General features: G+C 37.6%; 1 protein-coding gene and 1 long non-coding RNA gene across 3 annotated transcripts; one reads left to right on the forward strand and one right to left on the reverse strand.

Moving 5' to 3' along the window:
• The first annotated feature begins 14,189 nt into the window (after positions 1–14,189).
• Positions 14,190–16,091, forward strand: LOC148052157 (uncharacterized). The gene is made up of 3 exons (XR_015698778.1): positions 14,190–14,584; positions 15,579–15,710; positions 15,838–16,091. It is a non-coding gene; the product is annotated as an uncharacterized LOC148052157 (long non-coding RNA).
• A 4,990-nt stretch (positions 16,092–21,081) lies between these two features.
• Positions 21,082–184,499, reverse strand: COL11A1 (collagen type XI alpha 1 chain). 2 transcript variants are annotated; one of them, XM_087731724.1, is made up of 68 exons: positions 184,176–184,499; positions 167,861–168,028; positions 160,830–161,043; positions 158,204–158,366; positions 144,808–144,936; positions 132,089–132,205; positions 131,671–131,817; positions 131,384–131,479; positions 128,919–129,164; positions 126,247–126,309; positions 124,605–124,646; positions 124,174–124,236; positions 121,270–121,344; positions 118,798–118,881; positions 118,493–118,549; positions 115,546–115,599; positions 114,111–114,164; positions 113,953–114,006; positions 113,315–113,368; positions 109,990–110,043; positions 109,833–109,877; positions 108,419–108,472; positions 108,286–108,330; positions 107,792–107,845; positions 107,281–107,325; positions 105,826–105,879; positions 102,750–102,794; positions 101,107–101,160; positions 100,981–101,025; positions 97,576–97,629; positions 96,532–96,639; positions 92,909–92,962; positions 88,911–88,964; positions 86,736–86,780; positions 86,552–86,605; positions 86,412–86,456; positions 82,347–82,400; positions 81,412–81,465; positions 77,114–77,167; positions 76,081–76,188; positions 75,205–75,294; positions 74,882–74,935; positions 66,284–66,391; positions 65,658–65,765; positions 64,551–64,604; positions 60,355–60,408; positions 59,499–59,606; positions 55,914–55,967; positions 54,926–54,979; positions 54,773–54,826; positions 46,967–47,020; positions 46,359–46,466; positions 46,116–46,169; positions 45,768–45,821; positions 44,793–44,846; positions 36,847–36,900; positions 36,324–36,431; positions 36,184–36,237; positions 31,483–31,536; positions 30,450–30,557; positions 29,807–29,860; positions 29,682–29,717; positions 29,535–29,588; positions 28,553–28,802; positions 26,185–26,297; positions 25,298–25,366; positions 24,386–24,619; positions 21,082–22,811 (listed from the first exon to the last, which is right to left on the reverse strand). In XM_087731724.1, the coding sequence occupies exons 1-68, from the start codon at positions 184,288–184,290 to the stop codon at positions 22,665–22,667; spliced, it is 5,571 nt and encodes a 1,856-aa protein (XP_087587850.1). In that variant the 5' UTR covers positions 184,291–184,499; the 3' UTR covers positions 21,082–22,664. The 2 variants fall into 2 exon arrangements, with proteins under 2 accessions (XP_087587850.1, XP_009466571.2); XM_009468296.2 differs by lacking the exon at positions 131,671–131,817.
• Between the last annotated feature and the right edge of the window lie 103,859 nt (positions 184,500–288,358).

Below are 288,358 nucleotides of genomic sequence, written 5' to 3' on the forward strand. Positions count from 1 at the left end.
TTTGCTTTCCTTACATGCAAGGGACATTCATAGTGACAACTTGTATTTTGTGTTTTCAAGTAATAGATGCAATATCTAAATAGTTGCCAAAAGTAACTTACAAATTGGTCTGAATATCTATTTATCACTTTATATTTAGAGTAAGATAGTTGAAAATGAATACAGAAATCCCAGTGTAGTGGATAATCTAGTACCAATTAGCTCTTTGAAATCTTTTTACATCTTCAAAGTGCAGTACATTAACTAATCCTAACTGCGTCTCATCGGTACAGTATTCTTACGGGAACTAATTACTGGTGGCCTAAGGACACCTCCTCACAGCATGTGTTCTTTCCCAAAACTTACTTATGTACTTCAACAAAGGAGTGTATCTGGCTGACTTATTTCATGACAATGAATGCAAGCCTATTAAGGCATACAAATGAATTCAGAAACCCACTCCTTACCTGTCTTCACAACAAGGTAATCTCAATGACATTTATGGCTTTGAAAGGTACTCTGGGTTTAAAATAATTCGATTTGTTAGAATTCCGACCATCTGAACATGTAGTTTAAGAGAATTTTTTACAATTTCTCAGTCATTCTATATCCATAAAGACAAATTAAGAAAAACTTCCAGACAAGACTCTTTTTTTTTTTTTTTAACACATCATTAGAACCAAAATGGGCTTCACCAAGTGGTGGCAAACCACTTGGGTGCTTGTTTTGCAGTTCAGTTATAGAGTCTGTGTCCAGAAGTTTCTGTGTCTGATTTACATTTTTATTGAAGCTGAGACTCCCTATGATCTGAGATCTCCTGCGATCTTCCCACATAGAGAACACAATGGTCATTAATCTGTAACTTATATCCAGGAAACACTGTGAACAGTTGATTTTGGTATGTGAAGGCTGTAAAATCCTAATAACTATTTACATGATTGAATGACGTATATGTTTTAACAAATCAGCTTCCCATCTAATAATAAGTGTTGCTTCATTTTACTTCATTATGAATACTCTAGTGTGCCTTTGAGAAATGAAGATATTATTCTTGCAAGCAGCTTGGAAACTTGAAGTTCTTCAAAAAAAAAAAACAAAGGGAATTTTGAGAACAGGTACATTGCAAACTGGCTGCCTGTATCTTATGTTCTGTTGTTATCAGAGAGTTCTTGGTTATCATAACAAACAAATTCTATTTGACTGTTGAAACAGAATGAGAAATACAGGCCTGGATAATACATTGATCTAGTCTGTCAAGCTGAGGGCTGATTTGAAGGTCAGTCATATGTCCTTTTTCCACGTATCTATAAAATGATGACTGTAATGATATGTGTGTAATCTAATTTGGGAAGAACAAAAATAGTTTTCAGATTTCTGACTATAATTCTGTTTGAGGTTTTAAAATAAATGTGCTTTTTTTAATTGAAACACAGTTTTACATGTTAGTGTCCTTGTACCATTAGTCTTCAGAGCCAGCCCCATTTTTGCCGTTAAGTGTAAATGCTGACAGACTCAGAGCATGCAGTCCTGCATGAACTTGCTCCTGATTTGGTGAGATTACAAGGGTATTAGGATGTCAGGTTGATGCTTTTCCTCTCTCCTTAGAGAGCAGGATAGGCCAAGATACTCAAGAGATGTAGCTCCAGTGCCAATACTGGGGTGAGCCATCGGTAACATTCATTGGTCAGGGAATCTAAAAAGGCAGGTACGTATAGACATACATAGAAAAAACAGATTAGTTCAGCAGTTAGCAGTTTAGCAAATTAGATTTATGTAGTCCCAGTCTGGGCTCAAAACAGCAAATATGAATCCCTGGGAATATATTTCTGGGAAGGGGGTGTGGAGGGACAGGCAGGGAAGAGAGTTGAGAAGCTCTTCAAAGAGACAGCTGGTTCCAAAGCTGGCCATATCAAAAAAGTTAGGAAAGAGGTCTGTTAGCATCAGAAACATAGACTATAAGAGCATAGTTACCATACAAGGACATAGATGTATCATCTGGACAATGTTGCTTACTCACAAAATCACAATTTGTGGTGGTTATAGCCAGGACTAGTCTCTCTTGCTGGTTGGGAACTAGTTGTGATTTGACGCAGATGATGGATTGAGGCATTCTGAGTTTGAGTAACATCACTCTTGTTACTCTCAGCTCTGTATCTGCGATCACCTCCATGTACAGATACGTGACTGCTATGCCAGTGAGAGATGAGTAATTTTTTCTAGCCTACCTGCTGCTTATGCATGGTCTCATGAAGTTCACTTTGAGCATCTTATTAAAACTCCCCTGTGGCTAATGCAGAAGGAGAATAAGGCATACAGAAAGGAAAGGAATGCATACAGGCTTTCATCCTTAATGAAGATGTTTCTTATCCTACAGACATTTTTACTCTTAAATGTATTTCAGAGAAAATGAAAATGACAAGTGTTTCTAAAACACATCTGCATCCAATCTGATCTCAGCAGGTCCTTCAATTCCTCGAGCCCATCTGCTGCTGACAAAACACTTTGCTTCCAAAAGAGCATTAACCTTGTTATCTATGCACAGACCCCATGAATTCATTGTATGTGAGAGCAAACCTGAGATGCTGATAAACGCTGATTCTTTAGTGAAGTGAGGAATATTCAGTCAAATTAACATATTTCCATGAGTGTGCATTTTTAAACTTATTAAGCTCAGTGCTGTAAAAGGCAAAACTATCTTCTCCCATTCATATTCTTAGGCCTCAGTAGTTACACTTCTTCTATTACCAAAGGTTGGAAGCCAAGGACTGGTAGTAAAAGACAAGTGTAATGTCAAAAGCAGGACTGGAAATGTTAAGCATGATAATTACTGGGGACAAATTTAACATACAGACTTTGTACTGCTGTATGGGATTAATCTAGTCGAGGATCCTAACTCCTCAGTGATTAGCACAAGCTGATTTGGAGGATAAAGCCAGCAGCTGGTTACTTATATGAGATACTATCTTCAAGAAAAGTTTTCCTTTTTAGGCACAGTAGCTAGAAATTGTAGAGGTGCTTCAAATGGCCTTGTATTTAAAGGCTCTGTTGCATCTTTCCAAGAACTGAGCATCTTGAACATCTGCTAGATATTCAAAAGTGATTCAGATGTGGTCTCTAAAGAGGAAAAGTAGCAAGGTTTCGTAAATATGATCAGCTCCTACAATAATAACTGAACATCAGTGCCAGCATTAACAAGAAAAACAGAAGGTGTTAAAATGAGCTAGAAAGCTTTTAGGCCTATTAGTCTCTCTGCCAAATGAACAGCTTTAATACATAAGCTTTTAGGATGCTCATGCAGTTAACCCAGTATGTTTTATAATGCTTGTCTTGTCAGTGAAAGATAAGGATTTCATTATAATAGAACCACTTTTAGTGAAAATATCTGCTATTTCCTGATTGCTTAATAATTCTGATTTCTTCTGATTTTCAATCCCATAACTAGAATTACAACTGAAGGAGGATTCCTCTGCAGCTGCTTCAGAAATTGTTTGTCTGCAATGGCACATTTGTTTTCCATCTGAGCATTCACTTAAATTGCATTTCATCCCTCATTTATATTTCTCATCTACATGATAACGTCACGCACGCTGATGCAGTTTCTCTTGCTGTCATCCACAGGACTCTGATTTCATCTGACACTATATTAAGGTAGACCACATTCTTGTTAACACTTGTAAACAGTAATAAGCACCAAGGTGGTTGAGTGCTGCGTTGAATGAAGACGGATGAATGGAGGGAATTGTAATGACTATAGATGTTGCGGAGCAAAAAGGCTGTCTTAATGGCCTGAAATTAGCTTATGAGTGTAAAATGACTTCACTAACATATAGTCGAGATGGAGTTGACTGATTCAGCCAACAGCTTGCTTAAGGTACCATATTATTACCATATCACTGAGATCTACATGGTAAAGGGTTCCCTGAGTCTGATAGCTCTGGTAGCACTCATGCCTGTAAAACCTAATTTTACTCCTGGGTAGGTACTTAGTCTAATTTATTTCACTAACATATCCTTATTGCAGAGAATATATTTGGGCATAACATTTATTCGTTAAGTACTTTGAAATAAAAAAAAAACAACCAAAGCTACCAGAATGTCCTATAAGAACAGACATTCAAAAAGAGTGGCCAGTTCAGAGAATTGTTTTCAATGACACTGGCTGTGAAATCACAGTAAGATTTTCCCTACTATAATCTTTATGCATTGCATAACTTAAACTTTCAACTGCTAGATGGCACAATATACTTCCAGTTGCAACAAGCATTCATGCAAACACTATATTATGCACAAAGAAAAAAAAATAATGATTTTATCATGGTTAATGGAACAGTAGAGTTCAACATGGTGGTACAGCATGTCTGCACAAAGGTTTTTCGTTTTTTAAACTTGCTAAGACAGTTAATATGGAAGGAATACTAGTAGGAAATAAACTTAAATACTTGAGAGGGGGTTAAAATAAAAATACTTTAAGGCAGCATTAAAAAATAGTTGGGAGTTCTCTGATCTTCATTTTGTACTTCTAACATATGAAACAATCACTGACTTTATATTTCCAAAGATATTTTTCTCATTATATCATTCCTTCATTGTGTCTTCTAGCAAGTGACATTACTGGGAGTAGATCTATGTATGTATATGGACTTTTTTTTCCAATATTTTTACTCAAAAGTCTTGATAAGGTGAAGCATAAATGTAGCAAGGATGTCTATTCTGTATCCCAAGAACTTTCTTATGCAAGTTGGCACACCCATTTTCCAAGAATTCCGTGGAGAGACAGGACTTTGTTGTGGCTTTCATTTTTGACAGTGAATTGTATGTGTTGGGCAAGCGTTGATTCAATCAAGGAGCAGACTTTAAGAAAAGCCTGATCTCTTAGCAAATATGAGAGATACTGAAAACCACTCCTTTGTGTATCTTTGAGGACGGGCAAATAATTCAAGGCAACAAGTCTATAGGAAACACATTGGACCACTTTCTGTGGCACATTGACTGTACTTGCTATTCATTTTAAATGGCTTCTTGTATTGTGTATAAAGTGCAAATATTAGAAGTGATAAGACTTAGTGATAAGTTACAAGAACCATGACTGGAACTTTTTGTCAGTTTGGCAGTGAACATGGAACATTATTCAGATCCTGAGAATGTCAATAATTTAAAACAAATGGCACTAAAGATGTAACATGAACTCCTTTTTCATCCAGTCACAAATGTTACCTTCTAGGATTGCTATGGTAGTGAAACCCAGTAAAGTGGATACACACTGCTAGAATTCATGTTACCTGTGACTAGCAGTCATAAGACCCTACAGGTCCAAAGCAGCTGGTGTGTGCTATGTTTTATGCAAAGATACAGCACATTATTAAGAGAGAAGTTCAGTAACGGATCAATAGTACTGAACAAGGAACTCTTGCCTGGTCTGAAAACAAAGACATTGTATAAGAAGTAGAAGCGCACTTGAGAAGGAGCAGAGAGGAATGGAATACATGTGTGGCAACAGACCCTGCAAATGTTAAGTCACAAGGTTAACTTCAGCTGATTAATTTAGAACTGAAGGACGATGAGATTTTGTTTTTAATAACTTCATTCAAAAGGAAAGAGGAAAACAGAAAATATAAATCTGATGCTGAATGGATAAAGAGAGGAATAGCAGATACCAGGGAGTAGGCTCATGCATTCAATGCATTTTTAGATCATTCTTCATGAAGGTTAATTATGAGAGATTGGTTATTCATTTTATTTAACAAGAGGAAAGCAAACCAGAAGTGGAAAGAGACATTTTTCTGTTTGTTTGGTTTTGATACATTATCAGGATGCAGAAGATAATAAGATAGTAAGGAACAAGGCAACACTGGCTGTCCCGATCCAATGTCAGGGGAGGTTTCGATATGATCCCAAGGACGAGATTAAGACGCAAACGAGGTCAAATGCCATACAACCTTTTGACTTTATTTTGGTGAACGAAGGGGTGAGGACTGGGTAGGGAGACGGGGGGGGGAAAGAAAGAGAGAGAGAAAAAAACGAGCAAAAGAGCAGGTGAGAGAAAAAAAAGAGAAAGAGCGTGCTCAGGCGGGTGAGAAGCGAGCCACGTAGGGGAACTAGCTACCGCCACTCCGAGTCTGGCGTTATCCCGTTGATCAAAGGTCCAGTCGGTCCAGCCTCTGTGTCCGCAGTAGCAGCTTCCAAGGAGTACGCGGAGTAGGACGAGAAGGAAAAGAGGGAGCGAGGTCCAGCCTCTGTGTCCACAGGAGCAGCTTCCAACGAGTGCGCGGGGTAGGAGGAGAAGAAAAAGAGGGGAGTGAGGTCCAGCCTCTAGGTCCACAGAAGCAGCTTCCAAGGAGCGTGCGGGGTAGGAGGAGAAGAAAAAGAGGGCCTCAAAAGGCGCACGCGGTCCTTTTATAGGGCCATGCACATGCGCAGAACGGGTCTGCATACATGCAGTTTGCGCTTCTGCTTTTTGCGCCCTGGTGTCTGCGCAGGCGTATGTGCAGTTCATGGCCCTGCCTTTCGCGTCCTGGTCTCTGCGCGAGCGTCCTGTTGTGGTTTCGTCGGGGGCTGGATGTCAAAGCCAGAAGATGGCGGTAGAACGGCAATGTCGAGACAATTATGGTTCCATAACAGTCCTTGACACTGGCTTTACATGACTTGCTCTTGACAAGTCTAGCTAATCTTTTACTTCAACAGTGCAGCTACCTCAGTGGGTAGTCAAAGCAATGGCTGTTACATCTTGACTGTGCTGAGGCTTTTGATACTGTCCACTCCAACTTTATCATATGCAAACCATGGAAACTTGAACTCCAGAAAAATGCTGTAAGTGGGTGCAAAGTGGCTGAAAGGTCCTATTTGAAACCACTTTCAGTGGTTCATTCTCTAAGGGGCAAGATGCTGAGGTGAAGACTAGATGGGGCCTTAGATTTTCTAGGCAAATTCCTAGTGCCATCCTACATTGTTAAAGAAAATACTGCTGAGAGCCAGACTTACTGTGTGTGTGGCACTGAGTTGGGAGAAGTAAGAAGGAAGACAGAAAGCATCTGGAGTTCAAAACCATCTAGACAGAGGGGTGGATTTGGTCTGAAGGCTGTAAGACAGAACTCAGCAATAAGTGCAAAAGTCCTACTTGTGGAAAAAGAAATTAAATGTGCAATACAGGTGGTCTCACCATCCATTCATCAGCAAGGTAGAAAAGGATTGGAGCTTAAAATGAGTCACAGACTGATATGGGGTTAGAATGTGAGGCTGTCGCAAGAAAGAGACTGTCATAGATAAGGCCTGGGAAGTAATTTTTCCTCTCTGTTCAGTACAGATGAGGTCTCAGCTAGCTAATTCTGGCACCACATTATTTTTAAAAAAGAGATGTGGACTAATTAAAGAGAATCCAGAAGAGAACAATGAGAACTGTAACAAGATTAGGAACACTTCCTATGAGGAAATGCTGAAGTGATTTCAATTGGCTTCAGATTGCTTCAGGGAAACAAAATCTCTGGATATTGCATAAGATAATACCAAGTTAAAGACATACTTGCTGTGGTTGGATAGCATCCACTGGGACTGAAAGAAATATCCTCTTTGACATTAGTGGGCATTCAAACCTCAGAGGAAAGAGCACCACTAGTTAATAGATACAAGTATTTTTGAAAATGGGGAACCTGCTGCAAGTTATAATAATGCCAATATGCAACCAGCATTACAGAGGAAACTTGCACGTGCATGTACAACACAGAGATTAAAAATTCTAGGCCTGAGAACACCTTTTAATTGCTCTGTTCTCTGTTCTTACTGTCAAAGATTAGACAGCAACGTGCTGCATCTACAAAGGACAAATATGGTCCAAGCAAAGCTTTAAAAAAAGACTTACTTGATAAATGAAAATGTTATATTAGCTTTCATTGCAGAGAGAGAAAAATATATGTGCAGTCTAATCCTAGTAGAAAGCAGCTGGATCTGACATGTTGACAGAACAATGACCACAGATACAGCCTCTACAAATGAGTGAACACTCTGGTCAGACTGTGAATAACAAATAAGCATGACAAGCTCCAGGCCACTAAGGACTTCACAGTGATTGTCACTGTGCTGCCCAACATGGACAACAAACTTCACAGAGGCAGCAGGAAAAGAGCTTCTGTCCTCACCCCACAAGGCTTTCACTGCTGTAGCACATGCTGCGTCGGCACTCATGCTGGCAGCTTGTCAGCCCCTGCCCTACGATGAGAAGGAAAATCTCTGGTTAAATGCAGAGATGCAGGCAAGCAGGTAATTCTCTTGTCCATTCCCTCAGCATAGGCCTGCAATACAACAACAGAAATTCCTGCCCTGCAAATTGCTGTTAAGAAGGTATTTAGAGAACTTCTGTCTTCCCTCTCAACCACATCCCCATTAACACCCTTTGCTCACACCCTCATATGTCCCCTTGGCTACCAGGCAGGAGAACAGACTAAATGAGTGGACAGAAGGAAAACAGGAGAAAGGCCCCTGCATGCCAAAATGGACCTGCTAAAGGGGACACAAATCTCTGTACAACCAGCACTGCTATGCCCCAAAGTGGAGCCCCGGCAGCCTCTTCAGACCTAAGATTTCGGACTTCACCTATTTTTATTTCTGGCCTTCTCTATAGTTAATTTCTTCAGATTTTTTCCCCCATGTATTTTGAGGTATCACCTACTCTCATTTCCTAGTTCTCCATAAAAATGAGAAAAGTAAGTTCGCATAGATGAAATTTCCTTAGAAAGAATAATAAAATGTACATTTTTTTTGGCTGTAAGATCAATCACAATGCTAATCAGAAAATCAGAATCTCTGGAAACCTTTACAAGTTTGATTCTCTGACAGATGATAATTCATATCATAAACTAATTTATTGTAGCAACAATTTTGAAAAATATGTTCACCATTTCTGTAGAGTTGTGTTCTAATTTTTATTGACCCTTATTTACATAAGTCTAGTAGAAAAGTTTCAGCCACCAATTAGGAAATTTTCATATGAAATTCTTGCTGCTTTTAATCAGAAGTAATAAGCTGCTATATTGCATGGCTAACACCTTATATACTGCAACTTATTGATAAATTGATGCAAAAGAAAATCAAAAGTAGCTAGATAGGGACATACAATTTAATGAAGGGTTTGCATATCTGTCAATAAATGGAAGACACATTCAGATTATTTTTCTCACTGATGTAGATTTGAGAGTTGAAAATCTCATTTGCACAATCAGTACTGGTTTGTGTCACAGTAAAAATAAGAGTGAGCTTTGAAAAAAAGAAATTTCAAGTACATTTTGATATTTTCATTGTGTTTATTCATCACATGCTGTTGCAAATGCATTAAAAAAAATGGTCCATGTAACATTACAGTCAAAGTCTTATCGATAAAGTAATTGCCACATTACTTCGAGCTTTGCTAAATATTCCCTTGTTCCTGCTACTGATTCCAAGCAAGCAGGCTGCTTTACCCAGAGAATAAATATCAGAGACCATAACTATGAATGCTGCTTTGCTGTTTATGATTTGAAATTATTTTTTTTCCCTACAACCAGTCTTTGCAAATTTATTCTCCTTAGTCTACTTTCAAATCCCTAAATAAAACAGGCAAAGTGAGGAGCTGCCAGCTGATTCTCCTGTGGTGCATAGTATTCCTTTGTGTGCTGAACACGTCCGAAATGCTGACCTACTGTTTTGGAACTTACTTTTTTTTAGCAGACTTTCTTCTCCAAAATCTTAGGCCAATAATGAGCAAGCAATGGAGTAAATAAGTAGGTACTTGACTAGCCAGAAAGTGCAGCTACTGGCCTGTTTGCTAGGGGTGATTTTACATTTCCCAGCATGCGTCAATTTTGAAAGTTATTGAGGGGGATTTGGACTTCCAGGTCACTGCAGAATGATCACCGAACACTCATTTGCTGGAGACAATCACTATTATTACGGCCCTGACTCCACATCCTTTGAAGGCATTGAAGGATTGGTATTGATTTTTCAGTAGCATTTGTAAAGGGCCTGTGCACCTGACAGCAACTGGACCATATCATTAGACTATCTAAGGGATTTTTCATCAAATATATTTCTAAAGGTAATGCTAATAGAGGAACTCTTAACCTCTGAATCAGAAGACGGACGTGGAAGAAGGGTTAGTATTTTAAAGGAAAGAACTTCAAGAAAACAGCTGCTAAAAGGCTGTTTGAAGTTATGGATCGCAAGCTAATCCTCTGATTTATGAATGCAGCACAGTAACAGTTTTCAAATTAATTGATCTGATTGTTCTCAAGGGTGTTGGATTCCCAATATTCACAGGAGTCAATGAATAGCAAAAACCTATTTCGTGGCTCCAAAACAAAGTGGACTCTCAGAAAAAAAGAATGTAACCTGCTGGGCCACACTCATTGCACCTGTGGCAGCTGGTAACGCAGAACATTGAGTCCCATGCTCATGGACTGACTTGCCCAACCTTCTCCTCTGATGAGGCCCTTCCTCTGTTCTATCTACATTTTAAATATTCCCAGCACAGCTCTGAAGCTCCCTGAACTCAGGGCCACAGGCAGAGTGAGGTGTCCACCCGCCAAACAATGCTGCAGGTAGGGCTGCGTGTGTGGCTCTTTCCCATCATGTACTGTGAGAAACACTGCTTTGCATTAGGCTTTAGGTGACACATTGGAATGTGTTGCAGAACAAGTCCTGGGATTTTGTAATAGGATTTTAGAATCTGGTCAGATTGAGTTAACTGACATTTAGGTGAGATTACAGTAAATTTCACCTCTAGTTAGTTGAGCACTGATAGCACCTCAGCCAGAGAGTCTCTCACTATTTTGCTAGCAAGACCAGATTTTCACCCCCAAGTTACAAATAAAAATTTAAAAGGTTAACTTGGAAACAATAGTATCTATATCTGCCAAGCAAAGACTAAAACTTATTTACTGCAAGGAGGTAGAATTTAAAAAATCAAATTGACCTTCTAAATTTCTCTTTTTAAAAAAATCAGGAACACAGCTTGAGTTTTGTCTTTGATTAGTTTTAATCTCAGGTTCTCATGCAACCTAACTTACTGTTGCAATAAACAGAATCCAAACAAGAATGCTAGGTTTTTTTGAAAGAAAATACATATTCCCAGGGTTTTACACTCAGAATCAAGTTAAAACATGAGGAAATTAGTCTTCAGTTTTAGGACTTTCCTTTCTTACTACAGTCTGGTAGTTACCTTGACCACCGTCTTAGCTATTAAGTTGACACAAATACCAGTATGATATTATTGTAATTGTTACTGACAAAATGCTTATGAAGAGCTTCTCCAAATTTGTGAAATTTATTAGCAAGTGAGAAATACGAACTTGAGAAAGCCAACAAATTTTTATCTTTATGAGTCTGGAAATGCCCTTCCGAAGAACACAGGTTTCTCCCAGAAGTTTGGCTTTAAGAAGTCAAAAAGTTTTTGAAAATATTTACTTAAAACACAAAACTTTACATGTGTTTTGCTTGTAAATAAAGGATAATGTAGTGCAGAAGAAGCTTATTTAAACTGTGCATAGAAATATGCATGAATGCCAATTGTATTCAGTTTATCCTGACTTAATTTGAATTAACTTGATGGGTCTTTTGACACAAGCTGTACTGACTAATTGTTGCTTATTTGGGTGCACTATATCAGTGAGCATGGCAATCAAAAGCTCAGCCAGATGTTCATATTTAGTTTGATTGCCCACAGCCTTAGGTTTGAAGAAAAGTCAATCAGCAAAATGATTCTTCTTAGCATCTGTCAAGGTACTGATCGCATTACCATAATAGCACTCAGAATAAGCAGAATGGCTCTGATTCCCCTTTCACTTACCCTGGTATCAGCCTGCAGTAGATCTCTGGAGTCTTGGTTTGATACCATCACAAAATATGGAAATGATGTGAAATTAGACCAAAAGTCTTTATAAGTAGTTGATATCACCACAGTGAAGAGTGAATGTATTTTTATCTTTATATGAACTTATATTAATGTGAGTCACTTCTATAAAAGTGTCTTTTATACGTTTTACACCAGCATATGTTTATGATGAGTTACTGACTGAAGGGATATTTTTTCCAAGCATCAAATAAAAGCTTTTAATAAGCTGAAAAATGAAATGTATTGCACCCATGTGCAAGAAACCTAAGCCTACTGAAACAGTTTCTTTGGATTTACTTTAAAACTTTTGGAGATCTGTAAGATACATCAAGCTTTATATTTACTGCTCAAGCAATGTGTTTCAATTCCATAGCGTTTTCATGAAAGCATACACAGAAAGTTAAGGTTGGGGTTTTTTCTCTTTTTTGTGTATTATTTTCAGATGTTCTGAAAGCATCTAACAGATAGAGAATTTGCATTTATTTTCAGGAATTTTCATTTATTTTCAGTGTTTATTTTGATACAGCTCAAAACTATCTTAACCTTTCTCTCCTTTCATCCCTAGGTGTTTCAAATGTGTCCTTGCATTGCCTGCATAACTGGATCCTACCTCATTAAGGGTAAGACTTTTTTTTGCAATCCAGATGGGAACAGTGGTAACAAGGAGAATGCATGATTTGCAACTGTGTTAATTTAAGAATTACCATGGTCTGGAGTTCTCCCCTGCTCAGGAATGTTTTAACTTAGAATCCCCACCTGCCTGTCTGGCAGCCGCATACTTTGAGCAAGAATTATCATTCCATTTCTTTGCCGAGGATACCCTAAGCCCAAGACAATTCATAGCTAAGGAGCACTGAGGGGAAGAGAGCCCAGGCTAGACCACAACTGTTAATTTGCTGCTTGTCTATGTGTAGGACTGGTGCAGGTCTCTTACTTAGTATTACATAGAAACTGTAAAACTGTGAACATAGAAGAATCCTTGCCATGGTCCTTGAAGCTGATCACCTGTGGACAAGAGGATACCTTATTTTCAACTGTTTATCTTAAAAGTTGTGATGAAATGTCATTTGATTTCAGCAAGCGCAAAAGCAGACCTGTGGACCGTAACTGCACTGTGTGCTTCTTCTCCCTTTTGAGTAATGAAGCTTGTACTTCTCTTTTACACTGTTTAATGGGTGTCATGTCAAAAAGATGAATTTAGCCTGACAGATGAAGGTAATAGGGGAAAGATTCTGGAAACATTATTATGTGTGATGAGCTCCAGCAGCAATTAATTCAGGAATGAGTTTACTGAAGGAAGCTCCCAGCCGCAACCACAAAACTCTGAATGTGGCTTAGTTTTCAATCAAAGCTTTCATAGAAAGAGATTACATGAAAGAGGAGCTACCGCATCCACCACAAAGCTGCTTAATATGACTCGTGTCTCAATGGAAGAGTTTTCAGTGTAAAAACTCTTTAAACGGTGTTTCAAAACTAATGACACAAATCCCTAGTTAGTTTACAGAGTTGTTTAAATATTGTTAGTGTTTGCATACCTGCAATCAGAAGTACCACAGCCACTCAGGTTTTGCAGAGCTGTACAGCCCTTTCTACCACCGAAACACCTAGGTAAAGAAAACAAATAACACCTTTTCTTCCCTTTACTCTTTAAAAAGGTTTCTCGCCTTAAGTTGCATACATCCAGGTCTTCAGAGAATAATCCTCAGGTCGGTGCTAACTCACGGGAAGCATTTACATGGCATGACAGGGGAGAAAACCCTGGTCATGGAGGTGGCACTGAATTGTATACCATGGACAGGGAGTCAGAGGACATGCGATGGGTTCATGTGTCTGAAGGAGGAGAAGGCAAGGTTTGTATTTTGGGCTTTTTTTACCTTACTTATGCCTCTGCAGAGGTAATAACTAAATTTGAATATACCTCTTCCACATGCAGAGGTATAAAAATCTGAAGCTCTGAGACTGGTACATTCTTAATGGGACGTTTTTAGGAGAAATAAGAATTGAGGGAAGAAAAAAACTGACAAAAAATAGCAGGATTTTTTGGCTAGAGATAAGCAGAGGTACAACTCTCTTACACACACACAGACACACACACAGACACACACCCTCAGAAGGTACCTCATAAGCCTTAAAGCAGTCGCTCCTGAGCAGACCTCAGACCCTCCCATGAAGCGGCGGGAAACACGGCAGGCCCGGAGGCCCTGTCGCTGGGCAGCCAGGTGCTGCCGCTAACAATCCTAACGGTCCCAACGGTCGCGGATAACGGCCCCGCCGCCGCAGCCGCCATCCTGCGACCGGCCGGGCCATCGCTGAGGGGCGCTGGGGAAGAAGGGTGGCTCTGGGCTGCCTGCGGGCGCCTGCCTGCCGCGGGGAGGCGACCGGCGGTTGGGCTCCGGGTTTTCTCCGCGTGAAGAGAACTCTGCAGGCGTTTCACCCCCGTCGTTCCGGGCTCGCGGTTCTCTCAGCTGCGGGCTCACCAGGCCGCTCTGCTCGCCCTTGGCGGTGCCGGGCTCCAGCCTCGGGCGCGGGCGGGGGGTGCCGAGTGCCCCGGGACGCCCCATCCCCGGCCACAATCCCTTGCAGGCGGCTGCAAGCCGGCGTAGGCGGCAGGCTTAGCCCTGCCGTTCCCCTCCGGCCGTGGCCGAGCCACGGCAACCGGCTGCTTGGCCCCACAGCGAACCCTTTCTGCCAGTTTCAGCCCAAACCCCCTCCTTGGTAGAGGTGGAAGTTTTCCTCAGGAAAGCCATCCATGTAAGTGTCCTTAGTACCACTCGTTAGAAGAGGGCTTTAGTGTAAATATTTCTTTGGCTGTACTTGGTCATCTTTCTTGTCCTTTGTAATCCTCTTTTGTCATGTGCATACTGCTTGTGGGCCAGGGCTTTACCCTTTTCTGCTCTTTGCCTTGTTACGGCCCTGTCTTCCATGTGTGGGAGTTAGGCTGCGTTTATTTAGAGATGTGAAAGCATGCATCAAGCTCTGTATTTCTTCACTGTGGTCAGACAGAAAAGGGCTGAATGCTATCTGGCTATCACTACTTACGTAATGAAAATATTCCAGTGTTGCAAGAGCAAGAGAGCCCTCAAGTACTTTGGTGTTTTTGCTTCCTCTGAGTTGTGTGTCTCATTAGAGTTAAACGTATCATTTCATACACCATCACAGCCGAGTTCCACTTGGGTAACGTGCATCCAAATTTGCTGTATATCCATATGAGGTATTTATCATTGTGCATATTAAGAGGGTATTCACTAACTGTGCTTGCATATGTTTCAGCCCTTAGTTGGCTTTCAAATTTGTGATTTCGCTTTCATCTTCATTTTATAGTAGATAATTCTGACCTACTCATTAAATTTAATGAGTAATCACACTGGCTAGCTGCTGTTTCTACATGGTACACTTGAGCATACAGTCATCAGAAAGATTATGCAAAACATGAGAAATGAATGCGCACATGCAAAACTGCATAATGCCTTGAAGTAGTCAAGAATCATTTAATCAGGAAATTTTTCAGGTATCACCAGTTGATGTGTACTGTCCTTTTTTAGGTTTTTTTATTGCTTTCTCCAGGAAAATTGTCATGGAAAGATGCGACACTAGTTCAAATGGTTCCTCGAGATACCATGGCTTTGTTTTGAGGTTAATATGTTTAGAAAATGTAATAGACCAACTTTAATGTGCAGAGGGAGGTTTCACAGAGTCATCAGTGTGAACTGATCTCCCTATTGTTTTCATCTGACTTTTGTTGCAGAGACAGTCCTCCGGAGGATCCTAGCTCTGCCTGACCCATGTGCTTCTCTGTGGTAGGAAAAGGACACAGAAACTGCGCAGCCCTTGCCATTGCCTGTGCCGAATCTGGATGTCTAGATGGGCTTTATGTTTTGTGAGTCTGGCAGCATGTTAGTGTGGCTGTATATTGATTTCCCAGCCTGCTCCCCCTCCCTCATCGTCCTTTCTCCCTCCTTCAAGTACCCGACCTTAAAAGTTAAGCCTCTCGTTCCCTTTCTCAGATGTCCTGTACTTTTCAGTGCCACAATAAAATGTGGCTGCTCCGTGAGAATAGAGCTCCTGCAGAGGAAGCAACGTCAGGAATGTCTGCTGAAGACAGAGGTGTGCTTAGGAAGGGAGCCAGCAATCACCTGGGATGCTCCCAGGCTGGACCATAAAGATTTCTCACCCTCCTGCCCTGGGTTGAGGAGAGGAGGGAGCCAAGTTCCTTTTCCCATGTATTTCCCCACCGCTTCCTTATTTCCTTATTTCCTTTTGTCCCCTGCATTTTTCTCCTTTCTGTTGTATGCTGAGAACTATTTCTGTTTGGTTTTATTGTGCCTTTCTTTTATAGAGATGCCTTTATTCAACTGTCAGTATTGTATTCATCTGCTGTACCCCAGCACACGGGGAAACAGTCTCAGTGTAGATACCAGTGGACTTCTTCCTACCAGTCAAATATTTTCAGTCACTTTGAAGAAAAACACCTTATAATTTCAAATGGAAACTTCACAATTAAAAAAAAGGGGAGAGGCGGGGAGGTGAAACATACTTTGTTCAGAAATGGAAGTGCTGTGGAAATTTTTTACCAACTAAAATTCCATTTTTGGCCCTCTCTGACAGTGAACAGCTTTGATCTTAATATCTGTGCATTGAACAAGCCTGCAGGCCTAGAGCAAAGTGGGTATTTCTGAAATTCTTCTGAGGAATAACAAAGGGATAAGTGATCCCTATACATCCAAATCAGAAAGTTACGGAATAGTGAATGTTATGAAGATTATATATTTAGGCATTCTCCAGAGCCTGAGCCTTCACATTGTGCTGTGTTATCTTGTGAGCCAATTTGGGCAACAGGACCACAAAGCAGAGCTACCTTCTCACCTGAGCTGACTTTGAGATGATATTCTAATAAAAAAAGGCATAGGCTCCAGAGACTTATGAATAGAATATAAAACCTCAGCTATTTTTGTTAGTATTTGACAGAAAGAAGCTTTTATGTCAATAAAAATAACTTCATTCTAAATCTCTTCGCTTCTCATTCACTTAACATACTTTATGTTCTGCAATGAACAGTGCCTGCTCTAGAAGTCATTCACATCAATGATAATACCCTCACTGACTTCACTGGGCTTTCTGTGTAAGATTCCGAGTAAACTAACAAATAACAAATCAGTATCTCTGTTTCAGAAACACTAATTGTATTGGAATGTTGTTGTTACTTGTTAGTCAGATCCTGAGTTCAGTTCACAATTTCAAAATTTAGTTAATATTTTCCATTTAAAAACACAGGTTTATAGCTCTGCTCTAGCTATGTTTACTTTTTACTTGTGCTAGGAACTACCAAGCTTGCAGGCTATGCGTCCGGAGGCCGCACAGCAGTATGGCCTGGCGTTGCTGCAGCACATGGTGTGCTGCGGCCATTTTCAAGATCTGTGACTGTAAGATATTTCAGGGTGAGATGGGAACTGAGTGGGAGGCTTCTGTGTTCATTTCTGGTCATTAGGATGACCTGGGGACTCTGGGCAGCCTTTTTGTCCCAGCCCTGTGCACTCAGAAAGGTTCTTTTAGTTACCCATTACATCCTTACTACAGTGAAAACACAGCAGAAGATCCAGTTTAGAGAACTTCTGGGGCTAGAGAAGAATTAATTTGGTTTTCTTCTTGCAGATTATTTTACTGACCACCATTTAAGGCATAAAGCGAAGGCCAGAGCACAAAATTAGAAGATGGCTTTGCAAGCTGTTAAAGAACTCTGACAGGTACTTACATCCAATCTTTGTTAATGTACACAGAAGAAGAAATGATGATAAATGTTCCATCAGCTATTCTGCTTACTGCATCATTTGGAAAGTGATTAATTTCCCATTTCCTTGTTATCTGTTGAGGGCTTATTGACACTGTTTGTGGCAGATATTTTTTGGTTTAAAATCATGAAGGAGGTTGAGTGATTATCCTTGCTGAGCCTTATGTTGCTCTGAAAATACCAGCTGAGTATGAGAAAACGCAATAACGTTAGTCACTTGGGTGTAGAATGGCTGACAATCAGGAAATTGAAAACTACTGCTACTATTAGATTGTAATAGCTCGTGAAATGTATACTAGACATGGAAGGGCAATCAAGTAGTCAGCATCATCCACCAAAATGCAGATTACCAAATGATGATGAAAGGAAATCAGATAACAGACTCAAGGTTCTTCTTGGAGAGTAAACTCTGGACTTGAACAGAACAACTGGCACCATCAAGAAAGGGAAGATAAACCAGATGTATTGACTTATTTGTGGATGTTATCGTAACCCACTGACTGGGCCCTTGGTCGTCTCCTGTTCACACAAATTATGTTTTAGTAGTGTACAATGTAATGGCAGCATATTGGGTGGACTGAATTTTAATTTTCATCCGCATTTTAAACACGGTGCAAGCTGGAGTTCTTTTATGCTTCAGCAAGACTTAGCTACAATGTCTTTTTGACGTTAAAAAAAAAAAAAATTCTTAGATCATACCAGGGAGCAGAGAAGACACTCAGATCCCAGTCCTGCTGCTGAATTCTTAACAACTTCTTTCTGTCTTACTGAAGTTAGATGTGTTTTGACGGAGATCACTTCTCCACCCTTGAGAAACTGGAAACAAAGTCAAGGTCTGGCAAAGCTCCTGCAAGAACCTAGACAAAACATGTCCACGGTAGCATTGTAGGCGTTGGCTCCATCCTCTCTCATGAGAACAGAGCCTTCATTCACGTAGCTGAGAATAAACCAAGCCCAGTTTTGGCTAGAGCAGCATGTCTGAATATCTGTATGCTTGCAGCCTTCTTCACTTGCACTAATCTTCGGTGCCTTATTGAAAACAAAATGAATGAATAGCTTTAGAGCAGTCTACTCCTTTGCAATAATCTTGGCATTGCTTTTTACCGAATTAACAATGAGCCTCTTTCTTTGATAATTTATATGCCTAGAAAAGGAACACAAACAAGACACCTTTCCAGGTAAATATAATAGATGTGACATTTAATATCCTGTCTTTGTCATTTTCAAGGTATTTTTGGTGTGTGTACAATAGAAGATGCTCATTCACAGAAAAATGAGTGTGCTTGTAATTAATAGAAAATCAATTGCTATTAAGGCATCTCTTACCAGTCATTAGCATGTGAAGCTTCACTTTATAATTAACAAAGCTGTTCCCAAGGGGAAGGATCTTTCTTAAGCAAATAACTGTGCTTATTTTTTGAAACAGATGGTAGCTTTTTGTGTCACAAGGTGACTGTTGATGTTAGCCATAATGACTGCCCACTTAGACTGAAAAAATTATCTTCATTACATTTTATGAAGTTTTCCAAGAGATGTGCCAGTCATGATGAATTGATATTGCCCTATCCTGGATTAGAAAGAGGAAAGGAGAGAGAGAGAGAAGAAACTCTACATCTAACACACAGGGGACAGTTTATACATTTATAGTCGTAGCTTGCCATATAAATCTGTCGCATGTCCATGTTATTCTGGACAGAACGTTACCTCAATCTGTAATATTTGTTGGCTTGTGTTTGCTGTGTGCCTACTTACTCCTTTTCCATGCAACATGACAGCAACATCTGTATTTGCAGGGAAAAAACCATATACCAGCTCCAGTATGGCTTTTCTCCGTTTAGGGACAGGCTCGAAGCAAACTTTCAAGAAAAACTGCCCAGTCTGCTGTGAGGTAGGGTGAAACCTCAAGATCGCAGAATATCCAAGTTCTCTTTTGTCAATTTCTAGAGGTAAAAAATCCAGATGTCATATAGCAATTTCAATCTTTTTGTGATTACACAGGTTTTTAATTTGTGGTGTGAAAAATATTGATCCTTATTTTCTTATGGACTTGGTTGAGTAAGGAGTTTAGCTTGCATAGTTTTGGAGTGGGTATTTTTTTTTTTATAGCAGCATATGATGAATCTGAGGTTTTATGTTTTTATGGCTAGTAGGATTTGACTACAGAATCTGAAGTTTATTTCATAGAAAGACTAATGTGAAATTTCTTTCTGTTCTGAAGAGTGCTCTTTTTGTTTGTTTTTTTTTTAAGCACTGCTAATATGAGACTTCTGTTGAGGGGAAAAAATAGGTAGCATAGTTTTTGCTTGAAGGCAAAAATATATAATGGCAATTTTTTCCCCTTTAATCAGAAACTTTGAGAGAAGAACAACAGCACATTGAAACAGAGAATGGACAAAGAGGAGTTAGAATAACTAGTGGTGGTGAGTAGCTGTCATGACAAGGATAAATAGTAAGGTACCTGGCTAAGACCTTAAGAAGGGCTAAAGAATAAACCTGATGAGTCCTTGCCTGAGAGGTGTAGAAGACTCAAGCTGTTTTCCTCCTTTGGGATGTTGTCAGCATCAACCTTGGCAATATACTTCAACTAATTCTGGAAAAGAGCTGTGTTCATTTGGCTTCTTGCATACACCATTGCACTCTTGGAAACGCTCTTCTCCTGCAGCCTCGTCCTGACTCTGCCAAATCACAATCATCTTTATTTTTTTACCCAAATCACCCTAAAGCACCTGACTCAGAAGTGTTATTTTTTTTAGATAGGCTTGAACAGCTCAGCACCTAACTTAACCTAGCCCACTCGAGCAGCAGAAAGTAGTTGCTCCTCTGCCAAACTTATTGGTGCTGTTTTCACAGCTGTCGTGGACATAACCAGAGATCATAAAGAACAGTTAGCAGATTAAAAAAATATAAACTTGTTTTGGAGGCGGCCCCAGATGACATATGTCATGTCTCTAGCTTGGACCCATCACCAGTTCTGGTGATCCACTAGTTCCACTATCTAAAACAAGGTACTGGAAATTTTGTGTTCCAGTAATTGCTAGGTCTTGGTCTAGTTCTGGTCTTCCATTTCCCATCAATAAGTAGGGTCATTTGCCTACCTACCTTATGGGATCCTACAAGGATAAGCATGAGACTGTGAAGCACTCAGGCTTTGGAGGTTGTAAGAGAGTGGCTGGGGAAAGAATATCAGGTTCCTATCTAGTCTTTGATAGTATTACATGGACTGCTGCAGCTACAAATCCATACAAACTGAATGTGAAATTATCAGCCTTGCTGCATACTGTGAATGGCCAGAGCAGCATCTTTTCTATTAACACTTCCCTTCCCAGTGCTGTTGCCCAGTGCTTGCCAGGACATGTAGTAAGATTACTTTTTTTTGAGTCTGGATGGTCTGGAAGCAGAGCAAAGTTACAGTAATAACAGTGGGTGAGTTTTGGAATTGAAAAAAGAGAATGACCAATCCAGGTAGACAAGACTTGATTTTATTAATAAAATTTGTATTTTCCTCTTTGAGGTGACAGTTACAAACTTTGGTTCAAAAATAAAAGAAAATATGAACAGCAAGAAGTTGACGTTTTGAAATCTCACTTTTACATGTATAAACGTGCATAAGAAAATACCAGTTGGAAATGAGCCAGCAGAAACTAGTACTATTTAATTTAACAATTTATAAGAAATAGAAACAAACATTTCTTTTCAAGTCTTACATATATTATGAAAAATAATTACAAAAGGATTTGTGTTGTAAAGCTAAAGTGTAATTTCTACTTCCAACTACCTGAATAAAATGGTCAGAGGGAAGGCCAAACCAACTTTTTTTCTGTGAGATTTGAATAGCAAATTGTAAGAGTTTGGGTCAAAGACAGCTCTGCGGGAAGCGGTCCCCTCCTATGTTGCTTAGCAACTATGTAGAATCACATGACCTAGACATATTGCATCCCTGCCCTTCAGGTGAAAAAACAGGGAAAAAAATTTATATTAATGGGATGGGCAAATATTGTATAAGACCATTCTGTGGAACTTTTAGTATCCAGTTCAGGAAGCAAACATCCATCATTGCTTACATAAAAATCTACGTAAACACTGCAAAAATCCATAAATAACTGTTTAGAATCCTGTTTTAATATTTATGCAGACCAAATAAGCACAATGGAAACAAATTCAGATGAGATTAAAAAAAAAAAAGGAAAGGAATTTACTTCACACAGATTTTTAACAGATCTCTTACACAGAAGTTGTTTTTTTTTCTTACATATTTTCCCCACCCAAAAATATAAACTTGTTTATTTTAGGTATATACACGTATCTTATGAAATTCTGGAATTAGAAAAGAAAATAAAAAGTCTGAGGTATAGCACCATGGAACACAGCACCTTTGAAGGTGCTTTCATTATTGAAATTCATCATCACAGAGCGATATCAGCAGAAAAGAGTTGTTTGAGTGTGCTGCTCAAGATCTTCCAGTTTTGCCACCTTAAGTTTTGTTGGCGACTTCAAATAACAAAGCTCTTCAACAACAATATATACAAAGGGATTTTATTATTAATCAGAAATGGAATTGGCTTCACTGGCAATTACAGCTTTATTTTTTCAGAATACATACACAGTATTGACAACGTAGTTTTGTAATTGTGAAATAAGAGCCAGATGCAATTCAGAGACACATGCAAGTTTTGGAAATGGACAGAGAAATAACAGTATAGTACTGTACATAGAATAATTACAGTTTATTAAACACTTTCTTAACACCTCTTTGTTGTAATGGAAGGAGCACCATGTTGTTCATTTTTTTACAGCACCAAAGGAATCCAAAGGGGGTGTTCCTAAAGTGAGCCCTATGTTGTCTGTCTGTGCCACAGCATCTTTGCAAAATAAGTTTAAGTCATGTGATTCTGGCCCTACAAGGGCAACAATTACTTTCTAGATAAGACATACATACACAGCAAGACACATTTTCTATGCCATCCTTATTCAAAACTTGCATGTGGCATGAAGTGGGTTGGTAGCACCAAAGTGCAACATTTTTCTTGATCTGATTTTGTCTTAAGCTTAACCAAGGAAGCAGACAGGACCGACCTCAAATCCAAACTTCTGGTTCTGATCACCAAAGTCATTGATCATCACATCAACTATAGGCACTTGGTCTATTTTGGGTGTGTTGATTTCGATCACCGTCTTTGCATAGCCCTTTCTTGACTGTTAAAAAAGAAGCAAAAAAAAAAGCAAACATGGTTATATATCAGAGCAGTAAGCATGTGCTGTAGATCTTCATAGGTTCTCTCTGAAGTGCAGAATTTATAAATTATTGCCCCCTCATGCACCAGATACTACAAACTCTAAAGTTTATGTTGTCTTAGGATTTTATTTTAAAAATGTGACATGGAATGTTTTTGATTTTAGAAAGAGATTGGATTTAATAAATAATAACAATATTCTCATAGAACTGCGCATGTCTTCCTTGTGAAGAAATCACTAATTACTTCTGAAAGACAGAAGAAAGATCCACTTCTAAGAAGAAAGACTGTAACCATCTCACAAAATATTACAGCAGCTGTTTGGACGTGAAAGAAAGTAGTAGTCTGACAGGACTGCCAACTGATGCGCTTAGAAACCAGGTTTGAAGGCACACCCTTACTTCCTAACAAAGGCTCTCTACCTCCTCTAAATATCATCCATTCTAATACCGTCTCTTATATCTTGCTGAGACCCCTTTCAGCTATGCCAGGGTCTTGGAGTTTAGATGAGCATCCACATTGGTAGAGCTGAGTGTTCTCAGTTTAATAACAGTTACACCCTAAATCACTTCCAGCTCTCTGGAGCTCTACACTCACCCGCTGCGGATAACAAAAGCAAAATAAATATACAGGACATCATACAGAAAGGCTGACATGGAGCAGTTCTGTATTAGAATCTCATTGCTGAGAGAAGACTGCATCTACCTGAGCTGCATCTCTGTCTCAGAGCCAGGTACGTATCCTGGCACTTTTCAGATCTCTGATTATCATGGACTTCTCAGGAGCTGCCTTCAAAATGCTCCCATATCAAAACCCCAAAATAATTAATGAGGCTTCAACTGTCACTTGCTCCTTTGATGGCTTTGTTTCAAACTGTTCAGTACAAACCATTCTGTTTCTGAAAAGAGGTAACAGTTGCTATGCCTACAAAGACCGTGCTGGAGAGATGGTCAGAGAGCTGATGCGTGTTTGGACAGCTCCAGGGATTTTAGCCGAGCTACGAGAGGATTCTGAAAGGTACAATCCACAAACTTTGCCTGGCTTTGACTACCAAACAATGAGAAAAGGAAATACAAAGTTACATATCAAACTATGCAATTAATTCCCTACGTTTGGGTACATACATATGGCTTAGTTCATACACGTTTTTAGTGTAGTCACTAAATATTCTGTCTGCGTATGCCTTGATTTTGAACATAAATATATTCTGCTGATGGGTTGCCTCCCCTGATTATGCTTTTTTGCTTCTGTTTTTCTCTTATTCTGTGCTCGTACTAGCACATCGGTGCTGACAGCCTGTATCCATACCAGGTTTCTTCCATTTCTGTTGCTTGGCTTATGGTTATTTTTGGTTTGGTACATATATGAAAATTAAATAAGGGACTAGTGTACTGTAGTTTAAAATCTACTAAGAGGCAGTCTATTAAGTGTTTAGAAAGCTTTTCTCAGAAGAAAGCTGTGAAAAACTGAATTTGTTTGATTTCTAGTTTAATCGACAGGCTGGTTTCATAAAGACTCTTCTGAACCTCTACTTACTGCACAGCCGTCGTGAAGAGCTTTGATGTAAGGATTGTTGTCATAAGACATTTCTTCATCATTCGATCCTAAGAACCTTAGTGCTTTGTCATAGCTGTCAGATGATGCATCATGCCAAGCTACGGACTGATGACAGTTGTAAGTGAAATTTTGTCTGGCAGAGGCACTCAATAGTTTAAGGAACGTCATTTGGACCATATTAATGGAATTGCCTTCAACATCCAAATAGGAAAGCTGGAAAATAGAAGAAGTTACATGAATATTTATCTATTTCCTTTGTTAAAATGCAAAACAAAATTACAGAATGACAAAAGAACTACATAACTGTCCTTAATAAGAAAATCAACCAACATATAACATTTTATGGAGTTTTAAAGTTCAATAAAGCTATGACTCAGTAAACAGATTCTCGTGTTGTAGCAATATATTTAGGAGGAAGAGCTACATATTTTAGCTTCATTCTAATGGGAAAGACAGAGAATTATTCCTACCATGTAGTGTAAAAAAGCAGAATCTCTTTGGGAATCTGTTTTTAGTTAATTATAAAGTTATGTCAGCCTGCAGTCTCATCTTTGCATACTCAGTCTATTTCCAGTTACCTAGAAAGGGGCAGGGGAATCTGTGCTCCAGTTGCTTTACTAAGGTTCAGTGGTGATGTGTGGTCTGCCAGAAGCCAGACCCTCACCATCAGCTGTGCAGGTGACCACTGGGATCATTGTGGGACAATACAGAGCGGGCTCCTTCTGTCCAGTGCCAAGAGGCCCTATAGCTGCTCTAATATTTAGGGCAAAAAGGCTGGGGCTGAACAGTCTTTTCATTAGCTAAATATTTATAAAATTCCTTGGGATCTGTTGGTCACTGATAACATGTACTTGATTTGTGAATAACTGTTATGTTGCAGCGACAACTTACAAGTTTGCCTCGCTTAAATTCACTAAACCAAGATCCTGGATTCTCCTTTGGCCATGATGAAATTCTAACCTGTGTGGTAAAACAGCAGAGAGAGAAGTATTTAAGACATACGTTAACAGATATGAAGGTTTTGCATTACCTCGGACAAATTTCACGTCAGATAGTAAAGAATGGTTCTTCCTTCTGAGATCTCAGCCTCTTTAAAGCTCTAAAATAGGATGTTTTCCTTGTCTAGAATGCCTTCAAATTAGTGGCTTTAAATGGAATCCAAGGTGATAGCTTATAAAGAGAGCTAGTACTATTTAAGGGAGACTGTTGTCATCTGCTAAGATTCAGGTAAACTGCTGGGATAAATTGTTCCTGTGAAGAGTGTCTAAATTAGAGTTTTCACTGGTGTTGATGCTGATAGATCTCTCTCATTTAGGCAAGCTTTTAGAAAGCCTTCCTCTACATATGCTTCATCAGAGGTAATTTATAACAACGAGTGAGGACACCGTTAATACCTAGTGTTTTACATCTACTTTGCATAGGTATAAATGAATCAATATAAATGAACCCACAAGAGAAACACAGTAAGAGTTTAGCTTTTAGGTGTCAAACGGTAGATTATTCACTTTAAACTGGCTGCACAGCTATGTTGCATTCTGAAATGCAGTAAAAGGTTAGCAAGCAGGTGCATAGTTTCCCTATCGAAGCAAGAAAGTGAAAATGCTGCTTGTTAACTCTATGTACCATTTTACCACTTCATTCAGATTTATGCAAATTTCAATGTATCAGAAAGGCAGATATATGAAAATGTGACAGTGTAATTATCCTGTTTTGTTCAACATTGTGACAGCATAGTAGGATCTGTCAACAGCCAACTGAAAACACAGATTGATACTTACTCCTTCAGATTTCTTATCTGGGTAGATGCAGGTTTCCCCACCTGCTGTGAAATTGCAGTATACTTTGAAGGAGTCTCCAGAACAGCCCTGGTTAGGATCAATCCAATATTCCCCTAAAACAAATGAGAAAATATTTGCCTTATATAGTAGAAATGGTATCTGGAAAATCTAGGTTTTACTGCTACCTAATAGTCCTCCGAAGTTTGTAGCAAAGTTATTTTATCTGAATGATGAGAAAGCAACCCTTTCTTTTCCTGCCTTGTGATGTGTTGCTGCTGTTGTTTATGAAAGATAACACCAGGATCAAAGTCTATTTTTATCTGTGTCCTTTTGGTTTTGTCTAATTTTACTTCAAACCATGACTCTATTGCAGGATACTGCTGAGGTTTTGGAGGAACTGCAGAGACCTCAGTCTAGAGAAGGAAGGACATTACGTGTGAAACACACATTGCACGTCTCGACAGTTTGGCCATTTCAGTATTTCAGCTAGAAGGATAATCTGTGCCTGTGGTGACAGCACTCTCAAAAGAAGAGTGGAGGCAGCCTTAGGCAGAAATGAGCTATGGCTTAGGTCAGAGAGCAAAATCTGGAGTCATTTGCATACTTATCTACATAAAAAGGTGGTCACACAGGCCTTGGTGAGGTTGTAGTACAAGTACGCAAGTACCTAAAGCTTCTATTGAGAGAGATATACCTCAAGCAAAGATGTTTTTTACTACTGGGTTCTGAAGCTGCAACACTAGTGAAACTTCAGGCTGCTTTGGTTGATAAAAACACCTTAACTAATGCTTGGTTAGGTGACACAGTGGGAAAGACAGTTAAAACTTGCATGAGGCTTCCCGTAGTTTCAGCAGTCCTGCCAGACTGGCATGATTGAGAATTCAGGTCCTGCAATGAGTGGAGCCTGGGCATGAAAGAGAGCCGCAGTCAAGCCAACGTCCATTAAATATCAGTGCTTTTTAAAATCTACCATTCTAATTATAATGATGATTTCTGTGATGTGGGTCCTTAACTCCAGCTAGTTTCACAGCAGGACAGCAAATGATTTTCTGACATTACTGTTCTAATCCAGTTTCAAGCAAATAGTGGAGGTTTCAAAGAGGCATGACAACTCTTTTCACCAGTTCTGTCTTCTGAATACAGGGCACAGACAAAGCATTTATGGTATTTTAAAATTCTATTGATTCAGGCTGTATTTATTGAAAACAGTCTTTCCTACCTGTAAGTCTTGTCCCTGGAGAATTCTGTATTTTAATGAATGCATTTACTTTTATTTGAACCAATATAAGATTACTTTGATATGAAGAAAGCTCCAAATAATAAGCAAATACTGGTAAATGAAGAAGGTGAATGTGTTCTATAAAACACATTCATTATTATGGAGGTACTGAATTGTAAAATATGTACTTTTCATATAGCCCATACACTGCTTAACTGCTCCTCAAGGCAACCATCTGTTTTTATCTATCTAGAGTGAAAGCAATAAAAAATTACTAACTGTCAAAATCTATTTTTCCTCCCATTTAAAACCAGAGAAATATTGCTTTGAACTGGAAAAAATATCCAGCGCAATTGAAAAAAAATATGAAAGGATGAAAACTCTGTAAAGATTGGCTTTCATTTAAACCTTTCCAGAGGGGTAAACTCAGTTAGAAAAAACGAAGAAAACAACAAAGAACGATTAAATCAAGATAGTTCTTCAGAACACTGTCTTGTTCATACTACTCTGCATTTTATTAAGCTAGTACTTAGTAGCATTAAACAGTATCAGAGAAACTTGTATGCGTGTTTGCTGAATGATATAGAACAAACAGTGGTCACGCAGTAGAACAAATTATTGTTTCTCAGGGTAAAGAACAGTAAATTTTTGAGAGTCATAATCAATAATAAATCTCATATAATAGCAATGCTATTTTTTATTATTATGCTAAGTTAAAGTATACAGCTATTAAAATCATTCTTGTTTCTTTTAAAAAAGAAGCTATTAGCTATCCCAGCATGCTGACATTTGTGATTTTACTTTCCATTGATCTAAATAGCATCAACCTTTCATCCCTCTCCTGTTTGGATAGTTCTGGAAATGCAAGGCCCTCCTTTCAAAACAATAACTGTTTTTTATTTAGCACTTCTAAAAGTTTTAAATCTAAAACCAGATCAGGTTATGTATTTAAAGAATTTTGGCTTTTACCAAGACAACATCTCTTACTTACATTTTATAAACTTTTATGCCTGCAAAAATGGATTTCATGAGACTGTATTTATTGAGCAACTATATTAACCATCTACCAATAATTAATTATTCTGCCAAAGTATCTTAGCAGATCATAACTTCAGCCTCGTTTGCCTTTGTCATGCAATATTAACGTACCATCTGGGAAGTCTGGGTGGCAGAGTTGCAAGTCTTTGCAAGTTCGGGCTGGGTTATTCTGAGTGCCCATTGGATACTTCATATGCTCAATGTCTTGCTTCAGCGAATTCAATGAACCAAAGATCTCTTCCATGCCATCGGAATAATCCAGAATATTATCACCAGCATCAGATAACATGTAATCAGGAGATCTTCTTGTCTTTTTGGGTGACTGGATTGGCAGCGGCTGGATTACCTCGCCTGGAGGACCCTGAGTGGAAAACAACATATATCTGGTTACCTTTTCTGTTGGTTTTTCAGCTGCATAAATACACAGAGGAAGACCACAGAATGTGGCTTGGAGCACATTGTTGTGCTTTAAACTCTTCCCTCTACATTGCTCTTTGGGGAAGAGTGTGCTGCCCTCACATAAGCCAAGTGTGCAGGACTGACTTGTGATTGTCTCTTTATCCCTGGCAATTCCCTCAAGCACAGGCATAGCCTATGACAAATGAAAACTATGGATGTTTCCTATGATAAAACTTTAAAATTCCACTTGGGGTCTATAAAGCAATATTTCATTTCAAGAAATTGAAGCACTACATTCTGATTTGGACTGTTTTCATTTTAGATTATTATGATATGAAGAAGAAATAGTAGAAACAGAACAGTATTAACAGCGGGAAAGAAAACTCATTCCATTTCCTGTGCTTCAATATAACACATTAAATAATTATTGTGAGGGGGTTTTTTTTGTTTGTTTGTTTGTGGGAGTTTTTGTGTTGTTTTGTTTTTTTTTTAAGTTTCTAATGGCTTTTTCAGTGCAGACAATGTATTTCTGTGTCTGGTGGATCTGTGTTTCCTGAAAAATGAATTTTCAAACAATCAATCATTAATGTTTTCCTTATCTGCAAGTTCACACATGGTGTTTTCTACCATTGTCAAAACAGGGTCATCCTGCCAGTGTAATGTGCATGCATGTCAAATAAGCATTCTTACTTACTGGAGGACCAGGGGGACCAGGTAACCCACTGTCACCCTTTTGACCAGCAGGACCCTATAAAGCAATGAAAGAAATGCAGTGTTGACCATACTACACAATGTTAAAAGTTAAGTAAAAGAACAAAAAATATGGAGAGCAATTACTCACACTGGATCCTTTGGAACCTTTTGGACCTTGGGGACCCTACGGGCAAGAAAATATAACCATAGTTGGAGTATATTCCACACAACATGGGAGTGTTTTGAACAGGAGGACAGGATGACGTTACTTACAGGTAAACCAGGAGGACCAGGGGGTCCAAGTGGACCAGCGGGACCGGAAATTCCCTAAGAAAAGAATAAGAGAATAAGTACAGAACTAAAGTATTCTACATACTGGACTGGATTAAAAAATGCCTATCTATGAAAAAGGTAGGCCTACTAAGTGTCCAACCCTGACGAGTTTTGATTTAGGCCATTTGCTAGGGTCCAAAATCGTTTGTAAGTTTAAAATATTATCTGACAGTTTGAGTTGCTGGTAGTTGTTCTTATGCTGCAGTACTTATAGTCACGACTGTGTTCCTCTTCAGATTGGCTTGGAAGCCTCACTTTTTACATAGTGCCTTAAAACATGGCTAGGACAAAGGAAGCTACTTTGGGTAGCGCAGTTAATAAACATGATGAGATTGATGCTGCTAGTTTTATCTCATCCCTAACTTAGGTGTATGTGCTTCCTTCATCTTCTGAAACCATGATCTCGTTTTAAACTGTTTAACTTCATTCTGTTTGTACAATGTCTGGGGAAGTTTTAACCTCTAGCAGGAGGTTCTGGGTGTTACATGTTTATAGCAACTTTATGTCTCTCGAAAGAAAGACTGGAATATGTACTCTTTGCTTGCACGGAACTTGAATGAAAACACAAGTATGTTTTACTCACTGCGTCACCCTTGGCTCCAGGAGATCCCTGTGGGCCAGGAAGACCCCTATCACCCTTTTCTCCTTGTTCTCCTGGAGGTCCAATCAGGCCAATCAAACCAGGATGTCCCTAAACAAGATAGAAGAAAATATAGTTAAAACTCAATATATAGAAAGTAAATGTGCTTTGCAAACACACAAATTAGAGCTTTCAAATGTCACCACTCTTGCTAGACAATTAACCTGACAACAAATTATTCTGAAAGCATATTCATTGTTGTTAGTTGGCCTTTAGACTTGGAGATTATTTGCAAGCTGTGACCACGTATTCAGTGAAAGAGATCGAAGTGCAACATAGTCCTTACTGAAACTGATACAGAAATAACAATACCTGTGGGTACAAATTTCATACCAAATTTCACATTTAGATGCTATAAGCCTATTATGAAGTTGCACATTTTTTAACACATGTAATATAGCTGTATAAAGAGCTGATCCAAGCACATAAACAAAAACTGAAATTCAGAAGATATAATCATATTCATATCCCTTTCTCTATACAGTTTTTCTCTGATACACAAGCAATCAAGAAATTGTTGGGACTCCATTAGGAAATGCTATCCTGGATGTCTCAATCCATTATTTCATAAGAAAGTATTATAGCTGTTAAATATTTACATTTTGTTGGTTTAAAATTAATATCTCAAATACATTTTATTTCTACTTTTTTGTTGTTTTTTGTTGTGTTTTTTTTTTTTTTTTGTAAAACCAACAGTTCTCTTTAGGTCAATGTGTTTTTCATTGCAAGGAAGAATCACATGGTCAAAATAGATTACCACACAGGCAGTAATCTTTTTCTTTCTATGTATCTCCAGGATATCAGATGTGGCTTAAAACTTCACGATTACTATTAAGGCTATGGGAAGCTGACTGATAGACATAGTAAGTTCTCTTGCTTTCTGATACAAAAACCCTAGTGTTTCTTTTTGCTAATTTTATACAGACTTTTAGACTGGATCAAAATTACAAAGGCACCAACAATGAATAAAGTATACCTTCTCTCCTTTGGAACCTGGGTCTCCTTTCAGGCCAGGCAAGCCAGGTGGACCCTAAATAAATCAAAGGAAGTAATGTTAAAATAATTTTTAACATACTGCACAGATATTTTTTTCTTGAAATATTATTAAAGGCAGTGTAAGTCAAAGCACAGAGTCATTCAGTGGTTGATGGTTGTGATTGATGGCATGTGATTTAGGGCCCAAGACAAAGTTGGAATGTATGTTTAAAAAGGCATAATGATGCTACTGTAGCATTTCAATTACTTTATAAGTAGAAATCTATAAAGGATTGTATGATTAGAAATCTATGAAGCAGAGGGTCAACTGAATTCTTGAAGAGTACTGAAAGCATCCAGTGAAGCAAGTGATATTTAAAAAAATATTAAAATAATTTTTTGTTGATTAGCCTAATTTTGCTTGTGGTTACATTACATACTTCCAATTATTATTTCCACCTTAATTGCTGTACCTTATTTTAGTTGCTTATCTTAGCCCTTTCTTTCATAAGACAGTGGAAAGTATCCTCTTAATTTGTTTTCTCCTAGTTTACTGCAGCTCAGTAAGATTTTTGCAGAATATAAATCAGGTTTCTTATAATAACTGCTCCTCGATATTGTTTTGTTGGAGAACTACCTCATATTTTGTTTCAGCACTCGGGGTGTTGTCTTGGGATTACGGTTTCCTTGACTTACCACCTGAAATTCCTGTATGACCATGAATAATGCATTTAAGTCTATATTGTCTAAATATTCAAGTCTTTTCTACTCAACATTGCAGTCTTACTTAATGTGATCTAGGTGTGCTAGCTCCACTAACATGTACAAGCTTGTGGTCCTTTGTCACTTTTGCAAATGTGATTAGTTACACAAATTACTTAAGTTTTGCATTACTAGTCTGGGCAATCCTAAATGCTTTTAGGAACTGCCTTAGTCTGTTTGGACCTCCACTCCTCATTTGTTGGACAGGGATAATACCTTACAGAGGTGTTAAACTGATACCTTTTTAGGTACTTACGTGGTTCACATCGTACAAGCAGTTTACAATTTTTAATTTGTATTTACAAGCCATCCTTTCTGCAGCACAGTAAAGACATGTTCCTTTATGACACTGAGTAAGAAATGCTCCTTATTCTAAGTTTTATTTGCGGTTGTCCCTAAAGATTACTCTATGCAGGTAGATTTCTGTAAACAGAAATATGCTGGGGCAGGAGATGAAGCTGTGAACAACCAACATAGGGTCAACAGAACCATTCTACAAGCCCTTCCATATTTTTGGAGTGGGTGTGGGGAGTGGACAACCCAAAACATTCATTTCTTTCAAGTGGTTCCAATGTAAGCTGATGCTTAAGAGAATCTGTTGGAAAACTCCATTGCAGTCTTGCTACCTGGGAAACTACTGCGAAGGATAAACACATTCACAGGGATAGGTCTTGCGAAAAACACTGAATAATCTTGTTATAACTTGACACAAGCTTCTTCTCCTTGCTAGTGCTTTTTTTATCTTTACTGGGGTCATAAGAGCAATCTATTAAAGATACTGTTTTACCAATAGTCAAAAATATAGCTGGATAGATGGTGCAGAAGATTATATATGAAGCTTGTTAAAATTTCCTTGTTTTGTTTTTGTTTTTTTTTTCTCCAGCCTTTTTAAAAATTATTTTAATCCTTATTTATAATTTTAGAAGAATTTTGAGGGATTTGAGAAACCTTCTGAGGTTCATAAGAATGGCAGTGTTGGTTTTGTGTAATTTGTACACAATGAGGTGAAGAATTCAGGCCATGCAGTGCATATGCAAGCACAGAAAAGACATTCATTTCTCAGAGGCTATTAATCTTGCACTGAACATGTATGCATTAGGCGTAGAGCTGCTAGACTAAGTCAGTATCTCATCACTACTAGTCTCCTGCTGGCAGTGGACATCTGTGAAGTTATGATATGGATAGCAGTAATAAGTGACCTTTTCAACCTGGCACAGATTCAAAAGTGCCATAACACTTCATGTACAAAATATTATTCTGTGCGTACCCTTTCCATCTCTACTTCAGGATATCATTAGATGCAAAAGCCTAGGCAAATACATAATTCATGAATGAAAAGTGGAATTTTTAAGCTTTCAGAATACAGAATCAGACATTTTCACCTGCAGTGTGTTGTGCTCTACTGCAAATCTGCTTTCGTATTCTTCTGATAGCAATCTACTGTGCAGGAGGGGAGGGGAAGGAGGGAGACCTAACCTCAGCAACTTTTACATGTAAACTTTACTTTCTTAAAATCCAAAATAAAGTTTAAGTTGCAGCAATGCATCTAAAACAAGTTCTTGTTGAGCTGACAGGAAGCCTGTGCATTTGGGAGTATATAGTTCATTAATACACTCAGCTTCAGATTTAAATTGAATATTTAAGTTCTCAAATGTTGGAAGAGAGATCTTTGGATGATGTATTTGGAGGCTCCTGGTGACTGCCATGTGGGAAAGGGATGCTTATTATTGCTGAATTATTATGGCTTTTAGATTTTGGCACAGAATTGTAACTGAGATCAGTTTTCAGTTCCCTGATTTGTCCGTTATGCATTTTATTTGTAAATTGGGCACATCATTTAAAAACTATGGTGGTGGTCCCATCATAAACCCTTTGGAGAGAAGAGGTTTTTATTATGGGCTTAGCACACAGGAGCCCTATTCTTTGCAGCTTCTCATTCATTGTTCCCAACCTCTGACTTACAAGCAATATGTTATCCATGAGACTTTAGACAAAATTATAATGTTAAAATGAAGGGCAACAAAAAACTCTAGTGTAAGGTTTCCTCAGCATATTATTTGCTCATTGTTGTTTTCTAAGGGACAGAGAAAAATGAAATTATATGTATGTGCCATTGTAATACCTTCTATTATTATATACACAGAAGTGAACGATAGATGCACCTATGCACCAGATCACTGTTCATTGGAAAAAAAAAAAAAATCTTTCTAGTGTGTGGGGCATAAAAATATATGTTCTGAAACTCTTTGCTTATAGGTTAAGAGGCTGCATGTTTGGAACATTTTTGGAAATGTAAATAGTTACCCAGATACTTTTACCCATGAAAGTGTTTCAGTCAATGAAAGAAAAGGCAATTGCTGTGTTCACATATGCACATGAACGTGAAAGATTGGTTTAGGGTAAAAGTCTTAATTTATGCAGCATTTCAGTTTAAATTCCCCATTTTTTCCACTTTCATTTTTATATACTGGAAAAGTCTGATATGGAAATTTTATAGCTGATGTTCAGACCCTGAGTTCTCACTGGGGAGGCAGGAATGCTCTTTGTAAAGATTTTGAGTTCACGTATATAGCTTAAGGGCAAAAACTTTCAGTATTAAGGCTACCCAAGGACCTGTATCCTTTGTATCCTCTAAATCCATATAGGAAAATGAACAGAGGATTTCCTTCATGCTTACTACTCAAAGCCTTCCTTTTCCCCTTTAAGAACCACATAATTTCTGAAGTAGAGGATAGCTCCTTATTGCCCTATTCTCCTAAAGTAATCTGATTGTATATGTTGGCATAGTTAATCTTCTGGCCAAAATAAGAGTGGATTTTACTTAGGATGTGGTAACACTGCTTGCAAACTGTAAAATGCCTTGATAGTGTAACACTTGTTTATTTTTTTCCACCAAACTATAACGGTCCATGTTTTGTTTCAAAGCTTTTTATTCCCAATGTGTCGCTCCACTGTGATAATAGAGGTGAACTCTACTTCAGTCAGTTTGGAGAGCAAGGGATATGAGAACTTTCCACTAAATTGGATCACCTTTGCTTGACCTGTGAAGAATTAACCTGCTGGCCATATAGTTTAGATTTGAATTTCTGCACATAATGCTGAATAAGAAAACCAATATTGTGCAATTTGTGCTCACAGTGTTGTTTTTTCAGCTTGTTAGAAAAAATGCACTAAAATAGCAAGTGTAAATAGAAGCAATGATATAATTTGATAATATGTCATCTATAAGCTTCCCTTGCTTTAATCATATTATTTACACAGAGCAGAACTGTGGTATGCCCTAGATGCCCTAGAAACTGGGAGCCTGGTTCATTCAGACCCTTTTAAACACTTTGGTCATGGATTATATTTCCTGGGACTGCCACAATGAACAATAGACGTGATGATACTGTTCATTTTTATAAAACTAGCAAGTTTTCTTCTTTGGTAGAAGTCCCCTTTTGGCCCTACCTCTGATTTAATTTTTTCTTTCTCTAAGAAATAGATATGCTCTAAACTTTTACCCTATGAATAATGTTTTCCTAAACTAGCAGACATTAAAGTCAATGGATGTACAAAATTTACCACTGCTAAGGAAACAAAATGATTTAAGGTATTAAGTTTTGCTGATGTGAGGACAGAAGTAGATTTTTTGATTATAAGCTTCGTTAATTTTATTTTTATTTTTAATTCTATTCAGGGGATTTAAAGAATCTGATTTTACACTGCCTTATTCCACTTTTTACCTGGTATAACTCAGCAGTGTTCAGCACAGCTGCCTTCTAAAGTAGAGCAGTAAAATGAAGGCACTCATGCATCAGATTTTACCAGCACAGAAAAAGAGTGACTTTGTGCTAAGAACTGACTCATACATTCATTTTTCTGTAAATGCACAGACACATTAATGGTATATTTCAAAGGGTGCTTTTTCTGTTTTGGCACTGAAAGGAAGGGTACTCACCAGAGGCCCTGGAGGGCCATCCTGACCTGGAGCTCCAGGTAGACCTTGTTCTCCCTAGAAAAAACATAAAAGTTTGCTTTATCAGAGGACATACAAGAAATGCAACATTTAAAATATTATTATATGCTCTGCTTACTTACCACAGGACCAGGAATGCCCCGGAGACCCTCTGGGCCAGGTTTTCCTGCAGGTCCCTGTGGACCAACTGGACCTGTTTTTCCAGGAGCCCCTTCTGCACCAGGTTCACCCTAGAAAGAACATATGCAACAGGTCAGAGAGGAAAAGCTGACTAAGCTTGGCACTGTAGGGATATACAAGCTGCAAAGTGAGAGCAAGGTTTCCTCGCTCCATTTTTAAAAAGCTGTTCTAAACCAGTGTTCTGCACAGGATGGTTTTCTGAACAAAATTTTGATAGCTTCATATAAAGATGTGGTGCCAGCAAAGCATGCTCATCTTGCTTTTCCACAGGGGTGAACTCGGCTGGGCCTGCACTGGCGAGAGTCCACCATGTATTGCTACTAATTCTGGGTCTTAATTTGGATTTTACAGTTTACCTATTATTACTTCGATAAGTTTCACACTCAGTGCGTGATAAGCAATTTACTTTTCATTTATATATAGTTTACATTTCCATGCTCCTGAAAAAAATCTTGAACGCATTACCTTTGCACCTTTTTCACCTTGTCTGCCTTCAGCACCAGTTGCTCCAGGAGGTCCCTGTAAAAGATGGAGACTGAGCTCATAATCTCAGTTTTCTAAAATAGTACCAGTGAAAAAACTCTGAGAGTGCAATTTCCACTGTATTAATAAGTAGTAAATGCTAACAAAAGAACATTAAATTTCTTTCTTGACATTTTGTTCACAGGATAAAAATCCCAAACTGTCATATCAGCTCTTTTTTCCTTTATAAAATTTTCTGGGATTTTAGAATATCTGGAAGAATATATATCACCTAACACCTCTGATATGATGAGGTTAAAAACAAATAAATAGCTTGGAAAATATCAAAACAGGATATAAAAGTAAAAGGAAAAGAACAATACTAATTTACATATACAATAACAGTTTTAAACTTGCTTTGCATTGGCTTCTATCTGTTCACTGTAGTTTAACCACTGATTTCAAAAGGGCCTGTCATTCTGCAGCGCACAGGATGGCATATACTTCTTTATTCTGTAACTCAGGGATGGGCTTAGTAAGCCTTTTGATTACCTTTGGACAACCAAAAATCGATACATGCTTTAATATTACCCAGTAAATATGAAAGGAAAAAAAAAAAATCACGTGACTAGAAGTTGTAAGGAATGAAACAAAGACACTGACTACAAATAGCTCTTGGTATCAGGTTTCCTGCTATTGCACTACAAAAGCTCTGTTTCACTACGAAGACAGTACTGTAGGAGGATGTAGAGATGGGATAAGGTTCAGGTGAAGGCCACAAAACAGGAGTCGCAGTCATCTGGCAGCACTGTGACTACCTATTGCTGATGTCACCCATCTTTCATTTTATTAAGGTGTCAGTGAAAAATAAAAAGACATTTTTCTCCTCCAAAACATCACGAGCTGATTTTCAGGTCAGGGAATTAATATTCATGGTTTCAGTTATGAACAGAAGCAGTATCTAGAATCTAATGTACTCTTTGAAAATGGTTCTTTTATATATACACTTAGCTTAGAAAAGAGGCACTCAAGATAATGGACCACCTGTTTTCCTACAAGGTTCAATTTTTAGCCTGGGAAATGTCTTTATTACAAGTAGCTATTTCTTGCCAACAAGTGAGCAGCTTAAAGCAAAAGGGAAGAAAAGTTACTATGATCAAATACAAGGTGATTTACTGAATCTATAAAACTTACTCCCTAAGACTCATCTGTTCATTAATGCAACAAGCAGTTTGTTATGTAGAAATTAAAAAAAATGTTCTAAGGACCAGCAACAAGAACAATTCAATCACTTCCATTTATTTACTGCTTTTTACTTCATAACAATAGACAAAAAAAATGCAGGCCCCTAAAAGTAAAGCACTAAAACACATTCTTAATTTTACAGACAAGAACTGTTCTTCCAGTCAAGCATCTACCTGTATTCTTTGTGAGCTCAGGGCTTTAGACCAGAGGTTGACCTAGTAGCATTTTTTTATACTAGAGCTGAATTTAGCCCAAACTTTTTATAGCCTGATGTATTTCACCATCCACTACTATTGGCACATACCTTGAGCAACTCCACCAGTTTTAATTTAACTCCTGGAAATTTACATTCGTTTTATAACTATTTACATAGAAGTATATTAAGATCATTCATTTCTCCAGGGTGGAACTGAACATCTGCAGTACTGTATGAACCTTTTGGCCAACAGAGATAGTTCAGGCTTTCCATCAAAGGTAATGCAAAATGAATTAAATTACCCACAGTGGACTTTGGTCATTTGTTGTGAGTATCAACAGGTTGTTCTCTTTGGTATTTTTAAGAGCTGTAAGTGGTAAACGACTTCGTTTTACCTCTTCAAAATACAGAGAAGCTAAAAAGCCCTGGGCAATATGGTCCAGGAAGAGTAATTTAAAACGGGAAGAATAATTTAAATCACTGCTGTTCCAGTAATAATCTCTGATGCATATACGCCTTTGTGTAGGTTGTAATTGGTTGGGTGGATCACAGTTTGCAGCGATAACGAGAAAAATGATCAGCAGGTATATAAACAAACTCAGGACCATTTTACAAACAGGACTTCTTTTTCCTTACATGAATTAATTTACATGCCCATTGTCTTTACTGCTTGAAAATTCCTTTTACTGAAGTTCCCTTATGGATGATAATCTACCCTACCTAAGAAACTGAAAAGGGTTGAGTGTGGTAGTTTGTATTTGAGAAACATGGTCCCTGCATAATCTAGAAATGCAGCTGCAGGCCTAAAAGCACTGTGATCGCTAAATTACAAATACAATGAATCATGATTGCTAAACAAAGGGGGTGCATTCATTATCAAACAGTGCCAATGCTGCACCAAGCGCAAAGCAGCTAAATGAACTGCTCTTTCTAACAGGCTGTGATTGCTGGCATGGCACAGATGGTGCTTCTACAGAGAAAGACTGCTAATTATTATTTATCTTACCTTCCTACGTTTGAGTTGTTGGAGTGTCTGGTAAATTTTAACTGACAGAAAAGATCTCAATAACAATAATTTTAAATTAATGCATGGCTCCCCACTCTCACCACCCCAGCTACCATGGTGATTTTTATGATCATTACACTTCAAGTTTGGACATATTGCCTGATACATTTTATGCAGAACTCAGAAGACAAAAGAACTCATACAGAAACAAACTTGTCGTCAATTTTTATTATGTGAACCTATTGGACATTTTTGTCTGCTCTTCCATATTTCATAATTTCATTAAAATAATTTAGACTGTTGTTTGTAGCTGTCTGTCATCTGACTAAAAACATGATTTCCAACACAGAAAACCATTACCATGTTTCATCAGTCTGTTAAGATAGGAACCTGGCATATTGTTAAGTGTTCTGTGCATTTTCAATCAAGAGAAAACCTGCTTAATTTTTAAGTGATGTGTGCAGCCTGCTGAGGCAGCATGATGTACCCAAAATGGAAAAAATGCTTCCCTTTATAATACGTTATTTAACTTTGTATGTAAAGGCAACGAACCAAATAAACTTTTGCTTCTCAAAATTTAGAGGCTGGCTTTGTTGCAGTATTGACATCTGTTCTTTTATTGAAAGCAGACAGTATGCCCTCCAGTTTAGAACAAAAATGTATCTTAGTCTTGCACTTTAAATTCTAACATTTTTAGACTGATACATGGAGCCTTATGTGTATGTGATCTAGGTATCTAATTGACTCTAATAAAGAAAACAGCCAGACAGCAGAAAACACAGCTGAAGGGCCTAGCACACTGAAAAGTTGAGAGGAACATAAGCAAGAAGTACTATCTGTGTTGATTTTTATTGATTGTATACGTTATTTGTTTTAAGAATTAATGTTGTTTGATGGTGTCTTTTCCTCATGCTGTTTTTAACATTTGTCAGATAGAAATCAAATAATTCAAACTAGAGATATTACCCAGTACTGTATGGCAAAACAAACAAACAAAAAGTCCCAAAAGTATGTGCAAAGAGTTAAGTTTCAGAAAAAAATAGTAACAGCATAACTGTAGAGTGTCTTTGTATCTACATTTCTAGATAAGCAGGCATTGGATCAGGAGGCCTTTTGAGATGTTCCACTTCTCATTGACCACAACTCACTTATCTCCTACATTGGAAGGAGAAGCTCGAAGACACTACACCTCTTCAGAAACACAGTCTTCACTCAGTATGCTGTAGGTCAATGCTGATGCTATTAGGAGCAACAGGAAAGCTGTACAGCTGAGAACTCTCACTGACGAGCCCATAGCAATTTGTGAACTCCTTGGTTGTCTTAGATTGCTCCAACAATAAAGTTAACTTTATAATGCATTTTTTGTCTTCAGAACATTTAAGAACACTTCAGAAGCCACATCCTTCTGTGAGGTTGGCAAGTTTCATTCAGCTTTTTTTGCAGATAGAGAAATCCAGATGGCAATATTACAAATCTTTAACACGTATATAATGGGAAAAGGATAAGAAAAGGGGTTCCTCATCCCAAAGCTGTACTATTCATCTGTTCAGCCTGGAATGTAATATACATACATGTAATGCCTCAAGTTTTCTAGAGAATCTAGGCCAATTTCCATCAGTAGAGAACTTGTCAAGGGATTTGATGATGGAAAGCCCACAGTGAGAGGAAGATGTCCTGATGAAGAGCAGCCACTCTCAAATCAGAGAGAACTGGTAAGGCTAGAGTTGGGTCCTGGATAGCTAAGAAGTCAAGTCAGTCATCTGCCGTGGGCTACCTCTACCAAAAAGCCTATTGTGCTGGATGTTTTTATAAATGTAAAGTGGTAGCCATTGCATCTAGCCTCTGAAATCTTGATTTGGCAAGATGCTTAGATGGGCACTGAAATCCGCAAACTGAAACAAATGCATGTTTCGTAGCAAGCTTGTATGCTATGTCGAATCAGGAATACTAGGAAAGTTGATCAGTTTTTTCAAGTAGCTATAAGAGATTTCTTTAAATAGTATAAGTTTCCTTTAAAAGTTCTTTCATTTGCATCATAAGGCTTTGATGTCTTAACATAAAAATACAATTTTTGGAAACACTATGTTTAACTGCTGCTGAGTATTCTTCAGAAAGATGATAAAAACCTGTTAGCATTGGCCAGCTACAATGCTAAGTTTAGCACTAAAATATTGTAGTTTAATTGCTTAAGTTTTCCCATCTATAGTTATGAAAGAACATATATATATATATAAAAATATATATTATGCAATTGATAACTTTGTTTTCTGTTTGACTTCAATAACAATTATGACATGCTTTTACTTCTACACTATTCTCATTCATGTTCTGCAATCAGTATTCCATTAGCTAACTACTTCTACCTAAGAAAGAGTAGCAAATGCTTCTGAATACATTCCTTTTATTTTAGAACTATATCTTTTCTGAGGGTTATCAAGTATAAGAAAACTTTTTTAAATCAAGGCAAATATTTTTCCCCAAATATTTCCAACATTTACTGCTCTATTTTTCTTGTTAGTATCTTCTGTTATTAAAAGTTATAAACCAAGGCAGAGGTTATATAGAATAAAAACCTGTCTTGACTATCCAAGTAAAGCAAGGTGTGTGTGTGTATATATATATATATATTCTTGTATATAGGAAATATTGAGGATAGTCTTTTACTTCATTGACAAGATACTCTTTAAAAGAATTATTATTTTTTTAATTCATTACAGGGCATTTTATCATTGGATTAAAAATAGAGTTTAGTCAATACTGAACTAGTCCCTGAAAGTCTAATCCAATGAGTATGTATTTTTAAATCAGTTGGTGTTTTGGGCATTGATCGTCTCTTGCATTGAACTAGAGAATCTGGCCTTCCATTTGTTAATGATAAAATCACTTCAGCTATATGTTCAGCTGTATGTTACTTGCACCATAACCACATAGATTTATAAAGCCGCCTGAGCATGTATTTATCTGATCTGGTACATGCACAGATCATTTCAGAAGTCAGGATCTATAAAATATTAATTATGATTTAATGAAAACTAGAAAAAAAAAGAATATATGTAATCCCTTTGAGAGACTTTATCAATGACTATGTCACAAGGTTTGCCCTTCATAGATTATGTTTTTGACCTATAACTATATATATTAAATCTAGTCATTCGTCTGAATATAGGACTTCGTTCTGAAGATGCTTTCAGTTTTCTAAGGGAGAGACCAGTATATCTGTGGTATTAGTGCTTTCTGAAAGGCAGTGGTGGAAATAGCTTGTGGAAGAGCAATTTTTAGGTCTGAAAAGTAATATATTAGGGTACACATTTTGTGGATGCTCTAATGATCCATTTTTGTTTCATCCATAGATTTAACCTTTTATTTTGATTTAGACTTGAGCTAAGCTATCATTAGCATGCTAATCAATTTTACCTTCTCAGGGTCAGAGTCTGGAACAGGCTTATTGTTCTGACATGTACTTCCTAAGGGGTATTTCTTAAGAGAAATTCACCATACTGCTTGTCCATGAGACCCTTGCTCAGTCTGCAAGGCTCTGGTACTTATTGTCAAAGCCTTTAGAGTACCACAGTAAAAAAGTTTTGGTATTTGCTTATCTCAACAACTAATACTAATCCTATTACTGTTACCCATCAATAACTAGGAAAAATAGTTTATTTTTGGCCTTCACTTGATAGTTGAATGTCACTGTAAGTATGCATCTGTAGCTGAAGTCTCTTAGATACAATGGGAAAACTATTTATGTCCATGTCCTTCGCTAGGATTTGCTTCCCAGGGAAAACTTGGGGGGACCTCTTTGTAACCGGCAATACTAGACACAGATTGCTCAAAACTCTGAAACCTGGTAATAAACATAATTTCGTAAAACTGGGCAGTGAAACTGAGTTCAGGTCAGTTCCAAAATACAGGGGAAGAGGGGAATGAAAATGAATAACAGAATAAATGAGGAGACTGTACTGTTGAGGAGTTCAAGGGACTAGATTTAAAAGTATGAATCCTGAGCTCTGCCAGCTTGTTGTTTCAGAGACAGAAAAACAAAAAATGGGGTGGAATGTTGCTTTCTAGTATATAGGCAGAGCTGCACCTCCATAGACAGTAGTATTACTACTGAAATGGTATGTCCTTCTTAATCCAGATGAAGGGACACTTGTTGGGGCTTTTTGTTGAAATTTCAACATTCAATCCATTTCAGCCATAAAAAATGCTCTTCATTAGTTTTCATCAGTTGCATATTCATTCTGCCAGCAAAGTACAAGCAAAGCTTTCAATCCTTCACTGTTTCTCTCTGGTATAGTATCAATACAATACAGACTCTCTACAATCTTGAAACATTCAGGTACTCAAGTAATGTAGAATCTGATTCTACAAAATGTTTTCTTCAGAAGTCAGGAATAGGATTGCTTGGCAATATTTAGCCATACATTTTCCCTAAAGTGGAAATGTGTAAAACTACAGGTGATGTGATATTTGTGTTTCTAAAGTGGTTTTTGTCTAGGTACAATCAGATGCAATATATCCGATCTGTTAGGAATGAGCTACTGCCTTTCTGTATGATAAAGTAGGAAGTTCTAATTTGATGTCGAACAAACGTACTAATTGCTAATAGTCAACTGAGCCGTAATTCAGTTCTAATGATAAGGTTGCTAATGCTACCATAATCATGTACAGTATTATAAATGTTTTGCAAGTTGGTGGAGCAAATAGATTATTGTGTAAAATAGATAAAACTAATTAGGCATGTCAGTTCACTCAAGCCTATTAAATAGAGCAATTTAATATATTTTGTTAAATAGCTCTCAGTTTACATCTAATGATGACCCCTCCCTTGTTTTTTAAAGTGTAAAAACTGCATCTAATTGCTCTCTGAAGCAGACCTAAAGGCCAATGCATCTACTACAGTTCTGTAAGTGTAACATTATTTACTGGCTTTGATTAGCTATATTTGTAAAACCCATGAAGCTTCAAAGACTTTAGAAATAATGGAATGGCTTCATAAGTTACAGAAATGTCTGCTTGTTAATTTTGTATGCAGAGGGGATGACATAGGTTTGCACAAAAGTTACATTGAAATTATTTTATTTCAGATGCTAAAGACACTAAAGCAGACACATTCTTCCTGCTCCCTGCCAGCAGTCATGTGCCTAAGGATGATGATGTCTTGTATTACTCTCATAATCACTCACTCCTATTAGCAGACTAATTCAGCAGACACTGAATTCTTACCCTAGCAGACATTGAATTCATTTGGGTGAAAAGAAAAAGCACATTTATAGATAAGAAATACATTCTTCCCTATGTATTTTTCTTCCCATGTTCCATGTAACCCATGTTAAAGGTTTTTTTCTGCTGTTTCTATTTTTTCATTTCTCCCATTGCATTACTTAAAAGAAACTTCAAACATCATATATGAGTGTCACAATATGGAAAACAAGTAGCTGAAATTCTCTACAACATAGTGTCTCAGAAAGAGAAATGTACAAGAGAAAACAAGAAATTACTTACTCTTTTTCCAGGTGGACCAGGTGGGCCAGCTTCACCCGAAGGACCTGGTGGGCCCTGCAATGGAAAATGATAAGCTTAGTGGTAACAAAGGATAATGCTATTATCTTTATTAAATGCAACAAACATCTGCAATATGTTGGCCCCTTTCAATGGACAGAAAGTCAGTACCATACATACACACAGAGAAGTACACCTGCTTATTCAACAAATCCTTTCTTAGGGTGGTCTTTTGGAATTTTTTCACAGCTTCTGTTACTGTACAAAATTCAGTCATTTTTTTTCCTCTTCCTGTTTGCAACAAAATATTTCAGACCAGAAAGTGGCTGCATAGAACTAATTTCCTGAAGTTTGCAGGTAAGCTTCAGTTTATACCTTAGTTCCAACCATATGTTCAATGTACTAGCATTTTCAAACTGTACTGTATAGGTTAATTACCTGATAATCAGAGCTTCCAGAGCTAGAAAGAGACTTTCCAAAATGGAAACACTATCTTTTTGTAATAAAAAAATCAAGTTAACGATGTTTTAATATGGGAATTACAGAAATATAAGAACTTTGATGCTTAACATGGGTATTGCTCAGATACTTCTTAACTTTCTAAAAGCAGAAACATCAAGGATTTGCTTCATTTGATCAGGTCAGCTAATGAAGATTATTTGGCTGCAGCATTCCTTTCCTATGCTGAGAGTTGGTCTGGTTTTAGTGCTCCTCAGCAGCTCCAGCACAAATGCTTAACACATGATTTGTTTCTACTTCTAAAAGAAATTGAGCTCTTGCTTCTGATTGTGACTATAATATGGGAAGTTCTATCTCTACAAGGAAATAAATAGGTATTTTTCAGTAAAATAGAAAAAGCATCCATTTAGAAAATATTTTTAAGACTATGAATGTACAGAAACCATTGATTCAGCAAAAGATATTTTCTTAGCATAGGAGAGAACATGCAACTGAAATAAAATGACAGAAACAACTCACAGGTTGACCAGGATCACCATCTTCACCCTTCTCTCCACCAACACCATCTTGACCCTACAGAAGTCATGGGAAAATAAACAAAATACAAAATTCAGCTAAATTAAGTAACTTAGTTTTATATACAAATATAAGAGCAGTATTTTTCTACAGAGCATTTTCCTAAGGACACTAGTTTTCAAAACTTCTTAAAGATTTCTAAACCTTTTTTAAGTCTTAAGAAATATATGAACAGAAAAGCAACAGATCTTGCAGGCAAGACCTCATCCCCAGACAAGGAAGAGGCAGGGTTAACTAGAATTTAGTGCAAACCAAGACTAGGACCTAAAACTGTTTTTTAAGTATACTTACAGCTGGACCAGGTTCCCCAGGGGGACCAGGATCTCCAGGAAAACCAACTGGGCCCTAGATAAATCAGGAAAAACACCAAGGAACGTGTCATCCATTGACAAGCAGGTAGCAATCATCACAAATATTTTATGAAGCATATAATGAATTTAGTTCAAATGCAGAAAATTATATACAGTTCTATATGTAGCACAACTTCAGCAGTGCTTCACAGTGCTTTGTATTAAAATTATTAAGCTCACTTACTGGGTTACCCTTAGGCCCATCATCACCTGGAGGTCCTTTAGCACCTGGTGGTCCAGCTGCTCCAGGTGGACCAGCCTCACCTTTTTCTCCCCTTTCACCTTTTGGACCCTGTAGAAAACATACAACACAAAAATGTCACCTGGAAATTGAATGGCTAAAAAAAGATTACAATGGCAAAACTGTTTTTCAGACCTAGGCAAGGTTACTCATCAATAAACGCTGGCATGTGAGTGGGAAATTCGGACCTCAGCCTCAGATTGGAAACACTGTGAATCTCAGGTTGAGTGCCAAGATCTGCACCCAGTTTGCATCAATGAACTGTCTTCAGAGAGAAAAACATGCATGTCAAAGTTAATACTTTTGGAGGAAAAAATAGGTACTCTCTTAGGAAGTCTTCAGCTTTGTCCTCTAGCTGTTAGTACAAGATGTGGCTATAATTATAAGGAAATAAATTGCACTTTAGAGGTAGAAGTTCTTCACTGAAAATGTAAAGAAAATGTACACAAGTACTCAAGTAATCTGATTAAATGCTTTCTAAAGTAAGCACTACCAGATACCTTAGTTGACCATAATAAATGTTAATAAGAAGACAAAACCAAAATACTCACAGATGTTCCAGATTCTCCAGGAGGCCCAGGGTTACCAGCTTCTCCAGGTTCACCCTGTAAATGTGTGATGATAAATTGATGAGTCATTAGGGAGAATATTTCTATGAATTTACTTCTGTTATTACATATTCTTCTCATGCTTATTCATGTGAACAGCTTACAGAAACTGTCTTTTATTTGGTCTACCTAAAGGGGGTTGAGTTACATATGGTTTTGCAGAACTGGACTCTGAAATTTTAGAGACACTATATCAAACTAAGCTTTTAGTGAGCCAGGGAGACTAACCTTCCCTTTGGGCTTTGGAAGATCTTCCCCTTTATTATCCCATATATTGCAAATTTCCTGTTTGTCTTTTTCTTTCTAGTCACAGAAAAACCAAAGAAGTATATTGACTGTGTATGATTTTTTTTCTCTAGAAGATACATTTTGCCTGGAAGCAAGTTTCTACAAATAAGAGAATACTAATTGGAAATGAATGTCAATGGAGTGAAGATTCTATTGCTATAGCTACTGTTAGAATAAAAAAATTACATAAAGAAAAACATAAGGATAAAATAATAGCATAACAGTTAGTAAAAGTTTCACCATGGGCCACAAAGGTGTATGCTATGTATTTGCTGGTGATGGAAATTGTTTAGTAAAGCAGATGGCTTTCAGGACAACGCCATATGAAGAAAATGTGTGCAAGTCAAAGATTATACACCATTAAGTGAATGTTTAACTTAATTCAGTCTCTTTTTCAGCTAATAGATAATATTGGCTCAAAGACTGTCTTTGCAACTGTTCCTTTTAAAGTTTATTATGACTGATTATTTTCTAGCTCAGTGGTCTGATAAATAAACCTTTTTAGAAAACTACTCTGTTAGTAGAATATTTAGCTATTAGCATCACAGACACACAAATCTGTGAAAGGATAACAGAAGCTGCTTTGTGATTGTCATGGAGTGCTGAGATAAGAGCTATGTATTTTTACTCCAAAGGATTTCTCAATGTAACTGCTAACAGGGGGATTTCCCCCCCGCCCTATATATTCTTTTCCAAACCAAATTAACCCTGCCAATAATTATGCCTATAAACAAGAGTACTTCAGTGCTGAAAAGGCATTTTACCCCATCTCCTCTACTGAACTCAAACACAGATTGGGAATAAATTTTTGTATCCTTCATATCCTGTATGACCCACACAACCCTCTTCAGTCTATGACAATTCAATTAATACAACATGCATGTCTGTCATTTCCACATGGACAGTATAAAAGTATAAATCATAAAAAATGAATTTTAAACAAATCTTATGGTGTACATACTGAATTTTTTTCTAGAAGCTAATGGCAGCACGATGACCTCACTGGGTCCAGAACTGGGCCCAATGTAAATCTTACATTAGATGAATGGAAGAAGATCCGAGTACCCAACTGAATTCCAGAATAGGGTAATTAACAGATTACCACAATTCTAGGAGCAATACTAAAATGTCCTTTAGAAAGGGCACTTCTAAAGGTTGAATTTGCCTTTAGAAACTGTGGTATGTTTTATTAGACATACTTAAATTTCCAGTAATCTTAAAAATTAGTGATCCCTCAGTACTTAATATTCATTTCCTTCTGTGATACAGCATTCATTATTTTTAAAAAGAAGTCTAGTGGATACTTCAGGTCAATAAGCATTAAGTACGTTTTGTAGGAAAATTCATAATCTTCTTCATTTCCTTATCCTCTGCACAGGGTTTACTGAATCTGCAGCATCATTAATATTGTATTTTTGTCCATGCCTACTATCAATCAAATTAGATTTATGCAGCAACAGAGAATGAGGTCTGGAATTAGCAAACATATTGATGTTATTCAAGTTAGTAGATATATTATATCTAACAGAGTCCACAATATAGACCCTTTCAACAGGTGTCCCCATTGCAGGACTAACTAACTGAGTGACATAAGAACACTGATTGTGCCAAGTCTTGCCTGACAAGTACCTGTGCCAGTATAATCCCCTTCTAAGCTTCTCAGAGAGTAAGTTCTTTTTCTGCCTTTCTGCCAAATGATTCTGTAATTTATGATGATTCGCATTTGATTTGTAATCCACCCTTTACCCTTCCCGTGGACAAACACATTTTCATTTTATGATATCATGCAACAAGAGAAAAGATGGGCTCTCTCTGACATATTGAGCTATACTTGGGGACAACAGGGGAACACCGTGCCCCTGGGATCTCGGGGTCCCTGCCACAGCACGCATGTTGAAATTGGCAGATGCAGGCAGCGTATATGAGCTCTGTGCATAGTAACTCCCCAGTAAGCAGCAGTGTGGAAGACAGCAAAATTGGAAGGTCTAGAAAATGTCAAGATGTTCCCTTTAAAGGGCATCTCTGAAAGACGAGACCGGTTAAAGTTTCATCACACAGTACTACTTCTAAATCATTGCTCTATTAAAAAATGTGACTCTTCCCTCTATGCAGTCCTTGCTTTTTTCTGACACTGATTTTTATATTCCAAATATTAGGTGCTATGGAAGGTTGTACTTGTGTTAGACGGCTGTTAAGAGAGTTAAAAAATATTTTCATAGAGAAAATAGTAGCTGATACATATTTAGAGTGTGCATATTTATAGCTACTAAAAACTATGCAATCTGTAGGCTATTGTTTGCCCTTGTCTTTCTTTGCATTTTTGGTAAGGATGGTATTAATTCAGAATCCAATCCACCTTCTCCATGGGAAATATCTCATGCTCTTTTGGGAAATAGATTTTATGATCTAATAATAGATTTATTCCACCTCTGGAATTCTTTTCCTCTTTTGTTATCAGGTCAGATCTTTTAAAAGTTAGTGTGGTTTTTCTTAGGCAAAGCTTTCATCTGACAGAATTTCAACAAGAAAAGACAGAAATTCTAAACTACAGAGTCACGTCATTTCATGGATATGTTTAATTCTGAAAACCTCCTTGGATTAAGCAAGCAGAATGATTTGTATCGGGCTAAGGACAGTAGTTTAAAAGTCCCTTGTTTTCCTTATTATGACCAGTTCTAGAGAACTGTCCATTCAAAGCGTGGAGACAGAGAGCTAGTGGATGGAAGGCTGCCACGTTTTGGTTAAATTCTGGGACATGGTGATTTATTTTGTAAGAATGAGAGGCAGCTTTGCAACTGACTGGGTTGTGAAAAGGGTTCAGTTACACTTTTGCTCCTTTTTGCCAACCTCAAAAAATAGAAAAAAGAGAAAAATTGTGACTCGAGAAGACAAGCCCTTTTCACATACGTATGCATACGTGACTGTGTTCTATGTATTATGGTTCTGTGGAGAGATAAACTTAATCAAGAGAGAAATTCTAAAGCTGTGCTATATTTTCTGGGAGGGCTTATGTTTACATGCATGTTGGAGAGAAGGAGAAGGATGAGCAGAGATCACAGTCAGTAAGTCCTGTAAAGTTATTAAAAGTAATTTGTTAGGACAGATGTTCAGGTAGCATACTGTCATAGACACATCTTCATTAAGTACCTTAGCAACTGTCTGCCCACAGGTGTGTGGAAAAATGATATGCACACATAAACATGTCTGTGCAAACTTATCAGACATGTTTTAAAACTTATGGCCAGAATACTCAATTGATTTTGTCCTCTCACTTCCATCTGCAGTATAAATCAATGACTGATTAAGCATGTAAACTATTGGTTTCACTTGTTTATTTTGTTGGACTCCTTATTAGTGTACTATTTTAAAAATTATTTTAAAGTGATATAATAGGAAGGAGTATAAACCCAGATGAGTGTAGTGGTTTTCTAACATCAGACTTTTTCATATAGTAAAACAGATTTAAATTCTGAGAGGCTACAGAAAGAATGCTTAGATTCTGCAGACATTCATTTTGCATTACTCTTTGACGCTGCCAGTTTAACACACGCTGTGGAAGGGAGAAAGCATGGAAGAATGGCACAGTACTCAGTGCAGTTATCACAGATAAGCCTAAATTAGAAAGGCAAATTTATTTTATTAGGCTTTGTGGAAAAGAAGTGTGAGGTTAATGTTACTTGGTCTGTTTCCTCTCTGCACTGCAAATTCTTAGATGTTGTAAAACATCTAAGGCTCCATTTTGAGAAGTCATAAGCAACTTACTGGGTACTTAGAATATCTGCATGTTAGGCCTTTGATACCAAATTAGAGATAAGCATGTGTTGGTACATTTTGTTTTTCCACTTTTTCTTAATTATAAGCATAACAAAGAGAACAATCTCTGCGTGGAAGCTGGATTTAAGTGCTTCTGGCTGAGTGTAAGTCTCAAGACTTCTAGACCGCTCCATGGAGGCTACAGGTATTAATAACGCAAGGTTACATGCACATTTGTACTGCAGATGTCTTTGAACATTCAGGCCTTTGTGGGTACAGCCTAGGAAACAATGAGCTAGTTAAAAATACATGGCACTGTGACAAAAATTGTTTATAATTTGCCAGAAGATAAGGGGGCTTTAAAACCCCAGTATTAATGACAAAATATCCCCTAGTCTAACCATTCAAATATGAAAGTGAACAAATCTATTTCACTCCCCAACAGCGACAGGGAGGACGCCAAAATGTTTTTCCACACTCTACAATCAGCACTGCATTGCATTATCTGTAGTATGATATGTCTTTTCTGAAAGGGATGCAGAGGCCAACACGTGCTGATGTAGTAAGAACAACATTGGGGGAAAAATATGTGGGAAGAAAAGGAAAAGAGAAAATCCATGTTTTGTTTAAAAAGCATGAACTGTCCTCCCATGGCGGGAACTCCTCCTGACAAAACAACTCTTTGTGATTTCTAAGCTTGCAGAACTCATTAAATGGAACTGAAATTAAGAAGGAAGGTGTCCTATGTAGGAGAAAAACTGGCATGTACTAAAACTTGAGAAGGAGGAGGAAAGTAATTAGAAGAAATAAAAACTTCTAAAATAATTTACTGGGAAGCTTCTCTGTGTGAACGCAGAGAATATGGGAAATAAGCAAGAGGAAATAAAAATGACAACCAGTGATAAACAGTCTGAATTTCATGTTCTTGAATTAAATTTGGTGGGCTGATTATCACAAATAGGGAGTCTAAATCACATAGAAGAGTCACAGGGAGAGACAAAAGAGTAAGGAGTTCAATATAAGTCAATGTTTTTACAAAATGAGTGGAATATAATTTGATCATGAAACAGTAAAAATTAAAGAGGTGATTGAAACCAATGGTAAAATTCCTATTGACTTCAATGGGCTACAATATTATACAAGGTGGTTTTTGTTTTTTTTTTTAAAGCAGTGAATATAATGGGTGCTACCCTCGATGTAGTGTTCTCATAATAAACATTTTTCTCAGTACCCTAGCAGTCACAGGAAGAATTTTTCTTCCCACAGTGCCCATTTTTTTTCTGTATTCCGCTGACATACAGACTTTGTTTTTTCCAATAACTTTTTTTGCCATCTCTACCAGCTCTTACATTCAGACATGTTTTTGGTACTCTTCCCAGAGAGAAAAAGACAAATCCATGATGCCAAGCTCTCTTTTAAGATAGGCTGGAGGAACAGTGTCACAAAATTGGGAGATTAGAGGGAATATCCTTGTTAATAATGCAGTCACGCAAGAGGGCATCGTGTTTTGTATGTCTTATACGATTATGGGTAAAAAACATTGAAGATACAAGAATGCCATTGCTACCAAGAGATGTGTTGATGCTCAGAGCCACATCCTAAGAATCAGGGAATGCAATGAAGCACTGTCAGCTAAAGACATGACAGTGCTACCATGAAAAAAACACAGTATAAAGTTAATATTTTCATCTGCTTCGGCTCAGTACCCTTTGATCTCAAAAGACAAAGAAGGGAGACAATGTAGGATATTTCTCCTTCAAGCCATATATTATATTACATTATTCTAGTACTCTCTTCACCACATCCCAGAGCACTGCTGTGTGTTTTATTTGATGGGCATGTAGAAAAAATCATGAAACATCTGAAGATTCTATTAAAAGAATAGTTTGGTCATACTAACAAGGAGTTCGTGATTCCTTTTGAGATGGCCCTAATATAAGTGAAGGGTTATTTAAAGAAAAGACATTTTAGTGAAAAAAACCGGACACATAACCAAAATTTTATGGTAGATGTCAACAATATCAAAGAGCATCATAAGAAAGATCTTTTGTTACCACAGAGGAACAAGAAGCTTGTGAGATACTGTAGGATGAACTGCAGATTTTCTTTTTTTTTTTTTTTTTTATTATTGTTCAAAGAAATCATCCTGGGAAAACAATGGCAACTTCCTCATCTTGTGAAAAGAAAGAATACCTAAAAGCTCTGTGAAGCAGAGTGACGTGCTTTTGGACAGTGATCAAGAAAAGGATCATGACAAATATAAGTGATTTTGATTGACCTGGTACTTGAGTCATTATTTGTAAATTCATAGATCTGATGGGTTTGTACCTAAAGAGAATATGTGTCAATATGCGTCAAAGAGAATATGTGGATAAACGAAAGGGAGTAGAAGTTAAAGACTTCTGAAGTGCTGAAGTTCAGTAATGGTGTATGAGGAAAATGAGGGAAAAGGTACCTGTGCATGTAATTATCTGATGGAACAGGAAGAAAAAGGGAAAACTTGCTTCACATTCTGAAACGTTATCAATACTGTGAGCTTTCTGAAAAACTACCAGTATTGACATTCCTAGGGATGTCTTTTCTACGATTCATTGACATCAGTGTTTCGTTGAATATATATGATATTCTTTGGCAAATATTTAAATACTCAAGAGCAATTGACATAGTTTCTCAAGAAGTTATTTATACAGTGGCTTGGAATATATTTCTATTCTTTTTCCTTCACCTTATACTCCTTTCAAAATCTTCTTTCCAAATCCAAAGTTAAAGAAAAAATTCATATTAAATCTGTAACGTTACAGCAAAATGCTTTTAGGCTTACATGCATGATACAGCTGAGGTCATCTAACTTCTTAAAATAAACATAAATAGGAATTTCAAGAGACTCTCTTGAATTTTGTGCTTGCTCAGCATTTTGTAATAGCTTATACTGGTGATTCAAATAAATCACACAAAAAAAGTCATTACGTCTATTGCATACAATATTTTTCCTTTAAGAAAAAAGGAAGATATTATCTGACATGTTCTTTGGGTAAGACATGAAATTTAAAAAAAAAACCACCCCATATACTGATAGGAAATTTTCTGAATAGAGAACTGAAAATAGAAATGAAAATAATGTTAATGAATGAATGTCATATAGCATCAGTCTTAAGTCAGGTTTTCAACCAGCACAAATCATCCTCACTCTTTTGAGTTTACTGGAACTGTATCTATCTGTATGAGGGATAGATACATATTGATGCTTCCAGTCTGCTTCACCTCACAGATATGTTTACCACTGATACATTAGATAATAGCTTATATTCTTAACATTCCAGACAGAAGGCTATATGATATTCTAAGCTAGAGCAGTATAAAATGAAAAACACTTGAAGCCAATAATGTTACTGTAGGCATCAAGCTATGTAGTTAAAGAAATCACCACAACCTTACTTTAATCCTTCACCTGAAAACTACCTCTTCTGCTCCAAAGGTCTTTCCTCTGATTGTTAAATATTTTTGTAATGTAAAATGTAAAATAAAAAGACCAACCACGGTAACTCAGCCATTAGGAGTATAGCTAGATCACTGTTAACAATTACTAGGTCAATGAAGGACATTTGGAAACTGTAATATATCTATATAGCTCCCAAGAAGACTCTAAATGTATATTCATATTCCTATTCCAATGTTTTCTCTTTCTAGGAGGATATTATCAATACTCACCTTTTCACCAACACCTCCAACAGAGCCGATTGAGCCTGGGGGGCCTTGAGGACCCTACAATGATAAAAGATGTTAGTTAGCCCAAATATAGTTAGCCCAAATATAGTGCTTATTACTGAAGTACTGAGAGAAAAAAAATAGGTTAATTCTTACATCAGCTCCATTAGGACCCTGGGGACCTCTTGGACCTGGAGGGCCAGGTGGACCCTGTATCAAAGAGACAATTGATATAGTTACAGTCATAAAGAATAAGTCCAGTGTGGCTTTTTTGGGCAATGAAAAATAATATACTCAATCTGTAGAGGACTTTTAATCTTCGCAGTGCTACAGAAACAGCAGGGCCAGATTGCTGCCCGTTGCATGAGTTCACAAGGTGACAGGGGATCCAGGCTATGTTATACAGTACCTGAGCTGGAAATGATCTGATGCTTAGGACTCCTGAGGATTGGTTTCCTGCATTGTGTTTTCCCTGCAGGTTACCTGCATACCCCTTCCACTGTGCAAAGACCCTGCAGTAGTTTATCTGTCTGGTAAGAGCCATGTGACAGTACTGCACCATGGTGCCTACAGATGGGCAATAATAAAGCACCCAGGCTTGGCAAAGGGTCTTGGAGGCAAATGTATCATGTAGATAGCTTGCACTTCAGTCAGGACCACCCCAGAAGGCATTCTGTCAACAGTATAAACAGTTGGAAAATGTAGTCTCAAGATTAGCCAGAGAAACAGAGTAAACCTAGCCAAGTAGTGTTTACCATCTTCTGGCCTGCAATTATGTGAAGCTAGGGTACAATGCCCTGAATTTCAGAAAAGCAGCTCCAAACTCTCTGGTGCAATGGTGTCTCATTTTTCTCTTTCCTTCCTGAACCTGCTTGCCACTGTCCTGTCTCAGACACACACTGCATCTGCTTTGCTACCTACTCTTTGGAGTATTTTCTTGAGTTACATAAATCTTGATATTAAAGAGGAGGAGATCGATGTGGGAAAGCAAAGTAAAGCCCAGAGAGAGTTTATATTACACAAAATGTTTCATAATCAGGCACCAAATTCAGCAGTAGCTTATCAAATTGTGAGCTACAGATAAAAGACAATACATGGATGATATTTATGGCCCCCAGAGTGACCAATGGGGAAGAAGTCTTACCATTGGGCCCACATCACCATTTTCACCCTTTTCACCTGGTGGGCCAGGCAGACCCTAAAACGCATGGAAGAGTAAAGAAAACTATTAGTAGGGTACCTGGAATGCTGAGTTATAAATCAAAATGAAACAACATAAATCAGATCTGCATGTGAAACTTGGAAACTTGGGGGGGAACAAGGAAAACAAAACCTATTTGCATTGAAACAAAAAAAAAAAAGGAGGGTTTTTTGTATTGCAGCAAATGTATAGGTAATCCTTGGATGTTTAAACCAGGTGAGGTAGAAAATGTTTGAAAAAAAAAATGGACACAGAAATGCTAGGGTGGCTGACTTTAAAAATACTGCCATCATTATCCAGACCTCGGTGAGCATTTGGATAATTTGCTTTATGGTATGATACATATATATGCAAAGAAAACATGATCAGTGCAGCACAATGAAGTGGTATGCAAAGATGTCTAAGCTACCTGAGTACTGGAAGCTGTATAACTGCTTTAATAAGGTGTCCAGTGGAGGTAATAAATCCTGCTGAGAGGCATTGCATTGGGTTATGCAAACATATCCTTAGAAGTAAAGTGTCCAAGTTTGACTAGTAACAAACACCAAGAGAAGGAAACTGTAGCTGATGCTAATACTGATATCTGGTATAATGATACCCCAGCTAGAAGCACTATCACTACTAAGCTGGGCATTCCTAAATATAGGGTCAAAGCTTGGCTTCTATAAAAAGCAGAACCCCTGGATCTGGAGTCAATAGCATTACATTGATTTACATTACATTAAGATCTGGTTCTCACTCTCCTGGGTTCTGCTACTTTCAAAGTATGTATCAAACTATAGCTAACCAGATTGGAAAGCACAGTTTGCCATCTTTGCTATAAAGCTGTATAAAAAAGTAAGAACTATAAATGTAGCCAACGCTATACCCATCCCTCAGCTGCCCTCCTACTTTGACACAATCTGAACAGTAGAAAGACTTCTCAAAATTCAGAGCTATACCTTTTCTAAAAATATTATGTCTTTCCTGTCTACTACTGCGAAAACTTGGCTGATCTGTCAGTGCGTTGTGGTGGTTGTGAAAGCCTGTTAACTATTAGATAATCAGCATGAAAAAAAGCCAGCTTTAGTTTATGTGGTGACACAGTGGTTTTTCTATATAAGCCTTGCTTATTTTAAAAATACTAGACTGTATTCTATTGAAATGGAAGCCCATAGCTGATAATACTATCTTCAGTAACATGTATTGATTAGTACATGCTGAGTAGTGATGCCAGGGTTATGATAACAGGTAGTTTTATTACTTTCTACCTTCATGTTTACTTTTTGTAACCTTATAATAGTTCAACAAATTAAATCTGAATTGATTTTAACTTTTTCCTTCACTGGGAGGTGTTTTAAATAACAATTTTGTAGCTAATTGTTCTAAAGAGCGATTAGAGCAGAAGCCTAGACTTGGACTAGATGACTAGTCTTTAAAGAGATGAATCCCACCTCAAATAAACTAGATCTTCCAGTTGCCAACAGTCTATTACGTTCTACCCAGTGAACACAAAAAGACATTTAGGTTAAAATGTTGAATGCCTTATCCATTATGATTCATGGTCGTGATAAACCTAAAGCTCATTCAGCTGCTTGCAGAGGAGGTATTTATGAAATTTCAAGGCAATTAAACATTTACTTGATCTTTCTATCATTGAAAAGAAATTCCAAAGCCATTCAGTAAACTCCTATTTCAACATTGAAAAACTCCAACTGATGTCACTGAATCAGTATTTCATGCATTATTGGACACGGTATTTTGGGAGTCCTTTCAGTTCTTTTTGGCAAGAAGTAATTGAGGTGTTTGTCATTTAATATTTCAAAATTTAAGTAAAATTGCCATAAATTGACTATAAGATAACTTAGGCTCATAGAGTTTTTCAGGTTTTCTTTGCTTTCAACTCCTTTTGTTAGAAACTTCCTTATTTTTAAAAATATTATCAAAAATAAATAGCAAGGAAATTCACAATTAAGGTAATAAATATTCAAAATTACCAATGTTCACTTTTATGAACAAAAATACATGTCCAATGTAAGTAATATCAGTAGAATTTAACTGGAGTAAGTGTGATATAGTTACCATGGAATATTAAATATAAGACAGAGAAAGGAAGTTGTTACTCCCCAACAGTTTATAATTACCACGAGAACTGCATTACTGAATAAAAGAAACTCCTCATTTCTCAATGGTACTTCAATACCATTAGCATATATGGGATCTCGGTCTATGGACAAACATATTCAAATTAAAATCTTAATCAGAGAACTAAAACTCCTCATTTGAAATATTTCATTTGCATAAGTCTCAACCTAATTGATGTTTATATTTCTGTAGCTTAGTGCTCATTAATTTTAAAAGGTGAAGGTGGACTTTATTGAAAAACATAAATTGAAACAGTGCCCTAGATCTGAGAAAAATAACAGGGATAATTTTATTTCACTCTCTTTAAAATAGTAAAAAATTTAACAATTCATAATAAAATTTAGGAGTAATTTTTTTCTGAGTTACTGTTTCTGAAAATAAAGAAGTTTTCATTTTCAAAGGCAATATGAATCTACACAAGACGTGTTGGTGCAGTAATGAAGTTTATCTTCCATGGAGGTTTGCAATATTTTATAAACTTCCTTGTAAGTTTTGTGAACTGCATTATGTACCAGACGATAAATGATAGGTACAGGTTAAGGTTCGGCTTAGCAAAAGAGCTGAATCAGTTCACGCATGGTGGATAGAAAGGAGACATATATTCAAACACTATTGGTATAATTTTCCATTTTTTAAAAGAGAGTATATATGATTCATATTACAGCTTCATGCATAGATTAGAAATAGTTTCAAAGTGCACTGTCCTTTAATGTTAATTACATGGAAATGAATCAAAGGTCCTAAATGTCTTGTTCTTTGTTTTGCTATATTTAAGCAAATTAGATTTTTGAAAAAGCAGGATTTTTCAACTGTAATTCTCTGGATGCAGCAGTGAGAAGCCTACTATTTACTGTATGCTAGCTTTGTGTTTTTTGACTCATAAAACAACAATCTTAAGAGGAAGAAACATGAAACTATAGGAACCTGCCAATGATGGCAGTAGTGTATAAGCATCATGGAGTTCTGCTGATCTTTCAGAACACAAGTAGTGTCTGTGATGGTGTCACTGAGAAACACACTATGGTGCCAAAACCTATTGTGAAAATACAGTAAATGACTAGGACGTGTTAAATACTCCTCCAGGTTGAATCTTTTATTTAAAATGTGTATCTCCAGTAAAAAGAAGTGCTCTTGTTAAAACAGAAATTGTTGGACTCTATAAAAGAATAAGTTACTGAATGAAATTCTAAAGCCTATGGTAGCCAGGAGTTCAGTTTCAGAGCATCTTACTAATCTCCTTCAGCATTAAATCTGCTATTAATACATGAACTCTATGAATATGGGATCTTTCAGTTCTTATTAACTGATGCTATAATTTATTTAATAGAAGACAATACTCATTCAGTTTCTGACACAGAAATCAAGGTTCTTGCAGGTGGAGGGTAAAATAATAAAGGACTTTACCTGTAAGCCAATGGGCCCTGGAGGGCCAGGGAAGCCTCGAGGACCTTCATCACCTTTTTGCCCAAACATCCCTTGCTGACCTCTTGGGCCTGGCTCCCCATCACCTCCCTGTTTGGAAACAGCAAAAAGCAAAAATATCACAGGTCTGATAATAACAGAAAAAGCTCCACTGAAATCACTGGAGAACAACTACAAGGGGGCTCAGAATCACTCCTAATGTCTTTACAAATCATGTGCACCACCTTGATTGAATGAAATCCGTTATACAAATAGAATGCCAACATATGCTCTGGTTTAATGTAGGTCAAATAATACTGCATATCTCACAAAAAATTTTCCGTGAATACCTCTTATTTTTCACACATGCATAAACGTTCTAGCTGTTGAATACCTACATATTAGTAAATATGAGTAGCATATAGTACTACCAGTCTTCATGGTAGAAGAATTCAAAGCCTTCTAAATAAAAACAAAAATCAATCCACCTAGTATCAGGTGGATTTTAAAAAGAGATACTCTCTTTTAAATGCATCTGGAACCAAGCTGATTTTACCACTGTCACACAAACCATCAAACAAGTTCACTGAAAGGATGGGCCCCATTCACTATTTACACTAATTTAAACTAATTTAATTTTTAATGATTCCTTCAAATTATTGCCCTGCTGTAAATCTGAAATAAAATAACACCTATGCAGGCTTGTTTACAATAAACAACTGCATGTAAGAGGACAATGATAGAACTGTTAATAGTGATTTGAAATATATTTCTGAGTAAGGAGCATGAAGTTCAAAGAACTTCTAAGTATCAGATGAGTTATGGCAAGATTGAGGTTTGCTCTGAATAAGCTACTTACAGCTATACCAGGGGCACCAACAGGACCCTGGAGACCTGGTGGACCTGGAGGACCCTGCAACAAACAAACATCCAACAGGAAAAGTTAGTGATTATGGCATCTGGAATGAGATTAAAAGCAAATATAGAGACAACCCTATTTGCAAGATCAATGTCTATGAAGCATTTCTACATTTCCCCATAGAGAATGTAGCATTATTCACGAGTCTTTTCCATTCAGCACGATCATTATTTGTTTACCTCTCAAAGACTCAGATCTGCACATCTATAACAGACTTAATACTGCCATTTATTGAAAGCTCATTTGTAATGTTTCACAATATTTAAAATAGATTCCCATATAAACATGAATCAAAATGAAAAATATTTTTTCACAATTAAAAATATTAGACCTTTCAATGAGATTTGTGCAGAAAAAGTCAACCTTTAAAGCATCATCTAACAATCTATTTTTAAATGGAATGCTTATTATTTGGATTAGTTTTCATGAAATTGCAGATTATTTTTGCAATAGTACAAAGCTTATTTTGACCTCCAGGAGACATGAAAATGTCTAATTTCTTGTTGAGCACTGGGAGTCACAATCTCTTTGATATTAAGTCTCTTTTCAATAGAATGGCAAAAAAATATGTCTCTGAGAGGAACTTCTTAATGTTTTCAGTCTCCTTACAGAATAATAACTAAGTTATATTGTGCATATTAGAAGTCAGTTATGCAGATGTGATGTAATGAAGATATCTAACACTGAGAGTATGGGAACGCAAGATACTAGTTTATGATGGGGTTAAAATTATGTGCTAGGTTGTATCTGTTTTTTGCACCACCTAGATTAGACTGATAAAGAGTGAAGCTAAGAAAGCATAAAACCTTACACCCGGCAACGTCTGAATTCTGGTCTGCTATTTCAGATGACAAAGAAATTGTCTGCAGTTTCTAGGCTGGGAATTCTAATTTAGTGCAGAATAATACTTGGATTTAAAGACCTTGCTAGCGCTAAAATTAGATTATTCTGCCCTTTATAGGGAGATTAGGAAAAGGGACTACTTACATCTTGTAGTCTATTTCTTTCTTTGGGTTCTATGTATATTTTAGAGTATCTTATTTTCTAGGGAGTTTGAAGGGTCAAGGTATGTATTTCTTCTCTTCTAGAATTTTATTTTCATCACATACTTGATGGCAATAGGTGAAGTAAAGCTTTTTAGCCTCTATGGTGACATACCTAAATGAAAAGGACTCCTAGGAATGCACCTGTTGACTGGGAAGGTTACCATGAGAAAGGGAATTGGCATGCATGAATTTTTTTAAAAAAAAACATATTGGAACGGATTGCTTCTATACTCTGCAGGATGCTTCTACCTGCTCCTTTATTTTACAGGTCCCAGAACGAGATCTACACATTTTTAATCCCATTTAAATACTCATTTTGATATAAAGTATTGTTGGAAGGTACTTTGCAATTGATTAATGAGAAGTTATTTGGACACGTGGCCAGACTCTTCTTTCCATTAGTCTGGAGGGCAAATGCAGAGACACTGATCAGAATCATCAGGAGAGAACCTTCAGTTAATAAAGGCACCTGTGGTAGCAGTGGTGGTTTTGAAGCTCAGGAGAGGATGTACATCAGCAATAAAATTGTGCTGTCCCTAGCTAGCATATGGCAACATAGTATTTTTTCTTAGGCACAGTATAGTTAAACCCCCAAACATAAATCCTTGTTAGTTTCAACTGGGAACTGAAGATGTTTCCAGCTCTTCTTAAACAGGAAAGAGGGATCAATTCTTCTTTGCTCAGAGTCCTCGCTGTGATTAGGCTCTAAATGCCCACCAAGGCTTTTGTAGGTGTCTAGGTATTGTGAATCTCTTTTTTTATGTCCTGTGATTTCAGAACTAGGTACTTACTTCCTCTTCAGAATCTTTCAGAGGTGACCAAGAAGGCCTTTCCTCCCTGCCCCAATATACATCTGTCAGCATGTTGAAAGGAAAGCAGATTTGAAATAAACACATTCTGAAATTGTCAGGGTTGAATGACTGCAACTGCGTACAAATATGATTCAATACACGTGACTTCAAATGGGGTAACATTCACTTCAACTAAGCAGGCCTGAACACTGAATCCTATATTTCAAGGAAAACATACATTCCCAAATGCCTTAAACCTTGAGGCTGAGAGTACAGGAAACATTCTCAGATTATTATGCTGCAGACACTTTATTTGTAAAGCAGGTCTGCTGGAACATGCCCAAATACATTAGTACTCACTATGGGAACTGTGGTCACAGTCTAATGCTCAGCATAACTAACTATGCTAAAATGGTCTGAAATAGAAAAGTGCAGCATGTGTTTTTTCTGAATTTCTCTGATGCAGAACCATCTCTAATGAAGAGGCATGTCAAAGGGGAAAACAGAAGGATATGCATGTAACCACATGCAAAGCCTAAAGTGGAACTGGACCATGACCTGCTTCATGTGCTTCCTCTGCCCTTTCCTTTAAATGCGAGATTTTTCTGTGTACACAGGGCCTGTACTGTAATGAACCTTTTTAGGTGGACAAAGAGGAGCTGCATATATCTCTGTGTATCCCACAGCTGGTGTACAACTACACCAGCAAATAGATTAAGATTGATTTTCAGTTAACTGGGAACAAGTCCATAGTTTCAAAACTGACTTTAAAAAAAGTTTTAATTTGATAAATTAATTTGACAAAGTTAACCAAAGCATTCAGCTCAGATTATGCAAGAGTAATTTTAGTCTGAAGCAGAAGAATTTGTTTACGACTTAGTTACACGTACATTTCTTGGAAAAATGGGGTTTATAATAAAAGTGCTCTCTCATCCATATGTATAAAATTACATCCCTTGTTTTAACAGGCCATTACAAATAGTTTATTATAGCATTTGTGATTTGATCTATTAAAATAGGATTGTGAAAAGTATGTGTTTTCTGCACTGGAAACTGCAGAAATCTTTCTCACAAAATAATTGAAAAGCACAAGCTTATCCTTAAAAACAAAAAAAACCTCTTGTCATTTTTTTGCACATTTTGTCTCCACATTTTTTTCTATGAAATTATCATAAAACTGTGATTTGCTTCAGTTTGTATGTATCCACTATAAAACATCATCTGATTATGTGTAAGCCATGAATTTGGTGCAATTTTTAGAAGCAATCTACTTTTATGACGCTCTATAAGTTATTAATCATAATAAGCACAGCGTTTTCAAGACAGTAAATATGCTTAGTTATGAATACCTCTATGTTGAGTTCTAAACTTTGCTAACCGTGAATACTCATGAAATATAATAATAATAACAATAAAAAAATCTTTCTGCGATTACTTCTTCATTTTTTCTAAAGGAAAATTATTCAAATAAAATGGCAGTTTATCTTGAAATTGAATAGAAGAGAAAACAAACCTTTTCTGAATTTTTGGGAAAGAAACCAAAAACCAAAATCAAACAGAAAAAAAAATGCTAGTTTTACTCTTTCTAGCTTCAAATTTTACAGTGGAAAAAGCTTATTTTTGTATTTCCGGCCTCAATCAAAAGCAGAAGTACTTGAACTTTAGAAATAATTTTGAAGACAAAAACATTTCAAATTAAATCAGCAGAAACCTAATTAGTCCTAAGTTCACCAATAGGCCTAGTGATAATATTTGAAAACTCATATAAGCTATTTCATCTGAGGTCTTCGCTGTTCTGAAATGTTGCAATCAGTTAAGCGTTCTCTCCAAGAATTAGACATTCTCTAAAAATTTTAAATCTATATTAGTAGATTTCTCTACTGAGTCTTCATATTCTTCATCGTTATGGCTAAGAAGCTAAAGCAGGGTATGTTCACACAATCCAGTCAGTGAAGTTAACTTAAACACAATAAGAGAATGTATGTATATCCTTGGTCTCTCCCAGTTCAAATGTAGAATGGATGAATTAAAATGATATAGGAAGGGTGCTTAGGAATGTAGTTTACCTATTTTTTAATGATTCTGTAAGCTCAAGAAATATGAGAAATACTAAATATATGCGCAGCTTTATAAGTACAAATATCTAGCATTGCGTTAAAACTCCACGTTATTTTGAAGGAACATTTTTGAAGTATGTCATTGTTTCTGTTCATTGAGGTAGCAAGGCTACCTACATACTTCATGCATGAATACTTTTTATTTATGAAGAATGCAATGGACAAAGGATTTTGCTACTCACATTTTCTCCCTTGTCACCTTTACTACCTTTCTGACCCGGTTCACCAATTTCACCCTGTAATTGAAAGTTAAAAGTTAAACTTGTTTAAAATGGTCTCCTTCACACTTAGCTGAAGTCAGTATCACAGTATCTTTATATGTTCCCTTTGATATGATTATTCTGTGTTTTATGCTGCTGCTTCAAGTGTGAAGGCCTAAAGGGGGCAATTCTGCATCGATCAATAATACGTCATATTAATCCACATATTGATTGCTATACTGCAAAGGGCAACAAGACCTGGCTTTGAAGTATAGTGCAACTGAGCTCTAAATAAAGAAAATTGTGTTCCTCATGTCACCTTCAATATGAACTTATAATGAAAGCACCCTGATTTACAGACTCATCTAACTGTATATGACTGAAGAACTGCTTCTCACTGTATTGTACAATATTTCAAAACTTCAAAATTATTCAAATCACCAGGAAACCATGTCAGAAAAAAAATGTTTTCTTTATACAATAATAAAAGACAATTAAATTAAATCACAGAAAATACTCTCTGTGGGATAAATAACACTCATGCATCATAAAAATGAACTTCAAAGTCTTTACCTTTACTCTGTGCTAACTAACAGAACAGTACTGGATCAAGCAAACATGCAAGTTGATCCTGAAAGGTGCTGTGTCCTAAATGCTGTCAAAAGTCAACAGAATATCTCTGCTACGAACATATTATTTTGACACCCTCAACCTATCAACAGTGGTTCCAAAGCACTATACATTACTGAGAACATTTTATCTTGCTCATTCAGCAAACAAAGTTTCTAAAATAGGCAAAAATCGTTACCAATTTTGACATCATATGCCTTGATTTATTTTGTTACACTTTCATCCTTGTTTCTTTGCCAGGGTAAATGTTAGTCTACTAGTCTTGAACACAAATCCCAATGTCCCATGGCATCTGTCCCTCAGACATGTGATTGAAGGGTTTTTTAGGTGCTTTGCAGTGGCTGGGTGGAGTTTGGGGGAGGCAGGGCTAAGAGTTGCTTTTGTGAGGAAAGCTACAACTGTACAACTGTACTGGCAGACCTTCTTACAGATGCACTAATACCAATTATAATGATTCACCTTGTCACCATCTTCTCCGGGAGAACCACTAGGACCAGCAGGACCAGGAAGTCCTACAGGACCCTGTACTCCGTCACGTCCAGCGGGACCTTGAGGACCTTTTTCACCCTGGTTTTGAAGAAAAGGAAAGGAAGTGATCCACATTATCACAGAAGACTAATGAAGATTTCGGTACAGGGAGTCACGTTGCCAGCACAAAATTAAAAAAAAAACAAAACAAAAAACCCCAAAAAACCAAACCAAACAAACAACCAACAACAGAAAGAAAACTATAAAGGGAATAAAATGTATCAGAAAATTATACTAAGTAACAATGGAAGCCGATGACAAATACACTTGAACTCTAATGCACAGTGGCTGGGTACAAAGTTTTAATGAAAGACTGACTTGACAAACTTTTTTATTATATTTATTCCCTGCTATGATAATAACGGGTTTAACCCTTCTTGGGTGTTAGAGGGTATGACAATAAATGTTTTACTATTTACTTAATTGTAAATATAAAAGGAGCACATCAGGTATTCTGAGGATTTGTTTAATAGGCAAATACTAGAGTGGAAAAAAGTAACATTCTGGAATGAAAAGTCTGTGCTGTGATAGTTTTATGTGACTCTGTGATTACTTACAGGAGCACCCTTCTCCCCTGCGGGGCCTGGAGGACCCTGAGGTCCAGGACGACCCGGTAGACCAATTGGGCCAGCAGTGCCTGCTGCTCCACGTTCCCCTGGTGAACCCTGGAGAGAAATAAAAAATTATAGGAGAATTATGGTATAGCCCTGATAACTGTTGGTGGTTTTCACGACCGAGGTCAACAGAGAAGATACCTGTTATTCAGTGAGATTCCAGCTGGTAGAAAGGTACACACGCAGCATGTGTACAAGTAAAGAAAAAGGCTGAAAGAATTAACCTGAAGTTCACACTCAATAGTTCGTATTCAATACTAATTTGAACTTTTTTTTTTTTTTTCATAAATACCCCTTCCTGTATTTGTTCATCATAATAGGAATGTGCTTCAGCCTGTTTTCAAGAACTTTTTTCCCTCTGTGGTTCCAAAATATATTAACATACCATTTTGATGAAAGAATATTCACCATATTAAAATACAGAACTAACCCATACCACAACCCAAAGTTTTGGTCAAGTTTTGTGCTGTACATTGCTGTGTTGATCAGTATGTTTCTGCATTTCAATTCACCTGTGTAAAAGTGTATTGACTAATTTGATGTGTCATACAGAGGAGGCTTGGATGTACAGGTATCTTTAGATAGGCACAGAAAAATTTAAAAATCTAATATTGCAAATTAAAGGGGAAAAGATAGGAGCTGTACGTGGAAAAAACACTGGAATCGTGTATTCTAGAATATATTTTTACATAGAACAATAGCAGAGAGGAATAATTTTTACTCTAATATCATTAAGACTCACTTTTAAATGAGTCATATTATTATCATTACTTTATTCTTTTAATTGTCTAAAAAAGTTTTTTCTTCTATCTGAAACTACCAAAGCATCCATAAGTGAAAATTTAGTTTCTGCCTTCCCTATCAGTTCTTTCTTTTGAAGCAGTGTAGAGCTTATGGCGGTTCCATAAAAAGCCAACCTCTATTTTAAATATGTCAATCTGCCATAGAGACAAGCTCCACAACCTTCCATAATTTGAGCTGTGCCTTTACGGCTTCCGCTGGATTGAGCTAACTAGACAAAACGGAGAGAATGACTAGGTATGTAAAAATCTGCAGTGCTCTAAAAACAAAGAGGTACCTAGGGTGGACTAATTTTTTCCTGTCTTATTTATTGCACTTTCTAAGAATACAGATGGTATATGCTTTTACATAGTGTTGAAGGGGAAAAAGGAAAGGAAACAAGGTATTATGGTACTAAAAAAACCTTCCTAAAAGGATGCAAGGGAACAGATAACAGTACAGATCAGAACTTCTACTCAAATAAATGGAATTTCAGAATCAAAATGTTAAAATTCTTGTCTATCCATATTTGTTTATCAGTTAGTCAAAAGCCACAATGTAGAGTACTGATTTAAAATCCTTTTTTGCAAGCCGAGTTAATTCCCAAACAGTGATCTATAACCAAAGTTCTCTGTAACTCATAAGAAAAGAAATGGACACCTGTTTGGGGGCACATCACAGCAAGAAATGACAGGGAGCAAAAGACATTTACACTCCAATTCCTAATATCTTCTTGATCACACAGGCAGATTCTGACCAAGTATTCTTCTGTATTTGTGAAATGGATTCATGATAGCACAGGGGAAAAACTTCCTGTGTCTTGATACAGAGGTTAACTGCCATCTAACCTGCTTCTTCCTGTCTCTCCACAAGAGTCAACATGAGCAGGGAGACAGAAGCATGATGCTCTCCTGGATACAGGCAGAGCGAGGAGAACCGTGGAGCTTCTTTGTGCTTTTCTGCACCATCTCTGGCTGAGAACTCTGACAGGAAATCCAGCTTTGCCAGTCCTGATACTTCCTGAGGGTTTGAGATGCTGTACATCCTTCCTGTGTCCTGTAGTTAGGGCAGCATGGGAACAAAGGCAACGGAGTGTTCTGTTCCATTATATTCTACATATGAGCTAGTCTTGTGCTTACAAGTCTAATGGGAAAAACTATTTCACTAAGAGCAACACGGTTAACCTTGAAATTTGTGGACTCACTGGAAACTGAGAAGCAAAGGGAGCTGTCCTCTCCCTCTAAATTTCTATATTTTCACACTTTTACAGCATCTTTGTTTTCTTTTTAATGATTTACAATTTTTGCATCGATAGAGCACTATTAAAGGTTTGTTTGCTGTAGAGTAATATTTCCCCAGCTTCTCAGCTTGACACCTACAAGATAGTTTGTAACACTCTAAAGTTATTGATAATTTCACTTTTCCAACTGATACACTGGAATTGGGGTGATACATCATGGAATGGGTAAGTAATAGGTGTTGTAGCCTGAGGCTCTGAATAGTCATGTTTTTTTCCATGTTTAAGCAAGATCAAATTTGCTGGCTCTTGGAACACTGGAATTTTAAGATGCTTTCACCCACAAGGGTGCAATTTTTTGCTTTTATTCATGGCATACTTTTCCTGGACTGACCCCATTAGCATAACGGGTACTAATTGCATAATAAGGTGCTTTTCCCTCCAGATAACTGCGGCAGAAGAGAATGCTGAAAGGCTGCTCCAAATATTTTTGCAAATCATCTCAGTAACATCTAATTTTGCATGAGTGTTCAAAAAAAGTATTTGTGCAGGAATCATAGATGACTTTATCCTTCCAGGTGATGGTTTGTTTTTTTTGTTTTTTTTTTTTTAAGTCTGGGTGGATGCCTAAGTTTCAGTCCTATTTCTGTTATTTTACTTCCTAAGACTTCAGTGAATTCAACAAGAAAAATTCACTACCCTGCAGCCATACTACCATGGTCTCTGATCTTGTCAGCTCTCATAAGCTAAACAATTTTAGGTCATCTCATCAGTAGGATGCAAGAATAGAGAGAAAAAAAATCCAAATAACTCATAGGTCTTTCCTATATCAGACAGCAGACACTAACAGTGGCCATAATTTCTAGTAGCTCTTTTTACTCAGCCAACTTTTCATGTTATCTTTGCATCATTTTTATTTGTTATACTTAAATTTCACATGAGTTATGAACAGGAAGTACACTTTCTGTTTTCAAGGATCCTTTCATTTCTCTGTGAGAACGGCCTCTGATCAAAGCAGAGCACATTAAATCATAGTCACAACTGCACAACTGCATTTTAGGCAGCTTCTTAAGTCTGTTCTCTGTTTCCATGTTTATTATCTTTTTTGTCACTCTGTGCCACTATGAAACTTATATTACTAAACTCCTTGTTAACCTGTGGGCTTGCAGTGGTGCTCACATCCTGGAACCTTTTTATTAATTTGTGGGGGTTTTAAAAAACTTTTCTACAGATTGGAATTGTCATGCTTTGTCTTGTATTTCTGTTATACAGACTATAAACTGATGAGTAACCTTGTTTTTATCTCTTTTTCTGTGAAGAGATATGTAATTATAGCTATTGTATACATTACGTAGTAGTAGCAATACTTTTTACTGATGGTTAACTCAACAAGCGAAGATCCCCATGACTGAAAAATGTCATCAGATAGAGAAAGATAGCTCTAGATGGCTCAGTACTGATAATTGGGTAGCCTACAGGTGGCTTATTCGGACTCCAATTTGGGCATCCTATTCCTAAATGAGCTAATGAAAAATGACTGATTGACATTCTGAAGAGCTTTCTCTCATCAGCATTCAGCATTCCACACAGTAGTATGAGAAGGGAAGAAAACAAACAGAAGACAAAGATGGCAGATAAAAGAGAACTGTTAAAAAAAAAAAAAACCACAAACAAAAAACCCACAACAAAAAACCCCAGACAAAAACCTTGCTCTGGAGTGCATTCATGCATCTCTTTCGTTTGTCCAAATTCCTCTAAGCACAGTAATTGGCATGCACAGTATTTGGAGCAGTCATTTGTTTGGTATGCTTGCAGATGTATGCACTAGCCAAATAAAGCTTATAATTGACTATATATGCTAGTTAGAAGCAATTGGTATTGGCAGGGAACTTGAGGAAAATCATCCAGTGGCATGAATTCTCTTCCTATTATAAATGGCAAATGAAGACTCCATTATAATTACACTTCTGTGTGCACCCTCTGTTGGCTAAAAATAGATGGGAAAATATTTTAGGACTATTTGATGCTCATGGTCTCCTATGAGCTACCGTGAAAAAAAGCGAACTATTGTAGTTTAATTGTGGTCCTTGCAGATGCACAGAAACCCAGTATTAAGGGCACTTATGCATTTTTTTTTTCACTGAAAACCACTTTCAAGATAACAAGTTAGTAATTAAAGATGAAATAGAAAAAAAAACCCACTGAGGACTTCTGAAATACTCTCAGGTCAGCTTGGTGCTGTTTGTGCCTCAAGTGGCCTGCTTGCACTGCAGTGAACTCAAAGTAACAAAAAAGTTTACTCTTCAAACTCTCTTTCCACTCTGCCCACAATTCCTGCTACCACTACATCTGCTTCTCAAAGACTGGAAAAACGATATGCAAAAAATTCTGAGCTTCCTAAGTGATTCTTTCTATGACTATGTTTACCTTAGCAGGACGTGTGACCGCAACAGGAATGGATTTATAAAGTGAAGAAGCAGTTGGTACTGTGCCCTGCCACCCATACTCTGTGTATTTCTGGACTATACTTCACGATACTTCTAGTCTGGCACTGAACTCCCATTAGCTGGTGTGTATTAGAAGCGCTCCTGGAATTTCTCTTCCCATTTAGTTTCACATGAAAGGAATACCGTTCATCAGCTCCAAGAGAGCTCCATGATTTGAACCAAAGGATGGCAAATGGGGATGACTGAGACATTCACCTCAAAAAGGCTCTGATGTTTTGAACTAACACACTAATGTATATACACCCTGTAAGAATTAGAAAAACATGGATCATCTGAATTTAAATTCAAACGTGTATTTCAGAATACGGACAACCATCATTAAACAAGATATATGCTTTTGCCTCACAACCTTACGCGATGCATATGTATGAGAACCTATGATATTAGTGGCGCAGCTACTGTGTGGGCATCCTGTCTGGGAAAGTGGGGTGTGTTAAATGTCAGGTATGCTTGTGCTGTCTGGTTTGTGTCTGCTCAGAAGAGTTCTGGTTCGTTGCACTTGAACTAAGTATCTGCTTGAGAGGTTAGTCCACCCTTAAGGCCTCCTTTAACAAAAAATGAAGATGTGACCTTTAGATTGAAGAGACTATTCTGGTCTATGCTTTCTTGATTTTGATTCATCTTTTCTTTTAACAGTTCAGGTTCTTCAGATGGGGTGGGATGGTATCCCTTTTGACTCTCCCAACTAGCTTCCATTCCATTCCATTCCATTCCATTCCATTCCATTCCATTCCATTCCATTCCATTCCATTCCATTCCATTCCATTCCATTCCATTCCCAGCTACCTTGCTTTGGTGCCTTTTGGGAATGTACATGTACTGCATGGTGTTAAGACGAATTGTAAATCACAAATTCAAGTTTTTGATTTAAAGAATAGAAGCTTAAAGGCATTAAGAATTCAATAATTAATTTTAAGAATTCAAGTACCAAGTATTAAGAAATCAAGAAGTAAAGCTTAAAAGTGTGCTACAGCAGATCTTTTCCAATAATGTAGAAATAATCCAAAAGCAAGAACCTTTATGCTGCGTTGGGTTTTCTTCCTTCGTGTTTAATGCATTGTAATCTCAATATGAATTGCAGGGACATAAGAGAGCTTTATTGTTGAAATACATAGAATTTCAGCTCCTCCATTACTTTTTTGTCTAACAGGAATAGCTGTGCTGATTTTTTTTTTTACTTCAGTTTCACTGAATGATAGAGATAAATTGACAAGATGACTATGAAAATATACACAATTCACATTTGGGAATAACTGTACCATGTTTTAAATACCAGTGCATCCTTGTAGAACTTACTTGCATAAAAAATGACAACAGAGAATAGGTAACTTTAAGCATATCCTACTTCAAATACCTTTCAGTGGATAACTACAAGAAACTGAAGTGAAAGAGGCAGCAGAGGCATAAATAGTAGAAGTCCAAATATGAAACAAAAATCTAAATGTAAACAATTGTTGAGCACAGGACCACCTAGAAAAAGCCTCGTGGCACTACTCAAGGGAGAATAATTTACTGCTTTTGAGGAATGAGTACATATCACTGCTTTTCTCTCTATCATAATCATAAAGAAAAACAACTATAACAACACAAAAAGTTGGCAAATACATTTTTATGCCTATGTTGAGCTTAAAATATTGAGAAGAAATATTACTGCATGACATGATTTTACATAGCTGTTATTAGCCAAGCAAACATAATTTGTAACAGTTTCACTGATCCTGTCTATAGGCATGGTCCACACACAAAGTACAGTAAAGATAAAATCTTCAAAGCAATGGATGGTTTTTGGTTATCTTATCTTCTAAAATTCTTAGGTAATTGTATAATGCATCATTTCTTTACATATTCATAAAATGGTATTGTTAATAAACCATTCTTATATTCTGGCATGATCTATTTCCCCATGGATTTCAATGGGAGATTTCAAGTTGCATGTTACTATTATTCAAAATAAGATTATTTTTTACAATGCTCATCATACTTTCTCAAAGTTCGTAATCTTGCTCTACAATTTTTCCCTTTTCCTACAGAATCTAAACTTTCATTGAAAAATATTTTTTTCAATGTAGATTCTGTGGCAAAAATAATGGTATAGTATGCCTGCTGCTATATCATTCTCTGTACCATTTTCAAAGCACTTCAAAACAGGATTAAGATGTGTTCCCTTCTTTAAGTATGTTGAGGTCTCTAAACTCTGACTGAAAAACCTCAATAGATTTTGAGAGGACTGTCTTCAAACTTTTTTTTTTTAAGATAGTAAATAAATAAAAAATTGTAAAATAGTGGTGGAAATAGGCTATGTGACATTTCTCAATTATACAGAAATTACCAAAGACGAGGAGAATACTTATCAGTTTTATTCTTTATGTATGAAACATCCTACTATCCCAATCTAAACAAAAAGAATCTCACAATGAGTTAAAATTAATCAAAACTTACACATAGGATGGTATATGGTTCAAAATACTAGATGCAGTAATAAGGGTGCAAAAGTAGTGATGCCACATATTTAAAAGCTAGCTTAGGCTATGCAGAACACCCGCAGTATTTTAAACATTATGTGGGTAAACTGTATGAGTGAACTGCAGGTGTACAAAGGGAACACAGCTGTATTGGGTTTGTGTGGCAAGGTTTTGGTAGCAGGGGGGCTGGAGGGGTGGCTGCCGTAAGAAGATGCCAGAAGCTTCCTTTATGTCCGATAGAGCCAATGGCAGCCAGCTCCAAGACGGACCCGCCGCTGGCCAAGGCTGAGCCCATCAGTGATGGTAGTAGCACCTCTGGGATAACGTATTTAAGACAGGGGAAAAAATTGCTGTGCAACAGCAGTTGGAAGAGAGGAGTGAGAATAAGTGACAGAAACAACTCTGCAGACACCAAGGTCAGTGAAGAAGGAGGGGGAGGAGGTGCTCCAGGTGCTGGAGCAGAGATTTCCCTGCAGCCTGTGGTGAAGACCATGGTAAGGCAGGTTGTCCCCCTGCAGCCCATGGAGGTCCGTGGTGGAGCAGATATCCACCTGCAGCCTGTGGGGGACCCCATGCCAGAGCAGGGGGATGCCCGAAGGAGGCTGTGACCTTGTGGGAAGCCTGTGCTGCAGCAGGCTCCTGGCAGGACCTGTGGACCCATGGAGAGGAGTCTACACTGGAGCAGTCTGTTCCTGAAGGACTGCACCCCATGGGAGGGACCTATGCTGGAGTAGTTCATGAAGAACTGCAGCCCATGGGAAGGACTCACGTTGGAGAAGTTCATGGAGGACTGTCTCCTGTGGGAGGGACCCCACGCTGGAGCAGGGGAAGAGTGTGAGGAGGAAGGAGGGGCAGAGACAACCTGTGATGAACTGACCGCAATCCCCATTCCCCGTCCCCCTGTGCTCCTGTGGGGGAGGAGGTAGAGAATTTGGGAGTGAAGTGGAGCCCTGGAAGAAGGGAGGGGCGGGGGGAAGGTGTTTTAAGACTTGGTTTTTATTTCTTATTATTCTACTCTGGTTTGACTGGTAATAAATTAAATTAATTTCCCCAAGCTGAGTCTGTTTTGCCTGTGACGGTAATCAGTGAGTGATCTCCCTGTCCTTACCTCGACCAACGAGCCTTTCATTGTATTTTTTCACCTCCTGTCCAGTTGAGGAGGGGGAGTGATAGAGCAGCTTGGTGAACACCTGGTTTCCAGCCAAGGTCAATCCACCACAATAGCATGAGTCCACTATCCACTATCTGTAGATTTTCCACTATGGAAAGCCTCTTTCATCTCAACAATAATTTGTGTAAGTGGTAAGTATTAAGCAACAAGTAAATCTCATACCTACTGATAGCAGACGGCTTCAGATATTCACAACCTTCACATTCCTTGAACGTTTATTAGTATGGATAATTAGTAGATAATAATTATTCATCACTTTGAATGACATGCATCTGTCTGCTGTTTTACAGATTGCATTGATGAAAACAACACAGCATGTAAAGAAGAAAAAAGATTACTATGTAATACTGTTTATATGTCTATAAAATTATTATGTTTACTTACAATTGGGCCAGGTGGGCCTTGTGGGCCTTCTCCTCCCTTCAGACCAGCTGGACCCTAAAAAATGAAATATCTCTTACACTAAAAGTTCAAGAGTTATTTTTGCAACACAGGTAATAGGAAGAATGTAAAAATCCAAAGACAAAAAACTGAATAAATTCCTTTTTGCTTATATAGCCAATGATATTTAACAATGCTGGATGCTTGATGTCTGTTCTCCTATTGCATTCATTTTTAAGCACAGTAGAAGATTCCATGAAATAAAAGAGTTAATCCATTGTTTCTTGTATTTAGAAACATCATGTCAATTGTTCTAGTGCTTATACCTGAGCACCTGGAAGGCCTCTCTCTCCAGGGAAACCACGAAGACCTGCTGGTCCATCTTTCCCAGGAATGCCTTGAGGGCCTGGATCACCCTTGGAAACATATTACATTTTGATTAAAAAAAACCAAACGTTTAAAACGCTTATGTTAGTCATTAAATGAGTGATGAAAATGAAATACCAGATCCTAATTACAGTAATGACAAAAAAGATTATGCCCCCACGTATTCACCCACTAATTCTTTTAAGATTTTCAGTACAACAGTCTATCAATATGGTTACATTTATAACAAGCTTTGACAAAATACAGTATTAGTTATAGAATATAAATAGTGAAAAACACAGCAAGCCATAAAAATATGTTTAAAGATACATTCATTAAAAATTTACAATGCCCATTTAAAATGGAAGATTGAATAGAATTACACAGTAACTAGATAAGCAATATTTTTCTTGTGCCCCAATGATGGGCAAAAAGTAAACAAAGAGCTAAATTTGGTCAGTGAAATTCTACCTTGTAGCCACTACTACATATCCTACTTTAAATGCCAATGTACAATTTTCCACCTTGGTGTGAACATGTCCTTACTATGTCTTTCCACAGTGAATGTGTGGTATATGTAAACTAGTTTTTTATTTTTTATTACAAAAATACTAACTATTGACTCAAGAGAATTCTCATTATTTCAGTGGAAGCAGACACAGCTCTAAAACTGGTATCTTCCAGTCTCCAAAATCCTTCTGGGTGAAACATGCTAATCGTGATTTTATTTTGTATGTTCTGATTTTATTCTGCATGTTCTGTGTGATGATTTGAAATGTGAGACCGTCAGCAATTTATCTGTCTCTTCCAATTTGTTCCCCAAAGCCACATCATACCTTAGCACCTTCTTTTCCTGCAGCACCTGGGAGGCCTTGTTCACCTGGTGGGCCAGGAGGACCTGGATGACCTCTTTCACCAATTGGGCCAGTCTCACCAGTAGGACCCTAAGCACAAAAGTAAAACTTCAGTCACCTCAAGGTATTAAATGTCTTGTGGGGGAGAGGGAGGTTGGAGAGAAGCAGATTCTTAATATCCAGCTGTTATGGGTATCTTTTACAAAACAATATTACCATTGGTTAGCATACATTCCTCACCTTCCCTCCAGGCAAAGCTGACTTACATAATATCTGTGTCCTGTAAAATAAATCTTGCATTGCATTCTGCCTGCAGACACATCTGTACAGCTTCCAAAGAGTGAAATCCTGACCTTGCTCCTTAAGCAATGAAGCTTTAAAACACAGGGTGTACCCACGTGTGGGAGGAGGTTACAAAAAGGACATGGAGGGAAATCCGTGTACTATGCTTGTCTCAAAACACTGTCTGTACTGTTGTGTTTCTGAATAATATGAATTGGAAGGTAGGAGAGTTGAAACATATCTCTTCAGATTCACTAGGAGAAAATTTTCACTGAAGGAATTGCCTAAAAAGTTCATGCAATCCAAATACTTGATTTGGTTACAAATAAGTAAGATTAGATCAAATGAAATTTTGATAGCGAATCTCTCCACAATCTCTAAGTGACTGAAATTTGGCCTCTGACAAGAAAGTCACATGTTATATTGTTCTTTCTAAACTATTTCATGGTAGAGAACTCTGCCTTCTTGATGTCTGTAAACCACCAACTTCATAATCACAGGAAGAAAACACACAAAAAAGGAAGTGGAAAGGTAACCCCAACATTTGCATATTTTGTGGAATCACTAATGATTACTAAGTACACCTTTCTAAAATTGTTATGCATAATTTGTTACAAAATTTAATATAACCATCAATATGGTCCTTTTAATACAACAAAAGCAGCTGCCTTAGCCATAATATAACCATTAAACATTGCTCTTATGAAGTTAACTATGAAATTAAATGGTGTACCTGAGGGCCAACAACACCACCAGGACCAGGAGGACCAGTTTTTCCTTGAAAACCCTGTGAAATAATTATAGAATACTATATTACTCAGGACGAGATATAGAGTAGCAAAATTCATATCTGTGCTGAAGAGGAGAAAGAGAAATTCCATGTCACACATTCCTTCTCTTCAGGAAATAAAAATGAGAATTTTTTGTTTCCTGTGTATACTTAGAAGTGAAATACTGATTAATCTTTCTTATATCTATCAGTTCCAATCTCTCTGAGGTGGTACAGCAGTAAAAATCCCAGTCAATTTTACAGATCTCTCTAGGTGAACTTGATTAGGTGAGTCTGAATGCATAAGTGATGCAGCTAAGAGACAGCTGAAAATACATTTTTACATATATACATTATGAATCATAAAGCCAGACATACAAATGCTTTTTAAAGAAAGACACATATGGTGGATGAAGTTGGAGGGGAATTGAAGATTAATTAAGAGGGGAGGTTAAACAGAAAGAAAATTAAAAGAAATAGAGATCCCGGGAAGATGAAGGTTGTATAGAGATGGTAAAAAAGGCAGCATGAGTCCCACAAAAAGAATGAAGCTAATGAGAAATTGATATGATGACAAAAACTGGGAAGCAGAGAATAGAAAGAAAATGTTTTTGGGACAGTTTTTCAGAACACTGGGAAATTTTACAGAATTTTCTTTTTCTAATCAGTGGCCCCAGACTTCTGTCCAAAATTAGTCAATAAACTGAATGACAACCTCACTTTATAGTAGCACTGTTTAATGTATCTTTGAAACATGCTAAATTATTTCTTTCTAATATTGGAAGCATGTTGCTGCTTCAAGTTAGGAGAGTGCATTCACTGCTGTATCACATCTAGGGTTCCACATAGTATTCCCTGCCTAACAGCCTGTATCTGCCTCCTACTCTGCTCACCTGTTGAAAAACAAAGGTGTCATCTGGCCCGTATGTCTTATAAATGTTGGGCCCTGCTCAGCATTCCTCTGGGCACGGTCTCACTGACAGTTGCCCCATTCCATCAGATCCGGTTTAAGCTTTTTTTACCTTCCTCAATCTGATTCTCTTCTTGCTGCCAGCCAGACGTTACCATGGTTCAGTTTGGCCCATAACTGTTTAGGCACTCTCTCTCAGACCTCTGAAATGATCCAGATTAAAAACAAATACAAAACTACCCCTTTGCTCTAATGACTGAAAATCAGAACTGCTACAGATGGAATCATTCATGTGTCCCTTCCTTTACACAGTCAAAGCTTCTTCTGAAGCCTATTGTAAGGAAAGACAAAGGAATGTTGAATATTACCCAGTTCCTGACAGTACCTTGAGAAGGCCTGCTATTCCCAGGTTAGCAGAATGCATTGGTACTTTGCAGTATATTCAATGATTCTTGATGCTAATGATGGTTTTACTACTCTGCTTTCTCTCTTATGTCACCAGCTTATCTGTTCCTACAGATTCAGATTTGTAAAAGAAGTAATAAGCAAAGTATATTTCAGCAGCAAATACTGAAGATGATCTGAACATCCCATGGGTTCATCTAAAATATTTAGTATTAAAAATTTACACTAATGCCTCATGCCTGTGTTTGTAAGTGCCTAATTAGCCTCCATTTTTTTGTTATTTTCTGTGGAAGACAATTTAAGAAAACTGAGTTTATTGTAGTAAGAAGGTCCTTGATTAATTCTAATAGATGAAATGGCTAGTATATTTCTATTTTATCCTTCCATATGCATGAAACACTAAATTCTTGCATAACACCAGACAGTCTAACAATCTCTGCAGCTGATGCCTCCTGCCAATCTGAGATTGATATCACTGAAATTGATAATCATTTCTAAGGAGCAACTAGCTTAATATTGGTTTTCAGTATCTAGTTTATTCCTACATTTATATTCCAAATTATTTATCATGATGTTACTGTTCCTATGTCTAGAATTTCAGCAAACAATGGCAGTTCTTCAAAGTGCATATGGCTTACTGGGGGAAGAAGCTGTAGCCTTTTCTCCACTAATACTTACCTCAGTTGCTGTCAACATATGCTTATTATTCCATAATCAAGCTGCAGAGTGCAATCTGGGAATCTAGCTCTCTAATTTGTTAAGCTTCAGTATGTCTCTTAGCCTAATCCCCTAACTGTTGCAATGCCCACATGCACCACTGAACTTTAATGAGATATACGCCTAAATAAGAAACAGAATTCTTAAGACCCTGATTTACCAATAAGTGCAGTGAAAGTTTTCTGATTTATACATTTATAAAAAATGTGACATGGAAATGTTCATCGAAAAAAACGAGTCTACTTTTTGTTTATAAAAAAAAATAATATCTGTTTTTCTGCAAAAACATATACATGAGAACCCATGGGGGAAAAATATTTTTAAAATAATTCTGGCCCAAGTATACATATCCACAGGGCAGAAAACAATGCTAATGAAAAGCTGCAGTAGCTCCTAAATTACTCAAGTTTTATATCAGCCTAAACCTACTAAACCCAAAGGAGATACAAAATTAGAGAACCATAGTATTGATTGAACCCAGAGGGACCTGGTCCAAACATCACACAGTAGCAGAGTCCATAGTTTCATTATATTTTGCATCTTTCATTTCTAGTCATGACTGAAATCAAGAAATCATAGAATCATAGAATGGTTGAGGTTGTAAGGGACCTCTGGAGGTCATATGGTCCAACTGTCCTGCTTAAGCAGGGCCACTGAGAGCTGGCTGCCCAGGAATATATCCAGACAGCTTTTGAATATCTCCAAGGATGGAGACTCTGCAACCTCTCTGGGTAATCCGTTCCAGTGCTTCATCACCCTCACAGTGAAAAAGTGTTTCCTGATGTTCAGATGGAACCTCCTGTGTTTCAGTTTATGCCCACTGCCTCTTGTCCTGTCACTGGGCACCACTGAAAAGAGCCTGGCTCCATCTTCTTTACACCCTCCATTCAGGTATTTATATATTTTGATGAGATTTGACCTGGGCCTTCTCCTCTCTAGGCTCAACAGTCCCAGCTCTGTCAGTCTTTACTCACAGGAGAGATGCTCCAGTCCTTTAATCATCTCAGTGGCCTTTGTTGGCCTCTCTCCAGTAGCTCGCTCTCCCTTCTACTGAGGAGCCCAGAACTGGTCACAATACTCCTGGCCTCAGCAGGGCTGAACAGAAAGGAAAGATCACCCTACTGCAGCCCAGGATACGATTAGCATTCTTTGCAGTAATGGCACATTACTGGCTCATGTTCAAATAAATAAGAATAAAGGAAAAATAGTAACTGTGCTTTTTCTTATCAGATTAAAGAACAATTTTGAGCTTCCTGCATTCTAAACAATGATTCAAATTCATCCTTATGGTACGCAAGACTACTCTTTGCATCATTGCAAAGAAAAAGAACAAAGAAGTAGTCAATAATGTTTCTTTCACACACAAAAAAAGCCACTATCATTGCAAAGCATTACAATGCTACAGTACTAACAGAAGAAAACACAGTTTTTCAGAATGATGTGTTACTCCAAGCTCTGTGCTCCCCCTTCCAGCAGTGGAAGTGACTCAGCAGTCACTAACAGATTTCCAGTGAAGCTGGAACCCAAAACACATTCTACATGCTGAGAAAATTTCTCTCTAAATTCATTTATGGCTTTCTCTAGCTCTGAAAAATCCAAGTAAGTATTTTATTTTATTTCAGTGGGATATGAGTAAGGTTTTGGCACTACAGAAGTAGAGAGTTTTCTTAAATAATTCCATTAAAACTGTTACATGTTAATTTTTTCATTTTGCTACCAGAATTTACTCATTGTCATTCTTAGGGAGATTACATAGGATACAGTTTCAAAATTTAAGATTTTTTTCACAGGTTGAATCATTCCTGATTCTACTTTCCAAAAGTGTTGGCTTTTGAGTTTCCTATCTGCTTACCATTAATAAGACTTTTTATTATGTTATTATTTATGTTACGTGGCATTCAGTGAGAAAAGAACCATATAGTAATTGGTTGACAAATCTTTATTAAAATTGAGATCTGAGTATTGATTTCTTTTACTTCTATTGACTATTTAAGCTCATTGTGATGTTACTAACCAGGCATAGCAAAGAATAACCTCACTCTTGTAGCATGGAAACAAAATAAATCTTTCGCATGCCTAACCTACCAACCATAAGAAAACTACAGTTACATAACCTCTTAGTCCCAGCCTCTTCCCCCTTTCTCTGTTGTCTCTGTTTCTTTAGTTTTGATCAGACAATCACGGCCTTTGGAGGTTTACAACACTAACTCAGTAGAGTACATTTACTTACAGTCTCACCCCGCTGTCCTGGGTGCCCAGGCAAGCCATCTTTTCCAGGTGGCCCCTGAAATTGTAAAATACATAAATCAAAGCATTTCTTAGCCATCCTTGATTCTGAAAAAAGTGTGCAAGTAGCTGTAAGAATCTCTGATCTCTTGTTTTTTTCTAAATTAGTCTTCAGTATAGCTTAACTGCTGCTATATCAACTAACTATAATTTTAATAATAGATTTTCCTTGTGTCCTCCCTGATGTGTGTTAGCAATTCCTTGGAGAGTTACTGTTAGGTTGTCAAATGCATGCATGTTCAAAATGGATTTCTGTAAATTCAGAAATCATGGAAAGTACCTATACTTCCCTTCCATTTTTCTTTGGTCAATGACTCAAGTTAACACAAAACTAAGCATTACAGGAGTATTTGATGAAATTTCAGGTTTTGGCATTGGAAATAAAAATAGCAGATGCATGGGTGAAAAAAATCACAGGTAGTTTGGTGCTTTTGTACTTACTCCACATGAGCAGAAACACACTAGAAGAGCAGTATAACTAGTTCAGGCAGCAGCTCAAATGTGCTATTACTTCCGTACATTTCTGCTACTAATGAATGTCTCCTTCCTATTCATTTTTTCCTCAATGAATCAATTATTGAAAGAAAATATACACCAGCAAAGTAACATTTTGCCTAAACTCAGTCTGTCACCTGGACATTGGCATCAACTTACTAGAAGATTTGCAGTTTAGTATACTATGCGGAATGTCATATGAGCTGCACACCAATGATCGTTTTTAATATGTGAGTTCTTGTCTTAGCCTTAAAGCTCAATAAGCGTATTTGTAATCTATACATAAACCATCCCTTAAATAAATCTTCAAATACTAACTTCAGAAACATTGTATGAAAAATAATATCCCTGTTGTTGCACATAGTTAATTAAAAAGATACTTACTGGAGGTCCCTTTGGTCCGGGGAATCCAACAGGTCCCTGAGGCCCTTGTGGTCCCTAGTATAAAGGCAACCAAACATGTAAAGTTTTAGTCTAGCTGCCATGACACTGGATTGAAAAGTTTGCTTCAATTATAAAATATATGAACTTCAATTATAAAATATATGAACTCTGCAGATAATATCTGGTTATAAGTATAAAGCCTCAGCTCCACTGCCATAAATATTGGTAGCAAGAATTCACATGCATAGACATTGGAGCCCATTTCCTGAAACCAATACTGCCTGTGTAGGAATGCAGTAAGAGACAAGAAAAGCTACTTATATAAAGTATGTCTGCGTCTGACTCCTGGAACTGTGCATAATAAAGTAGGAATCAACTGTGAGTAAGGAACATTGTTTCCTGTGTTGCACAAAACGTGGGAATTAATTAATAGTCTGGTGGTCTTTTTGAGTCCAACATTCATCTTTAGCAGTTCTTACACTCTGACAATATTTCAGGCCAGTACAACAGTACGAACTTCCAAATAGAATAAGCTTTCCAGAGTTACCAGGGACTTAATACAACATTCTTGCTATCATGAAAAATACTTGAGATAGCTGGAAAAAAACCCCATGATGCATGAACACTTTTTTATATAGTTTTTTATATACACATATATATGGAGAGGGAAGATTTTTATGCAGCATGGTTTTACAAATTTAGTTAAAGATGGTCATGTGAGTTAGTGCATTGCGTATGTATATGTACAAGTACATACACATACATGTGTATGTAAATGTATGTCCACATACATCTATACACATAGATATTTACACAAAGTACTAGCTTATGTGACTGTTTCTAAAGCTGTCACCAAACAAAATGAAGGCCAGCTTTTAAAATTTATTGCTGATATGCTGAAAGGGACTATGTCAGCTTATTAAAAGAATTTTCCCTGTTTAGTTTTTAGTGTGCTAAGTCAAAGAGTAGCAACGTGAAAAACCTTATTGATTCTACATGGTCCCACAGCAGAGCCATGTACCCTAGTCATATAGTGCAAGACTTTATCCTGTTCTACTTGGTATACGATGCCTGGTTTTGCTAATACATCAGCTGTCAAAATACGTTAGAAATGTTGGTTTGAAGTTTGATGCAAAAGACTTGAAGCAGGAGGCCACATCTCCCAAATTATGCTACCCTTTTGCTCCCCTGATAAAGCGCCAACTGTTTCTGAGTTCCAGAAGCCTCATTCATTACAGCCCAGGCTCAGTTCCAGACTATGGCTTGCTCCTGCAGTAGGCGAAGCAGTGTGCGAATGCAGCTGTGGGAGAGGATCCCTTGCACCCAACCTAGGAGAATTTGCCCTTAAGTGACTCTTATTCCAGGGTAGACCTTGATTATACTGTAATACTAAATCTGACTCAACTAAGAAGTGCTAGGTAAAGGAAGAAATCTTTATGATCTTACTGCACTATCCGTCATTTTTATTTTCTCTTCTAAAACAGGCGTAAGGTTGTTTCTGAAATCTTCATAACACACAAATATGTTCCATATGAGGGTTTGGTTTTTTTTTCATTCTGCTGTCTCTGTGAACAAATGACCTGTCCTCATTTGCTTCTGGGTATAACATAAAGCATAAAGTTTAAAAAAAAAATGGAGGAGTTTTATAGAGGAAAGCTATTAAAATTGACTCAGCTACTGTACAAAATGTATGAAAGAAATTGGTCTCTCTCAGGAATTGGTTATAAGAGCGCAACTCAAAGTTTTACTGTTAGTTGCACCTTCTTTCTCATAAATTTCCACTGTACTTTGATCCTCACATCTTGAGACTTTTTAAGGAAAGAAGATTTGCATTTTTTTTATTCACAATATGGTCTGCAGATTTCAAGCCACTGGACTGATGGATTATGTGAGAAAAAGCAGTAGAATACTGACAGCATGTTATCAAAATTACATTTTCTTTTTTGTCATTAAATTTCATTTTAACAGTAGCTACACAGGACAGATTATTTAATGTTTACATGTCTGGTACCTGAAATAGTCTCAGCGGAGTAGAAATGACAGTTTTATTTTTTGGCTGAAATCCACCCCTGTTGGGAAGCAAATAGATACCTCACACTTATATTACACAAGTGATATGAGACGTGGTGCTCTGTGATTCTTCATCTCTTTGCTCTAATCAATTTCTCTCCAGGGATGCCTTCATCTTGGATTGATCTGCTCATTGTTTTCAGTCCCCCTGCAGCTTCTCTTCCTCATAACCTCTTGGAGCTGTCAGCAAACTCCTCCTTCACAAGGCTCTGCTGTTCACGCTCTGGTAGTCTGCCTCTGATGTTCCCCCTCAGTGTAAAACATCCTACGGTTCCTTTCTTGGACTATGCCTACTTCTCTATATCCAACATCCTAGTTAACTCATTCCTCTCTTGAATCGCAGCTTCCTGCCCCTGTGTCTCTCTCTTACTTGCCACATCATGCCTATTTCACCCAAACTTTCCACTTATTCCCGCTGTCCATGTTCCACTTGGTACATTGTCTTTTGTTTAATATAGAGGTACTTTCAACTTCTCACTGCAGCCTCCCTTGGAGTGTTGCCTTCCATGTGTACTGGCTACAGTCTAGTCCTCCAGTCCTCAACTTTCCTTCTGTTCTATCCTACGTCTCCTTACTGTGAGAACCACTGTCCTGCTCCACTAACCAGTCTCTTGGACTGTTAAGTAATATTCTGCTTCAGGAATGAAAGAGCTAAAACGAAAGGTTTTTAGTAAACTAAACCTTTTGTTTCCAGTGTATTTGGTATTAATTTTTTTGGCATATGCTTTAATGGCTTTCAGTCAAAAGGAAAAGAATCCTTTTCTTAAGCAGGAAAGTGTGACATTAGATCTGCAGGCATGTGCATTCCTTTATATGTGTATAGCAGACAGACGTTTATTAATACTCTACTTGCAACTGCTACGGATAAATGAAACAAAATTAACCTTAATTGCTTTCTGCAGACACACAAACTGAAGATTTGAGATTTCTAGAACAGACTCACACCATGTTCTTGTTATCATTAGTTTTATGGATGTCCTTATCTCCATTAATCAACTCAATCAAACCATTTGGTCTGATCCTATGGCGTTTTTCCTTTTTCAGTTTGATTAGTCATTCTAGCAAAAAGAGTTTGCTGTTGTTCTGCCAGTATTGTTACACCAAGTGTGCATGTATTCAGCAAGGAAATAGTGTAACAAAGTGACATTATGGAATAGGGGAAAATGCACAAAGAACTCCCTCCTGAAGAGTAAGACTTCTGGAGATCACTGGGACCTGGGGGTGGGTACTGGGAAAAGATTTATAGATTCTCCACATGAAAAAGGTTAGCAGTTTAATGAAATATGACTGCGAAAGAAAAGTTTGTTCTTAAGCTTTGCAAAAATACTTTGGCAGAGAGCATGTCCACTTAAACTATCTGAGTTGGTTTTCAAGTGCTGCTATTACAAATCTGATTTATTAATATTGTTTTTCTATATACTGCTGTGTAATGGACTGACTGTATATTGGATTTGTGCATTGATTGGTAATATAATAGCAAGCAGAAAATTTTATTTTAGGAAGCACAACAGGATTTCTCAAGCATGCAGACAGTAGGTTGAAGGGAATTCTTAGCTGATCAGAACAAAAAAAAATCATTTGCTTCAACAAAGAAGCTTCTGGAGATGGCTGGAGTGATTTGTAAATCCCATGAACAAAAAGTACACTGCAGTAAATGGGGCATTCTTAAGAGCATAGGCTGGTAAGTACAACTGTAATTTGCATGGATATATACAAAGTGCATGGATATAATACGAAGTGTGTATGTATTCTCTGTGTCCTATTTGTACAGAACTTAGCTACAGCTGGAAGACGCTTTCAGCAAACTTCAGCTACCCCATTCATAACTTTGTGAAAAGCATCACTGGAATTCAGGTTTTGTTAGTTCTGGTTACTCTGGTCAAAGAAGGGCAAAGACATGAGAGGGAGAACTAAAAATAAAACAACTCTCCCACCCTCAAATCACACTCCTACATAGTGGGAAAAACAACATGTACTTAAATAGCTTTCACATACCCTTTCACCTGGTGGGCCAGGAGGACCATCATTGCCTGCAGTACCCTAGAAAGGAACAACAATATGTTCAAAGATTAGACCTCTATTTTATTTGAAAGAAACAGCCTGTAGCCAATGTATACAGTATGCATGACAACTACCTTTGGACCTGGTTTGCCAGTGGGACCTCTGGGACCTCTTGAGCCTCTTGGACCCTGTCAATTTAACACAGATGCACTTGAGGATAATTATTGGATACTGTAATTAAATCAAAATATTTTTTCACAGTATAGTGGACGCAATTAATCTAGGAAAGCCTCTAAATTGCAAAGCAAAAGTACATACTGTTGGTCCTCGCTGTCCTCTGGGGCCTGGTTTGCCATGTAATCCCTGTAGAGAAAAGTTCACAGAAATCATCTTAGCAGACACTATTTGTGAGATAAAGGTTTTTTTTACTGAAGTGGGGGCAAAGTGCAACTCCCTTAGGTTTAAATGTTATCTTTATTTAACTACTTTGCATTTCAATTTACAGAATCACGATCCTTGACAAAATTGATTATCTTTCTGAGTTTGCTAGGACTTGTAGCTAAATGCACTAAATTTGCCTCGGAGTCAGATTCTGTCTAATGAACATTTTAAACTACTTTAAAATAGTGGTGAAGATGGCACACAACAAGCAGAGTCCCTCTGCAGCAGTCTAAAGGACTTGGCATCATTTCCAATGTAATAGTAGCCTTGAAGACCAAGTTCCCAGGTTCCCATGGACAGTTCCACAGGTTAACAGAGGAAAGAAAGAGCAAGCCTCTCTTTTTTTTTTTTATAACAGAAATAGGGACTCTAATACCTACCAGGATTCTACACACTTGCAGAGAGATACAGAAATTGCCAGAATACTAGTCCTTAATTTTTGCTTCAATATATCTCCTAATCATACTCAATAGATTTCTTTCCTTAGGCTCGGCGTTAGTATTGCTGTGCATTCTAATGCAAAGAAGCTTAAAATTCAATAGAGTATTCTTCAGGTAAAAAAGGGAATCTGATGACTGGTACTTTCTAATCTCTGCGTTAAACACAACAGCAACAGAAAATCATCATAGATGTTTTAGCATAAAGCTTGCTTTTATTGGAAACCAATTAAATGCACACACCTGTTTTCCTGAGGGTTTTCTTGTGGTGTTTTTCGTTTTTTGGTTTTTTTTTATATTGATTTTATTTCACTTATCAAAATAAAAATTATGTGTTGTCTTAAAGTGCTACACAGCTTGAGAACTTCTCAGAGACAATGACTGTCTTTCCTAGTACCAGTGTGCATGGTAGCATAAAACACAACAATATCCCTTTAGGCAAGATTAATAATAATACCCGATTCACATTACAAAACCAGCAGTTATTGTCTCATTGATGATCAGCATAATACTTAAGTATGCATGCAGTTTGATGGTATTAATTTCGTGGTTAGTAACCTAGCTGAATTGAAAGCTTTATGAAGGCCTGATAATGGATCAGTATAATTAGATTTTCATAATTTTAAGTCTGCTCTTTGATGTTATTATTTTGCTTGTTTTTTTAATCTGATATCTTGATTAGCAGTCATGTCTCATTTCTCCCAACAAGAATGAACTGAACATTGTTCTATTGCTTGTGTCTGTCCATAACAACATATCTTTATCTTAGCTAAAATAATACAAGAACAATTTAAACCATACATAAGCAACACAAATGCAATTGGATTTCACAGATTTCATCTTAAAATCATGAATTTCTGCTTGTTTTCATGCTGCAAATTAAAATGGATTCTTAAGAACAATGATGTACATTACTTCAGTTTGACTTTAAGTTGCTGTCATCTATGAATTCTGACTCATCCTCTTAATTTCATCATCTTTCTAACAACATGTTCTGCTATGTTCAATTGAGCTTTAGAGACAACAGCACAGTGACCTTCTTTCTAACCCATATTTCATTTTTACAGTTTGAAGAATATGCATAACATTTTCCCTCACCTGCTTCAAGTAAACAAAGCAGGAAAGGCTGTCATTTTACATCTATTTTTTAATATATGTAATAGTACATGTTCTTCATCTTGTCTGGTATATTTTGCATTTTCAAAGCTCAGCCTATAAAAAAGCTTGTGGCTAATCAGAATACTTATGAAATAGAAGCTGAATTTCCTTGAGGATAAATTGCATTGTAGCAGGATAATTCATGGGTTACAGGAAAATAGTCCTTGCCAACTCACTCAGCTATACTGTCAGAAAAACATGCCTCAGCAAAGGTGATTTCTTGTCTCTTTTTCAAACATATAATTGTCTGAGTTCCTGTATATTTAGATTAATACCTCAAAGAATGAGAACTAGTGTCTCAGTATGTCCTTTTTTACGTAACTGTAGAGGTTCATAAGCGTGAAAAGCCTGTTTTTATAGTTCTTTAGATAGTAGCTTGTATCCTTAGGTTTCAGTGACTTCCCATAGCACTGAGTTCCAAAAGTTAATTGTGTCATGCAAGCATGAATTATCATACCCTTGCACCTTTCTCTCCATTGGCACCTGGAAATCCTGGGAAACCAGTTGAGCCCTATGTAAGAAATCAATGCAAATATCAGAGGATATCAATAGCAAAACAGTAGGATAGACAACATTTAATTTATATGTATATGACCTCCAAAGTCATATACATTGTACATGTGAAACTTGCAAGTATGACAGCTCTGATGAATAGCTGCAAATTAACTTACCATAATGCCTCAAGTCCAGAATGCATTAAAAAAATCAATGTATAGAATGGACATTATTTGTCATCTTATTAAACTATAAAGTATTCATTAAATCTGCACCATTTTTAACAGCAGGAGAGAAATTATCAGTAACAGCGCACTAGAAATAACTATCGGAATGAAGAGGAACAAACAAGGCCTTGTTGCCTCACAGTATAATAATTCTTTTACAAAATAACTTAATTCAAAATAATTGTAAGGTGTTGCCACATCTGAACAATGGTCCTCTATTCACTTTACTGAGCTGTAAATTACTTCAGGTGCTTTATTCACTGCAGGCTGACCACTGGCCAGTTTCATTTGACTGATACATGCAATTTATACATGTGCTTATATGCTCATCTCATAAGCAGAATTTATGGGGAGATTGATTCTATGGATAGAAACTGCTTCCAGGCATTATTCCTGCTTCTCCTTATTTCTCCCCTTTCCTCCTGCTAACTGCCCAGTCTAATCTGAACAGTACTATTCTCTTCTTTATTTCTGGTATACAGGTCCAGAGGGACAGCAGGCTTGTTACCTGCCAAGGTGTTAATTTGTCATAAGGGACTTGGGGTCAAAGAGGTGATAGACTTGACAAAATGTACTTTTAAGTGACTGGAGATGAAAATCAAAGCAGTGTTTGGTTTGGTCAGCTGCTAAAACTACTGGCCAGACTCCCTGCTGTGATAATGCATCTATATCTGTGCAGCTTGCTATTAGGATTTTAATGGCAAATAAAGTGCATATAACAAAAACTTAAAATAGAATTTCCTGGTGCTCTTCTTTGAAACTTTGATAAGTATTTTTTCCTTTTCTCTTTTTCCTATTTATGTTTTCCTTTTAATGAATCTTGTTTCACACAATCATTCCAATTATGCTTTAATGACTTAGGGGCAGTACCACTTCACTGACACTGATTCTAATGAAAACCTGACTGATATTCACTGGTGGGAGAAAAGTAAAGAGATTTCTTTTCTTTTCTTTTCTTTTCTCTTCTTTTCTTTTTCTTTTCTTTTTCTTTTTCTTTTCTTTTCTTTTCTTTTCTTTTCTTTTCTTTTCTTTTCTTTTCTTTTCTTTTCTTTTCTTTTCTTTTCTTTTCTTTTCTTTTCTTTTCTTTTCTTTTCTCTTCTTTTCTTTTCTCTTCTTTTCTTTTCTCTTCTTTTCTTTTCTCTTCTTTTCTCTTCTTTTCTTTTTCTTTTCTTTTTCTTTTCTTTTCTTTTCTTTTCTTTTCTTTTCTTTTCTTTTCTTTTCTTTTCTTTTCTTTTCTTTTCTTTTCTCTTCTTTTCTTTTCTCTTCTTTTCTTTTCTCTTCTTTTCTTTTCTCTTCTTTTCTCTTCTTTTCTTTTCTTTTCTTTTCTTTTCTTTTCTTTTCTTTTCTTTTCTTTTCTCTTCTTTTCTCTTCTTTTCTTTTCTTTTCTTCTTTTCTCTTCTTTTCTTTTTCTTTTCTTTTCTTTTTTCTTTTCTTTTCTTTTCCTTTTCTCTCTTCTCTTCTCTTCTCTTCTCTTCTCTTCTCTTCTCTTCTCTTCTCTTCTCTTCTCTTCTCTTCTCTTCTCTTCTCTTCTCTTCTCTTCTTTCTTTTTAATTCTTCACCAGTTATAACTTAAAATGTGAATAAAACTGTGAAAATTCTACTCTGTGAAGCCCAAGCATGTTCTTCATAATTAAAAGGCCAGAGGAAAAAACAAACTCTAATGATCAAGCATTAATAGGCATGACTTGGTTGTAAATATCTTATATATACAGAACTTTTTGCAATTGTGTTAATCAAGAGGGACTGGACAGGAGAAAAAATATAGTGAAAATTATCAGATAATGACAGTACTCTGAGAACAATTCTCAGAAGAAAAATAATGCAAAGCAAATAAGTGACAACAAAAAGAATGGTGTGAACCTTCTTGACAATGCTGGGACAAGATTTCTTATTTGCTTTACACAGCTAATATGTTTTTCTGCTGCTTCTTTTTTTCTCTCTCCCTTATATTAACTTGAACTGTACTGTGAATAAGTTTCAAAACAAGTCTCTAGTGAGTTGATGTGTTGTATCTGTTATTACTCTTCCTTGGAAGTTTAAGTGAGAAATTAGAAGTGCAAACAGTGAATTCAGCTTGAGAACTATTTTCAGTGTTAATGTGATAAGAACTTAATACAATGAAATTCTTGATCAAGTCTTTGCTGAAAAAAAGAATCAATTAACTTCTATTTCACGCGTTACATCATTTTTGTTCTTAGAACTGAATAATGTAAAACCTCTTTGATCTTAGACTTTTCAAAAAACAGTTCTAAAGGAGAAGAAAAAGAAAGACTGAAATCTCAGACTTTTGAGTTAAGAAACAGAAGAAAAAAACATGTCTCTCAAGGTGAACAGTTTTCATGGATACTTTCCATAGACGGTTTTGATAGTTTTCACTAACACAGAGTGTTCAATGAATAAGCATTCTTCAGATAGTTCTTTCACTTGACTTGAAAAGGGCCAAAGTATAGGCCAGAGTCAGAAAAACACTTTGCTTAGCCAGCCAGGAAGTTGTATTTCTTCCAAAAAATCATAATTTCAAATTTGAAAATAAAAATAGGTCCCAAAGTAGAGCAAAGTTGAGGATTTTCATAGAATACCAGGCTGGAAGGGACCTCAAGGATCATTTGGTCCAGCCTTTCCAGCACAATCTAGACGAGATGGCGCAGCACCCTGTCCAGCTGAGTCTTAAACGTGTTCAGCACAGCAGAGTCAACCACTTCCCTGGTGAGATTATCCCAATGACTGACTGTTCTCATTGTGAAAAATTTACCTCTCGTGTCCAATCGGAATCTCCCTGGGAGTAACTGGTACCCGTTACCCCTTGTCCTCACCATGTAACATGATTTTACTGCAGGTTGATTGTTCAGTTGTGTAGAAGGGGTAAGGGATTCTTTTACTTGCGATATTTCCTTAGATGTGTCATCTTTGAGACGGTCTGGAGATGTAATGTCTCCCTAATGGCCTCCTCTACACAGGGAAATGTCTGTAGAATTATGTTTTTATTCCATTTTTTCTTTCTTGCCAATCTCACAAAAGAGATTAATTTCCCATTAATTTAGCGTGCCCATTTCCTAAAACTGTGTTAGGATAACCTTTTTAAAAATATGTTTAATAAAAATGTTTTAAAAATATAAGCCTTCACTTAAACCAGAAGCCACTTATATGGTTTGCTATTGAAATCAAAACATAAAAGATAGCTGAAGGATAGATGTAGGCACATAAATTAACTAAGGGTTTAGTTTTGTCATGTTTGTCTTAACCGAAGTAAAAGGAAAACATGATGAAAATTGTAAATTCTATGTTTCAAAGAAATATGGTTTATTCTATGGAAGAAGCAGTAATGACACAAATGGAATCCTTGTACCACACAGAAAATTCCCATCACCATCAGCATCCAATTAGTGGTCAATATAGTGCTCATTCTCTTCCAAGCATATCAGCAGTTCCTTCATTTTCAAATTGCTTAATGCATGCCAGTCTGATGCTCACACAAAAACACAACTCGTGAGAGGATGGCAAAGGTTTGAAGGCAGTAGAGTTAAGAAGAGGAAAGATAGTGCTCCTTAAAGAGCCTGACTTAGGGATCCAATGTTTTTAAAGATTTTACTTCAGAACAGATTTTCAAGAAAGAAAGTGTGAAAAATGGCCCTTGTTTTGATGCCCACACCCTGCTTCCCCAAACACACAAATAAAATAACTGCCATCGTGACTGATGTCAAAGCACAAGATATACAGCTCATTTACAGCTCACCTTTGGACCTTGTCTTCCTGGATATCCTGGCAGTCCGGGTACACCAAGCTTACCCTGCAATAAGAACGCAGTGTTAAATTTTATTTTATCCTCCTTAGTGGTTCAGCGAACTTCTATAGAAAATATTTTTTCCACAACTTAGGGTGATGATACTTCATGGAATGTAATATTCAATTAAATAAATTTCTCATTTGAATTATTAATCACCAGTGGGCTTAGTTCTCTAAACTTAAATAAAAATCCCACTCCAATGAATGAGTTCAGCAAAGCCAATACCTCAGTGTCTTTTTTCCCCACATGAAGTGCAGTGTTGTGATGTGGGGCTGAGGTCATTAAACTATTAATATTCTGTAAGAAATCAGGGTGTTAATAGGTTTAAGTGAGAAGAAACCCTTTTTAATTTATATACTGTATGATGGCTACTTTGTTTTCCACAGATTTTTCATGAATAGGCATTTGAAGAATCAACTTTTTTCTTGAATAGTTCTAAATTGTTTGAGACTATGATAAATCATACCCCACTGACTATTTGCTGACAACAGCCAACAAATACTACCACCTTGCTATGTTCAGAAAGGACAACAGGATGAGCAGTCCCATCAACACTGACATTAACCATTCCTAGAAATGGAATACAATACCCTACCCCATTGAGCTGGTCTCTTCAGACCTCTAGAGGATGAGTGACTGTTTGCCACTTTCACAGGAAAGGGAAAGCAGTTTCAGTCTTTGAAAGATGGAACTCTGGGGAAGAATTTGCCTATTTGCCTATTCTAAACACAGTCCATGTTCCAAACTATCACATTTTGGAGAAGATCTCAATGGAAAAGATATGCTTATACAATATAATACAGTACTCCACAGTAACCTTAGATAATGAAAAAGAGGAGAGACCTCTATGGGAAAGGTAATTTGCCAAAATAAACATGTCTATTCTTAAAAAATGCAGCACATGAATAAAGATGTGTATTATCATAGTCATGTAAGTGCATGTGTCTGGCTGAGAAATTACTAAAGAAGAATTCTTTGATTTATGAAAATAATTATAATGCTGCCAGTTATGTGCAACACTGAAACAAGCTGCATGCATTATAATGATTGAAATGTTTTGCAGCATGACAATGTATCAAACTCTTGCCAAATTCACTGCAAGTTTTGTCCCTGATTTTATGATTAAGCAAGCCCAGTTGCCTAGGTTTTGAGTATGGATATGGATGTGTTTTTGATTATAAGCTCTTTTCTGATATGTTCCTCATTTTTTTGGCACCATACTTGGCATTTTCTTTACTATGCAAATCCAGCCCTAGACCTACTTGGGAAAGAGAGTTTTCTTATCACAGCATCAGTTGAACATAGAGAATAGGAGACTACTCTTGTACTTTCATTACTATGGAAGAATAGTACCTTTGCATTAAACAGGTCATGGGAATGACAAGGGAATAGGACATTGATAAGTGGTCTTACAGGCACTTCCCTAACTTTGTGGGGAGATCTAAAAGTTCACAAAGATTATTCTAGTCTTTGCATTAAAATAAATATCACAGGACCAACATCATAGAATTCTCCTCTGACTCACTCTGTTCTGGCCAAGTATCCACAGAATATCCCCAGAAGATGTTTGACTTCCAATGAGCAAGAAAAGGTATAAATATTTGTAGAAAAGGAAAAAGTTTGGGTCTACAATTCGAAGCTCAGCTAACAGTGTTATCAACACCAACTATTTTTTCAAATATTTTCTGATATTTAGGGCTTCAGATTCTGGACTTTTGAGACTTTGAGTGTCCCATATATGTCATGCTGAAGAAGAAATGCTTGAAAACATGAACCTATATTCACACTGAGTAATTTGAATAAGAAAAATTAAAAATAAGTCAAATTCTTATTTAAAAACTAACAGCTATAGAACAAAGTTTCTTTTGGTTTGATTTAGTTTACTTTGTTTTTTTACTTAGGTTATAAAGACTTGAGAAAGATGGACTACTTTGTAGCTGTCCTCAGTCAATTAATTATTCTGCAGATATCATGACAACAATACAAATTTTTGTAAGATTCCTAACATTCTTAAATTTTGTCAGGTCAGCAATACTGAAAACAACCATCACCATGAACCATACAGTTCTTTCTGGAGAATGCGAATATATTGTAGGTGAAGATAATAGGACCCTTCTTATATCAGATTGTTTTGCTGATCTAGTTAAAACTGAGTACACTGGCTTTCTGGTGTGAACTCAACTTGCATTCATGTAGGAGAATAGTTGTGAGTTTCCTTTTTTTACATGTTCTTTGATTCATGACCTAATGAATCAATTAAATGACCTAATAGCTGGTGAGATATCTTTCAAAGTTGTGGAGAACATTAATTCATAAATAGCTCCCAATAGTTAAGTGAACCTGAAAATAAATCTTTTTTGTAATGAGTGATCTGAGTTTCTGGATATATACTTTTCTAGGAGTTTATGAATGACATTAGGCTCAAATTATACCCCTAACATCTTTCTGAGCTTCTACTAATGACATACTTGCAAAAAGTAGCAACTTTTGATGAAAAGAGACTTTGTTCCCAAGTTTGCTGAATACATTTTTTTCTTCCCAGCAAAACTCTTTCGCTGTGAACCTTGTTACCATTTTAGTAGTACCACATACTTATTAAGATTCCAATGTATACTATCGAAGACTGTATATAGATAAAAAGACAGATAGAATAATTAAGCATGATGACAGATGGGATGTTCCTGGAAAATACTAACTGTTCCTATTTTAAAGACAGCGAAAGTGAGAAAGAAATGTAAAATGCACCTTCTGTCTTATTCAAGACAGAACTATCATTAAAGCCACAGTTACCAAAAAATTTAAAGGGAAGTATTTTCACCAGCAACTTCTCACTTTGTGAAATATAGTATACACATTTCTGAACCATCACTTTTGTTTTATTTTATTTTATTTTATCATTCTTTCCCAGTTATCCAAAATGCCACTGCTGAAATCACCTTTCTTTTCTGAGCTCTCACCCAGTGAGATATGGTACCCGCACACGCATTCCTCAGCCTCCTTTCCTCCTCTATATCAATCTCAAGTGTTTTTTGTTGAGGTCAGGATTCTAGAGAGATTTGTACTTACCTTTGTGCTTGTTCTCTCCTGTATTTCATATCACCATCCTTTTTTCAGTCCTCCCTTTTAACAGCCCCTTTCTCTTTTGCCAGCCCTGTTTTGGATTTTTATTCAGGATATGTTTTCTGTTTAAAACAATCTTCATGTCACAATTTGTCATAATATGACTGTGAATATTAATTCACTCTCCAACAGCACCTTTATCCTCCTTTGCGCCCAACTGTTTTCTTTGCATCATATTTTCCTTAGTTGGCATGCACTGTATGTAATTTGGGATAAGAATTTAGCTGCCTTATGTGCCGATGAAGTATTATAATGCCTTTTTGTATACTTACAAAATAATGATTCCCAATGCTTGTTCAAATGTGTCTGCTGTAGTAGTGTCTCATAAAAGCTACTGTTAGGTAACTACAGATTTTGCAGATCTGGAGGCTTGTTTTTTTAGTGATTAAGATCATGGGCTCCATCTATGTTATGAGGCAATGACATGTTTATGTTGATATCTGGCTACTGACCTTTTCCCCAGCTGGACCAGCAGCACCTGGGTCCCCAGATGGACCTGCTCGACCTTTTGGACCTTCTGGACCATCTTCTCCTCGTGGACCTGGCTGACCAACTTCTCCCTAAAATATACCTCCTTATAAATATGGAACAATTGCCTTTACGCATATATTAGAGAGAGTACCTACAAGTACTTGAAAATAAATTTTCAGTAAATGTAAATAGAGATTAGAATCATAGAATCATAGAATCATAGAATGGTTTGGGTTGGAAGGGACCTTTAAAGGTCATCCAGTCCAACCCCCCTGCAATATGCAGGGACATCTTCAACTACATCAGGTTGCTCAAAGCCCTGTCCAGTTTCCAATTAGGAAAATACCACTGCTTATGTCCATTATATAAATGCAAATACATATAAATTAGGCACTGAATATTACTTTCACAAGTGTAAGAGCCCAGTCTCCTTGCCTGAAGAGAGCTGCATTTGGAAACTGTGTATTCTTATTTTTCCTTCCCTCAATTCAGTCCATAGAAATAAAAATGTCTATAAGTACTTATGTGGATACCCATCTTCACAGTTATTTATGTATACAGACAACAGATATAGGCTAGGAGCCTCTTGTGAGAAGTTTTTTTAGAACCTCCACAACACTTCCTATGGAAGGAAGCGCCTGTTGAGCTAAATAAACAACATTTTGGCAGAGATAGCAAGATGCTAGGTTGGAATGGAAACAACTTTATCCTGGATAGATTAATTTTCTTCAGGCAAATACTGGAGATCTTGGAATCTGGAAAAGGAGATGCCCTAGGAAGAAGCTTAGTGAAAAGGATATCCAAGACTGACATTCTCTTCCTCTTTATAAATCAACTGTGCTATTGTTGATTCACAAGAACCAAATCTCCGGCTCAAACTGTGCATGCACAGGGAATAGAAATAATTTAAGCTACTAGCTTTTATTTTATTTTTGGTTTAAATTTATTTGTTCCCTTCAGTGATCCTTTCAAAATAATAGCACTTAAACTTTTTAAGAACATATGGGCTATGAATAAATGCTTACCCGGTCACCTTTAAGGCCCATGTCACCTTTAAATCCTGGAAAACCATCCTCACCCTAAAAAAGGCAGAAATGCATGTAATGACTTTTAGTAATAGGATTTTTTTTTTTCTGCAGACAGAATAGGAAAATACATTCACTACAGATTAAAATAATTTGCATAGATAGTGAGAACTTCAGACACCAGAAAATCTAATATGGCTATTGCTATTTTAGAGAAAGTATATCAGTGCACCATACAAAATTACTTTTTAGTTTGTAAGTTCCTAATAACAGCTGTTTAAAGCTGTTTAAAATCTGTTTAAAGGTAGAGACAATATAGTTTTTCTGTTTTATTATGAATTATCTTGTAAAGTCCTCTCTTAACTCCTAAGCTTTTTTCGATTACCAATCTTTTTAATAAGGTCATTCACCCAATTAACTAAAAAATTGGTGGCAAATTATTCAGTGTTATTTTTTTTATAGCAGAACACTCCTTTTAATTAATTTTTCTTTTAAATTAGTTTCTTAATAGTATCATGAAAGGAATAAAAAAATTGGCTGTTTGTGACATCTTAATTAAAAAGTCCCCCATATATTAATGTTCATAACCTAAAAGAAGTAGTCATTTCTATCTAGTAGTTCAATGTCTGGCAATACTCAGCCCTGACTACTCTCATTGGTTGACGTGATTGAAAGAAAGTAGAAAAAACAATGGACATTAAGACTGAATCCATATGCAGTGGCAAAACAGGTGCACATTATTGTTATTCCTTGTAAGAATTACTTATTTACTGCCTAGTAAATTCTGGCAGAGAATTTACTCCAAGCATTTTAGTAGGTCTCCATGCTGAAGTACAAGCAGACCGTACGCAGACAAATTTCATTTACACCTGTATGAGTTAGTTCAGATACAAACAGAAATCTCCAGTTGTTCAATGGAGTTGTTCATGACTTGCTTTAGCATAACTGATCAGCTTTTGGTTCCCTTCTTCTTAATCTAACTCATCATACAACTATCATTCCAATATGCAGACAACAAAGATTATTGGCTGCATTTTTATCTGATGTTTAGCTATATCCTGGGAGTAAAGGTCTTTGTGATGAATGAGCACATAGTAAAATGTTTTACTGAGATGCTGTTAGGTTTTTCTATATGCTGAAGTAATATTGCTGGCTTAGAATCTGAGTAATATTTGGACTGCCAATAAAGCCAGGAAAGAGTGATACTGTACTCCACATTACTGAAAAAAAAAAAAACAAACCAAAACAACCAAGAAAGGCTTTCTATTTCATCCTCACTTTGAAAAAGTTTGCATTTTGCATTCCTGGGCCCACAAAAGCTTTATGTTCTCCCTGATCAGCAATTGAGAGAGATTGCAAAGCTAAAGCCATTTTGACTCTGTTCAGAAGTAGTCATGCTGCTTGCAACAAATAACCCTAGAAAGGGTGATAGAAGTAGATTTGCTAGTGGTAAACAGCTCAAAATAGGTGAGGAGACATTAAAAAAAAAAATCAAACAAGCAAATATAGTTTCTCAATAGTATGTGTCCATGTAAAAAAAGACGAGGTAACCCATCGTAATTAATTGAAAAAAACATACTAAAACCCATTCTAAAAGCAGATTTCCCATGCTTTCTAGATGGTGAAACTAAGCTTTGTATGGTCATCTTATATTGCATAAAATAAAATTTCAAGGTGGTCTTTCTTAAAATTTAGGGAGAGGTGAAAAAGGTAGAGTGCAGAATACATGAAAAAAGCTTTAGTTATAAAAGTTGCTCAGTTATGGCCATGGACAGTAATAATTATAGAACACTTTGCAACGTATCAGAAAGAACTGACCATGTGCCAATTACTGACCAAATGGCTGCCAAATCAACTGAAACTCTTCTTCAGCTTTCACAGTGAGGTTCCAGCTCTTGAGATCTACAAGAGCTTGATTTTATTCCATGTAGGAGGAGAGAGCTGAATGCTCTATTTCCTTTTCTGCTGTTAACAAAAAATAAAATAGCTAAAAGAGCTCTAGGCACGTTTACTGGTCAGTACAGAGATGGACCTCCTCTGATATCCCTGGGACCCTTCCAGATCTACAGAGGCTTTTCTGAATGATAAGTTTGTTTATTTCTGTCTCTTACAGTGCTTTCCCCCATGTAATGGCATCTGCGTAATTTCACTAAAAAAGTGCTGTGTAACAGACCTTTAAAGCACTGTGAGGACAATCTGTGAAATATCTTTGTGTGACCTTTTGAGGTATTCAGTAGAGTTCAGTGTCTTACTGCAACTGTGAGATCAGTTTTTAGGAACACAGAAACTTTGTGTAGATTATGCTAATCAGTATCCATTGATACACACATATATACACACATGTATTGAGCTTATTCATATGTAAGTCTTGTATTTTGTCCCAGCTGGATATTAATCACTCAATAAAGCACAAGTAAATCTGCTTTTTTGAACCATCCAGTCTCCACAGGTATTAAACACATTCTTTTTCAGCTTAAATTTAATGAGCAATTCTAAAATGAGTATGTAGACTAGACAAACTGTGGTTTACGAAAGCCTGAAAATGTACAGCAGCTCTTGGCATCTGAGCCTGAAAGACAGATCTCCAGTGCTGAAATCAGGGCTTTATGGCAAGAGTGAGTCTTCTGCTTTAGAAATAGCTATAAATATATACACAGTAGTCACCAGAGCCACAAGGCTGAATTTGCCTGTGTGGTCAGGAGGTATGACTGATGGTGTTTGTTACCTGTCTCTCATTCTGAGTGCTGAGGGAAGTGGGAATTTAAACCAATACTGGCTGTAGTTTCAGCCACTGCAGACCATCAGAAGTCAGTAGAGAACGCAGTAGTGTGCGTTTGCTCTTTTAAGAGCTCTATGTACAGAATTAATGGTAGCAGGGGGGTGTAAAAGTTTTCTTCAAGTTCATATATATGCATCTGACTGGGACTGTCCATCACTTGGGCAAAGCCAAAGATCTGGGACAAAAATACCTGGAACCTAGGAAGCCATTAGAAGATGTACACAAAAAATACAAAATCTAGTCTACAACACTGTCAAAACAGATAAAATCATACTATTATCACTACAAATCTCTCTGATGCACAAGCTTCTCAGTATCCACCATAGCATCTATTAACAAGAGAGGAGATGTCTAATTCTCTACTTAAGAGCACCTTAGAGAGAAGTAACTTAAACTGGTGTGAAGTGGATCCAAATCCATTCTAATAACTGAAGGTTTTATATTCACTTTGTACCAGTGTAAATAACCATGAATTGGGCTTGGTATGTCCTTAGGGTAAGGCAAAAATAAACCCACTGCTGCAAGAGAAAACACACTGCAGTGAAGGAGACAGAAGATGTTGCAGTGAAATAAGTGAAATAAGGAACACAGAAAAAGGGAAAGGAATTAAACGCAGTCAGATTTACCTTTTCGCCTTTGGATCCCTTGAGACCACGGACACCATCAGCTCCCTAAAGAAAGAATATAAAGAATTACCCACATGCATATATTCAACAAGGGGTGAGGGGAGGAATCCAGTAATTAAATCTTACCTTTACACCACGAGGACCTGGATAGCCAATGGGACCCTGAGGACCTGGAGGCCCCTAAAATATATTGGAGTAAAGAACCTTTGTTTGTACAGTACTTGGTTAGCAAGCAGTTCTCTTCTGAGTCTAATCCTTGTTCTTTCACTATAATGCAGCAGTATTGTGTGAGGCATCAAAATAACACTGGGCTGCCTGCCACTAAGAAAAGTCATGGCATCACAAAGCACCCTTCAATGTCACTATAAAGCTATTAATAAAATTATGAACTTGCTACTACTTGTATAATTGGGAAACATCTATCCACAATATAAATTATCTGAAACAATGGTAACTGGAATATCTAACAAACAAACAAAAACAAACAGAAAGATGCCAATTAGAAACCAGTAGTGTCTTACTGGAGACAATTTATATGTTAATTATGATGATGACACAAGTCAAAAGTAGAGATCAAAATAATAATAATAATAAAAATCATGGTCGTTAAAATAAAGATTCCAAACCTGAAAGCTAAAAGTCTCATGGTGCTATCAATACTGACCAGTGTCTGGATGCTGTTATTTACTGTTTGCTGAGCATTTTAAAGATCCTTAACTTCGATACTATGCAATCCACTGGCAGTGTCTAAAGAAACTGAGTTCTGTAAACAGTGGAAGCAAGGAAGCCTGGAAACATACCTATCTGTGTCGGAGGCTGAGCTGCTTTGTTGATCCTCTGATGTCTGAGATGGACAGATAACAAAGTCTTTCCCTAATAGGGCCATTGATAAGGTCTTTTTCCCCTTTTTAACTGTGTATTTTCACAAAACCTTTAGACTGTTAACATCTCTGAGAAATAAAATTTTCTATCAAATTTGGCTGAAATTGATCAGTAAATTAAAAAGGCATAAGGAACAACTGTCAGGTGGTCACATACCTGTACATTCAAAACATAAATCCTCTGTGTAAGCTGTATTTTCTTAAGAAAACAGGATAAAATCTACAAGCCTCTAACAGATAACAACATTTTGGACAAATAGTAATATGCTGGTGTCAGTGGAATTGTACTATTCATTCATCTTATTTATCCAGAATATAACCTTTTAGTATGGCCACTGAAATCAGTACTGCAACTGAAACTGATTTCAGGTGCTATAAAGGGAGCTCTTCTGGATAAATAAGGGTCAATACTGAGCAAGCAGAAACTTTGAAGAGCCCCAAGACCCTTCGGTGCTCCATAAAGAAATTACTTTTCACTGTCACTGACTTGAAGGTGACCTAAAAAATACAATGTGTATGCATGCGTTTGTAAATCTTAAAAAACATGGTTCTGAAGAACCCTAGTGGGTACTCTATACAATGGAATTGTAAACTCAAGCTATTTGCAAGTTATCTATATGAAATGTATGCAGCTTTTATTGATTGCCATTCTGTCAACTCCACAATCATTTTTACTTTAAATGAGTAATCTCTATATTATTTAGAATCTCTGTAATATTTGGAATATAGTAAATATGTTTGACTGCACACAGATGCTTTGAATGTGTCACGTTTTTTATTATCTTCCTAAATAGTTCTTGGAGCAAGAAAAATGTGTCATAAAGCTGAAAAACTGCCAAAGGTTTTCTTGAAAGCTATGTAAGTAAATGGAAAAGTTTTAAAACTCACCAATGCACCTTTATCTCCAGACTGACCCTCTTTGCCAGGATGACCCTGATTTAAGAGAAATGTATCTGATTTGGAAAATACTCATTTTTCGGTAGTGACACTTTATTATAAAAACACAATTATTTAAACACTTGAATTTCAGGTCAATAATCACCCTTCTTCTGTATTAGAACACACACACACAAAATTCTGAGGAAAGATTTTCCTTTCAGTACCAATTTAATTTACGTAACAAAGAAAAAGCTGGACAATAGTTATGTTAATGTTAATGTTTTTAGGAATATCCTGATCACCCCTTCTGTTTAGTTAATGTTTCAGCAGTAAGAGGTTTTTAATGCAAGACACTCTCAAATTTCATTTTGAAACAAGCCAGGTGATTAATATTACAGCATGAAGACATTCCTACAATTACTTCAAAAATTATGGAATTTATTGCAGCAGCCAATAGAAGGCTGATCTAGTTTTAACATTCTATGTCTTTGTTTTAAACTGTGGCTTTTAAAACAAAATATTTTTATGTCTTAGTCTTTGATCTGTATCACTGACATTAATACTGCAGTGCTCAAAACATTAACCCATCCATTGTTTTCCTTTCTTACAAAATTTACACTGAAATGCTGCAAAATTTAAAGGGAATTTAATGAAACTAAAGGTTAATAGAAGATTATTGTGTATGAGAATCAGTCAGGAATCCCTTTTCTATCGATGTTCATCAGTCTTACTAGAGGAGCACAGTAAATCTCTAGTATTGCCAAGCATGTGGTCCCACATAACATGTAGCCAGTTACTAAAATGATTTGTATTTTGGTGTTATTGACATCCCAAAATGTTTTCAGTGTGTCAAATATGATATGACTTTGATGCGGCTATTAGAATCACAGAATCATAGAATCGTTATGTTGGAAAAGACCCTTAAGATCATCAGTTCCAACCGTTAACCTATCACTGCCAAGTCCACCACTAAACCATGTCCTCGAGCACCACGTCTACCCGTCTTTTAAACACCCCCAGGGATGGAGACTCAACCACTTCCCTGGGCAGCCTCTTCCAATGCCTGACTACCCTTTCAGTGAAGAAGTTTTTCCTAATGTCCAACCTAAACCTCCCCTGGTGCAGCTTGAGGCCATTTGCTCTCATCCTATTGCTTGTTACTTGAGAGAAGAGACCGACCCCCACCTCGCTACAACCTCCTTTCAGGTAGTTGGAGAGAGCAATAAGGTCTCCCCTCAGACTCCTCTTCTCCAGGCTAAACAACCCCAGCTCCCTCAGCTGCTCCTCATAAGACTTCTTCTCTAGACCCTTCACCGATTTTATTGCCCTTCTTTGGACACGCTTCAGCACCTCGATGTCCTTCTTGTAGTGAGGGGCCCAAAACTGAACACAGTACTTGAGGTGCGGCCTCACCAATGCCGAGTACAGGGGCACTATCACCTCCCTGGTCCTGCTGGCCACACTACTCCTGATACAAGCCAGGATGCCATTGGCCCTCTTGGCCACCTGAGCACACTGCTGGCCCATGTTCAGGTGGCTGTCCACCAACACCCCCAGGTCCTTCTCCGCCAGGCAGCTCTCCAGCCACTCCTCCCCAAGCCTGTAGCGTTGCATGGGGTGGTTGTGACCCAAGTGCAGGACCTGGCACTGAGCCTTGTTGAATCTCCTACAGCTGGCCCCGGCCCAATGATCCAGCCTGTCCAGGTCCCTCTGTAGGGCCTTCCTACCCTCCAGCAGATCAACACTTCCACCCAACTTGGTGTCATCTGCAAACTTACTGAGGGTACACTCAATCCCCTCATCCAGATCATCAATGAAGATATTGAACAGGACCGGCCCCAACACTGAGCCCTGGGGAACACCACTTGTGAGTGAGCAATTGACTGGGCGGGTGCTTAGCTGGGGTAAACCCACCACAGTAGGAATGTATATCAGGTATAGACCTGTACTAACACCTGATTATCTCTTACAGCATTTCTCCCCTGCTTTTAAGCTTTAACAACCTTAAAAGACTTTAAAATAATACCTATGTTTAGAAATTAATATTGTGCCCAGCATGCAGAAAAGGATAAGTGTGAAAGTTCAAATATTTAGACAATGATTCAAGATATAGACTTCCAGCTGGACTATCATTGCATATTTAACATTCTCCATGAAAACGGTACTTTGGCAGGTGAAAGAGATATTGTGAGAGCTCTGGGTACAATTCTTCGTTTGTAATATAAGCGCCTATGCAGTGAAAACCCTGCAGTCAGTTCTGTTGTTCTTATCCTAGCAAAACCCTGCTGAAAGTCAGGTTTAAGAAACTCAGATTTAACCTAAAAGAAAAATTGAAGGGAAAATCACATGGGGAGAAGAGAGATGGTCTGAAAAGTCACAATGACTGTCTAATGGCTCTTGGTGGTATAAAAAGATGATGTTTTTGATGCAAGAAAACTAGTGTACATGAATGTCATTATGAACAATGGTTCCATTTAAGTTTAATGCCTGAACTGTACGCAATGCTACTCAGGTGGTTACACTCTCTGTTCACGTGAGTAAATGCATCCTCAGAGCTAAGCTGAATTTCTTAGCGATCTCAAGATTCTAAAGTTTGCCTTAAGTCTGTCCCAGTATAGACAGTGAAAGAAGCAGCCCAAACATGTAATAGGCACCTTAGGTCAGGAAGCAGAGAAAGGTCTAGTTTATTCTATGTTTCCTCCGAAAACAAGTGGTGAGCATTTTTACAGATGACTTGCTTTGCCATACTGACATAGTAGGACTACAGTGAAACTGTATCTGGCTCTTTGTGTGTCAGTTAGGTTATTTACACATCCCTGCAGATGTTTCAGATGCATTTCATCATCTGGGATCACATTTTAAAAGCCCACAGCCATTTTTAGCAGCTGCTTCAAAAATGTAATTCTATTAGTTTTAACAGCTCTAATGATACAGGGCTTTTAGATGGATTTTATAACGCTGTTGCCAACTAGGACTACCAGTGCTTTTACTCTCCATTTTCTTTTTGCAACACAGGTATCCAGAAATATTTATTACTTGGTTAAAGTATTTAAACATTCAAGGGATGAAATATTTGGTTACTTACAGGAGGCCCATCAGAACCAGGAAGGCCAGGAAGGCCAGGCTTGCCTTGAGGTCCCTAAATGCAGTAACAGAAACACATCTTAAGAACAACAGCGAACATTCTATCATTTGCTAGGATGATGGGGGATCATCTTAGCTGAGGACTGGTATGTCCTAAACCAGCAAACTACCTTAATTCTTTTTAGTATTTTAATCTCTGTTAAAACAACTAACAAACCCACCCCAGGTGTAGAGTAGCTATAAGAAAAATAATAACAATTAAAAAAAAAAAACAAAACAGGAAAGAAAAAGAAAAAAAACCCCACCCATATCCAATACATTTAACTCTAGAAGCTAAGGATATAAAATGTAGTTATACCTAAATCCCTTGATATGGATATCAGGGATAAACCAAAAATATAAGAAAACTAAACCCAGAAAGATACTATAATAAAATATTTAAGTGCAAGACCAGTTCTTACTATCTTCAGCCAATACAAATCACCCATATTTTTCAATGAGGTGCTTGCCTGAGAACAGGCTTCAGGAATTACCCTATGAGCATGCACACAAAAAACACAAGGTGGAGGAGAATTCTCCAGTGTACAAAATTAACTATTATTTGGAATTTCAGGAATAAAAGGATTCACCATATGAAAGATACCAACAAGGTCAAGAGGCAAAGAGTACAGGTTATAGAACCCCAGTGCTCATAGCTGAAAGGCATGGTACGTCTTTGTGAAAGCCTCTGGAATGCGTATATTGTGGATCTAGCCCATTTAGCTAGAATAATACTTCTTAGGTACACATGCGGGTAAAAAGCATGTGTATTGTTTCCTAAAATCTCCTTCAATTTCTCCTAAAGTATATACTAAACAGCAAAGGGGAGCAAAATCAAAGAAGAATCAATAGAGCAGAAATTCAGCAAAAAAGGGAGAAAAGTAAAATCAGTGTAAAATTCAACAGTGACATTTTTTAAATTAACAGAAGACATGTCTCAAACCACAAGAACATGTACGAACAGATAGATCAGGAAAAAAACACCAAGTGACACAACAGTATGCCAATTACACTGCAGAGTTATGTCAAAATATAATCCTTGAAAAAAGAGAACAGAATCAGACTTGAGTAGGTAAAACTTTGCTATAAAAAAGAGACTAATAAAAATAATTTTCACAGCTTTCTGTTTAATTAATTAACAAACAAGTACACACTTTAATATTGTAGATGGGATTCTGAGGCTAATCACAGAAAATTAATCCAAAATAAAGGGAGGAAATTATGCTTGTGAAAAAGTGTGTATGAGAGGAAAGCCAGGCCTCCATTGGTTATTCATTTGTTTCATGATTTCAGGAAGATCTGCTAATTTTTAGATCTTAGGTTACTATTCTGTAAAACATAGCAAAGCCCTTATGCACATAAGCAAGGTTGTTGCACAGAACTGACTGTGAAATACCAGAATAACACTGCAACTTACTTTTTCACCAGGAGGTCCAATAGGACCTTGTGGACCAGGAAGCCCCTATTAAAAAGAAACCAGTGTGAGAAACCAGGGAGAACAATATACATACATTCACCATACTAAAGGTCCCTCATTAATCTGTTTAAACACACTGGCAAATATAAGTGGCTTTTTTTCCCCCCCTTACGAGTTAGATCAGGAGTTTTGTGTGAGCCTTTTGCACAAGCCACTATTCTGGCAATAGGTCTGTAACAAGATCCTATTCAGAACCCTCCTCCAGGTGTGGCCGTTCCTGCTGCATTCCAGGAACACTGAATGACTCATTTTTCTCCTGAATGAAAAATCCCTCTGAAAGCTTACTTGAAAACTCTGCTCTCACTGCCCTTAGCACATTTACAGCATTATTTATAAAATCCTTGAAGCTTTATCAGTTTTGCACATGAAAAGCTAACCTTTTAGTAATTTCCATTTATTAAATATTTGCTGCACATTACATCGTATTTCTTGAGAGTTATTTTACACTTACTTGTGGGCCCGGAATTCCTTGCTGACCGGGAGGTCCTGGTTCCCCTTGAGGACCCTACCATGCAAAAAAATACCAGGGCATTAGGTTTGCATTTCTGCACTACAGATCTTCATTGTCAGAACTAAAAGGCATACAAACTCATCTTTGTTCGTCCCTCTTTAAAGTCCACCACCAACTTTCTACCCAGTATGATGTTTTTTCATGCTAATGAATATCATGGCCTTTTCTTTAATAGAGAATAACAGCCCACACATAGGACCTAAGCACTGGAGTCCACGGTGCTAAAGGAGCCTGAGAGAAAGCATGGTTAGGCCTTTTGCCTGAAAACTAAGTAACAGAAAGCTTCTCTTTTCCATGTAAGATCATAATGAATCTGAATATTTTGACAGAAAAGTTTAATTAAATGGAAGGGGTGGCATAGTGGCAGGGACAAGAGAATGTGGAAAGGATTCTTAGAATCCACTCCCCTTTTAATTCCCAGCTTGCTTACTCACCATGTTTCCTTTTGGGCCTGAAGGTCCATCAACACCCGCAATGCCCTACAACAAGCGATATAAACATGAGCAACTTTCAGTGGACTTCCATTTTTCTTCTGGACAGTGCAAATACAAAACAGTTCATACGTACAGGTTGTCCAGGGGGACCAGGTGTACCTCTGGGGCCCAGTAATCCCCGTGGACCCTGGAGGAGAAGAAACACTTATTAACACCTGGATGATATTTTCTGAACAAAGAGAGACCCAGGAGCAGGACTGCGCAAGGAATGTCATAAGGAGTAGGAAGGATGAGTGGAAGGCAGCATGGGGGTTGAGGGAGAAAGAAAGAAAGGAAAAAAGGAAAAAATTCACAGATAACAGATTCTCCTGAAGGCCACCATATGTCTGAACAGGATGTCAGTGGTAAGGCAAGCTTCAATTTAGCTGCTATATGGTCATTTTAGAGAACAGTAGGAGATAACTATTTATATTTCCTGGTGCAGAACATTGGCACAGTATCTTCCACTAAAATTTCAGATGCGTCTTGGCCTGAAGGTCTGACCTGAATGGTAGCATACATGTTTGTATTCCTGTCTTTAGAAAACCTGATGGTCTGTCATATTCTATACTACTATTCTAAGTGTAAAACAGTGCGTTTATCTGCAGTAAAGAACCAATAAATAATTAAAAATTACTAATAATTTTATTATAATAAATGCAAGGCATTCTGAAAACAAAAATCAGATTTGTTCCTCTTACCCCTAAAAAATTCCACAAAAGATCAAGGGGTATTCTCCTAAATAAAGTGGGTAAGATTTGGTCTATAACATAATTTTTTGGCTTTATACTATGTAAATGAATATTAGTTTTCAGCATTTGTGTCATCGTTTACATCATGCTGCTAAAGTAGGCAGGACGGAGTCTCTAGTCTCCTCATGTATGATATAGTCACAAATTGCTAACGCTCTGACTTTGTAGTGACTTCTTCCTACTTTGCGAGTAGGCAGCAGTATATCATACTTTTAGGGAAAAATTCCCCTTTCTGAGGCTTGGTTTCTTGCCTGCAATGCAGAACTCTGCTCTGCAGTGACAGCACCTGCAGAATTCCAACTGACAGCAGTGGAAATTCTGTATGTGAAACAAGTGTAAAAATACACAATGAAGCACAGTAGTGTGAAAAAAGAGGAGAAGCCAGGCCTTATTTTCTAATAAATAGATGTTTGGAAAACATTTTCAAAGCAACAGGGGCTTGGTTATATTCTCATGTATCAAGGACTGCAGTGACTGATTTTACATAATAGGATAGGAAATAGCCTTTGTGATTCTGGAAGTTGTGCATACTTGGCTGGATATATCCCTAACTTAATTCCAATCCTGTAAGTAGTGTTTCACCCCTGACAAAACTGTTCATTTGTTTGCTTTTCAAACAGAATCAGTCCTCTCTATATATACACACATGCAGTAATTTTTATACCTGGAATTCAGAACAGTTCAATAGAAAGGAAAAAAAATCCGAGAGTGACTTCGATTGTAATAGAAACAGAAGAATAAGAAAGCACTGCTTACAGCTTCACCTGGGAGACCTCTTGGTCCGACTTCCCCATCTTCTCCCTATTTTTGTACAAAGAGAACAGAAGTTTTAGAAAAAAAGAACATATATCATGACCATATTCCCATTACATGAGGATTCACTCTAGATTTTACTGTGTAAATAGCAACTTACTCTTGATCCATCTTCACCAGGTAAGCCAGGAGGTCCCTGTGGGCCACGGTCTCCCTGTAGAATAAGGAAAGTCACTAAAAAAATACATCTGTTGCTGGAAAGAATAATGGATGCAAAGGGAAATGAAAACAAATGTGTTAGCTGAAGTCTGTGTCAAAGCATGTCTTGACACAATGATACAAATCTGTAAGTTATAGTACTCAGTAAAGTCTTTTATTACATTAGTATAAAAACAAATGAACATTATTGAAACAATGAACTATTTGTGTTTGTAAAATTTCGCTCTGTAACTATTCTTGGCCCCAGAACATGCACAAACTACTGCTACAAAGAGCAGTGTTATCCACATTTTTCTTTGTCTCATCAGCACCTTCCCCCTCCCTCTACACAATGTATTACTGCCAGTGAAACAAACCATGTGTACATGGGTCAGAAGTTAATAAACCAATTGCTGGGCCCTGGAATATACATGGTGAAGTGCACTGACCACCTTTCAGAACCACGCACCCTGGCACCAGTCATTTGAGAGCCTTGGGACTGATTTGTCTGAGGCTTTGGAAGGCAGCCAGATTTCCACACTTCCCCTCAGAGGCTGGGGCTTTTCAAGTCTATATATGCAGAGCCTCAGTAGATTCTGGACCATACTTTTAGGATTTATTTTTCTTTCCCCATTTCTAAAGAGAACTAGTGTGCTGCATAGCTCAAACACCACTGACTGACCTCTTTCGGGGCAGCGGGTTTTTAGACTGTGACTTCCTTCTGGCATTGGACAACAACCAAGTATTCATGCTGTTTTCCTTAATTTTATCAGTGTCTCCAAGGAACTTGACCACTGCTGTGGATCCTAGCAGAGATATATGGAGCCACTCTTTAGTGGCTCCATTCTTTTCTCTTTCAAAATTTCCTAGGGAATTTTAGGTAACTTGCTCTCTTAACCCAGAGCTATCTAATATTAGGGATGCCAGGATTTTATTCCACTGCCTTTCTGTCCTCTGTAAGTTGGAGTCGGCATGGGAGAGAATGAAATACTATGAACTTCACTTCCATACCTCTAAGATTAATTAATACAGCAATTTCTATATTTTGCTAAGTTTGGAACTCCTCAACATGATCTGCTGGTAGAGTATGTGTTTTTCTACATGCCAAATGACACTCCTGAAAGATGACACATGAGACACATGATCTGTGCTCTGGCTTCCAATTAATATCCAGGTGAAGACTGACTATTTCTAATATTTCAAATATTGAAATAGTTCACCCCTCAGGGGCTACCTTTCTTGTCTTGCAATCACATGGCACTTAGATTAGGAGCTTGCATTCAGTGTCCTGGTATTGTCATGCAGTAACAACAAAATTTCCTATCATTATCAGCATTGTCAGTTCTTCAATGCTCTAATTCTTTCCTTCAAATGTTCTGTTAAAGCCTGAATTTCTTTTTCCTTAGACCTTTTCTTCTAGTATATAGTGTCTTGCTTTTATACTCCAGAAGGGTTATGTGTCCAGTAAATCTGAATAAGAAAAGTTCAAAGTCATAGATTTTGAAGCTAAAAGGAATACTGCACCATGTGGTCTGATCTTCCCTACACTGGAAGTCAGAGAATCTCATCCAGTAAATCCTGTCTGACAACTTGTGTTTGACAGAGGCATAACCTCAGAGAGACATCCAATTTGCAACTCATTGTTCAAATATGACTCATTCTAAAAGTAGTCCTAAAAGTTCTACTCTAAAGTTATGGGTTTTCAACATCAATTTTCTTACAGCTGAAACATAACTACAACAAAAACAAGTGTTTCTCTTGTCTTTCTTTTTGTGGTCTTTATTGCAAGCCAAAGAGAACTGAATATTTGCATTATATGCTGTCAGTATACATAAATCCGAAGAGCTAGATCTATCTGATCTGGCTTTGAACTGAGCTGCTTTCAGAAGGATCATAGTTTGCACTTTTACAAGAAGATTTCCATAGAAACACGAGAATGCAGTGGTTTTTAAATAGTGGGATGAAAGAAATCATGAAAAGAAGTAATTATTTTCATGACTATTTTGCAAATTTCAACCCAAACTTATTCTTTTATTTTAGTTTTTTTATTTGTTTAGGAAATATGAAACAAATAGAATATTTGGAAAAAAAAATTCTTTATGACTTGGAAGGTCCCACAGACAGACAATTCTAGTATTCCAGGTTGGAAAGCAGACACACATTCCCTGACTCTGAACCACTTTCTGCTCAGCCTTCAGAGTGGAGGCAAGAGCTGAATGCCTAGCCCCCTCTGCTGGTCACCTGCTGATCAAGTGGGATTTCAATTCTGTGATGTGCTGATTGCTTTACACTCTTTAAGTAAAAGCGAATGATGAAAGAAGATCAAGACTTTTTTTATGACACTAGTTCTTTTCCCATTGCAAACAGAACTCAAAAGAGTATCCTTAGATGCTATTACAAAGAACTACAGTACGGGCCAGTGGCCAATACAGTTGAGTTTTTCCGGTAAGTGCAGCAACTGTGCTAACCCATTGAAGGGTGAGAGCTATATTCATTCCTTGGTCATCAAGCTTTAGCACATATGGGAATGGTTCTGTTGACATTCCCACTCACTGTTTCTTTTATGGTGCATTGCACTTACCAGGACAACAGTAAAGGAGGTACATTCAGCAGAGTATGTTGTTACTAGCATCTACATTAGGGGTGTAATTTAAAGCAGAAATCCCCTGCTGTGATTATTTCTACACTTTGTAGGGAAAGATGCAGTCTCATCCGACAGATTGGTATGACATAAGGAGCAAGTACATAAGTTGTTTTAAATGTTACTTCACGTTTCCCTAACTTAACTGACTTGACTCTGATCCTTCTTTTAAGCTGCAGTTGTCGGAATAAACCACACTAAACAATTCAGTTTGCAATTCAAATATTCAAATGCATTTGTTGAGCAAGCTTCTCAGCAGGTTAAAATTTGTCATGCTCCTGATACAGAAACTTCATGCTAATTTCCTTTTCCTATTACTATTTCCTTTAACAATCAATTTAAATCCAACAGGAAAATTCCTTAACTAAGAAAAAATAGAGCAAAACCTAGCTGAAGATATGATCTGAATTCTGAAAATATATTTAAATCATTAATATATATGTGAATTGTTATCTATTGATTGATATTACTAAAATGTTTCATGAGGAATACATTACCTGACAAAATAGATATTATTCTGTAGTGTGAAAAGCTGACATTCTGTTTTAACTTCCCCCATAGTCCTTAGTGCTACTCTTAATGAATAGTGCATTATTCCTGTGACAGTATCAATTTGTTATTGTATAAATATACATGTTTTTCTTACCCTGTTACCTTTGTCACCAGGGAGGCCAGGAAGGCCATCAAATCCTCTGTCACCCTAGGAAAGAAGAAATCACAACTTTAGTAAATCACTATTACATTTTGTATTACTCTGAATAAATTATGCCTTCCCTCTAAAAGTTAATTTCTACCCTTGGTTATATGTACACTTTTGTTATTGAATGAAACACATGGAGGGGAGTACATAGATCAAACTCACAAAATTTGCTTCTATGTATTAAAGCAAGAGAAGATGCCACACCAACTTTTTCACTGTGCTGTAATTATGCTGTTTATAAAAATAAGTCTACGTTGAAATGAAAAGCTTGATTCTTTGCAGTTGCAAAACTGACTTTACTCTTTTTGATACTCTGTAACCAGAAACTGACTCAGAGGGATAGGAATCATGGCCCAAGAATCAAGTTACTTCAAGGTCAGACTACTAGCCATTACCATTAATTACCATATTTTAAATGGATGATTCATTCTCAGCTCTTGCATCTGACCCAGCTATCTGAAACCTCAGTATTTTCACTTGAGAGAAGAATTTTGGGTTGGCCTGGAAGAAACTGTGCTACCTGCATAAAATCTGTCTAGCACATTCCAAGACTGAAATAAAGCCTCAGGTCCATTATTATTTACCTTTGCACCAGGTTCTCCTGGCATTCCTCTGGCACCATCGGCTCCAGGACGTCCCTGCAAAACCCCAAAGGGGCAAACATTTGAAAATGCAGTGGAAACAGTTAATATTTAAATAGAAACTATTTATCCAGAGCAGGACTGATCCATATGCTACCTACCCTTTTGCCAGCTTTTCCACTTGGACCAGGGGCACCTTGAACACCACGAGGACCCTGAATGTAAAGAGTGTAATTCTTAGAAACACACTTATGTCAGCAAAAAGCTACTTAGACATCTCACCTTAAGAACAAGATAACATCTTTTTATACACAAAGCTGCATTTTTTCCCAGGAGATGGATTCTGGTTTCCAAAGTCCCATTAGTTTTAACAGAACATGGGCATCCAAACTGGCCTAATTTTAACACTAGTTTTCATGAGATGGCACTATACATGGCATAATTGGCCCTTTTAACATAAAATCTTCTTACTCTCTTTTCATGGCTTTGAAGATCTCAGTCCTGTCATTTGAAAACCCTTTTTTTTCTCATGCCAAAATTATTTTAGTCACATAATAATTATTTGATGAAAACTGAAGAGTGCTTATTTCAGATCCCTAACTCATACACAATCATGAGTTGTGCTGGTAAACAGCTCACATGCTGTCTTAGCTTTACACAGCACAGTTTTAACTACAGGGAGACCAAATTACCTCAGACCGAAAAACCTAATTCCACTTTTCAAATATATGTAACTTTCACTGATGACTGTGTGGGCATATGTTTCTGTGGAAGCTTTCTCATGCCCCATCGAAATGCATCTTCTTCAGGTGAAAATAGCAATGGCAAGGACTAGCCATCCAAAAACACTGAGTAGGAAGAGAAAAGATACTAAAAATGTAAGTAAGCAAACTGGAAGACTGACCAGCTGTTCGAAGTGCTTTTTTAATTGCTTTATTTTTCCTCTTCAAATATCCATGTGGAGTTTTAAGACAAGCACTTAAAAATGTAGCAAATCCATGATACCACCTGAGATCTGGCAAAATCATTGTTTCACAGACTCCTATCATAATTTCTTTAAGAACCCCCTATTACTTTTAGGTTTAAGCTGAAAGATTTCAATGCGTTTCAGTGCTCTTTAACATCACTTCACATGAGCTGACATAATAGTAAGCTGAGAAGAAAAGCATGCACTCATTCCTAAAGACTTATTCTTGCTATGTCATGTCTTTCTTGAAAATATTGTGTTTAATTACCAATTAAATTCAACCTCTCTCACCTTATGAGATCTGATAAGATCAGAGCCCAAGGTCATACAATTGCAGACTGACATATGATTATTTAACAGAGAAAAGAGCCTGAAGAGACAATATTAAAACAGGTTTTCAAATGATGACACTCTACCTGTGATAATTGCTCTTTGTTATATAAAGATTGTTACTTTCATATTTCAAAATGAACAATCAAGCTATTGCATTTAATTAGGATAGCATTCTAAAAGCTATTTTTCTTCAATTGCATGCGGAAAGCATATCATTGATTGATTTCTTCTAAGTGATACGAATGCATTTTCTTAAAGATAAACAAGCTCAAACATAACAGGCAATATTACTGTACCTGGGGACCTGGTTCACCACTTTCACCCTTAGCACCTGCTGCTCCAGGTCCACCCTTGATGAAAAAAGCAAAGCATATTGTTTAAATATACAAAAAACTCCTTAAATGAAGGTTACTATCTATTTTTACACATTAATTACAGGGAGAAAAAACAAACAATCCCCTATTCATTAGGAATTGTGAATTCACAATTCAAATCTGCAGATATACCCTGATATATCATTGTTTAGACACTGGGCCTAACTGGGCCAAAAATCTTTCTCTTACCAAAGAAAACTCCCATTGATTTGAATGGGATCAAATGTAACCCTTTGTTCTATATTAATATTTGGGAGCTAAATATGAGCACAGTAGGAACATAAGTCATGCAAACAGAAGTGCATCCGCTGTAGGGAAGGCAACAGAAATGACAGCCACCTTTCTTTATCTATTTCTGTGTTGTAAAGAAAGTAACAGAGTCTTGGAGTTCAATCCAAAGATCACTATAGTCAATGAAAAATACCCTGTCTAATCTTGTCATGAACTTCAGTGATGTTTTAATCAAGGTCTTTGTGCATCTGGCTCTGAAGAAGTGGAAAATCTATATAACTGTATCTCTTTACTATCATTAAATGATGATACAGATTTTCAGAGAAAATTTTACTCATAAACAGACCTAAAACAGATCTTCATCCAGGGTAAGATACTGTACATGGAATCTGGGGCAGATCTAGTCAAAGTAAGTTTGTGTTTTCTTAATAGTGGTCTCATAAAAATAGACAAAACAAACAAAAAAAACTTGACATGCTCACACAGAATACAGGCTCAGGGAAGGAACATACTGGAGTTTACTATTATGGGCAAAAGAATTTTTGCATTTCTGACCTCTGAAACAGGTCGTGAACAAATGTATGTATTTTAATATGAAACGAATCTTGCAGATCTTGGAAAATTGATAATCCTCCTATATTCACCATAGTGACCATTCAGAGAAAGAAGTGGTCTCATGGCTTGGATTAGTGCTGAGTCTAGCATCCTGGAGTGGAAAGATTCCTACTGACTGTGCGGGTATTGAATCAAGTCCTTAGCAAACTTAATATCAGATCCTGAGCTGGTACTCGCAGTGGAGAGAAAAGTGGCTTTGGTAGGTGGTGACCGCCTGTTTGGGTTTCCCTGATGTAAGCTCTGCTTTTAATTAATATAACTGATTACATTTAATATCAGTAGGCAGAAATTTATTTTGTATTCTATGTTAACTAAGCATGTGAACTCCAGACTCAGTTGAAACTAGACTGGGGCTTTGACAGTGCTATGTTTAAGACTTTCAATAACTGATATGTTTCTAAATGCATCTTATTGGCTACTAATAATTTAACAAAATACAATTGATATTAAGAGTAAAAGCTCCAGTTCTTTCATTCTTAAAATAAGCTGGGCACACAAACAATTGACAGACCAAGAACCTGTAGTTGCTTCTGGAACTGTAGGCCAAAAATGTTGCCAGATCAAAGAGTTGGATTTCTAGAGCCTCCTGGTGGCTTAGAAGCAGAACAACTATTAGTATTATTCATTTGTTGAACTTTGCATACAGAAATTCATGAAGGCTTTTAAAACATGAAAGCATGAGTATGGGGCCAGGTTATACCTCAGCTAAAGGTATACAACTCACTGTCAATATTATACCAGTCTTTACAAATGAATTCCTTGCTTACAGCAGTTCTATAGTTATTTTGTCTGTATAGACTGAATGTTATACTGCAGGTCTCTTGATTTAAACACACTGCTGGAAATAGTGTATTAGTTTGTTAAATAGACCCAACAGGTTTGACTATTTGTAAGTATTGCATACCTAATCGTGATCAATCAGGAGTCTGTGAGCCAAATTCTCTGTTTGATGGCAACTATTTACTTTGGAAGAATTACTCTAGAAAAGAATTGCTCTTGTATAGGTCTGCTTAAAAATATAAGTAAAGTCCAGTGATTTCAGTTTCTGGGGACCAAGTGAGATTCTGGTGGGATATTTAGCTGAAATTTACCTGAAAACAGTAAATTTCACCTAGATAAATAGACTGGGTTCATGAGACAGGCCAATTTGGAGGACAGCATAATCTGGAACAGATTTTTGATGCTATATGAAGGTGAGGCAAAGCACTACCAAGCCAACCAAGAATACATTATCATGTAGCTTTCAAGAGTCACTGAAGAGAATGTTAAGCTGCTAGGATCAGGGAAGAACACGATCCAGAGTATTCCTTATGCTCCCTAAAATATTCCTTCTGTTTTTTATTCTTTCATTGTGAGTATTGGCCTTTTAACGTGTTTGTAGGGATTACAGAGGCAAACCTATTTGCGATCAAAAAGTTGTTTTGCATGTCATCAGAAAAACTGTTCTGTTCCAGTTATAGACTTTGTACAAATATTAAGCTTTTTTAACATCCACAAGGTCATTTCCCAGATCATTCAGTATTAGCAGTCAAGCCAAATTCAGGACTGAAGTAAAAAAGTACAATTCTTTTAGAAGTCTGTATGGTTTTTAATTGCTTATACGAATGCCTCTTAAGAACTTTCCAGATTCAGCTTAAATAGTGAGCCAAGGTCATTTTGCACACTCTTGCTTTAGTATCTCCTTCTGTAGAATTTTGTATTTACCACATGAAATTTTGTAAATATTATTACAGAGATGACTGACTGTAGAGGCATATGTAGTTACTTACGTAAAACTATTCACTAGTTTTGTAAGCCTACTAGTGTGCTCTGTCCAAACACTCCAAAATGTACAGTAAAAACTGATTTAGTATTCAGGTTGCATTGCAGGCCTTGAATAAGAATATGAACTATGGCTTTAATTATATCAGTTTCTTTTCAAATAAAATAAGTACAAATACAGAGGTACAGGCAAGGCCCGAATGAGATCCATGGACTTGTGCTACTGTGTTTTTAAACCTGTGCCCCTGTTTTGTTTACATACCACAGGACCTGGTCTTCCAGTGAGTCCCATGGGACCAGGTGGACCTCTCATGGCGATCTGAGAAAACAAACAGAACAAAACAACAGGTATCAAGAAAAAGCTGCCAGCCAGCATACAAATTCTACATTAATACAATTTCATAATGCATTAGCAAATAGCCCCCATCATTGACTCAGTTGTCAATAAAGATAACTACTGTGATGAGACGATAGAGCTCTTTACTTCACATCCTGCATGATATAAAACGGAAATTTTTTGGAGCTGTACCCTTGTGGCAGTTTTGTTTGCAGGCTCCTTGTGCTCACCCTAGCTTGTTGGAGAATAGCTTGTGCTTGAGCTTCCTGAGCTGAGATTGTTGGGCCCTTCTCACCATCTCCACCAAAGCGGAACTGCAAGTATCAAAACAAGAAAAGGATTCAGAATTTATCAAATTAAATCCATACTTGTTATTTGCTGCAACTGTGTAAACCACTTTGAAGACACAAGGTCTCAGTCTTTAGTTCATTCCACTAACTTGAGAAGAGTGCTGCATTGAGGCCACTGGATTGAGCATGAATATTAACTCATTGTTAATAGTTTAGAACTGAAGTGCAAATCTAACCCTTTATGAGCAAACATTTTCTTGATTTCATAAGATTCTGGTTTTCATTTTATTTGCTTGTTTATTTGTTTCAAAAAGAGGCCAAAATAGACTAATTATCTGCAAAACCTCATTAAAAATATGTATCAAAATTAATTACTTCTCTGTAGATTGTTAGCTACCCACAGAAAAATGCAATTCAATTTAAGGCAGATTTCAATTTAAAAAATGTTTGGTATCCAAAATGAAACAGTTTGGTGTCATTTCTGACAATCTCAAAATAAATTACAGAATAAAATTTAAGTACTTATTGCTGTACTCCTCGACTTTTACTGTTCATGAAATTGCTAGCAGAAGCTTTGCAATGTTGCAGAGACACTAAGCTGCAACAAGAAGCATGGCTTTCCAAAGGTATGGCATAGGCACAGTGAATATCAAGGCCATGAATCTTTCACTGCCTGCAACAGTTTGTTCAGTTTGCCTACACCCAGAGTTGGCACGGTAACTGAGGTCTTTCTCCTGCAGTCATATTATTATCAGAATGGAAGGATTTTTTTGGAAAGTGATGGAAAACTTATTGCTTTAAGCCCCCACAAATGAGCACCTGACTTTTTCTAACATGAGAAGAGAACTACCAAGCCTTCTATCATTTGAAAGGAGGCCAGGTGGTTTGTAGGGGTCTGCATAATGTGGAATTAACCACATTTTCAAAGTATTTTTCCAAGCAAAAGTGCCTAAATTCGTTGTCTTGCATCCATTGAAGAGGTGAAGCCATTTTGGTGAATTCAAGCCCCACACATGATGACGAAGAGCCACACATCCCACAAAAGCTGTCTCCCGCATGTTACTTGGTGTTTTGAATGTATCTCTGTGACAACACGGCCTGCCTCTGCTAGATTCGATTCCACCTGTTTACTCCTTTATACCAGGATGGCTCTCAAGCTAGTAAGCAGTTCACCTGTTATAAAAGGATGGTGGCTTCTCAGTGGGGTTTATAAATGTGGAAAAGAATTCTGGATGGTGGTTAAACTACTAGGCTGGAATTTGGGAGACCTGAAGCCAATTTCTTCCTTCCTGAGAAATTTCTGGTTTGACTTGGTAAATCACTTGTGCTGACGCTCAATAAGATGTAAAAATAAAGCTAGTGAGATTTTCCAAAGTGACTGATAGGTTATGTATTAGTTCACATTTACTACCTTTAATGGAGCAAACTGTTACAGCAACTACAGATGGAAGAATGATTTGCGAATAATTCCCCTGAGGAGTAGTGGCATTTTTCCATCAACTAATTATTGGTAAACAAATATTTCTGTTACACAGCCAGCTGCGGTAACAGAACTTGGTGCAAGCACGAGGTCAAAAACATTAGCTTATTTTAATAAACTTCCATTGATTTTTTCCATAAATAGAAAATAAACTTTATAAAATCATCCTTTCCTCACTGACACTGATGGAATCCTGCCTCCTGTATCAGAACTGCAGCAACTACAGCTCTGAGACTTTTTACTTACTTTGCTTTACTTACCAAAAATACTGTCCCTTCATTTACAGTTGGTTCATCAGTTTTCTGGGATGGCAGTACTCATCAGAGCTTTCACATACATACATACACTTAGGAATAATGAATTCCATACATATAGTACTTTTCACACCACAAAGCTGCAAGATACTTTAAAAGCTTTGGGCTTGTTCCTCCACCTGCTAAAACAGATGGTGTTTTGCTTTGACTCCAGTGGGAGCAGAGCTGGCTATGTGCATATATTTCTATTCAAAGGATGCACTGACTCTTCAAAAAGGACACTGAAGTCCAATTTTAAGCATGGAATGCATAAAATTCTCCATGTCAAGGAGACTTGAAAGCACACACGCCTGCTGGGAGTACATGCCCTTTGTGCAACAGCAAACTCCTTGTTTAGGACATATAGTAGCAAATAATAGTTGCTGTTGAAAATATAAGGAGGATTTCAGTAAGTGTAATACATTCATGTAGGTTCCAATCTGGCAGCCATGCAGGAGCTAAAGCATATGGTTTGTTTGAGGAGAAAAAGGTACCATATGATCTTCAAATGCTTACACAATACAATCATCTCTCATTCCAAAGACAAAATCAGATGAAAAAAGAAAACAGCTATACATTTCTTGAAATGCACTTCCTCTTTTTGGAGGCTGACTACCCTGTAATCGTAATACAACTTACTGGCAACATTAACATGGTACCCGGGGGACCTGCTAAACCATCAGCACCAGGGAGACCAGGGCGACCAGGTGGACCCTAAAAGGACAAAGGATGAGAGAAAAAGGTATAAGAACAGAAAGACAGCTATATAAGATAAACCTTTTGAGTCACTCACACATTTACACTCGTATTCATAATGATGCACTTGGAGGTTCAATATTCTCTTTGCAAATGCTTTGGGAATGTTATTCATTATTAGTGAGGTAATTAAAGAACTAGATTTGGGGAAGACATTCAGCAATAGGGAAGAAAGCTATTCTCTTTAATTATTTTACGTACAAATTATATTAAAAAATGGAGTAGTACCTAATTACGGAGGTTCTGCTCATGATTTCATAGGTTGGGCTGAGCTGAGGTTTGCATTGTGTTCCAGTGTTTGCTTTACTGTTGATTCTCTTTAAACAATTTGAGTAGGCTTAATTTTCAAAGACTACATAAGTCCTGCAGCTAGGACTTGAAATCTGTTTTTTATGAAGTGTAATTCTTCCTTACAATTTAAAAAGAGCTAAACTTTTTGTGTAAGCTGGAGCTGAAGAAATGTACCAGTGTGTGTACATGATGCTCATGATTATTGATCCAACATGCTGCATAGATAACTATTGCTGTTGTGACAACAGTTAGATTTATAATTGCACCTTTCCTCTCAGCAATTTGCACGTTGCATTTTTATTAGCTGAAGCTGTTAAGGGCAGGAAGGACCTGTATCAGGAGTGCTCATTTGCCTGCTGCATGTCTGCCAAACAAAGTACTTGTTCACCAGAATGACTCTCTGCAGGGTTGCAATGACAGACCAACAAACATCAAACTGTCTTAACTGGTTCCTTCTGCTGCTCAGGAGTTGAACAAAACAATGGGAAAGCTGATCCGAAAAATGTTGGTGTTTTTTCCCTTCTTCAAGAATTAAGATCAGTAGTCTGGAGTCTGTTTGAGCTCTTTTTTCAAAAAAGCCTGAAGCATAAAAAAATAATTCCCTACTAATAACACACTACAGATAAATCTTAAATTGAGAATTATTACTAATTCAGATGTAAAATATTGAATAAAATGTTGTAATTGTTAGAAAGAACCATTATATACCCAGACAATTTTGAGTTAAGGTCAAAAAAGAGAAAAAAAATTAAATGCACTTGCAAAGCACCCAAAGAACCTTCACTCTGACCTGCAGTGACTTTATGCCATATGATTATGAGTCTTTGTGAAGACTGGAACTGAAAGATTAGATCAGAAGATGAAGAGTAGATTACTGAAGATGAAACTGAAGATTAGATTAGTTTTCACTTTCTTCTTCCATTGCACCATTTTCCAAGAGTGAAATTCTTCCCTTCAGTAAGTAAAAGTGGGACCAGTTATGGTCCCTTCCAGAATGGCATTTTCATTCATTTCTCAATTGTCTTATACCCTTTATTAGGATTAGAATGATATAATAATTTAGTACAAAAGCTGAAGCACCACAGGTAACTACAAAAAGGGGTGGATTTCTCAACTAATTGTTCTGTAGTTCTGTGCTTAAACAACATTCTCAATTATTCTAGGTACTAATGTGAGCTTTTTAAAATTAAAAAAAAAAATAAAAAATTTGAAACGTGCTTTTCTTGAGTGGTAATTTTCTCAGAATATTACTTATCTAAATTTTTTACCTAAGATGAAAAGTAGTCAGAATAGTTATAGCAAGAGCTAGAGCCTTCATTCATATACACTGACTGTTGTTTAAGTAAAAACCCGAACCTGTCTACATATGTTTAAAATTTAAAGTAAGACATGTTATTTCATTAGGATGGAATCTGACAGCAGAATATGGTTGCAGAAATCTATGTTGTTCTTATGAGTTTGGTAACTCATTTCTACAATTATTTATTTGTGTAATGTGTCCTTTTTTATATAAAATATGAAGTGTGTTCCATGACAGGCACATGATGTGTTTAGTCAAGAATTTCTTTATGATTAATTCAGTAAGCAGTTAGTTAAAAAACTGAGTATTATCAGTAGTTATTCCATTACAATGTGTTAAAATTCCCATTTTATAAGTTTAAATTCCAAAATATGTTGTTTAGTTAATCTACAGGTAAGAAATATGAAAGAAATGTGGATGCTGACTTACTATCAAGACGAAGCATCGTTGGGATTTTAACATTATCTCATTATTCAGTGAAGCAATAGCATCCTCTCAACGTCTTCTATACACAAATACTGCATGAACATGCTAGACTTATCAGTAAACTATCACTCATAAAACTCAGGGAATTTTTTTGTAGCATATTTTCCTCAAATAAATATATTTAGGCTGTTTCAAAATTGTGTTAGTTGTGGCAGTAAGAAAAGGTTTGTGAGAATACATCAGACTAAAATAATAGCTTAAATTTCAATTATATTCATGACTGGATAGGGTACTCATGCAATATGTTATTTAATATGGCAAATAAATTCTGCCTGGATCATCTAAATATTATCCATCACTTTCAATATTTCCATGTGTATTTTTATTCTGCAGAGCTTGCTTTTCTCTGTATCTCTACCTCTTATAGCTGAGGTCATACTGATTTTTTTTAAACTCATTCAAATCCATATGAAATGTTTGTACCTATTGCTTTATTATATTTTAAAATAATTCACATCAAAACAGAGAAATATAGACAAATAGGAACTTAACTTTTTTCCTGTATTTACAGTACATATTTCTACCGCTAAGGAAGTGTTTGCCCAGATTCTCAGTTCATTTGCTCAGCTGAGAAAATCAGCCTCAGTTCTACTGAAGTTTCTTAACCTATGTGTATATATATTTCAGATCAGGACCCGACCCACTTACTCTTGTAGCAATTAGTGCAAGACATACCATGAATACCCAGGATAATCTGTATGTTGACTTACCCTTTCACCAGGGTCACCTGGAGGGCCAACAGGACCTTGTAGACCTGGGGGACCTGTAAGACCCTATGGAAAATGAATGACTTTATTATGCTGAATGGCAGCTTGCAGCATTTTTGAACTATTTTTTCTCTGGAAAGTTATGTTGAACGCATATTTGGATAAAATAATTTATAAGGTGGCATATTTTTTTGTCTTTCGAAGATTTATAGTCAACATTCAAAAGTTTGATTTTCATATGCGCTCAGCTTGTAGCACACTGTCACTGAAAATGCTGGAGATGACCCTTTTTTACTCCCCTCTAAAAACTCTTAAGTCCAATATACCATTTGGGAACTACTGTAACACCAATATTAATTATGTTAACTCATGAATACCAAAGCACAGTGGATAAATCAAAGGCAATAAAAGGAAATTGTGATTAATCTACTTACAGCAGGTCCTCTTGGTCCTGGTGGTCCTTCAATGAGCATACCCTTAGGGATTAAAAAAGATACTGAATTTGTCATGTCTTGGAGAAAAATATAAAACATCTTTTTAGCTGAACTACTAAAGTTAGTATTTCTTAGTGTTTTGGTAAAGTTTTCTGGGGATCTTCTCTCCACAGTTACTAGAATTGGAATCTGAATTGCTGTGTGGCTTTAAAAGTGAGATAGAATTCTAGGCTGGAGGGATCTCATAGTACTTGATTCAAAATATATATATTTTTTTAATGCTGTTAAAGAATTTGATGTGAATAACTCTGGCTATTTCTATGTTGCGGGGCTTATAGCACCTCCTAGTTCCCTTTTTTGAGTGCAGATGCTAATCCAGATGCCAGGTCATGGTAAGACCCACGAATACATGATCCTCACTTGTACTTGGCTTTCCATAGGAAGGAGGACTGGACAAACAGGCTTGAAGCTAGCTGTAGTGAACTCCAACAGTGTTGGAGATTGGCAGTGGATACCTCTTCAGTATTATGGATGTAAATTAAATGTATGTTGCAATGGTTTAAAAAAACCATGCATTTTATGCGCTAACACACTCTGAGCTTCTTCACATATCACAACCGAGAGGTCACAATCTTGAACTTGTAACTTGTTCATTATTGTAGTCCTTTAACTTTCATGATCAGCAGCTTAACCAAATGCTAATCCTGGGATAGGACTATAGAATGAAAAGGGAGCTTTTGGATCACAGAATCCAGACCTTTGATATTTAGGTAACAATGACACATCATAGTATTTTATCAGGCTTCAACTTAAGCTAATTTTTTCCCTTGATATTTCTGTACCTAGTTTTCTATGAAATAAAAAACAGATTAAACTTTAATTTCTATTTGGGTCAAATACATATTTGAAAGCAGTCCTTGAAAATTCTAGAAGCGTAAACCACACTGGCATTCAAATCCTGCTAGATATTATAAAATTATTATTTTTGTATCATCCGTGTCTACTTTTAAATTCAGTTACATTTTAGTTTCTGTTAAGCATGATGCTACAGTATAACTTTGTCCTACCGTAAAAGCAACTTAGTGACTACACTGCTATTTAAAGATGAGAAAAATTCTGTAAGCTACTGATCCATTACTGTGCTTATGACGAAGATGTAACCTCCGAAGAAAGTATTTAATTAAACTTTTAGCAGTTTGATTGCACCAGCACAGGTTAAACATACAAGCATTTATTTAACTTCTCAGACAGACTTCTTTGCCCTTGCTGAAACCTGTAGTTAGTGTTACTTGTGCCTAAGATGGAAGATATCTCTGTAGGTTGGTCCAAGCTGCAGTTACTAAATGGCCTGAAGAGCAGATCTATGCTCTGTTTTCCTCTGAAGATTTCCTCTGATTTCCTCTGAAGATTCTCCTTGTTTTAAGGAACATGTGGTTAGTCCTCTGAGTAACCGAAAGAGAAGGCTGAACAGGATACTGTCCGTTATCACTTTTACACCATCCATGCTGCAGGTGATTGTTTCAGAGATCATGGATAAGGTTACTGTCATCCTATCATGAACAACATGGTTTGATAATGATGTATCAACAGTGTACGTATGTTACATAGTGCTAAAGAAAAACTCACCCACATCTGTACTTACAGGTTCAATCACAGCTGGTTCTCCCTTTTGGCCTTTTTCTCCATAAGCCCCATGTCCAGTCACCTGGCCAGTAAAAACAGCCCCCAAAATGAAAATAAGTATAAGGTCTAAGGACCTGGTACAATAAAGAACTGTAGCAACCTGTAACTGAAAGCTAAAGCTGGAATTGATCTCTGCTATGAAAAACACATCACAGGCACAAACCATATAAATCAAAAATATTTAATACATGAGAAATGGAAAATGCAAAAACTGCTTGCATACTTTTCAAATTATTGGATGTTGCCCATTTGTTGTTTTTCCAATGAGATACAACAGTTTGCATCCCATGGTTTGCATTAGGACTTTGGACTAAGAATCTAAAACTTCTCTGTGCAAGTCACAAAGTTGTTTCTCTTCTTATTTGAATGGACATATTCTTGGTAATTAACAATGATTCTTCATGGCTTTCCAAGTCAAGCAAGCCTAAAGTAAGCTGGAAAGAAAGATCCCTTGGTCCCATATGGACAGCACCCCTCAAGCTCCTAATTTCATTCATTAGACATCCACAACATGTAAATTAGTCTGAGAAGAGTCTGTGACTTCATGGTATAAACGAAAAACGAGTTAAGTGGCATTGGAAACATTAAATAATATTTCATGGATAGCCAGTTATGCCTCCTAACTACATGGATTACCATCAACTGCAAAATTCTTTTAGGATCAGCTCTATGGGAAGTTTTGGGTTCAGGATTAAGATAACAGAAGTACCTTTTTAGGTACTTCTAATAACACATAACACAGGTCAATAACACATGCTAATGGCAGACTACAGACAGATTCAAGTTTCAAACAAAGAAACTGATTTTTTTTTTTCAAATCAGGAGATATGTATTTTTCTTCAGAAGTACCTCTCTTGATTGCTAACATATCCACTGCAAACTAGAAATTAAATTCAGCTCTGATCAGATGAAAATTTATAATGAATTTTTTATTTCAGTAGAGTGATTCCACATTTACACTCAAATAACTGAGGATCTGAAAATCTTAAGGATAATGTTACATTATTTCAATATGAAATATTTTGGAAAGGAAAAACAGAGATATAGATTCATGGCTTGTGGATTTTGTATTAATTTATAAAGGCACAGATCTCACTAGTAATGATGCAATAGTTCATAAAAATCAAGTAGCAAGAGGCATAGATAAATATGTCTTATTATATTAATGAAAATTGGTTGTAAAAAATTACATCAGGTCTCCGTCTTTGGAAATATTGCCCCTTTTTTGAAAGTTTCCAAGTACTGAGTACTTTTCATCTTGACTTTTTTTATCCAAGGTAGAACTTCACTTGTTCCAAATACATCCACATGTCAAAGGAAAATGATATGATATATCTGGTTCAGGAGATGAGAGTTGTAATAAAGCTGGCACAGGTCAGAGCCTGGGTTCTAATTCAAGCTTCCTGACTCCTTCGGTTTTGTAGCAAGGCATTTTAAGTTGAAATTTACACCAGGGGATAGAGTCTACACAGTCATCTGCTTAATGCAGGCACAAATGGTGCCTTATGGGCTCTTTGCTTTGCAGATAATCTGACCTTTTCTGTGTCATTCTGCCACAGTGTCCCCATCTGTGCTAGAAGGAAAAAAGTAAGCTTGTATCACATTGCATAGATAAGGATCATTAAAAAATACAATGACCCCAACAGGGTTTAGAAAGGAGTGATAAATGAAATACAGAAGTATGGGTTTCAAGGTTGGCAGAGAAAAGCAACCTCACAGCATTTGCTGTTATTTCTTGGATCCTTTGTAAACTGAAGTTTGGAGTTTGTGAGGATAAAATAAAGATAAGACTGAGCAAATACTGCAAACAAAATTCTCCTTTCCTACTATATTCAGGGCCTTCCCAATTAAAAATCCAAGTAGGAATTAATTTTGCTTCCAGTCTTAGTCATATTAGTTTTCTTTGCAGGTTCCACAGTCTGGTAAACTGGTAAACGAGGATCTTGGCACAACTAAAGGAAAATTAAAGCCTTGCTGTTAAGCCTGTGATTAAGTCAGAGGGAAAGAGAGAGCTATAAAACACACAAAAAAGAGCATGATTCACAGGATCCACCATGTAATTCTATCTTCCTTTATATAAACTGAGCTGTTAAATCACTCCTGCAAGGTCATAAACCTGTCACCATTGACTAAGCTTATTTTCATGAAAGGGTTCAGACCTTCACCTTCCCACTCATGAATTTTCTCCCTGGAAAGTAGCAGAAGCCATAGGACTCTAGACACTTATATGAATTTCAACTTCTTCGGGTAATCATATAAAAATATTAATTACAGCACTTGCACCTGCATTAGAACTCACATTCTTTCCAGCTTTAGCTCTAGTTTAGCAAGATTTTTAAAACTTCATTTTATCATTTATTTTTGGAATTCTGCTTCTTTACTTTCCCTCCCATCTTCAACCCTCGCTTACTCCCTTCACCAAAAGAGACAAAACCCCTGCATTTAATAAAAATAAAAAGTTCAGGATTACTAAAACAAGAGGATGGACTTGATCCAAAGCCTATCAAAAGTGAGGATATATCTAATATGTATAAGGAGCTCTGGATCAGGCTCTGTACACTTCTGAGACTGTACAACTATAAAAGAATCACTAAATTAAATTAATCTGCATTATGCTTTCAATCAACTTACGCTTGTTTCTGTGATATCGGTCTCTGCGGGAACACCTGGACCAAACTCCTCATTAGTGGAATCAGTTGGTTTCTCTTCATATTCTTTATATTCATAAAAATCATATTCGCCTAAATCTCCATCTACCAGCAGATCAGATTCACTGAGGTCTACTCCTCTGCTTCCATATTCAGTTTCCTCAGTTTTTTTATCATAATCCTCTCCAGTTATGTATTCTTCAGCAAATACTTCTTCAACAGGATTTTGCTATTCATATCAGTAGCAAAGATTTGGGAATAGGAGGAATACGTGAGTTACTGTTAGTAAAGCATTGTAAGCATATGCTGATCCACCATGATGACTTGTCAAAAGAAGAAAGAACAGTAGAACTACAGCATATTGTCTTTTAATTAGAGTCTGAAGGAATGGAAGTCCAGCCTTTCAGAGTAATTAAAAGATCTTTGTATAAGTAGTACAAAGAAGTAATGCTTTCATATGCACTTTTTTTTTATTTCCAAAACCATTGAATTCAATACATCCAGTACGCTATGTGTACTGCTTGCTTAATGTTACTCTAGTGCCAAATATAGCTAAATTTCCCTGCTTGGTTTCACACTTACAAGCATTCATGAATGAATGCACTGCAATGAGCAGTGAATAAATTCAGACCTTTTTACAGTAACAATGTACAGGAAGTCCAAGCATCACTTTAGTTAAGCCCAGTCTTCTTTATTATTTTGTGTCTATAAATACCAATGCTGAGGTAAATGTTTCAACTTCTTTTCTCTTGTAAATGATTTTGCAGTGTATTTATCACTCAAAAAGTCATGGTTCATGTCTGTCATGGCAATTTATATATTTTTTGGCTGAGTTAAATTCCACCTCCAAAACTCAGATTAATTTTAACATTTCTGAAATCTAAGCTTTCAACTTCAAGTATGTAAACTGTCAAACCAAGCAACCAACTTACAAGCACCAAAGCAATTTAAATGAATGCTATATTGGAGATGTACAAAACCATTTGTGAAAAAAAAAAAAGAGGATTGCTTTATTCTGTTACAGAGGTCTCTTGAAAGGATACTTTTGAAAGAAATCAAAGCTCAGATGTCGCTAATATGAGATGGATATTCTAGATGGTCAGACAAGATGAAATAGTACAATCTTAAAAATGCATTATAATGCTAATCAACATCGAGAGTAATTAAAAATATCTTGATCTAACCATGATATTGAAATATAATGCAATTAAATAGAAGGCCAGATTCTGATTTAACAGTTGCCTAATTCCATTAGCTACAGAACTATGACTTTTGCCTTACAGCTAGTGTAAATGCAGATCTGAACCGATTCTAAGCCAAATTTTGCCTTTATGCAGAACTCCTCTCACTGAGGAAACCATTTAGCACTTTGGATCTACCTCATAATAACTGTACTATTATACAATTGGCCTACAATTGCGCAAGAAACAGAATGATTTAAATATGCCTCTGTTGATCAACTTGTGAGAAGTAAACATGAAATTTAACACAAGAACAGTTTACAGTAGAAGGAGTAAAATATATCTTAATCCACCGTCACCTTCCAAGATACATAGGAGGAAAACCAAAAACCAAACATGGACTCTTTTTCTCTTTCCAAATGTTTGGGAGGTGTGGGGGAGGGAGGGCAGTTTTGTACATCTTTTAAGCAACATATCTTCATTTTGAAAGGAAAACATAAAATAAAAATGAAAACAATATTTCTTATAATGAGCCATCATTTTTCTAAAACTAGCATTAATTAATATGCAGACATATTAATCAACACTGGCTTTAGGTGTAGTAATCTTAAAATAATGTTTAGGCTTGTCATTGTGGCTTTCTAAAAATGTGGTTTCTAATATAAGTCAAAATAATCATTTTATCTTTTTTGACAGTTCAAAATACAATGTTTCATAGAACCTCAGTGAAAGGCAAATAATTTGGTTTTGTTAGCTGAAGAACTATTAAAAGGAAATGATGGCTTATGACTCAGCTTCAATATGCTGCTATGGTTGCAGCCATTCTTTGTCTTGTGTTAGGCTCATTTTATGCTGTATCTTAAAAGTTACAGGAAAAATTAGAGACTTCAATTCCTCTTAGATTAGGAGGACTATGTCTAGTATTTAACCTAGTTTATACTAGACATAGCTCCATTCACATCCACACTGAATGCAACAACCCTGCATTTCCACAGCATATATCACTGAATGATTTCCAGAATCATGAACTCTGCAGTCTAAAGATTCAGCAGATCTCTACAGCATTAATGGGAGTTCTGCCCAAGAAAATAGTAGGTTCTGATATTGGCTGAGAAAGCATTAAATTGTATTAATTGCTGTTATGTATAGACATGTATATTTACACAGACAGACGTTCATCCCATTAAAATGTGTTTGTGCTTTTTTAATCATTGACACTTGGTGGGCAAGTATTTTTGCCTACCATTTTCTCAAGAGTCCTTATTACCTCATTTACTTCAGTAGTTCTGGAGGGAGCTTCTGTCTGGGGCCCATAGTCATTTTCAGCTATGCTATACTCTTGAAATCCATCAACAACGTTTGCCTAGTATTAAAGAAAAGGTATGTTATTAAAAAAAGTCCTGTAGGAAAAATTCAAGAGGTATCACTTTTATTCAGGTTATGGTATTAGCTGGACGTATTCATCTAGTGGGGTTAGGTATATTTTTTCTTATTATCAGAGATCTTCCAGTCCTGGCCTGGGAAAGATCTTGATTATTTCTCGGCTACCTTTACCCCTAGTTTGCCTTTTGTTGCTGCTTGATAACTTTTCTTCTTCTTGGATGCATATTTTTCAGATTTTTTTGTTGTGGCCTTTTGAGGTTTGTCCTTTGAGCTAGCGGCCACTGTCCTCTTCTTCTTTTTGACCATGGCTTTCTTTTTCTGCAAACGTTATGAAAGATGGAATGGGAAAACATAAATAAAATGAAAAGAAAATTGAGAAAGCATGAATGAAAGAAGGGTAACCAAATGTGAGATGAATGCTGTCAGCTGTGAGACCTTCCATCTCTAACTGAAAGCAAGTGTTACAGCTACAGAGTAAAGAAATGAGTGAAAGGAAAACATTAAGCTTATATACAGAAGACACAAATTGACAAACCATGTGGTAGGGGACAGCTGGACACCACACAACAAACAGATCAGATTCTGTTACCTCTGTTTGTGCTACTGTCTCTTCGAACAGTGGGGGTCCCTCTGTTACAGTATCAGTTTCTTTATAATCTGCATCCCCATACTCATAGTCATATTCGATAAAATCTTCTGGTGTGTACTACATTGCAAACGGAAAAATATCAGGCATTCCCATGTTAGTGGTAGCAAACTAGATTAGCAATACTGGAAAGCATCTTAACCTTTACTTAGGAGTAAAGCTTAAGAAAATTAAGGTAGTATGAACAATTCAATACAGTTAATCATTTGGGGGGAAAAAATACAATTTCTTATTTCTTTCAAAGCACAATACAAAAGTAATAAAAAAGCAAGCAGTAGTGCCAGGAAAAAACTCTCTTTTATTGGACTGCACAGAAGAATCAAATATAATTTGGATTTCTGGGAGCACCAACTGACCTTTGTGAAATCATATATTTATTTAATCTTTAAATTGCAAATAATGCCTCTTTTTACCTATACTCTTTTACCTGTGTTTTTTTCAGGTGACCAGAAGACTGGAGAGATGACAATGTCTGACATGTATAGGGTAAATAATTTCAGATACAGGAAAGAGGCTACAACTCACAAATAACCACGGCTATCCTCCTCTTGTTTGCTGGAAAGTTCTCAAAACCAGGGCATCTCCATGGTACACATTGCCTAAGCAAATGCTTCACTGGTACAATTTCATTTAAAGGTCAGATCCTCAGCTGCTGTAAATTGCTCCATAGCTCTGTATCTATAATAACTAGTATCAAATGAAGATTTGGCCCACAAAAATTTTACAAGAGAAAATGGGTTTAGAATTGGCTTCTGTAATGTTGTGAACATGATCTAGGGAGCCAGGAACTCCTGAGCTGTAATCTTGGCTGTGCCATGAAGATACTGATCTAGATATTACATGTACCAAGTACTACTCATCACAGCTAAGGAGAAAGGGCAGCTTTAAACTATCTTATCACTCCTGTCATGCTTGAAGCTACAGGAACTGGTTGGTCCTGTAAATTAAAGCAGTCTCATGGCTGCTACCAATTCTCTTTATGTCCCCAGGGAGACAAAGGAAGGTGGAATTGTGGCCAGAATCTGGCCAAGTGTCTGCTTTCCCTTGTTTAGGAAGAAATATTCTAATGTGCCTCAGGTGAGCTAGCCACTTCTGAAACCTCCTTTCTCCTGTTACAAGTCAGCATCATTGTCCATAAAATGAAGACAGTATCTGTTTGTTTCATTAGATTGCTGAGAGGATTAGTACACTTCCAAATGACTCTGAGGATTCATAGAAGTCATAAACATCATCAGCATCAGAAAGAGATTGACATTTTAGAAGAAACTATAAATGAGATTAAAACAGATCTCCATATTCCAAAATATATTCTACCATGTACTCAAATTACTGGTTTAACTGTTTTCTCTGGTAAAGCCTTTTCATACAATTCTTGTACTTAGGATTTTAGTGCACAGAAAATATGGAGAAGTTGATTTCCTCAGGAAGTATGAGACTAACACTGAAAGGCCTTAATCACTTAAAAATCCCTTTACATGGATTTCTGTTACTTCACTCCTGTGACTCCTCAGAGTCCTACTATGACCAACAGCTTTTCTTAAAAAGAAGGTACAGATTTTTCTAAGAAGTCGGATGCTTTTTATTTGATTGTCCTTTTGATTATTTTTACACCCATGCACATATAACTTCGTTAGTTGTGCGATTTGATAAACATATAGAAAGAATGTAACATACTTTTGGTAGTTGTCCAAAACTATATTGCACATTAACAAGAGAATGTCAAACTGCACTTAAATAACAACACATTTATCATCTTAGGTGGAGAATATCCTCTCTGTGAAATATATTGGTGCTTTATATCTGCCTGTTATATAAAGAAAGCAATGCTTTGATTTTATCAGTGGTATCATTGGTATTACAGAAATAAGTTGATTCTATTTATATTCTATCTTTTCAGAACCAGCTGCATTTTAGACTTAAACCTGGTAAGTAACATGGGATTATTCTCTCCCTGTTCAGTAAATTAAGGTTCAGTCCTAATCCCAGTGAAGTCAATGAAACATCTTTGACTTGTAAATGGTATTGTCCAAGGGCCTCATGGGCAGTGATGATACATTTTTATAGATGTGTAAATGTATAAAAACATGTTTTCTGGCTTGTGCAGTTCTAGAAATGCAACTCAATACAACTTGTTTCTAATGAAGTATGCCACTGACATCCAGAAAAGAAAACACAGTGACAAGTTTCTAGGGGACCATAAGCAGCCATATAGAGAAAGCAAAGAAAAGAAATAACCACATGGGTAACAACAGCCATTTTTAAATAGTTACAGAATAGCATTGAAATTGCTGTATTTCTTTGGAAATTATAAAAATGTGTGCAAATGCATAAAATCTGATTTGCTTATATTCTGTCAAGCAGCCTATGCAAACTAGGTTGATCTACAAGAAAAAAAAACCCAGCCTTTAGTGGAATATACCTCTTCAAATTCAGTCACTCTACCCTACCAGTGACAACCCATTACATACTTTTAAATGCTTCCCCGGCCAAACAACATGAATCAAACACTCTGCTATGTAGTTTTTACTGGTACCAAAACAATAGACACTACCCATGTTAAATATTATCCAGTATCTTAAGGGATAAGTGAAGGAACATTTTGGAGAGAATTACTGCTTCATTAGCTGGATTTAAATTTAAATATGCTGTTAGGAGTATGTTTTAATAACTTCCAGACACATAGATTCCTTTTTAGTAAGCATTGTAGACCTATTCTGAAACTGGAAGCATTCATTCCAGCATTCGTTTTGACCAATTACCACTTACAACATAACTCTGTGTCGCTCAGTATTAAAACTGTTTTTCAAATCTCAATAGTATAGCTTTCCTCAAGGTAAGCTGAATGGCTGTGCTGAATTGTGCCAACTGTGCGACTAATAAAATGACAACAGTGGGTTACAAAAAGTTCTTCAGAGGGCATAAACTAAACAGAAATGTTGACTGGAAAAAAAAAAAAAAGAAAGGAAAAATATCTGTGCCAAGTATGTTAGTATTAAAAAAGAAAGTGGTGAATAAATTGATATTTATGTTAAGACCTGCCAGAGGCATAGTTTGGAAAGCCAGACATTTATGAATGAGAACTAGAAAACAGTCATACAAAAAAGCATGAGTGTGTGGAGAGATCTATTGCATCATGCATAATCACACAGAAAATACTTTTGGGTATTGTGCTTCACTCATTTCTTTTAAAGAAAATGAAACTTTCTTGACATGTGCAAAATATTATCACAAATACAACAGTACATTTGGGTTGCAATGATATGCAGGCACACAGACAAAAAGAACAGGACTGGATGAGAAGTGGGGAATGCCAGTTTCCATGCTGGAATCAGATTACTGCCAAGCAAGTGAAGATCTTCTCTGTGGACTTTTTTCTTCCTTTTTAAGAGCACAGTATCAGAAGGGTACTACAGAAATTCTTGAACCTACAAGCTAGGACATGTGGCCACCATGCTGAAACCATATTCAAGTAGTTTCTAATTGGCAGTACTTTGTAGTCCCCCTGGTACGAGGGGGACAAGTGGGAATACGCAGTAGCCCTAAACTTCCTACGTAGAAAGACCTTATTCTTAGTGATCCTTCCTTTCCAGATGTTTCTTTCTGAAAGACCAGCAACCCTAGTTTTTCACACTAGCCAATAAACAGAGAGAATATGTTTTGTACTGTACTGCACAAGTCCTGTTGCAACTAGTGAAATATAGGTGCAGAATCTTCCAGGTGTATTTCCTGAGGCACAATCTGTCCAGATGGAGGAATGCATCTCTACACCCCTAACTGGTGTAAAGATATACTTTAGAAATATGATTTACTCTACAGCATGATTTCATCAACTCAACCTGATAAAGGCTATTCCCCATTTTTAAGATGAGATAACAGGACTGGTGAAGGACTGGACAGTTAAATGAAGACTAAATTGACAAACACCAGGAATAGATTTAACAGGGTGAATAATGGGGCTTTAGTCACCTGCTGTGAAGCTGGCAACTCACACTGACCCTGCCATTAACAGTCAAGATGGGATATGTGGCACATATCCCTTCTTTTTCTGGAGCTACACAACTACAAGGTCACCTTTATCAGATGACCAGAGGCAGAGGTATGACCCACTCAGTTTGAGGCCTCAAGAAACCTTGAGAAAAGTGTCTTCACATTTTGGATGCTAACTTTTCTGAGTGCAAAACCCATGCTATCTCAGGCCTTGCTATTAGTTCACAGAAGTCGGGGAGTTCACAAAAATCTGTCATGGTTGCACTGCTAATCAAAGGAAAGAGACTACGTGGACTCTTGAAAATATAGGAGAAAGCATCTAGAATTTCAAAATTAATTAATACAAATGGAAAAATATCTTCTGCCACTTTCTAAATTTAGTCAAGACTACTACCTCTAGCAAGAAATCAAAACAGGGAATGAAAGTAAGACAGAGATGAAGAGCGTAGTTGAAGATAGCATCATTTGTTTTATTAGCTATATACCAAAGGAAGATACTACTGGCCAGAAATGCAGCCAGAGAATCAAGAAGCTGGAGTGGGATTTAAAGTGGCTTTCAGCTTCTGGATCATTCTGATGATCCTTCTATGGGAACAGACAGAAGTGCAAAATATAGCTACCACAGCCATGCAGCATTACTTCAGTCCTGCTCAAGAGATCTGTCTATGAAAGTTTACCTAAACCCTGATACTGCTAGATAATGGGATGGTTACAGATCTGAGACAACAGAGATGAGATTCACCAAGTGCTCAGAGTAACAGCAAAATATATACAACTGTATTAACTTTCCCAGTGATTTCACATGAATATCAAAAAGACTGACTCAAAATTATATCTTCAACTTGGACAATAGCTGGAACTTGGTACGGGATTTCAGCTAAGAGACATCAGGTAACACATACTTCAAATGTGATGCAATTTTCTGTTGTTTTTCTTTCTTTTCTTGTAAGACCACCAATAGTTACAGAACAGCCATTCTTGTAATGAATATTGCATACGACTGTTTTCTTACAAATGAAAGGAAGAATAAAACCTGCTGTTTCTTGATGGGACAAAATCTTTCCACTATGACCTCATGCTTTCTTTACCAGAGTGATTATATTACACTACCAGATCATCATGCAATTCCAATTAAAGAGATGAACTGTTTTCTTCATCAGATGAATTTTAGAAGCAGAAGATCAGCAGCATGCAAGGCCTGTTTCAACTGTGGAATGACTTAAATATTCTGAAGACAGCCTTACTTTGAAAACGGATTCTTCTGCTATCCATACTAAAAACCTACCGCCCCCACTCCGAGATGTACATTTTAGCAATTTTTGCATTACCTTTCCAAATTACAAGGAACTAACAATCTAAATCCTAAACCAAAGAACTGTCATAAGCTTGTTTTTTCCATTACCTAAAGATTATGCTAAATCATCTAGCTAGCTAAAGAGGCAAAGATGACTTTGAAACATTCTAGGCCCACTAACACTTTACAAAATGCAATAAAATAAAGGATGCCAAGCAAATGAGAGTTTTAAACATCAGATGCAGTAATATAAATAAATAAACAGTAGTAGATGTCAATCTTAGGGCAGAAGGAAAGTTAAAAGATTTAAAAGATGGCCTCTTCTACCACATATTCCTTATATTGTTCATAAAAGTGATAAAAGCAAGGAGATAAAAGGACATAAGAACAATACCTTCAACTTCCAAAGACAGCCTCTGTCAAAAGGAGAACAAGACACTTAAGGTTCTTTATTATGTTAATTGCTTCAAGAAAGTCTCTATATCTATACAAAGAAAAAGAGAGCTAGGAAGATCACTATTTTTAACATCTGCTAAGTTAGCTAACTGCAGTTCTAAACATGACATTGAGCATGAAATTAAACATGAAAATAACTATCTTTCTGTATTCTTCAGAAAGCTAGTCTTTCTGATCAAACACCTGAAAGGACATTAAATTAACATGGTCTGAAAGGATGTATGAGCCCTCCAAGTCGACATATTTTGGGGGCCATTTGTGCCTTTACTTTACCAAGTTCATTTCATTAAAGGCAAACATTTCATTTCTTCAAGTAATCCATTAGTTTGGGATAGGTCCAAAATAAATGAAGCAGAGTTCCTTCAGGGAGCAATTTCTTCAGCAGAAGTCAGACAGTGTGATTTATTGGGTTGCAGAAGAATCTTCCAAGAGAAGATTTGAAAGCCTGACAGCTGGGTCCATTGAAAACTAGACCTGACAACATTCCACAAAATATACTGCCCAACATCAAGGAAGATGAAGACTAGCTAGGTCTTTCCCTGCTCTAATTTCTGTGAGCTGGCCAAGCATATGTGATTGAACTGGAACTGAATTTAATACATTTCCACTTATAGTAGAAAAGGTTTTGAAAACAAGATAGGGGCCAGACAATTCACAAGGTATTTATAAGAAAAGCAGAGATGCATAACTTCCTTAGGAAAAGTAATCCTGATTATTTAAAAATATAATTTCATTCCCACATTTGATCCTTAAAACCTAATCATACATTCAGCATGAAACAAGCATAATGATTACTGAATTAATCTTAAAGCTCAGTATAAAAAAAAAACCAACACTGAAAAAACATGCAGAATAGAGCAAAAAGCTTAAATAAAATAAAAAAATAAAAGACGCTTTTCTCCCAAAGGCACTATTCAGCCAAATGGCTAATTTGCCACTATGCTCATGAACCCTGCAATGTATCTGAATGGCTAGCACCAATGGCTCCATAGTACTTCATCCTATCATTTAATTCTAACATACAATGTGTCACTATTCACAAGCAAGAACAAGGACGACTGATGCATACTTCAATTAAAGCATGTCATGAGGGTGAAAATAAACAATAATAAACAACAAAGTAAAGTGTGTGGATATTACTATTAATCTATTGCTTTCCCATTTTCAAATTTCAGACTGAATGACACTTAGGTCTGATGAAGTTGGAACAAAACACAAGAGGAATAAAAGCACTCTGTACAGGAATGTCACTCACATGCATCTCTATTCTAACGGCTTAGCCTGAAGCACCCACAGAAAGCCCCACAGTTCTGGCAAACAGCCAAATTCAACAGATTTTGAAGAGCCTGTACACAAAAGGTAGTTAAAGATCACCCAGATAAATAAACCTTGTTTAGATCTATATCACGGTTACTCGGATCCAGAAAGAGACTGATATAATTAAAATGGAAGTGGAAAAACAGCATTCAGCTCCAAAGCTTATGTCTTGAAGTCCTTAGGCCACTCCTACCCAACCCCTACAGGAAGGGAGAGGCGATGGAAGAGGATGCAGGAGGTTGACGTTGGTTAGGTATGAGAATGGCATGCTGATCAGGATAGCACAGCTGAGTAAGCCTGTAGAGAAGGGTAGAATTTAAGATATGGCCTCCCTTTGTGGGCTAGCTAAGTCTATGCCTTTATTCATAGCTTGCTGTTTTTGTGAAGGCCATTGTGAGATGCTTGATTCTTCCTGAGCTTTATTTAGGGTAACCTCAGCACTTAATTCAGGGATGAAGGGACCCTGCAAGTAAAAAGTAGGCATTGAAATCCTCTCTGTTGCATCACCCAAATAGCAATTTGAATCTGATGCTAAGGCAAAAAGAAAACACAACAAGAAAAAGAAAATCTCAATGCAACACTTAAGGTATCATCAGTAAAGACACTGATTATAAATCAGTGTCCAGTAAACCTACATATGAGAGCAAAGTCAAGGTCTTAAGGTCTTGAGGCAAACCCAAACATTTTAAAAAGCAAATATTGCACTCCTGATGTTACAATGATGTGACATGCATCCTCAGGCTCATTTAATGGAAGATCACTACCATATAGTCCATCAATTTTCCCATTTTACGGTTGATAAGTTCTTTTCAGTCTAGATGAAGTCTCAGACCTTGCCCCCAACAAACGCATAAACAATTTCTACTGGAAAGATGGCATAGGCTGGAAACGACCACAGAAAAGGAAAGGACTCATTTAAGCCAGCACTTCTATTGAAAGAAATGCCCCAAAAACTACAATGTTGAGTATTTGATTGCTTGCTCCTTTGCAGAAAAACACTGCCTAGAGCAATGAGGATTACACTTAGTTAAACAAAGCACTTTTGCCTTTAAACCTACATCATCTTAGACAAGTCTTTCTCTCCAGATGTTTCTTTAGTGGTCTAAAAATCATCCAACTTTTCAGAATAACTCCATTCCCAGGCTGTGAACTTGCCAGGAGACTACAAAGGTGTGCGATATCAAGAGAAATCCTATCCAGCTTCCTAGGTGCAACTCTACAAACATAATTTACTACTTCACGGACAAAAATCAACCACTTCCTTTGTTTTTTTGTAGTCAGTGCTGGAAACACACGTTAACAGGCTCTGCAATCACATAATTTGTCTCTTTCCTCTAAGCCAAGTATCAGTTTCTTATTCTGGTCTGCAATAATTCAAAGGCTCAGAGATGTAAGGCCAGAAGGGACTATTAGATCACCTTGACTAACTCCTGTATACTTTCAGATTTCAAAACTTCTTACAGTCACCCTGTAACTGAGCCAACTAAAGTATAAATGACATTTCCCAAAACTTTTAGAAAGGACTTGGCTTGAAGATATCTAGAGATACACTATTTTGGTCATTTGTTCTTTCATTCCTAAAAATTTTACTAGATCTTTTCCTATCTGAAGTTATCTAACTTACTTTCTTTTCTCCCCCCACCCATTTATCTGCAGCCAGTATTTTCTTTTTGTGAAGGTTCTTTGCATGTGCAAGCTGAGCAACGTTTCAAGCTTTTGTCATTATTGTGGACAACTCAAACACATTAAGTTTTCCAATTCCTGAAGTTACAACGATTATGTAGCTTTTATTTGAATAATTTCCATTTTTGCAACATTTGTTTTTGTGACTAAACACCAAGACAGCATGTGTTGTTACAGTATATGTTTCAACCAACAGCATACAGAGAAGTATCTGTATTCTTATTCCTTTGTTTACAAATCAAGACATGCACTGTGGTTTTTTGCCAGTTTTGCTTTGAGTGCTCATGTACAAACTGTTTCCCTACTTTAATAACCAGAATCTTTTGAGGCTACTGTCCAACAAATATTTTCAGCTTCTGCTGGCTTAAGCCAAAGCTGACACTGAAAGACACAAACCTGCTAGCCTTTAGCCCGTGTTGTCTCTTCCCTCTTTCCATCACAAGAGTTTGTGTGAAAACATGGGAGATCAAACCAGGAAATCGATCTAGCTAAACAGTAATCTTTTCATGTTGGCTTTCAGCTTGATTAGTATCCCAGACTGGTAAGTCATGTATCCCCAAAATTGCTTTCACTGCTATAGCAGCAGATGAAGCCCACAGATGGGGACAATCTGCTGCACACAAAAGGTTCTTTTGTTAACCCATGCAAGCAGGCTGTATTGCAGTGTATATTGCTTAGTTCTCTATGTTTGCCCTGCATTTCTGTATTTTCCTTGTACGTGTGTAACTTTGCCTTTAGTTGTGTTATCATCGTTTACTGCTCTACGATATTGACTCTGACAAATTTTAATAGCATCCATTTTACACTCATTTCTATAATGCTAGCACACTTCCTAAGAAACTCTACTAAAAAGTTAGTTCAGTGATAGGTCTCAGTTTATAGTAATTTTGGAAATAAGACAGATTTGAATCTGTTTGTCAGGTATTTTACCTTTGCCATACAATGCCTTTTTTTTTTCATTCACATATCATATGTTGACAAATCAGAAGCTTTACAAAGGCCTATAAATTCTATCAGAATTTACTATCAAACTTGTAATCTCAAAATGTGCAATCAGGCATTTTGAAATCATTGTTTTCCATATAGACTGGTTGTAATTCTATTTTTATCTTTTAACACCTTATTTAATTTTGCAATCAACAATTTTAAAAAATCAGCATTTCTATCTTCTGTAACTTCTTCCAGTACCTAAATAAGACTTGTTTCATTTATTTCCTTAAAATTAATTATCTATGTGATTTGATAGACTGCATCTCAAAAGATAACGAAGTAGCCTGCTTTAACAAGCTGCTTTTTTATCATTTAGCAGACAATTCTATAATTCTGTGCAATTCAGTTAGTAACTTATTCTATTGCATATTCATCACACTGGTAGTATTGCTGATATGATTATTCCAGATTACTATTACACAACATGCTAAAGAGATCCATTGACTTCACTGGGAATATTCATTCGAAGTTACACATATAAACATGGATAGCAACAAGGAAATTGTGTCTTAGTTTAGAAAGCAAAATGATTCAATCACCACTCAGAGTAATAAATGGAAGCAAACAGTTTTCTCCATTTTTTTAATCTTTTAGCTCTTCTCAAATTTTTTCAAATTCATTTAAAAATGTTGCTTGACAAATTAATTTACTTTTTTCTCTGTAAGTGCTCCCACAACTATATGTGTTATCACAGGGCAAAAAAATAGGCCTTAGAAAAACACATTAAAAAACACTAACCCCAAGAGCATTTTTGCAATGGCTGCTGAATCTAACAAGAAGATGTTTGCTGACTCCAGTGGCAGTTGCAGTAGGCTATAGATGATCTCTACTCGGGATGCTCAAGGAGAACAGCGCCAATTGTTTGATTTTATGGTTCCCTTTCTTTGTTTGGTGCTCACAGACTGTTTTCAATAGATGTGCAGTATAAAACTGGGAATTCTTTATGATGAGCATGTAACTATGTATGTGTACATAGTTTTTATAATTTTGATCAGGCTTATTTTTCTTTTGATCTACAAATGAGTGCTCTCAACTGATGCTAGTGTTAAACAGCTTTGATGTAGTATAAACATAATATTTGACAGCAGGAGATTTAGCTAGTCATCCATTATGAAAGGAATGTAATCTCTGGGCTATTTTATTCATATTCTACTTCCTTTAGAAACATTGTATTATGCTCTAAAAATTCATCAGTAGTCATTGCTAATAATCAAGCACAAGCATTCATTCTTCTTCATCTTGAATACATTTTGAATCTACAGTCTGATCCCAACTAATTTCTGTGGACTCCAAGCCATGTCCACATGCATTACACTAAAGGACAGGAGCCATCATTGCCATCAGTGGTGGCCAGAGCAAACAAACATTTGCAATCTCTCTAAGCCATGTTAGCTCCTGCTTAGGAGTTGATGTGAGTTTGGAGGTGACAGTGCTCCCAACTTAGTTAAAGCATTTTAAGTATTTAGATATATTCCTCTTCAAGAAAGAGACAAAGGGATGATTTTAATAACCTTTTCCCACAAAGATGAGTTCATTAGATGGACTACTCTTCAGTCTTATTTCAAAGTAGAAAAGCACTAGCCTATTCAAACCTTCCAGGTCTTCACACAGGAAATGAAAAAGAATCAGAGTGCTAAGTCACATAGCAGCAAAGCCCAGGAAAGTTCCAAGCACAATTTCAATTTTCTCTGAAATTTAATAATGAGAAAAAAATTGATTTTATTTTGCTATCTTTTATTTTCTTCCCATAAAATATCAACAATATGCTTTCAGCCTGTTCTGTTTTGGAATATAGTGCATGGAGATCCAGGTACCCAGGCACACAGACAGAAGGTCCTACAGGGTCCTCACGAAGAGACCAGACTCCATGCACTGTAATGTAGTGTAAAGGCCTCTGCCTATGTGTAATTGACTTGACACATCTTGAAATATACCTCTGACGCAATGGATGTGGGAGTCCCTTTGAACTAAGTTCTGGGCCCTATGGACCTTAGTCACTTGATGACATAGTTTTCAGTCAGATACAATAAGTAGTAACAACAAATAAAATTATCATGTATTTAGAAAAAGTTCTGTCTCAAAATTGGCTCAAAGCAGGCAGCTGAGAACAATTCAGCAAGTTTTTAATGGTGATCTCTTGAGCAATCAGTTACAATAACCAGTCAAATCACACACAGTCGAGTGCATACTAACTGTCCTGAGCCAAGTTCAATTAAGGCTAGTTACATTTTGCAAAAGCTTTCCACTTTACAGTGTTTGATGCAAGTATTCAGAATGTGTACAACAATACATACAACTGCTGACCCTCAGAGGTCTAATCTGAGGAACTACCTTGCCCTCAGTGAATTACTCAGTTTATGGCTGTGAGAACTGTCTACAGTGACAAATGGTTTCTGTAAACATTTTTTGTGTTTCTGGGAAAAATTCCAGCTCTGTTTTGTCCCTATTGATATTTATCTGCTACGAGTGGAGCTGGCTGAAATAATTTTGTGTGCACATGCATTTGTACACTGGACACAGCTCATTAGAATACATGGCATTTCTAGCAGAAGAAGTTTACAATTGCAGAATACTCAAAGCTCCCATGTCTTTCAAATGTGGCATTTGATGGTACTCAGCATCAGTGAAATCACAAACGTACACAGGAAGAACAAATAGGTACAACTAAACAAATTCATACTGCTATCATTTTTTAAGAAATTACAGTTTAATGTCATTGAGCATGCTGGTTATTCAAATACCAGTGTGCTAGGTTCCTTCAAATGCTTGACACTGATAGCAAAAATGACAGCAAAAATGAATGCACTCCTGCAACCTTCCTCCCTCATATCTAGAACAATGCATGCCATTTAGCTGTAAATGCTCCTTGGGTAACTTGTATCCAGCACAACCACTAATGTGCAATAAATCTAGTAATACATGACTGATTACTCACCTCATCAACTTGAGGATCTTGAGCCTGAGCAGCATTGGGCACTGGGGAATCACAGTCTGGGCTATAATGCTCACAGTAGTCATATGCAGCTCTGGGGTCAGCTATAATCAACAGCTGCTGGATCTCACCCTGCAGGAAAGCATATGCAGATTGAATAACAAAAACAAAGATTGTCTACAGTTCATCAGAAGTACAGAGTTTTCAATCAGAAAACAAAACTAGGTACATAATACTTAGATATTATATGAACATTTGTGGTTATAAATAACATATCTACTTAATTTCTGCTGCCATTCTGGAAAACATCCTAACTATTGTTCACATGGAAAAACAATGCAAATTAATACTGAATGGACTAGGTGCAAAATTCTGGCTTAAAACGCTGTCTGGTTTGGAAAGGAGAGGGTGGGAAGGTCCTGCTCTGTCATTTTCATGCTGTTTGTTTACTTCTTCACTGGGAACCAGTCTAAATTCCTAGGATTTAATTCAGGGCACTTCCTATTACCAGCATGCAGCCCAGCATGCAAGTGATCAACAGTATAATTCTGAGAGTTTGCATCACATCTGTACTCTCAAAGAAGGGAGAAAATAAAATAAAAAAGGCTGTACCAGAGACACAGTTATTGGAATAAAAAATAATTAAGTAAGCACTGTGTAAATACACACTATAGAATATGTTGAAATAAAAATTTTAACAGCTAACAAATGTTATTTTCATCTCTATTCCCATATATCATGTGTAAAAACAACATCACAGTAAAGAGACCCACTATTCTGGGTAATAAAAATGGCTCTGCTGAGGTCCCCTACAGAGACCTTGTATGTTTATCATTTTCCACAGAAAGCTGTCTGGTATCCAGTGCATTTCTTAACATAGTGGTACCATTTAAACAGCATTAGGTAAATTCCTGCCAACATTTCCACTATAAATTTCCTCATTCAGGAGCTTCTTATGCTGTCATAAAAATAAGGTTGTTGAAAATTGGCACATGTTCTTGGTCAAAATCCATTAACTTCAATCTCTGACTACTTCCCCAGAAGGGGGGATTTTTAAGCTTTTCTATACTTCTAATGTAATTTTATTTTGTTTTTACCAAAAAAAGGGGCAAAGGAATAACTTTGTTAGTATACCTGTGCATGTTTTGTCTTTAAAGAGAAAATATCATAACTGATGGAAATGCACAGCTGGGAAAATTCACAATTATCTCAGTATTTCCAAAATTGCTTTACATCTCTCAGAACAGTAACCTTTAACAAATTAACAAAATTGGAGAATATTTTAAAATACTACAGTATAATTTGCAACACTCCTTCCTTTCAAAACGAAAAATCACAGAAAGAAGCAAAAAACCCTCAAAGTTAAAAAAAAAAATCAAACAATCTTCTGCAATTTTCCTAGCTCTACAATTTTTTTTTCTAACTTATTTAACATAAAATATGAAAAACTTAGTTTCTTAGCACATAATGGCTATACATTACAACTCTGTTTTTTACAATACTCTCATTTTACTTTATAGACTCGTGCGTCTCAGATTAATTTAGAGTTGGAATATACTTTTCTTAAGCTTCCAGAAATACTGGAAGTTCCCCTGCCAGTGGTTCTGGACCGTCTCTTTTATTTTCCTTAGCTCACTAATGCTTCCTGATTTGGACATCTTCCTACAAAACCTGCTATACATACAGAGAAATTCCCCCTTTGATTCTTTACGTGACTCCCTCAAGAGTTTGAGTGCTTTGAGGGGTTTGTACAGTCATTGTCAGCCTGGGCTATGCATCCCCCATCTCCAGCAAAGTGCTTCCAAAGTGCTCTGCCCTTCCTCTTTCACCAGCCAAATTAAAACTAAGTGAAGCAGAGGAATAAGAGAGAATTAGCAAGTGAAAGTCAAAAGAGGTAACTCTTTTGGAACAACCATTAGAGATGGATGTATAGAATCCCTGTCCTCGCCCCGCTGAGCTCAGGTTATCGTCTTGCTATATGCCCCGAACACACATGGCTTTCTGAGATGCCCATACAGATCACCACGTATACAGTGCGCCAGCTAGTGTGAGCAATGCCAGAACTGCTCCTGAAACTACTGCTGTTTAGTACGATATGCTAAGAGAACCCGGGGCGGGGGGAATATAGCCAGTATTCTGGAGCTTGCTTTGTGCTGATCTTGAATGTCATGGAATTTTGGCACTAGGTTTTGTCGGGTTGTGTGTTTGCGAGAAGCACTCAGCATGCTGTTACCACTTGGCTTAGATGTCCCTAAATTGGTTAAAGCTGTTCCTGATCCATTGACTGTAGTTCCCAGCCCCGCCTGTCTGCCTGTCACGGGCCCACATAGAGGGAGGCCCTCAGAAGCCTTGCACAGTATACATACATTGCTACTGGCTATTCATGTGTGAGAAGTTTATTGAGGAACTGATTGATTTTACATTCGGCATCTCAAATGTGAATTTTCCTCTTTGTCCTTCAACATCTGCCCTAAAAATATTTCCAGTAAATTATTGTTTTTCTATTTTTTGTTCTTATTTTTCTGTCTTTGCTAATTAAATGGCTTCTTTGAGTATTTGTATGTGATGTATTGGCAGTGCTGTTTCACTAGCCAGTGAAGATTTTTCATTTCAGATCAGGTCGATCATCTCGGAACACGAAATTCCACATATATTGTTGCAGGTTTCATTATTGTGATTTAGTTATTATTCTAAGGTATCTGTTTGGCAAATCTACACTCCTTCTCTTTGAGAATTGTTCACAAAATAACTTCAGTCTTCACAAACACATTTTTTTATTTTAACTGCTTGACTTTGTGAGACTGAAATAGAATTTTATAAAGTTCTTTGGGAATAAACTACAAATACTTAATGTGGCCATACTTCACAACCTGGAGTCATAAATAAGGCACTACCTGCACAAGTCCTATGAACTTTAAATGAAAATATGGATAAATGGAGTCATGGGTTATTAACAATTCTAACAGTTGGTCTCTAAAACAACACTGAGGTATCTGAACACACATGCATATGTGCACAATGTTACTCATATGAAAATTGCAGGAAAAAAGGAAGTCTCATAGGATAGAATGATGAAAGCAAGAGAGGGAGAACAAAGGTGGGGAAGGAGACAGGAGAAGAGAGTAAAATTTACAAATACACCTGAGCATCCTTGAAGTACTCTGAAAAGTGCATAGAGAAAAAAAAAGTACAAAAGGCAGCTGTCTATATAGATTAGTTCTATTTCCTTCCATATGAAATTGTCACAACCATCTTTGTTGGGAAAGACTGCTCAGGCAATTTCACAAAGTTGACAGATGATATATACCATGTTATACAAGTCAAATATTTGATGTCTCTGCTGAGCGAGTCTTCCACCATGATTTGATGTCAGAGATAAGTGGGATGACAGTAGAAGGCAGAGGCAGAGAACTTGTGGTGAGGTGTCAAGACAGATACACAGCCACTTTTTCATCTTATTACTTGTAACAATGTGCATGCTTAAACTTTCCCCCAAAAGTGCTAAAAGCCTATTTAGCACTTAAGAAGAAAAATCTGCTGCCTTATAACAATTTTTTATCCTGGATAACACTTGATACAATGTATTTTAAACAGTGCTTATCAGATATTTAACATTACTCGCATATTAGGGATGAGAAAGCCGAGAGCTAGGTCTCTGCCTTAGTTGCCCAGAGGTGAAGGGAACATCCAGCAAAGTATTCAAGCATACCTAGTGTTAAGCACCCAAGTACCACTTGTAAGTAAAACAGATCAATTTGGAGTCTTAATATTTAGTTTGGATCATAAATACTTTATTGAAATAGACACTAAGTTGTTGTCAAAGCCAACCCATAACTCACAAAGTCAATGCATAGTTCAGTAATTCATCTCAATAGGGAATAAAATAGTTAAAGTCTATGAACATTTTAATTTCTCTCTATTTTGGGAATGTGCTCATAATTAAAATCAGAGGCTTTTGAGTCAGCGCCATGGTTATATGAAAAAAGCTGCCTGAGAATCACAAAATATCTTGCCCACCAGTTATGCCTAGCATGAAAACATGGTACAGAAGGATTACTTCTGTAGCATTGTCCTAAAAGGTATCCTCCCAAATAAGCTATTCTTTGCAGAATCCTCCAAGACTATTAAAAGGAGTTAATTAGATCTGAGGAAACATTCGCTTCTTTGTAGCATGCCATAGCAAATGTGGAGAACCAGGCTACAGAGTGACAAGGAGAATATGCTCAGATCATTTGAATGCCTGCCTGTTGGAACAGCTGCACAGACATTCACTCAAATTAACTGTTCTACAACCAGGAACAGCCCAGCTAAGAATGAGAAGTGTGTGGTGAATTCAGTCCTTGAAAATTCCTCTGTGCATCTCACAGACATTCCACAGTGACATTCTAGAATAAGAAAGTTTGTGTGTATGCACACTTCCAGGATTTGTTGAAAAACACACCTCACTAAGTAACAATGCACAAGGTGGGGTACCTGCACTGAAAACATAGCCTCTTGATACGAAAACAATTTGCAAAACTGAAAAAATACATCATTGACTAACAAAAAAGGAAAATGGAGACCCAATTTGCAGGAAAGCAGTAGACTACCAAGTTCTCTTTCCAATTTTACTGACTTTCTCTTGATGTAATTATTGCTTTAGGTAGCCTCATGGTAGTAATTACTATATTGGATTCCACCTTTTTAGAGCCTTTCTTAGATTCCACAGCAGAAATCAGAATAAGGAAAATCTCGAGTTAGATATGGTATCAGATTTTCTCAATGCTGTAAATCATTGAGGGCCTGAGAAGTAAGGAATGGATTATTTTATCATTATAAGCAATAAATGTTAATGGCTGCTTATTATCTTAATTGTGACTTCATAAAAACTCTTAGATTCTATCCCTCTTCTTGAAACATTCTCTTTTCCTTTTAACTATGTAATCTTACTAATGCTTTCTAAATACAGTGTATTAGAGAAGTACAACCATAAAGCAGTCCATTTATAGTCTATTTATCAGCTAGAAGTTTCTATCATTGATAAAAGACATCACTAGTGTCACCTGCCAGCATTGTTAAAAAGGCAAAAGTATGAATTCTTACAAGGCTGTAAGGGCAATATATGAAGGAATGAGTGCTGAAATTACTGTTTTTTTCCAGTATTTAAAATTTTATGGTGTTGTTCCCTAGTTCTACAAGAACCTCCAACAGTTCAGATGTAGAGACAGGTTTTTGGGATACCTCTTTCCCAAGAATCTTAATAAACCAATAACCCTACCAGGTGAAAGTGACCTTTGTCCAGGGCATAACAGGTAAGCATTACTTGAGAAGCTCTGCAGGACCCTCTCCACAGAAGCAAACTTCACAAATTATTCAAAATATTAAAAAAAAAAAAATTATTTCAAAGAACAAGTGATCTTTCTTGGTAGTTGCACAACTAGGATGCTACGTAACTATCTGACCGGACCAGACCTGAGAACTCAAGTTGTAGTTTCTTATTGTAAAATAATGAGATTTTCTAGAGTGATTTCATTAGGAGAAAGCTTATTGTTCTCTTCCCAGCTTGACAAAAAAAAAATTAATCAAAAATAATGCAGCAATTACTTAAATGTCTTACTTATATATTAGAGGTTCAGAAAGATTTTCCACAAATAGAGTGGGAGGGTTAGTATTAGCAGAATACCATCCTTCTGATTCATATTCTGGATAAAACGAGTACCTCTTATGTTCTTATAAGGATAATTAGATTTTAAAGACGATTACCTAAATGGTGATAAAAGCATAGGAAAACCAGTCACTAGATCAACTCAGGAGAAAAACATCAGTATCTTTCATTTTCGTATGATGACTAAAGCCTAAGAATTACAGAGTGGACTCTTCAGTAAATCATCAGAAACCCTAACCTGTGCTTATGTGCCAACCTTCTCTAATTAGTTATGTGACAGTACAACTAGAGATTCCAAGAGTCTAGACATCCTGGATATTACTACTATAGAATTTAGAAGAACCTGCTGCAGAATTCATTTAATCTTCCTGCAAAGATTTGAGGGATTGAAGAATTCCAGGGGCCTTCAATATAATATTCCATAACCGAGGCCCATTGCATAATATAGCTAGAGAAAGATATTCAGAGTCTGCCAGACTGAAGCACTGTAAAAGTAATAAATTGTGAAAGCAGAATTCTGTACAGGTCAAAGTTTCCATAGAAATCAATGTCTTCCTGATTCTTTGAAACTCCGTGGGTATAGTAGTATATATTCAGCTTGGTTAAGAAATAGGTTGATACACCAATTATAATTTTTAACCTTCCAAACACAGCTATTCACAGACCAAAGTCTACTGAAATTCTTGGCTGAGAGATCAGATTTTATTACAATGCCTGTATATACAGCACGTGTACATAGCACACGCAGACACATGCACACGTTACCAACGGCATCCTGTTCTCTTGATAAAAGACCTGCAAATCTGTTGCATTGTCATTTGTCTTTGAAACCTCATTTACAGCTGTCCTTTAAAACTTAAATGTATTCCACACAATATTAAATGAGGTGATAATCCTATCTGTAAAATTTGCTGGAGCTGATATAACAGGCAGCATTTTTTGAGTCCAGGTGGTTAATTTTAAATGTAATTACAAACAGTTTAGTTAAATGACCATTCTTTTACTTCTTGGGAATATTCCTTGAAAATGAACTTGAACTCCAACAAATTACCAGAGCTACTATTAAAAAAATAACAAACACCAAATCACCACTCTTTCAGATAAAAAAAAAAAAGCCAAACAAAACAAGTCAAATAGGAAGCTTTTGTAAAAAATGCTGGGGTTTCATGAGGTGCCTCTGAAATGGAAAAGTTGTTTGTTTTGCTTTTATTTTTTTTGTTGCCTTTTTTCCTCCCAGTGCTGGAAGTTGGCCACTTCTCTGGTGTTGATAGCTTGGAACCTATTGCATTTTTGGTTTCTGTCCCATTCATGTTAAACATCGTTACTTTTTAGTCTGACTGACACTAAGCATTTAGTAAGTCACTAGCAATCACTAAATGTGACATATGATGGGAATCATTTTGGCTATGTCTACATGAGCTAGTAGTGCAGCTCAACAGGACAGTATGAAACAGAGGACACTGATGACACATCATTCACACTATATGCCTTTAGGGGAGTTTTACTTTGGGCTAACTTCCTTATTCTACTTTAGCCATACAGCAATTTTGGTCAGCCAGTAAAAGCTCTAACCATTCTGCTACTGCTACCTTCTTCATGGAGTATGCACACAGATGAATGGCCTTTCTGCACTTGCACACTTGGACTTTCCATGCTTACAGATATGCGAGGGATGGTTACTCAACTGAAAGGATCTGTAAGTTAAATCATATTGCTGTTAAGGTACTATCACTCTGTCTTCAACTGCTCACTCAGGCTATTTAAAGGAATCCTATGTTGTACATAAGTGTATGAATGCTTTTTTCATGAAAATGGCTTAATGACTAGTATCAAAATCTAAACTCTTCATTAACAAGGATTACTGCAAAGATTTAATCTCATAAACTGTATGCGGTTAAAGATTTCATTGGCTTTAAATGAGAGTCGTACATACACCAGGTTTTGTCTTGTTATACTCATTTACAGCACAGGGCCTAAAAATCATTGTATTGGTCTGACGTGGGGAGTTTTGAAGGAAAAAAGTCTCTATAGGGAAATATCTGCATAAAGACTCTGTTAGTTATTAACTTATTATAAAATGTTTACTGTAAAGAACTGTCGTATTGTTCACACCAACAGTACTAAATGAGGAGCGACAAATTCTTAAAGCTGGCAAAGAATAAAAAGATCCCTGTTATTTATCAAACATTTAAGCTACAATCATATTTCAATAAATACAATTCAAAATTCTTTTACTCGGTGCCATGTACCAGTATCTGACTAATTTCTTCTTTCTTTTTTTTTTTTTTATTTTTTTTTTATTTTTTGTATGCTATTGTAGGAATTCCCTTCTTTGCAGCAAGCACTTACAAACCAGCCCTTCTTGCACTATGTATATGAAAACACAGAAGAGATTAATTTCAAATGACACAGGTTAAAAGTTTGAGGTATACTGTGTCAGTCTTTCATAAACAAGCATTTACAAATTCATCCCACTGATATCAATAGATCCACTTCAGTGAGCAAGTGCTTAGCAGTGTAAATGAAGGTCTTATAATTTGGCAGTTAGTAATAATACAGTTTCTAGAAAGCATAATTTTATTATTTTAAGACACATTCACAGTTTATAATTTCCTTCTCAAGCATTTGTATGCACTTGATGCTTAATGCTTGCTTGTATTCAGTATCTGGTTTGTGACATCATATGGATTTCCATATTCATTGAGCATGATGTCATAAAATCTCAGATCAGCACTTACATTCAGAAATGAGCAGCAGGCAACTCCAAATTAGAATTTCTTCATATAAAACACTTCCCCCCCCCCCCCCCCCCCAAGATTTGGAAAATACTTAAGATAATTTTTATCTTGCTTTTAAAGCTAAAATAGAAGATCTTTCTGAGAGCAATACTAAAAAATGCCTTTTAGCTTTAGCACCAGTAGGTAAACTTACCAAGGAATATTATGTTTGTTGAATATACAAAAATAGCAAATGAGGTAGTCATTTATCCTGCTCTTAGGACACTAATCAGCCCTTTTCTTCTTTCACTGGTGATCTCTGGACACCTAGTATGCTTACTTACTCAGAAATTATTGATCACCAGCATAGGAAAGTTACATCAAAGCAGTCATGTCAAACTGATTAAAACGTATGCATTTAAAATTTCCCAGTGTACTATAACATATTGTTGTGTTAGCAATAGTCAAACTGCCAGAATCAGAGCAAAGGTGGGAGAACTGCCTAGAAAACAGAAGTCAATATTAGGAACAGAAAAAAGAAAAGGAAATAGACAAGAATTTAATTTCATTAAATTTTGTCGTATTACAAATTTAAAATAACACAGAAACAAAGAAGAGTATCTGATCCACTGTGATGTAGCACTGTTTTAAAATAAGTGTGAAATATTGCTTCTAGGAGCAATATTTGTTCTGAGGATTCTAAATAAATGGTCCATGCAAATATGTCAGAGCAATATGACCGAAGAAGTAATTCTTTTTTCCAAATATACAATCAGGTTGTCAGGAGGTCGGGATAATGTCACGCAATAGTATCTATTTCTGACTCATGTGTACACAAGAATTCATAGAGGTTTAGATGTACCCTCTAAGGGAACAGGAACATACGATGTATCTAATTGTTTACAGCACTGATTCTGACAGTGCTGAACTCTGCTTTCAATGGGAGTGAATTACCTTAATGAGGCAACTGGTTTTTGTGCAGTTGTGTTATGCTGTATGAATGGGTTCAGGACCAGAAGAAACCCTGGCATCTTTAACTAGTAGGTCACTGAAGCCTAAGATTTCATTATATTTATCTACAGGTTCATTATTTCCATATTTTGAATTTCCATTCAGTTTGAGGAGATCGAAGAGTGCTCCACAGATCCTGTAATCAAATCATTGGCTTACTAGGACTAAAAACATCATTATTACCCAAGATAAAACAGCCTTTGTGATGCATGGATACAATATGCTGTGAATTCCAACAGGTCACTATACACTTAGCTATTTCTTTTTACGTGCTTCCTACACGTAAGCTAATAAAGGCGTCAAATGTCATATGGAAAGTCTGTCTTACACAGTTTCAAGTCTTAAACACTTAAATCTAATGTCATGGCTAAATAAGTTCATTTCTGGAATTTTCTGCACATAAAATAAGACACATTGTGTTATGTGTTTCCTCAGTGCCTGTTATGGTCTCAAGATACAGCAGGGTTCACAACACGGAAATACTGCCAAGGAGAGCCATGGAACCACCAAGCATCACTCTGTGCTACCACAAAAGAGAGAAACAGAACATTTAAGACACAATCAGGAGACAAATTTCAGGGAACAACCCCAAACTTTGGAAATTGTAGCAGCAGTAGCTAAAGGATAGATAAGGTCTTGCTAATGAAACAAAAAGAATGCTGTTTAGAGAGTAGGATAACATGAGACAAACTCATAAAGAACTAGATTATGTTTTGCTTGGCCAGACTTTGAAGGACACATATCATTAAAACCATACATGGCACAGTACTTTGTTTAAACTTTGAGGGACATTCTAATTGCCTATTTTCAATATGCACATTTCTAGCTAAAGATTCAAATAAATGAACATAGGTATAAATGTACCCATGGTGGCTGTACAGTAAAAGAGAAAGCAGAAACCTATCCCAAAAGACTGTAAGCTTCTACGTAAGAGACTCCAGACTAAACCTAAACTCCCAGCAATTACAAGAACAGCCTTACAAGAATGTAACTGATTTCTCTGAATAAAACAAGAGAATACGGGGTGCAACCAGTTAAGTAAGGAAACCTAATCACTGAAGGAATACAGAGATGTACACTGATGTTACAAATGGTAGAAATGTTGCTGTTCTCAGTGCTGAATGTTAAGATTCAGCCTGTAAACTGACTTTACAGACAGCTGCACGATTTCTTTGCATGTCCAAAGACAGGCAACGAAGCTGGTGAAGGGTCTAGAGCACAAGTCTTATGAGAAGTGGCTGAGGGAACTGGGGCTGTTTAGCCTGGAGAAAAGGAGGCTGAGGGGAGACCTTATCGCTCTCTACATCTACCTGAAAGAAGGTTGTAGCGAGGTGGGGGTCGGTCTCTTCTCCCAAGCAATAAGTGACAGGACAAGAGGAAATGGCCTCGAGTTGCACCGGGGTAGGTTTAGGTTGGATATTAGGAAAAACTTCTTCACCGAAAGGGTTGTCAAGCATTGGCACAGGCTGCACAGAGAAGTGGTGGAGTCCCCATCCCTGGAGGCATTTAAAAGACAGGCAGCTGTGGTGCTTAGGGACATGGTTTAGTGGTGGAGTTGGCAGTGCTAGGTTAATGGTTGGACTCGATTATCTTCAAGGCCCTTTCTAACCTAAATGATTCTATGCTTCTATTCTATGATTCTTTTATGAGTCCAAAGCCATCTTTCTTCTTAGTGGGTCTCAGCTGGAATTGAAGCACTGACTTGCCATGTCAATGTTGAAGATTTCAGCGAAAAATTTGACAAAGGATCACTAGCTTCCTTTTTTATCCTTCAACAAATGACAAAAACCCTCAGAGAAAAGTGTTTTTATTTAAGTCATCGTAGCAAATTCTGTTAAAGTTATGTGAAGTCAGCACAGACATGAGGATATAAGTTTGACTTCAAGAAAAATGTAGGGTTATTTTTTGGGTTTCTTCAATTAATCTGTTAATTATGATTTTTAAGTACCAATTTTAATTTGTTAAGTATGTGTTCATTCAACCTTACTGACTCTTCCAACAGTTGCATACCAAAAAATAATTGCATTCTACCACATCCCTTCCTATCTCTTCTTCCTTTATAGGGCTTGAAAGAGTGGAGGGAATTGTATATACAACTGCAAAAGGTATGGATTGAGGAAATTATCACTGAGGAGGAACTGCTAGAGTAGGAATTATTTTGCCTTAAAATAGTTACTCTTTGTCATGATACAAAGTTTCACCTTTCTTTCTGAGTGGCTAATAACCTTTGTGACAGAAGAACGACACAGCAGAAAATTTTTGGAACTATCATTTTATTTACCCCTTAGATAGCCTATGCTCCTTCTGTATTCCTATGGGAATGGTCTTAATATCTCTTTAACATTTTTTTGGAGGATTTAATATTTAAAACTGTTCAAAATATGGAGGACAGATAGATACAATATCATAATAGTCAGCAACTTCAGACATGAATGGCCCCTAGCATGCTTCTCTTATTCAACATGCTACTTCATGAAAATGATTAAAACAAATATCACCCTTCATGAACATCTCATCAACAACTGTACTTATTTTCAAACAGCTATGTACAATCATTTCAGCATCTATGAAACTTCAGACAGGTCTTTTTATTTAGCAATTGCACTGAGTAAAACAAACCAAACACCAATGTTTAGTTATTGTGTACCTCCCTCCTTGACAACTTTTAAAATGGTTACAAACTTCGCAAGAACAAGCCAAGGCCTGTTGCCCTAGTTTCTATTAGAATCTAAAAATCTTGTAAAACGCTAACAAATATCAGTAGTTCATATATTTCTATTGCATTTTTTTCTGAAGTCTTTTTGCTTATGTATATTAACATTGCATATATTTTGACAATTCATTGCCAAATTCACATATTGTGGAATTCAGTGTCTGACCTAAGAAAGAAATACAAATGAAAACTGAAAGTAATTATCCCATGTGGAGACCAAAAATTCTTGTCCCATCCCAGATAAGGCATCTGTCGAATTCATCTTCAAATGGAAAATAATGTCCCTCAGATGTGCAAACTGTATTGGGGACCACAGGTAAATTAGGCTGTGAATACTGAACATATCATACTGGTCAACCCATTAAATCATCCCAGAAATTTCCCCATCCAAAAGTCTCATGTCTCACCATGTCCATGGAAATGAAAGACAACAATGCCACAGTGTTACGCTCAAAATTCCTATTTCCTCTCTTGATACCCATGCAGCTTCTCAAGCACATGCTCTGCTTAAAGCTAAGATTACAACTCTGGATATTTATGGAGCACAGATGTTCTGTATATGAAGTAAGTTAACTACTGATCTGTATTTTCTTCTTTTTCAGTCGTAATTTAAATTTGACAGTTTTGAGTTGTATAGCAATATTATAAAAGAAACTCAATAGTGTACATTTAGAGAAGCTTTATTATTAGTCTGTAAAAATAGTCGTTGACATAAGGATTCTACCTAGAAAGGCCTCATGATTGGCAGTCACATACTTCCTTAGGGGCATTTTACCCTTCCTATATGTACTTCTTGGCCAGTAAATGATGGAAATATATATGTCCTTATTGCCAAAGTATGTTCCAGTTACTGGAAAGAGTAATAAGTGGGATAAACAATATAAGGGATTCATATTACACAGAAAACTTTCCAGGTCCTTCTCCCCCTCTCTCAAATACTGTTAGCATGCACAAATATCTGTAAATGTTTAAGAGAGACAGAACTAAAATCATTCAGTATCATACTACTCAACTTTCCCAGATTAATTCTCCTAAATATCTCAGGTATCTCAATATTAGGCAGAAAGACAAAAAAAGCAAGCCCCTTCCAAATACAACATAATCTAAAGAACAGAAAAATGCATCATATCTTCCAACAATAGAGACACTTCCCTATTTTACTTCTCTTTTATTTTAGCCTATCCTACCAGGTTCTATAAATTGAAGTTTCTACATTATACCAGTTTTTGCCCTAAAAAATTAACTCCAATTTGCACTAAGCACCTCACTCAACACAAAATCACTCAATTCCATTTGTTCAGTATTGATTCTTACCTCAAAAACTTCTTCATCCAGAATCCTGGTTCCAAAAACAGTGATGCCATTGGTGTCCACAACTGTTTTGTCACTTCTTTCAAGTGGTTTTGTAGTTTTTTTGTTACAGTCAACAATCATTGTAACACTTTTTTTCTCCACACTAATAGCTACTCGATGCCACCTATTAAAAAAAAAACAAAACACCAACATAATTCTACTGTCATTTATGTTTTTAAAACTAGGTCATTGTGTTCTTATCAAGACACTTTATTGCAGATTGTGCACCGATCAAGTCACAAATAAAATTTTAAATGTCTCTATTTCCTTCTTTCATACGCACACAAATGTACACAATGTTTTGTCTATTCACTATATAACTTCTGTCCCTTAGTACAAAGGAATCTAATCCATAGCTCATTGTGAATATCCTATATAAGACGAAGTTCAAGCTGACCTTCTCTGAAGCTTTACCTAGAGAACATTAGTAAACTCAAATTAGAAGTGAGTGCACAGTTTACATGTTATTAGATTGAACGATCTGACAGCAGATTTTACTTTTATGAATGTGTTTGATTTTCCAAATTGCTTAAGAAATTACTTGTGCAAATATATTTAATCCAGCAGCTTATTCTTTGTTATTTATATTTTACTATTTGTTCTCTGTGATCAATCACCAAAATTTTACCATGTTCTTTTGCTTATTTGAATGTATCCGACAGCTATAGAGATTTTTCAAAGATCTGCAACAGTTCCAACATAGATGCTTTTCAAGATACATATACTTAGAAATGCTTGCCAACATTCCTGCACCAATAGCTTTGCCTACATAAATATTCACCAAAAAGTGAATGAAGTGATTCAGAATATTGGCAAACGATTTTGTTTTAGAGACATTTGAGAATAAAGTTTTGTACAATTTGCCCAACTATACTACGTTCTTTATGAGACTTTATTATCATGACAGACCACATTAATTTAGTGAGCCTCTCTGCTATGACAACTTCAATATCTAAGAGCAAGAGCAAGCCACTCTGTAGTCTAACATGGAGCAAAACATCAAAGAATCTTCAATGGACCAGGGCAAAAAGCGTCAAAGTATGTCATACTAGTGACTGGTAAGAGGAAGGCTGGAATCAAATTATTTTAGTTGGCATTTGTGGCACTAGTGTTGTCTAAATCAGAGAGACAGCTTAGATCATTGTTACAAAGAGCTTCCGTATATCAAAAGGAACGCCTCGAAGCTAATGGAATCTGACTGCTAAACAGTATCACTGGGCCAGAACTCTAATTCCATGTTTTCTCTGGAACGCGGTTGAACATTATCATTACAAAAGCAAACTGTCCATGCATCCTCAGGCACATTACACTGTTTACACTTCTAAAATATATCTCATTTTAAGATGAAGATTGTTGTCCTAGATCTTTCATAAAATAGCCGAGTCAGAAGAAAATTGTTGGTCTATCTTTTGAAAGCATGTAGAAGCTGAAAGCATGAAAACATAGCTCACTGTGGATAGGATGGACTCCAGTTATTTAGACGTTTTATAGTCTCACTGCAGGAAATTGCACCAAACCAAGTTCATTTTGATTTCTTCATTTTTATGAGTTTCACAGCATTTTAAGTGAAATTCTGAAATCCATGTCAAAGCTTTGTTATTTAGAGGAAGTCAATGAAAAAAAAAAAAAAGTTTGCTGCTTTATTTTATCACTCCTCCTGCTAGGGAAATGCATCAGGTTTAGGTTTCATGGTATAATTCCATTCTCTGGTAATAAAAGGGCTAGAAGACAATTACTTTTTTATCCTTTATTACTTGATAAATGTATTTCATTATAGTTGAATTTTTTCCCTTCCTTTTTTACTGATTTGTTTTGCTTTAATAAAATTTCATTCTGCGTATCTCTGAAGACTGAGGCTGCTCTTCCTGGACTGAAGCACAATAAATAAAAAGCCTTTGAAAGAATGAATGTTCACTTACAAGCACTAGAATGACATTCCCAGAGAATGACTTCTTGTCTACAAAGGGAAGTTAGGTACCAAAAATTAACAACTGCATTAATAACGCAATAGGTGTTTGAGATTAATTGCCTTTACTGAGGGTTCAGTGTAAGTCCTTGCAGCACTTCAGATTAATTCTCCAGCTTATTCTTCCCTGATTTCCTTATATAAAGACATCTTAAACCATCTTATTTATCTGCTGTTTTGATAGGAGAAGTTCTATGCTGTCTTGTCAACTTGTCTCCACTCTGCCTATCACCTTCAAATGGACAAGACAGCCCTTCTAGTGAGACTATTCCTTGAGTCCTTTTGAAAACAGAGTTTCTTTCTATATTGCACAGGAAGAATCTTCATAACTTTAGTTTTGGTGGGTTAACTTCTATGACTATTTCTTCACTCTTGATTTATAGAAATGGCAAATAAGAAAGGTGGTTTGTCTACATTTGTAGCTGTATACACTTAGCTTATATTTGAAGCTGGAATTGTATTCTGCTGCAAAGGTTCTCTGATTTTGTACCACAGCAGTCCAACTAGCTGGAAATTGTGTTACTGATTTATTTAAATATTTAAGATAGCTTTTTGTAAAGACCATAATCACCTATACAGTGGTCTGTGTTATTATTTTTCATCTTAATACTTTACACTTACTTGCCATCAGCAATGTTGACTGTTCTGAAAAGAGGATAGTCTTCTGGGGCAGGTTTTCCATTTTGGTCTTCAAACAGGAAGACAGGGGATCTACCAACTTCAACACCTACTTGCTGAATTCCTTGCTCATTGTAGACAGACAGAAGGAAGGACTGGATACCCTTTTTAGGTTTCACTGTCATTAATATTGAAAAATCTTCTGGAAAATCTCCACCTGTAAACAAAGTGATACATACATTTACAAATTCAGAAAAGATGAAACCATTCTTTAAAGGTTTACATTTTTCTATAAGCACATAGGATCCTGCATACAAACTGTCAAGGTTTTTTAATTATCCAAAATGAATACATAAAAAATTACACTAGGAAAATCTTTTATCTCTTTTTCTCTTTCTGGTCTCAGTTTAATTCCTGAAAGGAATACCTTAATGATCCTTAAAAACATGACTTGTAAATCTATTATGAACTTATGTTATAATACAATATATGCAAGAACCATGATAGTTTCACATTAGTTATTTTTTCTTTTCATCTTCTTTTTTGCAATCTTCTAATTTAAAAGCGTGCACTACAATTTCACTCAACAAAATAAGTATCTGTATTATAGTAAATATGTTCCTAGGCACTTCATCTCCCTTGATAACTGCTTTGTTTAGTTTCTTTCTCATAATACATATTTGAGTCTTTCTAGAATAATATTGTGCATAACATTGAAAAAATACATAACTAGTTTTATTTAATAGGAGCTTTAGGCAAAATCAAAGAACATTTAATTTTCATTTATTCCCTGATGCTTTCTCTTTGAAGTAGAGATTATATATATCAATCATTGTTTCAACTTTTACAACTAAAAATAAACAAAATTAAAAGTGGATATAGCTTGTTTATAAAGGAAGGACTGAGGTTTCTACTCAGTACTGCTCCTGTTGAAACTGGTGGTAAATCTGCATTTCACTTGATGTGAAAGACTATTAGATTTACTGTCAAAGGAAGTGTAAGACTGAGATTCTAAAATTCAGAATATACATTGGATCTGTGTGGCTTCAGCTGCTATTTGCAAGAAATGCAAGAAATAGAGGGATTAGAATCTAATCGTAATGTTAGCAACGAATATAAGAGCAATTTTGTGTGCATGAGAGTGGGTAAAATGTTCTTAAACATTTTAGTAATATAATACAATAAATTTTAATAAAATAAGTTGCATTTTTGTAATAAATAAAAGCATGTAAGATGTCAACATCGAAAGCTGATTTAGTAATTGGTTCTTTCAATGGAAAAAATACAAGACTGTTTCCAAGACAGGTCTTGTGGGAAAACTCTTTCAGGATTCTATGGAGTCTTCTGTGAAGACAAGCTATTGATGGCATTAACTCTTTATAGAATCATAGTATCATTAAGGTTGGAAAAGACCCTTAAGATCATTGAGTCCAACCGTTAACCTAGCACTGCCAAATCCACCACTAAACCATGTCCTCAAGCACCACGTCTACCCGTCTTTTAAACACCCCCAGGGATGAAGACTCAACCACTTCCCTGGGCAGCCTGTTCCAGTGCCTGACTACCCTTTCAGTGAAGAAGTTTTTCCTAATGTCCAACCTAAACCTCCCCTGGCGCAGCTTGAGACCGTCTCCTCTCGTCCTATCGCTTGTTACTTGGGAGAAGAGACCGACCCCCACCTGGCTACAACCTCCTTTCAGGTAGTTGGAGAGAGCAATAAGGTCTCCCCTCAGACTCCTCTTCTCCAGGCTAAACAGCCCCAGCTCCCTCAGCCGCTCCTCATGAGACTTCTTCTCTAGACCCTTCACCGATTTTGTTGCCCTTCTTTGGACACGCTCCAGCACCTCAGTGTCCTTCTTGTAGTGAGGGGCCCAAAACTGAACACAGTACTTGAGGTGCGGCCTCACCAATGCCGAGTACAGGGGCACTATCACCTCCCTGGTCCTGCTGGCCACACTATTCATGATACAAGCCAGGATGCCATTGGCCCTCTTGGCCACCTGAGCACACTGCTGGCTCATGTTCAGCCAGCTGTTGACCAGCACCCCCTGGTCCTTTTCCGCTGGGCAGCTCTCCAGCCACTCCTCCCCAAGCCTGTAGCGTTGCATGGGCTTGTTGTGACCCAAGTGCAGGACCTGGCACTTAGCCTTGTTGAATCTCCTACAGCTGGCCCAGGCCCAACGATCCAGCCTGTCCAGGTCGTTCTGTAGGGCCTTCCTACCCTCCAGCAGATCGACACTTCCACCCAACTTGGTGTCATCTGCAAACTTACTGAGGGTGCACTCAATCTGCTCGTCCAGATCATCAATGAAGATACTGAACAGGACCAGCCCCAACACTGAGCCCTGGGGAATACCACTCGTGACCGGCTGCCAACTGGATTTGACTCCGTTCACCACCACTCTCTGGGCTCGGCCGTCCAGCCAGTTTTTAACCCAGCGCAGAGTGCACTTATCCAAGCCATGAGCAGCCAGCTTCTCCAGGAGAATGCTGTGGGACACAGTGTCAAAGGCCTTACTAAAGTCCGAGTAGACAACATCCCCAGCCTTCCCGTCATCCACTAAGTGGGTCACCTTGTCATAGAAGGAGACCAGGTTAGTGAAGCAGGACCTCCCTTTCATAAACCCATGCTGGCTGAGCCTGATCCCCCGGTTGTCCCACATGTGCCGCGTAATGGCACTCAAGATGTTCTGCTCCATGACCTTTCCCGGCACAGAGGTCAGGCTGACAGGCCTGTAGTTCCCCGGATCCTCCTTCCAACCCTTCTTGTAGAAGGGCGTCACATTTGCTAACTTCCAGTCATCCAGGACCTCCCCGGTTGACCAGGACTGCTGATAAATGATGGAGAGTGGCTTGGCAAGCTCCTCTGCCAGCTCCCTCAGTATCCTCGGGTGGATCTCGTCTGGCCCCATGGACTTGTGAGCATCCAGGTGGAGGGCAGGTTGGTGACTGCCACCTCTTCAACAACTGGGGCTTCATTCTGCATCCTATCTCCATCTCCCAGCTCAGGGGCCTGAAAACCCCGAGGATGACCAGTCTGACTATTAAAGACTGAGGCAAAGAAGGCATTAAGTACCTCAGCCTTCTCCTCATCCTTCATGGCAAAGTTTCCCTCCACATCCAACAAAGGAGGGAGATTCTCCCTGGCCCTCCTTTTGTCGCAGATATATTTGTAAAAATATGTTTTGTTATCTTTAACGGCGGTGGCCAGTTTAAGTTCTAGCTGGGCCTTCGCCTTTCTAATCTTCTCTCTGCATAACCTCACAACATCCTTGTAGTCCTCCTGAGTCACTTGCCCCTTCTTCCAAAGGTGGTAGGCTCTCCTTTTTTTCTTGAGTTCCAGCCAAAGCTCTCTGTTCAGCCAGGCAGGTCTTCTCCCCCGCCTGCTTAACTTACGGCACATGGGGATGGCCTGCTCCTGTGCCTTTGAGATTTTCTTCTTGAATAACCTCCAGCCTTCCTGGACTCCTTTGCCCTTCAGGACTGCCTCCCAAGGGACTCTGGTAACCAGACTCCTAAACAATCCAAAGTCTGCCCTTCTAAAGTTCAGGGTAGCAGTTTTGCTGATTCCCCTTCCTGACTTCTCCAAGAATCGAGAATTGTATCATTTCATGGTCGCTGAGCCCAAGACAGCTTCTGACCACCACATCGCCCATCAGGCCTTCTCTGTTCGTAAACAGCAGGTCCAGCAGGGCACCTCCCCTGGTTGGCTCGCTTACGAGCTGCGTCAGGAAGTTATCTTCCACACACTCCAGGAACCTCCGAGATTGCTTTCTCTCTGCTGTGTTGTATTTCCAGCAGATATCTGGTAAGTTGAAGTCTCCCACGAGAACAAGGGGTCAGTTCAGTAGTTTCTGTTATCACTACTATGACCTAATATTCCCAAATGTTTTATCTTGCACCTACATTGTGTAATTATAAGTGAATTTCTGCCAAACACAGTTTTGATTGAAAAAGTCAAAAAAAGAATTATATTCTAACATGTAAAACTTCATGTATTGCTATGTATATATAGTTCTTGGGCACATATCTGGAATAGTTATCAAAATCTTCTCAATTACTTTTAAATTTCTTGTTTACTGGTATGGTTCTATTTGAAAACTAACCAAAAATAACAATAAAAATTGGAGGGAAAATTGCTAGAAAAATCTTTGTATATATCTGGGTTGCCATTCCTGTATTCCAGCAGGTTGAGGGAGGTGATTCTGCCCCTCTACTCTGCTCTGGGGAGATCCCACCGGGAGTACTGTGTCCAGCTCTGGAGTCCTCAGCACAGGAAGGACATGGACCTGTTGGAGCGGGTCCAGAGGAGGGCCACAAAAATGATCAGAGGGATGAAACACCTCTGCTATGAGGAAAGGCTGAAAGAGCTGGGGTTATTCATCCTGGAGAAGAGAAGGCTGCGGGGAGACCTTATGGCAGTCTTTCAATACTTAAAGGGGGCTTATAAGACTTTTTAGCAGGGCCTGTTGCAATAGGAGAAGGGGTAATGGTTTGAAACTAAAAGAGGGTAGATTCAGACTAGGTATAAGGAAGAAATTTTTTACAATGAGGGTGGTGAAACACTGGAACGGGTTGCTCAGAGAGGTGGTAGATGCCCCATCCTTGGAAACATTCAAGGTCAGGCTGGATGGGGCTCTGAGCAACCTGATCTAGTTGCAGATGTCCCTGCCAATTGCAGGGGGGATGGATTCGATGACCTTTAAAGGTCCCTTCCATCTCAAAGCATTCTATGATTCTATAATATACTTTTGTAAAAGATAACTAAGAGCGTATAAACAAACAGTACAACAAAAAACTAAGCAGTTATCTTTACAATTATATAATGCCTTCCAGCCAGTGAAATCAATGCCTGTTATATTCTGGGATGTTGGTAAATATTATTAGATCAGTTTTTAAAAGATGGATATATTGATGCTCCCAGCTTTTGCCATTCATAGCTCCCTTCAAGCTACAGTAGCTAAAAGCTACCTATACTTTCTGATGAGTTATAGGAGTTAGATGAAAGCAAGCATAGGATGCATTACAACTTGTATTGTTTCGCTAAAATGATGTCTCACAACCCAGTCTTGTTTTGGATATATTCTGTAGTGTTTCCACTACTATAGAGCACTAAGAAAAAGGAACATGATCCCTCAAATATCTTTAAGAATAATCTCTGAAAAAGAAGGATTTCTTGTGGTGGGGAGAGGATGCCAATTCTGCAAGATTCAAAAGGAGGTAATTACCATAATCATCTCAAAAAAAAATTGTTCCTAGGTTCTTTACTGAAGTAGAGGATAGCATGACATTTTCCTGTATTAAGCAAAGTTTTGTGGTGGCTTCTATTTATACTGTGAGTGAGCAATGCTTTTTATTTGTCTCCTGCACATAGAAGTGTTGCAACACATTGGTAAAATCAAGCAAACTCATCCCAGTTGTAAAGCAGAAACTGAAAGCATTAATAAGAAGAGTACCTAAATTAAGGCAGTCAAAGGCTACAGAAATTTAGATGTCAGCCAACAACATGAGGTACTTATTTGTTCTGGCATTCAAGAATCATATGAACAGTTATTAATGCAGGTGCCAGATCTCCTCTTTATGCTATGATTTGATTCATGAATAAGTGCAAGTCAACCCAAGCTCTCAGACTTCCAGCTCTAGACTCTCAGGCTTTGATTTAGCAGAAGGTGCTTCTATTGTTCTAAACTTAAAAAAAATATCAGTGATTCCAAGTAGTTTAATCTTCTGTCCAGTTGTAGTTGAATGCTCACTTAAAGTTTTTTGTTGTACCACTTCACTTCAATGACACACATTGTAAAACTCGGAATATAAAGGTGCTGACTGTGCAGCTTGTGCAGTTTTTCAATACAATGAATCATTTTTGCATTTTTTAAAGAAAGAGCAGCCCATATTCTGCTAACCTTACTGAGGGGAAGTAGTAATTAATTACACACATAGTCACACTAACATCAGCAAGACATTGTAGACTGTAATGTGCCATTCAGTGAATGATATTTTCAGCTGGATAACTATATGCAACACAGCTAAGAGGATATATTAAAAACTGAAGAACTGTGTTAAAAAATAAAAATTATATCTGTAGTGAATTTTGCTTTGATCTTCTTCCATGAATAAAAAAGTAAACTGATGAGTTAAGTGAACATGTAAGTTATGCTTGAACTGTGTATAGCTGTTTCCCATGTTGCTCTGGGAACCCAGTATTACTACAACATAATGTATGTTTCCCCCTTTTATAGATCTTGGATGATATCTATATGATTGCTACTTTGAAAGACAAAAAAAGAAAGTATTTTTCTTTGCCAACATCTAATCTGTATACATATAGACAGACTTGTTCAAATTCTGCACAATGTATCAGAGCAGAAAAGTTAAATGTTCCATGATTTTGGTTTTTAATATTCTTATTATCATTTTCCTCAACAGTCTGGGTCAAGTGACAAGTGATAGCAAAATAATGGAATAAAAGTCTCTTCTCAACATCCAAAGAATCTTTTCCAAAATGTGATTATTTCATTTTTCGTGAAATTTGAGAGAAGATGGAATCACATTACCTGCTATCCACAACTAGCCTTGTTTAGTCGCCCAAATACGCAGATACTCTTAGGTAATTCTTAACAGATGGTACTTCTGGGAACAATTTTGCAATGGCCAACCACAACTCATTTCTACCACTGCAGCACAACTCCAGGAAGTACTGCATTTAAATGGCCTACTGAAACTGGAGTAAACTTGCCAAAGCCACCAAATAAGCTTTCCATCAGATAGCATCATGAAAGAACAGGTAATATGACTTACAGGCCAATTCTGCCAGTGACACAGAATTTGATGAAGAGCTTTATAACTGAAGCCAATAAAAACTGATTCATACAGTGTATAAAGAGCATGTCCTGTCATGCGTATGCAGGCTCAACTCTAGGAATAACAGAAGTGTTTTGTAGTACTCATGATGGACTACATGCTGTGCTTTAGATACCATAAAAGCATAGGCAGTAAGATAATTTACCAAAGTAATAGCTTTCTGACAGTCTTACCTGGGTACAGCTGCTTTGTTGGGGCACTCAGCTGTGCAGTTTTTGAAACTCTATAGGCGACATCCGATCCTTTTGAATCCCTTCTGTTTGTGCAAAATCCTGCTGTTCTTGATACTCCTTCTGGTGAATTGTGAAATTCTAATGCTTTTAGCACATCAACGGGTTCAGCTGACAAAGAAAAAAAAACCAACAAAAAGAATTACTCATCTTGCATCTCTACAGTATGCAGCCTCTAAAAAGGATATTAATTTCATTGCAAAAGCATATGTGTAATCATAGCAGTAGCTGCATCCTATTTTGATTTATTGCAGATTACTCCTACACCAGAATATTATTTTAACAAGATTACTCATTTTTAAATATATAAGAGTTCATCCCATCCAATGTAACTGTTATAATCAGATCTTCAAACTACTTGACTACACACTGAAAATCACTGTTTCCCAAATGCAGAGAATCTTGGTGATTGAAACTTACAACACATTCTTTTAATGAGTGATTTCTAAGAAATGGAACTGATTTTAAAAGTTTGTACAAAAGTTTCAGAATCATTCAGCTACTAATAATCTGCTATCAGAAACTCATCTTTTGTTAAAGTTAAAATATATTCTGATTACATATGATTGTTTCCTCAGACACAAAGTGATAAGGAAGAAGCTAATCTCGTTTCTCATCCAGTTAGAGAAAGAAAAATGTACCCGCTTTGCCTGCAAAAAATGAATGGATTGAATCACAGTCTTTCATTATTTCCAAGTTAAATTCAAATGGACTTGTTTTGTACTTTAGAGCCCAAGTACCATCAGGTTGCATTTATGCTCAGTGTCTAACAATTTAAAGTTGAAATCCAGACCTGCTACTGCACTGATATTGATACAAAATTACTAAAAAAAAAAAATAAAAAATATATATATATATATAAAAATATATATATATATATAAAAAGCCAACAACAAAGCTTTAATCCACAAAAGTTCACCGTGGCAAAAGGGCCAAGTACTGAATGGACAAGCATTTAACAGAGGCAGTGGGAGAACATAGTTTGCCTACTGCATATCTCTTCTCTTAGAAAAAGTTAAGGTGTTCATTCTCGTACTCCCTACAGACCATGGCATCACTAATTTTTTTTTTTTTTTGAGCAGAAACAGAATTTCAACAGACCATTTTTTCACTGGGACTATTCTGCAGTTTTTATGTTGGCAAACTCGTAACCACTTTATCTGGAAAGACAGAATTTTACATGACTTTCACTGTTAAAGCTGAGAAATGTGTTTGGTACATCTGATCCTTGTTCATGTCTTTGAACTGTACTGTGGCATTAACTATAGCTAATTTATTCTCTGTTATTATTCATTTTATGTGTCAACAAATATCAGCTTAAGGCCCAAAATTCACTGTGTGTGAATATTCAACTATTTCAACAACTATTTGCAAACAAGTGAAAGAGTGTGAAAACATAGGCAAAGCATATTCTAATTAGTCAGTGATGGAAACATCTCTACCTTCTTTTCTTACTATTTGTACAGGTCTAGGCAGTGTTAGTATTTTTTTGTCACTGTAGTATCTCAGAAGTCACTTTAGTATATTCACTATCAGTAACATATGTGAACAAAGTTAAGTTTAACTCGTGCATCCTATTCATCTCCTGACATTGCCTAATGTGAAGAACCCAACTTTGTGGTTAAACCTATCTTTGATTAACACCAAAAGTATATTCTTTGAAACAAAATCTGAGGTTTTCTCAATCAGCCTAGAATGCTCAGAATTTCTGTCTCAAAATATATTCACAAGAAAATGCTTGTGAGCTTTAATTTTTTTTCACATCATGCAACTTCTCATTTCCTTTTTCCATCAGATCTTGTTATCAAATATAAACCCAATAGCCAATGTTTGTTTCAAGGTAATACATTCTGAATGAATGCTACAGTATATACCTGAATTTACTTAAAAAATCTACATATCCTGCAGATTCGAGAAATTATATTTAAACATTCTCAAAAGAAAAGTTTCAATAGTGTGCAAATTCTGAAGCACTAGTCCTACCTCTCTGTTAAGTACTGACTAAATAATTTTAATGGATATTATGTATTTTCTATAGGTATTCCACACAATTCTAAAGTTACTACCATACTAAAGGAACGGCCACACTTTTTTTCTGGTAACCAATGACTATTTTTGCAGTACCTATAATAACTTAAACCAGTAAAGTAATGTAGAACCAGTCACTGGAAATATTAGTAAAAATTCCAAGTCACTGTATAAGTCAACCACTGCTACATTCCTTTTTCCTTTGCTCTTTTCCGTAATTTGTACCAGATTCTTCATTATTTTTTAGAATAATGGCTGTTCTTTGCCTGGCTGACTGGGAGAATATTCATCCATAAACAAGATTATTCATTACTCCCCACTAGTTCTGCTGCTAAAAAACTTCCAGACAAGAAACAGAATAATAATAGAAGAGAACAATCTACAAACCACAAATTCCAAATAATTAGAACAAACATTTTGTTAATAGTCCATAGTGACATTTATTTCCGCAAACTATGATTCACAAAATGTAAATAGCAAAAACACTAGTCAGTTTACAAGGATTTCTAGAGATAACTTGTCATTTCTGTGACAAGTTATATGAAGTAACTTACGCAAAAAAGGTAATTAGTCTACCTCCAATGATAACATGGCTGACTTACTGAATACTTATAGATCACAAGTAATAGAAACCGCTTCCCTAATTCAAATAAAAGATTTCAGATAGCCACTTTGACCAATAGTTACAAAGTAAAGAAGTTCTTTAGAAGTCTTTAGATAAACCAGGCAGGAATGTGCAAGATTTAATATGCTTCTGTAAAAAAATTTGCTTTTGATAGAAACCCACATATCATTCAGTCTGTGAAATAAACAGACTGAGTTTGTGCCTCTTCCTTGTAAATGTTTTTGCAACATTCTTGTGTGTGTCATCATTTAACCCAGGCTTGAGTTGTATCAAATGCCCAGATTAGGATGCAACCAATCCTATATTTCAGCTGGGAGGTAGCAGGCCTGGAAGTCTCCTCACAGCTGTTATTGCTATCTCCCAACTGAAAACAGGGCTCACTGTGCAAAGTACTTCTCCCCTACACTCTTCCTGCATCATGCATAGAGCTACCATATACTGGGGTTTCTGCAGAAACACCCTCTTTTTGCTAGTGGAAATTTTGTCTTGGTGAATTTCAGGATTTTTCTACATTTTCTGGAACTATGGCAACCTAGTTGGAGCAAGCGTTCAGGAGCCCTGACCAGGCTGCCATGACATTAGTCTCAAAATTCTCGATGAGCTCACTGTGCATGTTCAGATGACCTGCTCAATGCCTCTACAGAAAGCACTAGACACAGTTGCTCTCAATATGCCACAGAGCACACACGTAGGAATCAAGTCAAAAATAAACAGCTCTTGAAAAACAGCAGTGCTTAGATCCTAACTGGTCAGAGGTAACCTGTTTAAAGTATAAAGGACTACGAGAAGTCCTTGCACAGCCAACGCTGGCCTGCTTAGAAGACCAGGGTAGAGAGGTAGGAAGCCAACTCACAGAGCCAGGGAAGAGCATAGTCTGGAAACTATCAGCTGAAATTGTGCTTCTCTCTGCCAGTTTCTGTAGGTTCTGCAGTGCTCCATGTCACTGCATCCTGGGAGCTTCAGCTCTTCCTGAAAACTGCCTCTTCCCTAGCATTCTGCTCTCACACGATTTCTGGGAATAGTAAGAAACAGCCAGAAACAGCACGAGTGCTAAGGCCATGCAGTTTACCTGTTTGCATGGTCCACTAATTAAGATTACAGCTTGTATTTATATGGGGCAACATTAATGTAACCCATATATTGGCAGATCTAGGGTCTCTCACAAGAACTTCCTTACCGTGCATAAAGCAGCCTGCCTAAATGGTTTTACCTTCTAGTCTAATTTCCTTGGATAGTTTTCTCATAAGAGAAGTAAAGAAAACTGCAAATTAATGATATATGATGTAATGCTTTTGCATCCTTCCAATTTGGTGCTAAGATTTAACATGGCAAGGAAATAACCAACAAATAAGCATCATGCAAACAGCTCTGTTCACCAGTTCTTGGGGTGCAGTTAATTCTCCTTATTAAACTTAGACATCAGCTTTGAAAACTCAACTCTGCCATGGCAAATTTGACAAAACACAAGATCCAGACCCTGAAAGTGGGTCCCTTCATCCAGATGTTTATGGCCACACTGCTTGAAGGCCACCTGCCGCATGCAAGCCAGGCAAAGCCACGAGATAACCTTTTGAAAAGAAGCCAGCGTTCAACAGGGCAAGCCTGCATTTTTCAGATTAAGCTCTCCTGAGTTTCAGAAAGCAAATAAAAAGCAAGTTTCCACTGTGCTACTTTTCCGCTGATAGAGAACCAACTGCAGGGAATCATTCTTTTCACTAAATATTACAGTGCAAAGTTCAACAGCATACGTCCTTGTGCAACTTTCACTGCCACTAACAGACTACACAGTAGTAACCAGAGGAGGTGTTTAAAAGTGCTGGGATTTCCTGAATGGCAAAGGAGAATTCTTCAAAAATCCCTTTTTAGAAGACAGAATTGTGTGAGATGGGAACCTGAGTGTCCCAGTACCTTTCAAGATAACAAACTGTTAATCATTTAGCTCCAATTTAAGTCTCTGGTTTTCAAAAATAAAGAAGGTAAAGCACAAAAAAAAAAAAAAAAAAAAAAAAAAAGAAGAATGGTGTAACATCTCAAGGCCTGAAATAACTTGTAACTTGCAACATTTCAAATTGTAGAGCCAAATTGTGGTCTTCATTACTGTGGTATGACTGAAGTATAACCATTCACTCAGTGAGCTTTCCATATTTATAGTGGTATGGATAAGAACATTTGGTCCAGAGCATTTCATATTAAATAAAACTCCAAAGCCATATTTAACCTTCCTTTGCTTCCCCTTTAGCTTTCTTCCATAGGAACTAAATAGGAACCTTAGGGGGGAAAAAAAAGACAGATTGACAGAAATATAAAATCTTCTAAGCTACTTTAAATGGTACTAAAATATGTGTAAAAGCGTGTTAACTAAAAAGAAGTAAAAAAAAAAAACCAACCTTCTGTCAGCATATCTCTGCTGGAAATTAAAAGGATTCAGTGGAGTTACATAGCTGTAAACTGGATGCTAGATCACACTTCTACACTACCAGGTCAGGGCAGAATATCAGGAACAAATTACCTGAGGGAAACTTCATATGTTTTCTGTTTGTTTGGAGAGGAGGAAAATCCATATAAAAACTGACTTCCAATTTTGGTTAGCATTTTCAAGCCTAGACTTCCTATATATACAATGATACATTTATTTTAAAGGCTATGACAATGCATTCTATCCAACGAATCAATAACCACATCTTTTAAAAATATAATGCATATATATTTTGAAAAAGAACCTCTGTAAAAATCTAGACTACATTTTGATCATATATTCACAGTTAAAGATATCATAGCTTTCATTTCATTCCACAACCTCTAAATTGAAATAAAGTCTGTGATATATCATTCCTATTAATACTGATATTGATACTACACATATGGATCAAATGCCTTTATAGTGCATTATACCTAACAACTACTGCCATCGTTCAATGTGATTTCTTCCATCTTGGTGATAGGCAATAAAATTTCTTGTTTGTGCTTCAGCAACCACCATTAAAATTCTGCATTGTGATAAAGCCCATCTGACCCTGCAAAGGCAAACTGTACAGAACACAAAAAAAGATGGATCAACAGTGCATCTAATGCCAGCAATGTCATCTTTGGAATTTTACCAGCAGCAATCATTTTGGATAAAAGGGTAAAATCTAGACATATTATCCTGCTAGATACAATCACATTGAAGGGTAATTATCTTTGCATTTGTGAAAATGTTTGGATTTACAACAGATGCTTTTTTACAATTTTCTAGCTACTGACCAACTGCAGCAATGATCCAAAACCAAAAGTTCTCCATATAGGCTTACTTAAATTGCATAGGTTTATTCAAATCAACCTAGTGAGTGGCATTAATGTAAATGCTAGGTATGTAAATGTTAGGCCATTAACACACACTGAAAATAGAGCTGTATTGTTTCACATACGTAGAATGTTCTGTCCCGTATCACTCTAAGCAGCTACTGTGTATGTGTCAATAAATTTACACTTAAGCATATGAAACACTTGAGCTCCTGTTTCTTAGCATACATATCAGCTTCCACTCATAGTATCTTACTAGTAATTTAAGTCCGTTGCTGTCACAAATCCATTGACAAATTCTGTGTCGGACTACTTGCATTGATACAAAATGACCTGGACACTCTATTACTAGAATTTTTTTTATTTGCAGCAGAAAAAATTTTATGCATACTTGTGAGTGCTTCCTCAGAAATTCTTTTTGACCTATATAGGCCAATTGGTTATCAGACAGGTTTCTAACCATCCTTTCCTACATAAAGCTGTGTTGAGAAGCAGTTTACGGGTCAATTCCATGAGTGGCTGCAATTCCCCACTACTATGGATCTCAGTATTTCACATCTTACTCAGATCTTAGGATCATTCTAGATGTTTGACCTCTTATCACAGATGCATGCAGTGGTCCTCAGTAGACTTGGAATATATGCACATTGAAAAGATATTATTCATTGAATTAAGAGTTCTTTTGAGTGAATTTGATTATTCCTTAAGAGATAACCAAGGAATTCAGAATGGACAACTGTCCTTCTTATCTAGAAGGTCCCACACCTTCAGTTTTCTCCTATTCTACACAGAACATGCTGCAAGCCACTTAGAAGCTTCAGTGAGAAATGAATATAGCCCTGAACCTTTTTAGATAGGCTATACCAAACTTGACATCTGTTCTCTTTCTATGAACTCTACACCAAAATATTTTTAGCTACAGTTAAAGATGCTGGTGACTAACGACCAAACCGTTCAAGACAGGTTTTTATTGAAAATAGGGTATAGAGAGGAAACCATCACCTGCATTTTCAGAAGGACAGACTGCTGTCAGGCCTCGAAGTGAAACTCTCTGGGACTGATAGGAAAGTGACTGTGGTGGCAACTTCTGGCTACAAAATTCATTCCATAAGAAATTGTTCAGGGGATGACTCATTTAAACTAAAATATTTTTCTTTCTGTTCAAATGCCTAATAAAGCATAGAAGTTGAAATCCTATTATATTTAGATTTTGGTCTGGTAACTCCTGGGTCTTAGTCTCTTAATTTTATGAGAGAGCTCAGGCACAGTGATCCTTCCCTATTTAAAGGCTATGCTCACCTATATAATTTACAAGATGCTCCCAGATTGCATGCTGGGGGACATACTTTAAATACAAATAATAACAAAACTCAAGGGAAAAAAAAGAGCCAGTATTCTTTACTTTACAGATATACCTTAGCAAACTGAGTGTGCAACTGTTTGCTATACTGTTAATAACTTCGGTAACTGTGGTTTTTCCTTTTTCAGATATAATAAACAGTATTTTTTACAATAAACAGTATTATGTATTTTTCAGATATAACAAACAGATAACTTCTTGAGTTACCATAATTCTTCAGCAATGGCCTTCTTTTGATTAATGTGAAAGTGTAATTTATCAGTGATGACTCCAGAAATAGCCTTACAATCAATAACTCGTAATTGATGAGATACAACCCTGGAATAGAAAAGAGCTTAATTTGCCCCAGTAAAGAAGAATTATCTGAGAAATTTAGGAAGATTAATGTTTCTAAATTACTATTACTTTACTTCATATTTTTCCATGGAAATATGTTTCATTCTGCCAGTAATCTGTTCCAATGGAACCACCGCAAAACTAAAACTTGAGTGTTGAAACATTAATCTTCAATTCTAAATGGAGTGTTTTTTTAAAGTTTAGTCCAGTTTTATTTCACTGAGACAGATCATTTAAAGAGTAGAAGCTATTATAGCCTCGTAGGCTAAAATATGCATATTTGGTGGGTACTGATGAAGGGACTCCTTATATTTGTGGACAAGACTTTCAAAATAGGCTACCTATGGTTAGATTTCTAGGTATATATTTAGGAATGTAAACAGAAGGTACTGGCTGCTCCACAGTTTTTTTGAAATTATGCTACCTATTAAAGGCACAATAGCCTACAGTTATTTAGTTTATTTACTTTTCTTAAAATTTCCAATCTTCATAACTATAAGTGCTCATTCTAAGGACTCTCTGTGTATTCTATAGGTGGCTAAAGACAAAAAAATACTATGATGAAGGTTTCTGACACTCATTAGACGGCCCAAGGCTTAATGAATGTAAGAGGCGGAAATATTTTGATGAACAAGAACAACTCATATGAAGGGGTAACTAGTCCTCAGTATCTGCTGTTGACCTCTCAGAGCAGTGCTGTCAGGCCAGAAAAAAGGGAGAAAGGTTTTTCTTTTAAAAACAGTCTTAAGTACAGATTGTGTCAAAGTTCTTCCACATAGTTTTATTTTAGCTACCATTTGTCAAGCTGTTTCAGCAGTTCTCCTACTGTGAAACCTGACAACTTTTCCCCTCCTTGCATTCCTTCTTCCAGATTATTAGTCCAGTTTCCAATTCTATCAACAATTAGCAAGCAGTTTAGTTTACCAGCTAGACCTAAGTTTGCTAGAGCAGAAAGAGTAATAAATGCTGCTACTGTGCCAAATTATCAATAAGGAAGTCTTTACTAGCAGTGTTAGAATCTGGATTTGTTAAACTGTTAGTCTGTTGACCTTTAGGATGCAGTACAAGACCCATCTATTACTAGAATTCTGTGCTATTTCTAATGTGGTAGGAATACTTTTGTTCTTATTTTTACCCTTATACTCTTTTACTTATTGCGGGCAGGTATGATGGATATCTTTTAAACCCAGAAATACATATAATTATTGTTATCTGTACTTATTAATTCACTGTGTTCTTCATCTGTTAAGAATCAATACAGGAGTAAACACCCAAGAGCAGGAGTTCAAAGGCATGTTATGCCCAAAACACTTCACTGAGCTTCCCAGTTCTTAGAAGGGACTCCATTACCTTCCCACTGTGGGCTCCAGTCTCTGTATCCCAAGCAATGATTCTCTGCAGTTCTGCCATAGGCATGTAAGCACCAGAAAAGGATCAGACGCTCCTCTGTCCTTCTCATTTGCTACTGGCTAGCTCTGGGCAGATCTGCACTTCCTCGGAGGCTTTTGGGATTGGCAGTCTGAGACTCGCATGCCTCCCAACTCTCTGCTGAGAGCCCAGACATGTAACAGAAGACTGTTCTGGGAGTAAGCATCAAAAGCATCGGTTCTGCAGTGTCCTTTGTGAAGGTTCCAATACTTTTCATAGATGTTAACGAAAGGACTTTACAGAACTGGATAATATGAACTCTGTTTTGTGGGCTGCAAAACTGAGTTACAGAGCATCTCCCAGGTACAAAAATGAGACCAATTAAACTGCCTAATGTAATTACATAGTGCTTCTGAAAATCAAGCTGTTTTTTTCCCTAGGTTCCTAAATACAAATTTATGAGATTAAGAGAATACAGATTGCCCACGTATATATTTATAGAGACATACTTCAAGGTTGTTTTACCTGTTAAAAAATTTCCTACATGTTAGGTTTTAGATGAATTATGTAATTGGGTTCTTGGCTGGTGACATTTTTAGAAGAAGGTGTTATTGCAGTGCTTTCATATTTAATGATTACAAGAACTAGAGATTATCCAGATGCATACAGGAATGCTTTAAATGGCCTATGATTGACTATTTCACCAACAGAGGGCTTGTGTGAACCTGCTCAGAACTGGCTACTTCTGTTTCCACACCAGTTATTTGGAAGTTTTTCATTGACTTCCTATGCTGCAAAATCTACTAAATACATAATAGTATTTCAAAGACAGTAAAGACAGTCTATGCATACATGGGACACATTTTTGATACCAACTACTAACTATATCTTTTTTTAAAGACCAATCTCTAACACTCATAAAGTAAAAAAGAAAAACAAACACCAAAACCCCACTTAAGTGCCATATTGAAACCAGTGGAAAACTTGCCTACGTACAACTAGACACTCAGATCTTTAATAAGGTTAGCTTGCAGGCTTATTTATTTACTGGAAATATTCAGCAAAAAATAAGAATAGTTCTTTCTGGTTTTTGTTATGTTGCACAATTCTGGAACGTAACCTAGATTTTGAGACTGACATTTCATACTTGCTTTATATATTTCGCCACAAAACGTGACTATTTTATTACTTAAAACCTCCTTTGAGACTAGATAAGTTGTACTTTTATCACTTGTTCAGCAACATTGACTACAATCAAGTGCTAAAGACCTGATCCTGATTCCATAAAATGTTTCACTTGTTACCCACAAAAGATTGTGCTAGTTCATCATCTGGTGCAGACCTGTATTGATCCATCAGTTTACAATATTTTAACATTTGTCTCAATACTTCTGTGGAGTTATTCCCATTTTACACCACAGCAGATTATATCAGAACTGCAGTCCAAGTGTCTAACTATGTTGAGGCCTCTGCTAAAGATTCAAAAAGTTCTTTTTGTACAGACAGTGGAGACAGTACTTCCAACTGTGAAAATAGCAAAACAAGTATTAAATTCTTGGAGTATCTTGTTTCTATTACCATACCAAAAAAAGACACAGTCTAAAAATGGTCACTACTACAGGAAGAGACAAGGTGTTCCCTCAGCAATTAAACATGAAAGAAATCAACCCCACTTAAACACTCTGTCGATCAAGATATTTATTCAGAAATAATCCCAATAGACTTCAAAAATATCTTCTAATAAATGGGAGTTTTCAAATGTGGAACATTTGTACATTTTTCAGCTATATGCATAGAAAAAAAAGCAAAACACAGCTAAGGACAAGATTTACCAATGGTGCTATTTAAAGTAACCCTATTTAATTTGATAGAGAAACAACTAAATGATTTTTTTAAATCATAAAACTAAAAACTTTCACCATACTTTCACTGACTTCAAAAGTATTATCTCCCTTTTGAGAGCAATGCAAGGAAATGAGACCCAATTCTGTATCTTACTGATATTAGCAGGAATTCCACTTAAGCACACAGCAAGGTTGCAAAACCTTGCATTTTATTTTTTTATAAACTATGAATGTTTGATAACCTATCAGATTACTATGATAATTTGACTAAATACACAGGTAAGGGGTAGAGTAGGTAAAAACTTAGACTACAGTAATACTTTAACAATGTGTTCATAATTTGACTCACAACTAAGTCAATTTGTATTAAAGACAAAACTCAGCTGCCAGTGACATTATTCACAGCAGGATCAGGATCTTCATTTTTTTGTCATATTTTATAACGCATCTTTCAATTTGCTTTGCAGCAAACACTTTTATTCCATAATATCAGCTCTGCCAAATAACTTTTATTTCACATACTGTATGCATTAACACTTTGACATACAGTGAAGTCCCAGACCTAGAATTTACAAAGGTTTTTACAACCCCTTATGCGTGATAATGTGCTAAAAAGAGTTTAAGTTCTGCCAGATTCCACTACTATTGTAATAACAGGGTCAACAATTAATCTTTACATTCACAGTCTGTAAACCTGGTATTTAATACTGAGTAGTACAGTTATAAGCCCATGCAACAGGCATGTGTGTTCACCTAATTCCTTTTAAGCCACTGCTCTCTATTGTGTCCATCCAGAGGGCAAATCTGTATCACTGCATGAGACTTCACATTCTTAGAACGTTAGAGATTTCTCCCAAGCTCTGCTTAATTTATTCCCCCCTATTATCAACAAATACTCAGAACAACGATAAATTAACCAATGCTGGGAGGATTTCTTCTGAAAAGAAGCAGAGCGCTCTACAGAGAAAAGAAAAGCAACTTCTTAATCTTGCTGGCAGATGGAAACCCTACTGTTCACCACTGTACAAAACAAATCCGGGAGAGACATAATTGCTCCAGTGTGTTTTAGGTATAACTTCACTTCAGTAGTAATGTCATGGCTTTTTTATTATGCTGCAACCTTGTTAGAATTAAGGGCCCTATTTGGAGGAGACCAAATAACTTTGGGCAAGACAATTGTAAAGCTAAGTGTAACAACTCCTTCCCTACATTTTACAACTCTCCAGACACCAATTTTACCAATGATGTTTTGTTTTGGGGTTTTTTTGTTGGTTTTTTTTTTTTTTTTTTTTTTTTTTTTTTTTAGTAATCAGAAAACAACATAGCACCAGGAAAGGTTTTATCACAAAGATTATTTTTTCTAGTGACATTCCAATAATAGGTGCTAGACATAGAGATTATTTCAAGCCAAAACTACTGAATATTTGTGAGTATTCTCTATGTACTTATATAAAGTTACATTTGTTAAGATATACACAAAACTGAATTTGAGAAACTAGTAAAAAGGCATAGTTTCCTGCAGCCTGAATAGTCCTTTCTGTGATCCTTGTGAAGTCTCCTTCTAAATTAAAGGCAAAGATTCACGCTCTAGAGAATCTACAACACATACCAGTCATTTTTCTGTGTCAGATGTCTGCTGCTGAGGTTGAAATAATTATTTTAACTTAGAAACAATTAAAAAAAATCTAAATTATATAGCAAAACAGACATAGACATGCAGGTCTCTCTTGCATTGTACTGGGAAGACTGGACCATTTCACCTGCTGATCCCTGGGACTCAGAAAAACTTCAGCTAGGACCACTAGCTGAATCTAGTGAAATCACCCTTTGATTTAATCACTCTTGCTCGCTTTGTGAATATTTATCTAAGAAACCACTGTACGTCCTCTGCTTCTGAAGGTTAATGACATTTTGTTAGACCAAAATTAACACACAAAACTATTTCACTGTAAAATAAAGGAACAATGAAAATGCTTGTATTCTTTTTCAACCTTAAAAGTGAATTGGTCAGTTAAAACCAGAAGTGCTTTACATAACTAACAGTTCTGAGAAGAGATTTACACTTTTCTAGTTTAAAACTCCTTTTTGTACAGGTTTAGACTAGCCAGATACATTAAACAGTTTTCATTCAAGAAACAGATCCATATCTTCCCAGTGTAACTTACTAAGCAATTACAAATAAGTAACAGCATTAAATGTGCATCCACAAAGAAAACTCTCCTTTTGCCATCACTAGTGGGCCCAGTTCTGCATTCCTTCTACACCTAGAACTCCCACTAGTTTCCAAGCCTGTGTGTGGGAAGCACAAGGAATCTTTGTATTTCCTAAGATGACTGTAAAAAGTATCTATTCTATATTAGAAACAAATATGCTTGTCACTTACACAGAAGGTCCAACGTGTATTTTCTATATATATCTTCATAGCCTCATTTTCAGTAAGGATTCTTAAATCTTTTTGTTCTCAGGTTAAAAGCTGGATTTCCATATGCTTGAAAAAGCTTATAAATAATAAAAAGACTGATTTTTCATTTCTTGCCCATGAAATTTAAATCAGCATCACAATAGTGCATTGATGCCAGGCCCTTACAAAAAATTTATAGTGTTGAAGCCATGCCATTTCGACTAAATGAGTTTATTCATTCCAAACACATTACCAATAGATTTAGTATTAAAGGTGAGGAAGGGGAAAGGAAATCAAAGGATGTCTTTTAAAATACTGGATTTTGTTTACTTTAGCCAAGTCATAAAGCAAAAATATTTTCTAAAAAGAGCTGCTTAAGAGCCGGTGGGCACTGAGCTGACCAAATATGAGTCACTAGTTTTCCCATTCAGTTGCTTCTCACTTCTGCAACTTATTCTGTCTAAAGAAGAAATAACTCAAGAGCCCAATCAGATCTTCACACCCCTTTTCTTGGTACTATGAAAGACACCTCATACTTCTCTTTCTTTTTTGTGTTAAATAAAGAAACTTGAAAAAAAGTCAAGAATTTTAGGAATCTTTTGAGGTTTCTCTACATGGAATGAATTCTGTTGCCTTGAAAAGGAGTAACTGCTATACAATTAACACTTTATATGAATACACCATGTAGTTCTCTTTACACAGGGGTAGTTCATGAAAAGATAATTGAAGAATAGAGGATTTAATTTAACAGAGTTTATAAGGGCAATTATTCATATTTTACCCAGCATTTTCATTTAGTCATATTGTTTACCTGCTGTAGTATGCTATTTTATTTTATTACTCTGTATTTTCCCTCGCCTCGTTTCAAATATGAATCATTATGTCCTATCTTTTAACTACTTTAAGATTAGAATACATAAAAGATTATTCAGAAATATCTCCCTTGTATTCTGTTAGGGAAATTAGGTCAAATTCTACTCCCTCTGTAGTCAATGGAAAAACTCTTACTGACTTCAATAACAGATCAAGCCCTAAACACACAGCTCCCTGTAGTTTCTAAGCAAATGGCATACTGTATTTCAGAAAAGTTCAAGAACTAAGTTCTTTTCAGAATGCTTCTACAAAGATGAGGAGCCTGTAGTTTTGTTTCTGAAGTGCCCTTTATACAGAAGACTAGAGGAAAAGACTTTTAATATAGCTTTGTAATTTTTAATAGAGTTACCAAAACCAAATTCGTCTGCTTAATGTTGCTGAATATACTTCAGTAAGTACCAGATAACTTCTGTTGATTTTTCCTGGGCTGCTTGGGTTTAGATTTTCTTTTAACTTTCCATTTGCATCCAACCCATTACGTAAAGATAATCTACATAAATCCTACTGAATGAAGTCAGCTCTACTGTGAATGGTGGCACAAAAAGTGGCATAAGAAGTCTATCATTGCCTTTGCAGACAGTATTGCTTCTTGAAGAAATTTAGTTTTGACACAGTAATGAGGAGTCAGATCCTTGAAGGTCTGTGAGGTTCATTCACCCTGGGTGTAACTCCACTGGAGTCCGTGGGATTGCAACAGGGATGAACCAGCCCCGCCAACCCCTGTCAGAAACGGGGCCAGCAGGGGCAGACGCAGAGGCCGTGCCCAGGTACGAAGGGCTCGAATGGGAACCCATCACCGTACTGTGCTCCCTGCGGGGCGCCTGTGGATCCAGAAACCGGGACTCCAGATCGAGAAATAATAATTAAAATAATATATGCATAAAAAATTAAACCTTTCTTTTCGGAGAGTTAAGCCCCTGCATGGATGTCAGACCCACAGAAAAATAAAAACCTCAGTCCCGGCCAGATTGGCCCCTAGATGCGCCTGCGGGCTCCGGTGGGAGGGAGGGAGGCATGGAGGGAGGGAGGGAGGAAGAGGCAGCCTTTCCACCCCCGGTAGGAGAGGGAAGCGCTCCCGCCGCCGCAGACCATACCCCGCGGCTCCGCGGATGGGCGAGCACATCTCACAAAGCCGGAGCGCCCAGCCGGGAGCGGGGAGCCCTGCCGGGGAGCGGTGCGGAGGGCAGAGGGGCGGGGGCCGGCGGCTCCCTTCTGCTGAAGCAGCGGCGCTGCTGCCCGGCTCGCGTTCCCGCTGCCCGTCCCCCGCCGGCTGCAGCCTGCCCACCAGGTCCACGGACACCTAAGGGACCAGTCGATCCCCCCGGGGAGGCTGCAAGGGGGAAAGGAGGCTGGGGAGGCGGCCCCGGCGCTGACACCGCCTGTGTGGAGCCCGGCGACCGTCGGGCCGAGGCCCCGACCCCCGCGCCGGCCGGGGCACCCCCGGCCCGCCGCGGCGCAGACCACCTGCGGGCGCCGCCGCCGCCGGCAGCCGCTCCTCGACCTCCGGCAAAGGGCCCCCTCGCCTGTATTTTCTCCTCCCCTCGCGTCCTGAAAAACTTTTTGCCCACTGAAACCCTTCGCAAAGGGAAAGATAAAAGAGCGGAGAATGGAGAAAATCAGAGCGGAGAGCCCCCACCCCCCAACTTTCCCTTTCCTCGCCCCTCCGAGGGGAAGGCAGATACTTGTCGCTCCACTTCAGCCACAACTGGGTGAACGCTAGCAGGGTAACGACTCTGTAAGTTCAACAGAACTGAAAATCGTACGCACACTCCACAAAACTGAGTTTAGCGCTGGAAGAGGTGAAATCGCTCTGCTCAACAAGTAGTTCTTTCATCTCCCCACCCCGCCGGTGCATCCCGTTTACTGCATTAAACCACATCCCGAGTTAACGCCGAGGCTGAGCGGGGGCCACCCCTCCGCGGCACCTGGGCGGGACGCGCCCCGCCGCGCTGCCGGGGGCTCCCGGCGGCTCTCCGCGCCGCGGGCCGGCCCCGAGCCCTTTCGTGCCCTCCGCCTCCCCGGCATCGGGAGCCGCTCCCGCAGGCTTCCTCCGAAACGCGGCCCCAGCCGTGCCCCGGGTCCCCCTCCCCGGGGCGGGGGGCGAGGCGGCTGGACTCCCCGGCTTGCCTTCGCCTCCTTACCTCCTCTGACCTCCGCAGCCCGCAGAAGGATGGCGAAGGTGATGAGCACGGTCACAGCCGAGTCCCAGGGCCACCTCCTCGTTTTCCACCTTGCGGACCATCTCTGCATCTCCATGCTGAGCACCCACAAGTGTGAATTAAACCCGGGCGCCTTCAGTTTATACCAGCTCCGTCCTTTCCACTATATTCCCAGAGATGATTTCTCCTATGGAGCCATACGGGACACACCAAGAGGGGTTTTCTCTCTCTCGCCCCCCTCCCTCTCTGCCCGGCCTTGCGCAGGCCCCTCCGACCCGTCCTCCCCGCTGCCCTGCCTTCAGACTGAAGGGCGATGAGGGGCTTTAATCAAAACGCGAGGAGCGCCGCATCCCCCTAAAGGCTCCATCCCGTCAGAGGGCTGGGCGAGCGGCTCCCGGGGCCACCCCTGTAGCCCGACTGACAAGGCAGCCGCCGGGCGGAGGCCAATCGCGCGGCTCCCCCGGCCGCCCACAGCACCGCCCTCCGCCTCGGCGGCGGCACACCGGCCGCTCCGCGGCACCGCCGGGCCCCGGGACGGCGGAGGGAGAGCGGCCCTCCCGAAGGCGCCTGGGGAGCGGGGAACGGCGGGGCGGGGGCGAGCCGGGGTGTCCCGCCGCCGGGGTGCGCGTCCCGCCACGGGGCCGCCGCGTCCCGCCACCGGGCCGCCGCCGCCCCCTCAGCCCCACCGCCCCCTCAGCCCCGCCGCGGCGCGGGCCCCGCGCGCCCGGAGCATGCGCAGTGGCGGCGCCGCCGGCCGCGGCTCCCCGCGGAGCGGAGCGAAACGGGGAGGCAGCGGGGGCGGAGGGGTGGGCAGGGGGGCGACGCTGAGGACGAGCGGAAGGCAGGGGCAGGGGGACGGCGGCTGGGGAGGGAGCGGGGGGGGATGTTTGAGGGGAGGAGTGTGCGTGAGAGAAGCCGGGGCGCTGAGGTGGAGGCCTGCTGCGGGGTGGCCCCTCGGGCACCCCGAAACTGCCTGCTGGCATGGGGGCGGCGGCAGGTCCGGCCCTGGCGGCCCGTTCCCCCTCACAGCCGCCCGCGGGCGCAGCTCGTTCTCACACACCCTCGGGGGACCTCGCTTTAGGGACGCTGTAAGAGCGGAGGGAGCGGGGCGGTGAAGGAGAAGCCCGCCCGGGAACAGCCGTCCCCGTTCCCCGCCTCACCGCGTCCTGGAAGTCGGGGAGCAAGGTTTCCCAGCGCCTCCCCGAGACCCCGCCCCTTCTCACGCGTGTCCTGCTCCCCCGCTTGTGCAGCGATCGGTGCCGGGGACCGACCTGCGGGCAGAGCCGAGTCCTGCAGCGGGCCGGGCGGAGGTCCTCCGGAGGGATCGGGGTCTGCCTTGGTTCCGCTGGGGAATCAGAGAAAACTATGGTCACGTTTTGGTAGAAGTGGGTATCAAGTTTTTAAAATTTGCCTTCATTGAGATCTTTCTACTTGAAGGCCTTACAGCAATTAATAAGCATATGGTTTATCCATAAAATACGTTACTTTTATGTGTCAAATTAAATTTCAGAAATGTTAAATTTCCTCTCCTACAAGATCTTATGTTTTACTGCACTGTATTAATATACCTAGCTCTTTCTGCCCTTGATTTTCGGAAATAGTTGGTATCATTGTCATTAGATTTGCAAATGCGGGACTGAGGTGCAGGGCATGGTTACACCTCCCGTCCCTTAAATGCTGTGCGCTGGGTGCCGCTGCGCAGAGACACACAAGGCTGCTCTGGCCCTTCGGGCGGTTAGCCACAGCGCAGCTGTGGAGCACCAGGGTGCCATGTCTGTCCCGTTCTTCTGTATCCAAGCTTACGCCTTCAGAACTGGTCTTAGAGTTGTCTGTCCGAAGCCCTAACCGCATACAGGTCCCCAAACGTCAGGAGCCAATTATTAGTACTGTTACTGTTGCCCTACCAGCCTGTGTTGTTCTCAGTCATTTACTAGATGCTTCCCAGAACAGATCGAGTTAATTCCTTGATGTTTCATCCGCCTTCGTTACAACGTCCGTAGGTACTCCCAGCGGCAGTTTATTCTTTTTACTTAGTACTTTGTCACTGGAAGATCTCATATGCTATGAAGTTTCAGGTTTCCCCTTGATGCTTGTAATTTACACATCTTTCTGTCACCAGCATTCTTGCTACTTCCAGTCTCTTACCACATGTTGCCTCTCTGACATTTTTTTTTTGCGCCTTCCTATTAGCCTAAATGAATACAGCTAACCTGTATCCTAGTAAAAAGAAAAATTTCCTGAGAGAGGAAACAGAAGCATTTCAGATAGGTGGTGATAGGTATTCTCACAGTGTAGAGAATAGTAATTTAACACAGTGCCCTTACAGCTATTTACATTTTAGGAGATGTGGTTCAGCCTCCAAAGTGTAGGTGGAAAGATACCCACTGATTTTGGTGGTCCTCCATCAATCCAAAGCAGCACCAATAGGACAAAATGCTGAGTATTTAGCAGAATTTTAGCAAGGCATTAGAAGGAAAATGTATTCATCCAGGCGAGGTAGCATGCTTATATTAATATACAATTCTGTATAAGTCTATATTAATTCTAGTACCAGAACCACTTTTTTTTAGAGCTAGCTCAGTTATTTTTGCATGCCGGCATATCAAACCACACAGACATCTAATAAATTACCATCAGGTTCTGCAGTTACAAGAGAAAAGTTACATGTCGTTTAAGTAAAGAACCACATCTTGCAGCCCGTCAAATTCAGTATTTAAGGACTATTGATTTTCATGTAACTGATTTTCCTAGTTATTGTTTGTAATCTTCTTAATTGCCATGATGGTGTTCCTAGGTGCAATGAAAATATGTCAAAGAACAGATAACGATTTCGAGCATAAATAAGCTTTATGAGCGCCATAAAATTATTCTTAAAAGATTTTTGGTAGAAAAATCTCAGCACTTGGATGTAATTTCAGGAGAAATATGCTCTTTCTTGAATCTGAAAGAGGGTTAAAACATGAAAATGTTTTCAGAGAAAAATAGGAGAGAAGTGAATAATGTTATTTTTTAAATCAACTGTGATCCACAGTGGTTTGTTCTTTCCGCTGGCTTTCTTGTTCCTCATTACTCTTCAAGGCAGTTTTAGTGAAAAGAAAGACTAAGCACTGTGACAGGCATTATGTTCTGTCCCTGATACATCAACGTTGGCAGATTAGTCCATGTTTAAATATTGGGAATTGCTCTCTTGTATGTGCACAGATGGGTCATTGTTGTATTTGGGGGCAGAGAGGGGGAGGGGTTAGGAACTCTGGAGAAGAGAATACGTTTCCTTGGACCACTGTAGCTTACAAGAAACTCACAGCAGCAGCGCTTTCACATTCCTCGGACTATAGGCACCGTAATGAAATGTGACTGTAAATGTGATGTTCTTTGGCTGTCTTGCAATCACACTGTGTTTTTCCTGGCATGTTCTTTGACATCACCAAAAGCAAGAGACTTCTCTCTGTATATGAAAGGGTCATTTCACCGGGAATAACTAATGCACTGTAAGGAAGAGTATGCTTTTATTGTTGGTTTCCATGTATCTCAGGGACATTGACTTGGCTTAAACTACTTTGTTTCTAGCTTCACACAGATGTTGATGCCTTCCAAAACCTGAACTTCTTTCTCCAATCCTGTTCACAGCACAGAAATGAATATTGCAAAATAAATGGCTGTCTTAAAAGTTGTCACCCACTGCCTTCTCTATGACTTTAATTCTTTTGATTTACATAGGTGGGTATTTCATCCTCATCTCATTTTTGGTACAGACCTATGTTTTCTAAGAGTTTTCTGTTGTATGATTAATACTGGGAAGAAAAGTGAGTTATACTGCTTCAGTGAAGTGAACCCTTGTAAAAAAAGGTGTCTTACAAACGGCGATTAGTGGCATGATGTCTGCTTGGTGAAATGTTAATGGGCTTCTTTTTGTAGTTTTAAAGGGAGAGAAATATATGAACGTATGCATATAGAAAAAATAAACGACAGTATTTCTTTCCATGATTCTGTCTTCAAGAAGTGTAATATACCAGTAATAGCTTACAGCTTCACTGAGCTCCCCCAGTTCCATTATCTGAGGTTTTGGAGGATGAAGCCAAGGCTTTCTCTGTGCCTCACCAAACTCTTTGGGCTAGGGAATGGCTCAGTGTCCATTGATTTTTTCTTTCAGATGCCCAAGAATTAGGGAGGACAGACGATAGTAAAAGAAATCTGATACAAACCAGCATAGTTCAGTACTCATTAGTTCAGGTACCAAAAGACTACAGAAACATTAGCATTACTGATTTTTTTGTATTGAGAATGTAAAGAAGCCTCTTCAGCTGACACAGGCAAAGCTGGAGTGGCTGGTTGCAGCTGCACTGTGCAACCTGACACAGCTCCAAAAGCAGGGCTGTGATGTGGCTGCATATTGGATGCGTATTTGTTGCTGTCTCTATGTTGAAGGTTGAATTTGTACAGTTTCTGGTGAAAAATTCCTTACATTTTTAAACTGAATGTGCACTAATTGGAGTTGCTACCAGAAACACCAACGTGAGATTAAAAATTCTAGGCCTGTGCAAGGAATAAAGTTAGCGTTAAGGTTAGAGTTAGGGATTTAAAGGATTAAATGACATGACTGCTGTTTGAAACGGGTGGTCTGCTGATTTGGGAAGGGGGCTGTAGCTGGTAGGAACTTATACCTCTCTTTTGCTGCAGGGGTTTATCCCCTTTTTGTTAATATGGTTAACGTTGAGAGTTAAAAATGTAACCCATCAAAATTGCATCCTGTTCTTCAGGATCATGAAGATAAGAACAAGTTTGGATAAAAGCAAGACAATAACCTGTGTTGTCTTTTGCTTTAGGGATGATCCCTCATAAATAAATAAGTACAATCCTTCTGCCAGAAATTGGTTGATGGAAACAAGGGATATTTTTGTATTTAAGGGAGTTTGATAATAAAACAAAGACTCAAGCCCTCACCTAGAAAACCAGGAAAATTAAACTTCTTTTGTGCTCTGAAAGTGAATTGCAGGTAGGTACAAAGAAAATAAGCAGAATAACGTGATACAAAATTCCCAGCTATAACCTTTTCACAATCTTCTCCAGTGAGGTAAATTCTAGGCCAGTTGATTGCTTCCTCCTTTTGCAGTAGCATGTAGTTAACAATGTAGGATTGTCCAGTCTTTCTGGATAGCACGGCCAGATTCAAGCTGCTACTGGTCCCATTTGGAGCTGCTTCTTTTCTGGCAGCTGCTTGTCTCTCTGCTCCCAGTAGCTGTTCCTTCCTTTCCCATTGTCTGCTCCTATGTCCTCCCCCCTTTCTGCTTCTGGCATCACTTCCTGCTCCCCTCTGGAGTTCTCTGGGAGAGAACATAAAGGCGTATGGTGTTTTTCTTCAGTTTTAGGACTCAGTTGCCAGGTTTTATAAAATTAGAGTTAGGATAGGGTTAAGTCAGGGCTTTGGAATAGGAAGCGTAAAGATACTAGTTTATTGTAGGACATTAAAGCAGGAGAGGGTTTGGAAACTAAGTTATCAAGAACTCTAATGTGGATCTGACAGTCCCCCCAGAAGTTTGAAGGGGCCTGGGTCAGAAAACCCATTACTCCTTGCAGTTTTATACTATAGTGATTAGCCCTTTTCTTTCTATAATTTATACAGGAGGGGTTATATACGGGGTTTGGTCACAGTCTGGGAAATTTTCTTTTGAGTTTGGATTTTGTAGACTCTGCAGAGATTGCTGTTGATAGAAACCAATACCTGATGAAGTCTCTCCCTGTAGGCACTCATGTCACTGTTAACAATAAGAAAAGGAAAAAGATTTGGCCCAGGGCACTGAGTATTTTGAAGTCTTGAGAAACCAGATTGTTCCTGGACCCTTGGAGATAGTAACTGTGTGGACAGAAACCTGTGCCTTGAGCTATATTAGTCCTATAGGAACTAGTCCTATCTGTTTAGGAGGTAGATCTGACAGTTAGGTTTAGGCTGAAGGCTTTAGCAAAGAGTTCAGGGTATGATACCTTTCTAATGGTTCTCCCAAAGTTAAGTGTGTTGGTAGAAACCATTGGCTAATATTGTCTTTAACTATGGGGGTTACTCCCTTATGTGCTTGTTAATTCAAGTTATAGTTACTGCTCAAGTAATAGCGTTAGGGTTTGAGAATCGTAACTATCCTAAGCCCTGAGTAATGCTCAACTATGCAAGACTGCCAAAGATGAGTAGCAGGGAGGTATTAACAGAATCTGAAGTACCGTGTTGTGATTTCCTGTAGAAATTGGTGCCCTTCCTAAAAATAAAACTACTACTAGAAATGAGTTTAATGCTGATACTTGCATTCTAAATTTTCACAATTTCCACGTGCATTTTGAACCTGTAGGAAACAATGAGATAAGGAGGCAGGCACTGACGGAAGCCAGTGCCTTATACCAATTAACAGAAACTAATGCCTTAGTCTCCTGTAGGCTGAGAATAAGTCTAGTGTTAGGCAGAGGGTTTAAGGCTTAGGAAAATAAAGCATCAACAGGTAAATTCATTTCTCATAAATGCAAAAATCTTGGCAGCAAGCTTTGTGCTAATGTAGTTAGCAGCCAAAGCCTTTCTTCATTTTCGTTCTCAAGAGAAAATAATATTTCTACACCAGATGGAGAAATAAGCTAAGGATCTATATTTTGTTTTACAGTTGGAATTCATTCTCTAGATCTGAACAAGGCTTTTGTTACACTTGAGGTTAGGTTTTTTAATACAATGTGTTTGCATCCCTGAGTAATGTTCTATTCTACAGGGTCCCCTGCAGGTAAGCATAGACCAGTACAAATGAAACCCAGAGGATGATATTGTCTTACATTACATCAGTAGGCTCCTATGTATAAATTACAAATTAGTGTTGGACTCTGCAGAGGCTACAGAGGTGAGAGTTGGGCAGATATTCTAGAAGCCTTATATTCTCTTTTCCTCTGTCAGTCTCTGTAGGAATACTTGCCCGAAGAGAGTGTTGTTAGTGTTTAAAATTGGTTAAGGGTAGGGTTTTGGAAATGGATGACTAAGTATAAAGAGCATACCTTATGGCAGAATCTACAGTGCTCCCAGAAATAAGAATTAATAAGACCAAGCTCATATGAATAGAAGCCATTGGCTTTTCTGCTAGTATTTGATCCTGTAGTTATTAATAATGCGAGAGTTAGAATTGGAGGTATAGGAATTTAGGATTAATATTTGGGAATCTTTAGACTGAATCTAGTAAATAAAATGGGCCAGGGGCTGTTCTGTGGCCCTGAGGTATCTGGTCTTCTGCATAGGGTTGAGATTAGATTTACTATCTAGAATTCAATTTATTGCTAGTCTCTGGAAGGTTCTTAGGGGCAGGAAAGAGACCAGTGATGCTACGAGCTGATGCCATCTGTTCTCTTTCAGCAATGATTTACTATCTTGCAGATTAAGATTAGGGAAGTGTCAAGACCCCAGTTCACCATCAATTTCTACAGATCTGAAGAGTTAGGAAGGTTGCTGTCAACAGGAGAGGTTTAGGTGAGGACTCAACAACATAATTCATAGAGAACCCAGTTGATTGGATTTAGAGATACAAAGTGGTCTGGTATCATCAAGATCCAGTATCTTATTTTCAGTTTACTATCTTTTTCATCTGCCAAGCCTATATACAGTTGTCATTAAAGTTACACTACAAAAGATGACTTCAGGAGACTGGGTTATTGCTGGGGAATACGAAACAGCTTATTGCTATCAGTGGCCAATGCCTTGTTTTCAGGACTGGGTATAGTGAAGGTTAGGGATAAGATTGGCTTGAAGATTAGGGTAGAAAAAGAGTATTTTCAAGACCCACACTTATAGCCAGATTCTGCAAAGCTTGCAGGAATAGTATGCTGTATGGAATCATCATGAGCTTATATTCTTCTTGATAACCATATGTATGCATATAAAATTAGGGGTTGGGGTGGAGTTAGGAGATATCATTTGGGAAATGAAAACTTGAGCATGCTGGATAATTGCTGGATTCTGCACAGCTCATTGAGATAAGAACAGCTCTGATGTTTTCGTGGGCCATTGTCTTAGTTCAGATATGGTGTAAGTGTCGCCAACAGACTACATCTAAGGTTACGACTTAGCACAGTTTGCACAGATCCATCACCTGCTGCATGAAAGTATTGTTTTGGATTGTGGTTATGTTTAGTGCTTAAGGCAATAAAAATTCAAGAGTCTTGCTTTTCCCAGACACTGCAGGGCTTGCTAGTGTTATGAGAACGCGTCATCTTTTGTTATAAGTGCTGGTTACGTAACTATGTGTTACAGATGGGCTTGAGAAGAATTCACTTGGAGAGCCTGAATTGTGGGGTGATTTTGTGTGAGCCACAGAGATAGCAATAGGGGTCAGTCTCTTAGTTTCATGTTTGCTGTGGTTATTGGTCTGGTTAAGGTTGTGATTTAGGAAAAGAAGGATGAAGAACCCTCCCCATGTGGATTCTCTGTGCCTCAAAGGGAGAGGAAAGAAACTGGTGTTATCAGAAGTTAATACATTATTTTCAGTTTTTCTGTTGGTTTTGTTTACTTAGTCATAATGGAGATCAGGGTTGTTTGGAAAAAATGTGTTTATTGCTTGATTCTGACCTGTCTGTGCAGACAAGATGAGGGCATGTGTTCTTTCCTTGAGTCCCCTACCCCTTTGCTACTTTGATGCACACCTCCATGTCACACAGTCATTTTCCTTCACATGTTCTAGTCCCCAACCCTCCTTTTTATCAGTGTGCATCTGTATTGTTGTATGAGAGGAAAAGTAACTGACTGCGTTTACATAGAATCTTGCCACAAGTAAGGAGAACAATTTTTTCATTAACTTTGTTCTTTCATTGATAGATGTAGTCTGACAAATTTGTAATTTGAAGTTCCTCCTCTCTAGCTTTACATAGCCTTAATACACACAAAAGTAAGCCCTGTTCTGATGCTGATACAGATGACCTATTTGAGGAGCTACAGCATATGGTATGACTGGGATGTTGTTAGTTTCTCTGTGGATTGTGGATCCATATGACCGCACATTCGTGAACGAAAGATTTTGTGACTGGAATTGTTCTGAGAATGTGCTATGTGTTTGGCCTCAGGTTAAAAGAGAATGTTAAAACTCTGTCAGCCTATGCAGTTAATTGAAGAAAAGCAGCAATCACTATCCTTCCTGGTCTCATTGACTTTGTTGGATCTTAATCATGACTGTCTTACAGAATAGTCTGATCTTCCTGCACCTCCCTTGGTAGAGAGAAAAATATTGCTGAAATAGCATTTTACAGCATATAAACAACACAACATTTCCATCCTGTTCAGCAAGCAGCAGGAAGTATCGAGTATCATGCAGCATTGCCAGCTCAGCTTGGTAATTCAGCTGATTTTTGGGACTTATTTCAGCCGAACTCCCTAATCTTTCAAGGTTCACCTACTGATACTCTGTAGCACAGCACAGTGTAACTGATACATCAACCTACCATTCCTTTTTCATTTGCATGGATTTCTTCTCAGGATCATAACCTGCTGTAATCATAATTATACTTAATTCAAGAGAAAAAAAATATGTGAGCAATTAGTGTAATGTGTTATACGTCCCTAAAACATGACATATTAAGGATACCAGAATTTTCCTCATGTAGGACAACTGAAAATGAGATATACATATTTGATGTAGGGATTAGTTTCTCAGTTTCTGTCTAGTTTTTAGATATTGCCATTACACACCACAACTGTCAAAAATCTACATTTTGATTGCCACTTCTGAATTTATTCAATGGCCAACAAAAACTTACCTTTAATTATAAGTCTGTCATGGTTTTGCAACACAACACTTTCAAATATTTGCCTTTAATTGCTGGTGCCTAATTGGTTCCTTCATTCATTTGTTTTTACGATTTATCTGAGACTTCCTTTTGCTTCAGACCAGTTGAAACAGATACGTGGGCTGGGGGAACTAACAGGGGACAGTTTGGACAGGCGCAGTTACTCTCATTGCCAACTGTTTATCTTATGATCAGCCAGAGTCTCCCTGATTGGTTCTGCTTTGACCAGTTTTGTTCTTGAAGCAGTGGGCCAATATCTACATCCCACGGTCCATTTTTAATTATGACTTGTGACAAATTAAGAACACAGATGTTTAAGTATAAAAGGCCTCTTACAGTCCCTGTTCTGCATTGTTTTGTGGCATTGTTTTCTATTGGGGGAGTACTGGTGGCCTATCTAATACACAAGGAGGCAGTGCAGGCACAGACTAATGGTCTGCATGTGTCACACACTTGTAGCGTGTTTATTAGTTTCTGGCCACACTAATGCTACCACCCTCGCAGTTCCTGTTAACTGGGGGAAATTAAGACAGGGAGAGAACTAAGAAGGTGAATAGCTAACAGCAGATTAATTTATGCCTACTCATGACAGTCCTGTACTTCCTATGAACAGACACCTTGCAACTGAATCACTTGTTGAAGTACTTTGGAATAGAACAAAAGTTTATCCTGTTCTATAAGAAAGAGCAGTGAGAAAACAAAGGTAACATTTCAGAGAGGCCTTCTGCCTCAGGTAGCTCCCTGTCTCATGTCTGCCCTCACACTTGCCCAAGTTTGAGAAGAGGAGGACCAAAACATAATGTGCATACAAATAAATAAAAATAAAAGAAAAAATACATTAGTAGTTTATAATTCAATAAATATTTAAGTCCCATTATATTTAACTCATATTCCTCCAGAACAACACATCCTGTCAAAGGACTCACGGGGGTTGTCAAATGACAACTGCCTTGGAATATGAGAGTGCTGGCAGACTTGTTCAAATATTTCTCCCTATCCACCTCAGTTCATAAAATAATGGCCATTTTAATAGTACTAGCTGATGAAAACTGAATCACATGCATTATCATGCCATGTAATAATTCTTCGTTAGACATAATTCTATATTTGTCACAGGAAAAAAAGAAGCCCCTTTGAGGAAAGTGGTTGAGTTATGCGTCGTAGCTTTAAAATTAAGATATGGCAAAGCTTTTAATTTGATTTGGTGCCTTTTAATTGTTTAAGATTTGAAAACTCTGTTTAGGGCTGACCATGACCTTTTGAAATGTGAGGCAGCCTTCAGTACATAAGCCCTATCAAAGCTCTGGGGACCAGTCCCAGGAGGCCAGTGGGCTGCGTGTGTTAACAGCAGTTCCCAGAAGGCACTGAGTAGTTCATGTGACAGGGAATAATGAAACAAGGATTGCACTAAAACTGCCAAATTGCCTTAAGCTTCCTGTCCATGGACATGGATTTCTGCAGAGCACGTAATTCCTCTCTCAAGGGTAGTGTATTTACATGCTTTTGTGCATTTGCATGGATGTTGAAAAGGCAAGTCTCTTGAAAATACTACTTTAATCATTGTTTAATGTAATAAAATGTGAATATTTGCATCTGATATTAGGACAACCAGAGGAGAATATAGCAGCTCTGTGAGAATCACAAAAGAATAAGTAAATGCAGGACCAGCAGAAAATCTTTGCATGCACTTTATTTCCTGTAACTATTTCCTAACTTTCCTATTTGATGATATCTTGAGATTGTGATTCATCTTTTTTCTCTATAATGTGTGTTGTACTAAATGATCAATATGTTGCTTGCTACTTCATTCACTCTTAGTGGTATTCATCTTCCTTTAACACTTTAAACAACATATCAAACAGGTGCTCACAATGCTTCAATAACTCTGCTGCAGTCTGTAATAATCTCAAGTGGCCATATTTTGATTTTTTTTTTCCAGAAAGTGATTATTTTTTAGTCAATACCATGAAAATTATTAACTTTATCAGAAAAATATCAAGTTTTTCTTTCAACATGTATCTTCAAAGCAGCAGTGGGTGTCCAAGCCCTGCTGTCTGCCAGGCACATTGCCCAAACTATAAAATAATTAGATTCATTTGTAGCCAGTCTGGACTGAAGCAAAAAGTAATGAGGTCTACTAGAGTAGTGATAGTTGAGGAAGATGAAAACAGTAAACTGGAAAAAGATATAATAGATTTTTAGAAACAAAATGTAAGAAAATTTAATGAGATACTATAAAATAGGCAATAAAAAGATAGGAATATGGAAGTTCACATTTGGATTCTTATTTAAAGAAATGCAAGTTCCATTACATTGCTTTTTCCACTACTATATTATTTTATGAGTTAGGTGATCCTGACACTCAAGATTAAAGTACTAGGCTACTGATTATTAAGTTATCATAGTAATAATACATTTTATACTAGATAACAATCTTCAGTAGGTGCTAGTGAGTCCAGAATTCAATTATTTCAGTATTAAATTTGTTCTGGTATTTTTCACATAGTTTATGACAATGTAAATATTTTCATTATTTATATACTGAAAGTTCTATAGGTATAATGAAAAAAAAAAGATTAATTTATACATAATGCCTTGAGATTAGATTGCTAAAGCAAACACCCATCAGAATAAAATCTGAACATTCCAAAGTGTAGTACTGTCAAATGACTATAAAACAAGTTGCAAAATTTCTGAAATACAGTGGGCAAAACAATGAACCTTGAAATATGCCTATTTATTTGTACTGCTGTCAGACATTGAAACTAGAGCTGACTTCTCTGTGCCAGGTGCAGTATTAGTGTAGATTCTCAATGTTCGGAGAAATCAAGATTTAGATATGCTTATAGCAGCTACAGTGTATGTTTGCAGATTCTGAAGAGTAGGAGGCAATGTTTACTCTATTTTATGCTAAGGATTAATTTATTGTATCCAGATTGATTGCAGATGATGACTGCAGTAATTTTCAAAAATTTATTTTATGGTTTAGTCTTCTAATTCTCTACAAAATTATCATCAGATATGAGAGCGAGACTGAGAAATTGAGAGAAAAAAATATATATTTGACTCCAAATATTGATGATTTAGCTACTTTGCTATCATCCCCAGATTGCTCAGCATCCTTCAGTCCTCCTAAAGATAGACCTTAAGGATCATCACATTTGCAGACAATAGCGTTTTCAAAACTGGGCTTTGTTATGCCAATAGGATTTGGAACATCCGTTTTTAGGTATGTAAAAAGCTCAAAATTCATTCTAGATGATATATAACAATCTTGTCTTTTACTTTCTCCTAGGTAAGAACATCCAACCTATCTTAACCATAAATACTGTTTCAGTTCTTTATTTATTCCCACATTTGCAAGCCAGCTATGACTCTGATCCTTCTAGTATTTTGGCAGGTGCTTAATTTTTAAGTAGGTAAGTATATCTGTGTACCCCATTGGGGTACGTGTTTGTGTATATATAGATACCTTTTTCTCCACAGGACTAGTTCCAGCTACCACAATGTAGCTAGACATTTCTAAAATCATTGTATGTAAGTGGTGTTTTTCATATATGAAAAGTAGAATCAGTATATATTTCTTGGGCTTCTGTATGGTGGCTAAGACACAGAGAAACCGGACTGATGTTACTATTATTTTGAGTTGGAGAAGAGTTGAAGTGGATGAAAAAAAGAAAAAAAAAGAATGAATAGTTGACTGTACTCTTCTGTTGGACCCAAAATGATTATGGTATTGAAAAACCTGGAAAGACCTATAGGGAAAGGGGAGTGAGAAAGACTTGTTTGCAGTGCTTTGCCTTGGCAGAGAAGAACCACTAAATGAAAATGGACATTCAGTCTCCATCGTTCAGTGATGCTTTCCTGCTAATGCCCAGGGAAAGAGATTGATGAAATACTGATGCTAAAACCCAGTAGAACAATCTCAGATGGTGTCTAAGATAAGCTCCAGTCTTGCAGTTTTAACTTTTGAAATAATCCCTTAAATTCCTACAAACCCGTGGTAAATTGCACCTAATTGAATCGGATCAGAATTTCCTGCATTTTAAGATATTGAGACAAATTTGTTCATGAATATAAGCAAACCTAGATATTGACTTCAGTGGACTCATGTCAGATTATTAGAGCTCTGAAATGGCCTGTTTGCCTTTGGAGCCTAAAGTTAACATTTTGTGAATGACAGTGTTGCAAGAAAGATGCATTTTGACAGGAATGAGAATAATGAACAGGCAGCTGGAAATACCTGGGCATGTTATGCTTGTTGGCAGACTTCACAAGCAGTAGAGCTGCTGACTTTGGAGTTGCCTGTGGGTCTGTCACTTTGTTCGTCTGTCAGGGTTGATTTTTCAGAACTACTTTGTCTCCAAGGCGTCATTTCCCCGATGGCTTACCTTAGCCTGTAAGGAATTTACATGTTATTATCTGCTTTGAATATGTCTTAAATTCCCAAGAAAACTCTGGAGCTGTTTCTTTATTATAAAAAGTAACGGGAAAGAGATGGTAGTTTGTCATCCCGTTATTTGTTTAGAAACGTAATTTTTGATAGCATATGTTTACGATGTTTCTGTAACTCACTGGACTTACCGTTTTTGAGAAAAAAAAATTTAGAAAGACCCATGAAATTACCATACAAAATAAAGCTGCTAATTTATTTGATATTGGTTGCCCTTAACATTAGTCACATTGTGAAATTTAATCTAATACTGCATTGAGAAAGAGGAACATAAACAATGTTTTAAAAATTGTGGTGGTTGAGAGAGCAATAGTACGCTGTCACAGCAGATATTCATAAAATTTCAAACACCTACATTGATCAGACAATAAAAAATGGAATGAAAGAGTGCACAGTTTGATTTCAAACATGTCAAGCTAGTACAGTCTACTAACTTTGAAACCTGACCACAAGTTTGCATTCCCCACTTCTTCTGTTTAATTTCCAGCTGTGGGAGCCACAGGAATGGGCTGCAGGCATGGGAATGGTGCTGCTGTCCCTTCAACAGGGAGTTTCCCTGTTCCTGACTTCCCCTCCCCAAAGGCAAAATGGTCTGGCCTGTAAAAGAGTGGCTTCTTTCTACACAGAAGACAGCAGGAAGAAATGCAGGAATTATTTTGTTGCTGAAAAATTTCCCTTAAAAATAGATGTTCAGTGCTTTGCTGCCTCTCTTACTTGTTAGGTCTCTCACTTTAAAAAATGTGTTCATCCTCATTTCTTAAAAAATTGCTGCTTTTATTTAATCAGATTAAAACTGTATATTCTGAGGGTCATAATTTGGTAGCTAGCTCAGATCTAAGGTTTTCAATAATTTGTTTGGAGAAAAGTTAAGTGTCAAGAGTTAATAAAAATTAAAGCCCATGCCAGCCTTCCATAGATCTACGCCAAACCTAGGTTTGGGGATTCAAAAAAAACCAAACCAAACCAAAACAAAAAACCCAACAAACTGTCTTGATACCAGTAAAGGACATTTAATGGGCAAAGATGACCTGTCTCAAAAAACAAATTGCCCTGCTGTTCCTTCTCCATTAAAGCATTGTTGCCTGCAAGAGAAATATGCTCTTATATCCATCCAGCAAATATTTGAGTGTGAAATTAAAAAGTCTCATTTTAAGTGAAAAGAACAAAGATCAGTGAGTCCTGCTTGATTAAGCACATGTTGAAGAAAAGCCTTGTAGAGCTCCACATATGAGAACTTCTAAGGGTTCTCCACTGTTGTGGAGAAGAAGCACAACGAGGGAGGGCTGAGTGGTACAGAACATCCTGCTGCACTGTGAAAGTAAGCAGCCTAAATTCAGCAGCCATATAATTTTAAAGTTAACAATTAACAGTTGAGCACTGTCTTTCTTCCATGGTGTGATGGAAGGTGTATTGTGTCAGTTGTTTGATCACAGCTTATTGTGTGCTACATTTTATAAAAAGGTGAAAATAGGCCTGATGAGGGATTTATTCAGTTCAGGTGAACTTTTCCAAAGGGAGGGGATGGTGGGGCTTCCCTGAAATTAGTTTCTGAGTGTTACTGGCCATGCTCAGCTGGCACAGCTTCTTCAGCTCAGTGCAAGTAGCTGGGGAGTTTGCAGAGGACCTGGGAAACTCTTATAAGAGGCAGGAAGTAGGCTTATAGCTACATATAAAGGGACAAGGAGAGTCTCCTTAGGCTTTAAAAAGGAATGCTGTGTTTGTAGCAATCCAAGAATTGAAAACTGCTGGACCTAGGAGCAGGATTTGAATGTACGGGTACCAAGGGTAGGGAGGAGATTGTTTACAGAATGTTGTATTTGAACCTGTCTCTTTAAACAGATTTGGATTTCATCTATTTGAAAAGCTACCTTGTTCCAGTTTGGGTTCTGCTAAAACCTAGCTTAGGAATTGAAAACCTTTAACTGCTTTTGAAGTGCTAATTCTAAAGAAAAGGTGCAGACAATTCTGCCTTGAAGTCCTGGCTTGCTTACTGCCCTGTCACAGAGGGTCATAAAAGCAGTCTCCTCTAAGACAAATATGTTGATTCTTATGGTGAAGTTAAGCTGGAACTGTCTCTTTGCCTGCTTGTTAGCATATGGCTGTTGGTATCCCTATGATGAATTATGGAGTTGTGTGATAAACTTCACTTATGTGTCTTTGATTTTACCTGCATTTGCCTCTTCAGCCAGCCTCCCACAACATGCCTGTAACATTCCAAACCTTTAAGCAGTCTCAGTCGCTTAACTTTTTCTTTCTTTAAATAAACCACCACAAAAATATACCTTTCCCACCTTCCCTGTGCTAGCTATGGAGTTTCATCTCGCAGTTATGCTAACCTGAAGCCCAGAATGGCAATAGTCCATTTTTGACCAATGTTAAATTGCTTTGAGACAGTCTGTTAGAGCAAGAAACAAGCAATGAGAGCTAGAACTAGGAGACTGATATTGTTAAAAAGGGGAAATCACATGGAGTTAATGAGTCCTGAGATGCCAGAACTTAAAGCCTAACGTTCCTATGTAAAATAAAACAGATTTGGTTGCTTTTAACAGCAACCAATAAATACAAATTCTCAGTTATGCTACTTCTCTTCTTCCAAAGTCTGCAAAATGAGACTCATCAGACTAAGGCAGTCCGTTTTGCAATCACAGGAATTTTAAAATATAACTCAATTTAAATGTTTTAAGTCAAGGAAAATACCTAAAAATGCTATATGCATGCTCTAAAAGAATATATATCTGTGTGGTTTACCATGAAGTTTTTATCACTGCTGTGGTTTAACCCTAGCTGGCAACTAAGCCCCACAGAGCCACTCTCTCTCTTCCCCCGTGGTGGGATGGGGGAGAGAATCAGAAGAGTAAAAGCAAGAAAACTCATGGGTTGAGATAAAGACAGTTTAATAGGTAAAGCAAAAGCCGCACACACAAGCAAAGCAAAACAAGGAATTCACTCCTTCCCATCGGCAGGCAGGTGTTCAGCTGTCTCCAGGAAAGCAGGGCTCCATCATGTGTAATGGTTACTTGGGAAGACAAATGCCATCACTCTGATTGTCCCCCCCTTCCTTCTTCTTCCCCCAGCTTTACATGCTGGGCATGATGTTATGTGGTATGGAATAGCCCTTTGGACAGTTGGGATCAGCTGTCCCAGCTGTGTCCTCTCCCAACTCCTTGTGCACCCCCAGCTACTCACTGGTGGGGTGGTGTGAGGAGCAGAAAAGGCCTTGACTCTGTGTAAGCACTGCTCAGCAGTAATGAAAACATCCCTGTGTAATCAACACTGTTTCCAGCACAAATCCAAAACGTGGCCCCATACAAGCTACAATGGAAAAAAATTAAATCTACCCCAGTCAAAGCCAGCACAATCACTCATCGTTGGGCCATAACTCATGTAATTTGGCTGTAAGTCCTGCTGTGGTGAATCATATAGACTTAACTTCCTTTCCACTCTGTGTACCTAGATATATACTGAGTATTCAGAAATTGGTGGTAAAGAGGATAGCTAATGACAAGCTTGAGTTCTCAAACACAAATATCTCTGTAAGAGAATTTTAATTCGGACCATACAGAGCATAATCTCATCCTCACACTAGCTTTACATGGTTGATTAAATAGACTTAGGTCCGTATAAATCATCAATAAGTGATATCAGAAGCACATGATTTGGTGTTCATTAACTGAGGTTATGCTATTCATTTTCTCATTATAAATCTAAGAAAATCAATGTATTTGAAGTATAGATTTTTTTTCCCATATATCCTTATCAGGATGGATTACTACAGCCATATTATGAAATTTTGTGTTCCTTGCCAATATGTTACTAGGAATCCTTTGCCTATTGTTTTTTGACACGTGTAAAAATGGATCCTTGTTTACTGCTTCAGTATTGTATTATTCAACAACAGTCTTAAGAGGTAAGTGAATTCTGCATGTTTATATTCCATGTTTTCAGTTGCATTTTCTTAAAACTTACTGGTTTTGTAATTCCTAGAAATCACTGCCATTTTACATTGGTCAGGGTAGTGGCAAGAGGCAGGCAAACTCACCTCTCCATAATTTTCTAGCATTTCAATTCTACATTTACACAAGGAGAAAACAAACAAAAATACCAGTGCTATATAAAGTTTATCACCATTTTTTCCAAAATTATGAAGAAAGAAAAGATTTGGTGAGAAAATTGAAGTTGTTCCTGGGCTCTTTGCTATTTTTGGTTGTCTTGCTTTTCCTAATTCTCACTTGAAAAATGGTTTGTGGTGAAGGAAGGGAAAAGGAAACAAAAAACTGAAAAATTACCTAAATAGTAATTAGGGAAAGATGCTATTTCTATTCCAAAAGGTTTTCAGTGTAGAATATCCATTTAGATTTACTAGTACCAGTTTCCCCCTTTTCTAGTGTTCTTTGGTCACTAACACTGAATTGCATGTTAAATGAGCATTTTTTAATTTGTCTGTAAAATGATAGAGGAAAAATGAGTTCAGATTTATTGAAGATACAAGTTAAAAACTAATTGAAAAACCTATTCATAGAAAATGGTCTCATTTAGAATTAAACTGTGTGCATAACTCATTAGAGGTGTTTTAGAAGGAAAGCAAGTTAAATTACACCTGATTATGGAGACTAATTCTGAATAAATTTGTCTACTCAGCCTTTTGATATGATGTTTGCAATGTGATTTTAAATTTAATTTGGATTGTTTTCCCAAGTGACCCTGTAAAGATTCACTTATATGTAGTCCTTAATCCCTAGTTTATTCCTATTACTTGGGCGGTATAGAAAATTGACATTCTCTGTGAACTGTCCACAGTAGAATCTGTAATTTTTTTCTATTCTGCAAAGAAAAGGTTCAATTTTGTGTCTGAAAATAACTAAGATAGTGGTGTTAATCCTATATAATACGAGATTGTTAAATAATTTGAAACATTAGGAAAATCATTTCATGGTAATAAATGTACAATTTGATGATATTAGCTGGTAGTGTGGGCTGGATGAACAAGCAGCAAAGGAATCATTATCACAACATTGTTTATCTCTGTAATGTTATAATATCAGAAGAGAGATAGGCAAGTGTTTGCTGTAGCAGTAGTACCCTGTTATAATTATGCATGAAAATATATAAAATAACTAATCCAGAGTCACTTTCCAAGTATTTTAGAACTTTAACTTTTTGTTAAAAGTCATGTTTGTGGGAAAGAAAGGGGTGGGGGGGAAAGCTGAGAAGAGATTTGAAATGTATAGATGAAGTGAAACCATAGCAAACCATATAGCCATAGGCTGACATTGTGAAAATTTTCCAAGCTGGGATAGTAGTCTGCATTTGATGAGTTATTCCCTCTAGTCATTTACAGTAATATGATAAGGAATAAAATAGTAGATTCTTGCCTTGTTCAGTAGTGGTGAAAGCAAGTAAGACTGGGTAGTGGGGCTCACCAGGCCTTCATTCAAAGCAATATAGTGAGGGTTCTAAATTTGTATTTTAGTGAAATGCCAAATAACGTAGTTTTCATAAATGGATTAAATCAAGATTGTGGATTGTTGGAAAACCTGCCTAACAAACTGGACAAATTATTTACTCCCTTTTCTAAATCTTAACTGGATTTCCTTCTCAGGGCTGAAAAATATTTCAGCCACCATGTTGCATGTAAATTGAGTCATGGTCTGCACCCCTTTGACTTGCCTGGTCTTTCTATTCACCTGTGCAGGTTTTGAAGACTGACTCACACTGTGATCCTCTAGAAAGCAGAGCACGTATCTGCCTTGGGAGTGTATAAAATACAAGTCACAATTGTGTCTGACAACGCAAATAAAATTTCTTTTATTTGCTGTCAGGCAGGCATCCATCTAACCATATTTTTAAACCCCAGTTACAGTTGTCAGTATCTCTGGGTAAATCTTCCCAGCCCTTCCTGGTATTGTGAAGAACATAAAGTCATGGCTGATTTAAAAGCATTTTAAATAAAATAGATACAGCTTGCTGCTTTCCATCTTTCTTCTTCTCTTCCTGAGCAATGTTCTTGAGTAATTATTATAAGTCATAAATTCAAGCTGTAAGACTGAATTAGCTGAATGCTTCAACCATTGTGCTATTTCATCTCCAAGGTAATGATTTCACAAATATTATTTTTGTGGAACACACTGGCTGAAATTTGAGTGTACAAAGGACTGGTTCTATAACCTTTCCTCACACTGACTTTTACTTCCACATTCAACTAGTTATATTTATGCCCAGGGTGGGTATATATTTAAGTTGGAAATTGACTTAAAATACTAGTAATGACCTGAAATGGGAAGCTTGGATTGTATAAAGTAGTTTAGTCCATGAAAGAAGATTAAAATGGCAAAGGCAGAAGGAAAATATTGGTAATTGAAATACGGAATTAAGAATTGGTCATAGAGAGTATGACCCATTTACCAACAAGAAAGAAGGAAAACCCATGATGGATTGGTTTAGAATGGGATAGACCAGCCATTTTGTGAGAGCTAGTATGATAGTAGATCTGTCTTCTGGATGGCTAGAAATGTGGTTTTGTGGCACAATTGTTTTTTCAATATTTTAAAAGGAAGGCTTTGGTTTATTTTAAATTTTTAGTGTAGGGTAGTACACAGACAGCCACACCATACTGTATAAGGTATGTGGACAAAACAATACACATCTGAAAGTCTTGGTAAACACACTATGAAACCTACACATAGTTGATTCATTTAAGAATTTGTTGCTGGGCTAAACATAGGGTCTCCAGCTTCTGAAACAAAAGCTCTGTTATGAAGCAAAAGAAACAGCTCCCTGAGCTCAAGCCAGCTGAGTTTGTTATATTCAGTCCAGACTGCTTTACAACCAATAATTCTTCTAGTTTATATACAGTACCCTGCTATTTCCAGAGGGATGGTTTTATTTGACTATCCATTCACCTAGGATACAAGTTTGACTTAAACTTGATGGTGCCAAGCATGGCAAGTTGATCTTACACCACTTTGATATCTCACTTTACAAAGCCAAAACAAGCATTACTAAGCTCTACAATTGTGGCTTACCAGACTTACCATTAAATGCAGCGTTTTTAAAACTTACTGTGGCATATCAAAGGAATGTGACCATTGAGATGCACAAGACCAAAATTACAGTGCCAGAATCATATCATTATGTACTGTTTCCTGCATTTTCTTTACACTGTCATGAAACATAAAATGGATGCTACAAAACATAGATTAACCAAGAAAAACATTAAAACATTAGGAAAATATTCCTGCACTTGAGAGGTTAAGAAATTTGTAAAACCTCAAGAAAATTTTACATTTCATAGATATTTTTAACATTTTTTTTTTTCTTTAAAATGCTAATTTCTATTTGTGGAATGAGACTTAAGCAAGGTTAATCTATACCAAATTAAATATATGTAATACCTGGCATGAAAGTAAAGTAACTTTACACAAGAGTTGTAACTAAGATTACTACTGATTCCCTGTATTTCTCATTGTAGCCGAGGACATGGGAGCAGATGACACTTCAGTCCTAGCAGAAGGGCTTAGATACTCTCCCACACTGGCATGTGTTCTTCTTAATCACACAATAGGGCCATTTTCCATTCCTCCCTCCTTTTGTGTATTTTGATATAGCCCTATCCCGCAGAAGGATAGGAGAGTGGGAGAAAGAGTATGACAGCTATCCACAGAGACTCCAACACGGCAACTTTTCTCTTGTTAAAGGAACCAAATCAGATGCAGTGTGGTTTTCATAGACTGTGTTTTGAGCTGGTGTCACATAAGGGAAACTGGTGTGTGGAAACACGAAGAGGCAAAAACTCCTTCATCTCCCCTCACTGTCTGTGCTACAGAATGATCTAATTGTCACAGTTGCATCAAATCTGGGACATCAACAACTACAGGATAGCCCTCTTACTGCCTTCCATTTTTTGAGAATTGTTTCCTCCAGCTGCTATATGCATCTCATTAGTAGTTTGAGGTGTGAAGAAGTGTTGGCATTTAGGTTTGTATGGTCAAAATAATTTATAAAGTGCCTTTTTTCTTTGTTCTTTTTTTAAAAGTACATGCAGTTATTAGCTAGCTCTAATACAATCAAGTCCTTTGCTCAAAGTACAGCCAGCTTCAAAAAGCAAGCCGAATGTTTCATAGAATCATAGAATGGTTTGGGTTGGAAGGGACCTTAAAGATCATCTGGTTCCCCCACCATGGGCAGGGACACCTTCCACTAGACCAGGTTGCTGAAAGCCCCATCCAGCCTGGCCTTGAACACTTCCAGGGATGGGGCAAACTGTTCCAGTGCCTCACCACCCTCATAGTGAAGAGCTTCTTCCTTATATCTAATCTAAACCTACCCTCTTTCAGTTTAAAGCTGTTACCCCTTGTCCTATCACTATGCTCCCTTGTAAAAAGTCCCTCTCCAGCTTTCTTGTAGGCCCCCTCCAGATACTGGAAGGCGGCTATAAGGTCTCCCCACAGCCTTCTCTTCCTCAGGCTGAACAACCCCAACTCTCTCAGCCTGTCCTCATAGGAGAGGTGCTCCAGCCCTCTGATCATCTTTGTGGCCCTCCTTCTGGACTCGCTCCAACAGGTCCATGTTCTTCTTAAGTTGGGGGCCCCAGAGCTGAATGTCGTACTCCAGGTGGGGCCTCATGGAGTAGAGGGGGAGAATCACCTCCCTTGACCCACTGGTCAGGCTTCTTCTGATTCAGCCCAGGATACAGTTGGCTTTCTGGGCTGCAAGCACACATTGGTGGGTCATGTTGATTTTCTCATCAACCGCCACCTCAAGTCCTTCTCCTCAGGGCTGCTCTCAATCCATTCTCCACCCAGCCTGTATTTGTGCTTGGGATTGCCCTGGCCCCTGTGCAGGACGTTGCACTTGGCCTTGTTGAACTTCATGAGGTTCGCACGGGCCTGCCTCTCCAGCCTATCAAGGTCCTCTGGATGGCATCCCTACCCTTCAGCGTGTCGACCACACCACATAGCTTGGTGTCGTCGGCAAACTTGCTGGACGTGCACTCAATCCCACTGTCCATGTTGCCGACAAAGATGTTAAACAGCACCGGTCCCAATACTGACCCCTGAGGAACACGACTCGTCACTGATCTCCACTTGGACATAGAGCCATTGACCGCAACTCTCTGAGTGCGACCATCCAGCCAATTCCTTATCCACTGAGTGGTCCATCTGTCAAATCAATGTTTCTCCAATTTAGAGACAAGGATGTTGTGTGGGACAGTGTCAAATGCTTTGTGTAAGTCCAGATAGGTGACATCTGTTGCTCTTCCCTTATCCACCAATGCTGTAACCCTGTCGTAGAAGGCCACCAAATTTGTCAGGCAGAATTTGCCCTTGTTCTGAAAAAAAGGCTGTTATGAAGCAAAAGAAACAGTGTGTCAGGCACGATTTGCCTTAGTTAGAACGCACAGGGATCAGGATTATGTGGGAATAAAGCCACAGGATTACAAGAAGGGACTTCCCAAAGTCTACTCCTCTGGTATGTCAGCCAACTCTTAAAATACAGTCTCTTTTGTGAATTTATCAAGCCTCATCTCAGCTGAGTTCAGATGTTTCTGTAAAGCAAAGATTGCTCCAGAAGTCCATCCTCTGATATAAAGAAAAATCTTCTAATTTGCTGACTACATTTATTCATTTATTATTATTATTACATTTATTCATGGCTAATTTTTAACCTATTTCTTATGCGAATGCATGATTACTCTTCTTGCCTCCAGCCACTCATTCACCTGGTGTATTGATAGAAAGTTAGCATCAGCTTTGGTAGACTGAATCAGCTTGTATTTTTAGTCACTTCTAAAAAGAGCTCTCATTTTCCCTGATACTTCTTTGCATCCATTTCATTTTGAATGCATCTTTTAAAAGAAATACTTAGCGTCTTTAGCTGAAAGCCTTTACCTGGAATACTTGTGCCTTATAGATAGTTTGATAATATATACTGCTTGTGTTTTTTTCTTATTTTTATGTATTATTTTTGTTATGAAACATCCTTCAGAAAGCGTGAAAAAATTCACAGCCTACTGGTTTCAAAGGAAGTGAATTGTCTCGATCCAAATTTGTGCAATGCAAGTCTTGGATACTTTTGCTGCCCTCAGCAGATTTTTTTGTGGGTTGACAAAGTATACTAGAGTCCACAGCCTGGTCCCATGTATCTTATTCTTCTGAACCTTTCAGATGTGAAGGAGGAAGCTATGCAACAGGTTCCCAAAGCATGTATTATTCCATATTTACTAAGATATGCTCTCAATTTGCACTATACTTCACAAATGCATAGATGATAAAACTCTAATCCCATGGGGTTTACACTCCAGCTTCATTAAAATGCAGAAATTTAATTAAAGTGTGAAGAAAAAAAATGCGAAAAATTGAACCAAGCTTCCAAAAGACCCACATGTCTCTGGACATAATAATAAACTAGAGCTAAAGACCTTGCTTTAGGCTTAAATCTCATTAATTCTTTTCACTGGGAAGTACATATTTAAAAACTTTAGGAGTTTTTTAGGAAATTTCCTAATATAAGGATGCTTGCTTTGCTGTGTTAAGAAAAAAAATTAGATCTGTTCTGCTTTCAATGATTATTTATAGGTACAGCTGGGAAGACATTTATTAGCTATGTATTAAGTCTGAATAAGAGAACACTGAGTGGTTGATACTTTAAAGGGGGGAGGGGGAAGACCCTTCATCCATGTCATTCCCAAACTCCCCCAGCTGACAGTTTGAGAAGCTGACAGAAACCAAGTACAAAGACAGGTAGAAAAATGACAGATGGTAAAAATGTACTTAATTATTCTGTCAGTCCTGTTGTATGCTACAGACTTAATTTTTTTGAATCATGGGCTGACTGTGTCAGGCTAGGCATGATAAATTTATTACTGAAATGTTCTTTTCAACATCAAAGACTAATTATTTTTAACTTCTAGCTTCACCCACACTATTCTTCAATATTTATTTTGGTAAAATGAATAATGAGCGAGGATGAACTATGTAGTGGATGTGCCACAGTGATATTTGAAGAGGAAATATTTTTGATTTATCAAAAAGTATGTAAGTTTTAAGAATAGTATGTCATTGCCTCTTTTGCTATGTTGACTCCTCTTAGTCAAATATCGTAAGACAGGCTATCTTTAAAGTGTCACATGAATTTAAAATAAACATACTACATTGGCACATGGATTTGAAGAATCTGCGAGAGTAATTTCTATGAGAAGAATTGATTTTTAAATATACGTTGTGTATTACATAAAGGAGAAGCAAATATTATAGAAAAATAATGGAGGGAAAACAAATTTAGACAAGTAAAATAAATTTCTAGAAGAGAGACATGGGGAAAAAAGAAAGAGCTAGATGATAGATACAGAAGAAGAAATGAGCCATTTTGGACATTCTTTCTTTAATTTTTAGTGGGATGCAAAAAAGACATTAAAGCAAAGTACTATCTGTCTCTAGTGTCAGTACCGATGCAAGATAAATACCCTGTGGCACCTTTCAAGGAGCGGAGGAGATGCTTGCTTTATGTAGCCAACCTTTTTCAACAGAAAAGACTCTAGTTTCTCAATTGTTTCTGAATCAACTGGTGATTGTACAGCAGTAATTGCGCATAACTACTGCGTCATTAGTATTTAACTTAGTACTTCATGTTGTACGTGATTCAATAGCTTTCTTAAATGTAGAGCATTTCTGTAGGGTTTTCAAAGTTGATTTAAAAACTGCAAATACCATTTTCTTCAATATTTCTTCAGGAATTTTTTTTGTGAATAGCTACAGCTTCTTTAGTCTTTGTGCCAGCTCCTCTTGAATTACTGAACTTCCTTAATATAAATCAAGGCTTTATCACCTCAACAGGGCAATTTTTATTGGCCTAAAAAATCTGAAACCACGGCAAACATGTAGATTCTGCAGACACTAACCTGTTATGAATAACTTCCTTTGTCTTTGCACAATTGGAACAATGTACTGTGGCTAGAACCATAGCTGGCTAGAACTGAGCTGGACAAATGACAAGTTACTTCAAATACTCCCAATATTAAAATAAATTAATTCCTTCTATCAATAATCTAATAATATCATGCACTTCTGTATTAAAAGGTGACTGAAGTATTTTAAGCCACTGATTTACTGGTATGGATTTAGTCTCATCATGCAGACAAAAATGGTTTTTTACATCAAAATACATCAATCATAATTTTACTTAGAGACTAGAATACTTGTATAAAAAAATAATAATATTGTCAGCCATTTGGTTCTGTTTCCACATTAAAGCTAGACCCATCTCAGGTATTTCTGTTCATAAAAATGAGATTGATGCAGGCAGTCATCATGGTCTCTTAAGGAGTTAGATTTACAGTATAAAATGCAGTAGTGTCTAATTTTTTGCCTACGTCATCATTTTTGCTCCTGCTTTATTCATGGTAAATGATCATGTCTCTCATGAGTCTAAATGACTTCCTTTGCAAGGATTGCCTTCTTTAGCCATTCGTATTGTACTGTCTCTTCCAGTTGTAGATTTAAAGGAAGACACCCCTTGCTTTAATATAGCATGTTTTCATAGAAGATATTCTGGGACTACCACTTTATTTTGCTTTCATATTTGGTAGAACTTCAGTCAATGGGAAATGTAAAACACTGCATTGTCTTTGTGTTCAGTTAATATATTGCTTTATTCATTAGTACTATTTGCCAAAAACTGTGACTTCATCCTTCAGAAAGCATTTTAACTGATACCTGCCTTTCATACTTCATTGCCCTGCATGTACATATATTCTATACATCTGCGCTTTTTCTGTGGTTTCTGTTACTACTGTATTTGCGTCACCTAATTTAAAACAGACTTTCAGCTGTTTTCAACTATAATGGGTTTGTGGCTTAGTGTGTGAAATAGAATTGACTGCACAAAATGTGAAATTCTGATGCTAGACATTCCGGCTAGGTCTTTACAGACAGGAATGTGCATTTGTCTGGGCAAGCATTATAGTCCTAGGGGTGCTTAGCTCTTTTAGTGACAGCCTGAATATGTTGAAGTCATTCAATTAAAAAACCAAAAAAACAAACAAAAAACCCCACCCAACAGTCCTCCCCGCCCCCCCCCCCCCAAAAAAAACCAAAAAACAACCCCCCCCCCCCAAAAAAAAAAACCACAGATAGATATTCATTTTAAGGAAAAGAACAAACTGCCTTGGCACAGCTCTGGCATTTGCAGTGTAAATCTCACACAATACAAACTATGGAAAAATTTGTGAAAGAAACATTGAAAGGAGAATAAAATATCTTAAGCATATAAAGCCCTGAATACTAAGTAAACTGTACAATTTAAGAGAAATGTTTGCTACCAGGGGTAAGTCCTAGTAAAAGAATCTCTGAAGCATAGATGGATCCTAACCATCATCTACTTCTGATATTTAACTGTGTCTGCAAAGGAAGGCAAACACATTAAATCCACAAATCCTCTAAAGGGTTTTTAAAGTTTAAAGCATGAGATGGCTTATCCCATTTTCCAGTCCCACCTCCAGTTTTTGGAGAAAGCAGATACGTCATGTTGCTCTGGTAGTGATGAGCACAAGTCACTAGAACAGCCACAAGAAGTTCATAGAGAGCAAGCTGTTAAGCTGGAATTGTCCATGTGAGGAAGGGATATTCTCTCTAGGCAAGGTTAGGAGAGAATGAAGAATGAGGGAGGAGAAACCCCCAGGATAGGAGAGAGAGAGAGATGAGAAGGAGGAGTTTGAACTCCTCTCTAACAGAAGCTTCTTAGGGTGGACTGATGGGAGTTATGACTACTGAAAGTCCAAGCCTTTTTTTTTACTTAAGTTCAGGTTTCAGAATATAGAAAACATCTTCCCTTTAGCCAGCTGCTAAGAGCCACCTCCTTCCTCCGCCTGTAGCAATTTCAGTATGTCCTGTTATGGCTTTTCATTCTAGAGCTGCCTATAAAACCTTTGGTCATCATTCCCAGGGACAGGAGCAATGGAGCAAAACCCATCTGATGGACACACAGATAAGCAGCATGACCACGTAGTTCTTCCACAGGAAATCAGCTGAAAAATACTGCATCCCTTGTCTCTGGCCCAGGCAGCGCCAGAGATCTTTTATTGCCAACTCCTATTCTTCAGCAGCCTGGCTATCTGAACTGGTAGGACTCCTCTTAGCAACACCCAAGTCCCAGACCACTAGCAGAATTTTACTTAGAGGTTCTCTGCAGCTATACTGATGGCTCCAGTTGGCTCCTGGAGCAGCAGGCAGAGTGTGTGAGATGGGAGAGAACAGGCCATAGACTGAAACTCCAGTTTAGAAATAACTAATTTCTGTCAGTTTCTGTAATGTCATTTTTACATGTTGGACTCTGTGCTTAAAACAAATGATGGGCCGTTCGTGCTACTAGTTCTTTTAAATAATGTAATGGAATGAAAAAAGAATAGCACATATGGCTTGGATCCATTTTTATCACTAGTATAAAACTCACTTCCAAAGTAATGTGTTGACTTCATTTTAATTGGATTTTTTATGAATAAGGAGACTGATTTTACTATGAACCAAAATGAAAATGCTAAGAGAAAACATAGCTCATGCTTATATTGCATTATACAGCAAGGCACGAGGCTCCTGAAAGACAGGAAACTGATTGTTTGAATTGGTAATTCTCAGTTTTTTCCATTCTGAAACTCTATCTACTCCCAGGACCCTTCTTGTGTCTACTCAGGAACTAGAGAAGATTTCCTGTCTATTGAGGAAGCATACAGTAGCCAGAGGCAGAACAACTTAAGTTAAAGACTTACAATTTAAATACTGTGTGATCATTGAAACAGCTGGATCATGCAAATTCCTTTTCTGGTATCTTTAGAAAGCAGTAGCATGCTTTTGTAGCATTCACAGGCAGTTATGAAAAAATAAGCATGGCTACACTGTGTCAGATCCAAGATCCATCTAATGCAGTATCCTGTCCCAGAGAGTGGCCAGGAGTGGAAGCTTACAGGGGGTGTAAAAACAGCTCCTCGTGCACTGTCCCACCTTCTAGGGATCTACTGTTAAAGATGTTCTAAGGTGGAAACATCATCATCATGTTTGAAAGCTACTGACAAACATATTTTACACCAGTTTGCTTAATTGGTTTTTGAATCTATTGAAAAATTATTTCATATTTTTAACTTTAAATCTACGGACTGATAACTTCTTCAGGTGACTGCAATTTTTTTGAATAAGAAACATTAAGAAATAATTCCTGACCACTTTCTCTGTTATGATTTCTAATTTTTTATGTCTAGAGCAACTTGTATCAAAGCTGAAGAGTCTTGATCTTTTAAATCTATCTTTGTCCAGAAACCATTCCATAATTCTGCTTAAACTGGTTACCTTGTATCTATTTAGTGTGATATTGAAACATCCTTTTGTGAAAGGTGATCACTAGTAGCAGTGCTCAGATGCGTGTGCTAGGGATCTAGTCAGCATATAATGATTTTCTCTTGTTTGTGTTACCTCATTCCTATTAATTTTTAACTTATATTTGTCTTTTTGTCAGCATTTGAGTACTGAACTATAGTTTTCAGAAAATTATCCAGAGTAATTTTAAGATCTCTTAAATTTTTGGTAATAGTTTAGATCCCAACATGTTATGTCCATACTTAAAGTAGTATATTCAGTCTGAGAAACACAAGTCTCTTTACAAAGGCTTAAGTGTTCTGCCACCTTTACACAGTGAAATCACACCGTAACTCTGCATGTGTGTAGCAGGGGAGGGCTGGTGTTTAACACAGAGCAGATCTCACAGGTTGCAGTTCTTGTGAGCACTGCAGAATTTGGATTGTAAATGGGAACTATGTTTTTCTAGATGAACAGTTTGAAACCTCTTATACTGACTGCAGATTTACTACGACTGCCTTCTAGTTTTGATTAGCCATGGAAAAGATGTATTGGTGTAATATGTAGTTAAGAAATTTAATAATCCTCCCAGGTTTTGATTAGCCATGGAAAAGATGTATTGGTGTAATATGTAGTTAAGAAATTTAATAATCCTCCCAGGTTATTTAAAATATTTCAGTATATATAACAGAATTTTTGTATGCCTTTGTGTGAGAGAAAGCTATTGACAAATTGGTTTGGAAGCTTTCTGTCAAAACATTTACCATGAGCTGTAATGTGCTTATAAAGTCTGCTTTCTGCAAGAGCTTGTTAAGTGTTGCTATCTTAAAAGTAATATGATATTACATCCTTTTTTTCCATATTTGTCACACATTCATGTAAGAAAGACCCGATTTTTAGAAAAAATGAAGATGTAAATGAATACCTAGTTAATGAACATGTGCATCAAAACTGAATCCTAGTCTAATAATTTTATGCATACATACTACAGTTAGTGAATTGGTCCCTTGGTGTCAGTAACAAAGAAATATCAATTATTGTCATCCTTAATACTTAGTGTTTACCAGTAGCCTACTTTATGATCTAACTGCTAATTCCTAAATTATAAGCTTTACAATAATTCTCCTTTTATTCAAGCCAAAGTTACTATGCTTAACTAGTAAGTTTCTAGCCACATTTTCCACTGTGTTAGCTACACGAAAATAAGGCTTTTTTTGTAAGGCTACATATTTAGACAAAATGCTACAAAATTGCCCCTGTATTAATAGAATCCAGAGCATTCCTTGGTGGTGGCTCAGCACATTACCATGTGAGTTGCCTGCCCTTGAAAAGGCATAATTTGATCTTAACAGTTTTCCTGAATTCTCTGGCAGTTACAGAGAACAAGTGACCACAGTTCAGCTCCTCAAGCAGAAAGCTGAGTTTAGAACCACAGTGGTGCTGACTTATATATTTCTGAATTTCAACAAGAGAAGGAAAATTCTTTCTTGCAACTGAGTCTTTCTGACTCTAGTGAAGAGCTGGAAAACTGAAAATAGCAAAGTGGTCCCAGAGGGAGATTTTTTAAATTTTTTTTTTTATTTTTTTTTTTACTGAAGGCTTCTTCAGTGGTAGAGCTGTCTGTCAGCTTCAGTAGATATTGCTGGCAGGGTAAAAGGCTGGATAGTGTTGTGCTAGACCCAACAGGAATGTCAGGCAAACACTAGAAAGGGCAACATTTATACTCTTGAGCCTATGAAAATTAAACATTTAAGAAAATACCTTCAGTATTGTTCACAGTTTTTTCAGCACACTGCTAATTTCCCTTGCTAGATGTAAATCTTAATTACCAAGGAAAGGAGTAATAGTAACTTAAGTGATATCCAAGGACTAAATTTCCCCAAAAGACAAAAGAGTTAACAGAAGGTTGGAAAGCTTAGAATAAAATAACTACATACTTCCTATCAGCTGCTTTTAAGCAAGAGAATGGAGTTCAAAGGCCACATGCTGATCTTGGCTACAGCGGGGCAAATCCAGAGCGGCTATCTGAAAACAGTAGAATTGCTGAAGATTCACATCAGCATGAATAAAACTAAAATTTGGCCATTAGAAACTTCATTATGAGGGAGTGTGTATTTATCCTGCTAAGTTTATTTCATATTTCTTATATCAGAATATTGGTAAATTCTATTTGTAGCAGATACGTCATGTTGCTCTGGTAGTGATGAGCACAAGTTTCTTAAGTTGACGCTTTTTTTCTTGACTTGCCTTTGTGTCTAGCAGCATAAGGGTGGCATGCTATTAGGCTTTGATTGTGTTTTGTTTAAGTGATGATGGCTTTTGGATTAGTGAGATGATGTGACGTGGTATTATTAATGGACGCTGACCAGTAACGAAACAGCTGTGTAGGCAGATCTCTAGTTGGGATAGTGAGGCAAAAGTTGGAAGCCTGCCTGGAGCAGAGGAGGAGTGAGCCTCACCAGGGCACAGCACATAAGATGTCTCTGGCAAGCGCGTACAAGTAGCAGCTGAGAGGATTTGACAGACAAGCATAGATGGCAGATACCATATCTCCCACAAGGATAAACAAACAGAATGCCAAACAGATAAACATAAAGATACACAGATTTAAGTTGAAGGAGAGCTGATGCAGATCATTTCTACAAGGACGCTATACATATGTGCCTATTTCTTTATTACTTGCCATGAAGCTGACTCTTCAGTGAAGAGATATTATGTAGAATTCAGAAGATAAAAATATAATAACTTTTAAGCAAAGAGCATAGGACAGAGATCTCAGTTTAATTTCTAGTGCAACTTGTTACTTTTACATTGAAATTAATAGACTATGTTTGGAACCATATAGAAAGATTGGTTATGTCTCCAGCAGAGGAGATATATGATGTATGGACCCAACTCCTTTATGCTCACTTTCTGCTTCATTAAGAATTAACGTTAGAAATAAACAGTTTCTAATGATTTCATTCAAAAGGGATAAATTGAAACCATTATATATAATTATATGTAACAGTTTCAGCAGGAATCCTAGTGGACTGTCATTGAAAAAAACATTAATGGGGAGTTTCTTAACCTTCAAAACACAAGTCAAATCTTTGTTTGAACACCACACAGATGTCAAACATAGTGAAAAGAAACAAATGGCAGTTGATCCCAGTTTCTACCATAGAAATTAAATATCAGTTGTAGGTGAGATAGCTAGCATCAAGACAGTGTCATTGTACAAAGTTATCCATGAGAAAATCAGCAAAGAAAACTATGTAGAGGCATACCATTTGGAAGCCCCTGTAAACATAATTTCCAGTGAGGTGGTGAATGGTATGGCTTGGTACATAAACTTGGTAAACAGCTATGAATGTTACGGTTTCCTTGCGTACATGCAGCTGTGCAGGCAGTCAGAATTTGAGTTTAAAACCCAATGTTATCAAATTATATATTTTGAATATACTTGTAACAAGCTTGTATTTAGCAGTAAATTATGCTCTCAAGTGGTACTGAAAAAGAAAACCTCTTTAAAAGTCTAATCTTCAACTGAAAGTATGCCTTGTATTTAGAAAAATAAACATATAAAACACCAACCTGATTATTTAATTCTTAGTTGTGGAAACAATAAATATCAAGGTACTCACAAGCAAGCCCCTTTACAGCAGACTGACCTTTAATTCCCATCAGACTTTCAGATGTTTTTGCTGTTTACACAACAGTAGGCTAATGGTTTTATCCACTTTGGCACATCTGAAAAAAACAAAAGTTGTAGTTTACTTGTGGTCTAGCTAAGAAATGTGCCATAATTGGACCAGCTAGTTATTTACATCACAGAATTTGCTTATCAAGATGGTATTAACATTTTATCTCATGAAAAAAGATAACATTCATTTAAAAAGAAAAACTTGTAAGTGTTTATATTCAGTGGGAAGTTCTATGGTATGTATAGTTCAGTTTATGGAAATAGCATTTGTTAATCTGTTGTTCAAAAATACATTGTTTATATTATAGATTTATTTTTTAACTCTCAGTAATTGAATTCAATCTCTAAATCTGACATAATAAACCTTCCTGAGAGAATTTTTTTTTTTTTTTTTTAAATGAAGAACTTAACATTTTATACTGACAAAAGGTTTACGTGTGATCCTTTTCTGGAAGTTTGCTCTGGGTTCCTTTTTTGTATGTTCCTCTGCTGAATAAGTTACCACAAACTCCAAACTTTGCGCATTCATGTGAGCACACACAGATGCACGCACACAGTAATATCTGCAAGGCAAGCCGTATTTGAAATGTCAGAATTAAACTGGTAATTTATTTCTCCCAGGCATCTCAAAATGCTGACACTACCGCCCACAGAGGAGATGAGTTAAGAGTGGATGGTACATGAGAGGGAGACTGAGGTTCAGGTTATAAGAGGGATGTGTGCAGGGCACAGGGCCTGGTGTGTAGGAATTTTTTGTGCCGGAGATTTACGTGGATGGAGGTGGAAAGAGAGCTCTAGGGCTGTCTGCCAAAGGCCAGCGCTTTCATGAAGAGGCAGGTGGTTTCTCTGATATTGCCACCTTAGCACTTTGGAGGGGTCCTGGCAAAGACCCTCTGATATTTTCTTCCTAAAATATTAGCAAAGTCACTGGTAAAAGCAGCGCCTGCAAAGAATCAAATGTCCACCTGCACTGAGGAGGGGTCCTCCCCGGACTGCAGGGAAATACCTGCTCTGGCACCTGGAGCTCCTCCTCCCCCTCCTTCTCCGACCTTGGGGGTCGCAGGGCTGTTTTTCACACTTTTTGCCTCGTTCCTCACCACCTTTGTGGTGTTTTGCCCTTTCTTAAATAGGCTTTCACAGAGGCATCACCAGCTTGGCTGAGGGGCTTGGCTGTGCCCTGCTGTGGGGCTGGTGGAACCGGCTGTGCCCAGCCCCAGCCTCCGCTCACAGAGGCCGCCCTTGCAGCTCCTGCTGCCAGCACCTCGCCACAGACACCTGGTACAAACGGGAACTTGGAACTTTCCTAGGAACATTTTTAATTCCTGCTAATAAAATCCTCCTGAGAGCTAAACAGAACTTATAGATATCAATGGAGAAGGGAATGGATGAGACAGGCAATGAAAATTGGTTTCTGTTTTTGTTGTATGATTAGGATGAATAGAACTAAGTCTGGGAAAACAACATCTGTGAGTAACATTCAGGAAGACTCCCCCTATAACCAAATATAAGCCAAAACCTAGCAGCTTATGATTTCTCCTGCCCTTTTGCATATTTATGATTCAGTTCCTTTAATGAAACTGGAGACCTACCTCAAGTTGTCTTAGCAGACCCAGCAAGGCTGCTGGGAGGATGGGGAGGAGGAGGTGGCCTGCAGCTGGGGCAGAGGAGGCCCCCCTGAGCGTGACTGGGCCCCTCTGGGCCAGCCAGAGCAGCTGTGCCGGCTGTCCATGGCTCCGGCAGATGTGAGGTGGAGAGCGGTGGGCAGCCACGGCTGTCTTTGTTCAGGCCTGGGCCTGGACTCTGCGCCCTGGACTAGCGTCACCTGCCCTTTTGCATCTTTGGGGTTTTCTTGGGTAGAACTTATTGACTGATTTAAGAATTAATGGTGAAAATGTGGTGGTATGAATGGACTTCAGATCTGCAGATCTGGTGGGATAAACTATTTTCTTTAGAATATACTTCACAGCAAAACAGATATAACTTCAAAATATACCCCAAGTTTGTAAATTCTCTCTTTCTGTGCCTAATATAACCAGAAACACTTGCATAACATGTGACTGATGCTGATTTTATGCTTTTTCTTCCACTTTTTGTCACTGCTTACACAAATTAATGTGACAGAAAAAAGAATGAAGCAGAGACAAAGAAATGCTTCCACCAGCAGGCTGCTCTGTCGTCTATACACTGTTTTTATTACTTGTTGCCTTTGGTTTCATTTCCTTTTTTTATTATAATAGAGGCAGAGGTTCATAAGGAGATGAGGATGCCTATGCCGTTAAGTGGACATAGATTTGTTATGGATTCTGGGATGCATTTTTGGCATTTTGCTTCGTCAAGGATTATCTTAGTCTGGTTTTAATTTTGCGAACATACACGTTGACGTACAGAAGGCAAATAGTGGTCAATGCCACATGCTTCAGAATTAGAGTGAGGAAAGCTGCCTCATGCTTCTAATTATATCTTAAGTAAAGCATAAATGTTGGAAAAGGGACTCCTACTTAAGAACTGAAATTAGAATAACTACCGTTATGACATGAGGAAGAAGATGGGGATGGTATTGTTGATTTTTAGTGGGGCTTGTAAGTGCAATAATGAAAAGGCAAAAGGAGGACAAACAGGCTGGGTCAGTGTTAGCTAACAGGAGGAAAAAAGGAAATGGGAAGACCAGTCGGCAAATTATAGAGTTTATGCACGCATTTGCTTGACTCAGAATGAGTAACACAATTCATGAGTATTAAGCGAAGCCAAAATGAGAGCTTTGTAGATGAGTTCCTGGAAGTTACAACATGTACAGGACTCAAAACCTGACCTGTGAAGTTGGGATATGGTCACTAAGTAGGGGTTAATATGAAACTGGAGTTTGGGGGTACCCACGATAGCTTGTTTCTGCGTTTTGTAGAATCTGTGTTCTACTAGTTCTACTTTTGAGTGACATTTCTTGTATGCACTCACATCTTTTGAAGCACATGAAATCACAAAGATTTGAGATGACTTCTGGACATGAATATGAGGGAATTTGGCCACTTACCCAAAGTGGTTTTATTTGAATTATAAGATGTTAATACAGTTACTAACATGATATGCCTTAAATATATAGGATAGAATGCAATTTTCAGAAGTACCCAGGTAACCAACTAACTTGAGTCACATTTTCAAACCTGATTAAGGCACTTACATTCCTTAGGCACTTTGAATATTTTCCCTCTGGGGTAATTTGTGAAATATTTGGCAGAGGTGATAAATTCAGAATGCAAAAAATGTTGATTCGTAACCATAAAAAAAGCTATTTGAGAATTTTATTGTATATTTTTCTCTTTGTTTCGTATTATTATTCTGTTCCTCACAGTAAGTGGAAGGTTTTTTGTTTCTTGTTTTTTTTTTTGTTTTTTTATCTGACAGCCTCTGGCATACAGTAGTTATTCAGCTAACTATTGGCATATGTTCTTGAAATAGTTGCCCAGAAGATGACCTGTAGACTAAACAAAATCTGTGGAATCTGTTGCTCTACTTAGACAAACCGAACAGCTGATACTTAAAAAAGCAACAGGTAACACTATAGTAAGAAGTTATCTTAGCTTTATTCCTTACTTGTCTGAGAGGAAAAATTGTTGAATGAGTTGCATATGTGCCACATAATCCCCAGTCCCTGATTTTGAAGGTGATCCAAAACCACTCTTTCATCTTCTAGTGATGTTTAATTTTGGCAGCAAAGTGCTTCATGACTGTAGTAGTCATAATGCTGCAAATATTTAACCACTTGACTATATTGCAAAATTTAGGTGAGCCATTTGTTTAAGTTGCAGGTATAATATGAAATGTGCTTGCAAAAACTACAGGCCATCTAAAAAATATTTAACATCTTGCCTAGGATTAGTGTTGACCATTCAATTAGGTGGGATAAATGGTGAAAAGGATCAAGTCAGAAATATTCCAGAATTCAATATTTCGGTTAGTAATTCTGGTAAATTGATTTTTTTGTTTGTTTGTTTCAATACTACAATAACACAGAGGTATAGAATTTTTTAAACCAGTTCCTTTTGTGGAGGCAATCTTACAGATACATAAGCTCTGTAATCTTAGAAATGCCATCTAATGCAATATTCACTAACTCTCTTCCTTGGTGGGGCAAAGAGCACTCTACACCAAAAGGCTGGAAGTTTGCCATCAAATGTATGTAATCCAAGTGAGAAGATGCATTTTGGGATACTGGCTAATAGAAGCAGAGGTCAACAGAGAATGTAGTGTGTTGAGTTTGGGTTTTTGTTTCTTCAGAAAACTTTGGCCATATTTAGAAATTTAGGATGAGATATGAACCCAGTGGGGCATGCTAAAATCTAGCTAATTCATTGGAACAGACAGGAGGCTTTGGCTGAATTTTTTTTTAAACAATACTAAGTAGTTTGACAGCTGTTTCTGTTCTTTTAGCTGAGAGACCTCAGAAAGGGAATGGGCAATAGGAATGGCTTAATAGGAAACAGTCATGGGTAAAGTTAGGGATAAGTGATCAGCAGAGTTGCCTGAGACCTGCAAGCTAGATAACAGTGAACACTATCCAACTTCTAGGTACAGTCAGGGTAAGTCTCATGACATCTGTTCTTCCATGATTCCTGCTAGCCTAGCACCAACATTGCCAAATGGGCAAGCAGAAGTGGACCAGCTGGTACCCTTCTACTGGGCTGGTTTTGCTCCTGTGAAGTAGCAGAAAGTAAACAAGAGATTTTTAATTCACAGCAGTTTAAAGAAATAACTTTGAATATCATTTGAGGAATCATTCCTTGAAGACAAAATATTCTTAATTTTTGTAGGACACTGCTCATATGTATACCAATGTGAACTTTGGCTCTGATGTGTCATTTACAACCTATGAAATCCAAAAGTTCTCTAGAAATACGATGTCTTGCTTGAGTGAAAAGAGAAACAAATCTCTGCAAATGAGGAAGTATTCTGTGCCACCAAGGAAACAAAAGTAGTAAAGTAAATTCTTCCAAGAATTTAGACAAAGCCCACAACACTTAGGTGTAAAGATCAATAGGTATTTACTGTTGAAATCTTAAAGAAGTTCTACCTCTGTTTTAAAATCAGACCTATCCAAAGTGAATTACTCCTGAGGTTCAAGAAAGGTCCTACAACTCACTCAGAAGGAGGCTTTTGTGTAGTGTTGGGGAAAAAACTGTGGAGTCATGTGTAAATATCTTCAGTTACACACTCTTGAATGTCCAATCTTATTGTTTCTTAAATTAGAAAAGGGAGTTTTATGTTGTTGCCTCTCCTTCAATATCTAGGAGATTTTCTTCCTTTTCCCACAGGTATCAATTTTTTGATCAAAACCTGTATTTTACCAAGGAAATAATTTAGCTGAAAACGTTCGCCTGGTGATGATTTTGTAACTGCCTTGAAAATATTCTTAAAGCACTATTCTTTTGCTCCTTTTGTTTACTCATTTTTGCCAGGTGATTGGAGCATATACAGGCTGTTGACTCCCCTTGTAATGTCCAGCTAATTTAAGTGCCAGAGATAACACAGAGGTGAGGACTGACTTCAGGTGAGGCCTAAGTAGATACCTACCTAGACCGTGTTTAGTCCAAATTCCTGCAAAGCCATGCTCATTGCTGCTGCAGGTAAAGGATGTAAAGGTGTGTAATGCAGTAGCTGTTGTAATAGGAGTTTCTTCTTACAGCAATAGCTCCCTCTACCTCATCCACTGCCAAGATCACCTCAGGCTTATTCACAGGGAAGCAAAATTTTATTTTCACTACATCTGCAAAATGCCTTTAGCTACTTCTGACAAAGGAACATTATGCCAGCTGTAGATTGGAGGTCTACGGAGTGGACTCTGGGGGACAGGAAAATAAAAAAGGCCTAGGAGGAAATGGTGGCTCTTCTTCCATCTGGGATGCTCAGAGGTTTCACAAAATGTGATGCCACTTGCTCAGTTCAGATTTTAAATTAATGACCAGATACTAAGTATATGCACTTTTATTATTCTGTGCACTGTTGTCAGCGTGACTGCTCTTCCAGTGGGGCTTCATGGTGGAAGAAGAGAGAAAAAGAGAGATTGGGAACATGTATGGAAAATCTCTAGGTTTGTGTGTTTTTTCATTTTTAATACTCTTTTGAATTAAACATTTGGGTCCCATAAAGATGTTTAAAGTTCACTTTTTTTCAGGGAACACCATGTGGACTGCTTGATAGCTTTCTCAGATGTGAGGAGGGATTGGAGTTTGGATAGGTTAAAAATAAAGTCTTGCTACTTGGTTCACACTTTTGGGGAAAGGTGATCCAAGATTCTGGTTATAAAAGGGAAGCTTTCCAAAAGCAATCAGAGTGCTAGTAGATCTGTTAAGTCTAATTATTAGTGAAAAAGGAGTTTTAAAGGGTTTTTTCAGAATATCATGCCTTAGTTTCATACATAAAGATCTCAAGGTACTCTGTTTATGGAAAATCCTAAAGAAAGGATTGCAAAATTAAACTTAGTGTGTGTGAAAAACAATAGCTACAAGAACATCCTCCTCATTTGTTTCAAAGCCACCATGAACGTCCAACTGTAGCTAGATCTCTTAATTAAATTGTAGGTATCAGTATCACAGTGCAAGACAGGAGAGCTAGGAGTTGCCTGTGGTGAGGACGGTATCTGGAGAACTAACTGAAAGGTGGAAGAGAGTGAGAAGACTGAAGGAAGGAGTCTGGGAAGGACAAATTCTTCACTATGAGGGTGGTGAGGCACTGGAACAGGTTGCCCAGAGAAGCTGTGGATGCCCCATCCCTGGAAGTGTTCAAGGCCAGGCTGGATGGGGCTTTGAGCAACCTGGTCTAGTGGAAGGTGTCCCTGCCCATGGCAGGGGGGTTGAAACCAAATGATCTTTAAGATCCCTTCCAACCCAAACCATTCTATGATTCTATGAAATTATTTCTTCTGGCATTTCTTGGAAAAAAATTGATTTTTTTTTTTTTTTAGAGCCTTTAAAAAAAACCAACAACAATCAACCTTTCCAAGCTTTTTAAATTTCTTCTTTAAAAAGATTCACCTTTTAATGGAGAGTGAAATAAATGCCCAGTGTAAAAGTTCCTTGGCAGAGCACAAGTTTTGGAGGTATTAACTGTGTTGTTGGAGCTGTGGCTCTGAGCACCAGCATGAGCCCAGACTGAGTTGCTTTGGGGCTGTGGCAGCAGCTGTGTGAGCAGGGCCCAGGGCCGCAGGAGGGCTGTGCTCCCCTGGCCCACACCGTCCCCCACGGCCCGACCCTGCTTGGTGGTGTGGCAAAGCACCCGTGCTGCCTGTGGTGCCGGTAACACTGTGGTTCTGGGTTAATACAGGTGAAGACAAAGCACTAAAGTATTCAAGAACTGTACCATTTGTGTACAAGATCACTTGAATAATATATTTTGCCAGTTTTACACCATTACTTTACTCCCTGCATTGCAATACTAGCATTTTTAATTTTTTTTTTCAAAAATTAAATGTAACTTAAGAGTTCCTCCTGAAAATGAGGTGTATTTGTTACATTAAATGTGTTTATATTGCATCTTATGCCTGGGATTTATACGGCATTCTGAGGGGTATTATTTCAGACAAACAGGATGGAGGGTTTTTTTCTTTACCAAATACAAGTAAAGGAGAGAGATTATTTTCACTTGATAAAATACCTTAGTCCAAGAGATAGCAATTGATGCAATCTCTCTATATTTAGAACAGCTTGAGGTTTAATTTAAACTAATGGTCAAAAATACGGATGAACGCATATTGATCAATACATAGTTGCCTTCTAAATTAATTTTGAAAGTATATTTTAACTCAGCCGTTAGACAAGGCCTGACTAAAGTAGTCTGATTTATCTGCATTTACTGACAAGAAAAATAAGGGCATTGACTGGATATATGTAGAAGTTCTTTATTCACTTTTCAGCATTCTAGCACCTTGTCCCCTTCGTAAACTAAGGGTAGGATGTGGTGCCAGGCTTTTATCTCGCACAGGAGGAATCTCCTGAAAGACATCTCTGAGGTGTTTTTGTCTAGAAAAAAGAAGCTGAAGCAAGATTATGACAATGTATTTATTTTTAACTTGAAAGGATAGGAGAGGGAACAAATTCATTTATTGAAGAAAATGTAAGCAAGGAAAACCAGTTATCCTAATGATATCAAGTGCTGATGATATACTTTCCTTTCTATTTTTTTCTCTAAGTTTAGATCTAATAAAGTAAAAAGAGCCCTGATACAAATACTGAACCCATGAAAATGTAATCATTTTTAAATACTAGAAAGGTTTAAATACTGAATTTCATATGTGATTGACAAATATTCATGAAGCAAAAGCATTTATGAAATTCTGTCATAAGGCAAGGTGTCTTAAAACTTTAGTATTCATGTTTTTCTTCCATCCAACACTGCTTTGTTTCTGTTGGAGATGTAGATATCTTGGCTTCCTTTCTATCAGGTGCATATCACTTAAATTTTTCACTATTTTAATATTTGTACAGAGGTAACTACTTGATGAAAACTTGTGAACAGTTTATTATTAACAACTTTTTACAAATATCCTTTCATTTAATTTAATTTTTATTTCATAATATAATAAAATTGGCTCTGATGCCTTTATTAAGTTTTTAATTGGCTTTCTGACAGGATCATTGCAGAGGACAGCTGTTTTGTCTTTTTGGTGAATAATCACAACATATTTGTTGAGAAACTTGTGCATTTCATGGATTTTTCTTTGGTAGGAAAAATTAGATCTTTTGGTGATATTACTGTGAAGAAAGTACTTTTATTTTTTGAAGGGTCTTCAGGGAAAAGTAAATCATGCTACTTTTGACAAAAAACGATTCATATTCATTTACAGTTTTTAATCAAAAGGTCACAATTTCTGTGGAAAATTTTCAGTTTCAGTTAAACTTAATTTCTTTTTATTTTTATTATTAACTTTGATGTCTGAGAGGGGTGTTTTTCCAAATAAATCTATTGCTTGCTTATACTTGTTTAAGCAAGATGTAACAGCAGATATAACTTAAAAATTGCAAAGATTGATGTGGAAGGTTCAAGTGCTACTGGTTAACGTTCTTTTATGTAATATTCTAGGTCTATAGACTTTGATATATGATAGATTGCATTTTTTGATAACTTTTGCCATGCACTGAACCTGAGTGTTTTGTAGTGGATTTATTTGCATTATGGCAGTCTGATTACCCAAGTTTATGAATCAGTCTTCCTCTCAGTTTGGAACATCTGTGATTTCACTAGACTATGTTCAGCCTACTGTATTTTTGCCTTCATATTTCATAGAGTTAATGAGATCATCACATAATGGTTTACACTGACATTATTCTAATTTGCTCAGGCTTTTCCATGTTACTTGTTAGATTATGCACTGGGACATATTTTAAAAATGGAGCAGTACTTTCTGTGATCAATACAACTCTTTGTTGAAAACTTAATTGCTTTTTTCACATTATATAAAATTGGGATTTCCCTCCACTTCCTCCGCTGAATTTCTTAGATGCATTCCATAAACAAAGTTGGATTAAATTAAGTTCTACTAGTTCTTTGTGGATCATTTGCTTATAATGTTGAATTTCATATGGATCCAATATTTAAATTTGAATACTACAACACCTTTCCTCAGAAATGGTGATTCTTCCTTGCTCCACCATCAACTATTAGATTGTTTTGGCTGCTAAACATGCCGCTTCTGCTATTTCTGATGTATGCCTCCTCAGAAATCACCTTTTAAACCCCAAATTGTCAACTTTAGGAAAAAATGTTAAGAAAAAAAAAAAAAAGACTTCTGGAGTCTGAATTTACTTGCTCATTATAAATTCTCACTTTGTCCCCGTAAAAGATGGATAGCTTTTGCATTAGCAACTGTGTGGAAAATAAAATGGAAGTATGCTATAGAGTCTTCTCTAAATGTCTTCACAGGAACAAAAAATAAATGTAACCCAGAAAGTATTTCTGCCAAGACCCAATAGCATATCATTAGCAGCCAGAGTGTAGAAAAGGTTTTCCCTGATATATATCTAGCTGTAAAGTACTGACTTCTGTCTGGAAATTCCATTTTATTATGTAATATATTTTGGAGCAAATCAGCAACTATTGAGCCAAGACACAAGTGCTACAAGAAGTGGAATTTTCATTACTGCAAAACCACTGCTGTATCTCTCAACTGCTTTAAATAAATCACTGGAAGAAAAACGTATGAACGAAATCTGGTACTTAAAAATCAATTTCCATAGTTTGCTGCATGGCTATTTCAAGTACATCTAAGAGTGTAGTGTACATCATTGCAACAAGCACTAAGCTAGACGTTTTAGGAAGACAAAGCATATGGCCTTAATTGTTCTTCATTTTTCTCTTTAGAACATGATTAAAGATTTAAGAATTCCAGGAATGAAGGTTATTTAGTTCCTTCATGTATGCCCCTGTCATTTCCCACCTGTGAGAAGCCAGGAGAATCCCTACTTTCCCTTTTAGAATGGCACTATGATGCATTTGGTACAGAATAAAGTTAGTGACAAAATCTTATCAGGACTTAACTTTTTTTTTTATCTTGCGTTATTAATGAGTATGTTGGTCCATAAAATTGGCAGTCAGCGTGCATTTTACAAAATGCTTATTTTTACCTTTACAGGATTCTACTTTTTTAGGCTCTAGAAAGATAAGAATTCAGAGACAAAGCAGAAAACATCTCTATGGTTAGGATTATGGCTGGACACAAGCAAGTGGCGGACAGTAATATCACTGGTTATACAATTTCCAGCCTGTGCTTGTGCATGGGCAGGAGGTGTGAAATATATTAACCAGGCAAAGAAATTGGATATGTGTCATGCTAACTCAGCCCTGCTAACTTCTGGTAATAAGCCTCAGATGCATACATAGCAAACTTCTTATGATCATCTTAAATAATCAAGCAGAAGTTTCAGATGTGAGATTTGGAAACAAAGCTGAATTTTGTTTCACAAATTCTCTGGTTGTTCAGTATAAAAGCTTAGATTTACAATTCCCAGACTTTACCAGTTTCATGCCAGACTCTGACTGGAAGTTGGATTGCATCTTTCATGTAGTGTTTAAGGAGTCCATAATCCAGTTTGGGGGTAATTGTATGATCTAATAAATCATAATAAACAGTACCCAGATAAACCTGACAAATGCTGAGAAAAATAAAGGTATTTAGTATGTGAGAGAATATCCAATTGCTACTGACTGACAAATGTATTAAAAGCAATATTTTTTAGAAAAATTAAACTTGCAAAACCCAGGAAAGCTTAACATATGATTCTTACTGCAGAACAAGTTTTGTCTTACTTACCCATTGAAACACACATTTATGAATAAGTCATCAAGCATCTGCAGTTTTTATTGTAATAACATTATAATGGGCCTAGTAAAACTACCTCATTAGCAGTGTTGCTAAATGTAGTGATGGCTTTTTTTGCACGACTCTTGATATTCAGTGTTAACTCCCTTGAAGATAAGTTTAAGAATATATGCATATACTATTTCTGTAACTTCTCTCATAGTAAGAAAAGCAAGTGAAATTCATAAAAAGCCCTATAATAGTTAAAGGTCTAGCCCGAAGTTGTCAGGAAGGCTTGAAAAAACTGGTCATAACAAAAGAGAGGGTGAATCTATTGGAGAAGGCTGTCAGCGGAGAAGCTTTCAGAAGAGGAACTATGTCCTGTGAAATTCCCTCTCTACATAATGTTAATGTGTGAATAAAAGCAGATATATCTTTATTTAACAGCAAAGCTGCTTATATTCTGTCACTTATCAGAATAAAATGGTGAAATTCTAGTGGTCTCTTGGTCCAGAATAAACTACCATGCTCCATGGACTGGATTAGCACTCGAGATCTTTATCTTGCTGCTTATGTGTTTTGATTGTGGTTGTTAAGCTGGGATATAGAAGTGATGGAACTACGCTTTTCTTAGAGGTGCACAGTGATAGGATGAGAGGCAGTGAGCACAGGTTGGAACATGGGGAGTTCCAGTTAGATATTAAGCAAAAAGTTTCTACCATCAGGGTGGTTAAATACCGGAATATGCTGCCCAAGAGTGGTGGTGGGATCTCTATCTTTGGAGATAGTCAAGACCCAACTGTACAAGGCCTTGAGCAACCTGATCTAATTAGACCTGTTTTGAGAATGGGGTTGGACTAAATGATCTCTGGAGGTCCCTTCCAAACTAAATTATGCTATTATCCTAGACTTAAGGGAGTACAGACCTAAAAGTGGAGTAATTCACTCTTCTTACTGAGTAATGTTTCAAGCAGGGGGTAAGTTAGCAACTGATATGATAGTGTTGCAGTGTGCTAAGGCACGGTGAGCTTGTTTTACTCTGTCTTAAATTGATGAAGCCCTACTTAGGTGTGAGTTGCAAGTCACATTCTGTGAAGAAGTAGCTGTATACTAGCTTTGTGGTTGTTGATTCCTGTTCAGAAGAATACTTTCCATACCTGTATATGCATCTGTATTTATATATGTTATCTAAGGCTCACACACGTTTGAGTCCAATCTTGTTTTATTATGAGGTCTGTGACAAATAAAGCTTGAGGGGCCTAGAACATTGTAGTTTGTGTCTCTGTCCCAAGGGAGGAAAGCTACAAGTTCTGAACATACCATGCAATCTTCTTTTCTGTCAGTGTCATTGGCTTTACAGCTAGAAAGTTCCCTTGCTGCAGATTAAAAATGAGCTATCTGGTCTTATTGTGGATATGAAGAGCAACTTACTCCCTTGCTTTTTCAGCACATTTTAGAGAGTGCTTTATTGCACCTTTTCCTCAGTCTTCTCTTTAGAGAATAAATCCAGTTCTTCCATGCTTTCTGCACACCTGAAAAGCTTGTACTTTTTCTCCCTCCTGGATTCTCTCCACACTTCTTACATGAAGTGGGACGCCCAGATATGACCTTCTGGCGAAGTCTTTACCTGTGCGCTTTAGAATTGAAGGATTTCATTTTGGGTTATGTCTGGCATCCCTGCCTATACTCGATGTAGGGTATGTCTTCTTCAAATAAAACTTGTTCAAACTCTTTGACTTAGGTTCAGTCTGTGATTTTTAGTGTAATTGCTGTTCTGAAAGCTTCTCAGCTCAGTTCAAGTTGTTGCTTATCTGCATCTACATGTAGCACTTTACCTATTTAAATGTAAATACAGTTTGAAGTTGTTTCTTAGGATTAAGTCTGTTAATTTTCAAGGCATAGAAAACTGGCATTTTCAGCTGTGCAAGATAAAAATGCATTGTATTTGTGTTCAGAGCTATAACAATGTCAGTTCTAATTCCCAAGGCAGCTTAGGTATTAGAGCTGGTTTTGAATGCCATCAGTCTAGGACTTGCTCTCCTGGCTGCTGATTAAAATTTCAGTTAAATCAGAACAAATCATGTCTGTGACAGAGAATTGGCATAATATAATAATGTGTGTTGCCTTAAAATACCTCTTAATGATGAAGGACCTGTCTACAAATAGAAGGCAAATTTCACTGAACTTAGCTTAAAAATCGTACTTTAGTTAAAACAATACAAATATGCATGAGTCATCTGTAGGATTTTGTTTTGACTGTTTTTACTATGAGGTAGTAGTATTTGACTTTTATCTGCTAGCTTGCGCTCATTTAGACCTGCTTTCAGGATATAATGAAGTAAGTGAAGATTTTTTCCCTTTGCTTTCGATGAGCTAAATGAAGTCCTTAAAGAGAAACATTTATTTTGGGGTTCTAGCTACTTTATCTGGTTTTGCATACTAAAAACCTGATCTAGTGGAAGGTATCCCTGCGCATGGCAGGGGAGTTGGAACTAGGTGATCTTTAAAGTCTCTTCCAACCCAAACCACTCTGTTATTCTATAAAATGACTAGAGAGGATTTTTAGCAGTAAAACTTCATTTTAAACATGAGACTTTCTTAGGCCCTAAGAAACCAAGACATTCAAATAAAAGATTAAAAAGCATACTGCAAGCCTTGCATACTTCTCTAAAGGCTGTCAATCTGAAAGTTGTCATGTTTCTTCCGATTAGCTTTTGCGCAGAGGATCTAGAGCTTGTTTCTTCTGATAATCCAATAGACAAAACTAAAATAGCTATGCTTGCAAACAAAGACTTCACTTTGATGGAATGCCAACAGTCATTGTAATTTATAGTTTGAATTTAAGATTACTGGTTTCCCAAAACAATGGGCTGTGTCCCAGAAGGACGTTGTTATCAGGCCCTTGTTAGTAAATGGCCTTTACGATATGCAAGTGCTCACATTCTCTTTTTAGGAGTGTTTGTAAGTAGTCTTACAATGCTGTGAAATAACATTTCATAACAGTAATGTGACAGAATTAACAACTCGTATGTTGTAGTAACTTTATGCATTTAAAATACAACTTTAGAAAAACAGTATATGTGGAATAATCACAGAAATAATTTCCTTTCTGATAGTGAATAATGTCAGTAGCTCCGCTTGTTGTCCTATTTATAGTAGCACGTTGAAAGGAAGTCTTCCAACCTGCTGCATAATTAGTACATATTTTCAGTTTTCTTTTTCCTGACCTGCTATCCAGTTCTTAGAGGAAGAAAGAAAATGAGTGAGAGACCTAACAGTACAAACTTCCAAATCTACAACAGGAAAGTAAAATAAATATGAAAAATTAATCCCTTTGGGCCCTGGAGTCCAATTTTCCAGACGCAAGCTCCACTGGAATCCACTGGTACCACTGCCAAGGAGTTAAGTTCCCTTGATATATTTTTGTTTACTTATCCAACTCACTTTGACTTTTTGGTCTAGTGTGTTTGATTCCCCGCCTACTGAAAATATATCAGCCTATTTCATTTCTAAAGACAAACCAAAATAAGCACCCTAGCTGCATGGGCAGGAAACAATCAACTTAGAGCACTGCCCTCTGCTTCTCTTTTATGCTTTTATTTTTGGCAACAGTATTTCAAACAGCCAGGTAAAATGCTATGGGAGCCTCAGTTATCATCGGTCTCTGGTCAGAAGTGCAGTGCTATGACAAATCTTTATACCCTCTCAAATGCTTGCTGAACTCTTCTTGGGGCAGGGATGTGGTGGATGTGAAAGGTTGTCTAAGTAGATATCAAGAAAATGAGACAAAGACTGTAGTTCCTAGTACGTACAACTCCTTACAGCAATGCAACTGTTTCTTTCTTGACTTTTGAAAATATTGTTCCCCATACCAAAAAAAAAAACAACCCAAAAACCAAAACAGCCAACAAGCCAACCAACAAATAAAAAAAGAATACTTAAGAAGTATTTCTGAAAGAGCCATACTTGACTCCACAGCTGTAAGCTGCTGACCTCTTTCTTGATGGGACAGAGATTCCCACTGGCAGGAAAGCTCATGTTTTTTCAGCTTTACCTTCTCAAGAAGGAAAAAGAATTGTGGTGCAGAAATCAGATATTAAGAAAGAAATCTATTCTGAAATTGTACCTGAGCAATGCAACACTACCTGTATTTGTAATAGAAAGTTGTATAATGTTGCTCACTTTCAGCAGCTATATTATCTGAATTTATTTTTTCCAAGTGCTTGGAAAAGCAAATTCTGTGCATTTTCCTAGTGGGCTAAATATTAATACTTCTTGGAAACTAACTTTATGGTGTTCAAATGCTAATGTTTGCCCTTAGGGAAAAGAAAACATCAGTTGTTAAAAGGAGATGTGAAATGTATTTGACCTCATAGTGACCTTCGACTGGAAGGAGCAACATTTTTGTTTGAATAAATGAAAATCAGTGATACATAGGATAATTATTTGAAGAACCAAATTGGATGTATTTACAGTAAAAAATGCTGTACCTTTTCAAGTTAATTTTCAAAAAGCTAATGTATCACCCCTTAAATTTAGAGTGTCAAGTGGTTTTAATATGCCACTTGTGAATGCTGAGGAGGGTTCATTTTAGATGTTTATGTAACACTGAATTCATATTTAGTCATATATACAGGAAGCTGGAAGTTGCAGAAAGTGATCTAAATAGTTGATTTTCTGCAAGCTGCACATGAATGGTTCTTCGATGAAGAACAGACCCACAGACTCCAGCATCAAAAGTAAGAAGAAGTTTTGTTTTATAAGAACAATTCTTATAAAGAAGAGAGTCAAACTGCCTCTGAGCTCACTGCAGGATTGCTGGTTTGAGTGCAAACAGGGACTGGTTTCTTCCCAGTGAACACTCACTCTGAAAAACACCCTGGTATCCACCAGCAGGATGAAGTCCTTTCTCAGCATTTTATTCCTCTAATACACCAAGTGGCTTGAATTAAGTTCATCCCTAGGTAGTGTAGCTTGATTGAATTTTGTTTGGAATAGATTACCCAAATAATCAATACAGTAAAAGACCTAAAATAAAAGTAGTTGTAAAATGGCAACTGAAATATGAATGGTACAAATAAACTCAATAATGAAAGTAGACACTGGTAAGGCTTGGGGTGCTGCTAAATGAGCAGTGTTGTATTGTCTAGATTTCACTTCTTGATTGGGCTGGACTGACTGACATAAAACTGGTTAGCAGTTGGTATTGTGCTGTTCTCTTTATTGACATGGTTTCTTGTATAGTGATGAAATATACTTTTTATTAGATGTACCTGGTATGTGACATGAGGTCAGCAGAGAATTCCTTGTGCTATAACTGGCTAGTCATTTGTCCATTTGGTCCAAAGAAATATTCTCCCACTGAACAAACAATAGATTTCTTTGCTTAGTGCTTCATTGGAAGATAGAATCCAGCTGCTTGAAATTTGAATAGTCAAAAGCAATATTGCTTAAAGTACAGCTTATGGAGTCTTTGTGGGTCAGTGGGCTAATTCCTGGGATCCGTGATACTCTAATAGTGATGCTTCTTCCTGGGAAGCCAGCAGTCCCCTCCTGTCAAATACTGTCTGCAGGTCTGGCTTTATGGAGGAGGTGGCCTGGCCAGGAGGCAGTCATAGGGCTCTGGGGAATGACAGCTGTTGGGAGCTAGCCATGTTTAATTGCCCTGGCTCTTGCGGCCCATTTCCAGCCTCTGTCACTGTTGTGCCAAAGAGTGTTGGGTGTGGGCTGAAAGCAGGCTCTGGGCAGATCTGTTGCATATTGATTGTAGTGCCCACAGACCAGCACATCACACAAACTAGCATCATACTAGGGTTACAGTCCACATACTAATAATATGAATATGTCCTGCCTGCCCTACCAGAGAGATTAGTTATCACTGTTGAAGTGCAAAGTCTATAGCTTTGATTTAATTATTTACTTCAGTTGTATTTTTTTCCAATTAGTCCATTTTTCTCCAAGAAAATGCAGTATGATAGTAACACAGTTGCTAATCTGTGATTCAGTGGATGCTCACTGCTGTAAGACTGAATCAGAAGCTGTCTAATTAACCCCTTGAATATTTTGGAGTGTGTTCACGCATAGAAATTTGAGTATGGGTGGAGTAATCAAAATTCCTGCTGCCCTTTATTCTGGGATGAAGAGCAGCTTAGATGTTAAGTCATCACGTATCTTTGCCTTGCAACCTTTTGTTCTTTATTAGCAGAGAATAACATTTTTATCCCAGAGTATAATTGTGTTCCCAAGATCCAGGTCATTCAGATCAGTCCAAATAGAAGAAGAATGCTGGCCAAGAGTACATCTGGAAACAATGTTAAAAGCAGACAATTTCTGTATGCTGAGCTATTTGGAAGATCTGAAAGTTGAACAGAAAGGGCTCACACCTCTGATGTTCCAGTAAAGTAGCAAAATGTTTGAGTTACTCCTGTAATAACACCTACGTCTTGGAATGCTCCCAACAGCTGGATATTTATGTTCTTTTTTGTTATTAAACTTTTAATCACAGGGTACCCTTCTAATTAGAGTAATTGATCTCTTATATGTCTGTATTACCCTACTCTGTTCATTTTGGAAGATACAGATGCAGCAAGCCATCTTATGAAAATAATGCCATAACAAAAAAGTGGTTTCTTGATATGCCCTTACAGCAGCCAATTGAACCAATTCCATCCTTAGCTTTAGTGTAACGAGAGAGTATTTTTCTTGCACGCTGCTAGGCTCACAAATCCCAACCACTTTAGTTATATCTTTACAAGATCCCAACTTTCATACACAATTATATATAGCTTTTTTGTTGCCTTGTTTAATTTTTCCCCAGCTTTTCTAAAAGTTAATCTGGCAGGCTTCCCTCTTGCTACCTCTGCAGCAGATACCATTTTATTTTCTCCTGGACTTCACAGCAGAATATACTGATCTAGGATAGCTGAGCTGTCTAAAGCCTGAGCATGGTAATTTTATGATGTGTTTAACCAGTGCCACTCTGGTGCCCAAAACCTGATATTAGTCTCTGACTTTGGGTCATTACGCTCGTGAAATGAGGCAAGAGAATTTTGTAGCACCACGCTTCCTTTTATTTTGCAGTCTTGCTCATTCTCGCATGCCATCCTCTCTGTTTATTCCTAAGCTTTTGTGTGATGTTTTTTAGTATACTTAACAGCTGCCACTCTCAGGCAGAAGCACCTGTCTTTTTAATGCCTAGTTTCAATAACTTCAGATTCTTCAATGCATTCTTCAAATGCATCAAACATTTTTGTGCCTATCAGGAACACAGTTAAAATCTTAGGGCTGGGGGAAAGGTAATAAAGGTAGAAAAAAATGGCTGCATTTTCTTTAGTTGACCGGAGAGTAAGACTGTAGATCTAAATCTTTTATTTTTCTCTCCATATTGCATCCATTTACCTTTGGGATCTTAATTTCCTTCCTGCTTCCTTTGCTTTCAGTTCTGCATCAGGGCTTCATTCAGTTCAGTATTATATTTCTAACAGGAAGAAAGGAAATAATTACACAGATTAAAAGATCCAAAGAAAAATATTTTCATACCCCTTATGTTGCTATGTTTATAGATGTTACTCTAAACAGTTTTTCATTCTTTTAACTATCCTATACTGGATCTGCATAATTATTATTATTATTATAGGTGCTTGAATAATTGTAGGTCATTACTTTTTTCAGGGTATAGGTAACTCTTCTGCAGTTTTATAGAGCATACATAAATGTATTTTATTGGTTTTTTGTTATCACACTGCCATCATTAAAAGTTCCCTGTGAGATATCCACAGCTCCACATTGTCTTTTTCTTTTCTAGATCACTTCAGAGTTTTTCAAATTCACTGTTCAATCCAGTGAACAGAATTTGTTAGCTTGGCTTTACTGAAGTTTAAATTGAAATCAGATTTTAAAATACTAATAAATGATTGGCCATCATCCTGACTGGAGGCCTGGCTAGCCTCTTCTGACATGACTACTGCAGGTGCCTTTCCCTCTTGACTACTCCTTTTTCTGGCAGACAGACTGTTCTGCATCAGCCCTTCCCATTTTGCTTTTTTGCCTGTTTAAATCCTTAACCTACATTCCCTATTGGGCTGTAACACTTCATTATTTCTGCGTTGTCCCAACACTGCACACTTGGCTGTTATGCTTTGCCCAGATCCGACTGCTGAGAGAAGTGCAAAAGTAACAGTTCAACAGTCTATACCAAAAATTACACACTTGGCCACTGTACTTAGCGCTACTTATTTCCAGCTCTTCTGTTTTGACATATTTTACTTGTCTTAATTAATGTTTCATAAAGGAAGCGATGGAAGGGTTTTAAAACTTTTCTGCCTGAAAGCTTATCTGTTTTCACCTAATGCCTGAGTCTGAGCTGGCCACTATTTTTCTCATGAAAACTTACTCCAGGGAATCAGTTCTCTCTTGGCAGAAAACATCTCACATTAGTTCCCGGTTTTCTCATTTAAAAAAAAATAAAAAATTAATTAACATGAAACATTTCATGTAAATTGTCACACACTTCAGGAATCACTGAAACATTTGTTGGACTGCACCATGGCAAAATGGTTGAAGGAGCTTTTATAGCAGAGAGAGAAAGAAACTATTAAAAGTAGATAAGAAGAGGTGAATGATGGGGTTCAAAAACTCTGGAGGGATCATTCCGAGGAAAAGTGAACTGCCAAAAAGATACTTTGCACACAGTTATTTCCACACATTGGATATTTGACTTTACAAACCTGACCTGTTAGAAGTAAAGAACATTAGTACCAGGAGGATCTGAGAGAAGTGGACTATGCTAGTGATCATGTCCAAAACCTTACTTCACTTAGTACTTTTGCTCATCACAGTCTCTGGTCTTCCTCTCCTGTCCGTCATGGTGGTTCATGATATTTTTTTCCTGTTTAATGTAAATACTAAAATTGGTTGTATTGTCTTTTTCCTCCTGGGAAGACAGCAATCTGTCAGGTGCAGGCTTGTTACAAGTAGAGCCACTCGACAAGTGATAACAAGATGTTTGATTCCTTTTTAACTTTTTCTCATATTCTGAACTCCATCTCAGCTGAGCTTTCCCCCTAAAAGTTTGTGGTATCTTTTAAGTGCCTTTATTGGCTACCTTCTGAGTTTTGTTTGTTTTTCTGTAGCAAATGCTCTGCTTGGAGATCATAGCTTTTTCCATTCCAATTACAGTGCAGTTGAAGCCCTAGCAAGTTGAGTTTGGCAGATGACCAGTATTTGTTATAAAGTCAGGAGAATGTGCATCCAGAGTCTGGACTAGTCATGCTGGAGACATCATCCAGTCTATGAGAATAAAATGATTGTAGAGAGTCCAAGAAACCTTTTGGGATGTAACTAAATAACAGCACTGAACTTGATTCCTTTTGTAATTTAGAAGAAGTCTAGCAGAAAGAATAATTAAATGCTTTTCAGTGTTTTGATGTCAGTCATTAAATAGTGAAATTCTGTTGGATTTCACAGTTAGACTAATCTAACAGGTAAATGAGTAGAACAAGTATAAATAAATATTATTGTTGTTCCCTACTTAGAAAGAGAAAATCATGACAAAATATTATATGGTTCAGTTAGCTAATGTGAATAGTTCAGATAAGAGTTTAAAAGCCCACGAAACTGAACAGTACTGAATTAGAGAATTTTACTTTTTAACCATGCTACTTTGACATCCTTCATGCTGGCAGATACATTGTCATAATTAAATGTGCTTTTTTATGTGCCTGGTAGAAAAGAGTTTTCCTTGGTTAAGTGGCAAAATACAGCTGTTTAAATTTCTCTCTACTTCTAATTGGAATCTAATCTGTAAAAATAATTTCTAATTTACCTGCTGCAGGATGTTTCCTATGTCCAAATGCAATGTTTTATGTGTTAAAGTGATTGCTTTGGCAGAAAATGTCAACCCATGGAATGACTGCTGTGTATTACTGGATGTCTTCTTTCCAGTCTCCAGAGTGTCATGAAAGAGACCCAGACATGTTCATTTTGCTGTTAGACCTAACAGTTTACATTACAAGTGTATTTACCTCCCTAAGCAAAACAGTACTCATTGTAGAAACTATCTGTCAATAAGAAAGTATGTATCTCACTTTTCCCCTTATGTTAGAGCTTTCATTATCATAAACCCTTTAATAGTTCTTTTCTGTGAAGTTCGTGTACATTTAATTAGAGTTGTACCAGTTAAGAAATACGAAAAAAGAAGAGACTGTGTTGTGGTCAGGCAGCACTGATCTGTGCAAAACTCATCTATAGACTGGGATCTTGCAAGGAGCTAAAACAAGGCAGATTCCATCTAAGCACCCTCCAAAGGCTAACTAATATCTACCAGCAACTTTAAGGTTTAGAGCCAAATAAATGAGTATCATTAATTAAAAAAAATCCCATTTGCATTTCCTAATGTTAGACTGCTCAAATTAGACCTCACTGCACATGGTCTTAATTTTTAAGTCCCTACCTGAAACACATTTTTTACTCCAAATTCCCCCCAGCCCATGTTGAAGAGTAAATGTTCCATTCATAAAATGTTGATAATTATAACCCAGACATAAAATGTGTGTAAAAGGTAAAGCAAAACTGAAGGACAAATGTTGGGTTTTTTCGTTATATCCATGCCTGCATATTGTCTCCTTTAACTGCAAATACATGGTGGCAGGATCCCTAACATTCCCATGAGCCACACAATTGCTTAAAATCCTTTCACTACTGCTGAAAGATATGACACAGTCATTACCATCACAGTACATACTTCATAATAATCTTATGTGAAGTGGGTGAACAAGAAATAGCTTTTTAAAGCAAAGAAGAAAAAAGATTCCTAGGCAGAGTAATAGTCTTGTTTCTCACTCCTTTTGTTTAGAAATGGATAGTAAGAGGCGTAAAGGACAAAATATACATAATCCAATTCTGAGGACCAATACCTGGTGTTGATGGATGTGCTGAGTCTACTGACTTTATTTGCTGGCGCTAGTATTTCATATACCTTTCAAGCTGAATTTACTTGTCAACTTATAAGGCAAAGATATGTGAGCCAAAATCTGGAGATATTTAATACTGGCAACATCCAAAAAGATTATTCAATCATTATTCACTTCTGTAGATGGAAACTGCTAGCTCTTTGACCTTTGAAATAATTCATTGTGGCAAGCTAGCTGAATCTAGCTGAGTGTGAATGTAAACATATATCTGTATTTAATAAGAGGATTCCATCGGTATTCCCAGAACATCTCCAAAAATTACATTTTTCTGAAATAATTTATTGCTCTTAAAAGTCATCTTCTCTTCTTGAATTGTAAAGTAGGGAATTTTCAGGTGGTGCAATTGGTAGCTCTCAATGAATTTTTAGTAATAAAGACACCATTTTATGTATCCATGAACAAATTGAACAGCAGTATTTATTACAGAAATTGAAGGCTTTTTTGGTGGGCAAAAAAGGAAGACTGGAACTGGACTTACACAGCATATTGTGACTAGCTGGCCCAGAACATCATTTACATCTAGAGCATTTTTCCCTTTTTACCTCCCTCAAAGCTGTTTAATTTGAGTATGTTAAAAGGACAATAGAGAGATGAAAAAAAATTTTTTTTTCTCCTTCAGGTAAATGTTGTATTTTCATGTCTGAGAATCTATTTATTGATTATGTTGATACTGGCAACAGCAAAGCCATTGTTTCAAACCTTCAGTATGTACATATATCATGATTAGTACATGAACTGAGTCCAATCCATTTCTAGAGTTATTTATGTCTCCTCTTATGGGAAATTGAGAAAATAAATGCAGACATGGGAAAAACTTGTGGTAATGCACTCCGTATGAATGCCCACTGGCTTTAAAATAATGAAATAAAACTATCAAGGCAAACAGGAAAAGTAGAAAAGAACATAAAGAAATTCTTGTTCTTGTATTCCTATATGGACACACAAACGTCTGAGAAGCTGAGACCTTACCAACGTTCTTGGCAGTAGCAAGTCAACAGCAGTAGTTGCAAGGAAGAAGTAGTGCCCTCACCTTTTATTTCCAGCCCCTTCAAATAAACCTCTGAAATTATTCAATTAATCACACTTTTAAACAGGAATATATTGCTTTTGGAGAATAAGTGTTTTGCCTCTGCAGATTTGGAGGAGATTGTTAACTCAGTGATGTGGATGGCTGTTTTGTCCTTTCTATAGCCAGCCTTTGGTATGAGCAGGCATCAGAGCAACCTGCTTCAGTGTACCTGAACACCAGGTTAGGAGTGGTAGGGACAGGGAAGGGTAGGCTTTCTCTTAGTTGCTACATATTTCTTGCATGCCATGGAAAATTGTACTGGTGAGTTACTGACTCAGAACTAAGGAATGAGGTCAGCGCATGAATTGCAGCTTGCCTATTGAGAGCGTGAGCAAAAATTCTTCTAGTTTGCAGTCATGCTTAAACCAGAATTGCCCCCCTGCTGTTCTTTCTTCTAATTTTGCTTCATTTACAGTTTCATGTGTGTTTTTTACGTGTATGCAGGTCTACTTACTTTGTGGCAGAAAGCTAGGGCTGTGAACTTTTTGTTGTTTGCACAGTGATAAACCCTGTGGGATCCTTCTTGTTCATGACTTTATATAAAGTCTGGGCCTGAAAAAAAAAAGGATAAATAAAGTATTTTTTCACTTTTACTCACACAAGCAACCTTTAACAGTGAAGGTTTTCCCAAAAAGGCAGCGGGGTCCTATACATGATAAGGAAGATTTGCAAGGTGAGTCCCTTGAAGGGTAGCACTTTCACAATGCAAACGTCTGCAGTTTGCTTGGACAACTGATGAATGAAGGAAATTACCAATACATGTTTTCCATGGTGTGCACACAATATTTATTTACCTGTTTGGAACAGGTCCAGTTTTGCCGCTCTTACTGTATGTCAAATTGTACTTCATTTCTGAAATAGTCTCACTAATTTCAGAAGGACTTCTTACAAGGAAGGGATCAACTCAGTGAAAAAGTGGCGGGAAATGAGACACCAATGGGCTCTTTAATTATTATTTTATCACACAGTAACCCTGGAATAACTAGACTTAATTCTTAAACGTTGCCGATTTATCTTCTGGAGAGTTAGGCAGAGATTTTTCTCCTGAAGCTGTCGTGTAATCCAGCTCTGCAAGGCGTGTTGGAAATTGTGATAACTATGGAATCCTATGACAAGGGAAAATAAATCTACTCTTTTATTGTGTTTTTTTTTTTTTTCTTTAGACTAATCCAAAATCTATATCCATTCAGAATAGAGCTCAATAAATATTGAAACATGGGAAAAAAAATAATCATTCCTACCTAATGATAATTCAGAATGGAATACTCAACCCTTCCCCCTGTTCTTCCAGCCCTTCTGTTAACTGTGAGATTAGGAAATACTTTATTCACAGCTGAGTAAACTTGTGAAATGTTTCACTATTTTAGTTCTCAGTACTGTAGTGAGAGGTATTGATTCAGAATCCATAGCTATAGCATAATATATGTATTTTGAACTGTTCAGGAGCTTTTAATGAAATATTTCTTTTATTTAAAAATGCCTGTTTATTGAGATCTCATCTCATGAAGGCTTCATTAAAAAAAGAGACTAGTATGACTTAATATCTCATTTTGGAAAAAAAGATTTTTTTTTTTTTCCCTTGGGTCAAATCAGTGTTCCTTTCACAGTTTAATCTCTTAGTGAACAGACTTTTTTTGGAATCAGAAACAAAAATATACTCTTTGATCATGTAGAAGAGCACTTAGATTGCTGCAGAAGTCACCTCCTTCTTTTGTGAATAACTAGATTTTTCAAAGCAACCATTTTCAGAGCTTTTTGGCCAGAGAACCCTTGTTTTCTGCTCATACCATGCTCCATAGCAATTTTAAATGTGGAAAAGGAAATACTAAGAATAAAAGAATTCTGAAGTAATTCTAGAGCAAGGTTGTAACTTCCTTCAGTGAGTCCCTGTGATTCAGACGAGCTAATCTTTGTTCGCATCTATAGACCCGGGCATGCAGTATCCCTTCAGCCTGGCCTGGCTTCCTTTTGGAGGTAATCGAGGGGGACAGGCAGTAGAGATCTGTGGTGTAGTTTGGTAGATACAGACTGGAAATGAGGGCTGCCCCCCACTGCTGAGGTGGGAGAAAGATTAGCTAAAACATATTCTTCTAGGCAGAGTTAAAAGGTAAAGGAATTATTTAACGTGAGTACGAGTACAATAAATTGTCTCTAAGGCACTCATGCTTATGCCTAACTTCAAGTATCTCTGCAATTTCTTGTGTTATTATTAACAGTTTTTTCAGAATCACCATTCAAAAGCCCATTATTAGATTCTATCAAATAACATGCTCTAAAAATCTATTAATTTTCTTATTTGTTTAATTTATATGGTAGCCACATTTAGGATCTGAGAGTCTGTTCTTGCTATTTTTCGTTCTGCCCAAAAACACAAATGTTCCTTCCCTCAGGAGTTTGATTTAGATATGGGTTCTGGAGGCATATACTGACTCTAAATACATCACTGACAATTTCTAGTGGTAGCAGCAATCAGATGAATAGCCCTACTGATGTCAGTGGTATTTTTCACAAGTTACAATCATAGACTCAAACTTCTTTAATATTTTACATATATTTCGGGCTCAAGCGCCCTTTTGTAAATGTGTATTATATGTCAACTTATACGTTTAAAGATTATTTTTTCCAACTGAAATCTGTGAATGTTTTACCTGAATTAGCCCAGCGTTCAGCTGCTTGGAGTTAGCTCACAACAAAGGGAGATGCCTGGGACGATTTGGGATTCTATAATCCAGACCTAGGCCATTCAGGCATGGGTACCTTGCAAAGACCTCGTGGCTAGTTCCTTTTTACAGATGAGTGAAATGTTAACAGTACTCATCTAGGAAGTGAGTGCTTTTCCCCTCTTTTCCTGAGTGCATTCTCCTCCTTGCCTGCCCTGCAGGGGATGCACTGTCAGTCCATAACCTATTCTGTGCTAGTGCAGTCCTTCCTCTACTTTTTCCCTCTCCAGCTGGTTTTCTGATTTATTTTTTTTTTTAATTTCTGTTTAATGGAAAATGCACACCTGATCACGGCAATGGGCTCCAACATGCACATCTCTCACTTGGGAATATACATTTGAATCCTGTCAGGCTAAAGAGGAACTCGGTTGGAATTTTGTGGGCAAATAATTATTAGGTAGTAAAAGGGAGGAACAACTTTTCTTCCTTTTTTTGTGTTGCACGTGACATTTAAAAAGAAGGTGGGGTGGGGGTGGTTTTTACTGCAGCTTGGCAATTTTCAAAACTCTTGTAATGTAGTGGTTGAAATAAGTTATAAAGCAGTTGCCTGCATCTTGTGAACATTTTCAGCTCTTTTAGGTCATCCTATAACCCAAAAGCCTCAAGCTGAGTAGCAGGGAACTGAGATCATATATAGGAAAAGTGTCTGTGTGTCTGTTTTGATTTTGTTGTTTGGTTTTTGTTTGTTTTGTTGTTTTGTTTTTTTTTCCCTTAGGCAGGGTTTTAAGGGGGTGGGGAAAGCTGTTGGCTTTCACTTCAAATAGGTGAACATCTGCTGTAACTCTCAAAATGGATATATATATTTCTCTTATATATTTCTGTGGCCAGTTCTGTGCAGTAAATATATGATTATGTTGTACTTCATATTGCAATCATCTGTATCCTTCTCTACTTGCAGGAGAACGCCTTTCTCTCTTTTTTAACATTTGTTCTTTCATAAACCCACAAATGACCACCTAAAGAATAACTAAATATTCACTCTGGCAAACCCAGTGCTCTTTTCATGAATGTCGTGCCTTTTGCATTAGAACATCACATGGTAAAATGGCTTTGTGCTGAAGGACTGATGCATGTCTAATTGGCAGAGGCAGCATTTTATACAATGTTTAAACTAGAAATGGTTGGAAATTTCATGTGACAATATAGTCTGAATTGACAATGCAGTTTCTACAAACTAGACTTTTTAATGGATGTTAATTTTTTTAAGTAATTTTTTTTTCAGATGAGGAAACTCAAAATGAATTCAACTCTTTAAAATCTGCTTGACCCAGATCAGAAGTTATTATTTCTTATCTGAATTAAACTGTTATTTCAAAATACTCTAATAAACTACCTAACTCTGTTGTGCTGTCAGTACATTGCTTTGAGTCTTTATCATCTTAAATAGGACTCCCTGGTGGTCTATAGTTCCCGTAATTTATTTAAGATTTGCAAAATCTGGAGCTGCGGTACTACTGCAGATGTAATGGTGCGGTATTAATTTATTAATTTAAAAATTAGTTCAATAAACCCAAGACATTTCAGGTCACTTTCGCAACTAGAAAAAAACCCATTCTGTTCTAGGAATATCACAAAAATAACATGAAAAGACTAATATTTCAAAGTTGATTTTTTTCAGAACTGCCACTTTGAAACTATTTTCTTCCATCATCTATATCAAGACGGACAAATTAAGGTGTTGAAATGCTGGAACTTCTCATGTGATCAAGATTCTTTGTCTCCAGTTTTTGAACATTGTTGCTAACATGCGAGATCTCAAAAATTCAGTTAAAAAGAAAATGCAAATTGCATCAACCATTATGATGGAATCTGTATGGGATATGCTCATAAACTAATTGACAGTAAAGGAGTTTATTAGAATAAAAGAAAAGGAAAAAATTCAAGCACTCAACATAGCAATTACTTAAGAAAATCGAGCATGTGGTAAGTGATAGAAATACGTCCTACTGATCCTTCCATGAATGTTAATAGTTGTGTATTCTAAAAAAAGGTTTCATTACTTTTGCTTCCAAATCTGTTATTTTTCCTCACATTTTACTTTTATTTTGATTTCACTAGGTAAATCTGAATGTAAATACATACCCAAATGGTATGTCAGACTGAAGTAATTATCCATTAAGTATAGTGCAGATTAACTGAAGGAGAAGAAAAATATATCAACAAGACTAAATAACCAAAGTATGGTACATTTTGAGTTCAGACCTTTATTGAGTGTTTAATCACTTTGACAATGTCAGGATTTTGTATTTATTTAAAAAAAAAAATATGCTGGCCTACAGTGTTTCTAGCAATGTAATCAAATACTTGTACTTTATCTAAAGGATCTGCAAAAAGGTGCTGAAACACTTTACTTTTGGGTAAAAATATTTTTGTGATAAAAAATATTCCTTACCAAGAGAAAAGTTGCTCTTTCCAGTTTTCATACTGGAAGTTGATTATGCAGTAGATACAAAGAAAGGTTTTCAGTAGTGTCCAACAGAAAACAAGCATACAACTGCTTTCAAGGGATGATGGGATATTTTGCTGCCTTTTTGTGCCATTGAGAATGCTTTCTCTGACTTGCTCAAAGAAATGTTCCAATACTCTCTCATAGAACTGGTTTCTATGCTGTTCTTACTTTTCTGAACTTTCCAAGCTAAGAAAATAGCTGCTAACAGATGCCAGTGCTTGTTCTAATTTTTATATGGTTTTACTTATGTTACTGATGAACCTGTTTAAATAGCTTTCCATGGACATTTAATCAGATAAAGTGAAACAAAGTGTTACAACTATATAAAAATTCATAATCTGTGGGGAACTGAGAAATGTTTGGTTTTGGGTTTTGGTTTTTTGTTGTTTTTTTTTTTTCCTCCAAATCAAATAAATTAATGGAAAGATTCCCTTTTATTGCTATATGCTGAAGTTTTTGACTAGGAGCTCAAGTAGGAGCACATCATGAATACTTCTCAATTCCTCATTATACCACCATGAACAATATTTTTAACAAGAAGAGTTATTCTGAAATAAGTTAAGCCTCAAGAATGCTAATCTACTTCACAGACACACCTATTCCTCTAACTCCTCTGACTCCTGCTGAAGGTGGTATGCAGATATATGTTGTAGCAGATGTAGCAGTTCAAGTAATTGCAAGCTTCTATTTGATTTTCTAGAAGCAGGAGACTAGAAAACCATTTGTTTGTGGTTTAGTGGATTCAACTTAGAATAAATATAGAACTGCACCTTTCAAATCTACAATTTTCACCGACTAACCTTAGCTAAATGTAAAGGACCACTTCCTTTTTCAAGTTTAATATTTAGTAACCAATAATTTAATGCCTAAAATGCTTTACTAAGTAGAAATACAACTCTACTTGCATTTGGCAAGAGAGATTTAATGCCAGAAAATAAGCTTGAAGGAATTCAAGGTCCTGTGAGGCTCTCAAATGAGCTTTCCAAATAACATCAAGTAGACATGCACTTTTGTGAGTGGGGAAAAAACAAAACAAAATCCGACAAAACCAAACACACAAAAAAACCCACCCCAAGAACCCCCAAATCTTCAAACAAATAAATAAAAAGACTCTACTTATGAAAGAGGACTTTGACATAGTTATACCTAAAACTTGGTTGCAGTTGTCATTAAGACCAAGATATATGACCTTTATCTAGGCTGGAATTATAACTTTGGCACATATTATGAAATTAGGCTAGCTGAAAGATTATCTCATACCAGTCTTCTACTAAGTCATATCTTTATTATAATAATCTTTAGAAAATGAAAAATGTAGTGTTTGGAATGAATGGAGTAATCAAAGTATTCTATCTAAACAGAAACCTGGCAAAGAATGAGAATAGGGGGTTGCAGTTTTTCTCTCACTTGGGAAAGCCACCCAAAATGATGATATGAGAAAGGTATAACATGTCTACTAAAAGTGGTCCACAGAGAAGAACATTAACCATGATGGTATAGAACTGCAGAGTAAAACAAACATTTGAATTTGAAGAGTTAGTGAATGGGCTAATAAGGGAATTAAAGTGGAATTTTAATAGTGACAGTCCTATTGAAATCCTTTCCTTTGTATTTGTCCTTCTGACAGGGACTTACAAGTCTATTTGTGTTCTGTCATTACTGCAACACAGGAATGTGAATTTTAAAGGGTGTTTTAAAACAGTGTTTTGCAATTGAAGAGTTAAAAGAGCATCTACTTAAGAAATATGAAATGATCATAAAAACAAGTGATAAATGCTCAGCAGAGAACAGATTTGTTTGTAATATAAACAACACATTAAAATGGTTGTGTGAAGCACAGCATGCATATAACAAAGCAACGATCTATAAAAACATGTAAGCATGATGAACTGTGAAATACAGAACTACATTAAAAAATATACTAAGCACCAATAATCAGTGCTGCTGCTAATAAAATGACAGAGTTCTTTACTGGTTTCTACAAATTAAAAGAATATTCAAATAAAGCAAGAATGAGTGACAGAAAATCCTTGATAGAGTAGTCAAAGTGCATCGCAATCATACCGTTTTGAGAATTAAATAGCATAAAGAAATAGACCCAGTAGATTTGAACAGGATAGGTTTATTTTACAGAGCAGAAGGTTGTGCATGGGATGAAGTGTAACAGATGGAAATCTCTGTGATGACGTAGGTGTGTAAGTGGAGGTGTATGGAGTAGATGTCAAACACTTTGCTAATTACTTTATAGAAGTATTTAAAATACGGGACAGCAAGGAGACAGTATGTCATACTGATGGAGATACCAGTGCATCATTAATGTACATGCAACTGTTAGCAATAATAAATTGAGTTTATCTGTGTACAAAAACCATAAATGAGACTTCCCATAGGAGAACATTAGAAGCTGCTGAGGAAAAACATACTGCAGTTGGCACAGTTGAAAATGTGATCATGTGTTGGCAAACTCAAAATTATTAAAGATTTGTGAAAAAGGTCATCAAATGTTATGTTACAGTGTGAGACCCTCCAATGTACAAAAGTTTGTTAGAGAGCTGATTCTCTATGTCCTTTGACTATAAAATTATAAGAACACCACTCTAATTTACAAGAATAGTTAGCTTATATGTCACGAAAGCTAAGTAGGAAATCCCAATTAGGAAAACTATTAAGAATACCTAAATGGGAAATAAACACTCCACCAGGCTACCCTTTGAGGCTATGCAGTCCTTCACATTTGGGGATAAGGCCAGACAAAACCTCATTCTATGTGTAGCTGATAATGCTTCATTGCACTAAGGGGTGAGTTCTGCAAGGAAGATCTCTTACAGTTGTATATTTCTGTGATATGAAAAGTGCTGAGTGGAGCATGTCCTGAATGCTGCAAAACTTCAACTGTCGTTGTGGTAGGTTTGTATGTCAGTGGTTTCTGTGCAATATTACTTCAGCAGTTAAGGATGCTATACCTAATATTTTAGAGATGCTGGATGGATTGGAAGCAGTAATGGATGATCTCAAGCTTGCTTCTGAAATTATCAGCAACAAAAGTACATTCTAATACATGACAATGAAAATAACCCAAAGGTACCCCATGTTTCACATTGTGGTACTTTGAATGTTACCTGAGCAGTTTGCCTGTAAAATCAAGAGAAAACAAGAGCATCCAAGTCCATATGGATTTCAGGATATGTCAGCTTTCTTTCGGGTTTAGGATATAATTTTCTTACAGTATTTTTAAATATTGCTTACTAGATTGTGGCAAAATACGGGCTTTGTAGAAAGGTGTTCAGCCAGACCCAAACAGAGTGAAAAGCTAATATACAAAGGAGTATCCTGGAACATAGAGATCTTTCCAGCCTGTCAGGATAGCTAAACAAACTCATTCTCACTTTGTCTGAAATAGGTCTCATTCAAATTGTTCTTTGAGCACAGTGCAGAACGGCAATGGGATGACTGACAAGGTCTCAGAGGGGCATTCAGTGGAGAGTCTGAAGTGCTGATGATTGCAGAAAGACCGTCTGAGATGCAAACGTACACACAGTTGAATCAAATGTGGGAATTATGTTCAGAGTGTGGAAAAAGTCATGGAAGTGTGATTGAAGGAGATGTCGTATGAAGGAGAAAAGCCATAATTATTTTTTTTGTCTAGGATTTTAAGATAATATTTTCGGTGAAAAGATATGGTGATATAGTTGAACGCTGTGCCCTCCTTGTGTTGCAATAATTTTTTTTCTTAGCAATTATAGCACTGTCTCTCAAACCAGAGAGCATCCTGAAGAAAGGGATGCGATAACATTTGCAACTGTAGATGGTGTCAACCAATAGGACTATGCAAGGTGGGATTAGTTGAGAAGATGGGAAGAGCAGAGTTCACTGAGGAGCAGGGCACAGGGGAAAATAACTCTGGAAATGCTGAATTAATCTCTCAGCCCACATGGTGCTCTCTTGAGTCATGTTTCTCTTGTTTCTTTGTGTCTTCTCTATATGTAACTAATCTGCAGTCAGCTCCTCTGCTTGGACCATTTATCCTGGTCAGCGGCCAGAAGAGCTTTGAGCACCCGCTCAGTAATATCCCAACTAATATTTTCACAGTTGGATAAACTGTGCCCCATGAAAACCTTCATCGTACCTTTCATAAACACTTGCTATTTTCTGTCTTAACCAGGTACTGCTTGTTCCTTCATTCTGTCCTGGATGCCTGTGGCTTATAAGTTATGCAGACATTTACCAGTACATGGCAAAGAGGACTATTGATTAAATCTGTGTTGGAAGATGAGGGAAATGTAGACTGTCAAAGGCTAAGAGGGATTTATCTAAAATTTTCTATTCTGCAATTCATTTAGGTTTTTAATTTTTTTTAAAGGCGCAAATATACGGCTCCTCTTTCCCATAAAGACCTTGTTTTGCCTCTGTGAAAACAGATAGAACATCCCCACTGCTCTCAGTCTTGACTAGAGTGACAAAATGAAATCCATATATTCTCATGACAGGAAAGACAGAACAGCTACTACATTGAGAAAGTATGCACTAACCACACTACCATCTAAAATAGCTTCTTCTGGTATTGCTTAATGAAGAAGACAGAGGCATTTCTTGAAAGGAAAAATGCATTTGAGGATCTAATCTAATTAATACGTTGTGCTTACTTTATCATACAGTTATCTCATACCACTCTTGACTGACTGGATAGGTCATTACTGTGCTGCACTACCACGGCACTACCATTACATTTATATCTGTCTCAGACATGGCTGACAACTGAATGTAAGACCAATGCCACCAAATCTGACAGCCTTGCACTTTTCAAACGCCCAGGATTTTTAATGGGTATTTGTTGCTGAAAGAACAAGGCCAAGAAAAGTCTCAGCCAAAACCAGCTGAGTCAGAAAATTTCTGAACAACTGCCTCCTATTTGCATTTGAATTTATTATTTTCAGTTATTTACCAACACAGTTCATATTGTTTAAACACAACTGCCCCAAGAAATCAAATATAATTACTTGCAACTCAGAAACTTATGGAATCAGATACCAACAGAATGCATGTCTATTTGATGAACTTTCTGATACTGGAAGTTAAATACATTTATGGTCCTACATCACTCAACCAGTTTTATAAATCTTCTTCCTTCATTTTACTTATATGTATCAACACTGTGTTTCTAGACTTGGATCCATAATTCAGCTGGAATTAGAAATCATAGTCACAAAAAAGGGCGCCATAGTTTTGTACAGACCTTTGTTGCTTCTTTTCGTCCCAAGAAAAGAGATTGACCCAGAACACATTCTGTCATCTGAATGATTTCACTGGTAATCAGGAAACCAGAGTTTCCAGTATCCAGTCTTTAATGGGATGGGAATTGCAGGGGTAGGTGGAATCCTGCCTCTATCATCTTCTATACACCAAGTTACAAAACAGACACTGACTTCATTTTGGTGGGAATCAACTTCAAACAGAAAGCAGTACATTGAAAACCTTTAAACAAAAAATGTATTAATCTTTACTAAAGTGGTATGTGAAGGAATACATTGCTGTTCCAAAATCTTGTCCGTCATGTGTTGCTGCATGCTTTTTATTTATATATGGAATTTTATACTGCTTAAATGTAACATTGAGCTGAATTTATTCACAATACTGAAGCAAAATTCAGGCCTGTTGTTTGAAGAAGAGATGGTTTGATAAGAAAGCATTATGGAATACTCTAGCCTGAATAAATGCATCAAGGTTGGTTTATGGTAATACAAGTCAAAAAATTAGGATGAAATGTGGACAGCTGCTTACAGTTAAACTCTGTGAAAAAAGAACACAGGTTAACAAATGAACTGATATTACTCTGCATGAAAAAGCATAGCTTGATATTTATCCCAGGTTTGTTCATTGATATTCATGTTTATTCAGGCACTTGCTTGAGTAAGCAATAATACAAGCACCCTGGTCAAAGCAAAATGTGTGCATATTGCCTCTAAAAAGATCATTGCCAAGACCAAGAAAATGAAATCTTCCCTACTTTCCTGCATTATGCCAACCAAATGTAGATTTTGCTTGCTTACCGAGGTGAAATGTCTTTTTAAACAAATCTGTCATCACCAAGGCAATAGGTTCCCTGAGGGAAAAATGGGGTGAGTAGATCTAAATTTCATAGGAAAGAAAAGTTCATGCCATAAATATTAGCAGAGGCAACATTTGTTGGAAGAGACACTGGGTATCTTCTCTATTGCTGCTATGTTCTGCCTTTGCTTCCATGCCACACTAATCTAGGATTAGATTGATACTAATTTTAATTTCCATTCTGTTGTCACTTGGAATCCTCACCTAGCAAAACATGGTTGCATGAATGAAGGAAAATTTTCTGGTTTTCTTAAATTCTTTTTCAAAGAATATGTATTTTTCTCAAACCAATAATGTATAGTGCTAGGTAGGTGCCCAAGCATCCTGTTAAACTACTTTCCTAAGGCTTACTTCCAAATTTTTTATATCCTGCCATGATTTGAAGCACATGTAATTTTAAATGAAGATTGTGCAAAAAATCTTACCAATGTTTTGTTAATTCAATGTATGGTGTATATATAAGCAGATACATTAACAAAGATCCCTCTGATGACCCAAACTGCAGCAGGAATTCAGCGCTGTGTAAGGAATAATAGTAAGCAACAAGGAAGTATAACGTATAGCATGAAAAAAAATGCCTAATAACAGAGGTCTCTAATCTTAGCTGGCAGACGCATGACAAACCCCAATGCATCCAAGCTGAATCCAGAGACAGTGGAGCTTGATATACTTCATAGCACTGAAGATTCATCTCTAGAGCAGCTTAGAGAGGAAATATCTATATGGGCAGGACATAAACAGCCACAGGCTGGCCAGGCCTTACTGAGATATTTGCATTCATATAAGACTGTTGCCTACAAATGCATTCTTCAAAACAAAGCAAATCAGGTACTATCAAGTTCTTGAAATTACCTACTTTTTAACTCCGTCTGAAATACCAACCTGTTTATTTGAAATAATAGAATTCATAGAAAGTGATCTTAAAAGGTTTAATAACAACATAGAAATATGTTTTGTCCAAAAGAAATGTTTGGAGATTTTATACAGTTAAGATCATAGAAACAAACTGTAATTGCTGGGATCCACATGATAGCATAGGCATGTTTTTGTGGTTGGGGCATAACTGAAGATTTTAATTTAAAAAGGCTAAGCATGGTGTTTTGGGTTTTTAGAAATGACAAATTACAAAACTGCAGGTATTATATTTCCATCCAAATCTTTTTATATATCCGTAAGCTCTTTCATTCAGGATTGGCAATACCATAACAAAAAGGAAAAAAGACAACAGAAGTTGTACATTCTGCACAAAAGAGGGGAACTGAGCCAATGCCTTTTGTTGTTTCTCTATATCCATGCATGACATTCAGTGGTAATTTCTGACTGCATTAATCACAGGATGATGAAAGAGGTGCAGTTCTCTTCATATCAGTGGAAGGATAATCCCTCTCTTCACAAATTGTTTTATGTTAAAGTTTTCTAATGGAAGTTGTGTCACTCCTATATTATTTCTGTCCCATTCTTGGAATCTTTTAGTTATTTTTAGTTGAGACCCAAAGGGCTGGAGCATCCTTATAAATCTAGTCCTTGAAAGCAGGTCCGAAATCAAGTGTGTTAATGCAGAGAGGCACTGGGGATATTGAGTGATGCTGCTGTAACCCCTGGGTCCCTTTCTGCTTCTCAGTTTCTCCTGGAGAATCTGCTCAGGCTGCAGACAAGGCAAAACATACGCTTCTGCAAGCTGCCATTCTTCCTAGTGCACAGGACAGAAAGACTAAGGCAAATGCTCCACAGGAACTGTTATATGAGGAAAATTTTCTCTAGCTTGAAACACTTCATCATCATGAACAGGGAGCGGGCATTATCCAACTGACATAAGTAACAGCTTGATATGTAAGGGCTGGTTAAAACAGTGTTATCACCGATGGAAGAAATGGCAATTATGTCGTGTTTAAAGGATAAATGCCAGAGTCTTGAGCTGCCTATGCTGTCATGGCAGCACAGATACCACCTCAGGCTAACATCCAATTATCTGACTAGCTTTTTACGTAGGTTCTTGAGTTTTGCCATGACTACATAGCCAGTAATGCCCAGATCAGTGTGTCTGTGCTTCTGCCTATCTCTCATCTTCTGTAATATAGTGTTCTTCTTAGATGACGTCCAGCAACAGAGAAACGGTAGCACAGATGTGATGCTGAAAAATGATATTTTGTAATAAAAGCATTGGAGTCCTGTACTCATTAAAGACTTTGTGTTAACTCCACTACTGTGGGCAATAACTGGAATAAAAATACTAATTTTAGCACAAATAGGAGAAAAGTGATAGTGACAGATGAAAATAGTAGAGCATTCTGGAGAAAAACGTGAGATTTTGGAAATTTTCTTGTCCTTCCAAATGATCTGGACAAGGAATGAAGGAAATACCCTGCACTGACAAACCAATAGACCTAGTGCATCTTTCCATCCCTAATTTCCTGGATGCTGTGGTTTGACAGGGGCTGATATGGCTGCAGTGGGAGGGGGCTGCTGGACAGACCTGCTGCAGTTCCTCTGCCATGTGAAAGGGAGCACATGTGCTACAAAATTGAGTATTGCTCAGTCTACCTCCCCAAGCAAATCAATGCCTGCCTGCACTTGAAAGGCCTGGTTTTGTTTTGTTAAAGGAACAGAAGCCAAGAAGTTATAGTTGGCATTGTCTAAAATCTTTCCCCTGTTTGTCCACAAAACTGGGAGTTTGCTTTTTACTTCAGTTTTGTAGCATGGTAATATTTATTTCAGCTTTGCTACTTTCTCACAGTAACAGTAGATATATAAACAGGTTTTCAGTGGATTGGTAGATAAAACAGGGTTCTTTTTTAATCACGTATGATTAATGGCAGGCAATTTCTCAGCTTGAAGTACTTCTGTTGGTGGAACATCTGTGCTGAGTGCAACAGCTCTAACATGTACATTATCAGTATACAGTAGTACAGTACAGGCTCATGAAGAATTATTTGGAAAGCCTGTTCACCAAATATATCACCCTGAGTGAGGTCCTTTGTTGAAAAATGCTTCCAGCTACTATAAGAGTATTCAAATAAAATAAAATTCTTTTATGTGTCAGGGAAATATCTGGAGCCCATCCATGAATGGCTGGAAAGAGTGAACAGTATATTACCAGTGTCAAATATCAAGGATCCAACTTTAAGTAAATGCTCTTTCTATATACAGAAGAGTTCAGGCTGTATATGAGTTAAATATTCAAAAAGGTCATCCCAATACCTTTATTGGGACGTTAAATGTACTTGATAGCACAGGAAAAATTGTGTATCACATATTGTGGAATAAATAGAAGAATGAGCTAGTATTTTTCTGACTCAAAATATGACACCAGATTCCAGGGCAGATTATGACTTCTTTTAGGAGGTTCACCATGAATGGAAGAAAAGGAGCCACGCCAGAGCAGGGTTCCCAGGAGAACTGTAGCTGAGTCAAGTTTCTTTTTCTGGAGACGGTAGAGTTAAGAGGGTGAACAGAGGAGTGCAAGACCTCATCACCCCCCCGCTCTAACATATTGCACTATGCACAAATTTTCCTTTGTCCTGGATTTCAGTTTGAGCTAATTACCCAAATTATCCTTCTGTATAGTCCATTTTAGTGCAGGACAGAAGGAATTTATAAATACTAGATGTGATATTCATTGTTTTAATAAAAGTTTCAAGTAGAGATAAAAGTTCTGTTTGCTTTGGAGAGCAGCCACAAGCAAAGTTTATTTGCTACTTCAGTGCCAAGTTGAACTGCAAATACAGACAGTGATTCTCTTTACCCTGACCGCAAAGCACAGAAACCCTTGAGCCAGCTAAGGGAAGTCCCTATTTGTGAAAATTAATGTGAACATTTCAATTTATGTAGTCTATGCACGTTTTCTTGTGTTTGTAATTAGAATTCTCCTCCAGGATTTTAGAAATATTTTAATATCATGAAACTGCAACCCTGGCTATATATATAAAGGTCTAAAGGCTGGAACGTGACTAACAGCTGGTGACAAAGTTGTCACTACTATCTGCAGCTTTGACATATGGTTCTTTATAGGCTTGAATATAACTATCGCCATCAGCATTTCCATTCCTCCCGTGGGCTAACTGACAGAGGACCACTGTGCTGCTGTACCCCAGTGAGTTTAGATTTGAAGAAAGAGTAAGTCAGAGGTAGGAAACAGGGGGTTGGGTTTTTTTAGTGTGTGATAAGCACTTATGAACATTCTCTCCCATCTTTCTGTGATGAAAAGGACCATGATACAGCCCAGCTTGTGTCCTCTCAGGCAGCTCATTTCTACGCACGATTTTAGTATGCTGTGAAAAATACTTGGCACGTTCTCTCTGTATTTAATTATTTTGATCCTACAAATCTTTGATTTCACTTGATGCATGCTTTTATGAATCTTTCATCAGCTTCATTTTTCAAGAAAGATTCTTACTCTCTGACATAGATATGTGCTTCCAGCGTTGGTAACAGCATAGTCTTTGTAAATGTAATATTCAGCATTTGGCTTACGAACAATTCTATTTTTGTCAAAAGCATAAAACTATATACAAATACATCATTCACTATATTTAATAGCAATGGTAATGTATCAAATGTTTAACACAAACATATAATGTTCACCTTGCATAAAGTTTATCTGATGGTTGGGACTTTTCTTCTTGTTGCCTGTCATTTGAGTGTCACTTCTAGAAACACCAATGCCTTTCTGAACAGCTTTAGCTTTTCAGAAAATTGATGTATTTTATTTATAAATAAATTCTTGTTTCACCTGCAAAACTGTAAGTGAGAGTGTACGTAAGCATAAGGACATGGTTTTGTCTACGGGTAAACGTCTCCCTACCTTCAGCATTTATTTTCCATTATAGCTTTCCTTAGAGATTGTACATCTACCTAAAGAGACTGTAGATACCTTTCCAGTTTCTACACAGTTATTGGAAACAAGATATTTTCTTGCTTAAGGATCCCTAAAGCAACGTATAGCACAGTTTCACAGGGCATTTCACATGGGAAATGCCATGACAGCTGTGATGTCTGAGGGGTCCTTCGGTAGAAGGTTTTGCATGAGCAATTCTTCATTCTCCACTGCAGAGAGAGAGGTTTCACAGCATATCGCAGTGATATCATATTCCTTTTCAAACTCCTTTCTTCTGGATGCAGAGTGTGGCCATGTGCATTTACACACCACACCTGCCTGCAAAATCCTACAGTATATAAGTAGGTAATATACTGGACAAGAAGAATTTGAAATGAATATTTGTCAAAATAAAATAATTATTATGCTGATATTAGAAAGTACATTGAGGAATATTACGTGCTTGATAAGAGAAATATCTGTATCGATTTTCTTACAGTAATCCACAAATCAGCAAGTATGTAATCTGGAATTTTACCACCGAAAATCTTCCTGCAATGTGCTTTGCCCTGTAGTATCTGCTCTGTGGCTAGAAGTTTTTGCCTTATTTTGAGTCCCAACCCTTCTCACACTGACTTTGGTGGTGCAGACCATATTTCAGTGTAAGCAGCCAGTTACTGATTGTGAGGCAGTTTATCTGGGATATTTCTCCAGATTTTTGAGGTTTCCTTTCCTAAACATTAAGACAAGCTTTAACTTTGGAAAAGGTCCATAAACCACCAGACTGAGAGAGTTTACAGATGAATGTAAATGACTTCTGAATTTTTACCATTTCAACATTTCAACCTGGTGGTTTCTTTGGTGTGTTTTGTGTGTGTTTCCCCCCCCCCCAAATAATGACTTGGTATGTCAAAAGAAGTGTTTGCAAAGGCACAAGGTCATTGTTTTTGGAATTCCATAGGATTCTTTACCAAAATTAAAACTCACAGAAATATGCCTGCTATTATGAGCACTTTCATCTTCCACAAGCTGGTGTTTTCCAATAAAAAATGTTTTTTGCAAAAGTTTCTGTATGCCCTCTGTGTGAGATGCACCATCTTCTCCACTGGTCCTTACCACTTGTTAGCAAAATCAACTGTAGCCATAGTAAAGACTGTGTTAAAGATGAAAGTTGAAATTACTTGCACTTTATATTGCATTTTATGATTCCCATTTTTATTCTTTATCAGCTGTTACATTTTCTTGAGTATGCCAGCACACAGACTTTTATTTAATGTTTCCAATAAATGGTATGGGCTCCTGCTTCTTAAGATTGAATAGGAAATATTTTGATAGTTCTTCCTGTCTTGCTGAGTGTGAGGTTGTGCAGCTGTAAGAAAAGCCAGAAAAGGTTTAATTCATAACATTTGTGCATTTTTTCATAGAATTTTGCAGATGTTCCTTTCTGGTGTGGCTTTTTTATTTGGCTTTGCCTCTGCTTTGTTCTCATATTTCAGATTTCAGTATGAAGTAATAAATGACTGTGGTACACGGAGAATTTACAGATGGATCATGATTTCTCTTTTCTTTTTCCATACTGTTTTGGAAAAGTCATATTGTGTTTAACTTCTGAGAAAATTCTTTAAAAATACAAAGATCATTAAGACTTTATTGGTACACATTCCACAAAAGCTGAAGTGAAAAATATAAACCACTGATAACAAGAAAAATTAGTGGTTTTTTTCAAAGAGTCAGGAGCACTGAAAATGGCTAGTGAATTACTAAAGTAAAAACTGTGATGAGCAGATTGCCTTAGAGGGCAATACTTTATCAAAACATTGAGTTACATTGTGCTTCCCATTGTCTCTGTTCAAAGTATTATATACTTCACAGGTTTTCTAAAATGAGACATTCACTGGGATTAGGTAGTCAGAGACTGTTAAATTCTCTGGCCCCCTCTGCAGGCATGCAGAGCCCAAGAAACAATGCAAACTTCATGCTGTGTCTACACTAGGACAAAATGGGGAAAAAAAGAAGCCTCCATGCAGGCGTACAAACCCACCTACATTCTGCATGTCACAAAACCATGAAGCGTATGAATTTGGTGCTGATGGGTAGGAGGAGGGAATGAGCCTGCAGATTTCCTGACAACGAGCCCTCTCAGGCAAATGGGAGCAAGGGCAGCAGCTGCGACAAACTGGAATCCCTATCCAAGGTCCAGCATCCTGCATGGGCAGTACAGGGTGCCCAGGGGCTGTGCTATTTAACCTATGAAGGGATCTCACCTGCATATTTTCCAGGCAGTAAGCAAGACCAAATGACTGACATGGTGAAAGCATGGGTTTTCTTTGTGAGGGTGGCTAAATAATAAATAAAATAGGGTACCATCCATTCCTGGTTTTATGTCAGACCTACAGACACCTACAGATGGAAGATGACTTCAGTATTCTTTAAATAAATTTGATTTTGTCTCAAAGCCATGGAAAAGATCTTTCTCCGCTTTTTCTCTCTTCCTTAGGCACAGGCAAGCATGCTGCTTCTTTCTTCCTCTGGAGTGATACCAAGAGACAGTTTAAAGCAATTTCTCAGATTTGGAATAAACAGGACTCAGACAATCAAAAAATACTACCACAACATACGGCTTGGTAAAAAAAATACCCTGCATGTTGAGTTCTGAAAAGAATAAATTTTGTATTAAAGAGGAAAAATATGATGAAGAGTTAAAAGCACTACACGATAGTGTCAGTTACTGAGCTGTTGATTTTTCCTGCAGAAAGTCTATCCCATAGGAATGTGTCATACAATTATAAAGATCTACAGAGCACGTAGTGTTTTTTAAAATTCTAGTTGGCTTTTTTTTCTCTTGGAGAAATTTCGCCTTACTGGGTATGAGCCACAGGTTCTTACCAAGATCCCCCCTCTTTTTCCAGAAAGTGGACTGTGTTGACTAGTATTAACAAGCACCCCTTTATACCTTTCCTTCAGAGAGCACAAGGATTCTTTTGAGCTCTGTAACGAAGGTTTGTTCTTCCTGAAATTTACACATTGGGCTAAGCTCTGCCCTGCCTTGCAGCACTGTGACCCCATTGAGCAAGTTCAGTAGGGTTATGTGGGGATAACTGAATCTGACCTCCTGACTGTCATTATAATAAACAGAAAAAGAATATTCTTTTCTTACTTGGTTTATAAAGGTCCATTTTCACTGAGGTTTTTTTAAAGCTACATCTTAGGAACTTAATTCATATTCTGACCATACCAGTAGAGAATCTTAAAAGCAAGTTGTTGATATAAAGCAATGATATTTTATCAGATATTCTGGAGTATCCCAGCAACAAATTGCTTTTCCCTCAGTAATGTGGAAATGGGACTGCAACAGAGTCCAGAAAAGCCCATAGCACTCACAGTTCTTCATGTGTACCCTGTGAGCTGGCTCTGGCCTCTCACTAGGAACTATAGATATTTCCTGTTTTGTAAGAGGTTCTTGAGCCAGCAAGAGAGTGAGGAAATTTGAAAGTAAGAACTTCAGGCAAAATGCATCCCAAAAAGATACGTTAATTTTTTTTATAATAAGACTGTTCTGACTGGGTTTTTTTATAGTACATTTTCTGTAATACCTCTATCTTCTCCAATACGTACAGATGTGTATGAAAGTATATGTACACACCGAAAGAGGCATTCATTGGGAGATGTGTCAAGCAAAACATGACCTGCTCACCTGTGGCAAGGATGGATGTTTTGTGTCATCAGCTCTGTGCCCCAGCACAATTTTTGAAATAATTGTTGCCTGAGTCATTTTGCACAACAGGAGGTGTCATACTTCAAAATGCTTTTTTTAACCCAAATCACACTCTGTCCTTTGCTTCTCTCTCTCTCCCTCCTCCTTCAACCTCATGCCACTGAGTAGCTTCAGCTTTCACAGGTTTCAGTTTATGATTTATTAAAGCTATTGCTATTTCCTGAGTATCTCTAGATTCTTTTCAGAGGAAAGTTCAGACAAGTCCTTACAAAGACAGCTGGAAGCTACTTAAACCTGCTCCATTTAAATCCAGCTGTAAATAAAATACATCATTTCTCACTGTAAACAGGTACCTTTCTATATTGAAAAGAGATGGTCATATACAGCACCCATGTAACCAAGGTCTAGTAAGAAAACAAATCTTTTATTTATTTTTTCTATTTCCATGCAGATATCAAATTGTGTGCTCTGTGGGTCTTAAATGCACCTCAATCAAGTATCAGGGGAATTATTCCGACGCAAAAGAATAGCTCAAGAACTATAGTAATTCCAAAATGTGTTCTTAATTTTCTCTGGTAAGGTCAGCAACGCATTAGGAACTACACAGTCAGAAAGGAAACTGTGGGATAACAGAAAGAAAAAAAGGTTAATTCAACATGAAAGTTGAATGATTAAGCAGGCATTGACCTTGCTACGATTTGTTATGGACTTTTTTTTTCCAATTTAAAAATTATTCCTTAGTTGTCTCTCTACTTCACTAATTATCAGCTTTGCTGAAGGGTATGTCAGGGAGGAACTATCTTCATGGATAACTCCTAAGAATTGGGAGCTGCACAGAAAATAAAAACAAAACCCCCTGGCTAGCCTGAGTTGAAGTGGCAAACATTGTGTAGAGGCTGCCAAAAGAAATGGGACGAGAAAGGGACAAAATGAATAGAGGCAATGATGGATAGATGAGAGGGAGTTATTCATGGCTCTGAAAGCATGATGAAATCTTAACTAGATGGGAGACAGGCAGAGCTTGTGAGGAGGAAGCCATTGGACAAATAAATGCCATAAATTTACAGGTATCCTGTGTTCCACTGCATGAGTTAGTTATGTTAATACTTGGCATGTCTTTTCAGATACTACAGAGTATTTCATCAAATCCTGCTTATAACTGATACTGAGGCTGTGGAAATAAAGTGCATATGGTGGCAAAAGAGTTAGATCTTTCAATTTGAGTGTGCATCTGCGAGTGTGTAAGCACATAGTTTTATCGTTTTTGTTGTTTTAGTGAAGATGACACCGAATCTTTAATGATGGACTTCCTTACATTCATTTTCTTTCTTGACATCAACACTTAGAAGTCATGTGCCTTTTTCCACCTCTGCCAATACTGCTGTACATTGGCCTAGGCAAAGGAAGATCAATTCTTTGATTCTTTTTTCTAATCTATTAAAAGTATCCAATTATTTGGTACGGCCAATCATTTAGTTTGTTTTAGTCTTTGTAGTGGGTGATCTCTACTGAACCACTTTATTTTGCGCTGAGGCCATCCAGATTAGTGTTATAGGCTGTCTAACATTTGGGATTCTACAAACATTTGCTACCTGGAGCTGTGTGAGTTGCTCAGACAGCTTTCCAGACCCACACAGACAAAAGTTCCATTGAAATGAATAGCTCTATTCATTTGTGAAAAGGAGGGAAAGGACCAAGCAAAATTTTAAAAGGGTTCTCAGTGCATTTATATAGCTCCTACAGAAGTCACCAGCTTTAGTTATAGAACAAACCTTGCTATCTTAATTGTTACAGTGCTTTGGCCATTTCTTAATTGCTCCCTTTGGACTTCTTTACACTCCTGTCTGGGATCTTTTTTAAGTGTGTCCCTTACTAAAACACTGCCGGCACATGGCAGAAAAAGTGAAGAACAGGTCCAGGCTTCTAAACTCCTACATACATGAGGAATTTTAGTAATAGAAATAATCCCAGAAAAGTAAATGGGATTCACAATGCAAGTAAAATTACCTACACGTGTGTTTGTAGGATTAGACCCAAGACGTTCATTATTAGATGTAAGTTTTTATAGTTTTTGCTTCTTGCAGACTTTGAATTTTTAGCCAGGAGGGCTGATTTGGCACCCCTGGAACCACAGTGACTAAAATAAGGGAAGAAATATGGGCTACAGCAACAGTTGTTCTAACCTACTAATTTTGGTGCAGTTGCAAAAAATGTAACATTGTCACTAGCATTCCTCAATTTCAACCAAGTGAAACTTCACCATCTTTTTTGCAAACTGAGATTTTGTTGTAAGCATGGTGACATTTCATTCCTTTGAACAAATAGCAAACCTATATGCATCTGTCCTATTGGAAATTTATGCACTAACTGAAAAAAATATACACTTTTCCAGTTCTTTGTTTCCATTTTCACAAAATGTTAAGGCACAACCAAAACATGATGCTTTTCTTTTATAAAAGCATAAATCTGAGTGTTACTAAAGAATGTCTTTTGCCCTGACAAAGATCCACATTAGCCAGAGAAGCCAAAGGATACATCCCAGTAAAGTATATTCAAATCTGGCCAGTGTGATGGGTTTCTGGAGACTTCGTCTTATTACTCTCTTTAGTTTTCTTGTGCTGTTGCTTTGTCCTCATCATCTCCTTGACAACTCTTGCCTTCCCCTGGCTAGGTTCTTTCCTGTTCCACTCTAAGGTGTTGCTGCCAAAATCATCACCATAATCTTCTATTCTAAATACTTTTCCTTTCAGCATCTTGAACACATTTATTGACTTCCCACCTACTCCCCACATTGTTCTCCTTGTTTTACCTTCGAGTTGCTGCACAAAACAGAATGTGCTTTGGCCTACACCCTCTTTTTCTTCCACTTCCTTTTCTGTTCCTTAATCTCTCTCATTCCTACTCCCTTTGCCTACCCCTGCCTGTCTTAGCTTTGCTGCTTACCACCCCTGTCTCTTGGAAGTACAATGAAATACAGAGGGAGGAAAGCAATTTTTTGCCTGTGTACAATTGTCTCTCTTCTTTTTAAACTAAATTCTTTTTACAGTCTTCCTAAGGAAAGCTAATGTTGTCACTGTTCACCCTCTAGTAACTGAACTTCCCATTTTTTGTCTGGCCTGTATGAACTCAGTTGCAGGATCTTTGGGACTTTTGCTTTAATGTTCTGAATAGCTCTGTGTGTATTTACAATACCACAGAGATCTTGGAAGCATAGGCAGTGAATGTGAGATGACAGACTAAAGAGAAACACCAGTGTTAAAATTCAGCAGGTGAGATCATCTTGATCTCATTTCCCAAGTCATCACTGCAAAGTAGCAGTGAGCCTGGCCTGCATTCCTTTCACATCAACATGTATCAGGCAGATTTCCAGTAACAAGACTAAAGAGATACTGGGGATGCCGGTTAGGGGAAAGGCGGTGTGTGGTCATACCCCCTGGTCCAGGCACAGATGATCTCGGAGGAGAGCTTACACCTCGTCACTGCTCATTGCCCCCTGCTAGCTGAGATTGTCACCCTTCCAGCAGGCCGTCAACTGTGTGTTTAACCAGTTTGGGCTGGGCTCAGGGTGCAACCCCTTTCATGATTTTCTCTGTCAGCAGAATCAGATGTGACCATATCTTCGATATAATACCTTGGAGATCTGTTACTTTTGTCAGTATTTCACTGTTTAATCTTATATTTCAAGGGGAGAGATTAGCTCTTTGTGTACAGTAATCACAACAAACCAGTTTCATTTAGCTTGTTCAGGCAGCTTGACAAGATATAAAATACATACAGCAAATTTTAACGTGTGACTATTTTTCCCTGTATCAGACCAGCTTCATGATCCTTTATTTCTGAAGTAAATAGTAATTAGCAGCAGGGCCATAGCTTCTACTGAGACAGATTTTCCAGACATAAAACCAAGATAAATTCTGGGAAATTTAGACCTTTGGTAACACTATCCTGGTGAGCAGAAGCCTCTAGCAGAGGGTGATAAAGCGTAGCTGGGACTGACCACTGAATGCTGCTCTCTTCAGCCAACACAACTGTTTATAAAATATCCTACAGCTACCCCTATATAGGTAGCTCCTCTTCTGGACTGGTTCTTGTAAGCGTAGCACAGCCATGTGTGACTATTCAGCAGAGCACTGATACTTTTAAACAATTCAAACAAATATTTGCTCATGTGTTTAAATAAGCCATCAAATTACCTCCCTTTTTACAAGCCTATACGCTTCAGTGTGACCATATAAAGAACCTTAATTTTGCCAAGATGACAATTTTTGGCAAACTTTATTGTGTTATCAATGTTATCAATACCAATGTCATCAATATTATCAATTATCAGTATTATCAATATAGCTAAATGACAAATGGCCAAATAACGTAATGTCAGGCACAGGCCATTGCTGTTTTATTGATGAAGACTTAAGTGTTTCTAGGCTATATTTGTGACAAGATGTAAAGATTTTTGCTAATTTCTTCAGAACATACAGAATGAAATCCATTGGTATTAGACACAGTGCCTTCAGTGAGGCCAAGGCTTTACCCATAGTAGGCAAAGAAGTTGAAGTCACTGGCAGATTAAGTATAACTATCACTTTTTTTCACAAGCTTTCTTTCATTTATAGTATGTATACTTTCACTGTAGTTTAATTATTACCATTTCAGAGCAAGAATGTTAGACTGATGCTAGGTATCTTGAAGCAGAATCATATTTAAAAATATTTCTTTTAATGAGTTATTGATTTAAGTGTCTCAGCATGTGTATGACATACTCTTCAATGTTATAAAAGCAATTTTTACCTGGTTTGCAGATCATAGATTTTTAATATGTAGTAACATGATGCTGAGGCTGAATAAATTCCTTTAACAAGCTCTTCCAAGTTCTGCCTCTTCAAACCAACAATCATAGGTTTGAAATGCACACGTTATGTCAGTTTTTAAGGGTTTGAGAATAAATATTTGAGAAAATAAATGTTTTATATTGAAGATATTCTTTCCCCATGTATTTGGGTGCTCAAGTACCCAAGTAACTTTAAACACTGTGCTTTATGATTTTCTCTTATGCATATGCCACTTGTTTGGCAAAAGGTCTGAAAGGTTAATTTCCAGAATCTTCTTATTGCTAGTATTAGTATTTTTGCTGTAGGTGTTAGAAAAATCTTACAAATCCTATCTTTATGGCACTGAGTCTCAGAAAAGAGAGGAAAGATACCACTCTAATTTGCTAGTAGACAAATTTACCAAAGACTCAAAGTGATAATATTGTCCAGTGCTTAGGCTGAACAACAAAACTTATGAAGCACTGATGACAAAAAAAATCAGTTTTACCAATCAGAGCATACTTGATTCAGGTTACCAGTAATTAAGAAGAATGATAAAGAAAATAATTGTATCTTGCGTACTAAGTGTGAATTGTTTGACTTTGTGCTTCCTCTCTCGAAAACAGTTCTTTGCTAGTCTACATTCCAGTCCTCCATGAGAAGACTTCCCCTTTTTTAAAGTCTTTTTCTTTTTTCCTTTCTTTTCATTACTTTCCATAAGCATTTTAAAAGCACAGCTACTAAATATGGCCACATTTGTAGAATGTATTTTACATTTGAGCAGATCCTCTAAGCTGCAGAGAATGCAAGACTGCTTTGCAAAGTCTGTTTCCACTCAAGGATTCCAGCCTCTAGTTTTGCAAAGCCTTCTGGGAATACATTTTCCCGGTCTGCATTCCAGTAGCTTTTTATTTCCTGTAGCTGTGTCAAAAGCAGTAATAGTAAGTCTAAAGAATGGAACAGGTTACTTTATAATATATGTACCATATGGTTTTGCAGCCTTCTTTCTTCATTTGTTTGGAAATGATTGCAGAGGATAATAGCGACTCTGTTCACTAATTGCTGTCCCATGTGCCATATTAATATATTTGAACTGGGCTGTCAATGAAGAATTCATCTTTTCTTTTCAAATTTTCTCTTAGATCATTATATGATCAGAGGAAGTTAATTGCAACTTTTCAGAAAACTCTGGCTTCAACAGCAATGTCTTCTGGATCATCATCAACTCCAGACACTATATATTCACTTTGTATTATTTATTGCTTTATATTCAAGTCTGCTTTTCTATGGAAAGAAATGTCACTTTTTGCACTTGCCTATTTCTCAGCATCATGTTGAGCCCTAGCATCTCCAAATTGACTGGGAGAAGCTGACAACTTACAGAAGCTGCAAATTATATTAATCAATACAGCAGCATCAGAGCTGCAGACCATAGTGGGTCTTTATAATGTTCTTTATGATCTATTTCAAACCACAATCTTTATTGTGTTAAGCTCCGTTTTCATTTATGAAAAAGAACCCCAATGTTAATCATCCAATACTGTATTTCCCCAGGATGTTGCTCATCTTTAATTTAAAAGCAAAACAAATAATGTTTTGTTCTCAGGTAACTTATAAATTTTACTGTAAGCACAATTATAAAATCTTATCGTATGCACTTTTTAAAAAGCATACTTAGAAGACAATAATGTAAATGCTGAAATTATGAGAGGCTCCCTTGATATTAAAGTACTGCCCATACTTGAGCTTTATTAATTATTTTATTTATTAATTTTTTCGGTAACAAATTTACACAGGGTATCCTACAATGTAATAAATAGTTTGAATGCTACATATTGCATAAAAGTTCAGTGTTTTCTCTACATTCAGTGATTTTTATTTCTTGTTCCTTTTTCCTATAATTGTGTGATGCAAATTACACTGGGGTATTAGTGCTAGCAGAAAGCTGTGTGCATTTCTGAGCTTTTGGCTCTACCTAGCTAATTCATCTGAGGCACAGCTGGGATTGGGGCGATATCGGGGGGGAAAGAGGACTTTAACATTTTTCAAGTTCTGAACAGCAAGACAGTAGAAGGAATGTCCATGCGCAACTGTTAAAAACAGCACAAAGAAACAAGAGCAGTAACAGAGACAACAGTCAGAAGATTTTTTCCCCCCCCCAGTGGAGTATAAAACTGAACAATGAACTAGGTGAAAGAGAGAGGGTGAAACAAAAGACACTGAACAGCTAAAGGAGTTGTCTGAACTAATCTTGTATTTATCGATATATTTAGTTTACAAGTCATCAGTGCTGAAAGGGGAAATCAGGGATGTTGATGGAGAAGGGCAGAAAGGGCGAAAGAATCCTGGCTAAAGCAGCTTGTCTTTTAACTTCGATATACATCTTGGATAATATAGCACCAGGATAGACTCCTGAAACAAAACGAAACGGGGCATTTATAACATCTTTAATTCTGACACTTTTGAAAGAAACCTACAACCACTGAAGTGTAACAGCTCTGGAGAGGAACGAGGCTGCCCTGTATGGCCAGCACACTATTAATCAGCCAGGGTGGGAAACTGCATGCAGTAAGTGGTGGGATGAGGTGAAGTGATTCCTTGGCTGCATAGACTCTGTGCCAGTGGTCTAACACACAGCCTGGCAGAGATTTCCTATGTGTAACTGCAAAATGGTAAAGCAAACTTTCCACTTAAGCTCTCCCAAGATCTTCATCATTTAAACCAAAGGAGAACCTTCTGATCCCATCATAGGCCAGCCATGAGGTAGTGACAGAGCAGAGCTGTTGCTTCGTCGGAGAGCAGTCAAGGGTGTCTTACACTATAACAGCAATAATCTGTTTATGCCTATAGTGTTCCTAAAATGTGCCAGGTATAAAACAAACACCCTAAAGCACTCAAATTTGGATGGGCAGCCAACGCAGAAAAGGAATATGAGGAAAAAAGCTATTTAATTTTACAGTGGGCTTTTTCACACTATCCAATTACAGTTTGCTGTTTTAACGTTAGCAATTCTGAATGAAGTACTTCAGGAAACTTTTAGATGCTCTCCCTCATAATTTTTTCCTTTTGAGATTTAATTCTCACTTCTCTGAAATTCCATGTGACAGAAAAAGACTTGAATGAAGACTGAGTAGTATTATGTTTTTCTTTAGTTTCTTCTTGTTCTCCGCTGTACTTAATTGTCACACTCTCTGTCCTTTCAAGAAGGACAGGTGGGGAGAAAGGAAACACTTGCCTGTTTGTCAGGCAGCTGAAGAATCAGGTCACGAGATGGGAAGAACAGGAAACAGTAGCCAAAACACCAAAATAAGGGCCATAGGGAGTAGTTACAGAAGGATATTGTGGGGGTTGCTCTGAGGAAATAGCTACATGATAATAATCTTTTTTACATGACTTGGTTTTCTTTGCGCTCTTTAACAGATAGTGGAGTGAGCTATAAAGTATTTTTAATCCACAGCACTCTGAGGCACTGAGTTCCACTGTTCAGTTATGGATTTTGAGAAGAATTGCTGTATTATTTGGTTGGACCCTATTGCCTTGTTTGATGCTCCCTGTATCTTGTACTAGGAGAGACTGAGAAAATAAATTTCTTATTCACCTTCTCCATGTCATTATTCATTTTATGACTTATTTTAATCCTTCTCACTTTACTCTTTTCACGGTGTAGTTCTAATTCATTCCTTGTATGGAGACAGTCCTGTATCAGCATCCTTGCTGTCCTGTATACCTTTGTCTGCACATGTTTATTCTGTGATGAGGAACCAGAACTATGCATGTTATTCAAGACATGTGTGCCTCATGGATTAAACACTGTTGTCCTAATGCTTCTGTTTCATTCTTGGTTCCTTTCTTAATACCCAAGAAAAGAATTGTTAATTCTTTATAATACTAAGGACAGAACTGATTATGAAAACAAATGTATTTTATGCTATCCCTTCCTGTAATGAGCCATTGCTATAAACCACTGGAATAGGTAACTAGCACATTGCACATACATTGAGCCTACCGACCAACCCATCTCCGCATGGGTTCAGTCATTATTCCATGCGATGACTCTGTAACCTCCATTAGTTCCAGTAATAAGCATGATAGCTAAGTTCAAGTGCCTGCTACTTGATGAAACCTGTCTCAAGCTGATCCAGGAATTTTGTGTGAATCAGCAGTCCCTAGAGTTGATCTTCTGGGTCTAGGTTTACCCTTGAGACATGCCCTTCAGTATCCTCTTCATATGGAGTCATAAGGACATGCTAGAGAACATGTGGCCAGGACTTCTGGTAATGCTTTTGTGAAGTAAGACAAGAGTTCAAAAGCAGAACCACAACTCAATAGTGCCCATTAGCTCTGCAGAAAGCCTACCTGGAGGACATAGAATTAAAGCAAAAGTTAAAATGAGGTCTTGGGAGTGGCCGCACAGTCTAATTAGATTAAATCTATCCTTAACTGAGGAAACACTTCAAACTCCACTTGAATATAGAAATGCTTCTTTCTAAACTCTCTTTCTTACCTTGTTAAAAGCTTTACTTTATCTCTGCCCCGGAGAGGAATGGAATCCAAAGGCTATGTCTATTTCCTGCACTTTTGCTTTGTCCAGAAGAGGAGGCTTGTTTAGAGGTTATATTTCTTTACAGGCTTTCTGTTTCTTTTTGTTGTTAAAAGAAGAAAGCTGTGTTTGTTCTGAGTCCACCTGACAACTTTTTTCCTGATTTTTCCAAAGGAAAAAAGGAGAGGAGGAGTTGTCATTATCAAGACAAGAGAGTTTAAGGAATAAATCCAGCTGTTGTTATAACTTGAGGGCTTAAGTAAGACTGGAGCACCACAATACAAAGTAGATGACAGTTTATCCTTCTACAATTTGACTAAGTGAAATAAAGTCTCAGCTAGGATGGTAATTTCCCACAAGTCTTCTAAAATCTCTGTTAAGAAGAATAGGAAGGTAACAGCTATTGTTCAGACTCATCAATATCTAACATTGCAACTTTTTTTCAACATTTGCACAAAAAATTAATATTATCCATTGATACTCGATGTGCGTAAACAGATTCAGTGTCTACCATACTGCCTCAATAAGTATAAGGTGGAATCCTTTTTCATTAATACATTCAGCCTAACATATTCCTAACAGGGAAACTAAGGATGCCCTAGGGTAAACTGTAGACAGCATGAAGTTAGTTTATGCCAGCCGTTATTCTCCTTGCTTACCCTACCCATTACAAAAGGCATTTGAGAGCTTAGACTGAATGGGGAGAAAAGATTCGGGTCAGAATATATATTGCATTACTGAAAGACTTCAAGCTGATCCAGGGTACAGCAGCCATGAACCACTGTTGTCTGTGCTACCACTCAGCTATGCTGAATAAGAGCTTGGAAGAGCTAAGCTTGAAGCCCAGGTTCAGGACAGTCAGTATAACTGTCTCAATTTAAGAAGTGTTTGCAATAGGGAAGATCAGTGCTCAATAAGGAACTGGTCTGGCAATTATTTAGATATTTGGCATACGGCATTTCTATTTCCAGTTGCCAGTGTATGTCTGAAATGTATTTTCTGTGTCATTTTGTGGTAGGAAGGAGAGCATATTCATAGCCCAAGTATCCATACCTTGTTATACACTCGCATACAAAACCTCTGACTAAGATTACATGTGTAAACTGGCAATTTCAATCAGGTCATTTCAGTTGAAGATCCTACGTGCACTTGTGCATAACTGCTAGACATCTTTCAGCAGACTGTTTCTTAAGCATCTCTAGTATGAGTGAATTTTGCAGTTGGGTAGATAGCCCAGCAACATGGGGTTTAAAATATGAATTCAACATGTTATTTGTTAATGCAGAATTTCACAGATTTTTATTTCCATATACTGCTTTTCCACTTGTCTGCTGATCCTTCTCTCAGTTGTTTTTTTGTGGTTGACAAAGTACTCTGTTCTAATGTACAAGATAAAATGGAGGCTACGTCTGTGGTTTGAAAGGGTAGCTTGTTGGAATTAGTGTGGTAGAACACAGTGTTTCTGTTTGCAACAAACGTGGTAAAGAACTTCTATGAAAAAAATGCTTGGATTTAAACCTTTTTTTTAAGTTTCTCCAGAAAGACGGAACAAAACTTGGTACATGTATCTCAGCTTCGCCACCATTTGAAGTGAACAGAGAGGTGATCCAGGTCCCATGTCCTCACGCTGACCATTAGCCCAGTATTGGGAAAGACTCCTTCACAGGTGTCAGTGTCGAAGTGCCTCCTGCTACCAGCCCTCCTGTCATAGGCAGTGCAGACACATCACGGCAGAGAGAAAAGTGGAGATACCAGGCTGTTTCATAGCTACCATCACTGACAGACTGTCTTCTGGGAACTTGCCAGCTGGCAGAGGTTAGAGCAGCCCACAGGTTGTACTAGCCTGTCCAAAACTGAGAAGAACAGAGAAGTAGGGAGCACAGCCAGCTCCCTGATGGTCTCATCTTTCTGCTTCACTGGAGCAGAAAATGTAACACTCAGTGCTTGTGTCAGACGTAGTCTGAAAGGATGGCTCCTGGTGCTGCCGCTGTTTTATTACTGTCCCTCTCAGTAGTAACAGATAGAGACCATGATCCCAAGAGGGGCAGAGTGCCATGAAGTGCCATGGAGGAGCTGATAAGCCTTATCTCAGTTTGCACATGGAGTTGAAAGTTAGTTGTTGGCTTCACAGGAAATAAAATGCTGTTACTACATCACCACCAGCTAAAGGTAATGTGCTGAAAACCTGTCAGACCTATTGGTCAGACTTCAACTGCCAGAGGTCTTGTTTTATACGGGAGTTTTTAAATGAATTCAAGGGGATTCTAACTGCTCTTCAAAAAAAATTTAATATCTAAATACCAGACAAATAGCCTATCATGCTTCCTTATGGTTCAGAAGCAAAGGGAGTTCAGCCTAAAATTCATTTGCAGACATCTGTAAAACACATTGCTATGGAATGACAATAGAGGTGATCCGCTACTTGAAGTGGGCACTTGTTCTTTATTATGAAATATAGATATAGTGACACAAAACATTGCTTTTCAAGTAAGTGTGCTCAATGCAGTCTAAAACCACAACGTAACTGCATCCCAGACATTGATTTTCTGCTGCCAGTGAACATCTGCTTGATGTACACAGACATCTTGTGATTAGGCTCCGCTCGGTAGCTAGACCAGCAAATGAAAGGGGTGGAGGGGAGGAGGATGAACAAGCTTTCTTTCTGCAAGCAATAAACAAACCATAAATGTGTTTATTTCCATAAAGAGTGGAAATAAAGATTCAGAGTTCAAAAGGTATTAGCTTTCAGCACATTTCTTCATTGGAGCTGGCTCTTTACTTTTCATTGGCAGTCATCTATAACCAAGTGTATTTTCTGGAGGAAAAAGATTCTCATCTGCTGAATTTAAAGACTTAATGAATAAGGAAGGAGCATGCATATTAATTTATTATATGCATAAATGAAAAACTGACTTATTAAACTAATTATCCAAAGCAGTACAGAATAAAAATGTTGTAATCTATTGTTCTTAAGAAATGTTACATCTCACCAGGGTTTCTAAAATCCTCTAATTCCTGTGGGTTGTAATTTCCAGTTTCAGAAATATCTCCGTCAGCTCTGTACGTCATTGCAATAAAATCCAGTTGGGGCCAGATCTTACCATGATCCCAGTTTCTGTTCCTGAGTGACAAGTATCAGTGCTGCTAAACAAACTGCACACAGTCTCCATTTTGCAGGTCCAAACCAATGTATTTCAGTAACTATAATAAGCAAATGAAGTGTCTACTGTGGTCTGCTAGCTAATTTATGCATCTTATACTTGCAAAGATATATTAGCTAGCTTATTTTCCCTTTGGGTTTTTTTACTATGCATTTTGGAAAGAGGACAGAAAAGCTCCAGCTAAGGAATTGGTTAGAAAATTAGGAAGTGGGGGTTTGGGTCAGAGATCTGCCGAAGACTCCTAACCACAATTTATAGGTACATTGCCCTCCTCAGTTAAATAACTGAGAAACTCTTTTGCTAATCTCATTTCTGCCTGGGGCATTTTTGCCACGCAAGAGGATGTTACGTTCTATAAAGCCACAAGGGAGTCTTTCATTTATCTAGTCTGTCTTGCCACATAAAAAGGCCAAAAGAGTTCCAAAAGAGCTCCCTGAATTAATTCCTGTAAGAAAAACATTTTATTTTTAAAAATTCTATAAGCACCTACACGAAGAAGAAGAAGTAGGGAAGAAGGAGGAAAGAAGCAGGGAAGATAATTCTGTGCTAGTGACTGGCCTTTTCATTATTCTCAATATTTGCTGTCCCTCTAGTCTCAGTGTGAAAGTTTACCATATGGCTGGAAGAATCCAAAAGAGGTTGAATATATATTTATTTCATTGCTGCAGAATACCATCTGACAGATTCCTTATGGTAGAAATATGATATTTCTCCAATTTCTTATTATTTGAATGCTTTTTCCCAATATCTAACCAAAATCTTCCTGCCTGCCCATTGAAACCAAGTAGTTGTTATCTTTATGTCCATTTATGGTAAAAGTGTTTAGCACAACATCAGGAACCGATATCTTAGCAGATAGCATTGCCTAGTTTAGTAAGAACCTATTGCCTTCCTAAGTAGGTAAATTCTATTGAATATTTTTGCATTTCTGGTAAATAGACATACCTCTTTCAGAAGAGTTATTAAATATTAAAGATCCAGCCTAGGACTATATATTCTTGTCATTTCAGTGTCACCTCTTGCACAATGTATGCTAAGAAACAACATTCCAGTCCTCATTAATACCTTCGTCTAGGTTACTTTATATCACAGCATTGATAGATTTTCTGCTTATAGAAATCAACGAAATTTTACTCTACCCAATCAGCAATAAAATGACATATAAAATATACTTCACTGTATATCAATTACTTGACTGTTTCCAAAAGGCTATGAATGAACATGAGAGGAATTTTTCTCCCTCTAGGCAATCTCAAGGAGATACTGAGTCTCAAAGAACATTCATTGTCTCATAAAAAATACAGCAGGTACCTTTGCCATACATAGACTTTCTAGTAGTTACTTATGGAATATCTTTATATTATTCTACAAATGAATGCTTGGAACATAAAATAGAATTAAATATGCCAGAACTTTATACGTGGTGTCCAGAAAATAAAGTTTTAACAACTTGTTAGAGCATACTGCAGTGCATTTTAAAAATCTTAGATTGGCTATTAAACGTGCATCAACCTGTGTAGTAGTAGTCTAAAAAGAACCCATAGAACAGTCATGTGTTTAAATAAATTGTTACTATTTGATGAAATTGCAAACCAACCAGCGAGCATATATGATATTTATATCCAGGTATTTAGTGTTGAATTTTTCAAAATTTTGGCTTTAGCCATCTCTGCACTTTTTCATGGAATATGAAAAAAAATTATGCACATTCAGGGAAAAAAAATTGCTCTGCAAATGATTTCTAAACGATTTCATACTTAGCAAAACAGCACTGCTAGAGACTTACATAGCATTTCTTTTTGTTTTTAAAGGCCTAATCCAAAATCTATTTAAAGTTGATGAGAATGTTTTTACTGAATTCCATGTGCTCATAACTGTGTTGTAAATGCAAAAGAATTGCTTCCAACTGGAAAGAGTAATATTAAATACACTTATATATTAACTTACATGTAGAAATAGATATCAAGATTTTCTCTAAGACACTCAGATTCTTTTTAAGAGACTATTTCATAGTAGCATTCTAACCAATTTCTCCTCATTAATTTCTTAATATTTGGGTAATGAAACAGTATTTTTTTCCTCAGAAGAGCAGAATATAATATAATGGATATAATAGAATACTATTGTTAGGTTTCAGAATGCATAAATTACACTTCTCTGAAATTAGATTCATTGTTTGTTATGTTTGCTTATAAAGAATACATTCAGTACAATCAATATGATTTTTTTTTACATTTACAAATGTTGTCCTTGAGAAATTCCTGTCACTAGTGCAGTATTAATTGAACATGGATTATGAGTATGAATATGTGAGTCTGTATCTTTATGAAAGATACTCATACTGCCTGTTAGATATCTATTCAGTTATTTTGAATACCCTTTTGATCAGGCTCTTTTCTTCCATTGACATAGGAAGTATAACGTAACCCTAAACCTGATAGCTGTGTGCCATGTGTTTCATTCACGTCTTGTGGGGGTGAAAAGAAAACCGAAAACGAAACACAAATGTTTAGAAAAATGTCCAGTAATGAAGAGTCATAGGAGTTATGGCAAGACATATCCGGACAAGGCACCTACATGAAAAAGGCATGTACATGAAATAATTATTTCTCCCTTTGTGAGAAATATTGGAAGCAATGGACTGTAGTCCTTTTTGTATTTTTTCCTTGATGAATATTTCCAATATCTGGATAAGCAAAGATGTAAATCTACCTTTCTACTATCTACCTTTCTATTATCTCAGTCAGAGACTGTGCGGGGTTCTCTGAGGTCCTTCATCTTTGGAGGCCTTTATCATGAAGACTGTTTTATTTTTCTTCTCTTCCTAATGAATATCTGTTTTATTATAAAACAATGCATGTTAGAAAGGGCACCAAAACTTTATGTTATTGTTCCATGATTGAACAACTCTCAATCCCAAGGAACTTGTCTGAACTTAAAATCTTAAATGTAAATGAATAGGGACAGTAACATCTCTGAGACAAAAGACATGACAAGAAAAAAATATTTTGATAGAATTATCTCTGAACCAGAAGATCTACTATAGTTTTGCAGGAGTGCTAAAAAGGCCATGCATCTTTAGATACTTGAATTTGGGGTGAGAAGGTCAGAAAAATTAGTAAAGTGAAGCAAAAAAAGATGATAATAGGGATAGGTCAAACGTGAAGATAAATTCTGAGTACCAAGTTTCTTCTACAAACATCTGACTGACTGAAAGCTGCTGCAACAAAAAAATGCTACTTGGGTGTTTTTTGAGATGATTACTTCAAGGATGGGGAGAAGAATTTCCACTTCAAGACTCTGGCTGTCTCAGGAACTCATCTGAGTATCTGTGGGATTTGCTTGGACTTAAGTACAGTAAATTATAAATTGTAACCTAATAGAAATACAAGTGTCCTGCAAGCTTATTATGCAAGTAACATTTAATATGAAGTTAATATCAAGTTAACAGTCATTGACTGTAAAGTATCTAGACTGTAAAGTGCCAAAGAATCGTATTATGAGACTGACCTTTGAATTTATCAGCACAAAGATTTACCCGGTCCTGTTGACCTATTTGTACAACTTGTATTACATCCAGTTTTTTGCATGATACTATAAAACATAAAAATGATAACCCACAAACTGACAAAGTTAACTAGCACCACATTTTAGACTAATTCAGGAAAATGAACTATCTCTGACAGGCTAGATTCACAAACTGTGCATCTGAACATCATAGTGTTTCATGACCTAGAAGTAGTTCAGATACCACAAAATTACCTGGAATCCCTGTTCATCTGGGAAGGGTGTTGGTCATCGGTCTGAATATTTGGATTATGAATACTTGGAGTGATATGTGGTTTTATCCTGGCTTTAATTTAAATTAGATGCCATTTATAACAAAGATTTACTTCATTGTGTCCAGAAAACTGTCTGTTCTTAAGGGTGAAAATTATTGAGTGCTACTGTACACCATTACACCATTCTTCAAGCTGTGCTGAAATCACTGGAAGAACATACTATTGGAAAGCAACAGATGGTAGCATTTGTAAATGCCAATGTGTATTCCATGTTGAAGTATGTTATTGCTGCCTTACACACTGAAATAAGGAATCATGTAGCCTATATGGATTTTGCAGTACATGTGCTGACTCTCAAAGTCCCCATGAGTTAGGAAATGTATCCTGTGTCATTCCTAGAAGTCTAGAGGATACTCTGCATTTTTAGATACTAAACTGCTAAGAAAATATCAAGAGAGAAAGTATTATCTTATTTCAGCAACAAGGGAAGCAGAGGAAAGATACTGTGTGTAGGCTTGAGCAACCAAAAAACAGCAGGACTGAGACTGAACTTTAATAAACCTGCATGAAATATTTATATAAGAAAATTTCATCATCTCTGTCTCACTGAATTCACAGAGTATTCAACAACTTGAGTGGAGGTAGACAAAAGGAATCAGAAATTTGTGGCTTGTACTGCTTGTAGCCAAGTTGTTCAGCAGACTGTGAGTACTGCCATTGTTTGGGGCTGAGATTGATTCTCTGTAGTCAGAGGGAAGGTACCTTTTGCTATTGGTAAAAGTTTTTGGACTCTTAGTGCTAACTGAAAGAAATAGATGTGGCAGTAGCTAATGGCAGGTATATTGCTCTATACTAGGGCACACACAAAAGCCTGTTACTGTTTATTGTCCATTTTCATCCAAATGTGTTGAAGGCTTTCACCTTGGCTGAGCGCTGATGACAGTAATGCTGGTTTTGCACTTGAACTAGGCAATAGTTCCCTATAAAGACAGGCAACAAATAGGAAATAGTGACTGTATGGGAACAGAGGGCCATGCGACTCCTCTACAAAAAGAGAGGCCTCAGTTTCTTTGAACTAGTGTTCAAATACGCATTTAGCTTTTTGATGCTATCCAGTCACACAAAATGTATGTGTAGCCTTTTTCTGCTTCTCAAATTTACTTTGCAGTTTTACAGGTTGTTTCCTCACAGTGATACTAGTCTGTAGAAAAAAATCTGGACAATACAGGAAATGAGACCTACAATTGAAATTACCCAGTGTTTTCCATTATAATTCCCTGTTACCAGTACAGATTTTAGCTTTATTATATTTCTGTGGATTGTATGGAGATTACTTATGCTCAGTATCACCAAAACTAAAAGTGGTACAGTCTCTTGGAATGATGCTAGATATCTAAGTGATGCTATTGGTGATAAAAGTTTATCCCTTTTATTGGTTCAGTTTCTTATTCGGAATCTTTTGGATACATCGAGGTAATAAGACTTGAATAAAAGTGCAATAGGTACTTATTAGTCCACCGGCAGGAACTGTGAGGTGCCTCATGGAAAAAATGTACTCAGCAACTGTGGAAACTAAAGCTTCTTTTTTTTGCTGATGGCAGCAAAACTGAATCAACTAATTGATTCCGTCTATATTTTTACAGTTGGCTTCTAACATATTCTGAAGTTGGTTTTTACACTGCCTTTTTGAATTTCTGTTTCTGCTTCAAGAATGCACTGCCTTTGAAAATGGTCTGATCACTGTCGTGCTACAAGTAATAATCAATTTACGGTAGGATAGAAACACAAACAGAGTCTAAATATACTCTGCAGAAATATGGGAGTTCTTTAACCTGAACAGTTTCTCTGCCTGGAACTGAGAAATAACACACAGAAAAGAAACTGCAAACAGATGGTATTTGGCATGCCTTTAAATATAAAGATGAAGTAAACACAAATTATTCATGTGTAAAACCAGGGTGAAACTGGGAGATTTGACATTTACAAAGTACTATCTTTGAAATCAGGGTGGGTTTTTTAATTCTTTCATTTTAAGTATTTTTGGTTCAAAACAACAGAAAACAAATCTAATGGCATGCCAGATTTTTATTTTTTTCAGAGCATTAAAATGACTCCTCAGAGATTCCAGGAAATTATTTATTCACAATAAATTAGAGCTGCTGAAACTGCCAGCCAGACAGTCTGCAGCAAAACTTACAAATGTTTTATTGTCTAGCATCATTGAATTCTGCCAATAAAATTGGGCTTCATTCTACAGTCAGTGAAATATTTTCTCTCTCTATAGGGCTGTTTATTTAGTATCCACTCATGTCGTGTGTGTTTATTCATGTGCACTGACAAATGTGTGTTATCTTATAAAGAGGGAAATCAAAACAGACATAGCTGAAGACAGAGTACAAGGACCTTATATTAACCTATTTTCATTCTGAATCTTGTTCAGAGACGCAGTGATATATATTCTCTTCCAGCGTTTATGGTTTACGAACATATAGAGCCTTTACAAAGGTATAGTGGGCTAGTAAGACGTACAAATGAACTTTTGTTCAAGCCTTTTAGTGTAGCTGTATTTTTACCTCTGCATTCAAATAATGAAAAATTTATTTAGAAAAATAATTTGGAGAGTTCACAGATGAACGGAGTGACACCCACAGTATGCCCCCATGTAATCTTTGGACAGAAGGGCAGGCCTCATCTATATGGTGTTTGTTTCAATATTTATCTGGAAATATTACTTACAAATTGAGAGAAAGAGGTTTGCTCAGTCTTTAAAATAAAAAAGATTGACAAGGCATGGCAATTATAATGGAAGTAACTTAACGAGCACGCAGATCAAGGTTTATGCAACGTGCCTAACTTTCAGCTAGGAAGCAGACTGAAAACAACTCATCAGATATTAGAGATTTTTCACAGTTATTGAGGCTTCTTCAAAAATGCCCCTTGAAATGAACTGGAATCTTTCAGCTGGCCACATCAAAGTAAGCTTTGGATCAAGCATCCATACTGTTCCCATAATGGGTCCATTCAGACCCAGAGCACAGAGGGAAAAGGTCCGTGCAGTGTCTTCTACTGTACAACTACTTGTGATGAATTGCTTTCCTTTTAGACATTCCTTTTTACCACAATATTCTCTGAACTCTTGATAGCTTTTTCTCTTGAAAGTTTAGTTAAAGAAGTGTACCAATTTTACTTTTTAATCCTAACAGTAAAAATAGGTGAATCTACAAGGCTGAGATACAGATTTACCATCTCTGTTAGTGAAGTTGCATTTCCATCTCCCCACTTTGTGCAAAGACAAGTAGATCATCAGCAATGCATTCACGGCACTGTGAGAACAAAAGTAAGGCTTTTGCTCAATTAAGCCATTTATTACACTGCATAGCGAACTCTGTGGTTTCTTTAATTTAGGCCTATGACTTTCATAAACTGAATTAAGTGAAGGAGGGGACGAAAGTGGAAGGGAACCTATGACATTTTAAAATGTATTTTAAAAGAGTGTTCTGATCCCATCTATGTCAATCAACACTTCTGTCTCCCAGGTACCAGAACTTGGTGTAGCTTTGCTGCAGTGTTATCACAGAATCCTCTAAAAGCCCAGCTGTGAACTTGATAGAGGAAAAGGAGTCTAGGTTCTTCTACAACTCGGGCTGCTTGCAGAGTGGTCCCTGAAGGGAATTCCATAATGAACAGGATACATCTTAAAGTAATACTTCCCAGGGCACTTGCTCTGTTTTCCCCTACAAGTTTGGGGAAGAGTTAATCTAGAGAAGCTTATTTAATTTCGCATTTCAGTGGACCTTTGAGAAAGGTTCCTGAAGGGGCTTTGCAAGACCTGTGTAGGCTGGGGGAATCATGCTACAATTCTAGAAAAGTAGGTTTTAGCTTCCCTTCCTGGGATGGGAGGCTATACACCTATGAACAAGACAAGAGAAAGGGAATGAATAACAGGCTATCCAAATTCCTGTAATCCTCACTCAATTAAAACCTATTGCCTGGCATTAGTTACTTGATTTCATACTTCAAAGGATTTGAGCCAACAATCCCACTTGTTTCAGAGGTCAAACAGACTTCCAGTTGCTTCCCTTTGCCCACTCTTTTTCTTTTTTTAAGTTGGATGATATTGCCTTTGTGAATTTTCAAAGTGAAAAAGATCAAAGCTTTTAGGCATATGTTCTTCTGCAGTTTTCAACAGCTCTTAAAGGTGATGCCAAAACATGATCTGAAAGGTCCCATTACTTTAACATTAAAATACCATGTTTTCTGAGGTACAAAAGTGAGATGGATGCTTAAAATACCTCTTCTAGAGAATACCATAGGATAATTAATAACACAGGAAAATAGCAATAAAGGGGCATTACTCCTGTTTCCAGTTCAGTTCCACACTAGCTGTTTAGTTCCAATTCTACTGACAGCAGGTTTTCAATAGAGTAATTACAGTTTTTTACCAGTGACAATGGTCATAAATGTGGTCATAAGGTTAGAATGATGATGTGTTTCCTTTCAAATGTGTTATGTTGAAGCCTCTCTATTTCCTTTGTGTTAAAAGGTATGCATCACTTCAGTTTTTACTTGCAGTGCACTAGGATATTCAGTTCTTTGCCACTGTCATAGCTGGAATTATCTGGTAGTGCATGTAATACATCTGTATGGACTTCTGACCTTGACTTGAGTCAAAAGAAGGGCCCCGATGAGATAGCAAATTTTGGATTAGTATCTTTCCAAAAAATTGCTTCATACGTACATCACTGGAAACTAGTTTACCATACTTCATTAATACAGATGATGCATGTTGAGAGACAGTGTAATGAAAATGGGACTGATGCGAGTCAGAAGAAACTCCAAGCATTATTTTGCCTTCCTGATCTGTAGAATGTCAGACGATGTATTCCAGAGTCACACTACATGTCCACCCCTCAACACAATGTTTCCTTTAAAAGGTGTCATTTGTGACTAGATAATTACAGCAACCTTTCAATATAGTATTAACAGAATAATAACTAGTCAAGAGCAGTGTTAATTGTTCATTCATAGCTGATGTCCTAAATTTCACATCCTGTGTCACAGCTGAAATTCCATGAAAAGAATGATAATTATAGAAAACTCAGGGAACAAATACATTACATAGAAAAATCCTTATTTGAACATTCTGATTACATTTTGCTTCATGTTCAGGAGAAGATCAAAAACAATTGCTACCCCCATTATCTTACTGTCCTGGTTTCAGCTGGAGTTAGTTTTCTTCTTAGTAGCTGGTAGAGCACTGTGTTTTGGATTTAGGATGAGAATAATGTTGATAACGCACTGATGTTTTGGTTCTTGCTGAGCAGAGTTTACACTAGTCAAGGACTTTTCAGCTTCTTGTGCTCTGCCAGGTACATAAGAAGCTGGGAGGGAGCATAGCTAGGACAGCTGACCCAGACTGGCCAAAGGGCTATTCCATACCATATGACATCATGCTCAGCATATAAGCTGGGGGAAGAAGAAGGAAGGGGGGACATTCGGCGTGATGGCGTTTGTCTTCCCAAGTAACTGTTACGCGTGATGGAGCCCTGCTTTCCTGAGGATGGCTGAACACCTGCCTGCCGATGGGAAGTAGTGAATGAATTCCTTGCTTTGCTTTGCTTGCGTGCGCGGCTTTTGCTTTACCCATTAAACTGTCTTTATCTCAACCCATGAGTTTTCTCACTTTTACTCTTCCGATTCTCTCCCCCATCCCACCGGGGGGGAGTGAGCGAGCGGCTGTGTGGTGCTTAGTTGCTGGCTGGGGTTAAACCATGACACTTACTAAAGCATCATAAAAACTTATTGCAGTACAGAGTTATTATTTAACCATAAATTTAAATAAATACATTGGATAAAAACTTTATTTTGTGAATATCTGTCACTCCTCTTAAATGAGTCTTCACACTCCAAAATTATTAATCTGGGATGCTACATGGACTGCATTGAACCCACATCACAAATTTCTTTAAAGAAATAGATTATACACTCCAGAACACGACTTGCATAATGACTTTGCACAAATTTGAATTAGGTATAACTCTGCTAACTTCTGTGGAATTACTTGCATTTCACAATGCATAAATGAAGGAGATGCCTTCTATAGCAATTCAAATATGTTTGCATGCTTCTTAATTCCTAACTGTTCAACCTTGAAAGGCTTTAACAAAGGATTACTTGTTTGTTTTCAACAAACAAAATAATTGATGTTAGAATCGTATTTGACTATTAGTATTGTCCTGCTTTTGGCTGGGATAGAGTTAATTTTCGTCCTAGTAGCTGGTATAGTGCTGTGTTTTGGATTTAGGATGAGAATAATGTTGCTAACACAGTGATGTTTTAGTTGTTGCTAAGTAGTGCTTACACTAAGTCAAGGACTTTCCAGCTTTCCATGCTCTGCCTGGTGCACAAGAAGCTAGGAGGGGGCACAGCCAGCACAGCTGACCCAGACTGGCCAAAGGGCTATTCCATACTATGTGATGTCATGCTCAGTATATAAACTGGGGGGAATTGGCTGGGGGGCAGGGACCGCTGCTCGGGGCAAGCTGGGTGTTGGTCGGCAGGTGGTGAGTAATTGCATTGTGCATCACTTGCTTTGTGTAGTATTATTATTATTATTACTATTTTACTTTCTTTTCTTTCAATTATTAAAATGTTCTTATCTCAACCCATGAGTTTTTTCACTTTTACTCTTCTGATTCTCTCCCCCATCCCACCAGGGGGGAGTGAGCTAGTGGCTGTGTGGGGCTTGGTTGCTGGCTGGGGTTAAACCACGACATGTCTTTGTGGTGCCCAATGTGGGGCATGAAGGGTTTGTGATAACAAATTAACCAGAGCGTATTAAGGAATTTATATCTGTTAACAGTTGCTGGTCACAATATTGATTCGTCTGTTCTTGATATTAGTTTATCTGATCTGCACCATGCTCTTTTTTTTTGCTGTACATGTTAAAGATTGGTGTTGGTTTTTGCAGTTTGCTGTGCTTTGCAGTGATTTGTGATGTTTTGCCTGGGACATTTGCTATTAAAACACTGGCCTTGAGCTAAATCTGGTATTTGGGTTTTGTACTGAAGCCATTACTGTACTTTGGGTACCACCTCATGGAGACAATTAGCAATTATACCTCCTCCTCCGACAGGTTTTTTATGGAGCAAATACAGAGTGGCACCTTCACTACCACCTTCTGTGATGTTTCCTCCTTCATTACAATAACTTCTTAGTGAACATTCTTGAGTAGTTAAGATACTTCTATTGGTATTTCTTGGGAATACTGTTTCAGTTTTGTCTAAGCTTAAAAAGCAGTTTAAAAATATCGTCCAGAGATCTGCCCCAAGGCTGGATAGTTATGAGTGGCAGGGTATGTGGGATAGTATGGACAAGTGCCTAGGACAGTGGGCACCTCCACTGTTTTGGAACTTCACCCCTGAACAAGTACAGAACCCTGAAAAACTAGTAAATTGTTTGGAAAAAGTATGTTGTCACCCTGGCAGCTCCAGAGAGACGCAAATAACTGCAACGTGCTGCAGCCTGGACCATGCCTCCCAAGCCCTGTTCAACTCAATTCAGAACCCTCAAGGGGAACAAAAGGTCTCTGGATCTGACAACAAAATGACAGGCACTGCGGCTACTCCAACCCCTGCAACAGGCACTGCAGCTGGACCAGAGAACCAACCTGTGCTGGTATCAGTCGCCCCTATACACAAGAAAAAAATACACAAGAAAATCATCTCATTTAGTAAGGGATGAAGATGAACCAGGGCCATCATGAGAACAGGAGGAGGAAGAGGCAGAACCCATAAATGAGATGGTCACCACCCGACCCCTATCCCTGAGTGAGCTGTGAGATATGTGAAAAGATTTCAGTCGTCATCCAGGCAAGCACATCATCACTTGGCTGCTCCGATGCTGGGATAAAGGGGCGAGTAGCCTGGAATTAGAGGGTAGGGAAGCCAAGCAGCTGCGATCCCTTTCTAGGGAAGGGGGCATTGACAAAGTGATTGGAAACGGGGCAAAAGTCCTCAGCCTCTGGAGGCGACCCCTGTCAGGTGTGAAGGAAAGGTATCCCTTCAAGGAAGGTGTTATATGTCACCCAGGCAAGGGGACCACCATGGAGAGAGGTATCCAATACCTGAGGGGATTAGCCATGCTGGAGGTGATTTATGGTGACCTGAACAATGAGCAGTTATCCAAAGATCCAGATGAAGTCAGGTGCACACAACCCATGTGGCAGAAGTTTGTATGGAGCGCACCATCATCATACGCAAACTCATTGGCAGTAATGACCTGGAAAGAGGGAGAGGAACAGATGGTGGATGAATTGGCTGGCCAACTCTGGCAATATGAAGAAAGTCTCTCTTCCTCCCTACGGGCCTGTGTCTCGGCTGTGGAAAAACTGTCTGAAAAACTGTCCTGGGAGTTCCAGCGACTCAAAGAGGATATGTCCTGCTCCCCACCTGTATGGACCAGTATCTCATCCATTAGGAGTAAGCATCCCTCTGCTCAAGAGAGAGGATATAGTGGGTACACACCACGGGCCACCCTGTGGTTTTACCTGCGTGACCACGGAGAGGACATGAGGAAGTGGGATGGAAAATCTACCTCGACCCTAGAGGCACGGGTACGTGAGTTGCAAGGAACAACAATCACCAAAGGTAGTTCTTCCAGGAAGATTGCTGCTCCAGTTTCCAGTGGGCAATTCCCCAGACGGAGTAGAAGGGCTGATCCTACTTCTGATCTTAATAAAGGGACTTTTGATTCGCATTTACAAGAAGTGAGTAATGAATACTATGACCAGGACTAGAGGGGCCCTGGCTCCAGCCAAGTGGAGGAAAGGGGCAACCGGGTTTATTGGATTGTGTGGATTCGATGGCCTGGCACACCAGACCCACAGGAGTATAAGGCTTTAGTGGACACCGGGGCACAGTGTACCCTAATGCCATCAAGCTATACAGGGGCAGAACCCATCTGTATTTCTGGAGTGAGAGGGGGATCCCAACAGCTAACTGCATTGGAGGCCAAAGTGAGCCTAACTGGGAATGAGTGGCAGAAGCACCCCATTGTGCCCAGAGCCCCTGTGCATCCTTGGCATAGACTACCTCAGGAGAGGGTATTTCAAGGACCCAAAAGGGTACTGGTGGGCTTTTGGTATAGCTGCCTTGGAGATGGAGGAAATTAAACAGCTGTCCGCCTTGCCCAGTCTCTTGGAGGACCCTTCTGTTGTGGGGTTGCTGAGGGTGGAAGAACAACAGGTATCGATCGTTACAACAACGGTGCATCACTGGCAATATCGCACCACCCGAGACTCCCTGATTCCCATCCATAAGCTGATTCTTCAACTGGAGAGCCAAGGAGTGATCAGCAAGACTTGCTCACCCTTTAACAGTCCCATATGGCCAGTGCGAAAGTCTAATGGAGAGTGGAGACTAGCAGTAGACTATCAGGGCCTGACTGAAGTCACACCACTGCTGAGTGTTGCCGTGCCAGACATGTTAGAACTTCAATATGAACTGGAGTCAAAGGCAGCCAAGTGGTATGCCACAACTGATAACGCTAATGTGTTTTTCTCAATCCCGTTGGCAGCAGAGTACAGGCCACACTTTGCTTTCACTTGGAGGGGCGTCCAGTACACCTGGAATCGACTGCCCCAGAGGTGGAAACACGGCCCTACCATTTGCCACGGACTGATCCAGGCTGCACTGGAACAGGGTGAAGCTCCAGAACACCTGCAATACATTGATGACATCATCGTGTGGGGCAACACAGCAGAGGAAGTTTTTGAGAAAAGGAAGAAAATAGTCCAAATCCTTCTGGAGGCCCATTTTGCCATAAAACAAAGTAAGGTCAAGGGCCCTGCACAGGAGAACCAGTTTTTAGGAATAAAATGGCAAGATGGACGTCATCAGATCCCAATGGATGTGATCAACAAAATAACAGCCATGTCTCCACCCACTAGTAAAAAGGAAACACAAGTTTTCTTGGGCGTTGTGGGTTTTTAGAGAACGCATATTCAAAATTACTGTCTGATCGTAAGCCCTCTCTACCTAGTGACCCGGAAGAAGAATAATTTCAAATGAGGCCCTGAGCAATGACAAGCCTTTGAACAAATTAAACAGGAGATAGCCCATGCAGTAGCCCTTGGGCCAGTCTGGGCAGGGAAAGATGTAAAAAATGTGCTCTACACCACAGCCGGGACAATGGTCCTACCTAGAGCCTCTGGCAGAAAGCACCAGGAGAGACTCAAGGTCGACCCTTAGGGTTTTGGAGTCAGGGATACAGAGGGTCCAAGGCCCACCATACTCCAACTGAAAAAGAGAGATTGGCAGCATACAAAGGGATTTGAGCTGCTTCGGAAGAGGTTGGTACTGAAGCACAGCTCCTCCTGGCACCCTGACTGCCGGTGCTGGCTGGATGTTCAAAGGGAGGGTCCCCTCTACACATCATGCGACTGATGCTACGTGGAGTAAGTGGGTCGCACTGATCACACAATGGGCTTGAATAGGAAAGCCCAGTCGCCCAGGAATCTTGGAGGTGATCATGGACTAGCCAGAAGGCAAAGATTTCGGAATATTGCCAGAGGAGGAGGTGACACGTGCTGAAGAGGCCCCACTGTATAATAAACTACCAGAAAATGAGAAGCAACATGCCCTGTTCACTGATAGGTCCTGCTGTCTTGTGGGAGAGCATTGGAGGTGGAAGGCTGCTGTATGGAGTCCTATATGACAAGTCGCAGAAACTGCTGCAGAAGAAGGTGAATCGAGTCAGTTTGCAGAGGTGAAAGCCATCCAGCTGGCTTCAGACATTGCTGAACGAGAAAAGTGGCCAGTGCTTGCTGTCTGTGCTGACTCATGGATGGTGGCAAATGCCCTGTGGGGGTGGTTACAGCAATGGAAGCAGAGCAACTGGTAGTGCAGAGGCAAACCCATCTGGGCAAGAGATTGCTGCCCGGGTAGAGAACCTGGTGGTAAAAGTACATCAGGTAGATGCTCATGTACCCAAGAGTCGGGCCACTGAAGAACAGCAAAAAACCAGCAGATGGATCAGGCTGGTAAGATTGAAGTGGCTCAGGTGGGTCTGGACTGGCAACATAAGGATGAATTATTTCTATCTCGGTGGGCCCATGACACCTCAGGCCATCAAGGAAGAGATGCAACATATAGATGGGCTCGTGATCGAGGGGTGGACTTGACCGTGGACACTATTGCACAGGTAATCCATGAATGTGAAACATGCGCTGCAATCAAGCAAGCCAAGCAGTTAAAGCCTCTCTGGTATGGAGGACAGATGGCTGAAATATCAATATGGGGAGGCCTGGCAGATTGATTATATCACACTCCCACAAACTCGCCAAGGCAAGCGCCATGTGCTTACAATGGTGGAAGTAACCACCGGATGGCTGGAAACATATTCCGTGCCCCATGCCACCGCCCGGAACACTATCCTGGGCCTTGAAAAGCAAGTCCTATGGCGCCGTGGCACCCCAGAAAGAAC

This window comes from Nipponia nippon, unplaced genomic scaffold (assembly GCF_047370975.1).
Source record: "Nipponia nippon isolate SJK-2023a ecotype South Korea unplaced genomic scaffold, ASM4737097v1 scaffold_5, whole genome shotgun sequence".
In the NCBI taxonomy this organism is placed as follows: Eukaryota; Metazoa; Chordata; class Aves; order Pelecaniformes; family Threskiornithidae; genus Nipponia; species Nipponia nippon.

What these genes read in the sequence shown, in the direction of transcription:
- COL11A1 (XM_087731724.1), bottom strand. Translation starts at nt 184,290, where the DNA reads ATGGAGATGCAGAGATGGTCCGCAAGGTGGAAAACGAGGAGGTGGCCC. An exon ending in GAACTACTGAAGTAAATGAG is followed by an intron (nt 129,165 to 131,383) that starts GTAATAAGGACT and finishes TGATATGAATAG; the next exon opens with CAAAATCCTGTTGAAGAAGT. An exon ending in CTGGTCCAGCTGGGGAAAAG is followed by an intron (nt 92,963 to 96,531) that starts GTCAGTAGCCAG and finishes TTCTTATTGCAG; the next exon opens with GGTAAGCTTGGTGTACCCGG.